The 288358-nt window shown below is 37.5% G+C and overlaps 2 protein-coding genes and 3 long non-coding RNA genes across 19 annotated transcripts in view; 2 read left to right on the top strand and 3 right to left on the bottom strand.

Moving 5' to 3' along the window:
• Positions 1-6992: 6992 nt before the first annotated feature.
• APOB (apolipoprotein B) lies at positions 6993-44230 on the bottom strand. Of its 2 annotated transcripts, none has more exons than XM_084514576.1 (29): positions 44075-44230; positions 42419-42457; positions 39590-39705; positions 38557-38702; positions 37286-37439; positions 36945-37100; positions 35809-35933; positions 35540-35625; positions 34585-34804; positions 33359-33586; positions 33033-33150; positions 32788-32934; positions 31453-31661; positions 30854-31091; positions 30121-30297; positions 29627-29818; positions 28793-28960; positions 27370-27581; positions 26948-27130; positions 26608-26729; positions 25738-25948; positions 24257-24432; positions 23936-24123; positions 23511-23656; positions 20590-20966; positions 12089-19669; positions 11154-11268; positions 10127-10310; positions 6993-8994 (listed from the first exon to the last, which is right to left on the bottom strand). In XM_084514576.1, the coding sequence occupies exons 1-29, from the start codon at positions 44130-44132 to the stop codon at positions 7174-7176; spliced, it is 13893 nt and encodes a 4630-aa protein (XP_084370702.1). In that variant the 5' UTR covers positions 44133-44230; the 3' UTR covers positions 6993-7173. The 2 variants fall into 2 exon arrangements, with proteins under 2 accessions (XP_084370702.1, XP_084370703.1); XM_084514577.1 differs by having other exon boundaries at positions 42419-42454; positions 44075-44211.
• Positions 44231-78154: 33924 nt separating this feature from the next.
• On the top strand, positions 78155-213357 carry TDRD15 (tudor domain containing 15). 14 transcript variants are annotated; one of them, XR_014691369.1, is made up of 8 exons: positions 90332-90467; positions 91044-91124; positions 121205-121276; positions 121791-121861; positions 121957-122099; positions 129144-129323; positions 131445-131574; positions 134282-135242. XR_014691369.1 is itself a non-coding variant. In XM_084514413.1 (4 exons), the coding sequence occupies exon 4, from the start codon at positions 92981-92983 to the stop codon at positions 98903-98905; it is 5925 nt and encodes a 1974-aa protein (XP_084370539.1). In that variant the 5' UTR covers positions 78155-78210; positions 89632-89695; positions 91044-91124; positions 92976-92980; the 3' UTR covers positions 98906-100458. The 14 variants fall into 14 exon arrangements, 4 of the variants coding, with proteins under 4 accessions (XP_084370539.1, XP_084370536.1, XP_084370537.1 ...); XR_014691370.1 differs by having other exon boundaries at positions 131445-131544; XR_014691368.1 differs by lacking the exons at positions 129144-129323; positions 131445-131574 and adding an exon at positions 120727-120959.
• A 24202-nt stretch (positions 213358-237559) lies between these two features.
• Positions 237560-244181, bottom strand: LOC311434693. The gene is made up of 3 exons (XR_014691652.1): positions 243832-244181; positions 242478-242561; positions 237560-237867 (listed from the first exon to the last, which is right to left on the bottom strand). It is a non-coding gene; the product is annotated as an uncharacterized lncRNA (long non-coding RNA).
• A 27051-nt stretch (positions 244182-271232) lies between these two features.
• LOC311435228 lies at positions 271233-278954 on the bottom strand. The gene is made up of 3 exons (XR_014692005.1): positions 278838-278954; positions 278160-278204; positions 271233-272383 (listed from the first exon to the last, which is right to left on the bottom strand). It is a non-coding gene; the product is annotated as an uncharacterized lncRNA (long non-coding RNA).
• A 7388-nt stretch (positions 278955-286342) lies between these two features.
• The window catches only part of LOC311434660, a 3194-nt gene continuing 1178 nt past the window's right edge, over positions 286343-288358 (top strand). Inside the window, exons 1-2 of the long non-coding RNA XR_014691630.1 lie at positions 286343-286467; positions 286658-286753. This is a non-coding gene — a long non-coding RNA (uncharacterized lncRNA). The remainder of the gene's footprint in view (positions 286468-286657; positions 286754-288358) is intronic.

The raw sequence follows: 288358 nt of genomic DNA on the forward strand, positions 1-288358 counted from the left end.
TGACTGAGAAAATTTAGAAGCCTTCAGGGGAATTCAGGATACTTATAGAGTATGAAACTGATAAAGATTACAGGATGCAGCTGTGGGGAATGAAAGCATTGGCCACAAAGTATTTGTCATAAGTTACTTACACTACCCATGTGATTTTGCAAATTTATGCTCATGTAGGTATATAGCCAGCATTATAGGAATGACTGACTGGTTATGGATACACTTACATACCTAATATATAGCAAACTTGCAGAGAAGAAGTACTTTAAGGAGGAGGGTAGGGCAGGCCTTGGCCCCTCCCAACCGCAGAGTGATTCACATCAGCAAAAGAACAGTGAGGTCTTGCTTCTTCTGAAAGAGAATGCAAAAGAAAAGGTTTTCAGCACAGTAGGTGAAAGCATGTTTAAAATCCCCTTGCTCAAAAATTCTGCTGCGCCTGGAACCCAGAGGTATAAAAGAAATTAAGGAGGATCTCTGCAGTACATGGTCCAGGTTGATACAAGTCACTATCACCGGCACTGAAGGTCAAAGAGAATGATGCATTATACTGAAGAATAGTATGAGATAGTTGGCAGATAATACCCTGGAAACTGTGCAGATTCCCAGGGTGTTTGTGTGGCTGTGTATGGTTAAGAATGAACCTATTTTCTGGAGAGAAGACAATTTGAGTAGAAACAGAGTTACATAGTAGAAACATAGAGCTACTATGATATCTTACTGTCAATCTAAAGACAGAAGTTCAAACCTCCTAGCAAACATGCCCTGACACCTACTTCCCCTTAATTCAGCTGTGATAGATTATCAGGTTGCACAAACCAGAGATAGCGGATGCATGCATGTGAACCTGTTTCCTTGATCATTCTATTTAAATTCCTATTTTTGAAATATGCCTTAATCATACAAGTTCAACAGCATTCAAAACTAAAGGTTTTATTAGAAATATGCTGCTATGAAGTATTCAGATTAAATAATTAAATATGAAGTATTCAGATTATTTGTTGCATCTGCGTTTGATACTGTGGCCTATGCCTCATGGCTGGAGTCAGAACAATGATGCATTTACACACAGGGATATTGCACAACTTCTATATTTTTGTGTAATAATGCATTGGAATTATGAGGAAGGCTATTTCTCATAAATTATTTACCAAAGAGTAAGTGTGGTGTTACATACTGTAACATAAAGCCACACCACTTTAGTCACAGAGAGTGATGAGGTAACTCAGGCTGGAAGGGACCTTGCGATGTCTCTAATGCAACTTCCCACTCAAAGCAAGGACAACCTTAACTCAGGTTGGGTTGCTTGTTTGCCTGGTCAGGTCTTGTAAACCTCCAACGTTTGCTTTTTTCTGCAAGGTCCCAGTTTCCCTCAATGCCTTGAATGGATAATGAGATGAGAGAGATGGTGCTGAGAGGAATAAGCATATTTCCATGTTTAAAATATGGGACTAGAACCCAAGATTTTTGGCCCTGGCACGCTTTCCCTGTGATATTAGGCAAAACTGGATATCAGTAGGTATACAGAGAGACTCTGGTTAGCATTGAACAGGCAATCTTCATTCTGGCCTGTCTTGAATGTGTTAGTGCTTAATTTTTCCTGTCTGCATGTTTTTTCAAATATATATGTATATATTTGTATAGATTTTTATAGATAAAAAAATATGTTTTTTGTCCTACAGGATCCCAAAGTGCTTCTCAAATTATACTGATAACTAGCCAAAGCCTACGGCTGCTGAGGCCAATAGACATTTTGCCATTGATTTTATTTGGGCCAGGATTTGGCTGAGTAGTAACAGAATACAAGAAGTTCTGTATGTCCGTATGACCTTTAATAAATTCTGCTTTCCCATCTGAGTAATAAATCTGTCAGCAGAAGAGGAGTGCAAAATTTGATGTCATTTGCTGAATAACTCAATTTAAACTTTGTAAGGTATCAGTAGGCCATAATGACAATTGCTCTGCAATTATCAAAGGCATAAAATTGAGCTGGAGATGGATAATGCACTATACGGTAAGCTTGGATGTGGGTATGTGTGTAGAATCTGTGTATACACAGCAAATGCATACATGTATTTTTAAATCACTTAATAAAAGACCAAGTCCAGTTAGTTGCATAACCTAAATTCTGGAACATTTTTGCTGTCCTACGTCTGCAAAAGTTTTTCATTTAGGAACACACACGTTTCTTGTCAATGTTATTTCTACAATCACTTAGTTAGAGCAGGGCATATTGTTCTCTGAATTTCTTGTTAAAATGTTTCACTTAATTAAACTTTTACAACCAGTTCTGCTCTATGTCTGATACTTGCTGTAAATTATAAAGAAAAGCCCCTCTGGCATTTATGAGAATTCAAATGAGGAAGACTATAGGAAAAAGAGAAACAATGTCAGTGAGCCCCAGATAGTTGCTCATTCCCCGTTATCTCCCACATAATTCAAATTAATGAAATATATTACCTCTTATTATATAAAATAGGTTGAAAATGAGGCCAAAATTGAACTAATAATATTTCAAATGATTATATTGCTAAAGTTTCATAAGTGGAGTCAATTGCACCATTATTTGAACGATTGTGGTTTTGCCTACATTTTATGTAATTACATGGGAAAAAAAAAAAAAAAAAAAGAAATTAAAGAAATTTGCTAGAACAAATTTGCTAGAACAAATTAGCTAAGAAAAAATTAGGAAAAATCAAACAGGAATAGAACTTAAAGATACACACAGTTGTAGCTGCTCGTAGGTCATACCTGTGCATACCAGACAACCCCCACCCCTATTTCTGTCAAAACATGGCAGCACTTTCAGAGGGGTGCTTAAGATGACACCTCCTGTGTGGGGATTTTACAGCAGCTAGGTTCCAGCAAGATCTAGTTTTTGAGATCAATATTCTGCTTCTAGTCCCTCCCCAGACCGAAGGGGAAGGACTGCAAGATGGCTGTCACATCGATTACAGGGCTGAGAGCTCTAATCCAATTGGCGGCAACACTGCTATGAGACTTGGAAGTCTCCTCTAAACCCTAACCACAGTTTAGTGTGCGAACTATTGTGTTTGCTCTTGGGAATCTTCACTCTTGCCAAAGAGAGCCTGTATTTATGCTATTTGGCATATTTATTATCCAGTTAACCCATTCTTTATAAGTAAATCCTTCTTCAGAATTTATAACCCTCCCAAGAACTATGGATGATGGACAGAAATAAATAGCCATGAAGGGGAAAACAAAAGAAAACAGAACTTTAAATCTCTCCTCTCCCATAATTTTTATATATTTTTTTTCTATTGTCCTTTGTTTCACAGGGCCATTTGTCATGATGGATGGAAGCAAGAATCAGACAGGGTCTGAGAAATCTGGTTGTGCTTAAACATTTGTGAAATTCAGGGAAATGAGTTGTGTAATCTGACATCAAGTAAAGATCAGATGACATGGAGGCTTCAGTTTCCTTGTGAATGAAGGTGAAAAAGCTCTGCAGTCAACATCTTTATTTATCAGGATACTCAAGAGAATGTGTAAACAGAGATTTTTATATCTCTGGTTCCCCTGGGCAGGGTGACATACACAGATTAGTTTTATTCAGGATCAGAACTTTAAAAAAATATATAAATAATAATAATAAACAAAACAAAACAAAAACTTTTGATGGCTAAAAGCTAAAGACAAAATTGAATTACCTTACTTTCTAAGAGATGCTCACTCTCTGATGAAAGCTAGATAGTTGTGTATATACAACTGTGCTAAATTCATTCTGATTTGGAGGTTAATTTAGCATATGTGAGAACAATCACAGAATCACAGGATCACAGAATCACAGAACTGTCGGGGTTGGAAGGGACCTCAAAAGATCATTGGGTCCAACTCCCCTGCCAAAGCAGGTTCCTCAGAGCAGGCTGCCCAGGTAGGCGTCCAGACAAGCCTTGAATATCTCCAGAGAAGGAGACTCTACAACCTCCATAGGCAGCCTCTTCCAATGCTCCATCATCCTCAACGTGAAGAAGTTCTTTCGCATGTCAGTGCAGAACTTCCTGTGCTCTAACTTGCAGCCATTGCCCCTTGTCATATCCTCACAAACCACTGAGAAGAGGTTGGCTACATCCTTCTGTGTCCCACCCCTCAGATATTTATATACACTGAGGAGATCCCCTCTCAGTCTTCTCTTCTCCAGACTGAACAGAACCATGTCTCTCAGCCTTTCTTCATAGGGAAGATGCTCCAGGCCCCATATCGTCTTTGTGGCCCTCTGCTGGACTCTTTCCAGGAGATCCCTGTCTTTTTTGTACTGGGGAGCCTAGAACTGGACACAGTACTCCAGGTGAGGCCTGACCAGGGCAGAGTAGAGGGGGAGGATCACCTCCCTTGACCTGCTGGCCATGCTCCTTTTAATGCATGCCAGGATCCCATTGGCCCTCTTGGCCATCAGGGCACATCAGTGCTGGCTCATGGTCAACCTGTTGTCCACCAGGACTCCCAGGTCCTCCCAGGTCCTTTTCCTCAGAGCTCCTCTCCAGCAGGTCGTCCCCCAGCCTGTACTGATACTTTGTGTTGTTCCTTCCCAGGTGCAGGACTCTACACTTGCTCTTATTAAACCTCATTTGGTTTCTTCCTGCCCATCTCTCCAGCCGGTCCACGTCTCGCTGAATGGCAGCACAGCCTTCTGGCATGTCAGCCACTCCTCCCAGCTTTGTGTCATCAGCGTACTTGCTGAGGGCAGACACTATTCCCTCATCAAGGTCGTCGATGAAGATGTTGAACAAGACCGGACCCAGCACCAAGCCCTGAGTAACACCGCTAGTCACAGGCCTCCAGCCAGACTCTGCTCCTCTGATCACCACTCTCTGAGCTCGGTCAGTCAGCCAGTTCTCAACCCACCTTGCCGTCCACTCATCTATTCCACACTTTCTCAGCTTTGCTAGTAGGATGTCATGGGAGACAGTATCGAAAGCCTTGCTAAAGTCAAGGTAGGTGACATCCACCGCTCTCACCCCATCTACCCAGCCGGTGATGCCATCATAGAAGGCAACGAGGTTGTTCGAGCACAACTTCCCCTTGGTGAATCCATGCTGGCTAATCTTCATAACCTTCTTCTCTTCCAATTGCTTGGAGATGTCATCCAGAACAAGCTGCTTCAACAGCCTTCCAGGGACAAAGGTGAGACTGATTGTCCTGCAGTTTCCCGGATCCTCCTTCTTGCCCTTCTTGAAGACCGGAGTGACATTGCCTCCAGTCTTCAGGCACCTCACCCATTCTTCAGGAGCTTTCAAAGATGATAGAGAGTGGTTCAGCAATCATATTTTCCAGCTCCCTTAGCACACACAGATGCATCCCATTGGGACCCATGGATTTGTGTGCGTTGAGCCCACTCAGACGCTCCCAAACCACTCTCATGTCCACCAGGGTGGAGCCCTCCATTTCCCAGACCCTTTGTCCTATTGCCAGGGGTGAGGAGTCCTGGGGGAGTGTCCTTGAAGCAAAGACTGAAGCAAAGACTGAAGCAAAGAAAGCATTCAGAATCTCTGCCTTCTCAGTGTCTCCCGTGACCAGGACACCCCTCTCATTCAGCAAGGGGCCCACGTTGTCTCTAGTCTTCCTCTTGCTGTTTACATACTTGAAAAAAGTCATCATTAGTGGCAGACTTAAAATCATAGAATGGCTTGTGTTGGAAGGGACCTTAAAGATCCAAATTCCAATCCCTCCTGCCATGAGCAGGGACTTAGGTGATATCTGGTAATAGGATGTCAAAGCTATATAGCCCAACCTGCTCTGAGATTTTGCTAGATTAGCATGGACGTGCTGCAGAGCAGGGAGTGTTACTACTGCATAAACTCAGTGTGGGCACTAGAATCTCCTGTTTCCAGGACCTGAGCTAGCATGACGCTGCTCTGTGCTGTAAATATGTATCTGCTCCCACAAAACTTACTCAGGTATTTGCAAACTAGTGATCCATTGCTTCCCATATGTAACCCATCGTGCCATGGGATGAAACCAAGCTCTAAAAGGTCATGACTGCAAAAAAATTGATAATTTCTGTTTTCCCAATTAATGAACCAGCAAAAAATCATATTTCAGACTGGATTGATTGTATTAAAACAAACATGTACACAGAATTTCTAGTCTTGTTTGTTAAAGAGTTTATTCTCAAAGAGATAACATTATTTTAGCCTAAGTAGGCTTTTTTCAAGGACTATCTATACAGTATTTCAATAGCTGAAAAGAAACCATTACAGTTCCACACATATTCCACCCCAAAGTAGTCCTATTTTGTGAGTGAATTCTTCAACTTTATTAAATTCATCTTTGAACTTGGAATTCATTTAAATGAGGTCTAGGCTCCTGTTTAGGAGATTGAGGGGAAAACACTTCTATTCCTGTCATATTCAGTGATGTCAGTGAAACTTTGACAGTCAGCTAAACTCATGGTAAGCAAAAGTTAGTCAGCTTGATGTCAAAACAGAAGTATCATGGGGAAACAGGTAAGAAACCCATGTATTTCTGAATGACAAATTAGCCAGTAGGAAAAAAAAATCTAAATTTCTTTGCGGAGCTTTCTGAAAACTGATATATGTGTAGATTTCTTTTTCTCAATAGAATGTTGTTGTTATCTGAAATTGTCCAGGACTCAGATTTCTATTCAATTATAATATTTTCTGCTTTTTGATATTTTTTCTGGAATTCATTACTTTTTTTTCATATCTTATTTTTTTGTATGCTCTCTTGTGCTCCTTTCCTCTTCTTTTTCTCCCAAACTCATCTGTGAATGTATTTCTAAGTTGGGAAATAAATGTGTTTCCAAGTTGTTCTTCACCTGGCTTATAAATGTGACCTTTATTTTAAACCTGTTTATTCTGTGTATTCTGTAGCTTTTGCGACTATTTACAATATGTATTGCACATTACTGGCTTGATCCAACATACTGTGAAATCAATGCAAAGACTTCCTTTTGACCTTGAAGATTGTTGGATTAAGCCTTATGGTCCAAGTAAAACTAGCTGTAATGAATGACACAAAAATGTAATAAAGAACTCATTTATTGGCTTATTAAGCTTATTAAAATAACCTACTGTAGATTATTCAGTTTTCAGTTACAAATTCGGATTCAAACAGTATCTACCTGAAGTTCCAGCATGCTGATTGCTGTTATTTTTAAATACATTGTGGTATAAACTTATCACTTCTCTTCTGCATGTCCATTCAGGTCTTCATGCGCTTCTGTATGTTTTCCACAATCTGCTGAAGACTCAGCTGCTCAGTGGCAAGTTGTTCATCAATGAATTTTTGCATTTCTTCCCATTTCCTGGAGCCTTGTTCAATGCCTTGCTGAATTAGTGTGCGTGTTAATTCCACCTTTTTTCTGAGTGCCTCTCTGCTTTTCTGGGGCATTTGGTTAATGGACTCCCAATCAAATGGCACATCTATTCTAAGCTCTCCTTGACGAACAGCTATATATGGTTTTATGCTGTCAGCTGTTACTTGCTCAAGCCAACGAAGAAGCTCAGAGATATACTGAAGTAGTGCAGAGTACTTCTCTATAGTTAGATCAATTAACTTTTTGGCCTCACTGATTAGCTTTTCTTGAGAATCGCTAAGCTGCTCATAGATCTCCTGGAGTTTTGCCTTGACTTGCTTGTTATATTCATTGATTTTCTTTTTAGCAGCTGCAGACCAGTATCGGATCTTTTCCTGAGCAGCAGATGAGAGCTCCATGACCTTCTGTTTTCCTTTTCCTTCAACATCAGCTATAAGGTCATAGTATTCCTGGCTGTAATTTTCCACCAGTTCTCTTACTTGGTCTGTCAGGCGTGTAAATGAATCAGCAAGATCTCCAACATACCTGGTCTGCCAATTCACTAGTGTTTCTATTAGATTCTTCAGCCATCCTAATACCTTGTCTTCTACTTCATAGTATTTCAGTGACCATCCAAGTGTAGTTGGATCAAAATATTCCTCCCGCAATGCCCTTATATAGAGAAGCAGCTGGTGCAGCTTTTCTGAAAGCTCCTGGAATGTCTTCTGGCTAAAAACTTTCACGTGATAAATGTATTTTTTAACATCTTCTGCCAAGGATCTAAGTTTCTGTGCATAGACTGAAGCCATTGCATCTTTGTACAGCTGTTGTGTTTGGACTTTGATGTCCTCAAAATTTTTGGACTGCAAGCTTCTAACTATATCTTCTGCTTTCTGAAAAGTTTGTTGCACTATTTGTTTAAGGTGGTTAAGCTTTCCTGCAAAGTCAGCTTCCTGGAGAGTAGCAAACGTCTGCCTGATTTTTTCCTGCAAATGTTTCAGCATTTCTTTAATTTGATCAAGTACATTACGACCTCTAAGAATTGTTTCAGAAGCAGGAACTCTGACTTCCAGCTCATTAATAGCTGCAATCAAGGCATCAAAGTATTCCTGAAGTTTTGAAAGGCACATATCAGCAGTTTTTGCTGCCTTCTCTGTAGTCATAAGGTATAATTCTTCACCAGTGTACTTTTCAGAAAGTCCAGGAACCTGGAATTTTGTGGTCTTCAGGAACTCAATGACTGAATCAATTAGGTGTTTTATTTTCTTGTGATACTCTTCAATTATGTCAATTGTAGCATCCAAAAGCTTTGCTTTTATTTTTTGATATTCAATCTGTCCAGCTTGATCTGCTGCTTTTTGATACAGCTGTTTAGCTTTCACCTTCATCTCCTGATATTTGCCAGAGGCCTCATTGGCAGCTGTGCGAAGCTGAGCATCTATTTGGTCTATCTGTTTTGCAGCAAATGTGTATGCTTTGTCAGCATTATTCTGCATGATATTCTTCATCTTCCAGGTGGCAGCACTAATATCCAGTCCCATATGCTCCTTATGGTACCAATTAACAGATCTATAGACTGCATTTGTCATTTTAGGTACTTTGTCTTTTAGACCCAACAGCAAGTCTTTGGCAGCATCCTCTTTCCAGTTGAATTTCATTTGAATCAGGTGAGGATTCTTGAAGGATATCTCACTGCTTAATATGTCAATGTCCTTCTGAGGAGCAGACTGAAAATATAAGATGGGATAACCAAAAGATAGCTTGTAAATAAAACAAATCCCACATTATTTATATTAAGTGTATTTCAATGTTCTCATTTTGCATAACTTTAAATTTAATATTGTACTGGGTCTGGCCACCACAAATATATACATGTATTAAGATACATACACTACAAATTTTTGTCTACTGTATGTTTACTCCCATCTTGAAATGTTATTTTGGAAAAAATTATATTGTATCAAGGTGCTCTATGCCTCTGCACAGGAGTACCACAACATAATTTAGTCTTTTTATTTGTTTTTAAAATCAGACTGTAAATAAGATTTTTCTTTCCTTTCTATTAAATGCCTATGAGGCCTCATAAAACCTGTCAGTTACTTAGGAGATGAGCCTTCTGCTCCTTCTTGAAATTATTTAAAGTGAATTTAAACAGCCTTTCCTTAATATGAAAACATTAGAGGATTTCATTTTGCAATCATTGAAATCAATGAAACAATAAGTGAGAGCTACTTAGAGTAATACAAGACCCTCAAATCTATTTACATAAACACATTTTCCAGTTTTCAGTAATAAGTAATGAATTATGAGTTGATGGTGATTCTTAAATTAGTTTATCAACTTGGAAGGTAAAATATTAATTTTGTAATCATTGTATGCCAATAATAGCATCTTTTGTTAGCAAATCTAAAAAGTTTTTTACTTCTTATAATGTATTAATGGATCCAAAAAGAAGATACTCTATGTGGTCTGACCTCTTCCAGGGGCTTGATTCCTATAGGGGCAACTTTTGAAATAACTGTAAGTAGCCTGACAGGAATACACCAAGCCTGATCGTTCGGTTATCAAAAACTGTTTCTGTACTTTCTTCACTTTTGGCAGGAATGTTTTCTTGATCATGGAAGAGGGTAAAATTAAGTGTGCGGAGAAGCTGAAACAGTCTCTTCACATAGATGCTACTTTTAGAATTGGCAAGGCCAGTGTAGGAAATAAAAAACATAATTACTGATAATACACTTTTTCTTTGGACAAAGGGTGTTTAACTTATGTCTTAGTATCAAAATACACAATCTTTAAAAGGGAGCTTTTTCTCTGACCACCACCAACCTTTTTGCTTGCTATTGGTCATATCAAGCTTACCCGAGTTCGGTAGTAAACTTTCTTCTTCAGAATGTCAGTTTCTACTTCAATGAGATAGCCTAAGGTCCCAGCAGAAGGTGAAGATACTGAAGAGGATATTGTGCTGTCAGTCTTTTGATAATGTACATGAACATCAGTAAATGTTGGGCTGATGATGTCTAATGATGCAGTGTTGGCCACAATTCTACAACAAAGAATACACAGCTATAATGAACACAAGAACACAGCACAGGCCCTAAGGAAGTACACAATGCAGTATGCCTAAATATAACACTACCTATGATATTATGTATATGTCCATGTGAACAATACCTTTGTCATCAAAAGAAAGTAGGGCTTTATTATCCAAATTACTTAGGGCTTAGGGTTTAGCCTAATATATTCAAAACTTCATGTTACTCCAATTTTCCTTTTTTTTTTTTTAGATACTATATTGAGCTCGTTTGAGAATTTTCATTGAATAATTACAACAAATCAAAACCTGTAGCTGCCTTGTTGTAAGCTTTCTAAAGACTTCTATAAGCCGACTTCAATTTTTTCCATCAACATAAGTTCAGGCAGTATTTTGTATCTGCATTTGTACTTGCCTTCACAGACTTCTGTCCCTTCGATATATCAGCACAACACTTGGACATCAAAACAGGCAGTTAGAAGACCAAGTCTGTAATCCCTAGTACCAGGATTTGTGAATAAAAATTACTCTTTAATGACTTGTGCTGACAGAGGGTTCCAATGAAAAAGTGTCGTTGATGGTCAGATCTAGAACCACTCTGAATATGAAATGCTGGGTTTATATCTTAGCACTTATGAAATAGGGCTGCTCAGAAAAGCTATGTTGGAAATACTGAGAGGGAATAGCATTTCAGTTATCTCAAGATAGAAAAAGTTATCACCAATAGTGACAGATTAGTTACATAGGTTCTTACTAATTATAGCAAAGCACTCTGGGGCATTTGTGTTTAAAGCAACAAGTACATCATTGGCACTTTTGTCTATTATAAATTAGATTGTCAGAACAAATCTTTACCCAAATCCCCGAAGAGTGACATCTTGCTTGTAGTTTGCACTCAAGTCACGGTGAGAAAGGCTGCCAGTGGTCTTCATAACAAACATGTCTCCTTCATATTTGTAGTTTGAAACAGCTGTGAAACAGATTTCAAATGCGTGTTTTACCAAAACAATACAAAATACATGTTGAGCTAGTCCACAACTAGGCCAGTTGTGGACTGTTTCCATTGTATGCAAAATTATACTTCCAGAAACTAAATGACCATAATGCCCAAAATAAAAAGATACAAAAATACTTGTTCAACCAGAATATGTTAAAATTAAATTTTCCTCTATGTTTATAATAACAGGGGTATAACATTTTGCATTCATGCAGACCAGAAATGGGGATTCTAGATTCTAATCTCTTGAGAGTTTTATAATTTTGTTCTTATGTATGCTTTTACTATTATTCTAAAGTCTAGAAGTAAAAACTATATGGGATGCCTGAGCTTTCTGAGTTGAAATATTTTGAAAACCAAATATGTTTAACTCTTAATGACTAATTATGAAAATTAATGGTTATTTATGAAAATTAATGGTTAATTCTATGATTCTATAAGAAAAAAGGTGGGCATTTATTTATCTGAACTGAATTACATAAAAAGTGAGCCTGCTTTCTCTCCTTTAAAGGTATTATCTTAAGTAATGGGGGAATGTTATGATGTCTGCAATTGAAAGTAAGAAACTGTTATGTAAAAAAAGAGATCTCTTCCATTTTTTTCAGAGTATGCCATTAGTTATACATATAACTTGTAATTAGCCTTCAGGGTGTCTGACTGAGACTGATAATAATTTATGAAAAAATGCTGATGAAGACAAAAGGAGATGTATAATCTAATGTAATTGCTAAACAGAAAAACAGTATGGAGTGTTTAGCCCAGAACTGCGGCATGTAGAATTATAATATCTTACCATTCAAGTCATATTCCAGGAACAGTAATGTTGAGCTGCAGGTAGAGTCGACAGACAGTTCAAAGGAGTCCTTTTTATTTGATAAGTCTGTTCTCCAGGTGACATTGTACAAAGGGGAAACAGCTTTGAAAGATCCAGTCAAGGCACCAAATGATGGAATGTAAATTCCAGCAGGCAAGGACACCTTGAGAGGGGGGATCTCAATTTTCTGTTCGGGAATTGTAATTGTAGGGAAATCAAAATCTGCAATCTTATTAGCTACTTCATCCAGATTTATATGGAAACTGCCAAGAGAAATACTCTTTGGAAGAGTGAATTGAGACACAGTTATTTGGTATTCAGGTACAGTCAGCTCAAAATATGGTATCTTGTATTCTTCTAATGTAATGTAATTGGCTCCTACATCCACTTTGGGGAATCTTAGTCTTGGCAGCGTGGGTAAATTGACGTCAAACGGCATCATGTTTAGTGTCTGTGGAATTTTTATGTTGCGCAGGTCGATGGTGTAGGCTGGGACCTGCAGAGTGGTGAAAGGAACTCTGAACTCTGGAGTGCTGAAGACAGGACTTGGAACCTTTAGATGAAACTCAGGAATATTGAATGTGAAGCCATCGGTTAACTTATTCACAGGTATGGGGAAGAAGGTACCATCATCACTCTTTGTGTACACGAGGGATGCTGAAGCATTTAAGTATTGTTTTCTGTCAGCGCTGGTAGTGACGTCCAACTTCAAGATATCCCATAAGCTCTTATCAGCAATGGGACACTTCATTTTTTTGAGGAAGTCTATGTATCCTCCCAAAGATCCAGAAATATCAAACTTTACCTTTGATTTTTCATTTGATAATTGCATATCATGTCCCAAAGATAATGACTGAATTTGGCTTTCACCCTTCCAGCCAACTTTCTGGTTCACAGTATTGATTTTCATTAGGACAACCTGATTAATTGAGGCTATGTCTAGGAAAGAATTTGGCTGAGTGGCTTGAATCTGAAGATCTGCTGACATGCTCCAAGGAGCCATCTCAAAGGTTGCTTTGCATTTTTGAGACCCCGTTGTTGTGAAAAGAGGTGTATATCGTGCATAGTTTTTGCCATTGTGCTCCCAGACTGCATAAACACGTCGAGTAGATGCTTCAACTGCAAGTATTTCTTTCATTTCACTGTTCCAGAGTCCGTCTGCTTGGGAGTTTGTCTCAAGCTTGAGAGATGACCGGGCTCCATTAGCATTCAGGTAAGTGTTTGCCTCGTGGACCAGAGTGCCAGAAAATGAATTTCCAGTGTAAATTACTCCATCAATATTCCCCTTTGTTGATGATTCTACTGATAGGTAAGATGTAAGGCTCTCTAAAGCAAATTTGTGAGCAATTCCTCCCTTAGCACTGGTGCCATATTTAGGAGTATTAAAATCATACATTACTTTTAGCCCAGAGGAAAGAGTGGGTTTAGACTTAGTATTTCCAGAAAGCTCTTGGCTGAAATTCACTTTTAAAACTGGTGTGTTAATTTGAGCATTTGTTGTCAATGATGCTTCCATGTTTCTCCTTGTGAGACTAATAGTGCTGTCATGACCTCCTCCTAGAAATTTGTTATTACTCAGAGAGAGTGCTGTGGCCAGTTTCAACCCCCTTTTTCTTGTCAAGCTCGTTGAACCATCCAGCTTAAATTGTAGTGCATCAAAGACAGATGAAGATGAGATGCTAAGTTGCCCAGCAATATCTGACTGATTAAACAGACCAGCATTTGCAGTCAAAGTGATCACACTGGATTTAAATGAGAAGTCATAAGTAATATTTCCCATGGCAGGAATTAAGATGTGGTTTGATGGGCTATTGATTCTGAATCTAGGAAGCTTTAGAGTGCGTAGATCCTGTGGAACATGAAGGACTGGAAGTTCCAGAGAAGGTAATACTAGTGTGTAAGATGGTACTGAAAAGCCAATAAATGGGACTGTGAATCCTGTTGTACTTATTTCTTTTGGGAGCATGTAACCAAAGGCTGGCATCTCAGCAGTAAAAGGAGAAACCTCAACATTCACAATTGGAATGGTGTATCCTGGAATCCTGAAGGTCCGTGGCAGTTTGTTCAGTGATGTTTGTATTTTGTATTTGTCAAATTTTGTTTTGGCTTCGTTATATGACTTTGTGAGAAAATCTAAAGCTGTGTTTCTTCCTCTCTCAAAATATTTGTTGAAGAAATTGATGTATTTATTAAGTGCTTCATGCACTGTTGCTAAAGGAAGCGGGATTACATGCATGTCTTTGTTTTTCTCATACTGAGCATTCAAATTTAAATCAAATGATTGTCTTGTAGTCTTCAGTAAGTCCTTCAGGCCTACCCGTTCCCACAGTGAAAAATCTTTTAGCTGAGGAGTCTGGATTCCAGTATAGGGAACATTAAGCTGAGGAATGGTTAGAGGAATATTTAGGAAGTCTAGGTTGGCATCTCCACTCATTTCAACATGAGCTTCAATTCTGTCATCATTGTTGCCAGCAGACATATTATGGGAATACCTGTACTGATTGAACCTGCCAGTAGCTTGCCAGCTGACCTGCTGAACGGAAGAACTGAGTGAAAGACCATAGTTATTCAGGAAGTCAATTTTGCCAGTCAATTTCATTGGGAAGCTTATTTTCACGTTTCCATCATTGTTCGTTAATACTCGAATTTCAAAAGGCTGTGCCAAGAAGAAAACTTCATTATTTACAGTCCCAGTAATCCGTCCATTGAGACGAGCATTGTGAGAGCCTGTTAATTCTACTTTCATTCCTCCAAGCTGGACTGTACCTTTTACATTCAGAACGCTACGCCCCACACGCTGTGACTCGATCTCAGACTGAATCTGAAGCGTTGCATAATTTAGAAAACCACATTCATATCTCACAGCTTGGCTGACTTTCAGGTACTTATCATTTATTCTATAGTCACCAAAGAATATAATAATGGGACCCTCAACCCTGAAGGTGGCATGTGAATCATGAGTGCCTTCATCGGAGAAATTAGGAGAAGCCCATTTCCAGTTTCCTTTACCATTGGAGGTAAATGATATATATCCTGCTTCTACCTCTGTTGTCATATTATTGACGAAATCAGCCTGGCTGGAGAAGGCAGCTTGTGGAATATTCAGTCTGTGGGAATATGCTGTTCCACTCTGTATCCAAATTTTTCTTTGCAGCTTGACCATTAATTTATTCTGAAGTTCTATGGAATTTTTTGTTGTATAGAAGTTTGCTTTGGTTTCAGCTTCTCCTTCTACAGAAGTCCCTAAAAATACCAATTCGTTGGTGTGATCAACTTTAAGGAACCTGTGGTTGACCTTCATGGAATTTTTAACATTCAGCTGTTTCATCTCAGGGGCCAAGAAACGTGAATCTGCAATAACACTAAAAACTAGGAAATCTAATTTGGATGTTGTTTGAGCCGAAAGGGAGGTCACAAATTCTGGACTGTTTACAGATGTTGTAGTATTATGAACTTCAGCTTGTGTAGACAGAGTGAAGAAAGGAGAGGTAACTCTGAAAGCACTAGACAGCTTGCCAAATGTAGGGACAGTCACTGTATGTGGGATACGTGGAAGTTGGAACTCTGGTATCTTCAAGTCAGGAATCTGGAGCTCATTTAGATTTAGCTTTGGAACCAATAATTCTGGTATTTCAAACTGAGGCATTTGTAATTCTGGAAAAGAAATGTCAGAAAAAGGCATATCTCTCATCTTCAGATCTTTAAAATACAAATCAATTGCTGGCAGCTGAAAATCACCAGACATGAGTTGGTCTATTGTTCTCACAATCTGCAATTTAATCTCATTTAGGTCAATTGTATAAGATGGAACTTTAAAACTATTTAGAACAGTAAACTCTGGGGTAGTAAATTTCATTGGGATTTTCACATCTTTTAATCTCTTAATATTTATCTCATAGGAGGGGATGTGCAGATCAGTCAGTGGAACAACGAAGTCTGGTGTTCGAAATGTTGCTTCCCGGAGACTTCGGAGACTGAACTCAAAGGCAGGTATAGTGACTATAACAATTCTTATTTCAGGGACTTTAAATCCTGTTTCAACAAACTGGTTTAAATTTTCAGCCCAATTTTTTAGGTCATACTCTTCAGCCAAAATAACAATTTTTTTAAAAGCTATGTTCCACTGTTCAGAAATGTATATGACAGCAGAATTGTAGAATTGGCTTATCTTCTGAAGATACCATTCAAATTCTTTGGAGATATCCATGTCAGAAATCCTCTCTCGCAGGTCTTCCAGATGCTCATTTACTTTGGCTTTCAGATTAGCAAATGTTGTTGAGTTTATGAGCTCTTTGAGCCAGTTAATTATGGCAGCAAGCTTGGTGTCCTTTAATTGTTCTATGTATTTTGAAATCACAGCACTAAAATCTTTCATATACTGTTTTAATGCTTCTGCTTTCTGTGGAAGTTCTAGATTTCTGAGCTCCTCATTTATTTTTTGTGTTACTTCTTGGATTTTCTCATTTGTTTTATCAACAAACTGGTTATAATCAAAAGACTTGAGTTTTTTTATAACCATGTCAAGGAACTTGTTGACTTCCTTTATCATCATTTCATAATCAAAGGTTTGCACTTTCTTGACAGCATCATCAATAAAAGCAACAATTTTATCAAAGTAGGTCTTCACATCAATTTTTTTCAGGTAGACAGTCAGCTTCTGGACAGTTTCTTTTATTCTGTACTGGTTAAGAAGTTCTGTCATTCTGTCCATTAAAAAATACACCTGCTTATCGATTTCATATTTTACAATCAGTTTATGTATATGACCTCGGAAAGCACTGATCTTCTCGGACACTTCATAATCCTCCATCCAATTTAGAATAAAGTCTTTGATTTGTTCAAGAACTTCTTTCATTTTTTTAATTGGCAATGAACGCTTCAATTTTTCTAAAACTTGTTTAACATCAAATATTTTAATCTGCTGTTTCAATTTTTCTGCAATGCGTCTGACATCAATATTCTGAATCTGAATTTTGAGTTGTTCTAGGCTTTCCTGTATTCTAGCAGTGATTCTGTATTCATCATCTACGTTTTTAATCCAAGCCATTGTGCTGCTTCCAATTTTGCTGGGATAATATTCTTGAAAAAAAATTTGTAATCTCTGAAGAGTGTCAACTACAGTCATTCTTATGTTATATTTGTTATCTAGAGCTGTTATTTTTTCAACTACTTGATCAAGAAGCTGTGCAATAAGTGCTTTAATGTCAAACTGTTCAAAATTGTCTTTGATGTATTGCTCAAGTTGTATCAGATAGACCTGAAGCTGAAGCAGTATTTCTTGAAGATTTTCCAGGGCTTTTTCCAACATAATTTGGAGATCATCAGATGTTATTCTGTAGTCCTTTGTGAAAGCAATCAAATTAGTTTTCATGGTGCTAACTCTGCCTTTCAGATCTAATTTCTCCACATAATCATTAAGGTGCTGTGGGAGTTTATCCAAAGTTGCCTTGTATTCTCTCATATATTGATCTATGTCAATGTTTTTCAGGTAACTTTGTACAGCCTGAAGTGAGGTTAGCATGGCACCTCTGATTTGCTCAAAGTAGACTGGTAAGTGTTCCAGGAGTGGTAGGTTAATAACATGCATATCTTTATTTTTATCGTACTTCACAGAGCCAGAGATGCTGAATTCTTGAGGCTCTGACACACTGCCCCTGAGACCTAATACGTCAACGATGTTAACTTCTTCAGGTGTGAATGGTAGTGTGATTGATGTATCCAACACAGAGAGATCTGCTAAAGCTCTTCCACTAAGTTCCACACCGGTCTTTTCTGCATCATTGTAAGCATTGAGATCTTGTGAATATACATTATTGTTCAGCTGACTTTTCAATTTCCAAGCACTGGACTGTTCTGATGGAGTAAAAAGCATATGAACTTTGTTATCAAGCTGAGTAGTGTATCTTCCTCTAGACTTGAAGCTGTGACTGGTAGATCCTCTGTAATCATGGGAGAAAGTGAAAGCAAGAGGCTCTGCTTTAAACAGGAATTTGCTGTAAAGGTCTCCTGTATGTTCACCCATGGCAATCAGCTTTCCATTACCATTGGTATGGACATCAGCAGTAACAGTAAATGGGGCCATAGTGGAACGCAGAGCGTTGCTGAACCGGAGAGATTTAGAATCACAGTTTGTGTTCATAGTAACTGAGGTAGCTAGTCCTGCTATATTGAGATTAACTCTGTGACTCACTGCTGCACCTTGAACATTTGCAACTGTATCTGTTTTAAAGTTTGCAGCTAGATCAGCATATGTAATAGTGTAGGTATGCCTTATTTCATCTGATCCATAGGCTGCTCTCATATTGCCACCCAAGTTCAGCTTCAGAAGCTCGAGGAGGAGTTCTGCTTTGTTGGAAACTTCAGTTTTGGTGTATTTAATATTATTGCTCAGCTTAGCTGTGAGTGATCTAGGCTGCAGCTGCAGATCAAAGCCGTGCTTGTGGAACTTGTCAAAGCTGAAGCTGTTGTCTAACTTTGAAGAAAACATTAGGGATAAACCAGGAATAGTCAAGTCATTTGAGTACTCCAGCTTAATCTCTTTGAATGACCCTTGCAAACTATTTGAGAACTTGAGTCCTTCTCTATTAACTCTGAAGTTTAAAACATGTTTATTGTCCATACCCAGAACTGTACTTTGATATTCACTTCCCAGCGTTACTTCCGTTAAGCTGACTCTTCCACCAAGATTGAATTTTGCATTGTTTTTACCGTAGCGCCCAGAAGAGGATAGTGACATAGAGCCTCCAGCAGTATCAAGTTTGGCATTCATTTCACTCTGCATTGTTAATGGACTAAATTGCACATTTGTAGTTGCACTGCTAGCTAGACCATACTGATTAACATTGAGTGATGACTTATGTGCTGCTCGATTCCTTTGATCAGTCAGAGAGATATCAGTGTTGAAAACAAGATCCTGGGAATTGAGAGAACCTGCAAACAAGGCATAATATTGAGCTTGCTTGTAAGTGGCTTGATACTCAGAGCGAAGTGCTGCCATCTTCTTTGACAAAATTAATTCAAGCTTATTGACAGCTGCAAGTTGTCGATACCTCCCATTTGTTTCAGATGTCATTTTCAGCTGGCTATTTTCATACTTCAGTGAAGCTGTGTTCTTTAATAGTCCATTTTGTACATCAGAAACCGAAGTAATGGAAAATACATCATCACTGTATCTACCAGATAGTTGATTGGTAGCTTGCAGGTAAGGAGAATCCAACTTCAGATTTGATTTCCCTTCCAAAACCCGTCTCTTTTCATTGTATGAGCTTGACATAGTATAAATGCTTCTTGCAAAGACAGAAGCCACTTCCAGTTGCCCTTCCATCTTGACATTATTGATGTTCATGTTATTTGTTTTTTCAGAAACAATATCACCAGAAAATGAAAGCCGAGGACCCAGAGTACTGGATGCCATAAGTGATACAGTGCAGTTTGAAACTAGACTAGGTTCATAACTCTTTGTCCTAGACAATTTAAAAACTGAAGTTAAAAGTCTGTGCTTGAGGTGATTTTCATATGCACAGGTGAATCCATTTCTATTATAAGATGCTTCACCAGAACCTGAAATAGGAAAAAAACAAAAGATAATGATGTAATCTATATCGTTTTGTCTTTAAGATTTTGTCTGATGTCACTAAGATTTTATGTTACTGCTTGAACTGCAGTTACTGTTACTATACCATTTTGTTTTAAAATAAAAAATGTTTTGGTTGATCCTGAATATTTCTAAAATAAATTATTTTTATATTTGGGACTAAATTTTCTGTGAATAAATCAAATCTCTATGTTGCTGTATGAAATATAATTACGAGATGATGAAAAGTTATGTCACGATTTAAAATTTATTTAACAAGATGGAATCCCAAGAATAGCTGAAACTAAAACATAGTTAACATTCCCTTTTCTAAAAATGTCATTTTTATCATATTTTATATGAGGTGGGAAATTGATAAGAGACTAAAGTTAGCCTGACCTTTTCCAATTTAAGAACTATCTTAAAAGAAAACTAATTTTAACATCTGCCTCGTCTGAATCTGGGCTAACTGCTATATAGTTATGGCAGTATATGGACACATATAAGTAATAAAACATACATGTTTGTGTACATATATAGAGAGAGAGACAGAGAAAAACAAACTGGAGGCATACCTACACACGTCTGATTTTGAAAACACTTGACTTGTGAAATACACAACTGTTTATATGATCATGCCTTCAGTTCTAAAGAACTGTGCCTTTGATATGGAATATATTCTAAAATATATACCTTAAGTCTTTAGTAAATTATCTGAATTTACCTTTAGTGCCTAAATTAACGGCACTATTAACAAATAGTATCTTTAAAAACAAAGTGATTTGAGATTACACAACCTCTTTCTTTAAATAAGCAATGTAAAAATAAATGGGCTGTACCTGATACATATAAAAGAAAGTCATTAAAATAGTTTTGTCAGCCTTATGGTATTAGCATACATTCTTACCTTTCACATTGTAGGAAAGTAGCTCAAAAACTGAATCAGCATTTGTGGTGTAAGTAGTTCTTATGCTGGATGCTTTCTCTGTGCTGCTATTAGCCAAAGTGTATGCTCCTGTCCAGTTGTAATAGTTGCTGTACACATTAGTAGAGACCTCTAAAGTACCCAGGAGAGGCACAAGAAGAGGATAGGATTCTGGAACAGTAAATGCTGGGATTCTGTATTCCTGAGATGGTACATTTATTCCTATCGACTCCATTACCAGAGGAGGTGTTTTAACAGTTTGTGGCACCCTTATGTCATAGGATGATCTTCCACCAAATGGTAACGGAATATTAATTAGAAAACTGTTCTTATTGAAGATGTATTTGATCCGGCCTTCACTAGAAAATAAAAGTGATTCTGTTAAAAGCTGTGCAAGTCCATGACATATACACAGAAATGATTCCTACTATTCCCAGGATACTGGGCTTACATGGTTATATCAATGTCCCAACTTGAGTTTTAGAGAGAAATGTAATGATCATCTCAACATTTTAGAAGCACTCATATATCAGAATCTCCTGAAACCGTTTTTGATATCTGATTTTAGTCAATGTTTTTTCCCCTTATTTTATAATCATGAAGACTGAGAGATCAAATAGGCATAGAATTATAGAATGGTTTGAGTTGGAAGGGCCTTTAAAGTTCATCTAATTCCAACCCCCCTGCCATAGGCAGAGACAGCTTCCACTAGACCAGGCTGTGAAACCTGTAGTCCAGAAACACAATATTTCGATAAGGCCTTGGATTAGAATTCAAACATTCCTGAGTCTTTGTTCAGAGCTCAACTAACCTTAGCTCACAGGTAGAGAGTGTCTTTCAAGGGGCCAAACATGCAATTGTTATGAATCTTGCATTTGATTTTACAATCTAAGAATCCAAATCTAAATCTGCCTTATGCACATTCTTGAAAAGATGTATTGGCATGAAAATGAAGGAATTTGAAAGAAAATTGCTGGTATACAGGAAAAGATAATTCCTCCATAAGTTGTGCTGCACTTCAGCAAGGTGTCATGCTGAGTACCAGAAAAAAATGTGATTATATTCTTTTTTTTTTTTTTTTTTTTTTTTTTTTTTTTTTTTGGTGATATATTCTTAAAGATATGTATAAAAAGTTTCACTAGCATTAGATGTTGTAAGAACCTAAATTAGCAAGAATTTTTCTCTCTGATCACAAGCATTTCAAAAGTTTAATCCAAATATTCAGGATTTTTATTTATTTATTTTATTCTGAACAAAAATATATAAAAATGTAATAATTCCACCAGGATTTAGGACTGGAAAAATGGATTGTTAGCTGAAAAGTTTGTGGGGAAAATGTGTAGTTATGAAAAGGCAAAACAGGAGGAAACTTTGCCTTAATTTGTTCATGAACAATAAGCTGGCAAAGATGCTTTTCTTGTTTGTCTAACTGGTCTTTTATAATACCAAATGTTCTTTTTTACACTTAGAGCTATTTCCTAAGATGAAAATTAAGCAAACATTTTAAAAATTTGTTCCTTACATGAAATGGTTAAAAAAGCAACATCACAGAGAAGTAGAAATTCCTGTTATTCTAATGTACACTATTGGTAATAATGTAGAAGAAAAAAAAAAACATTTTCCTTGCTTATACTTAGCTTAGGAATGCAATGAAAGAAATAGACATGTAACATTTTATATTACTACTGTGAAAGACGATATATGGAAAAACAACACTAAAAGATAAAATGCAACGCATCTCCCCATCTGTTTATATAACCCAATCTTACACTAGCTTCTTTAGTTCTTTGCATTAATTTTACTAATTTTAGTTCTTTGCATTAATGTTATTAATTTTATCGATCAATATTTCCTTGACTCATGAGCAAACTATACAAACATGATTTATCAGAGTAGTGTACCGCTGTGGGTGTACCACTGAAGATATTACCAAGCACAACTGCTCCTTGAATCCTTATGCATGAGAAGCAATATAGTATGAACACTATTTGGCAAGACCAATATATGCTAGAAACTGCAATGAGATCAAATTCTGGCAGGCACATGAACATTTTAATGACTGGATCCACTTTGGATGATTTATTGTTTAATTTCCTAGAGACAGAAGGAATATACTATTTATTTGCTGCTGGTCTCTCTTTTTGTTGGTCAGGCCTTACCTTTCAGAATTTTTTTAATATATTGGATGATTTCTATCAAATTTGACAGAAGGGTAAAAGTCTCAAGAGTAATTACATTCATACAAACTCTGAGAAATCCAGATTAGGTGGAGGAAATGGTCTAAAACTAGTGCAAGTATCCAGCCCATATGTGTACAACCATGGCACGTGCTGCCTCTGAGCAAGTGATGGATGGAGTCATGGTACTTATACTGTACCAGTGAAGGTCAACCAGAGTGTTTAGGGGAATAGGGAGAACTGTCCAGTAGGACTGCACAGGCAAAAGTATAGATGTTAGGGTTATGGCCAAAGACAAGGTGTCTGTAGGGATGCAGAACACAAATCTATGTGAAATCTGTCTGCACTAGTTCTGTGACTCCAGAGTAAAGGTTGTTGAACAGTGTATTTTTGCTCAGTTCTCAGTATTATGCAACACAGGACTTCAGGATGTATTCATTCATATGCTGTAGGAGTGATTAGTGTAGATTCAAATCTGTATAATTTAGTCTCTCTTCTCCTAAAATTCTTTGTTATTATTCTAATGTTATGATGTTTACAACAATTCCACAATGCTTTATAAAATAAAATAAAATAAAATAAAATAAAATAAAATAAAATAAAATAAAATAAAATAAAATAAAATAAAATAAAACAAAACAAAACAAAACAAAATAAAATACACAAACATAGGAATAAATATCTGTTTTCAGTTTCCTGTTTGATTATCCTTATTTCTCTACCTACCTTTTCAGGAAAAGTTCTTCAGGAATGGTGATAACAGGCAGGTTAATTTTCTGAATGCTCAGTTCCTGCAGTCCACTTAGTTTGGCGTGTAGAGTCTGGGCATAGGGGACATCTTTTGAAGCCTTTTGCAGCCAGGTGTTTGTTGCCTGCAATGAGGAGAAAAGTTTTCCAAAGTAAAACAAAGTTTTAGGACTTTCAAACCCTTTGAAGTTATGTAAGTTATCTGAAAGCCAGCATAACTATTAGTATAGCACTAGGCATCTGATAAAATGGTTGGCTTGATCAAAGTTGAAAATATAAATCTTACTCAATCTGATGAGTGCTTTTACAAGTAGTACCCATTTTGTCTTCCTTGGGGGAGGCAAAAATTAATTAGGACTATGCGGTCATGTTGTAATTAATATCTACTGTAGGTTGAAACATACCACAATAAATTGTGATACGATATGTCGCATTGTCATATCCGTATGGGCAACCTTCTGATCCAGCAGTTCATTGGCATACTTCTCTAAAGTCTTTGGGTAGTCTGAAAAGTCCACTGGGAAGACAGAAGACATTCTTTTCACAGCAGCACTGGCACCTGAATTCCACTCTAGCTCAACTTTTTCAGAATCTGAAAATGATGATTTTAAAACAAAAGCGTAAAATTAGTATATTTTTGTTCTATTTAGGGGTACAGTGTAAACTAAGGTAAAAAGTTGTTTAAAAGTATAGGTTGTACACATGGCTTATGTTTTTGCTCCTACCATAACTGAAAAGAACTCTTTCTGAAATTGTGTTTCCATGAGTTGTTGCAGATGAGCTCATCTGAAGATATCCTTTGCTGGGTGAATAATTAACCAATGCTTCAGATCTAAGTTCAGTTTGCAGGCGAGGAATAGAAATGGTGCCTCCTAACATCGCTTCTTCCATTCCAGCATATCTGTGAAAGCAAAATGTAAATACAAATATAAAACATTTCATTCTACGTTTTTACTGTTTCAGGAGAAATTTCAATATTTAAATCTAAAGTAAAAGCATAATAGATGTTACAAAAAATAGAATGAATAAGACTTGTAAACTTATTTATGAGTCGATTAATGTTTTCAGCTCCTGTCAGTTACTTTGTGAAATTTAAATTAAATTGTTATAATGCAGCTGTTTGGATGTACACAAGAATAATTCCGTATTATATTTCATATAAATCCGTAATACTGAAATGGATGAAAATATCTACCTGTCTGTTAATGCTCTACCTGAACCAAATTCTGAACTCAAGCTGAGTTCTCTATTAAGGATACTGAGTATGACCATGAATCAAGTAGAAGTAAAACACTTGACAAAATATATTATGCCACTGGGCTTCATTTTCCTTTACTCACATTTATTTTATCTCTGTAACTTTGTTGACTTGAGCAAACTTCTAATATTATGTTAGTGCAAATGAAAGGGAATTGAGGTCCCTGACATCTGTCCAAAGCTCCTACTGATATCAGAGGCAATTCTGCATGAACAGCAAAGACAAAGACTCCCTGGGGCACCATCAGGATCACAGAATTCCATGGAAGATTGAGGTTTATTAAAGAATGTGATCAGCTCATTTCACCATGGGCTTGTGAGGCAGACAATTTTAGAAACCCTGGCAGGCTGAACATTTTTGTTAGGTCCCCTGTAGATGTTCCCGGAAATATTCTCATCATGAAGCGTGGGAATTTTTACAGGAAGCTCTCAGTTATTTTTGGTTTTGTTGCTTATTGAGTGCTGTTAGATTCCTTCATGGGGAGATGTAATAACTTTTTTTTTTTTTTTTTTTTTTTTTTTTTTTTTTTTTTAATGGCTGAATATATCTAGTAAACGATAATACCTCTCTGAACAAACCTTGCCTTGTTTATATCCTTCGACTATCACACCTGCAATAACACTAGTACAATGTCATTCTTGTAATCATGTTTGCAAACATGGCAGAACTACCTCAAGAATCTTCCAACAGAAATTATACATGTGGCAAGAAGGATCAGTTGGTGTATTAGGTATAGTTATTTTATGTATATGTGATGCGTAACAAATAAAATAACATTTCAAGGGTTTTTCAAGCGGGTTTGAAGAATGAGTTTATATGTCTCTATACATGAATGTGCAATTTCTCCAAAAATGAGAGATTGTTTTCCAGAATTTTCAACCTTCAATATAAACTTCAGCTATCTTATCCAAAGGTATCTGAAAAACTCTAAGTGGTTTTCTGAGTTACCTAATTTGGCCAGTAAGAGTAACTTCAGAAATCTTCTTGTTATTAAAGTCCAAGACAAAGGTATATGCTTTCTTCCCCGAAGTGGATTCATCACTAATTCTGAAGTTTGTACCAAAGTCAATATCAACCTCTGGAATGTGGACATCACTGGTCAAAATCTTCCTGTCTCTATTGTACTTGAAGGTCAGTGTGGCTTCATGCTGTTTTACACCTGGAAAATATGTACTCTGGTTATTCACAACTATGGAGTCTTGTGGATTTTTCTAAAAAGGAATCAAAAACCAATCAACTGGAAATTATATCATCCTGAGGATGTAAGGCAACCTTTGATGAATCTCAGTTAGAAACTGGGTCATCTTTTTCTCCTCATTTTCTAAATCCATCGTGGACTAATCCTGTCACAACTTTGTTACTTAAGGTTGCTGTCTTCCTTTAAAAACTTGATTTTTATGCAGTTTTTCTTAATTTGAAAGCATTACTTTCATATTTCATCAGAAATTTTCAGGTATTTTTTTCTTACTTATATAGAACCCATTAATTTCTCCTTTTCCTTTCTTTCATTCACCAACATCACATTTTCATTTAAAATACATGAAAGCACTTTTTGGCATGTAAAATCTGCCTCTCATCATGAAGATCTTTCATTGGGATTGAAAACATGAAATGAAATGAAATGAAATGAAATGAAATGAAATGAAATGAAATGAAATGAAATGAAAGTGAAAGTGTTGGCCTATTTGGGAGTGAAAACAGTGTTATATTTTATACTGTAAATACCTCTATTGCAATTTATTCATGAAAGTCTTTTTCCAGTTCAATGACATATAGCTCAAAACTGAGCTAAACCATACTGATTTTTCAGACTCTTACCTTCTGCTTGGAGAGCAAATTTCAAAGTGTCTATCAGTCCATTTCCCTCTCTCTGTAGGTCATAGTTTGCACTTGCAGAGTATTCGTTCACTTCTCCCGTGGACACTATTTCAACTTCATATCTAAAGAAGGAGTAAACAGATGTCTTGTATATAACTAATTTTGCCATGACCACAAACAGGAGAAAACATACAATTCTCAATAGTTCTCTTTCTGAGCAGCTCATGTCTGTGATTTGATTATTTTTAAAGCTAAGATTTATATGAGAGTGTACTGTAGATACTAAGCCCTGAGAAGGGAGATTATTTAACACAAAATAGACATAGTCGATTTTTTTTACCTGGTTTCTCCAGTCAAGGGATAATATGGAGCTGCATCTGTGGCACTGGCATTGGAGTACAATAATTTGGTGCAGAAATTTAGACCAGCAATGAGAGGCTTGCATGAAGTCCAGAACTCTCTGTTCTCAATCAGAGGTGGAATCTCTTCAGTTTTGGTTGGAGACACCAAATGTAATGTGTTGCTAGAACAGGAAAAGGAAAGTGTGCCATTTATTCCCAGGACAGGTGTTCAGAGGTTACAAAGGTTACAAAGTTACTTTCTGAATAAAAATAACTTACTGAGAAAGGGGCTTAGTGAAATAACATTTGGTAGTTAACAGGCATTCTATTGCAATAATTTAATGTGAGAGAAGAAAAAAATAAAAAAACAAAAGGGAAGGCAAAAACACAGCTTTGAAAGTTCTCATTGAGTTCCCATTACCTGATACTGAGGAGTTTTGTTGGGGTCTTTGGAGCAGGAATGCTGAATTTCAGCTGTCCAGCTTTCACACTAACATGTGCTTCAATTCCAGACTCATGGAATATATTGGAATTCATCTCCACACCACTTCTAGCAAATTCAGGCATGTTTATTCCCAGGTGTGTTACAAACTCAACTGCTACCGAAGGTTTAGCAATGAGTTCTGCTTGCATCTATTTAATAAAACCAAAAAGATGTATTTATTTTTACAATACATATCCTATGCCTTTTACAAACATAATATCCTCATTACTGATAAACTAGAGGTAGGTTTTGTATAATTGATTTTGCTATTCAAAATAATTGATTCCCAAGTCACATCAGCTGAGGGAGCACAGAAGTGGTAACAGTCGTGTAGCAAATACAGCAAGATATCACCAAGAAACCTTATCTACTTTACTGTATAAGTACTCATGCTACAGAAGGAAAGTATGTTAAGCTACTTGCATGTATTTTTAAATAATGGCTCTGAAAACAAGAGCCTGTTTACCATTGTAGAAAAAAATATAGCAATTTTCAAATGCAATGAATAAGGTATTTGGAAAAGAAAAAAAAAAAAAAAAAAAAAAGAGGATCCAAGATTAGAAATTCTCTAAACAGAAGATAGCTAATTTTCAAGCTTTTGTTTAGCTATTACAGAAAGAAGGGACAGAATGCAAAATTCTTTAAAAATGCTCCACAAGATACTAAAAAGCAGCCAATAATAACTTTGATGGCATTTTTTAAAATGTGTTACTTAAATATGTTAAAAAATAAAAGTTTATGTGAACTGCAAATATTCAGGACTTTATATAAAATACTGACTAAACCAGAGTAAAATAGTTTGAGTTCTGGAAAAAGAATATAAATATTTCTTTTTTTTTTTTCACTTTAACTGGAGAATTAATTTTGTTGCATCCTCTTTAACTTTTAAAATATTAAAATATGTTTAATTTTGTATAAAAAATGTTTCCTTTAGCTCATTTTTTCAATATTTAATTGGAAAGCAAATTTTTCACTTTGATTTGGTTACATCAAAAATTCTTATTAACTGGTCTGAACAACTAATTCACATGCTGTAGCTTTTGCTCTAGTCTCATTTTGAAAGCATACAAAGAGAACTACACAGAGATTAAAAGGATTACTGTAAAAGGGTGATTGAAATACATTTAATTCATACATTTCGTTATATCTCATATTTAATTTATCATATGTGTTCTCACTTCAATGTAAATATCCACATATTAACTGGTGACTTCTAATAAGTTAGTTTTGTTTTAGTTTTTGTTTTTTACTTTAAGAATATTTTGTAGTCTTTAACATTCTTTTGGTGTTACAATCTAATCCCTAAATAGATTGCAGATTAGTAGGAGAAGACAGAACAAAGAGAGCTGTTGAGATTTACACTTTTTTGATGAAGCTTCACAGCTACTTTGGCACCAGGTGTCGCTATTCCGGACAAGGCAAACTTCAGTTGCAAGCCTGCACCAGTTGGGAGCTCAAACTCGTTGTCCATGAACATGTAGTGGACAAATAAGTCTCTGTCAACACCTTTTGAGATGGCCTGTGCAATCTGTGAATCAAACAAGGAAATTAACAGACCTATGCTGGATTCTAGATTTTATCTCCTCTCTTGACATACACATATGAAAGTGAGTTGGTTTAGATGACATGTAACATTCTGGCTTCTCCAAAATCAGTGGCAAAACATTTTTTGGATTAATTGAAAGTAACATTTTACTAAATATTCCTAAACTGTACTACTTCCCCTTTTCTTTTTAAGATGATAGACTATTGCTTAAAATTAATGTACATTTTTCATAATAAAAAAGTAATATAACATACTGGCAAACACTGAGATTTTGGGCATTGTTCCGGTAGATATCTCAATCATACAATAAGATCTGAACCCTCCTTTTTTTCTGCCTTTCCATTCACCCATCTTCCAGGACTCCACTTGGTTATTAAGGGGTCTTTATAAGTTCCTCAGAGTCCTTCAGACTACATTTTGGTATTTCATTTTAAATAATTTTATTTTTATGTGACCAGCACTGGCATCAAACGTCCATTCTTTATATAGAATGGATATATATCAACACAATCTAAGCTTTAAAAAATGGTAAAAAAAAAAAACAAAAACAAAAACAAACAAACAAACAAACAAAACCAAACCAAAACAAACAAACAAACAAAAAAAAAACCACCATGAATAACACATATTAGTACACCAGAAACATACCATTTCGGGAATACTCTGGAGAGTTTTAATGCTCTTTAAAAGCATGCTTCCCAGCAATTTGAAATCATTGAGTTTCAAGTACCCAAGTTCTTCTCCCAGGATTCTCAGATATGCTCTTCCTTCAGGAGCTTCCTTGTTGCTTAATTCTTTTAACAGTTTTTCAAGGTTAAGCATTATTCCTTTCATGACCTCCTGAAAATTCAGTCAGAAAGTAGTAAAATAGATTTGTGAGAAATCTGTAAGATCACGCATTTAGAACAATTACTCAGTTAATGTCAGGTAATATGCACATGCAGATCTTGCCATTTGGTCTGCTTACAGACAAACGCCCTCCCACATGCAATTAAGAAAGAGCATTGCTAAATAGCATTAAAGATTTCCATTCTAGCATACCAGAAAAGGAGAAAGTTCATATACAATAAGCATGTAAATGCTGTAATTACTAAGTAAATATAGGAATGCTGTACTGCACAGATAATGTTTTCAAGCTGTACCTGATCCTGCTTGCCATCCTGGGAGTAACCAAAGTAGTTAAAGAGAGCTCTGGAAACCTGCTCTGGCACTCTGCCGTCAACCCAGTACAGGGCCTTGCTTGCAGTGTCTGGGAAAAATCCTTTCTCTCCAAATAAAGCTTCCAGTGTTGGTTCAAAACCTTTTCCATCCAAGCCAAGCTGAAATGAACAGAACAATGCCATAACTGAGAGAGCTTCCCCACTTCTTTGGAGCTTTACAACAAACAGACTTTCTAGGGAACAAAAAAATGCATTTAAAGTGTGTCCTACAAGTCTGATGCTTAAGGGAAGATATGTCACAGAAGAGAATACTAGGTCTTATGATTCATTTTCTTTCTTTGTTGAGGTCCAACGTAAAACCTACACACAGGCTGTACCTCACTTAGAATCTACTATGAGTACTTCAGTGTGCCAGTAATGACTCATTAGCATGAAGTCAATTTGTTACAGATGGGTTCATTTTACCCTAGCTGAGGCCTTCAATAACTCCAACAGGGTCGTCCATCCAGTCAGTGGCAAGTGACATCACATAATGGATGGCTTGCTCTAAAGCCCATTGAGATCAAATGAAAGTCTCCTTGTAAGTATAGTGATCTTTAGATTTCTCCCAAAGCTTGTAAAAACAATACATTATTTACTGAAAGTTGTTATAAGCAAACAGAAGTGAGAAAGAAAACAGCTGAATACTAGCAAAAGCTTTTGATAATTGTTGTACCTCAAAGATATCGCTTGGGCCAAATCCATATATATCCAGGGTGGTTTTTAGCATAGTCTCTTTAGGAACATAGCTGTTTGGATCAAATATCACATTTCCTTCTACTTTGGCAGAGATGGGATCAACTCCAGGTACTGAAACTTTTTTGGAAACCTGATAATTTTGTGAGAATTTTCTGAAATCTTTGGCTGTTGGAACCTCGTTTCCTTTCAGAGCTTCTTCAAGCCGGCTTTTAAGACTAGGAAAGAGGATAGCAATGCAAATATGATTAGTATGAATTCCAGAAATGCATTTAGGTATGAGATTTCTTGTGTCCCTTGTAGACATTCATACAACTAAGGTAAATGGCTAGCTCTCTGCACATACTACTAATAAAAATAAGACTAAGGGCAAGAGTACAAGTTGGCAATGCTCTAACAAAACCATAGATTTACCCATCTGATGTTCTTCTTCAAACAAACCAAACCAAACCAAACAAACAAACAAAAATGAAAAAGCTGCATTTCTAATATCATCCTGGTGGCCAGGATGCAACCACTGCAATTATGGAAAAACTTTGTTCTTCTTAGAAGAGCAGTATATAACAAAATTTTACTTACTCTTCAATGCCTACTTCTTCAGAGTCAAGGATGTTGGCAATGTGTGAGGCTATAAAGCTTTTCACTTGCTCATTCTTCTCCTTTGTGAGGACTCTCAAAATCTTTGTAAGATCACTTGGGGAAGGATTTTTCATCAGTATGAGATAGGCTGCTAGACGTTTGTCTGCAAGTGCATCCCCTTGGAACACTTTCAAAAGTGCTGACCGGTCCTATGTAAACAGAGAAGGATATATTTTGCACTGATGTAGTAGACATCAGTGTATGGCTAGTATACAATAGCGTCAAACTCCTTTGGGAATATATAGGCTGATAGAATTTCTAGAATACATTTTTTTCAGGACTGTGTAAATACAGAATACCTTGTTTCTAAAAGTGATTTCATTGTTATTAGTCTGATAAAGCTTCTTTTTGTGGATTTTTTAAATAGAAATTACTGTTTTGATTCAAACAGATTTTCTTATCCTGTATCTGGCAGGTTAATTTTTTTTTTTTTTAATTATTATTTTTTTGATTTAGAGTAATGATTTTTTGTTGTTGGGAATCTGAAATGTTCTGGTCTGTGGAAAAAAAAAAAAACTTCAAATTTGGGAAAAAATTTGGGAAATCATTCAGTTTAGAAAATAAGGTCATCAAGATACTCTGCTGCAGGAAAAATAAAAATGTAATTTGAAAATAATGAATAACAATAATAAAAGACAAATGTTTTAAATGATACTAAATCTGAGGATGTAAGCTCCAGGTGCCTCCAGGTCCCAGACTCCTTAAATCTTGTCTGGAAACAAGATCTCATCTTTTAGAGCAGGAACTTGTTGATGTTAAAACCGCTTTTCACTATACTAAGCTGAAGTGCACTGTATAATGCCCCCCTTTCTGTGGGAGGTGTTTTCATATCACTGTGATATAAACATAAATCTCACTAGTACTGCAAATAACAATGACAACAAAGTGACAGTATAGAATAGAAACATGATTTTTCTTAGTTAAATCTATTTAAACCTGTATTAATTCCTTAGTTAAATCTAGCTTCAAATAAGAACTCCATTTAAACCACTCCGACAGGAACAGATCCAAACTTGCCATTTGAATTGAAACTGTCTATATAAAGCAGCTTCATCTCAAAGGAACAACACCCACTAACTCTGAAGTCTGCAGAACTTCTCAGATACATGAACAAAAACTAAACTAACTAAAGGAGTTCCAAAAAAGCTGCAGACAGCTAAAAGGGAGATAGCAAAAATATGAATTAATAGGAATGTCCTAGTTTATTCAATTATTTATGTGAACAGTCAGGGTGAACTGAAAGCAGTTTATGCTGGTTCTTGCGACCCAGTTTACCTCTTCAGTAATAGTCATTTTCCTGAATGCCTGGATGGCTGCTTTCTGAACTGAAAGTGATGCAGCTTCATTTCTAATACATGTCTTAAGAGAAGATTTCAGGTTGGGTTTAGCTTTCTCCATTACTGCACCCATGTTTCCAATAGCCTGTCAGGGATAAAAACATAGAAAGACAATGAACTTTTTTTCTCCACCAACAGAAGTAAAATAATATACATGCTACAATAAGGAAAAAATAAAAATACCCGAAGTGTGAGGTATGTGAGTTCAGCATCCCCAGAACAATCAGTGCCAAGCAGTGACATCATGAAGTCTGCAACATTCATTATTTCCTCTGTCACAATCATCTTCTCATTATAGAACCTAAAGCAATAAAGATATTATAAACAAAAGGAGAAAATAGGAAATGCCTATTTATTTTTATTCCAGTAGAACAAATTCCCGAGACTAACAAAAAAAAACAACAAACAAAACAAAATAAACTCAAAGAGGACTACTCTTAAGGTTTACTCTAAGCATGGTAATGTTTTCTTGAGGTTATTTTGTAAAATCACATGCTACCGTTACTTACTTAGTAACAGAATGACTCAAGCCATAAAAGGAAGCTCTACTTGGCTGATAATGGGCCATGTTAAGAATTTCCTGTATTCTTTCTGGAGTTGGAGAAGGCAATAATGCCAGTGTGTATGTAACCAAGTCTACCACAAGTGGATTCACATTTCCAGTTCTCAGTATTTGAAGAATGGCGCTATAGCACTCTGGAGTCCCACACTGAATCAGGGCCTGAACTGTGAAGGAACTGAAAAGAAAAGGGATGGCCTTGGTTAATTAATTCTTTGTTTGCTGTTATTCCTGCATGCTTTATGTCTGAAAGAAACATTTGACAAGGTTATTAAGGTGTGTTAATATAAATCATGTATGCTAATGTGTGATGTGTGACTGGAAGCAAGTCATGCAATTGCTTATCAGAAACAAGTTTCTTAGTTTTACAAACTACAATATAATGACTAGATATGAACAAGAATAAAGTACTAACAATACTATAATTACACAGACATATATATATATATATATATTTTTTTTTTTTTTTCCCACCACAACCTCATACTTTCCCATACATTTACGTATTAAAATATGTTGAACTAGGCTGAGGCTTTAGTCCCTCTACAGACTGAAGACATGAAGTATGTGTAAGTCCAGCCAGGACAGGAATAGTCTGGGTGGGGAGTGGAGGATAGACCAAAGATTTGTGCCCTCATGTCTCAAATTATTTCACTTTCAAAACTGTGTTCTTGGAAATTGGTATTACATTGTCCTTGAGAAAAAATAGATAAAAGATATTTGGCTGTAATAACATATTCACTGAACTGCATCATGTGTACACACTTGGGATGGCAGCTGGGAGAAAAACTCTGTAATGTGCTTCAACTCTAATTTATAGTTCAGCTTTTCCAGTAAGATTTGAAGATTTGAGCATAAAATGATCAAGCAATATTAGTACTTCACAGAAACCTAGAACTTTCAGACCTATTTAAATTCTTATATTGTTTTCATATATTTAATGTTCAAGTTGTCATTACCATCCAAGAATTTCTGATGGAAAAATATTAAATTAAAAGTTCTTACTTACTCTCATTTCTCTCTCTACATAATTAGTATGATACTTATGTTTATAAAAGACAATCCTTACCTCCATTAAACTACAATTTGAAGGAGTGTGAAGCAAATCAACTTTGGAATTATTTTGCTATGTAGTTGATACTTGCTGTATTTATATAATGAACTGTTGGAACATACCTTGAAGTTTCCATCATCTTTGGTACAAGAGAGCCAATAGTGGTGTTGTGTAAATTTCTAAGTCCAGAAACAAATTTGTAAAAGAGTCTTGCTCTCTGCTGGTTTTGCTGGGAGGCTGCAAGTTTCTGCAGTTCCTGAAGAATTTTCAAAACAGCATCACCCTGACGGGAAAATTTGGCATCTGCAACTTCCAGGGCAAGTCCTTTCTCTTCCAGTTCATCTATCAATGAAAAAAATGGCATTCTTTATATCTTTATCAAGGACCTGTGTTCATTTTTGCGTTTTGCTATACACAGTATAATTAATATCAACACTGTAGATGGTTTTATACCACAATTGATGGAATTTAACAGATGAATAGTTTCTAAAAATAATGGAATGGGGTTTAAATACAATTCTCTCCAAAGTAGAATCATGATATTTATTTGCATAAAGTTTCTTAAAATTTCACAAAAACATTTCCTTGACACCTTTTGCATTAGCAGAGTTTGCTTTTCTAACTTTTAATGAACATATCTTAGGAGAAATATGCTCTGACTAGGAATAACAATTACATTTTAAAGAAGGATTTTTCAGAACCTAATTAGAGAAATAATGAATTGTTTAGATTTGATAGCTGAAGTTAAAAGTTGCAAAAGGAATTATGGTTAACTAAGAAAGTATCATTGAGCTCATTTCTGAAAAGATTAAATTATTTTCCACACTATTTATAACTCTTTAACTATAAAGATTAATTTCAAAATTAAAGACAAAGATCACTTTGAATTTCAATGTTTTTTAATTTTTCAATTTTCCCCTACTTCTCCCCAAATCTTGTTTATGTCTAAGTCAATAAAGATTCATTAAAATTTGTTTTAATTTTTTTTTTTTTGGTGCACTCAAATACATTTTTAATGAATTCACAGTTAAAAAAAAAGTTCCCATATTTGACATTTATTGAGAATCGCAGTTGTACCTCCATCAAAATTTCTGTTATTGATCTTTGGAGTATCTTCAAGCTTCAGTGTCTGGTTGACCTCTGTCATCATGCCATAATGATTTCTAGAAAAAAAATAAATATTCAGAGCTTTAGTTGAGTCTAAATTTGAGGGATCTTGCTATGCTTTTTGCCTCCATGAGAACAAAATGCATATTTGGGGAAGAAGTCACGGCAGAATTTAATACATCATAATTCTAAATAAACATTAATTTTAGAAGTGTTATATTTAGTAGTGAGCAACCTACTTGTATGAGGAAGGCAGAAACAGGTGTTTTTCACTGCAGACAACATCTCTTATATGCCTTTTCTTTGCATCAATATTGTAATGACAGAATTGGGTACTACTCAAAAGGGTAGATAATGGGATGTTCTGTAAAATAAACAATATGGCAGTCATTTTACTGAATAATATAGGAACAAACATAGTTTTACAGGCTGCCACACTCCTGTAATGTTAACAGTTACAGTATATTGAAAATGATGGTGCATTACTGTAATCATTCTCACAGAAAAAGGAAATTGTGCTAGTAGTAATCTTTATTCTTAAGTCTCTTCACAGGCAAAAATCCCACAGATTTTTTTCCTCTGGCCTCACTGTGGTGTTTGGCTTAGTAGTTGCTTCATGATCGATCCCCTGTTGTTTATGATAAAGGACTCATTCATATGAACTAGTTTGTAATTTTTAAAGTAGTTCAGGCCCCTCATAACAGCTGATGTCCTTTGTAATTTTACTTGTATTATACGCGTTTTAAAGATTTCTACAACAAGTTGTAGAAGTGGAAGAAATCAATAAATGTATTTTTCAGAACAATATGAAGTTCTGTGTTTTTCCTTTCTTTTTAGGAAAAACTCAAAGGCACAGATGACATGTTATCAGGAAGAAGTCTGTAAATATTCATGGAAGCAATTGCATTTGATCACTGTGGATTCCTAATACCCTGAACAGTATGTCAAAACTTTAACTTTAGGGCAGAGAGCCCTGTCCTGTATATAACAAATATATCAGGGTGTTGGTGGACTGTATGTTTTACGTGAAATGGAAATGTTGAAAATTTTGACCCGCTAAACAAACAATTTGTACATGATCTGATAGGTTATTGTATAGTACCAACTACAACAGTACCAACTCCTCTATAGAAGACAAACTATGAGATGGTCTCCTCTAAAAATTCATGGAACATGGAAGACGGTAATTATATTATTTTTGTCTGCATCTGTTCTTCTCTATTGACTGCCAGCAAAATCACAGTCTGTTCTTATGCAAGGGTACAGAAAACCTATTGAAGCTTTTATAAGATAAATACAAAGTTAGTAGGTGTTTACCATTTTAAGTGATGCAGTGAAGAATGTTATATTACAGATTTTATAGTGGTATACTTACTAGTCCCTTCACAACAGCAATGGGACTGACATAATCTCTGATTGGGCTGAAGTTGTCACAGGCTTTCAGGTTCCTGTTAATTGATATATCTTCTGCAACATTTCCTTTCCTGGATTTGAATTCAACCTCAGTGTCACACTTTCCATATACAGTATCCTGGAGAGAAGAAAGAAATTGGTACCTTTATTCATGTTGTCAGACATTTTCTGATCTAGCGGAAATGCACCCTCTCTCATCTGAATTTCCAGGTCTTCTGAAAATTATATTTAGGAGTAATTCTACTACGTGAGATTTATTCCATTTGTTAAGGAAATAACGTGAATGCTTTTCAAAACACTTACCATAGAAATTGTTTTTACATTTTCCACTGTTTCTGTTGGCACAAGGAGAGCTGAGATGATCCCTCTCTTGAGATTCAGGACATTCAGAGGTTCATCCTTCTCTGGATACAGCTTGACTTTTGTTCCATCCTGAATGCTGAATTTTAGCTCATGTCTGTCCAAAAAATCCCCAACATTAGTATGAAAACATGTCAAAATCACATGGTGAAGAACATGCTATCAATAAAATGATGGCATCACATCTATTTTGGTTTATGATTATTTACTATTCATTGTTACTTTATTTTATTGTTATTTTACTTTAAAATAGACTTTAAAACACAAAGTCTATTACAAAGACTTACTATTAAAGTAGGTAATTCCCAGCAAAATTCTAACCAAGGACATTCTGATATCACCAGACTACGTCATCTAAGGACAAGTAAATATCAGGAGCAATGGCTGGAATTTGGAATTGCACAATTCAGAGAGGAGATAAGCAAATTTTTAGAATGAGGTAATTATTAACTACTGCAATAGGCTACAAAAGGATGGAGAAGATTCTCTACTAGTTGTGGTTTTTAAATAAAACCGTGATTATTTTCTGAAAAACATATTTCAACACTTTCTCAAGTTGTTTTAAAATCTATGGCTTGGGAAACAAGAGGAAGTGGATAGTGAGGCACTGAAACACGCATAAAGGGGCACGAATACAGCACACTACACAGCACTGAGGACTAGCTGGGTGGAGGAAATAATAGCAGTAAGCTACGAAAGCAGATAAGTAAGGAAAAGATAAGTCCCATGGGTCATTAAAGATCATGATAGGAAAACTGGACTTCAGTCTCAAATGCCTTTCTGTTGCACAGTCTTTGTACCATATCAGCCATGGAAAATGATCTCAAAATGGCTGCAGACAGCCATTTGAGAATTTACTTATAATAAGGAACCTTCCACTTGCAGTAAACTACTGGGATACTAACCAGCAGTTTCATGACGTAAATGACGCAAATCACAAAGACATTCTAAGTGAAAATTCTGGATAGAAAAAACAAACAAACAAACAAAAAAAACACTTCCCTAGTCACAACTGAGAACTGTATCAAGTTAGCCCTAAATACAATAGAGTATTGCCGTGGAAATAGCGTATAAACCTGACATTTTATCATCAGCATGTTCTAAGCCTGGAAAAGCATAGTCGGGGCTGTAACATTACCAGCTCTTCAGTGTTAAGGCTACAGGTATTGATGTATTGATATCAATGGATTGTACTGATAATTGATATTGCTTACTTGGACATGGCATTTGCAAAGTCTTCAGAGTTCTTTGACTTTTTCAGCATGGATCTTCCCTCAGCATCAACACCAAATGTCTCCCTTAGGGAGCAATGCATTGTCCTCAGGATGAAGTGGCACAGCTGTGGTACCTCCAGTTCAACCTGAAAACACAAACAGGATGTGTTTATCTGTTTTTTCATTACCATGTTTCTAGATCATCCAGATCCAGTTTTGAGAACATAGTCTTCCTTGGCTTGGTAAATCATCAGAATCATGCTGATAGCAGCTCTTGGGAAAGATTCCAAACTGCTCTAAACAGCTTAAGGTAGCTTCAGGTAGAAGACTTGAAAGCAAGTATTGGCTTGGCTAATGCCATGGAGTATACACACTAAGCAAGAAACCTAGGTTCTGAAAATGTGTAGTACTAGAAAAATTGTATGAAAACTTGAGTCATTATAATGATTGATGTTTAGACTGTCAAATTGTGTGAGCTAAATAAAGAATACTTTCCCCAACTACTCAAATTCTGAAAATAATAAATAATAATAATAATAATAATAATAATAATAATAATAATAATAAACACATTTAAAAAGGAATAGTTTTGGGAAGCTGGTGCAGGATTAGGATGGACATTAGTTTAATGCCCTGTGGAGCCTTTTACCCCTACTGCACTGATCCTGTCCTGAAAATTACCACCAACAGGTGACCAAGTGGACTTCATGGCATCAGTGAGCTGTCTTAGTTTAACCTCTAGAATTGTTTGATACACATTCAGCCTGGTAGTGAAGCAAAGTTCAACTATCAGGTCTTCTTCCTCTCTCACCTAAAAGTACAGCCAGATCAAGACAGAACACTAGCATAATGGTATGAAGGTATGAGGTGCCTTCTGTCTAGGATAGGGAGGGTTAGTCTTCAGGGTTCTCAACATGTACTTTCAAAAGAATAATCCTGTTTGGAAAAACACTGAAGGATGTTTCTCAGATGTCAGCTCTGATTTTACTCAGTATACAGGCCCAATGAGTTGTGTTTACTCTCTTTTCCTTACCTTGCAGGTGATCTTTGAACCACTTCGAGAATCTGCTGTTCCTGTGATTCCATTTGATGTTTCTGCTTCATATAAGTAAACATATTTCCTGAGGTGTTTAAATCTGGTTGCATCTTCTGCAATTAGGAAAACAAGAGAGCTTTTATCACTTAGTAGGGTTATGAATAGTGAGATCCTTACAATACATACTTAATGTCATTTAACTAAAATGAATGCCCCTCATAAAGGAAGCATGAGAAGTGCCCCACTACTCTCTTTTATACTTGCTATAGGGGAGTTTTTAGACAGAGAAGTAATGCCTTCATGTCAGCTGGATGTTTTCTAAAGTAGCTATAGCTCAGACAAAATTTTTTGGAGGAAGCATAAGTTTTTGGGTCCAATGCTGTATAGAATGAGAACTGACAATATTACCCCATGTGGCCTCAAAATCACACCTAATTGAGTTAATGACATAACCAGCAGAAAAGTTAAGATGTGGAACTGTTTTAAGAATGACCCCATTACTTTAAAAATAAACTAACCAAATGGCAGTTTTTAAATTCTTAATAAAATTAATAAAATCACCTAAGACTTTTGCCTTATAATTCAAAGAAGATGCAAGAAACTCTTTACCTAAATCAAATTGGAAAGACTGAAAGCAAATAAACACAGAAAGGAATAGAATGTCAAAACTAGCTCTCTCCATTACCATTTTACCATTTCATCAGAATCTACAGAATACCTTCCTGAAATGTGATATACTGTAATGAATTAAATTAATAGACCAATGATTTTCAGTAGAGTAGACTTTTTAATGGTGTTAACTTTTTGCTATATAAAATTTGCTATATAAAGACCATCTACTGCAAGGCAAAACCACTCAGTTTTTGAGCGAGGATGAGGCAGGAGGAAGGATTAGAGGAGGTGTTTCTCTTTTATATCAAAGGAAGCCATAAAACATAATGGGCTTCCTCAAAGGGATGAATTTCAACAGTATTTAATGTGTTCCTGTTGTTTTCAGAGGCAATTTGTCTGTAATTTTAAATCCTACAAGCAGGAATGAATGTCATAACAGAGACATAAAGAAAGAATATTTTGGCTCAGCGTCAAATACGGGGCTATAAGATATTATTTTTGTGTCTGGTATGTGTAATGTAGGCCAAATAATATCCTCAGGTACAATTCACTCCCATTATATTTACAGACATCATTTTAAACTAAACATGTGATCGGATATTTTCAGTGACTGTGTTAAAGCAGTTTAGCTGTATCTGAACCTGAAATAACTGTTCCCTCTGTTCAGACTGAGTAGCTCACTGCAACTGTGACATTATAGTGATGCTGAGTGAAACTCAATTTCCTAAATACCTCCTATGTGGTTATTTGTGACTGTCTGAACATATCTGATCTACTTTTGCAGAAGAAAAAGGTACAGTCATCTTGCTATAAACCCAAATGCCCACCATCAAATCTGCATGATTTTGCTTGCCTACACCTGCCATCAATGTACTCTTGCTCTTTTATAAAATATTTGTCATGTCACAGGTCAAATGAAATGGTGTCTTGTTATATACACCACAAAATTGCATTTTTAGGGAGGAGAATGGAACATTACTACGGATATTGTATTTCCTCATTGGATTATAATTTTTATTATCTTCAACTATTTTAATAGTGTTTTAACTGAGATTAATTTCATGAAATTGCCCAACAGAATTAATATAATTAATACTTGTTACCATATAGTAATGAGTGTTACTGATAAACATTTGACAAATGATTTAAGTCATCTAATTAACCTTAAATTTAACTGCAGAACAAACAAATAAATAAATAAATAAATAAATAAATAAATAAAAAGCTATCCCCGTTACTTTTTACTATCCTGGACTTTATCACTGCTTAACTGTACATTCTCAGAAATATTTGCAATACCAATATCTCCTAGGCTAAAGCCAAAAGGTTAGTTATTGCTTCATTTTCTGCTTTTGCACAGGAATAGATGGAAAAGGAATATGGAAATGATAAGATTAGAAATGCAAATACCAATGAATTTATTGTATCAAAAGTACACAAGAAATTGGCAGTGAAGCCCAGAAAAAAATTTGAATTTCTTTCAGACAGCTGAAATAGCCTCAGTTGTCTGGTGGTGGTGCTAAAGTATCCAACATGTGAAAAAAAATCCTGAAGATCAAAAGGGACAACGACCAAAAAAACTTATTTGGTACTTTGACCCTATGGTGGAACATTATGTGTCTAACCAAGCAGTCAGGGCCAGTCAGAGTTCATTGTGGAGATAGGGCATAAAGTCAGCATTTCCTGAGTCTTGACTTGTTTTAAGGAATTGCTGTCCTTGCTGACGGAGTTGATGATTTATTCTGCAGTTATCTAGTTAGATATCCAAGTGCAATTCTGTGGGTTTAGCAGCCACTGTGAAGAGTACATCAGAAGTGAGATTCAGCTCGTGGTAAAGTGTAATGTGCATAACCTCAGTACTAAAGCTTCACATCTGATAAACAGGGATTTCCAGATTAAGGAATTTACACCTGAGAATTAAGAAATCAACAAAACAATGAAAGAAAAGCTTCTTAAATGGAGCTTTTTAAAAAGTTTAGAAACACTATCTCATCTCCTCTGATTTTACTAAAACTTTTGATATTCTTAAGGCTAAGCCTTATGGATAATTAAATACTTAAAATAAATGACAGTTAAGACTTCAGAATATTGGCATCACTTTTGTTACACTTATTTCTGAGGCAGAAATGTGTAGAATAGGAAAAAGCTTTGAATATTGTATTTAGTTAATATAACAACATGAGACAACAAAAGTTGATGCAAAAAATCAGTTACTTGAACATCCAGGGTTTCCATTTTCAGGTGTTTCTTCTTCTGTGAAGAATAAAAACAAGAATTAAAAGTAGCACAGGCCGTTTATAGTCATAAAGCAAGGACTATGTACATATAAAAGGAAATACTACATTTTCACTGTAAGGGCTGTCTAATTAATACCAACTTTTGATGTAGTTTTCACTGAATTAAATTACTTTGATTTACACTGAGAAGGATCAGCTTCTAGGCTGACAAGTATTTTAATGGTTCTATATTACATGAAAAATTTTAAACAATAGGCACAAAATTCAGAGATAGACAGATGAAATACACCATGTAACATAGTTTGCTTGCTTTAAAAGTTTTGTCTATTTGGAACACAGAAATACTGCATAATGAATGAATGGCTGTATTTTGCTTTTTGTACATTTGAAAAATTACAACTTTGATAAATAATACTACAGTTCCCTGCTATTTTTTTTTTTTTTTTTTTTTTTTGTAGACAATGTAGGGCAATAAATAAGATTGAATTATATTGATCAAGACAAATATACTTGTTGATTATACTTGTTTAAACAATTAATATGCTTTCTCTGGCAACCGGTGTGAATATTCAGAGTTCACACTTTGGAGGAAAAGAATGCGAATTGAAAGCTTATTCAATTTAAGAATTGTTTGCTCCATTATGCCTTAGACACATCCCATATGACTATTGTAAATATAATAAAACATATCCTAGTAAGTTTGCTGCACTCATGTGGTGCTATGTCATTCCATGGACATCACACATGAATGCCAACACTTTTCAGAATATTTCCTGCAGACTTTCCAGGCTTCCATGATGGGAATTCCAAGGCAGACCACTCTATGGCAATATAGTAGCATCAGTAATAACACTAATATTAAGCATTAGAAACAAGTGCATCGTTCAAAATTTTGTAACATCAGTCAGGAACAGAATCATAGTCCTGCAAAGGTGTATTGATGCTGAATTGGATCTGCATATAAACCCTGACTGTGGTTCAGAACTGCATAAGTGGCTCCAGACTCATTTCCCTCCTTGAGGTTCCTGCAGTCATAACACTACAAGGTCATATTTTGAAAAGCCACTTCTTGGGAAGCAAAGAGATAGCTCACAACACACTGCACCATATTGATGCAGACTATCTTTTCTGATTTTAGAAAGAAACCTCTTCTGGTCTATTGCTTTTATTACTACTACTAATGGCTGTGTCTCCTTAACATAAAATTGTGTTTCAAACCTAAGTGCTACCTGCCAAATACATTTTGCTTTATTGCTCCCATTTTTTTTTTTCACATATCCCAAACATAGTTCAGCAAACCTGGGATAAGCCTGTACTGTAAGCTGCAGTATTTCCATGGATGTGATCAAGGACCGCATTACAGTAAAACAATCAGACCCAAATAAACTATGTGAATTCCTTGTAAGTTGTAAAATACATTGAATCTGATCAAAAGGCACCAGAAAACATTTGTGGTTTTTCCTGTTGGGACCCTCCTATGGTTGCCCAGTCCTCCAAAGGGAAGAGATGGCCTCTTTAATCACACTTACCCTAATTCTATAAACCACTGTCTTGCTGGTTTTTGCATTATTGTTGTTTTAACGAGTTCATAAATAAAGCAGCAAAAAGTGCTGCCATAAAAGGCAGTACTTACGTGTGAGAACACCACTGCTGAGCAGCAGCAAGAGCAGCAAGAGCTGCACAGGGCCCATGGCGAGCCCCGAACCCTCTTGCTGCTCTCTCTTTTCCTCTGCTTTTCTTTCGCTCCCCTCTTCACCTCTTCCCTACTGCCTCAGAGGGAGAGTGAGCCTTCTGACTTGGACCTTCACTTATATAGTCTGTAGCAAGCAGCTGAGGCAAACGGTTTAGAAAGCTCGGAGCAAATTGCCAAAGGTCCAAAGGTGAGAGATCTAGATCCTCACTGCGCTCCAAACACTGTGCTGCTTTGGTTGCTGGGAGTCCCCAAAGGCAGAAGACTGAACATATACTAGATATATGTTACCCTTCCAGGTTTTTTGTTTGTTTGTTTTTGTTTTGTTTGTTTGTTTGTTTTTGTTGTTTTGTTTTGTTTTGTTTTGTTTTTTCTTTAACAGAGTTTTGAAAACAAAAGCCCACAGCTACATCATCTCCCAATGTGTTCAAATACGTTTCCCACATTTACATAGGAAGGCTTACAATGCATAAATTATAGCTAGAAGAAATGATCACTGCAGCATGCTTTCACCACAGATGTTGAAAGGCTTAAGAAATTTGAGAAATTTGTGCAACTTAGACATCTTCCCTTTACAGGCAGAAGAATGAAAGGTTAAGGATTTTTACTTTGTTCTGCTAAAATCTGTCATATGCCTTTCTAAAAAAAATAATATATATATATATATATATAATTTACCTGTAATGTTCTGGCAAATCAGGTCATACTCATGTTGAAAGTGAGCTCTGTAGAATTCCTTTGTCTCCTTAATTTAAATTTCATTTCTTTTGTTAATTGTAGCAGAACTATGAAAATGAGACAACAAATACATCTGAATGAAGAAGAAAAGCCTACAAATATAAACTAAATTAAAATACAAACAAATAAAAAGCTGTTTATGAATATGTACATTGGTAAGAAGACTGGTTTTATGCCATGAGAAATCCCAGTAGTTTGAATGCTCTCTCTACTCATATCTATTGAAACTAATATAGGTGAGGGGGTTGCAATTAGTTGATCTTTAAGGTACCTTCCAACCCAAACCATTCTATGATTCTAATTTCATTTAAAAAAATAATCTAAATATGGAAATAGTTGAGAACATTTTGTTCAGTAAATTTAATTTTCATATATCTGATCAAAATGAAATGTTTTGACTTTCCCAAATCAAAATATTTCCTCCTAGCTTGTTGAATCAAAAAATTAAATTTTGGCTTAGCTAACTGGTAATTCCTTTTCCCTTGAAATGTTACCATGCATCATAGAAGTTATCTGTAAAGTCTCTTATTTCTTTGTATCTTTTCGCTCTTGGATTTCACGGTTAAGTTACCTTACCATTCCAGCATACACTACAACCACATATCTCCTAGCATCAGTTCAACCAAACAGTAAGCATGGGGCATACTTTTCAATAAAAGAGATATCTTATAATTAGGATTCTGTCTGATCATATTAGTTGGAACATGCCATTTCTGAGAGATTTCTTGCAGAAATTTTTTTTTTTTTGCTGAACTCATCAGTATTGGAAACATCATGTAAAAAAAAAAAATAATAACAATTTCTCAGGCTTTTCCATTTCTGTTTCTGTCCTTGGTTCACACCAATCAGATACAATACAACAACCAACAGATTATTGTTTTTACTTCCAAAAAGCTACATAGCTTTTTGTTTACTTTTGTGTCCACAGCTGCCTCAGTATGTGTTGTAATACAAGTGATTCTGCTTTGTAACATGATTCTACCAAAGAGACTGTACAATAACATTGTATTTTCACTCCTAGCATGTGACACCCTTTCTACATTCAAATATCAAGAGATTTTCACTATTATTTAAAATCTATTTATTTATTCACTTTAGCACTGCAGATGAACAGAGCTTTGGATTGGCCAGTGTTCAGAATTCAGAGATTTGTTAGCTACTTCCATATTTTGCCTGTGTCTCCTCACTGCCTTCAGGTGTTTCTCTGGGCCCAAGCAGAGGCAGGCTGATCGAATTAACATGACATTGCATGGACGCAGCTAGATTACAGAAGTCATGACTCAGCCCATAAGCATGATAAGCATGTAGGTAACTTGGGTGCACCATTCTGCTGGGACAGGTTTATATTGCTGTATTACCTAGTCAAGGGACAGCAGGTGTTTCTCATTGCTGGTACCACAAAATGTCACACTCTACTTTTATCTATTCCGTCACCAAGGAATCACCATTCAAAGATTCAATATACACACGGAGCCAGACAACATAAAGTTCTTGTTTAACCATTTCTGTGAAGTCGTGAGCATTGACCTCAGAACAGTTTATCTTCTAGACCAAATCATTTCAAATTGTATTATCTCATTTTACTTTGCATGTTTCTCAATTACTTTTGGCCAAGTCACACTCTCTCTGCTGAGTTTCTCTCTTGCAAATAAAACAAAGTCTTTGGAGATGGAGCCATCCTGAAGTCTGGTGATAGTATTGCAGCTCTCATGTCTTTGCATCTTTTGTATTCCATTTGACAAAGAGAGGCAGAGAGTATCAGTGTGGGTTTGAAAGGATGACAAAAAATTGAACTTTATTCCCCAGTGTTCTATAATGGGAGTAGCTCCAAACTTTGGTTTATGTTGTATATCTCTAAACTATACAGATTTGGTCCCGATCTAAAAAACAATTACCTCAGTTGTGTTCCTCCATCTGTCTTTGGATCAACCTGTCTGCAGTGAGTGCTGTGTTCACTGTTCTTTTCCCTGGAGGATTTTTTTTTCCTGTATTACAGAGAAAGGGAGTTTCAGCATTGGGGCTCACCATGGTAATCTCCAGGCATTGCTGAAGCACAATGTAATACCAGAGACCAGTAACTCTGTTAACCTTTCCCTTCAAAAAAATTAAATACTTTTAAATACATTTTAAAAATGATTAAAAAATAACAAATTATATTTAGAAAGGAACTGTTTCTGCACCTTTTTTTTTTTTTTTTTTTTTTTTTTTTTTTTTTTTTCCCTTACGAGAGCCTAGTAAAACGAAAAATCCCTAAATGAGGTAAAAAAGTCATCAATGTCTGCCAATTAACCATTAATGAAATGAGGTTCTATGGTTCATTTAGGAAAATGTACAGCATTTATTAATGCTCATGAAATAAGAAAAAAATCAAATCAGTGTTAGCTGCAGCTGTCATAAATTTTATATACATTTAATGCACTTTATAACTTATTTATTTCTTCTTAATTATATCTTCATTCTTTCCTAAAAATCTAGCCATCAATTTGGGATGTTGTGTGGGTCCATATGTTGGGACTATCTAGAAATGCAAAACATACAACCTGCACAGATTCTTTACAATACACTACCATATATGGTAGTTCATATACATGAAGAATGACTGATAGACTGAATGTGTCACATGCACACGGACGGATCAGGTATTCACAAGGTCCACAACTTTATGCATTCATCAGACACTCTGTGTATAGACTGAATCAATGGCCTCATGAATTGTAGGAAGTATGACAATGCTTCTTACATGCTGAATTAATTTCATTCAGATATAATATGTGTATGGTTATAATGGATATGGAAGATCTCTGATGTGGAAGACTTCATAATAATAATGCAATGCTACATTCAAAACAGATCTTACTAGATCAAGATGCTCAGTGCCTTGTACAATAGAGTCCAAACACATGCTGAAGGCAGGGTCATTTGTTGTTCTGTCCTTAATGGACTTCAATCCATCTGTGGTATTAGCAGGCTAATTCTAATTCCTCCTCACCTATACATGAACAAAGTAAATGTTTGAGTCCATTCCTGTCCTTTAAAAAACTGGAACAGCTGCACTGACATTGGAACTACAGAACTTGCTGTGCCGTGGTCAGAGAGGGGAGCAGCCTTCCTGATCAACCTGTGACTATTGTGCTACCAATATTTTAAATTTCTAGGGCCAGAAATAAGGCAAGTGAATAATGAAACAACTCTCGTGCAGTGGTTAGGACATATATCCTGTGAGATTGAGAAGTTCTAGCTTCAGTTATGTATGCACTGCACATGTGGATTAAATAATACGATGTGGTTTTACTGGGCAGGCAGCTCAGCACCATGCAGCCGTTTACTCTCTCCACACCCCCAGTGGGATGAGGGATAAAACTGGAAAAAAAAAAAAAAAAAGATAAAACTTCTGGGTTGAGATAAAGGCAATTTAATAGGACAGAAAAGGGAAAATAATAATGATACAAAAATACACAAAACTAGTGATGCACAATGCGATTGCTTACCACCCACTGACTGATGCCCATCCCATCCCCAAGTAGCGACAGCTCCCCTGGCGAACTCCCCCAGCTTTGTTGCTGAGCAGGATATTGCTGAGCAGGGACTTGTAGCTCAGGACTAAGTACATTTATTGCCTACTTGCAAACTGTTTGAACTCTTGCACATAAGCTATGGCACATCATACACATCAGTATATCACTTATAATGAAAAAGGACTTGATGGTCACAGTCGCGTGTAGAATGTAGAAAAAATATCTAAGGAAACTCAGCACAATAATCTATTGCAAGCATATAACTGGGAGTGAGCAGGAGAAAGCATTTTTAGTAAGTCCTATTCCATAACACTGGCTGTGGAAGCCTGTACTTACGGTACATATAGCAAACCCTGATAGCCTCCACAGTACTAATACTCACTAATCCCTTTCTTTTCAGTGTAAGTGTAAGCATCTTTGTAACATTCCTCCTATTGTATATAGGGATGGTCATATGAGTACCAATAAAGAGAAAACAGAGCTAATACTCTAACTGAACCTCTTAATAAAGAATTTTGGCTTGGAATCTGTTTCTTAGCCATACTGTGTGTTATTTGTAAGGCCTTAGTCTTAAAGAGTTCTCCTGACATTCACAGTCTGGATTTGTTACTAGGAAGAACAATTTATCAAAATTTGTCTTTATACTTTTGTCCACAGTTGTATAGAGGAAGTCTGTAACCTTAAATCACTCATCTGAAAGTGAACTGCCTCCTTCTTATACATCTTTTCCAGAGAGGAACTGTTTTTCTCAGTTCTGTTTTGGTAATGCCAACAATAGCTTTGCTAATACTGATACATATACAAAATCCAACCTTTATTTTATTATATATAACATAATAATATCATAATAAATACAATATTATAAATTATTACATTTATGCTATTATATATTTAATTACATTAAATATATTTTTTGTATTATATATATCATATCATATCATATCAATTATATACTAATATATAATAACAATATATTATATATACATGCATATATAATTTATATGTGTTATAATTATATTGTATAGATATATACATCCTTTTATTCTTCTTGATATTTTTCTTTTACATTTCCTATTTCAGTTACTGGAGATTAGTCAAATCCTTTGACAGAGGTGGTCTAACAGCCACCATCTGAGTTGACTGGATACACCCACCATCAATTTAATCTCGTGCTTACTCACAGGACAAAGGCCTCTTCACCTAACTCAGATTTAAGTTTCGCATCTCATTTCACGCAATGACTTTAGCAAAGCAGCAATACAAACAGTTAATGGAAGCAATCACACAAGATACTAAGTTTTCTATACTGCAAAGAATCCTTGTGCATCTTCCTTTCCCTTCCTCTCCTTTCTCATTTCTTTTCTTGCATCTTTTCCCACTTTTTTTTTTTTTTTTTTTTTTTTTTAATTTCTGAGAAATATACACAGTAGATGGCGTTCAAATTTCTTTATTATTTGTTGAGGTCAAGGCCAGCACTTCAGGTTCTTTGGGAGCTCCTTGGAAACATTGGTCTTACTCTTCTACTGTGTTTCCCAGATCAGTGTCATCTGTTTAGGTCTTAGCATGTCCCTCATCAGAGAAAAATGGTTGTATTTTCTGGCAAAACACCTATGGTGCTAACTACAACCCAATGGCAATTGGAGGAAACTGTGTCTCCCAAAGGAGGTGTTGGAGGTGCATAAACATACATTCTGTTTGTCTAAGAACAGCTGCCAGAAGCCTGCTGAGGCATCAAGAGTAGAAAAATATTTGGCATAAGCCATCTCCTCCAGAATTTCTCTCCTTGTAGGTAGTGGAAAATGTTTCCTTTTTACTTATTTATTTAGTTCTTTTGAGTATATTCCTGGGAAAAGGGTCTGCCTTTTTTCTGCACTAACAAGAAAATGTACCAATTCTGTTGAAGCTTTTATTCATACTTTCCTTTCGAAGTATTAAGCCTCCCCAGTTCCTTCATTTTGTGTTGTGCCTAGGCAAAGAAACATATTTTTGAATTGTGGTAGGTTGGGCTCTCTAAATTCAGTTTTGAATTCTGCCAATAGATTCCTACAAATAATCCTGCAAACCTCGACTTTATTCTCTCTCTCCAAGCAAACCTCGACTTTATTCTCTCTCTCCAACAAGGTGACATGTTGAAGTGCTTAATGTATTTCTAAAATAGCAGTTTTTCCATTTTTCCCCCATTTTTCTTTTCCAGTTTCCACTATCTATACTTTCCATTCAAATATTTCCTTCTAAGCTCACCACTGGAAGCTTGATCATCTACTGTCTCTTTTAGTGCTAACAACATTGTTACTAGTACAACTTGATCAGTGCATCTGCAAAAAAGTTAAGACACATTTACTTTCTTAATGACAATTCAGGGATTTCCTGCAGCAAAATTATAATGTTGTTCCAGTAACTGCTCTTGAACCAGTGGCAGTTTTTCTTCATCATTTTTGTCCAGGTTCTAATGTTCCATTATTGCCAGCCCCACTGAAATATCATGTTGTACCAGAGCATCGTGACATGGGTGGTTCAGCGAACCACTTGTTTTTGAGAACTCCAGCTCAAAGTTCTGTGCACTTTTTTGCTTCAGCTCTCTCATTGTTTCAACCCTCCATCACGTTCATAATGTTAGAGCATGTCTCAGCAGACATACACAGGATGCCACCTCTGCTTACAAAATTCTAACTGCTTTCCCAAGAATGATTCTCTCCACCACTGTGTTTTCTGTGAAGCTTTTCCTCATCTCCACATCTGGCCACTTCTCAGAGACTCAATTTGCTTTCCAGACTTACACACTGAGTTCATTAACATAGAAACAACTTCTTTTTTTTTTTTTTTTTTTTTTTTTCTTTTTCTTTTTCTCTTTCTTTTCAAATATTTAGCTGTCACATATGCTATTTTTTTTACAGAATACCATGTTCCTCAAATATGCACACTATGATTTAACACAGTCTTCTGCATTTCAATTAAATGAAAGCTTTGGATATAAGAGTTATCAGTTACAGAACTACTGTCTCACTGTTTTTCTTTTTTGCTGGCTTCTGCTGCTCACAAATACACCAAGGAATAATGTTTAAATCTTTTCCAGTTGTTTTGGGAGTTCATTTTTCGACCACTCTGAACAATTTGTTATTTCTTTTTGCTCTTTGAGCTGTTCAATAATCACTCCAAGTCAAGGTGTCTGACAGGTTGGCTTCACTCAGTGTCAGAGCTGATCCATCAATTCAAGAATTTTAACTGATTGTTACTGCACATCACAGATTTCTAAATAATATCACATGCATTTCTATGAGATCATTCCAGAGCATTTTCAAGGCACAATTCTGTTCAGGAAGATAAAAATATCTATCTATCTTCACATGACCTATAGGGAATAGAAGCACAAAGGGACTGACTAACTTGCCTTATATAGCATAAGAAGCACTCACTACTACCTTTCTTTTAACATTAGATAACCAACACTCCAGAAGATGCACCCTTTGAGGTACTAGCTGCTTGAAGGCCACAAGGAAGGTTCTGTGAATTATGTTTGCACATTCTAGTCAAGGAAACAATCAGGTTTACCTATGTCTCATCTGAGGAAGAGTCTTTTTTTTTTTTGTCTTTTTTTTTTCTTTTTTTTTTTTTCATTTTCCTAAAGTGCTGATGCTGCAAGGAAGAAAACAAAAAAAGTCAGTACCTTTTGTATGACATGACTAGAAATGATAATGAAATATATGAAGCCATGAAAGTGATAGCAGATATGGCTGTCAGGTAGGGACTGAACTTTAATCTATATGCGGACCAAGTTATAAATTTCATTACTGAATGATGAACAGCACCTGCTAGGCTTGAGGCTCTGAAAAGTTAGAAAGGAAGGGGACATGTCACTCAGGTTATTGGTACTGACATCAAAGGCTTTTCGCTTTCTGATCACCTTTATAAATACAGCCTTAATGAGCAGTGGGCTCCGTTTCCTTCATAGGGCAAATTTTTTTTTCAAAATTAGAAACACCATTGTAGTAGTTGTGATTTTAAATTCTAGGACAGGCCAAGGGTCACAGAGATTTCAGAAAAAAATGCCTTTTAAGGTTGAAGAGGCTTTGCATATGTGCAGCAGATTATTGCAGTGGTTTAGGATTACCTGTGCACCTGAGTATTTTGCTGATTAAACCACACAATTCTACTGCTGATAAATAAAATTCTTGGTTAATATCTATTTCCAATATTATTACATTTTCTTTAGTAAAATCATGCTGGATTTTTTTTTTTTTTTTTTTTTTTCATTAACTCCACCATATAGCAAGAAAGCATGATAATGGAAATAAGCATGTTACTCCTTGTTGTCTTTGCTTACATGTTTGATGGTGCCCCAGGGGCTACAGTGATACCATATCTTACTTCCATTTTTAAGCATCAAATAATGTGGTCAGATTCTTACACTGGGAAAATAATATGTTCTCTGTCCAGCTTCTGTTGTGGGGGCTGATGGTCTGAAAATCAGTCCAACACATCTTTGAAAAAAAATGCCTTTTTCTGGATAATGAGTGGTTGCAATTGATTGCCACATAAGTTAAAACTCATTTACATTAAGGGTGCAGTGAAGATGTAGCATTTTGTTTTATGTTTGTGTACGATGTTATCTGATTATCTACCAACAATGTTCTTATTCATTATGCTGATCACTCAAATGAAACCAACCCTCATTTAACACTAAGATAAGATATAAAATGAAAAAATCTGTTAAAGTTCATCTTTCAATAGAAGCTGGATTTCAGAAAAGAGAACATCCTGTTGTTCTGATGTTATTTAGTTCAGATGTTATTTAGTAACAGAAGGAAAACTTCCAGAAGTTAACTTTTTAAGCTCCTTGAAAACAAGTTTAATCAAGTTAAACAAAAAATCTAAATATTTATTTAGTTGGCAAGAATGACTTTTGGAATTACATTTTTTGTTATTAAGAAAATCATCATCTCAACGTACCAATTACTACATAATTTAAAGAAAATGGACATGTTTCTTAGAGAAACACAATGTTAAGTGTTACTTTATCTGTAGGAATTAATTGGTAGACAATGATGGAGTTATGTTACTCTATCTGAGGATTTGGCTCCATTTTGAAGCTGGCTCTTTGGCTGTTCTTGTTTGATTGTCGCAGCAGCCACTTCTCTGCTGACTGCTCCAATATTTGCCTTTCTATTCCTTGGTGTTTCAACATCTTTCCCCTTCTGCATCTGTTTTGATTTTTTTGTTACTACAATGGTGTTTAAATTAAATAAATTTTCCAGCGGTATTCTCTTCTTCCTATTCTTTTTATCTGTTTCACACTATCCCAGTAATTTCTTCTTCCTCATAGTTAGCCTTTTGCTAAGCTTTGCTTTTTTGCTAAGCTTTGCTTTGGTGTTAGATTGCTGAAATTCTCCTCTTTATCTTCCTGTTCACTAAGCCCTTGTAATCCTCTACCCTATCCAGAATTCAGCTGCAGTAACAAGCAAGCAGATTCTCATTACACACACTTCAGCTCCTTAAAATGGCCTTTTTTGTTGCATTAGAACATGCATAACCTCAGAGTGCTTTATTGTGTGGCTTCCTGCAATAACATGCTTCCTGTTTACCTATGTCTCATCTGAGGAAGAGTCTTTTTTTCATGATGCAATGCTTATAGAGTGGCATTATATCCTCCAGATATGCAGTTTCCTATTCTAGAACCATTTTGAGTTGCAGTGTAGACTTCAGGCCTACAATGCTCAGATGGTAAGTTTAAATGAGATGAGCTTCATTGCAATGGTAAGGATTTGGGGATAGGCAGGAATATGCACATAGTTGTGAGCATTTCAGAATTGTAGTCAATGTGAGCAACAAAGCAAAGCAGTAATGCACTGAAGGAGGAGAATGGAGAACAGTGTCCAAATGTATTATAGTAATACAACCAATGGTATGTTCTCAACAGGAACAAAAATAATAGAAACAAACGGGGCTATTATTCAGTTCCTGTGGTAAAGTTCAGAAAGCATATAGTGGAAACCAAGAAGGATCAGATAGACAGGTCAGAGCCATGGAAAATATTCCAATCTGATAGAGACTGAAGAGACTGCCATTGTTTGCTTTGAAGAGGAGATAAGAAGAGATAAGATAAAGGCACAGAAAATAATTACAAATATAAAGAAAGAAAAAAAACAGTGTAAGTCTCCTTTTCCTGTAGTATAAGAAGACATTTGGGAGGTACCTGTATGTGGAATCAGTTGTTGAAACACAGCCATCCAATTTTATTTTCAGCTCTTTAGGATATGAAGAATATCTGCATGGAGGTTAGAGGTATAACATAGATCTTACAAGAGATTTTCATGCTTCAGTTAGCAACTGAAGGTCAGAAAAGACAATCCATTGAATAAGAAATTATACCAGATGCCCAAGTCTATTTAATCAAACTAAAAAAAAATAAAATAAATAAATACAAAACCACAGGTAGCTTTGAGGACTTCTGTTTGAGTCTATTCATTTATGTATCTCTTAGTTTAGCAAATATGCTGGATGTTCTCTTCTAGCTGGACCAGGACCATATCACAGTCATGTTCTACAAATGCAAGCAAGAATACTTCTTGTGTCTGGCTGATCTAAATTCAAACAAGAGAGACTGAAACTTGAAGATAAAACAGTATGAGGATACAGAAAGAATTTAGTTTATAAATTGGACATCTTAAGTCATCTGATATTTTTGAGTATCATGTTTGGTCTTCACCTCCCTCTCCAAGGGGGCAAGAGCCTTTTATGTATCCTGTATCATAGATATCACTACGTCAGTAACAAAAGAAATCTCAAAACCATATACTAAATGCCTTTGACTAAACATCTGATTAAACACATAGATCTCCACTGACTGTAATGGGAACTCAGACATTTAGATTATCTGCAGAACCCTACATCGCAGAAAATAGTTTCTAGCATTTCTCTGTGAAGCATTTTGCATTGCTGTTTCTGTGTCCCTACTCTATATTCTATAAAAATCTTCTTGTCTGAATACTAGTTGATAAAGCATGATTGTAGTGGTCTTAGAAAATAAACTTAAAAGATTAAATTATGTTCTCAAAATAAAATTTGCTCTCACCAGACTTGTATTGATAGTCCTAGTATCTGAAGTGAAATAATTTCTGATGCACCCAAGTCAGAGTGTAAAACATAGAGTGAGAAAGAATATAGAATGTGGAATCATGCTCTTTGTTGATGGATGATAGAGTTTGAAATGGTTATAGCTGAGAATGTAAAACTTCTCCAGTTCTTTGAAATGGCAGTTGTGCTTAGAAGTTCAGATGTAAGAATTTTTATTATGCAGTTTCATGGTATTAATATCAAACCTAATGCTGAATTTCAGTTATCTGAGATTTATCTTGGGAAAGTGAAAATTTCCCATGATTTTAAACTTTGGTAAAAATTACTCTGAAATGACATTACATATAGGTTTAACGTTTCCATCTCAGCTTTTAGCTAAGCCTGTGCTGGAACCTTTCTGCCTTTAATCACTACTGATGGACATTTAATTCAGCCATAGCACAGAAGTAGAGTTAGATTGAAGCACCAAATGGTCAGCAGTGAAATAGACCACAAACAAGCTATTTGGGATGGGAGTTTTCCCCTGTTTAAAATTAGAGTCCAGAAAGAGAAGACAATAATGGGGCTCTGAATGAAAGAATAAATATTAAAAAAAAAAAAAAAAAAGAACATAAGGGAAAGAAATCTAAGGATGGAATCAAGAAGTTGGGTAAGTGATTGGGCTGCTCAAGTATTTACACACGAGATGCCCAGAAATGTAGACAGTAACTATCACAAAGATAAAACAAGAGACCCGTCAGTACAGAAAGACTTATTTGAAAAACAAATTTGCTGTAGTGAAGAACAAGAAAGAGATAAAGACAGAAAATGCCTGCAAAAGAAGAACATAAAGGAAACTAGCACTACGGTAAAAGGGTGATGAGGACAACTAGGTTTATTTATATTTAAAAATGACATGGACCAAAGATTACTTTCTGGCTCTAAGGCCAAGTGGCATGGTACAGTCTGTGCCCATCAAGTTAAATTCTTTCATATCACCAAACAGGGTGCTCACATGCAGTATCCTGACTTGAGGTAAGTTTCAAATGGTGCCCAGGCATTATTTGGGATAGTGCTTCTTAGGTTGGGATAAAAGTGGGTCATGGACTCTAATTATTAGATGTAAGAAAAAGTAAGGACCAATTACCATGGTTCTTTTTAGATTACTAGTGTAGGTGTAGTCTCAGAGAGTAGAGTCCAAGGAGACATGAAGATAATATACGAAGAACTGCAAGATTAATTGTAATGCCATGACCTGAGGACAGAAGACAAACAGGAAGTAAAAACATGTAAGGATAAACCCTGAGAAGTAAGGATATGAAATGTGAATGAATAAATCTGAAGAAGAAGCCTGAAGAACTGTTCACTGTAAGCTATGCTGGAAAGCAACAATTCTGTTGGTTTCATACTGGAACAGGTCTAGATTGTCAGTTTGGGGAAAACATTCAAGGAAGTGGTATTATTTCCAGTGACTCTTTCAGTGGAATTTCAGAGATTTTTTTTTTTTTTTTTTTTTTTCCCAAAGGAGAAGGGTATAAAACAGACAAGGGAAGGAAAATAGGTAGACTGTTGATTTGTATTTCTAGGAAAATGAGAAATGTTCAGCCACTGACAAGCATTTATGAAAAGAGAATTGTTTCTAGGGAACACTGAAAAATCAAATGAAGAGCATGATGCAGGAAGAATGCAATTTCTTTACCACAATGCCACTTTGGAATTTCCATATTAAACAAGGGGAAAAAACTTGTAAGGGAGAACTCAAACCTAACTGAATTAATAACCTTGTCAGAAAATACTATTAAAATAAGCAGAGTATTACAGATGAATAAGAAAAAGGAGCAGATCAACAAAGAAGTTAGATCTTGGAAGTGTTAAGGGAGAACTTAAAACTCCAGAGGGAAAGTACAACTGCTGTAAAAGAAAGCAAGCAAAGGAAAGATGGGAAAAAAGGAGTTGAAAGACATTGTTAAACTTAGTCTGAAAATTAAATTGACATCAACCTCAATTCTCTGTAACATATCTTGGGACACATGCAGGAACAGAATTGGAGATGTCGATGGAACTTTCTAGTGATGAAGGGAGGTACTTCAGCAGTGACTGTGCCATCAAAGTTAGTGAGCTATTGAGCAAAAAGAGCACAGTTAAAAATCTGAGCAAATCCGAGTATGTCTTTCTGTGGATGTAGCCCATAGACAACAAAGAGATTAGAAGATCACAAGGGAAGGAACGAAACGAAATGAAAAGTAAGTACATTTAAGAACAGAAAGGTTGAACTGCTGCTTTAAGCTAGAAACTTGTATACCAAGAAAAAAAAAAAAAAAAAAAAAAAAAGAAAGGGAAGGATTTACATATATTTTACATATTTTTATGTGCAGGAAAACCACGAGTGGTGAGCTGTGGCATGAGTGGAGAGCAGTTGTAATCTTAGGCTCTATCAGTTCTATCTATCTATCTACATTTGTATCGTGATAGGGATATATTACTTATTACCTGCTAGAATATAACAGTAATTCCTGATTATTTTCCCTAGCACTACTGGAATTTCATATAGAATACTACAAGCATTTGTTGCCCATATTCAGCAGACATTAATTCAAACTAGACAGGCAAGAAGAACTTTCTGAATCAATACAGAAACAAAAGGTGTTGTTTCAAGAGGGGACAAAGCAGCCTGACACTTCTATCCTAGAGAAATTTGAAAGGACTGTGAATGATCCCTGTAAATCCACTGGAAGAAAGAAAAGCCATGTAAGCTTGAGGATGATGTTGTCATGGGCCCAAAATAAAGCTGTCAAAAATCTAGGCTGAAGACTGGAAATTATGCATTAGAATATAAGCCTTTGCAGAGGAATGGTGATATCCTAGGGGACAAAACCAAACAGATTTAGAGCCTAGTTTAATACATTTATGACTAGCATAACAAAACACAGTTGCTTGTGATAGCACATAGGACTGTGATCCTAAGGATTTAGATAGTCCTTTCCAGCTTTATGCTCCAGAAATGTGGGCAGCTGTGCAGAAATGAATTAAAAGAATGATGGAAATATACAGTGGTTACTTCTTTGATGAGATCAGTAGCTTAAATCTGCAGTGTTCTTACAGAAAGACCTTTCTGTTTGTGGACATTTGCACCTGAAGTTAAACATTACCCTGAAAGGTGAAGCCCCTCATTGCAACATCAGAGAGTATTTTTCCTCAAACACTAACAGGTTTCTAAAAAGCACAAAGACAAGAAATCCCTCTGAAAACATACCCTAAAATTTCAGGAATGTTGTATCTAAAATAAGAATTGTGTCTACTGTCAAAGGCTGACAACTACACAGAAAAGCATAGATTAAACAGTTATGATACTGGAATACTCAGGTCCATTACCGCTTTTTTTTTTTTTTTTTTTTTTTTTTTTTTTTTTTTTTCTTATTGAATGCAATTAATGCAGAGGATGGAAGACAAAAAACAGGATTTTCAAAGGCTCCAAGAACAGTTTATCAATGGAAATTAGGTGCCTAAGGGCTGTTATGCCTCTGCATATAGATTTCATCATCTGTGTAATTAATGATGTACAAAAGTCCACCACTATATGTGAACGTGCATGCACAGTAAGTTTGGCTTGGTGTTCAGAGGGAACCTCCTGTGTTCCCAGTTTGTGCCTTTTGTCCTGGCACAGGGCACCACTCAAAAGAGCCTGGCTCCATCTTCTTTCAGATATTAATATATGCTGATGAGATCCCCCTCCTCTTCTCTAGGCTTAAGAATCCCAGTTTTCTCAGCCTTTCCTCCTGAGAGATGCTCCAGTCCCTTCATCACCTTCACAGCCCTGTGTTGGACCCTGTCCATGTCTCTCTAGTACTGGGGAGCCCAGAACTGGACACAGCATTACAGGTGTGGTCTCACCAGTGCTGAATAGAGTGTAAGGATCACGTTTCTTAACCTGCTGGTGATACTTTCTCTACTGCAGCCAAGAATACTGTTAACCTTTTTAGTGACAAGGGCACATTGCTGATTCATGCCCTCCTCCCCTGATCGATTCTTTCCCTTATATTCTTAATAGGTCAAATATTCCCTTATAATCTATAATAGGTCAAATTTTGGCTTTACTAAAGAAATTTGCCTCATTGCACTTCAGATAAAATTCATATACAAAAAAATCCACATAATGCAAAAAACATTAAATCAGACCAATTTTTCCACAATAACTGGAACCGATAGGAGGCATTGGCTTTCAATGAGGCATCTAGTTCACTGTGACATCTATCTGATAAATAATCTATCTGATAAACTCAAGCTACTCAGCCTGCTTCCAAGAAATTTGTCTACATAAAAGACCAATTTTATTAAAAAACACGTAGTATTAATTGATACAGAGGAACGAAGTTTAAAATAATTTCCTCTGAACTATGCAATAAGTCCTGAAGTAAGATGGACAGGCCTTAAGGACAGCCTTTCCTCAGATATAGATTTCAAAACCCTACAAAGCCAACTGTGGATCATCTCAATGTTCTTTAGCAGAAAGGATAACCACATCTTTTGATGGTCACATCCTCCTGACAGGTACCATTTCACCCTTTGTTGGCTTTTCTCACAAAATGCTTGCTTTTTTTTTTTTTTTTTTTCCTACAATGGGGATATTTATTGAAAAAATTTAGATCACAGTTTATTAGAATATATAGCATTCTGTGGCAAGAAAGCAATTATTAGGAATAGGAGGCATTTCAATAAACTGCTGACTGACAGAAAAACTGATCAAGCATTCTCTAAACTTTAATTTACTTTCTATTGTAATTCAGGCAATGTGATGGCCATACAAAGCATTTCATAAAGCAGTTAATGTTATAAATTAATATTGACACTTCATTAGTAGAATGTAGCAACCGTTATCTGTGGGGATAATCTATCAAACTGCACTTACGCTGTCATTAGCCATGACAATTCTTACGAATAATTTAAAGATTTATTTTCATTGGCTTACAGTTACCTACTTATGCCAGTCGAGGAATGATTTCCAAGTGATGGGAAAGGGACACCATGTACATTGTGTTTCCTTACTACAGTCATAAATTCAACAGTGAAAAACTCATGATGTCATGAACATAGTCAAAAGAGGGCGGTTCTTGGTTATATATTTATTGTTGTTTGATACAGACAGAGTAATAAAAGTTAATGATGGAAAAGGTCTGAGCCAAGCTTTAGAAATATGGTAATAATTACAATGAAGCTGCTAACTATGCTAAATATGACTGCATATTTAACCAATTAAAATGAACATCAGGGTAATTTTTTTCAGAATCTAGTAGCCTCCATTAAATGTTAAAAAGTTGATTAAAAAGTTAGCTGCTATAAAATCAAGCTACTTGTTTCAAAGGCTAAATACAAACCTGGAAGCTTAATGTTTTTAAAGCATTTGGCCTCATTAGATTAACAAATTATTGCAGAATTACAAATGCAGTGCTACCTTTCATTCTTCTTTGTGGTGGATTTTTAAAGGCATTAGAGAAGTGCTTTGTGTTCACTATTGTATTTGGAAAACTGCAGTGTAAATTAGTTCTCAGAGTTCTTGGCCACAATGCTGACACTTCCACAAGTATACTAGATTGCTTAAAGGTAATAATTCTTGACATACCATTACACTGCAGACTTCAGCATGACCTGTGTTTAACTGGGAATTTGTGTGAAACCCTGGACAGAGCACAGGCTCAGAACAATTGCTTCTGGGACAGAGTAGTAGCTGTTTCAATGGAATATCTCCAAGAACATACACAGTGCCATCATAAATGCTTTGTCTTCGAATATGGATATTTCAGTACACATTAAGAAAATGTACACATTACAGCATTTCTGCATTGGTAAAGCTCCTAAAATAATAATTTTTGTAGTGTCTTGTTACAATTGCAGTACCAATTTTGTTTTTTAATGGTAAATAAAGGGAAAGGCAATTTTAGCTTTGTTATGAGACAGACAATTCACATTCAAAGTTGTACCCATAGACTGAATATACTGCAATAAATACTAAGTGAAACTGGCTAACTTGTTCATGTCTGCAGTTGTGAAAACAACAAAGCTGACGGAAAGCAGCAAAAGCCACCTGAAAAGTTGGGTGAATTCTTGAGCAGTGAAGCTTCATAAAGCTCTGCCCTGCTCTGTTTCTGTTTGAGAGCAGAATGCCTGCCTGTTACCAAATTCAGGTTGCATTGCAGTCCTTTCTATAAAGGCATATGCCAAGCTGAGCTCAGGGCAGCTGAGGAAGGGGTCAAGGAGCAAAGTGCATGGGACAAAAAGAAGAAAGATCAAAGTAAAGAAACTTAGCATAAACCTGTTAACCTAACAGATAATGAAGGCATTAAAAAAGAAGGAACTAAATAAGTAATACTTTGATATGAGGGAGTTTGCCAGGATGTCGTGATTGACAGAATCTATTTTCCTAGATAAAAAAGAGACAGACCTGATGGAAAGAACTTCAAGGGTTATCACAACAGACTCCATTACAAGTACCATGGTCTTAATCACTGGCTGCAGTTTATGGCAGGACCAACATGTTCCATGAAAGCAGACAAGGATGTTTTGTGTTCTAGAAACACTGGATAATTAAATGTCTTATTATGGTTCTTTCTCTACACATTTCTGTCACTGTACAAATGCATTTCAAGCATTATTGAAGTCTCTGGACACCGTTGTCTTTCTGAACTACAGGGCTGTAATTTGACAAAAGCACAGAAGCATAACTTGAGGACATGAACAAATCAAAGCCAACAAATGTGGCCACTGCTTCCTTGGTGATTCTTTGATGGTAGCCCAGCTGAAGACAGCAGATTATTTGTTTCTGGAGCTGAGAAGTAAGTAAACAGTAGTTTGAGGAAAAGGATATTCAGCATTTTTAAAAAACAGAGTAGGTAAAAAAAAAATAAATGAAATCAGTCAAGATTATAGACTATCTTTTAAAAGGAGAAGGAGGACTGCACTAGGCATACAGTGAAATAACCTGACATGGAAACAAAGTTTTATTTATTAAATTCAGTAAATCCTATGGAAGATTTTCTTACCAAGCCTCTTCTCTTGGGATAAGACTTAAAATCTATGTTGTATCAAAATTCTGGTTTTAAAAAATATTATTATTATTTTTAAATTATTCTCTCAATTTTAAAGTATATGTTTTAAGTTACCTCAGTGCCATATGTCCTTGCAGTCTTCTGGTTAGCATAAAAATACATCTCCCGGGAGCTCCAAATACATTCAGAGTTCATCCACTGGCAACTATTTACTGACAGAAGAGCCCCATTATGCACTTTATGGCCTAAGAAAATGTTGAATTTTCAGAACTTCATATAAAGAAAACAAAGATTCTCATTTTCAAATGTCTCTCTTCCCCATGATGAAAATGCAAAATAGAACAGGTACAAAAGAAATGTGTAAATGAAGAATTTCTTCTCTTGATTTACCTCTTCAGGCAACATTTTAATGATATTTAGTCACCTACTGTTATGGATTCAAAGTGGGATTAATTTCACCTAACTTTGAATATCTATAATCTTAAACTGGCTTTGCAGATTCACTTGACCAAACACAACTAACACCAATACTTGTATTTTAGTTAGAACCTAGGTTTCTCCCATAAATAATGGGAGAAAAAAGGTACATCCAGGCACAAATCATCTCCTAAAGTTAAATGCAAACCAGTGGAAGTGAGTTGAGCTAAACATGCCTAGTTCTTTTCACTGAATATAAAGGTAGCTTAGACAGCTCATTCAGATTTTAATGCTAAACACTAAATACATATTAGATGAGCTCTCCCAAATCCCAAAGAATAAAGATATTTTAGAAAATATCAGAAGGTGCTTATTTTCTCATTTTGATGTCTAAGAATGTTTACAATATATCCTTTAGGAGACTTAGATCTTGCTGAAATTAAACAAGACTTTAAATGCCTTAATTACCTACAAGTCACTTCACCTACCTTTGTGCATCTATAGTAGTCTAACTTTGATGAGTTACTTAAAAATGATGCATAACGATTATGTGATTATGTTTACAAAAACTCAGCTCAATTTCACCCTCTGGATGTTGAATGTTCTAAACTTTTATTATTCCTCATCTTTATGAGAAAAGCTATGGAAGATGAGATCAAACTTCAGTTCTGTATATATCTAAGTTGTTTTTGTATATGCTTTCTATGTTTATATCACAATTCACAGTTCTTTCTAAACCAATAATTAAACATTTACTACTTGGGAGCCAGAAAAAAAAAATATATATATATATATATATATATATATATATATAACTTGTCTTTTATAGTCTGAAATAGGATCCTTTATCCGTGCATTAAGGAAAGCAATATAAAGGAAATTACACTGCTTGTAACAACAATAATGAATTCACTGTAAACAACTATTCTGTTCACATGTGAAGTTTCCAGCTCTTAACATAAGTTATAACACATAGGATGTCAGCACTTGCATGTATTTTATACATACACTATAGAAATGAGCGCTGCTCCAAGCTTAGTGTCATGAGTAGACGTGAATTTAAGATTGTAGTCTTCTGTAGAGGTAGTCTTACATGTATGATATGTCTTAGGATTGTATGAACTGGAAAAAATAGTTTCCTTAAACTAAAATTCAAGTATTCATGAATTCAAATAAATGTTTTTACTGAGTACTTCCCTCCTAGACTTGCAAATGCTTTCAGTAGAAGACAAGTCATTGGAAATGATTAGACAAAAGGTGATTGCTTCACAGGCTTATCAGACCTCCGTTATAAGGTTGTTGCTGCAACCCCTGGTTAGGGTCACCAGTCCTTCAAAGATAGGATTAAAACAAACAAACACAAAAACAAAACAAAAAAAAACAACAAACAAATAAACAAAAAAACACAGAAAGAAACAACTCATATAAAAGACCTTTTCTCTTTTCCATCTCTGTCTCTTTCAAGACATAAAGAATCTTTTCTGTTTCCCTTACAGGCAGGAAGAATGATTTCCAGACTCCTCTTCGGTAAGACACTTAAAAGTAACATGCAAACTCAAGTATTATATAAGAGAATTTTGTCATTTCTATCAAGTTAATTAGTGGAGGTGTTCCTTTGCAGTACAGACAAAATGAACAGACAGCTACACTCAGCCAGTTCAGTGCCTACAGAAAAGATGTCTAAATACTAACTCAAACCTACAAAACACATATTACTCATTTCAATAAAGGAAACAGTCAGTAATGTGACACATATCTAACAAACATATATAAATTCCAACTGACTTGCAGAGACAGCTATAAAATGGAAAGCAAATTCATTAAAATCTTCATGTTTCTTCATGTTTTGAAATTATAGTTTCAAAAATTCCTGATACATTCTGTTAACTTCAGTTGTTATTTTTCACTTTCTCTTGGAAAAAAAGTGGAATAAGGATTATATAAAAAGAATTCATCTCTCACTTGCTTAAAACATTAGAAAATAGCTCATAATCACTATAGAGTCCTGTGCCATAGCACATATAGCACCACTCTGCCACTTTTTCTTTATTAATTATTTCCTTTTGAATAGCAATCGGTGAACCCAGATGTCTGAAAGTGAGAAATCCTAGCTGTGGCATCTGGATCCTTTACAGATTCCAAAAGTAAGTCCACTATTGGCATTTAAACAGAATCACACTCTGTTTAAGTATTTATACTGCCTTTGGCTTGCTGTATTATTGTGCATTTATTAATAAGCCCGTGTGCTTACATTTTGACTTGAGAAAACTCTGTGCACTTTGGAAGAAATCCTATCCACATTGAAGTCAATGGGAGAATTGCCATCAACTACAAGAGCATTAGGATTTCACCCTTTTGAGTTTTTGTTCACAAAGAGAAGCTCTTCAAAAATCTTTAGTCCTGTAAGCCTTCATTACTCATCCATTAAAAAAAAAAATCTAGGGGAAGAGGTTAAGGTAAAAATAAAAATAATAATAATGAAAAAAAAAAATAAAGGTGGGTCTGGCTTTATATTGTCAACAATCTCATAGATCTTCAAGTTGGACTGGCTCTGGCACAGAACATGCTAGGACTAAGACTCTCAAATTACTCACAGAATACATGACAGCATGTAAAGGCTACTGAAATATAAAGATTTTGGCCCAAAGTTACATTCAGGGTCTATTGGGTTCACAGCTCTGCCTGATCTCTTTTGCTAAAAGCAGTCATGTACCATGTTGCCATGAACCCTTCCAGTGGTGTGTTTGCTCCCTCCAACAGTATGTTGAAGCCACTAAGATTTATAGATAAGATGCAGCATAAAACAAACAAACAAACAAACAAAAAGCTACTCCAAAGTTGGATCTTTCAGACTGAGATTCATCACATATTTTGTAAGTTTCTAAAAGCCTTTCACAAAAGCAGAAAAATTTTACTAGAAAACCCTCCACAGATCTAAGAAGAATTTCTCATGAACAAGTTCTAAAAAAAAAAAAAAAAAAGTGAAAATATTTAGAAAATTGAGCTCTTTAAACCTTCAATTTCTCAAAAAAAGGGGGACTAAAAAGTGCTGGGAAGACCACTGTGTACTTTTCAGTGTCCTGGTTATTCTGCCAAAGAAATCTAGGGCAAATTTATTTTAGTTAAACATTTATTTGGTGACCACTGTTTCTACAATGATTATTTTGCTATCCTCACCAGTAACCCTTTGTTTCTCTGAATGCAAGCACGAGTCACAATATTAGTTTACAAAGAGGTGTATGGTAGTGTTGTTTCTTAAATTGCAGAACTATTTTTGATGGTTCAAAATCTTGGGTTTTGCAGCTCAGTATAATTTAAGCCATGAACCATTCTTCCTGCTACTCTATAGTGAATTATAAAACATATCAATCCCCGTTACCGTAAAGAAAAGAGGTAATAACATGTAAGGTAAGTGGCTATATTTTTTTTTCTCATGGTTGAATGACCTTTTTTTTTTTTTTTTTTCTTCTCATGGTTGAATGCTTATCCACTAGGAACAGACTAAAGGCTTAGTCAAACAGACAAGTTTAGTCAACAGACAACTACCAGAGTAGTTCTCCATGTGCTCACTCCTAGCTTGCAGCAAATGAAACCTAATGTCGGGTTAAGTCCATGTTTCCTTAGGGTTAAGCATATGTATGCTGACAGCTAGATCAGCTTATCTGATATGAAATAAATTATTTCAAAATAAATTAAGCCAGAATAAATTGAGCATATATTTGAGTTGAAGGTTGAACACCAATATTTATTTTCTATTTAATTTTAGTAAGTATAGTATTTGGGGTTTCCAACTAGTCAGAGATTTCCAAAATGGACCAACATGGTTACAATCCTTATGATCCATCTGTACTTCACATCTACTGCTTCTCAAAGCTGTAATGTTTTAGCCATTTCTGACCACCAGTATAGCCCAAAACTCAGTCTATTTGAGATTATTTTAGCTTTCTTTTTCTAAGCTACAGGGTACTTTGATGGCAGAAATATGTCTGATTTTCAAACGTAGTACTTTTGTGGAACTAAACTTTGTCACACATTGACAATAAGCAGCTGAAGACTTCTTTGGTGGCTAATGAGTAAACAAGAAAAAATGAGACTGGGATTATTCAGCCACTTATTCTCAGACCTGAAAAATCTTTCTAGCTTCACCTATACTCAGTAGAAAGATGGGGGTGAATCAAGATATTCTTTCATTAGCAAGTACTGCAGATCAAAAGGAGTGGAACACAGAGCAAAATTATTTATGTTGAGGACCTAATAGCCAGAGTACACACATTTTTGTGGACTTCAGATTAATTTCAATTTGCCCCCAGGGACTGAACATAAACTAGGACTGAATAGCTTACGGTGCATCCCTGCTTTAATTTCATTTGAAATTAGTCCAGTTTGTATTCTTTGAGACAGTCTGAAAATATGAATCAAAGCAGAGTAAGGGTTTGCTTCAGAAGCACATGTTGGATTGAGGCTAAATAATTAATGCAGTTGCATCTTCCGGTCATCTGAAAACATACAATGTTTTTGAGGCTCTCATCTTTCACTGCTGAACATCTGAAAATGGAGACAAAATAGCTAGATAAGGCACCTGAGGTTGGGTAGTATGAGTAACTACCTGCATCTCTACTGTATTCTTATTCCTGTGTCTCTTCCTCATAATAGAAATAGCTAGAATAATAACTTAAAGGTGTGTCTTGTATCTCTTCTTACCCTTGCAACACTGTCAGCTGTCACTGGGTAAGTTTAGCTGCTTCTCTGCTTCCTTGACTCTATTGAGTGATTTGGTTGCTGTTTTTTGTTTTTTGTTTTTTGTTTTTTTTGCTTTTATTTTGTGAATTTTGGAAAGCACAAGATTTAAAATGTGTCCTCCATCAAAGAACACGTAAGATTCAAGGTAATTTCTCTGAAATGCATTTAAAGCTGATTTTAATTCAAGGAATCAGTATGTTATCACTATTATTATAATTATCACTATTGTTAAAAGACAGTGTTAGCCTGTTAATTACCATTTTAAGGACAGATCTTAGCCTGGTATTCTTTGCTTGTTCAGGACTTCTTATCTAGGTAGGAATTTTAACTGAGCATGAAATGTAGGGCTATGCCCACAGAACAGCTGAGTAGAAGTAAAAATAGGAGGTTCTTCAAATTAACTTAGGTAATTATCTAGTACAAGGGGTGGTGACTGGTTCCCATTGCATTTTTATCTATCAGCTAATGGTTAGAGCAGTCACCTGAAAGCTAAGCAAATCAGATGAAACATGCCTGAACAAAGTAGTCTGGAAACCCTGACTTCCATTTCCTGGACAATTGGTTTAACTCTCTAGACTGCTATACAAAAGTCTGATGCTTACTCCAGCTGTCCAGCTGTTTCAGGTGAAACTATCTGTGACTGCTGTACTGTGTGATGAAATAAATACTGTCCATGTGTGTTAGGGGTGCTGAAAGAGCACTGAATGAATTGGCCTCCCAAAGGAGCTGAAATAGACATGCCTTGTTTGTAAATCATAAACAGTCTTACAGGAGAGACAGGCACTGGAAAGCCAAGGTGGTGATGCTTCAGGGAACATGTAACATTTTCAGCACCACAGTAAGTTTTCGCTAAAATAATAAGCACCCACAAAATCTCAGGTGCCCAAATAAGATTTATATGAAACACTCTGATGAACTTACTTACCTAAAATCCCAACTGCATTGTGCTTCATATGCCTGAAGGTCTTTTTTTTTTTTTTTTTTTTTTTTTTTCTCTACCTTGCCCTTTGAGTGCAAATGTATGAAATTCAGGCTTTGTTTTAGTCCAACACACTTCTATGTGCATTGTTTTGCACTACATCCCTATATAATATGTATTTAAAATAACTAGGCTAGTTTGAATTCTGGCAATAATATATATTTCTGAAATCCACACCTGGACTGCTTTTGTAAAGAAAGAAAAAAAAAAAAAAAAAGAAAAAAAAAAAGAGTAATTTTCTAATATCTTGCATTTGTTTCTATTCTAAAACAGATGAAAAACAGTGAAAATCATGCCTGACCAATCTGGTGGCATTCTGTGATGGAGTGACTCCATCAGCTGACAATGGATGAGCAACCAATGTCATCTACCTGGACTTCTGTAAGGCCCATATAACATCCAGATCTCCAAATTAGAGAGGTATGGATTTGATGGGCAGATCATTCAATATAAAAGGAGTTGTCTTGAAGGTCGCACCTTCATAGTGGCTCTATGTCCCGGTGGAGGCCGGTGATGAGCAGTGTCCCGCAGGGGCCATTTCCTGGGACCAGTGCTGCTTTATATGTTTATCAGCGACATAGACAATGGGATCGAGTGCACCCTCAGCTAATTTGCAGATGACACCAAGATGAGTGGTGCAGTTGATACAAAAGAAGGAAGGGATGTCATCCAAAGGGACCTGGACAAGCTTGAGAAGAGGGCCCACAGAAACCTAATGAGGTTCAAAAAGACGAAGTACAAGGTACTACACCTGGGTCAGGGCAATTCCAGACTTGAGGACAGACTGGGTGAAGAACTCATTGAGAGCAGCCCCGGGGAGAAGGACTTGGGGGTTCTGGTGGATGAAAAGCTTGACATGAACCAGCAGTGCGTGCTTGCAGCCCAGAAGGCCAACTTCACCCTGGGCTGCATCAGCAGAGGAGTGGCCAGCAGGTAGAGGGAGGTGACTGTCCCCCTCTGCTCTGCCCTTGCGAGGCCCCACTTGGAGCACTGCGTCTGGGGGCCTCCAGCACAAGAAGGATGTGGGGCTGTTAGAGAGGGCCCAGGGGAGGGCCACGATCACAGGGTTGGAGCACCTCTCCTGCAAAGAAAGGCTGAGAGAGCTGGGGATATTCAGCCTAAACAAAAGACTCTGGGGTGACCTCATTTCAGCTTTTCAGTACTTAAAAAGGACTTATATAATAGATGAAGAGCAACTTTTTCCAAAATCAGATATTGACGGGATGAGGAGGAATGGTTTTAAACTAGAAGAGATTTAGAGTTAGAAGGAAATTCTTCACATGGAGGGTGGTGAGGCACTGACACAGGTTGCCCAGAGAAGCTGTGGATGCCCCATCCCTGGAGGTGTTCAAGGCCAGGTTGGAGGAGGCCCTGGGAAACCTGATCCAGTGGGTGGCATCCCTGCCCATGGCAAGGGGGTTGGAACTGGATGATCTTTGAGGTCTCTTCCAATCCAAGCTGTTCTCTTATTCTATGATTTTATGAAAATAGATTAAAGCCTAGAGACAGCTTTCCAAAAGCATTTAATTATCTTGTGATGAAAAAACGCACCCAATGTCTTCCATTTATGTCACTAGTTTATGTGATTACATGTATGCCACTTGTACTTAGCTTCCTGGATGCTTTAAGAAATTCTTTTCCAGGCTCATTCCCTTAAAATTCTGACTGCTAATACCATAGGAACAGGAAATGTTTATTTGACTAACAATTTCCAAGGGGAAATTTATGAAAATCTTGTGTATATTTTCTGTTTTTATCAGGAAAAACAAACAAACAAACAAACAAACAAACAAAAACGTTTAGGTAAAAAAAAATGCAATACAATTTGAATTATTTTATCAGATTTGGTTTTCCAAAAAGTATTTCAAAGTACACCTGACATTACAGTTGCCATGTATTAAGTTGTTTTTCTAGTTAAAAGGTAGGGTTTTTTTGCTTATATACAACTTCTGTGTTTGAGTTTGAAATTGAAACAGTCCTATAAAACCACAATTAATTAACAGTACTGAAAGACAAAGATTTTTTTCCTCTATTAAGATAGTTTTGTTATTCAAATCAATTAGAGCATACACTGGCTATAAAGCAGCAGTTCCTTCTGTATTTAAGAGTAGTTTTACATGACTAACTTCAAAACATTTCTTTGTTTTTCTGCTACTAATTCTATGAGCTCATTGCCACGCAGCAAACGTATTTATTATGCTGTGCAAAGGTTGCAGCCAACAGAGATTTGTTACGTACAAAGTCCAGGTATCTAGGATCCTAGTAATAAAAGCATGGTGTTTCTTGCTGCTTCTTTATAATCCAAATGGGCTCAGAAAAAACAGCTTCTTTATAACTTCTCTGATAAGGACTGGGATAAACAGGAGGTACAGGCAGACGCTGGTTTCAAGCTTGAGTTCATTCACTTACTGACACTAGTTTTAACCTACATGCACAATACTGATAAACACTGGTAGAGTCAGCACTATTGATAAGACTACTTGCTCCCTGTACAAATACTGCACAGGTTTTGCAGTTGAAAAAATTCACAAGAGTGCTTGTCAAAAGTTGGTTTTGGCTAAGAACCAACTACAGTGTACTTCATCTATAGAGCCTGTCCTATCTTAGCTCCTCCAAGTCCATAAAGTCTACAGGAAATACAAGGAGATAGAGTTGTAGTCTCTTTAATAAAAATGAATCTGGAGCATCATATCTAGGACAGTTTAATTGTTCTACCACTAACTAGAGACCATAAGTATTCCTATTACTTCATTCTTCACTGGTTGATTAGACTATGTAAAGGAAAAATACAGAGGAGGAATTACTAATTTAATCAGGAAAGTGAGACAGTAAGTGAACAAGTATACAGTCATCGACAGCTGTTTTAATACTCATGCGTCTGACTAAGACTGTAAAGAAAACAACTGACTTCTGTTCCACTCCCAGATAAAGCCTGAGTGTTACCAGGAAACAGTAGCGATTTATTCAAAATCTTATCATTATTGTGTCCATTTTCAATTTTCAGAACTGTCACTGTGATGCTAGCTAATTGATCCCAGAACCGCTATACTCTATAGGTAAGTGGCACCGAAGTCCTCCTTCTTCCAAATAATAGTAAAATCAGTTATTTACCATTTATACCAATAGTTAACAAAAAATGATGTATGAATCATTCAGGATTTTAGTGAAGACATGCTTTGAATGTTACATTGAATATTTTAATTAAAAATAAACATGAATTACAATGTTCTTAGTAACACTATAGTAACTAAAACCTAAGGTGAGAAGGTATTTTCAAGACTATATTAGTCCTTTTGTTCTGAAAATGAAACATTTTGAAGATGAGTTCAGAACACAGAGGCATTTCTATGACATTATGGGCATTTAAAAACATTGACTGAGACAGCTGAAAAGTGTTTTCAAAAGCTGCATCTTTCACATTTGGAGTATCCAAATACAAGATTTTTTTCTTAGATCTTATATTCTATATGATCTTAGGTCAAATATTATGTAAATTTGTGCCATTAACTCTACATTTCCTTCATAATTTTGAGGGTTTCTGTAGTGTTTTTGTAGTTGAGTTCTTAGTTGTTGTTTTTTTCATACAAGTTCTCTTGCAGAAAAGTTTAACGATTTTGACAATTTTAGGTAGATATCTTATCTGCCTTCTTCCATCTTGATTTCTGGCAGTAACAGAATCCTAGCAGTCAAACTGTGTATAAGAAAGTCCATCAACTATGACAGGAAGTGGAGCACTGAATGATTGATCCCCTTTTCTGGTCAGATCATAGAATAATAGTGTTGGTTAGGTTGACAGGGATCTCAGAAGGTCACCTGGTCCAATCACTTCTCAAAGCAGAGGTGACTTCAAAGTTAGAGCAGGTTGCTTAGGGCAAGCTGACTTGAATAATTGTCCTGGTTTCAGTTAGAACAGAGTTAATTTTCTTGCTAGTGGCTGGTAGAATGCTGTGTATTGGCTTAGGATGAGAAGAGTGCTGATAACACCCCGACGTTTTAATTGTTGCAGAGCAGTGCTTATACTAAGCCAAGGACATTTCAGCTTCTTGCTCTGTCCTGCCAACGGGCAGGCTGGGGGTGCAGTAAGAGCTGGGAGGGGACAGACCCAGGACAGGTGACCCAAACTAGCCAAAGGGGTATTCCATACCATCTGACGTCATGCTAAACAATATATAGGGGTGGCTAGCTGGGGAAGGGGGCCGGACTGCTCGGGGTTAGGCTGGGCATCGGTCAGCAGGTGGTGAGCAATTGCATTGTGCATCACTTGTTTGTACATATTATTATTAGTAGTACTACTATCGATAGCACTATTATTATTATTATTATTATTATTATTATTATTATTATTATTTTCCTGTCTTATTAAACTGTCTTTATCTCAACTCACGGGCTTCATTTTCCATTTCTCTCCCCTGTCCCAGAGAGGGAGGGGGGAGGGGGAGCGAACGGCTGCGTGGTGTTTAGCTGCCAGCCGGGTTAAACCATGACAATAATCTTCAAGAATGGCGATTCTGCAATCTTCCTGGGAGATCTGTCCTATTATTTGTTCAAATTCCGTATTGTTCTTTATATCTCTGGAATATCCCTTGTTGTGTTTTGTTTCCGTCAGCTTTCCACTGGTCATTCCTGAGAAGAGCATAGCTCCATTTATATGTTATAACATATATGTTATATGGAGAGCTGGGTGATCACCAACCACATGAAGTTTAACAAAAGCAAGTGCCGGGTCCTGCACCTGGGACAGGGCAACCCTGGCTATACATACAGACTGGGCAATGAGACGCTGGAGAGCAGCCCTGCAGAGAGGGATCTGGGGGTTGTGTTTGACAGCATGTTGAATATGAGCCAGCAGGGTGCCCTGGCAGCCAGGAAGGCCAACCGTACCCTGGGATGCATCAAGCACAGCATCGCTGGTCAGTCGAGGGAGGTGATTGTCCCGTTCTACTCTGCGCTGGTACGGACTCACCTTGAGTACTGTGTGCAGTTCTGGGCACCACAGTACAAGAAGGACATTAAACTGTTGGAGAGTGTCCAGAGGAGGGCAATGAAGACGGTGAAGGGCCTAGAGGGGAAGACATATGAGGAGTGGCTGAGGGCACTGGGCCTGTTCAGCCTGGAGGAGAGGAGGCTGAGGGGGGACCTCTCTGCGGTCTACAACTTCCTCGTGAGTGGGAGTGGGGAGGCAGGTGACCTGTTCTCTGTAAACACCAGTGATAGGACCTGTGGGAATGGTGTTAAACTGAGGCAGGGGAAGTTTAGGCTGGACATCAGGAAGAGGTTCTTCAGCGAGACGGTGGTTGCACACTGGACCAGGCTCCCCAGGGATGTAGTCACTGACTGCACCAAGCCTGTCTGTATTTAAAAAGCAATTGCACTGTGCACTTAGTCACATGGTCTAAACCTTTGAGCAGACCTGTGCGGTGCCAGGAGCTGGACTTGATGATCCTTATGGGTCCCTTCCAACTTGGGATATTCTATGATTCTATGATTTATCTCAAGGATGAGTTCATCAAAGAGGACACAGCACCCCAGATGGCTGCTCTCTTTCTAAAACAGCCTCTTATAAAGCAGGCTGTCATAGCTGGAGGGGCACAGTGCTGGCTTATGTTCAACTTTTCTACCAGTTCCTCTCCTGCAGCGCTGGTTTCTGTCAAGTGAGATCCCAGAATGTTCTATTAGTCTCATTCCACTCAAATACAAGGCTCTGTAATTACCTTTGCCGAACTTCACAATGGTCCTGTCAGCCCACATCTCTACTTTGTCCAAGGCCTTCTCAGTAGCAACCCTGACCTGTAGCTTGTCAATTCCTCCCCTCCATTTGCTGTCACCCATGTACTTGCTAAGAGTGAATTCTGTTCCATCCTCTAGGTTGTTAATGGAGATGCTCATGACTGACTAAAACCCTAGATGTAGAATTGACTCACTGAAAAAACTCCTAAAATGAAAGAATGCTCAGTAGAGATGGGCACAGCCTATTAAGCTTAGAGAGTAATATTGGATGGGGCTAACCACAGCTGTTGCAAAGAAGCTGACTACCTCAATACCAACAGACCAGAGGGTGGCCTTTGTTTTAGATAAAGAGCTATTGACAGTTGAATGGATAAACTAATGGTGTAAATGTTTCTCCCTGAGTTCATTAAGAATGTGTGAATGTATCTCTGTGTTAACCAGACTAGCATGTGGGGAGTGAATAGCTGGCTCAACAGAAGAGTATAAAATTAAAAAAAATAGCAAAATAACTTTGAAGACAGCAACAGGCTTGAGCAGACTTCAACCCAGTTCGTTCCCAGTGACTAGGGATTTCCAGCATTGTGACAGTTGAGCATAGAGACTGATAATGGGAATTACATTTGTAATGTAATGTACTGTGATCCAACTGCACACTGCAATTGCTTGTACAGAGATTTCAGTACATTTATTGCATTTCTAAATCAAAATCTTGTGAACAATCAAGTATCTTTCAAGAAGTAAATCTGATATTAAATGTTACAACCCCCATGAATAGAATATTCAAATGAGTTTCAGTGAGTATTGGACTCTGGCAGTGCTGAATAGTTTCAGGACTGGTACTGAGCCCCAGGGAAAGCCACTAGTAACCAACCACCAATAGTGGACTATATTGTATACTAACTACTCTCTGAAGCTTACAGTCTAGCCAACGTTACAATGAACACACCCAGAACACACCTCCCCAGTTGTGTCTCAAGTTGCTATGGAACATTATTTTGAAACCTTGCTACAGTCTAAACAAAAAAATAGCCACTTCTTGACACTATGCTAACTTTCTTCCAATCCTTAAGAAGTGACTGAAGACTTATAAAAATCAGCATTAAAAACACAGAGACCTCCTCAAGCAGCTTTTAAAAAAAATAATGTTTGGATGCAAGCACATCCCTATGTGCTTATTTGAAAGTATGCATTGTAATAGCTGACATTTAATATCTTCATTAGTGGCTGTTAGAGTGGAAAATACTCGAGCATGACCTTATTATAGTCACCTAGCATACTTTCCCAAAGTGAAAATAAAATATTTCTATAAAACTTCTGCATATTCTGCATTGTTATTTACAGCATGTCTTCACTGACCATGTTTGTTGTTTAAAACTTCTAAAATTGTAAGTCTCCCAAACATGTTTTTCTCTTTATCTTTTTGCTTTCCTTATGACTTTTCTCTACTTTCTAATTTCTCCATCTCAGCCATTGCTGTCACTTCATTTTTTGATTATTAGCTCCCACTGTATTTGTTCCTGTTGTATTTTCAATCCTGTGTGACTGTCTGCATTGTGGTTTTCTAGGACCTAGTATGCTATGAAAATATACTACTAATGCTCTCCTATGTACATTTAAAAGTAATTGGCTCATGATTGTTCTCTAATTTTAAGATGTTACTGGAAAAACTATGTCTCCGTTGTTTTGCTCATATTGAAATCTCCATAAAGGTGCAACTTGCTCTCCTCTTAATATAAAATAGCGTTATTCTTTTAAACTCCACTGACAGTAGAAGTTTTGTTTAAGACAGCTACAGTCACTGCCATGCTTAGATGAAAAGAGCTTAGTGTGAGGAGAATGGGCTATAACAGTCTTATGTGACTATCTGGCCTACTTTTAGTGCCTCCATTTCTGTCAGGCCTCACAGAAGTAGCAGGCTGGATGTGCTGCTAGCTTTTATGTGCTGTTTATTGGAGGTGGATGAAGTCCTCTTTCCAGTCATGTGACAGGCATGTAGGTAGTCTAATGATTACTGAGATATTGATTATGATTAGTGAGATAATGATTAGTGAGAAACTAGAAACTGAAGGCAAGGAACAGAAATGCTGTCATCAATTCATGCAGACTGCTCCCTGTTTTTACCCAAATTTTAATTTGATCTCATGGAAGCCTCCTACTTCCAGTCACTATCTACGTTACTTTTCTGATATAGGCCTATAGGCAATGAATATATGCCTATACTATACAGTCAACATGCAGTGCACTTCATCGCAAAAATCTGCTGTTTCTGAGAAGCACTCCAAAACTTGTTAGATGTTTTTTGTGTTTGCGGTACGTCTGATCCTGAGATTGATTCATAGATAAACTACGGGGATGAGGAGTACCCACAGATGTAAAGAAAAGGTTTTTATATTAATCTAAAATTTTTCAGTGTAACATTGTTATATCTTTTGATTAGTTATACATTTTATCTTCAATGATTCACTCCCTGAAATAAGCATGACTGACTTTATTGATTCCAAGGAAAGGTTCATGTGAGAACAGTCACATAGACTAGCATAATTACACCTTAGCCTATATTTCTGCAGACCTGTTTGTGAAGCTTGTTTGCAAAATGTATATGACGCTTGTTTTTTTGTCTTGAAAATTATCAAATCATCCATACCTTTTAGGCTTGTTTGCAAGGATCCTTTTCTCAAGTCACTGTTTTATCAGGTGTTAAATCAGTCTTGAAATTTGGCCTCAATCCATCTGGACCAACAGACTTAATTAGCACATATTTATGTTTCATCATTTTGTAAGAGGGAAAATAAAATAATCAGATAAATATAAATTTCAAAAGCACATAGGAATTTCTTTAATATTTAATCTTTCCTACAGCAGGCATACTTAAGAGATGCTAATTATCAAGTTTCTAAATTTTGAAACAGCTGGAAATAAAAATGTAGAGTAGGATTTTCTTGTTGCAAGTTGCTCTTAGTTTGAAGAAAATGACAGTCACTTTACATGTTACTAAGTATCACTAGTGGCTAATTCTATAAGAATTTTTCCTGTCCAGGCTGAAAAAAAAAAAAAAGCTTTCAAGACAAAACTTTAACTCAGTTTGTCCAGGTGGATGTGTGCTGAATTGATCTTTGAGAACCACTGGTATTCCACCACTGTGTCCGAGCCCTGATCCTCACTTAGCACTTGATTTGGGTGTCAAACTTTCTGATTAAACTCCAAACTATAACTAGAGGCATTTAATATATTAAATATTATATTATATTTTATATATTATATATTATATTTTATATATTATATATTATATTATAAATATTATATATTAAAAGCTATAAGTAAAAATAACTTTATCATAACTGGGTGTCTACACACTTGCACTTTCAAAGGTATTTATGGGACCACTGTTACTCTAAGGCACATAATGTGGTAAATAAGTTTGATGTGGCAGCAGTAAAGAAAAAAAATGTTAGTCTGCTTGAAAAGAACTGTGAAGATTCAAGATGGGGACATGATACCAGGAAGACAGTTTGGCATTTAAAATGCAAAGTAGAAAGGCTTTGTCTAAGAGAAATCTAGGAATTCTACACAGCCTCAAAAAAAATTAAGCTGTTAAGTTTGATGTAGCTTCAAAATCTGTATCAGTGCATTATGTACATTTTCAGTGCTGAAATTTCCTGGTTGCACTCACCTCTATCAAAGCTAAGGACAAAGGCAGATCAGGTCAGAGTTCTGAATCAGTCTCATAGCTAAGGTGACAGAAACATATCAATTAGTCTTCATAGAAAATATAAAACTGGAACAAAAATCCTACTAAGGCTCTTTTTCCTTCATTTAGCTCAAAATCTCCCCAGTCTCTCAAAGCTCTTAGCATTCTTCTGGATTGTAAAGAAAGTAATTACTTTTTCATACTTTTGTCTGATTTTCAATTTTTAATGTTTTAATTGCTCCCAAATATGTATTTGTGTTTTCTACAGAAAACAGCAAAAATATTAATTTGAGAAAAATATGAACCTTCAATTGTTTTTTTCACAGAAAATCTTTTGGTCCAATTATTATTTTTTACCCATTTATGAATCTATAACTCAAAGAACCCAGTACATAATCTGATTTTCAGTCTAGCTATTTTGTGGGAAGTTACAGCAGCTTTTCTCTCATGTATGCTGACACTGCAACTGAAGGTATGACTGCAGTGGAGAATGGTTTAAGCAAGCATCAAATACACTATTTGGAGACTGTGGGTGTCAGAGCAGGCTAGCAACTGAAGTACATGCCTAAGCTCCCCAACGTGATTGCACAATCCATAATGAAGTCTGTGCAATTCTATCCTTCCTACTGTTTACCCATGTTATCACATTTAAAGCTACTATGTTTACAGATGTGCTTCTATTCAATACACATTTACATTCTGATTTTTATCTTGCTGGATATGTGCTTCCATTGGCATACAGTTCTCAAATAATTTCATATTTTGTCAATTGCTTAGTCAAGCCTTAAATGGCAAAAATATATTTTATTTACTTCAAAAGATTCCTGATAAGACTTTTTAGAGGTATTGCATGTTGTGTAATTCTTTGGGGGGGAAAAACGATAAGAATTATTCAAAGCAAACACTTTAGGGCTCAGATCAACTGATAATGCTCAACTGCAGACCACACTGACCCGTTCAACTGAAAGATCATCCTGACACAGAACACATGAAAGAAAATATTTTCCATGGACCACTATGACCATTTGCATGAATGTGACCTCAAGCTCCCCCTACCTTTCCCAGTCCCTTGCATTATCCCATGTAACACAGAAAACTGCAGTAAACAACCTGTCAGTTAAGCTTCAAAGCAATTTTCTTCAGACACAAGGGAAATTGGGGACCTACAAATATTGAGTCCAACTGCCCAACCACTTCAGGGCTAAAAGAAAAAAAAGCATGTTACTAAGGGGATTATCCAAATGCTTCTTGAACACTGACAGCCATGGGGTACCAACCACCTCCCCAGGAAGCTTGTTCCAGTGTTTGACCACCCTCACAGTAAAGACATTTTTCCTAATGTCCAGACTGAACTTCTGGCAGAGCTTTGTGCTGTTCCCTCTGCAGTCATCAGCTACGGAGGAACAGAGACCAGCACCTCAATCTCTGCTTCCCCTCCTTGGTAAACTGCAGAGAGCACTGAGGTAACCTCTCGGCCTCCTTTTCTCCAAACCACACAACCCAAGTGTCCTTGGCCTCTCCTCTTAGGACATGCATTCCAGCTCTCAATACCAGCTTTGTTGCCCTCCTCTGGCCACTTTCAAGTACCTTAACAACCCTTTTAAACTGAAGAGAACAGAACTGAAACCAATATTCAAAGTGAGGTCCCACAAGCACTAAATACACTGGGAGAAACACCTCGTTTCACCAGATGGCCATGCTGTGGTTTAATACAACCCAAAATGCAGTTTGCCCACTTGGCTGCCCTTCTTTTACGTTAGTCAGGGTGGTGACAGTGCAGTTTGACAATGAAATACCTAGAAAAGTCACTGTGTACCTTTTCTTGTGGGAATTAAACTATGTCCTTAGATATCTGCACAGAGAGTCTACTGTGCACCAAGCATGTCAAGCAGGACCTAAGATTATTCTCTGCCCCTGCACCCAGTTGCTGTAATTCAGTTGCACCCTCATTACTGAAACTTTCTCAGTCTCTAAACCAGGCTGATGTCCATCCAAATCTGTTGCAAAATAGTCCCAAGACGAGTCTATGATCACGCCTAGGACTTTTTTGAAAGAGTGTTTGTTGACCCGTGACAGAGGACTACTCCACACATAAGAATCATCAAAAAATAGTCAGACCTGTGATATAAAATTTGGACCTTTCTGAATGTAATGAATTTAATCATTTAATGAATTTAATCATTTAATGACAGATGAATCTGTCACTGATTTCCATTAGGGTATTTTTTTCTCTGCCTACTGAAAATAACATGTACACATTTCAGAAAATATTATTTAAATTTAACCTTGAGATAACATCTTAATATTTCAAACATAACACAGGTAATGAAGCATCCCAAAAGATGTTTAGATGTAGAGCTTAGTGATATGGTTTAGTGGAGGACTTGTTAGTGTTAGGTCAGAGGTTGGACTCCTTGATCTTGGAGGTCTCTTCCAACCTAGATGATTCTGTGATTCTTGCTTTTAATTGTTAAAGCTCCATCCACAGAATAGATAGAACCATGTAGTGGCCCTGCTACATTAAGTATGTCAAGGTATGATCGCGGATTACATCAAATGCAAGTAAAAGCACTTTAGTGATATTGATGTTTAGCAGTATGTGGGAATTAAAGAAAAATTAATTTTGTGCACATATGGCCTGTACATGAACTATGCACAACTTTCCCTTGGAAGTGTGGTCATTTTGAAGATGACTGTCTCTCTCTGTATTTGGAACCCATTCTTAACGTAGAAGTGAAACACGTTGTTAATGATATCCAGTAGTGCCTTATGATTTCTTAATAAGGTAACAGGGAATGTTCTAAACTAAGAAATCGATATAGAAAAAAAGTACTATTGTAAGAATTTATATGAAAATCCATGGGGTAGTACTGAAACCATGTTTATTCAGCCTTTTTAGCCACTGTTTTAGTTGTTGCTGTTTTGAAACCAAGGTACAATGCACTGGTAAACCTCACAGCACATCTGTGAAGAGCATAATGAGACCAGGTTTTGCACTGAGGCCATTGAGCTGGTACTAAAAACCTAGCATGTACATGGCCTGAATGTGTTTTACATGGCTTAGATTGCATGTAAAAGTAAAGTATATGAAGCAGAAATCTACACCTGCCCAGAAATACCACTTTACATGACAGAGATGGGAAAACTTAAGAGTAGACTGAATGCTGGGAAAAGAGCTTAGCACAAAGTCTGGACTGGGAGGTGCGACTTACATAATTTCCTGAAAGTGGCCAAACTCTGGGTCAAGAGTGAGCGAATTTCACATAAAAAAATCATGCTACTGAGTACATTCTATCTTTCAATAATGTTACTGTCATCTTTTGAGTCTTGATCCTATATTCAAATTTGCAGATGAAAAATTCAAAGAGATTCATCAATCTGTGCAACTCTGACTGTGTAATCAGACATTGAAGTGTTAACTTCATATCTATTTTTTGTGTTTTAGGGGACAAGAAACTCAAAATTAATCTGTAACAAAAACAATGAAAAGCCAATCAGATACCAAAAAAAAAAAAAAAAAAAAAAAAAGAGAATATATTTCACTTTCCACACAGTATTAGTAACACATGTAATACTTTTTTTGTTGTTCCTTAAATATATGGAGTGAAATCCTGTCCCCAGTGAAATCAATGGGACTTTTGCCATTGGCTTTAATAAGGACAAAATTTTCCCCCGGTGCTGTTGTGATTTTCAGCCTGTCTTTGCCCCTTTAATACTTGTGATGACAAAATCCTGTAGTTGAATTCCAAGGATGGATCAGCACCCTGCAGCAATTAAATCTGCTGTAGTATATCATCCTTTTCCAGTATTGTCTGAAAGACCCATCATGCAGAAATACATTTTGCATTATGCTGTATAACTAAAATTTAACAGAGAATAATTAAAGAACAAAAAATGTTTTAAGATGTTTTAACTTAAAATCTATGTCTAAACTAACCTCAGTGGGTAAAATAACATATGCAGACATTTCAGGGAACAGTATGCTTCCTGCACCTATCCAAAGGTAAGATTTGGCCACTCACTAAAAACAGAACTGGTATTAAAGGCCACACACATATATGTGAACATCCTGGTTCTAGTATGAGAGAACAGGTTGTGCAGAAAATATGAAAAGCAAGTACATGTTGTAATGACCACTGCCATTGTTTGCACTTTGACTGCAAATTTCATGTAAATGACTGATGACAAACGCCAGAAAACACCTTTAGGGAATTCATTCTGTTTGTAAACAGAGACAAGATAGAAAATATTTAACAAGATGGATATAATGATTAACATTGAAGTCTAACACTGCAAGGCCTTTAAGAAAAAAGAACAAACATGGAACTAGCTTAAAATCATAGATCTCGGCTTCAAAAAGATGCTGAGCACTGCTACAGCAGGAATTAGAGATGATCAACATTCCTGAATAAAAAGGTCTTTTACAGATTATAGACCTGAACCAATGAGATGAGGAAATTTAAATAATCAAAGCCTTTTCCTTTATTATTTTATTTTATTTTGTTTTATTTTATTTTATTTTAATTTTTTTCATGTTTTAATGAAAAGTGTGTGCAGAGATTACAGGTAAAACTGCCATCCTTAAACTTTATGCATCCAGTGGATACCTTCATAGACAGGGTCTGAGCCAAAACAATTATTTGGTTAATACTGTGGAAAGTTTGATTTTAACTTGAATGTGTAAAATTCACACACAGGTCTGCTCAAATTTTAAGTGAGCATGAATTAAGACCATACAAGTGTCGTCAGACCTGCATAACCCAAAACATGTACCTCTTCAGACACCCCACGGTGTTCATTAAATTCTGCAAGAGGCTAAACTTCCTTCTTCATATCCTGCTTGTAGGGCTAGAGCCAGAATTAGTTAATCGATATGGACCATAAAAATGAATAATGTTAAAAACCTGTTAGATCATTCGGTTTGTCTTTTTAGAGAAAACTAGACGACTGAGAGGGTTCTTTTCTACCTTATAGTTCTTGTGATCCCACGACTCACAATTCACCCATCACTACATGCAATAGATTGTTCTGATTGCATCAGAATTATTATTATTACTCAATATTTCTGATGCATTTCAATATTTTAATGTTAAAATATTATTCAATAATAAGAGAATTGCCATCACACATGCAACATAATTCTTCCCTCAGATAAAACTGATCTCAGTATATAAAAAGTCCCAGATGTCTTGATCTACATGTTTTAGAAATGCAGAATTTACTACGAGAAATAGAACTTTTGAATCTGAAGAACTAAAATCATTAAAGTTCTATTTTGAAGCTGATTACTCCTCTTCCTGTAGCGATATTCAGCCTCTCCATTAGCCTTTCTCTTCCACTGCCATGATGAAGAACTGGGAATTTACCCACTGGAAGCTAAATGTAGATTCCCTGTGGGTGCTTCTACATTAAATTTAGTTTAAAACAGGAGGTGAATCTCCATCCCCACTTACCTCAGTTTTATCAGCACTGCAGACCTGTCTCAGTGTGTGCAAACTTGAATGCTTTGGAATGAAACTAACTCAAAAAATTATTTTCAAAATTCTAGTGGGCATCCAGTCTATGTGACCACACTAGGGCTTACCTTAAGTAATTCCCCTGGCTTTTAAATCTACTTGATGTGGATACTGGGTCATCAGCACCAATCACCTCTCTTCATAGATCTACTCTGAGCATGCCACAGGAATTGCTAATGTAGATGGAGACTGAGATACTCTCAACCCACACAGCAGATTAAGTTAATGAGGTTATGTGATTCTCCTTCTATACTTCGCCCCCGTGAGATCCCACCTGCAGTACTGCATCCAGGTCTGGGCCCCCCAGCCCAAGAAAGATGAGGACCTGTTAGAGCAGGTCCAGAGGAGGGCCACAAGGATGATCAGAGGGCTGGAGCACTTCTCCTGTGAAGACAGGCTGATATAGCTGGGGAATTCAGTCTGGAGAAGAGAACACTCCAGTGAGACCTCATTGAAGTCTTTCAATATTTAAAGGGGGCTTGTAAGAAAGATGGAGAGGGACTTTTTACAAGAGCATGTAGTGATAGGACAAGGGGCAATGCTTTTAAACTGATATAGATTTGCATTAAATATAAGGAAGAAATTCTTCACTCTGAGGGCAGTGAGGCACTGGCACAGGTTGCCCAGAGAAGCTGTGGATGCCTCATCCCTGGAAGAGTTCAAGGCCAGGTTGGAAGAGGCTTAGAGCAACTTGGTTTAGTGAAAGAAGTCCCCACTTGTGGCAGGGGGGTTGACCTTGATCTGTAAAGGTCCCTTCCAACACAACTATTCTATGATACTCATACACAGCTCTACATTATGTTAAACTGACATGGAAGACGATATAGTGGCATGCCCTTACTACACAGCACCATGGAAATTGCACAGGAAAGAAACTCATCCTAACCACTACTACTGGGACTTTATCTACATAGCTGTACTGGTATGGTGTAGTTAGTACAACAAAACTCATCTGCTTTGGGTGGCCCCAATTAACAGAAATTCTACTTTATGCTTTGTTCCATTGTTCAAGAACAAGTCTCAATTTGCTCTTTCAACTGTAAAATGGTTGTATGGTCTGATACAATGGGCATATCTCCTCCTTTCTCTAAGAGTCATTGCCACTGAAAGTAGAATGTGCATTTTAAGAAGCAATAACTACTACCTACTGCTGTAAGTATTTCATGAAAGCTGTCTCCATGCTCTGCTTTTTGATATGCTAAGTTAATGACTATCTTTGTAGCAGTAACTATTCAAGATACATTAATAACAATATAGAAGAAGTATGATGTGTGATTGACATGTCATTTACTAAAATAATTGAAATGAAAGTCTGACTGTGTACTAGGTAAATAGGTATAGCAAATTAAATATATTTCAGAGTTAGTCCAGGTTGCCTGAAAATATTTCAAGTGGTTTCAAATTGTGCAGTTAACGTGATGACCCTTCGAGTGAAACTCTGAAGAACGTGCACTCTCATAGTTCATTATAGATCAGGCTGAATTAATCACTCTAGTGCTCCTTCCTCTACTGAACTAACACAAGCATATTTTCAAGCATTCTGCTAAACTTGTGGTTGTTCCTGCCACCTAGTGGATATCACTCGAGTTAACAAAAACATAAAAAGGACCCATTGAGGATACACTTTAAGAAGAAAATAGAAAGAAGTGCACAAACTTTTGTTTTTAGATGACCATTTAGAGTCCTGCTTAAAAAGTCTGCTCACTACTACAAAAACAAAACAAAACCATAAAAACTTCTGGATTGATTTCAGAGACAAAGAAAGAACAAACAGTGGTATACTGATCTTGAAGTATTGAAGGTTCTCAACAACAACCTCACCTTTTCTGGAAAAGCTAACAGAATGATGTGATTATTTTTATATCACCTGTTTCTAATGTAAATTTAATAATTTAAAACAATAATCCTGGGTTTACCTAAACTGGAAACAGTGCTCCATCTTCTGTGCGATTAATCTTAAATAAAAAATAAAGGGGTTTTCTTCATTTTCAGAATTTTGTAGTATCTTGTATTTCTGCTGTTGCCACTACCTGTCTGTCACCTACATATTCCCTTTCAAAGACACTTTCATAAAAGACAATCACAAATGCTATTAACAGGAATGCTATTTTGCCTTTTGAAAAGCTTTTTTTTTTTTTTTTTTTTTTTTACACATACAATAAACAGACATCATTGGCTGCATTTATTTTATTATAAATGCTGTTTTATTTTCAAGTTTTCATGAGACTCTGAAATCAGAGGGCTGGAATCAAACCATGCAGAACAAGTTCCTCCACCCCTAAACTTTAGTATGTAAACTCAGTAAACAAATTCTATAGAAGACAATTTCAAAGTGCTTTGTTACAGCAAACTGTCCCTAAAAATGAAAAAGTGTAACAGTCATATATTCTAGTAAGTTCTATGATATTATTATTCAGAAATAATCATAACAATAAAGGACAGGTCCCAGAAAACAGATTAAAACTAGAATGTGTATTTTCTAATTCTCCTCCTCTCCCCCAGTGGAATCAAAGCAGTTATGATTTTTACGTAATTCTTGCTGAATATCAGGTGCTTCAGAATGAGATTCAGTCCAGTCAGCATATAATTTACAGAATCATCATCCAATAGGAAATGTTAAGTATAGGATGAAGTCTTAAAACATTTTCTTCCCTTCAGCTGTGGACATATTCCCCTCTTCTCGTAAACCATAATAACTCCTGCCTTCCACAGAGGTAGGTGGTTAACCAGCTCTCCCCCCCACTCCCCACCCCCCTTTCCTCCAAGGAATTCAGTGAGGTTCACTCTTATTTTAAAACTCTCACAGAAGAGAAGCTGACAATTCCTCACCTCTTCTTATGTGGTATCCTCCTGATGGCAATGTATCTCCAGGATTTTTCCATCTGCTCAAATCAAATCAAATCAAATCAAATCAAATCCACATTTACCACCCACCAAGGGTGCTTTAGGAAGGCTGCAGACTACTGAGACTACTGTTGGTGTTCAGACTGGGAGATGAACGTCTATGCCATCCACAAGGCATCCTTAGGGTAATGTTTCAGCATCCATGTTATTTTTTTAATAAAGGATAACATTGTTTTATGTTCTGTCCCCTCCAGGGAGAGAGAGTTCTGAACAGTAGAGTATTTTCAGCTGTTGCTCACCCCCCGACATTGTTCTCTGTCTTGGCAGACAGCTGGCAGTAGAACTTCATTTATGATATTGTGCTAACATGTAGCAGGAAGAACAGGTTTGCTTTCTTTATAGCACACTTCCATCCATCCACAAGGAAAACTAATATCCAGTTCTTCACAAGAAACCCAACATGAAAGCATACGGAACACAGTAAAACAGTCAGATTGTCATCTCTTACAGAATTAAAAGAGCGTACATACAGCAATCTCATACCATGAGCACAAAAAGCTTTTCTAGTGAAAAGCTTTACTTTTTCATTAACTGTTTTTAGGGCCTATGTAACAGTAACAGCAAAAATTTCCTGAAGAGAAGACTAATACTCTGGCCTTACATGAGGTGCTTCCTTGTTAATTACTTTGATATATACAAAATACATGAGGCTCACGTCAGGAGTTTCATCTTATAGACATTTTTTTATTCAAGACTTGTTAACAAAGAAAAGCCTCACAAGTAAAAGATAACGTTAATTCTTCTTTCATATTATTTTACATTGTATTATTTTACTTTTATTTCTGTCAATGTGATATAAATAAGCTCGCCAGAATTTGTTAACTTTCCATACTGGATAAAACAGCAAAAATATGGTTACCTCACAATAACAATGAGGAAGGAAAGCATAGTTTTTTGTGGGAATAACAGCAATACAGCATTTGTAAAGATCAACAGAGGAAGGACTGAAAACGTAGAGCTGGATGTTCCACTTACACAGTAAACAACACTGGGAAAACCACTTCAGATTTAGTACCAACTGACATGCAGTTTCAGCAGTATTTTAAAACATTCTCTACTCAAATGTAAAAATTCAGTAGATTTTGCAAGTTTTTCAAAGTTCACTGTAGGGATGTTATGGGTTGTATCAATACTGTTATTTCTGCTTTTGGCCATTATATGCTTCCTGAATGCTTACAAAGGCCTCTAGTGACACTTCACGTCTCAGAAATGTTATTGGAGGAGCTAATTTTTGAGATTTTTAAATGTTTTATGTACACCTGACACTTTTCAATGTAGATACCAAGTATAGGAAAAAAAATTATACCAAAGCAAACCAAAGAGCTATCAAAAAATGCCACCCTATATCAGAAAAGACAATTCCTTCACTGGTTGAAGTAATGCAAAGAAGTTCTGTAACAAAGGCATAAATAGCTGTTTTCTGTTCCCATAATAAAGGTGAGAAAGCTACATCATCTAATCTGCCCTGACAGATTGTCCAGTCATCTTCTCTTTTCCTTTCCTCCCAGCCACAGTGGCACAACTTCAAAAAGGAGGGACAAACTGCATTCCACCATGCATAACTGCACATGGTTAAGGCGCTCTGCAGGGAAGTGGCACACAGTTTTTAAACTCAGTCATGCTGAAAGAATCCATTTCTGACTGTTCTAGCCCTAAGATTATTATATTACAGCTGCCATCGCCACTGTCATTTAAGTAAGAAAGGGTGTAGGTATTGCTGCCTTTACAAAATAAAAAATTGTGATAGTGCTATGCCTTTAGGAGTGAATTTTGGATTGTAATATGAGAACAACACTGACTTCAGTTTAAATTACAGATAAAAGCATAGCACCACCTCACATCTCTTTGTAACATTTAGTATTCATAAACTCAAGATTGCTCCTTGCCTATTGCCATACGGAGGCAGCATTCTCCCTTTGCACTGAAGAGGAGGACTAGATGCTACCTTGGATTGTAAATTTCAGTCTGAGGTTTATAATCTTGCAATAATATAAATTATTTATAAGTTTCAGTCTTACCTTTGCTCCCTATAAACATGATACTAATGAACTCCATTCTTACCTAACTCAGCCTAATTAGACCAATGTGATGGATATGAAATCTGATAATCTAACACCAACTAAAATACTTACATTTATCTAGTTAAACTGCTTCCAAACACCTTAGAAAAGGGAAAATTTCAGTACTGTGAGTCATTAATTCATCTATTACTATGCTAAATATAGTAGTATTCTACCTTTAGAAATACACTGGACATCCATCTCTAAAACAGCTAAACATGTGATAATCTTTAGAATAAGATTCAAGAAACCTTAGACTACTCTTAAAAGAACACCCCAAAACTCTTGTCAGTATATCAATGCAAAATGCAGTACCTGCACATCAGCAGATAAAACAGTATTTGCAAATTAACAGATTTATATGAAAAAAGTGCAGTATGTACTTAGCGGTTAAAATTACTGTTCCAGATTTCTTGAGCTACAGACTCATTTATTTGCAAGATTTGAGAATTTTCCTTAAATTTGCACATCCTGTTAGAGGTGTTCAGGGAGGGTGAGATGCCTCCTGCAGGAAAGCCTTCATGAGAAACTACCTGAAGACAAGTATGGATGTGAAACCCTGCTGCTACCTCAGATTGTCAAAACCAGTTTAACAGCATATAGGTTCTGTAGCTGAAAAGAGACTAAATGGGAAGACTGGAGTACAGAGAGAGTGCATAGGGCATTTCTGCACTGCATTACTTAAGACAGTAAACAACCTTACTGTTCAGAATGAACACATATACCCTTATTTTCTGTCAAGGAACAAAACAAACTGCACAAAATTCATGTGCAGTGACTGAAGCAATGAATGCTTCTTCCAAAGCAGTCTGCCATTAATGACATACTGTGGGGGAACATAATAATTCAAGAATACACTAGGCATTCTCTCCAGGTTTAGAAAGATAAAGGTGTAGCAATGATAGACCTGTACGTTCTTCATTCTGAGTAAACCTTACAAAAAAAGATAGAATTTCATGGCCACGAGCACTTACCTGCAAAATTGAATTGAGAACTACTCTCAGTTTTAGGGCTAATTCAAGTAGGTATAACACATTAAATATATATAATCCAGACTTCACTGTAAACTGTACTTGGAGATTACTGTATCTAGATTACTGTAAAAGCATCTTTTCTCTCCTGCCAGTTTAGAAAATATGAACTACAATGCAAGAACCCTGACCTGTGGCAAAAAGCTGTAAAAAGTGAAGGTAAGCCCTTAGAAACTATTATACACGTACAAATTCATTCAAACTGTGAGGGAGAAGCACTGTACATCTGTTGATACTTGCAAGACTGTTCTTCATACCAAGTTTCTTGTTGTGACCACCTCAGTAAACTTGTGTTCTGAATAAGAAACTTTAAATAAATAAGCAAATGAACAAATAAATAAAAGCTCAGCTTTCTTGTAGCAACCTACCCAGGTTCCATGCACCAGATCCTGCTGATGCAGTACATTTAAACTTCCTATTAAGATGCACTCAGTTCTATTCTGGAGAAATTCTTGATGATGGGAAAGACTGAAAGCTCTCAAAGCCTCTTAAGGTATTTCCTGAAGATTTGATGACCCACAATTCACAGACATCTTTAATAAAGGTTAAAGACTGTTATGACAGACAGCTGCAAAAAGCAAGCGTAAGAAAACAAACGAACAAAATAAACTAACAACGTGACCCTGAGCAACAAACTAAACCCCAACCACCTCCTTTCCCCCTCACCACTCAGCACAAGATGGAGGCTGCACCTCAGCTATGCGCTGTGCCGATTGGCTGGAAGCCTTTAAGGCGCTCCTGTCAATCAACTCTAAGTCCCGCCCCCGGCCCTGAAGAACGTGTATATGTGTGTGAGGCCGTGAGTACGCCGCCATTTTGTCGGTGGGGGAGGAGCGGCGGCAGCGGTGTATCGCTCGTCGGTCCGGTGTTAAGGTGGTGGGGAATGGTCGTGCTGTGGTGGTTATGGCTCTCCCACGTCCCTTTCATGCTTGTGAGTGTTAAAGGTGCTGCTGATCGGGGGTGGCAGTCATCTGCGTGTTGTGTGTGTTGTGAGTTTGAGCCCTGCTTCACGTTCTGCTTATGTCAGGTTGTCAACTAGCCCTGTGCAGAGCTGCTGCTGTTATGAATGTGCAGTTCCCTTAGACTTTCACTCCTGTCCTACCTTCGGTTGTGCTTTAGAAGTTCTTTTATCATTTTTTAAATCCGCATTGTAGCGATGTGTAATAGATAATAGATTTTTGGCTGGCCGAAGCTCAGCAAACGAGTAGCCGTGTGACCAGTCTTGCTTAGCAAGTATTTGTAGTGTTCTGGCTCTGTTTTTTGTTGTTGTTGTTTTTTGTTTTTTGTTTTTTTGGTTTGTTTTTCCCCTTTTTTTCTTTCTAACTTCCAATGAAGAAAGGTCTTTTATGGTTTTAGGAAGGTGGGTTCAGTCTTGTAATTCTGTTTTTTGAAATATTAACACTTTAATTAAACTGGGCATAAGGAATTTCTTAAGGGTGTTTTGGGAGGGAGGAGTGTTCAGAGGAGAAGAAGAGTTGTACTTTCTGATGAATTTATTATCTTTTAGAGAGGTGCAGAGCTGCTATTATAAGGCCTGAGGCTTCTAAGAAGTATGTTCTGAAAGTATAAGCCATACCTGGTATAGAAGGTGAGTAAAGTTTTTGTGAACTTTAAAAATCTGATTGTTTCAGTGTGATGCTGCTGTTTGGGTTATGATAACTGACAAAAAAACATAGATGCCTAAATTGTAACACATAAATGAAAACAGTGGAAGTAATGAGGTTCGCAAAGCATCGGTGATGGCACTTTCTATGATTTGATTCTCTCTGTTGTGATCAGGTGTTTCTGGCAGGTAGAAAAGACCATTTTGTTTTATTTTTTTTTTTTACTGGGAAAAGTGCAAAGCGTGGGTGTTGCTTAAAGAAGGTGTAGTCGGATCTGGATTTGGTACTGTTTTTACTAAGAGTGTTGGCTTTTTTGGTTAGTTTTGACTTTTGGTTATATTTGTTTTTATTTTCTGAAAAGTCAAGTATCTACAGTGTCATCTCATCCTGCTTCAGCTGAAGATGCTTATGGCAGGGGGATTGGGATTAGATGCTCTTTAAGGTCCCTTCCAATCCAAACCATTCTATGATGGTAAGCTTTACAGTGGAGTAAAGAATGACAGGGAACAGTATTTCTTCTGAAGATGTATGATCATTAGTTACTTCATATATGCTTGCGATGAGAGCTTCTATTCCAATTCTGTTGAAAAATCTTTTGCAAGATGGGGAAGGTCTTGTTCTGATAATTTGTAGTTCAAATGAAAAGCTTCACTTTTAACATTATGTAAAAAGTCATAGATCAAGCATGTTTTGCCCAGTTCGTGTGTTTATGAGCTGTCTTTGCATTTGACAGATGTTGACTGCCATAATTACTTGGTTAGAGCAGTGGCTTAGTTCATGGAGTTTCTTGGTTAAATTATAGGCATGTATTGCCTTTTTAAACAATGTGGAATTGCAGATCCATTGAAATGTCCAAATTTGGTTGAAAATGGAAACTGATCTTGAAGACCAAATTATAGATGAAGGTTAGGGCATAGTTTGAATGGTTTGAGGGTATTTAAACTGTCAGAATCAGATGTTACAGAGCAGTACAAGTTAAGACAGTACAAAACATATTTGACCTGATTGTTGATGGGCATGGCAGAAATGTTAGACATAGATAATGTGTTCTGTATGTCCTTGAAATTAAGAAAACATAAAATAAGCTAAAGCTATATGTGATAGTGTAATGAATATGATTCAAAAGATGAAGTAAAAGGTAAATCAGAGCATTAGATGTCATTGGTTTGAAGAAATATTTCACATGAAAAGTTGCATAAAAAGAGCACAGTGTGAGAAGTCATTCTTGGTAATTCCTATATTAAAAAGAAAGAAATACACTAGAAACACTTTTGCAGGTAAATTTAATGAACTGCAGGTCTAGAACAGTGATGCTCTGAATCTCCTTCGGAGAGCACTGTGGTTGAATTTATTAGATATAGATCAGATCACCAGATACTTATAAAGGACATGAATTGCCTTCCACTTCTTCTGAGCAGAAATACTTTTCTTTTCCAAAAAGAAATAGGTATTTTCCTGGTCTTATCTGCCCCCTTCCCTTCCTACGTTTGTGATTCCCCTTACCAAGGTATCTGGTATCTTTAGTTTTCTTTATCATTTTGGGATCCACTTTCTGATGATAAATTATGCTCAAGTGAGAAATGTAGACTGCAGCAATGAGAGCACCTGTAGAGGTACTTTTTTCAGTTATTACCTGGATATCTTTGTAAAAAGAGAATTGTGCTAAGTACAATCACAATAGCATAAAACGTGACAGTTACATGTTCAGTATATGTTCTAGCCAGAACTGTAAAAATATACCGTTAAAACATTTTAAAAACAACTTTCATATAAGGAATTAGTTAATAAGGAAATAGGAAAAATTGTCAGGCTGATCTTGCTCCTTCTTTTTGCAGACAGAATGAAATCTCTGACTCCTTCACCAAATGTAGTTGATATGAATCTGAAGATCAGTCATATAGAGTGCCATCCAGAATGCGTGGTCATAGTATTCAAGGGTCAATGCAAGGTGGGGTGTGAACTTGACTACTACATACTGCAAAATGAAATGCAACGTGTATTCAAAGTGAAAGATAACGTTGACATTGGTGGATCTTGTTTGGTGGAAGATGCGGATGGAAAATGGCATAGAGGAAAAGTTTTGGAAAAGAAAGAGAACATCTGTAAAGCCTTTCTTATAGACACTGGACAGGTGCTAGTGGTTGAGGAAATACATATTGCTTCTGCTGGTGATGATTTTTTTCAGCTGCCTCCAAAAATAGTTTGGGGGATTTTTGCTAACATACTTCCTCTTGGAGAAAAATGGAGTCCAAAAGCCATAAACTATTTTTCATCACTGGTAGGACTGCAGATTACAGGTCACGTGAAATCTGTTACATCGTACCAGCTGTTTATTCTGGAAGTACCAAAGGTCATTAGTGATATTCTTGAACTGCAGTTAGGAAAACTTATTGATGGAGATTCCTTTTGTCTTATTGTAGAAATGTTGAAAGTGTTTCCACCAGAAACATTTAAGAGAATGCCACAGTTGTTGCAACAGAAATGTCCAGTCCAGGAATTGCTTACTTTTACTAATTCAGATAAACCATCAGACTTTTGGCCAGTTCCAGATCTCTTTCCACATCTACCAGCTGGTAGTAAAGTAAATGTAAAAATAACTGTTGCAATAAGCCTGAGTAAATTTTACTGTCAGATACAGGAACGACAGAAAGAGCTGGAAAATTTGACAGAAGCTATGTCTTTGTACTATGAAGCTATTAGTACAGAGAATAATACATCTTTTGATAGTTTAGGGCTACTTTGTGCTGCTAAAAGGCAAAATGGACAATGGCATAGAGGAGTGATAAAACAGCTTCTGCCCAACCGTGTGGAAGTCTGGTTTATGGATTTAGGTAGTATCGAAACTGTGCCATGTAGTTGTGTTCAGAAACTTACAGTAGAGTTCATGTCACTGCCTATGATTTCATTTCCATGTGCACTGTCTTGTTTTGGGAGTCAGGATGAAGCAGTAATAAATCTTCAGCTGAAAAAATTTATACAGGCCTTGACAGGACAGACTTCTGTGTGTGTTTGTGTTGATTTATTCAATGCCAGTAAACACTTATATTATATTACACTGAAAAATCAAAATTTTGGAATTAATGCTAAGCATCCAGAGAACTTGAATGAGGCGGCTGCATCATTTGTCCCACCTTTGGAAACAAAAATCTCTAGCATCGGTGTAAGCTACAAAGCAAGTGTCTGGAGTTCGTCTAAAAATCGCACTGGAAATAAACAGACAAAGAACTGCTTACCTGAATGGGATAGGTCTTTATCAAGCCAATGCAAAAGAGTAAAAATGCAGATGAATACTTCCTATATTGCTTCTGTGGTATATGTCATAAATCCGTCCAACTTCTGGATTCAGACATGTGCATATCAGAAAGAATTTCGAGCCCTGATGAATAATATTGCAGATGCATATAACCAATGTGGAGCTGATGACTGGGTCCTTGAAAACCCGGAACCTGGATTACTGTGCTGTGCCAGGTATAGCAAAGATAAGCATTATTATCGGGGTGTTGTCACTGAAGTGCTTCGTGTAAGCATTACTGTCTACTTTTTAGATTTTGGGAATACAGATACAGTACCCTGTTACGATGTGAAAACATTGCTTCCGGAGTTTGCTGCTTTGCCGGCTTTAGCTGTGTGTTGTGAACTTGCTTGCACTTGTCCTGTTGAAGATGTGTGGGTTAAAAAGGAAACTGATTTCTTCAAACAAATTGTATTTAACAAACTGCTGCTGTTTCAGGTCATTGGAAAGCAAAACAACAAATATATTGTTAATGCACGGTATAGGAATGCTTTGCAGGAAAGTAATGTTGCTGCACTTATGGCTCAGGCTGGATATGCAGAATACTGGGAAAGAAGACCAGTTTCTGCTCAAAATCTGTCAAAAAAACACCAAGCCCAGAATCCCCTCCAGTTAAAGCAAAATTATGTAAATGCACGATGCACCTCTGATATTTATAAAAATAATGTATCACAAAATAGACAGGTATTTCAAAAGGAAAAAACAGTAAGCACATCTTCTAGGCTGAGAAAATCAGTGATGCCGTCCTCTTTTGGAAAAGATGCTCTCTCTGAAAGTCATCAGGTCAGGTCTCAGTCATTTTCCCAGGTCCCAGTACCTGAAAAAAAAATACTTTATAAAGAGCTTGTGTTTAAACCAGGAGCTGTTTTTGAAGTGGTGTGTTCTTACAGTGTTTCCCCAACAGAGTTTTCATGCCAGTTGCAGAGTAAACTGCCAGAGCTAAATACCTTAATGAAGCAAATCCAGACTTACTATAAAGAGCATACTATTCCTTACAAAACCGGACAGGTTGCCTGTGTTGTTAAATGTCCCAAAGATGGGAAGTGGTACAGAGCAAGTGTTTTGCAGCAAGTGTCCACAAATGAAGTTGATGTGGTTTTTGTAGACTATGGTTATCGGGAAAGAGTTCTACTTAATGATCTTCAAGCTGTCCTTCCAGATTTCCTAACTCTCGAAAGTCAAGCCTTTCAGTGCGCACTTAAAAATGTACCCTTACAAACTGATGCACTTAATTGGTCTGAAGAAAAGTGTAGACTTTTTAACGACTTCGTTTCTGCTGCTGGAGGACCATTGACTTGCACTGTCTATGCTCTAATTCTTTTAAGTCCAAACTGTTTATGCAATATAGTTGACTTGCAGACTCCGTTTATTAGTGCGGAGGAGTTTCTCAGGGAATGTGGACTCAACCAGTCTGAATGTATTGGATTGCAAAGACTTGCACCTTTGGGTTCCATGTACAGTTTTTATTACTCATCTTTTAATATAGAAATTGGGAGCGAGGAGGAGGTTTATATAACTCACATACATAGCCCTTCAAAATTCTATTGCCAGCTTAACCGAAACAGTGCAACTATAGAGGCATTGTCGCGAAATGTGACTGAAATCAGTAAGATGGCAAATCATGCAAAATATGATACCATCAGTACGCGATTATGTATAGCCAGATATTTTGAAGATGGTCAGTTTTATAGAGCTTTGGTTTCTCCTGTGGGATCAACATCCTATCTATGTGCTGACTTTGTGGATTTTGGAAATAAGCATATGGTAGAGAGAGACCAATTGATGCCTATTCCAGACTCTGCCACTGACCTAATACTCACACCCATGCAAGCCATTAAATGCTGTCTGTCCGATCTTAAGGACACAAAATTTCCAGCAAGAGTTATTAGATGGTTTGAGGAAACTTTCCTTGGCAAGCTGCTGAAAGCTGTAATTGTATCCAGAGAATCAGATGGCCAGATTGTTGTTGAGTTGTATGATGGACAGCTCCAAGTAGGTCAGAAAGTTGAAGAAAAACTATTGGAAGAATTGGCTTATGTGACAAATTATACAGAACAATTTGTTGGAAGTTATGAAGTGATACACGACATAGAAAATAACGGTGAAGTAAGTTTTGAAAGTCCTGAAAGGATTCAATTGAAAAATAAACTGAAATTTCAAGTAGACAATGAGTATTACCAGGCAGATAATGGAGAGAATTTTGGAGATGAAGAGCAAATTACACGTAGAACACAAGACCAGTGTTGTGGGTCCTCAAAGCCGGTAACTTCAGAGGGCAGTGAAGAACCAGGTTTTCTAAAACCTTACAGTGCTGCTACGGAACACAGAGAGAAACCTATGGATGGAACGTCTGCTTCTCAATCACTGTGTCATCCTTCTTTAAGTTTAAAGGAAATAACTGTAAATGCTCTCTCTGAATCTTGTACTGAACAACTAAATTATACAGGTCAGCAGGAAAGGGATAATGAAAATATTCCAAAATTAATCAGTCTTCCTCAACGTGATATTCAGGTGAATTCTGAAGTAGCAGGGTACATTTCTCATACAAATAGTCCATCGAGTTTCTATATTCAGTTTGCAGAGGATGAAAACTTAATAATTCAACTAGCAGAAGAATTAAATGAAAGCATGGTGAATATAGGTCATGAAAATGGCTTAGGTGAGCTCATGGTAGGGGATCTCATTTTAGCAGAGTTTGCCATTGACTGTTTTTACTATAGGGCAGTTATTAAAACTCTGAAATCAGGAGACTCCTTTGAGGTAGAGTTTATTGACTATGGCAATACAGCAATTGTAAGCCTTTCCAAAATCTGCAGGATTCAGAAAAAGTTGTTAACTTTGCCGAGGCTCAGTATTCACTGTTTCCTTAGCACAGTGAACAGTGCTCCTGATGAAAGCTGGACTAACGAAAGAACTTCCTATTTTGTAAACAAAACAAATAATAAATTAGTCACTTGCAAATTCTTAGAGCAAGATGGAGAGCAATGGAAAGTAGATATAATTTGTGATGGAAATTCTATCTCTGATGGCTTTCAGCAGAAAAGTGGCAGGACAAGTTTGCAAAACAAACCAATGCAGAGTTGGGAACACGTGTCAAAACAAATTCTGCTTACAAATGGTAATCCTCAAGACGGAAGGTCTGTGAGTGACTTAGATGGTCAAAGGAAAAATCAGACTGCTAGGATGGAAAATAATTCTAAAATGTGCTTAAATGTCCCTCCTCAGGATCTAAATACTGAACAAATAGAAAGAGCAGAAATAATTAATGCTTCAGCAGGTGGAGAATTTCATGTACAGTTACTTAAAAATCTGCAGATATTAAATGATTTAAATGCCATGCTTGTCAAAGAAGCACAAAGAAGTGGTTTACTTATGGCGGATAACATTGAGGAAGGGTTGGAGTGCATGGTAAAATCTGAAAGGAACTTCAAGTGGTATCGATCGAAAGTGATAAAGATGTTTATCAGGGAGAGGTTAATGCTAGTTTTTTTTATAGATTATGGCATCTATGAGATGGTGTCCTTAAATAATGCAAAGATTCTCAGTGATGAGATTAAAAGCATTCCTAAACAAGCTGTGCTTTGTGAATGGGTTTGGTTAAAAAAAATGAGTAAAGTTCCATTTGTCCATGTAGTAAATACACTCCTAAATGGTGGAATAAGGATCTTGTTTCTGAGATACTTGGAATCTTCTCATATCTGGGAAGTAGATATCTTAGTAGGGAAAGTTCTGCTTCAGAAATACTTGAATCAGCTCTTAACAACTGTTGTTGAACCGGAAAAATCCAGTAATACAGACTGTATGGAGGAGTTTCAGGAGTCATTCAGGATGAATTCAATCACATGGACACTGCTGCAGAGTGGCAGAAAGTATTCTGGGTTTGCAACTGCAGTTACTGATCCTTCAAACTTCAGCATCCAGTTTGAAGACTTATTTGATTCCATGAAAACCTTATCTTTGCTGCTCTCTGATGTTCCTGATGACTTGCCAGCTTTGCCAGAAGAACTTGTGTTTCCTGGTAACAGCTGCTTGATCCAGTTTGGACTGGAAGCACAGTGGAACAGAGTACAAATTAGTGAAGTGACAAGTCAGTCTGTTCTTATTACATTTATTGATTATGGCTTTCTGAAAAGCATCCCCTGCTCGGAAATCCATAGACTTAAAGTTATTCCAGAAAGTCTGTCTTATTTACCACACTTGGCTTACTCTTGCTCTTTACATGGTATAGTTCCTGCCACAGGGGAATACTGGAGTGATGAAGCCAAATTTCTGTTTCAAAAGCTTCTTAGTAAACCAAATCTCATATTCCATTTTAAACACTATGGCTCTGGAATGAGGTTAGAGGTTGATATTCTGTATGAGGAGAATAATCTAGGTTGTGCCTTAGTTGCTGCTGGCCATGCAGTCTACTCTGCAGGTAGGTGCTGTCCCAATCCAGTTAATGGAGTTGAATCAACCAAAACATGCTTGTAGCCTGATTATCCAAATTCTAAGTGTGGTGGTTTTCTTTGTGAACCAGATTGTAACTAAACAAAAATAAACTTGTTTGTTTGTTTGTTTTTTTTTTGATAGACGTGAAGCAAAGAAATAGGATAGGACTGCTTGTGATAAAAGTTCCAAAAAAGGTGTCTGGAAAGAGAATGCTACATCGCTAATAAAGGATCTTAGTTCTTATAACACTGGGGGGGCGGAGTAGGGGGTGGGGAGAAAACTATGAAGTCTTTCAGCACTGTGATGATACAAAAAATTAAAATTGATTTCACACAGAGTAGATCTACTATCAGAAGTACCGGTTGAGACTTGTCATTCTGATGAATCCCAGTCTCTAAAGACAGTGTGAAGATACCATCAAAACATTTATTTGAATAATAATTAGGCTGCAGATTAAGAAAAAGTACTTCTTTACTGCATGAAAAAGCTCACTCAACTCACATTGATAACTCTATATTTACTTCATGGAGTTATGTTCTTTGTAGTGCCAAGTAATACTTAGTTTTAAGTGCCTCTGCATAAAAGTTTTAAGGTTTAATTAACTGTGATTCTAACTTCTGGCTATCATTTGGTTCTAACAGCACATCTTGAATGTCTGTTTTTTGTTCGTTCTGTTTTTTTTTTTTTCTTTTTAAAAAAAGATCATCTGAATACCTTAAATGGCAGTTCTATTTGTGTAATATTAATGTGCAACTAACATTTTTAAATTTGATTTTTGCTAATGTAAAATAGACTGTCTTAACTTAGGCGGTTGTACAATACTTAATGTTACAAAATGGAGCCTAGTAATGACAGGTGGTTTAAAAAGAAAAACCAAAGAGCTGTTAAGAGTATGATTTTGATGTTCTGCTAATTGCACATTAGCTTTTTGCAAGACTTTTTATTTTCAACATGTAATGAATCTAGCTTGAAATTGTCGTTTCTTTTCCGAAGGTCTGATGACCAAACTACTTAAGGTAGAAACTAGATAATGGGAAAGTATTTTCAGGATTATACTGTAAATGAAAATAAAGATGACAGCTTCAGTCATTGCTTGTATGAATTATCAGAAAGACATTTTAGGGTTATGTTACAATTGTTAAATGAAGTTGCTGGGATGTCTTGCTAAGATTTTATTCCCAGTCTTCTTTCTTTGGTGTGTACTTCCCCTATCCCCAGCCTCAGCCATAACAGCATCCTCCTTCCAAGCAGTAGAAGAGGCTATGCGTGTGACCTAGTTGAGAGAAATTGTCAGAGGATTTGAGAGTTTAGATTACTTATGCTATTTGTCTTTGGGCAGGCATAATTCTGAGTAAAAATAATGCTTTGATTTGGTAAAATTTAATTGAAAGCTATTGCTTATCATTTGGTTGTATTTCCTAAATATTTTTGTGTAAATTATGCATTTGTTTATACATGTCATTGATTACTTTGTTTTTTTTTTTTAAATATGTAAAAGTGATAAAGAGCCAGTTGCAATTGGAATTAAAAATGATGTATTCACTATTTTGCCTCTTTGTCATGAACAATAAAATGCTTATCTTCTGTGTGTAACATGCCTTGCCTAAATCATTCTGAATGTTTTCAAACTTTCTGTGACCTCTGTGGTTGGTGAATGCATTAGAGAGAATTCAAAGCTACATCTCTACTTTCTTTGTGGGATGGTGCCATGGAGCAGTCCTTGCCATCTAATCCAGCAGCTGTGAAGCAGATTGTATTTGTAGTTTGCTGAATCAAGGTTTGCTTCTGAATGCTGTACAAATGGCACAGACTTTCTGTGGGCTCACTTGTAAGCTTGCTAGCATGAGATGCATGCCCCGCTCACCCTGCATCTGCTCTGTGCTGCTCTTGTACTTTTAACTCACACCTTAAAGGGAGCCAGACCTCTTGGTGGCAGATCGGTAGGCATGCTTTATATCCTATTACTTGAAAAGTAACTTGCAATTACTTTGGGAAACATTTTGCATTATTTTTAAAGATGTACATTGTGTATTGATGAACATTTGAACTCTCTTAAAAAGATTGTGATGTTTCTCAAATGCTCTGACATTTTTCAGTGTCCCCTAAAGCCTACCTGGTATTTCTGGGAGTGGGTATCTTTTTCTTGTTTTTATTTATGTCTCAATGTAGCTGTAAGATGTTATAACCATACAGCAAGATACATCTGAGTTTGAAGAACTTACTATGCAGCACTACTCCGTAGAGTAAGACTACCTCTTGCTGATTTTGATGCTCCTTTCTGACGGATTCAGCAGGAGCCCTATACTATCTCCAGAGGGGAACTGTCAGTCACAAGAAACTGTGGGTGTGAGAGAAAGAGTAAGATGATTAAGAATTCATCTAGCAAGAAAGGCAGATGGAAGGAAAAAAGTTCTACTGGTGGTCTGGGGTTGTGATTCAAGACTATTGAAATGGCATGCCAGTTACTAGATGTTTGTATGGGCCAGGAACCATAGCTATTTTGATTTCTCAGGCATAAATTTAGGTTTGTGTTCACTGCACCTGTGAAGATTTTTCAAGTTTGCAAATGAATAGATATGAAATATGAGTGTAAAGCATGACAAAGAACTCTTAAAAACTAAAAAGTGATCAATTCTTCCATAAAAGAAATCTTAAGGATGCAGAAGAGCCTGTGACGTTGCTTTTACTGACTGCAGAGGATCATATGTAACCAATTTTGCAGTGTTAGAGGTGGCTTGTACCTAATTTGCTGCTCAGCGTTGAGGAACACATACTTTATACTGGAAGAGTATGTTTCTTTCCAAGCTGTGGAATAGAAGATTGATTAGAGATGGGATCATCTTGTTACTTATATACAGTTATCTTTTTATGTATTTGTATTTAAAGTTGAGTCAAACTGGAAATCAGCTTGATAGCTGATTTCAGCTGTTGTCCAAAATTATGCTGAAAAGGTAAGACATCGTAAACTTAAAAAGACAGTGTTTTTCTTAATTGTGTACGCTATATTTGGGTTACTTAATTTCTTGTAGACCATTTTATTCGTGCATTCCAATTTTTAGTGTCATGTTCAATGTTGTTTTAAGATCTTTAAGAAATAGTCTGTTCTCTAGTTACCTTAATGTTTTCTAACATTTCAACGCACAGTTTTTCTTTTATAGACTGATCTTCTAATGAATGCAATCTTAGTTTTGCAGGCTGTTAGTTTTCTCTGATGCTCACTGCTCTTACTCCAGCATTCACAAGTTGCTATTCTACTGACCAGTTTCAGTGGTCTCGGTTAGAAAGGAGGAGTTAATGACATTGCATCTTGTTAATGCTTGTGAGAGGAGGAGAGGAGGAACAAGTTTTGCTTCTTTACCTCAGGGAAAGCACCATGCACCATGTAGTATGGAGTCAGCTGATGTTTCCTTTAATTCAAACATGACAGAAAACTGAGGGTGCAGTCAGACTCAAGGGTGTGGAGCTGGGGAGGATGTTTAAACTGCTAAATATGCTAACAACCATACTACTTTGCTGAGCAACTTTGTGAATATAAAAATCTGTTTTGTATTGTGACATTTTCTTTGACAAACCCAGTAATGACAGAAACAGTCATTTTCACTTGATGTGAAAAGAGTTTGTGATTTTTAGCTTAATTCCTCTTCGGATTTATTTAGGAGATGTTTGTATGGTGACAGTGTCTCTCAAAGACAAATTCTGCTAAGCATGTTTCAGAGGCTGAGGAGGCTGCTTGATCCTGATTAACCATGTTTGAGCTGCACTGACATCTTGTGGCTCTGTGCATGGTTCCTGGTAGGCATTTTCAAGGTGTTTATTACAGAAGTTTCTTTCAAGTGATGATCTTACTGTATTAGTTCAGAGAAAAAGTGAAATGTTAGATTAAGCAGAGAAGGAAAAAAAAAAAGTTATTTTAAGGGAGGTCTGATATAAGAATGTTTGCCAAATGGCTTCTCTAGATATATAGATACTTTATTTGCAGACTGGGTATGAAAAAGAACTTAGAAATGCTTGTTGCCATTAATGCCCAGTACATTTCCATTTCTTAATTGTTTAGACACATTTGAAAACCTCATTGATTTGTCTCTAAGGAAGATTTTTTTTTTTTTTTTTTAGAATAATAAACATTGTGAAACCAAAATCATGAAAAAAACTTATCCAGCTCTGCAGTGACTTCAGGTAGAGCCATCTTGATTCCTGCAGATTTAATAAGAAGGTTTCTAGGACTACCATGTCTAGATCTGCATAATGAAGGAATTAAAATTGTGACTGCAGTGTAATTTTTAGTGAGCAGTAAACATCAGGAATCCAACTGGGTGACCCTCGAGTATAACCAGACCTAGTTCTGTGAAATTATTATGCTGCAAATAAAAGGAAATGGAGTAAAAGTGGGGTTTAAATGAGTTTAATATTTTTTTCTACTTTAAAGGAATACCAGGGTGGTGAGAGCAAAAACACTATTTGACAGACTTTGATTCTGATTAATTCTTTAGTGTTTAATCACCCTGATTTCATAGAAGTTTGAACTTAACACAAAATATATGATCAAGCTTTTTAATTATGTTCATTTTGTTTAAAGCCATGGAACCACTGATCTCCTCTAATCTGACATTCCATGTTATGTGGAATTTCACTTACTTTTGCATTAAGCCAGTATTCCCCCTTTCGCCTCCAGGGTTTCAGACCCTCATTTCCCACCTTCAGGTGATAAGCATGCTATTCCCCCCCTTGAAGCTGTTTTACTGTACAAAAAGTATTAAAGAGCTGCAATATGTCTCTTTTTCTCCAGCCACAGGAGTCAAGTCTAGGAGCTAGACAATTCTTCGGGCAGGGGGAAACCTGTGCTCCAATTTCTGCTCGAATTAATTCTTAGGCATTTGTATGTAAAACACTCCTTGATGAAGCAGCTAGGGGAGCAGACACTACGACTTCCATAATCCGGTCATGTTCCCTGTGTTTTCCACCCTTTATTTTCCCTATTTAATTTTGCATCCTTTCTGCAAAGCAGGGTACCTCCAGCAAGAGAACTCGAATGACTGATAGCTCTGGGCCTAAAGCACACACCCAAAAGAATTGAGGAAAAAAAAAAATCAACTTTGGTCTGATATAGAGAATAAACATTGTATTTTCTCCAGTTGGATTGAATGTATCAGACTACTCTATAAAACAGTTTATCCTCCTTACATGCTTTAAAAGGTGAAACTTCAGTATGAGACAAATTAGTCTTCTAATTTCATGAGGAACTAGAGGATGGAAGAGCCACCTACCTGCAGCATAAGGTGGCTGAGGAAGGGGTGGCATTTCGGGTGCCTGTGCTCGGTGTTTCAGGTTGGCTGCTTTAGGCAGTTCTCCCTTCAGACTCAAGAGTCATTTGGAGCGTGTCCTCGAACATCTGCGTCTTGTCATGGTGTGGGCTGTGGAGTCTGCTCTGACAGCCAGCTGTCTGAAGTTGGCTTGGTGTGACATCTAAGTCGGCATTTCTCTCGATGCAGTGTATTTTCCTGAGCTATGTCTACAGATAGCTTATTCAACATAGTGAGCAGTCATTCATAAAACAGATAAGATAATGCTCATTTTTCATCTAATGTGCACTGTTTACATCACTTGTTTTGATGTTAGGAGTTCCAAGAACAAATTCCTACTAAACCACAGCCACAAGTAAAAGTTCCTGCACATTGTATGGCATTTTGAAAAAAAGCATTTTCCCTTCTTACTGAAGCTGCGTAGCAGTATGGCAAGGTACTTGGGACAGACAGAAGAAAGAAGGCACCGTCTTATAGCTTAGCTGCTAGGGCACAGAAATACAGGGGTTAAGATAGGTACTCTAAAGCACTGCTTCTGTGATGCGTTCACTAATTTATCCGCAATGAAACAGTTTTGAGAGGAAGGAATGAAAAATAACCTTATTGTTACAGCTTGGTGATGGAAGGTATGGCTTTGGACGCCCTCAAATTGAAAGTGTCTCATGTTTCCTGGTTGGATGATTTAACAATTAAGCTGTTCTTTTGCATGTGCTACTGTGTTCTCTAACAACTTTTGGAGGAAAAAAAAAAAAAGGCTAAAAAGCACTGTCCCATGCTGTTTATATGGGGCGTTCTCTCAGAGTACCTTTATTCTAAATGTGGACCCTTAAGAGCTAGAAGGTAAGAAAGAACACCTGTTTTGAGTGCATGGCTCCTAAGGGATGTAAGCTGGAAAAGGCCCTGAGTTGGATTCCAGCTGGGTGTATATGGGAGATAAGCACTGAGGCGCTGAGATTGAAATAGTTCAGGACAGGCTTAGTAGCATAGCTCTGGGTGCCTGGGGAGTTGGGTTATCAGACAGGAAGGCAGCTTGTGACTGCAGGGGCCTGCAGGTACAGCAGCTGCTGAACAAGGGTTTTTTAAATTACAAGTCTGAACCTGGACACTACAGTTCTGCCTAATGCCTGCTGTCAGAATTTATTAAAATTAGTCCATGCACCCTAATTCATGCTGTTAGTTTTTGTCAGAAATATTCTGGTGTATTGTAAAAGTTAAACCTATTGCTCACTTTTTTGTTTGTTTCCATGAAAAGTTGATGCTTTCTGGTGGATCTACCTTGTACAACAGTGCAAGCTGGGGACCAACTGGCTAGAATGCAGCTCTGCAAAAAAAAAAAAAAAAAAAAAAAAAGTGGGGTGTATCCAGTATCAGGTGTTTGGGTTTCTGATGGACAGCAGGCTCAATTATGAGTGAGCGGTGTGGCTGCGCGGTGAGGTGAACTCTGCCTCGCTATAGGACTAGATCACTCTTCAAAGACCTAAACTGAAGTTAGAAAGAAAACAAACTCTTCATAGGCCATGGCATTTTATGGAAGAAGGTTGAGGAATGATGGACACAAATTGCAGCAAGGGAAATGCCAGTCAGATACAAGAAAAAAAAAAAAAGGATTTCCAACAAGACTGGCAGTTTGCCTGGAGAGGCTCTGTATTTTCCATTCCTTAGAGATCTCAGGCCTTGACTGAACGAGGCCCTGGACAACCTGCCCTCACTCTGAAGCTAGTCCTACACTAAGTGGGGGATCAGACAAATCTGTTCCAACCTTAGCTACTCATAACAATTATTTTCTTGGATTATGCACAGTGTATAATAGACATACCTGAACTAGTTCAGGTGATAAGTTCGGGGAGAGGTGGTTTCATTGTGGAGAGCTTGCTCCAATCTGGGCAGTGGTGTTAGTGCTCCATACCAGACTTTGTACTGCATTCAGTCTAGGTAATGTATAGCAATGCACATACATGCTTGATGACATAGTGGAGATGGAGTATAGGCACACCTAACTTATCTCCATGCCGTTCTGTAGGAACAATTCAATTTACAAGGGCTATCAGCTCTAGGGTACCATCATAATGTGATTTAATGATGACAGACAATATACTACAATAACCAAAACCACTTTTCCAGCTTTATTTCCTTAAATTTTGTCTTTTTCTATCATGGCTTTTTTTCCCAGCAGGTGCTTTATACAGGTATATGTGCTTAGGAAGGTACATTTGGCTGAGCTAAGTAGGGCTTATTAATAAACCAGGAGTTTTTGTCAATGACTGTTTATTCCATCCAGGCAGTAAGAATTTTATGGCAAGTTTCTGTCCCTTTCCACTTTCAAGATGTTCTATACTCTGAATCTTTTTCAACAAGCAGGGTTTTCAATTTAAGGGAATAGACATACCTGATATATTTCTTTAGTACTAATAACTCTAATTTTGGAGTGGGTTACATTTGTAGAACATTACAACATTATCTGTTATATAGATATAAATAGAAAACATTTTGCTCGGTTCTTAGTTTGGAACATTTTCTCAGAATGAAATTCATTTGTAAAAGAAAACTCTGAAATCCATCAGATTAATGATGGTGAGGGTTAGCTGTGTTTTTGTTTTTTAAAAAAGGCTATTTACTGTATTTCAAAAGTTTACTCTATAAAGTATAATATAATACATACAACTAGAAGTAATGGGAGGAAATTAAAAATAATTTAAACTTCCTGAAAATGAGTTCTATTAGACTGTAGAATAAGTTCCCAGGGGAAGCTGTAGAAGCCTCATTATATGGCTTATTTAAAACTAGATTAGATGAATTGCCTGAAAGGAACAAGCTTAGTTTGTTTCCTGTGAGGCTGAAGGAGGTGACCTCAGAGGCATATTTTGCTTCTGAAATACTTTACTCTGTGATGTGGTCCATCTGGGAAAGTCCTGTTCATTCTTATATGTGAATATTTTGTAGGTACTCCCCTTTTTATAATACTTGGTTCATGGTTTGGATGGGTACACAGGGGAGCCTGAAGGTTAATTTCGAAGCTGTGCTGTAAAAATCCAGACATATTTGTTGAGTCTGTTGTTCTCTGCCTCAATGGCTATATACGTACTTCATAGGAAGTGGAAGAGCCCCAAAACAAAAGGATATAGGAGACCCACCTCAGAAGACATCTATAACAGTGTTCAGAAAGCTCATCTCAGCAGTAATAAGCCTTAGTCTAAATAAATATTTGAGGTGTTTCCTAGAGCAGAAACCGCAGCTCTTCCAAATTTCCCTTCTATAAACCGAGCCTGGCTTGACAGTCCTCTCTGTGTTTGGCTACTCCCATGAAATGGAGTTTCACACTTTCTGAAATGGATGTAAAAGAGTTAAGCTGGAATGCAAACATCTGAATTTGAAATTACCACAGGGTTTTTTAATAAAATGGAAAGAAACAGACTTTTGTGTTATGCGATACATCTCGCTCTGAAGTAGATGTCTGAAGTAGGTTGGGTGAATTGCTCCCGAAAAGCGCATGTTTCTCTCTGTTGACTGTCAGGGGAGCAAACACCATAAGGTGTTTGCGATGACTGCAACATAAATGATCTAATCTTGATTAGACCCCTTATCCTTCTTGTCCTACTAGCAGCAGTCCAAATCTAAACTGCGCTGCTAGATTTGACAACAAATTAATTTAAAAATCAATTAGACAGTATGTTCTTCCACTTTTGCAAGCCCTGGCAAAGCAAGCGATGTTCCTGCAGGCCAAGAACCACCCAGCAATGTGCAGGAAGCAGTTTCACATGCATCAGTGACTGCCTGAGATGGCACTTTGGTCTTCTCACCTGCTGTTCTGGGAAGAGCAGCATTCTACAGTTACACAGAATTTCTCTGTCCCATTCACATGAAAGCTCTATGGTACCTTTTTTTTTTTTAAATTGATCCCTACATTAGTTTCCATAGAAAGCTCATAAGGCATGTATGAGCTGCGCTTTCTTTATTTGTAATGTTTATGGAAATAAACATTAGAAAAGAAACAGTTTCTTCTAGAGTGGCTTTAGAAAAGATTTTGTATTAAATAAAAATGTTTAATGCTTTTTACAGCATTCTATCTTTTTTCCAAGTTGGAGTATAAACTCTCAAAATTACTAAAAGACCCATAGGCTATAAATTTGCAGTAGTCCAATGTGAATCCACAGTATCTGCTCCAAGTTATGATTTGATAGCCGATGCCAAAGGGAGTGTAGACATTTGTTTAATTTTGGATCATCAAGTCCAAAGCTGTCCTGGTGATTATGGCATGCTATTATTTTTGTCCCTGTCAAAATCAATGAGCAGTTGTACAAGTAATGGACTTAGCTGAGCAGAGATGCTGAAAATATGAGGTTAATGATGAAGAGCTGGATCAGGCACAAGAGTGTTTCAAAGAAGATTTAAAGACGGGGGAAATAAAGTTGTTGAAAATACAGTTTTCTAATGTTTTCATTAAGTTTACAAAATAGTTGTAATGCTTTCAACAAGAGTAAACTGTGATTTATAGTATGTTTAGATGATGACAATGTTTTTTAAATTCTTACATGGAATGGATTTTTTTATTTTTGCCAATAATTATTAAACTTCAGTCCTGTAATACAAAATTATCTTCCTCACCAGACAGTATATTGTCATCTGCTGTGGCACTCTGAAGTGACCATTCCCACATGGCAAATTGGAGTCCACAAACAAATTTCTTTACAATCACAATTAGATTTTGTCACTTTCATTGATGCTAATATATGAACTTTGAGAGCTTTGTTTGACCAACTATCTTCTCCCTCTAATTACAATTTTATTGTTTTCCTTTATTTTAGAGGGGATTCCATTTCTTACCTCCAAATGTGCTGTGAAATTTTCAGTTTCTCTCAGGAGATACCTCTAGAGTTTTTCAGTTTGTATTATGTACCACACTTTTTTCTCTGCCTGCTTGGGCTCCTTGAGGACTGTGCATATAAAACCGAGTAACAAGACACAGATAAAATAGTGTACTGATCAGAATGACTGCGAAATTATAAACGTGGGAGGCACCTGTGATTATCACTGTAGGCTACAGATGATACTGTATCCACAAGCCATTTTTGGCCTCGTTTTATCGGAAAAAAAAGTTGAAAGAATGACCCAAGTCGGTAAGATATTGAAAAAGTATGCTGGACAGGTAGCACAGTGTTCCTATTTCACCAAAATACGGTTGGCCACCAGGTGGAGACTTTTCATTAACTATTCCTGAACTGAAGATACAAAAGACAAAAGAAGTTATCAGCATAAGAAGCCATTTGCACAAAAATAAAATAATCCCATTTATTTTTCAGTTCTTCTTATAGATAATTTTTGCAGTGAAAAGTTTTTCAAGCTGATCTGAGGAGGCGAAGTCTTAATTCTGTGGGGAAAAAAAGAAGCATATAGTGTCAGATGTAGCAACATAATGCTGAATTGTTTTATGAAGTGATGGAATTTGCTAAAATTAAATATGTTCCATCTGCCTGATTTTGCTCTTTAAGTGGCAGGGAATTGACCAATCTTGAATTATTTTCATTTAAAATGACCTAGTTATGAAAACTCATTGGCCTTTGGAATTTGCAGCGGGTTTAAATAACATTTATCTTCGTGTAACATAGTTAATAGCAAAGACATAATTGCATGCTTTTCTGTAAGTGGAAGTCCTTAAATGCACATACTAATAGGCAGCATCATCTATAACAATCTGCAAATTTATGGAGGAAATTGGTTTTCCAAGCTATTTATGTATTAATATGGAGGAGAATAATACTAAATTGGAATTCCACCATTTTTCTTTCTATTTTTATGCAATGAATAGGACTTGTTGCCCTGTAACTAATCTGTCTGTGGACTTTCAGCAATGGGGCAGGAAGATCACAGAATCACAGAATTTCTAGGTTGGAAGAGACCTCAAGATCATCGAGTCCAACCTCTGATCTAACACTAACGATAAAACTGCTCTGTTCCTGTCCGATCAGCAGTAATAGAATCATAGAATATCCCGAGTTGGAAGGGACCCATAAGGATCATCAAGTCCAACTCCTGGCACCGCACAGGTCTGCTCAAAGGTTTAGACCATGTGACTAAGTGCACAGTGCAATTGCTTTTTAAATTCAGACAGGCTTGGTGCAGTGACTACATCCCTGGGGAGCCTGTTCCAGTGTGCAACCACCGTCTTGCTGAAGAACCTCTTCCTGATGTCCAGCCTAAACTTCCCCTGCCTCAGTTTAACACCATTCCCGCGGGTCCTATCACTGGTGTTTACAGAGAACAGGTCACCTGCCTCCCCACGCCCCCTCGTGAGGAAGTTGTAGACCGTGATGAGGTTCCCCCCTCAGCCTCCTCTCCTCCAGGCTGAACAGGCCCAGTGCCCTCAGCCACTCCTCATATGTCTTCCCCTCTAGGCCCTTCACTGTCTTCATTGCCCTCCTCTGGATACCCTCCAACAGTTTAATGTCCTTCTTGTACTGTGGTGCCCAGAACTGCACACAGTACTCAAGGTGAGTCCGCACCAGCGCAGAGCAGAGCGGGACAATCACCTCCCTCAACCGCCTAGCGATGCTGTGCTTGATGCATCCCAGGGTATAGTTGGCCCTCCCGGCAAATAATACCATAATATCATTTTTCAGCTACAGACTGGTTAGTTGCAAAGGGATGAGAAGTGAGTAAATGTGGATGCTGAGTGGAAGTGAATGAAGGGAACGAAGGATAAAACTGAATCAGATGACTTAGTTTGTGCTGAAGATTAGTCAGAAAAATGAAGATGAGGTGATCTTGGATTTAAAAAAAAAAATCTGTATAGACCTGGTATAAATGGGTGCATAGGAAAGAGTGATGTGAAAAAGCAGTGAAAACTACAGGTGGGTGAGGAATGAGGCTCTAGTGAGAATGGAAAGCAGAGGGATCTCTTTGGGGTTACAGCTCTGTGTGGTTATTATACATGTCAATGTGTTTTTTTTTTATTCCCAGCTTTTCATCCTGAAGGAATTTAGGCTTGGTATCGCTTCTTACTCCCACTAGTTCTCGTGGCATATCTCACTAGAAGATTTTACTTTTAAAAACTGTTCATTCAAAAGAAAGAGTAAGTGAAGTTAAGGCTCAAGTCTGGGCCAGTGACATCTGCTTTGGGCCTGGGGATAAGACAAATATTTGGCTTTAGCAGAGGGAGGGAGTCATGGAATGGAAGGATGTGCTCTGGAAATAAAAAGATGATGCCAAGGAGTTCTTGCTGCCTATTGTTGGTTGTAGGGAAAATGTCTTCCATTCTTCCCTAACCATCTTCTCAGGAATGCTGCTACACTACATCTAACTCCGTCCTTGGTTAAAGTATTATTTGCAGCTACGTATACAGACAACAAGTGTGGATTTACCTCACTGTTTCAAAAGAAGGAAAAATGAAAGTGAAGTCCACAAATATTAGAAATCTGGTTTTGAAGATCCCAAAGGACTTCTATGATCAACTGGTTTGATTTCTGGTATGTGGTTGCTGGGAAGTTAAGGAATTTGCTGCAGATTTTAAGCATCTCTTAATGGGATATGAAAACTGCAATTATTTTAAAATTGTGAACATGTACCTGGTAGGTTCTGCTGTAGGGTTGCTACTAGATCTAAACATGATGCTACGTCGCAATTGTCCCTTGTGTGCTGTTGACAAGAATTGGAGTGCCTTAAGGCAAGCAGGTCTGGATGGGCTTCCAGTTTTCAGCATTTTGTGCTGTACAACACTAAGAACTTTTTTTTTCTTGTTATCCACATCAATCTCATAATTTTCTCTTGAGAAAATTCAGAACAACTTTTGAAAAGTATTCCATGCAGTTGTCAGATGACATCATTCAGTGTAGTTAGTTGGCCATCTGCCATTAGAAAGGTATGCTTTTATTTTTATTATGAATTTTTTTTTTTTTTTAAGCTTCCAACCACTTGGTGCTTTGCAGTTTGGCTTTCTAAGCACTTAATTGTGAATTGTGAATGCTTAGAAAAATAACCAAAGACTTTAAAATAAATGCAGAGCTGTGTAGTTAATGATAAAACAATGTACTGTTTGTACATGAATGATATATAACACTCTAAGGGGAGGTTCTCCTGTTTTTATTATTCTTTATCAGTATCTTAGAGTGGGTCACTTGCGCAGTAAGACAATTCAACATGGTTAGAAGGAGGATAATCTAGCCCTTAAAAATAAAGGTCTGAAAATGGCCTGGTTTCCCTCATAATGTTGTATCTGAAAAGCAATTCCTTTGGTGCCAGTGTTGGTGTGAAATTTTAAGTGAGGGAAAGCCTGTGCTCATGACTATAGGGTTCATTCTCTTAACCAATTTTAGCTTTAAGAAACTTTCAGTGGTAGTGCAATTAACAGTTCTTCAAGGTGAGGTTTTTACTCTTAGGTAAATTCAGGTTTGGATGTTACAAAAATGTTCTTCAGTAAGAGGGTGGTCGGGTACTGGGACAGGCTCCCCTGGGCAGTGGACATAGTACTGAGCCTGCTGGAGTTCAAGTGTTTGGATAATGCTCTCAGACATGTGGTCTGATTTTGGGTGGTCCTGTACAGAAACAGGAGTTGGACACCATGATCCTTGTGGGCCCCTTCCAACTCAGGATATTCTATGATTCAAAGATTCTCTTAAAAACTGAGATTTCATTTATAAAAGGAGACAGTTACGTAATCTGCAGGTTGAATTGGCTGTCTTACTCTTTCCCCCTCTTTTTAAATTCTCACTATTTGCTTCTGTGTATTTCAGAGGAAAAGACTTTCAACAGATTCCGTAAAGGGCAGTGAGATTGGAAGAGCTTATTTAATGATTGGACAGTGTGCTTAAGCCAAAGAAGAGCATTAATTGCAGCAAAATATTAAACTACTTATTGAGATTATTTTTTTTTTAAATATAGCTTTTGAGATTTGTTGAAATAAATCAGAATAACACAGACTGTCATTGACATTATTTGCATTTGATGAATGCATGTGCTGGCCTAAGCTCCTGAACTATTCAGGCTGAAGGTTTCCACCATTGTCCTTGTTGCTGTAGATATCACAGAGGAGAAGATTAAGAGCATTATAACTTTAACATAAAATTCAGAAATATTATAATAGGAAAAGATAGTCAATGTACAACAAAAGGCAAATTTGCATAGACTTACTTTTATCCAAACATTTGACCTCCAGCTTAGATGGCTTAAAAAGGAAGAAGAAAAACCTGTACCCGTTTGTCTTCTTGCAGTAATCTGAAAGTTAACACATTGAGAAACATTTCTCACTAACTCTGAACTGGATATGCCAATTATTTTTTAATTAAAATCTGCATTTCTCATACCAGTGCTGTAATGGCCAACTGACCATCCTATTGGAAAATAATAATATTTTGCATGTATTCATCTTTCTTAATTCAAAGATCTACAAATTGCTTTTCCCAGTTGTTTCATCATTCAGTCCTTGCACTAGCTTGCTCTTTAAGCAATTTTGAGTTTGAACTGTCATCACAGCTCTTGACAGCTCTGTCTCTGGTTGTAACTTGGATTTTGTGTTCCAGCAAGTCCCCTTGACCTGGCTCTTTAAACCTTTTGGAGGTTCAAACAGTTTTTGCTGCAGCTTCCTCACAGTAGTTGATGATTTTATCCTGCTGTCCTTTAGGAGAAGAACTTTTCTCTTTCCTCAATTCACTTGACCACTCCTCTCTCTTTATTCAAAGACTTAAAATTTGATTTTTTGACACATATACTAGAACTTAGTCAATAGTAATATAAGCTATAGGAAAAGGAAATCTTAAATCTGAATTACCTCAAAAGTCTTGAAGTATAGCAGCCTACCACTTAAAATAAATAACATCTCTCTTGTTTTAATGAATTGTCTGATACCAAATGAAGAATTGGTGGCTGTGGAAATTGCTTTCACCTGTGCAGATTTTGTCATTGGTGGCTAGAGGCCACCAAAGCAGAAAGGGGTGAGGTGTCAAAGGCATCATTTTCAGGACATTTAGTATCTTCACTATTATTAATTAAAAATTTCAATTGCATGGGTCCCATTTTTATTTAAATTTTTATATCCCAATAATGGGACTATTTGTTTCAAGAAGGACTGTATTAAGTAAGGTGGGTCCACAGGAGTCTGTAGTTAAAAATACTCAGGCAACACTTCACAGTCATCTTCCCTACCCACAAAATTGGATCTGCAGGGATTTGAATGTGCTCACTGCATTTCAATCTGTCTTTATTTGAATCCATTATGTATTTTATATTTCTTATTCTGACAAAACAATCAAACAGAATAGCAATGACATATTTAAGGCTGGTTATAGTAACGTTTAAGGCAGTAGAAAAAAGTGAGATGGTCTGGTTACTAAATCATTCTAATAAAGGACAACGTTGCTTAGTTTTATTTTACAGTCTCCTGAACAGTAACAACAGTAGCTTCTCCACTGTTTTCATTTTTAGTCAAAGCAACTGGAGAATAAGATGGGAAGAAAATCAGAAGTATTGAAATAATTATGCTACTGCTTGAAACAATGATTTGCAAGTCACTGTTATATAAGAAATGTTTCCTTCTTTTTCTGATTTTGTTGTTGTTGTTTTTTAATATGAAACATCTATCAAGTAAACAGGAAAGGAAAACTGTCTTTTCTGAGTGGTTTCATTTCCAGTGTTTCTTTGGCGTCCCCTCAAGGGTCAGACTCAATAAACAGCTGTGCACTACGTGTGAATAAAATCAATGTTGCAGAACTGCATAGCACACCAGCAAAAAAGGGTTTTAATTCTTTTCTCTCTGAGCGTAACTGGGACACTTACGAGTTTAACTTTTCCTATTCCAGTATTTACTCTCGGTGCTTGCACCAAGGAAGAATTCAAAACAAGAAACAGCTGGAGCCTTTTCTTTACACTTCACCTGCTATTCACATCAATAACCCTTCAAAACACAAATGTGCTGGCAACTCGCACACAATTTTCACTGCACCCACTTTTGTATGGAAAAGAAAAGTAACTTCATCATCTCACTTGGAATTATAAATATCAGAAATCTACATGACACCATTTTCTGTGAAGGCTCTTATTTCCTATATTAAAGGACAAAATAACTTGCACAAGAGGGATATTCAGATCTATAAAGACACATGTATATGCTTCATTTATCTGCATGAATATATATACTTTTTTGTCTCCTTGGATCGTAAAGAGCAGGATAAACCTTGTTATTAGGCATGAGATGTTGCAAGCAGCACCATCTATGCAGACAAAGGGTGTTTTGTAAATGAGTTTGTTCTTCCTGAATGGGTGCAAGGCATTTCTTGGGCTTGGCTGGAGAGGACTGCAGCCCACTTGGCTGAGAGGGAAGCATTTGGTTTATAAGAGTTGTGCATCTACATTGGGTGGAAGTGCCTTAGGGTAGAGCAGTAGCAGAGAGAAGGAGAATGGTAAGAATGGTAGGTGCTTGCATTGTGCACATATCTGTGTCAGGGATACTTAGAGCATATTAAAAGTGTTTTTGATTGCTCCATCTTGTAGCAGCAAAGATGTCCAGGGGTTCCTGCAAGCACTCAGATCTTCTGTTGCCTGTTTGGGCTTCCTGAGTGACTGTGAATGTGTACTGTTTATAAGGACACTATGGACATTTTGGAACAGATCTTAGGGGGTTTCAGATTTCATACAGCTTGTGATAATGTACTAGCTTGTTCAGAGTGAATGTATCCTACAGGGTCTGCAGTGAGCAGTCATGGAAAATACAAGGATAGGAGAAGAGATTGCACTATGTCAATTTTTGTTAGGAGAGGTAATAAAAATGTTGGCTATATACCCGTTTTTTATATAGGTCTCTACGTTGCTTCTCAGGTAGTTGCCTGTGGAGGCCTTGTGAGTGGGGCAAGGACACAGAGATAGATGGGTGATGGAATGTTGCAAATCCTCCCAGATTGACTTGGGGAGATTTCAGAGTGTCAGAACGGATCCCATATTTCATTGTATGCCTGGCTAGCTTGGAAACATGGGCTGAATGAGCCTTTCTTGATCATCAAATTTGTCTTTGGGCTGTTTCAAGTCATCCAAAGAAATGGCAATGTTTTTATACTGATCTTGCTGATGTCCTCCTAGTGTTACAAGCAATGTCTTCTCTTCTAGTTCCCATAAGCTCTGATGTAACTTCAGTTACACAGCAAGACCTTTTTTTAGGTCCGTGGAAACTTTTCAGGGATTTTCTGCAAGTCTAACAATATTATTTCCTTTGCACACCTGTCTAAATAGGTTACATGGAGTAATGGTTTCTCTATTCTTTGAAAACAAAACCTGGGATACTGGCATTTTCATGTCTCGTGGTTAAGATTTTTAAGTAGAACTTAATAATGTTCCTGTACATGTCGTGATGTATGCTATAATATAACTTGTCCTGCACACAAATTGTAAAGTAGGAAGGGCAAGTCATTTTGTGACATGAGGTAGTTCTGAAAAACTAAGCTGCAAGACGGGGTTCTGACCTCCCATTCACATCTCAGTCTGGGTGGGGACAGAGGGGAGGAAGGGGGCAGATCTGTGGCGTAGCCATTCAGATGTTGTGCTGGTTTGTTTGGGATGACACTAGTGTTCCCTCATCTGCCCCTATAGTGCTGTGTTCTGCGCTTGTAGCTAGAACAGCGTCGGTATCGCACCGGTGCTTTGGCTGTTGCTGGGCCGTGCATGGAGGCTGCCCCTCTGTGTGCCCTAGCCGAAAGGCCAGCAGTCACATCACCAGGACCACCACCCTAAAACAGCCAAAGGGATCTTCCATACAGCATGTTTGGCAATAAAAGCTGATGGGAAGGAGAGGGGGGCGTTCTCATTAGGAAAACGGTCTTTATGAGCAACAGCTACACATACTGAGGCCTGCTTCCCAAGACGTGGCCAGACATTGCTTGCTGAGGGGACGTAGAGAATAAACGTTTTCTCCCTTTGCTTCCATGTGTCTTTTGCTTGGTTTAGTCTCTTTTCCTTTAATTAAACTGTCCTTACCACAACCTGTGAGACTCTTTTTCCATCATATTCTCTTCTTTTGAGGGGGAGTGAGAGCAGCATGGTGGTTAGCTGCACATCAGGTGAAACCACTGCAGTTGACTTAAACTTTCCTCTGCGATAAAGCCATCTGCTCGAAATATGCAAAACTTATTATTGCCTGCTCAAATCAGATAGTTCTCATGAGTTACAATGTCAGGAATACCAGGAATTCTCTTAGAGTGACATACATTGAGGAACACAGAAGAACTTCATTGACAAACGAGAAAAACAGAAGTTGCCTCTTTTGGTCCATGTTAAAAATAAATAAATACCAGACACATACACACATTCACACACACACAAAAAAAAAAAAAGTGACATCTTAGTACTATGTGTATATATGCAGCTATGTAACTTGATGGAAAATGGGTTAAGCTACCTTTCGTCTCCCTGAAATGTGCACATATGAAAGTTATCCATGCAAGCCTAAGTCAGTGGAGACAAATACAAATAGGCACATCTAGGAAAACACTTCACCTCAGGTAACAAAAGGTAAAAAAACATCCTGCTTTTCTGTGTGGATTGTAAAGGTAACCTGGAGACAGACAACTGACCTTAGGATGCCTAAAGTTAGGGAGACATATCCTACCTCTAGCACAAGGAGTTACTGTCTGGGTCTGGAGGGCTCCACATCAGGGTGTAACATAGCTCTGTAAGGGTTGTTCTTTAGGTGTAGTGCTACATTAAGAGACTAAGATGACTAACTCGTACTCTCTGAATCACTATGAAAGATCTCAACATCTTATGTTTAGGTTCTACTGTTCGTTTGGTTGTTTGGATCTGACCTCCAGTCTATCAGTGAAAAAACAATGCCCGATTTTATTTATCTGTTTCAAACTGGTCATTCGTTTCCCTCTAGCTTCAATCTTGGAGGAGGCATGCACCTTCACATGAATTGTCAGCAGATAAAGCAGTGTGACTCCTGCTACATTCCCGTTCTTCAGCAGTGTGTGCTCAGGGACAATTTCTTTTACACACTGACAGCTTGACACATGATTTTTTTTTTTTCCCTGATACTTAGAAGAAATGAAAGGATTTTACAAACTTGCTAAAGATGCTGATTCCCAAAGCTCTGTATTGTGAGTTTTTTATTAAAGCATTCCAGCGTCACAGCATCCAGACTCGTGCCCTCTTAGTTGATAGTCAAGGGGGACATTTGCAGGACTGACTGCACAGTGACCTCAGGCTTCCAGCAGCAGAAAAAATGCCTCAGGGAGACTCAAGAGATTTATCATAATGCTGTTTGTTTACAGAAACTTTCAGGTACAACAGAGACTGACAGGTACAGTACCACATAGGTTAAACAGTAAAGAGCTTAGCAATAACAATATAAAAAGACAGGCAGTCCAATATTTACATTGTATACAAAATTTCTCTCTGTTGGATGATGTTTGCAGTTCCCCAGAGCTATTTTTCTTGATATGCTGACGTTTTTGGGCCTACAGTTCAACATGCTGTACTGGGTAGCAATTCATGAAGTTTTTTGTTTTTTGTTTTTTGTTTTTTGTTTTTCTTTTTTTCCTGTGATATTTCTCACAGCTGGTCAAATTTTGGAGAAATGAAATATTTTGACGAGGCTTTTGCCTAATACATCCATGCTAATATTTTTTAGAGCTACTGACATGATAGTTTGATACAGAGGTAGAATAAGGTCATAAAAATTTACTGGCCACAATTTGGCTTTTCTGTTTAGCAAGTGGAAAGGAAGAGTCAAGTCCTCACTGGTGAATTGAAAAGCCTAGCTAGCTGGAAGGCAAATTCCAAGTAAGAATCTCAATTTTTCCTTGTAAAATCTCTCTGTGGTACATGTACATTTCTGCAAAATCTGAATAACTCACAGAAATATATTTATCCACATAAACTTTGCTGTAGAAAGGGACAATGGTATCCTTGTTGGACAGATAGGGTTCTGAGACTCTGTGTCCCAGCTCACAGACGTAGTTGCAGAAGTTGTTTTTTAGCAGATTGAAATTAAACACTGAATTCCAAGTATACAGTCATTAAAATCTCTGTATAATCCTCCAGCTGTACAGAGTTTTGCCAGTGAAGTTTCCTTAAATGCTTGCTTAGGCCTTAGGGTGGGATGAATCACTCTGCATGTTCTCCAGTGACTATGAAGGGAACGTCAGCTTTCAGATTAGACTAGGCACCTGCCTTTCATGCCTCAAAAGATCCATGAGGTAAACCCAGGTATCAAACAACTAAGCCTCCAAGAGACATGATTTCAGGCACAAATCCCACCTTGGTATTTGCTGTTGGTTATGCAGGTAGCTCTTTGCTCAGCTATGAATACTCTGACACCCTTCTCCAAGCTATTGATGTTTTCTGGAGCAAAGGTCCTTAAAAGTCAGGCAAGTTCATCTGTGAATATAGATCACATGCTAGACTCCCAGGTTAGCAAATTATTGGAACCTTTTTCCTTCCAGTAATTACGTGAACTCTTTATGAAGCTTGATTCAAAATATTTTGTAGCCATTAGGTAATTTTTTTGCACTTTCAATAGACAGTGAATTCCCAAATTTCAGCTTTGATTAATACAATTCACCATCACAAATGTCTCATATTCAGCTGCTTTTTTTTAAAAAAAATCACTTCATTTACTGATCTTATCTGTTGAAAAAGTTTTCATGCTTCTACCTGGAGGTGATACTATTTTTCATTTTATTCTAAATTCTGGAGGGGGTGAATCATGCTATTCCTATGCACGTTGTAACAATTCATGAAAAATAAAATACAGGTATACATGAATTGCAACACCCTTCAGAGTTTCTGCTCTCCAAACAAGGAAAATAATTTCATTTATGAGCTAGGCGATAGCAGCTAGAAAGAAAAAAAAAGTAATGCAAAACATCTTGAGGATTTTTTATATATATGTAATATATATATATATATATGCATATGTGCATGAAAAAACAATGCATAAAGTCTTCTGATCAACCAACCTTGAAATAAACCACAAGCAAAAGGGACAGAAATGACACCTATATAATAGTCTCCAAAGGCAAAAAAATAACTATTGGTTTTACAAATTGGTGGTTGCTTGAAGTCTAGACTGCAAACCACATTGGATTGTGCAGCAATCAAACCACACAAGGGTGGAGAGTATTATAGCAGCTGTTACCATGGACGTTGACAGAAATCTGAAAAGTGCAAAGGATAAACATAACCAAAAAAAAAAAAAAAAAGAGAAGAAGCTTTTCCAGATGGCTGTACAGCTTCCTAAAATACACACTGCCACTGAAGGTTGGCTGGATTGAAAAGAAAAGTCTCAAATAAAAAAAACTGTAGAAGCTGCTGCATGTTAAAAAATAGTAAATTAGAAGACTTTTTAAGTGAAAAAAATCTCTACTCTCTGTAGAACTTAAATATATAGTATAAAGTTGCAGATGGGAGTTATAACTAAGATTAGTACATAGATAGTAATGTGAGCACCATTTAAAAAAGAATGGATGGATGGTTAAAGGATAAATGCCATCTAGCTGCATTTTAATAAAACAGACTTAGTGTGGCTAGACTAAGAGAAGCAATTAAAACTGATGTTGACTAGAAAGTCTGCCTGCTTCTTTTCTGTAGATACCTCATCACGCGTGCGCATGCCTGTGTCACCTCCGGATAATACTAATGTAACTGATTTATCGGGGTCTGCTTTTGCTGTGTGGTCTCCAGCAAGCAAAAGGAATGAAGCTGGAACTCATGCATGAGAGCTTGTCAGTGTCTGCAAATTGTAGTTTCCTTGAATAACTGCCTGCTATTTCAGATGAATGGCAATTCCATATATCCTGACACATAGTGAACACCATTAACAGGTATGTTTCTGGATGTCAGAGTATTCCTGATACTACCTTCTACTGAGAAACTTTCACCAGTTTGGCTAAAAGTGTCCAGACCCATTTGTCTGCTGGAAAAGTTAGACAATAATTATCAAAAGTCTTCCAAAATCAAAACTTAAAGGACTTAGGGCGGCATTCCACGTCATCTAAAGTGAGAAACGTGCCACTGTTGCAGTGTTACAGTTATGATTGCTGCAATAAGAGAGTTAAAATTTTGGCAGGTTTCTGCTGTTGTGACTGTCATCAAGAGGTTGTTCTGAGTGAGGACATTCCCTCCAGTCTCTAGCATCAAGGTATTCATGGTGGATTTGCACTTTTTTTTCTCTTACCAACATTAATCTTTGTCTTTCACCATTTTCCCCTTTAATTTCTAATTTCTAATTAGCTTTATCTTTCCACTTAAGTTTCATTTCCTAGACTAACTGAGCCACCTTCTAGAGGTGTACGTAGAGGTGGGCAATTGCTTACCTCTCATGATCTATCTCCTCCCCTCTGTTGGTCAGCCTTACAGGCCCTCCCTGCATTTCTCTGTTTGATCATGGGCCAGAGGTGCTTGAGATATTCCAGTGCACCTAAAAACAAGGAAAGGAACTAAAGGAACTAAAACAGTGCCTGACATCTTAACTTAAGAATTGTTACTTCTGAGCATTTAATTGTGATGTCTTAACACTCTAAACATTTTTAGTACCATAGAGGCATGTATAGAGCAGAGAGTGATATTTTTGAAATAACTATCTAAACTTCCACCGCCTGTCAGTATAATTCCACACTCTATTGCTAATTTCAATCTAAATTGCTTCCTTTCAGGCCTAAAACCATGCAATCTAAATAATATATTAAACATGAAGGATCCAAATGAAGCCTGGCAGTCACTCAAGGTGAGATTACAGGCTGTTTAAAATGAGCATGTGCCATTTTAGAGGCAGGTGTCTCAAAGGTAATTGTCATCATCTTCTCCTTTGGATTATTCCAGAATTCATCAGGAAGATTGTGTACTTCCATTAGCCTCGACAGCTGGTTCTGCTGACGCCTGGATGTCATAAAAAGTGTTGTTAGAGTGATACATTTCTCATGGAGAGTGCATGGGTACATGGAAGAAATACTGCTGTGAACCAGGTATTTGCCTGAATGACTCCTTCCTCCTATAGGATAGAATAATCACTTGTTATTAAAGAAAAGACGCCATTGAAAACATTGTCCAAGCTATTACAAGTGCCTTGACATGCAACCTCCAGATACAATTTCTTATTGTAAATTCTCTTGCAGGGAAATAATACAAATAACATCTCATTTTAGATGATAGACTTTACTTTCCTAACCATATTTCCTAGCCAATCAACAGACTAATAATTTTATTAAACAATTTAAAACATATCTATGGCTTTCTGAATGTATGGACAGTGTATACTGTCTCGTGCCTCAGCTAAATTAGGAAGTTATGTCCTGGCTCGGTAAAGTACTTGCATAAAGAACAATTACTTGGAATATTTATAGCAGTTGCTTAGGTGTTCCCTAGCTGTTTTGATTAATTAAGCCTCTAGAAAGGCTCCCTCCCCAACATCAGCAATCGTTGTTTATTAAAACCATTACACTGCTTTCTCAGGATCTTCCTGTTGAGCTATAATTTCATTATCTCAGTGACTGGCTCCACTGGGGTGTTTCTGTTTGAATGCAAGAAGATTAGTGTGTTAACCCTTTGTTTTGTATATTGTATACTATCTCTGACACACAATTATAAGTCAGTCATTGTAACTGCACTACATGCAGTAGCTCTGAGCGAAGCAGAAGAAACAAAACTTAGCTCTAAAAAGCAAAGCTTAGGTTGCTCAGCGTGACAAAATCCAGATAATCTCCATTCTAGATTACTGAAGGAACTGATGCAGGAAATAACAAGTCCAGCAGCAAGGATTTTAATTAATGTTTTGGGTGCAGTATGATCCTACGATTAGAGAATACCAGTCTTTTCAAAATTAGTCTCGATCATCCCCCACCATATACTGTTTTTGTACTTCTGTCCAGAGCCATCTCAGGGCTTCTTAATTGTGAGCAAAACTGAGGTTTGCCACTGCAATGGGTGAGGATCAGGGAAATTTATTTTGTCCTCTTTGCTTGTAGGGATATTTCAGTTTTGTGATCACGCGAAGGAGGGTTTTGGGAGGTCAGAGTAGACAATAATGGGGTGGAAGAGTTTTTTCAATTTTCATTTGAAATAGAGACAACTGAAAGAGATAAGGGAGATTTTGAGTGCCGTAGCTCTGAGGTGGTTTTCCTCTTTCACTACCCTTCCAATCAAATCTCTGTTTTTCCCTTCACCCCACAGAAAAGATACTGGTGCAGGCTCAGCATGGACTATGTGCTGAGGACATTGCCTGCTTTACCAAGTCTATGAATAGTCAGAACTAGGCTTTTCACCTCCTCAGAGACTCATCTCTTTTTTTCATTTATCCCATTCATACAAAATTTACTCCTGTGTCACCATCCCTTTATATATTCCTTCCTCTCCCTTCACTTTCTCCAGGATAAGATTTATTTTTTTAGAGTATCCTTCTGGCTGAGCTTCTGCTTCTCCAGTCTATAACAGCACAGGACACAGTCTCCCACTTCCTCTGAAACCACCGTCGTATTCTTTCCGTTATGACCGGGAGCTCTTTTCATTTATTTTTTTTCTAATTCTTTGCTCAGTCTGGCCCCGTTCTGCTTTCTTCCTCTACCTCCATCTCTCCACTATCACTGAGAGCAGGAGCTAGACATGACCCATTCTTGCCTCCTGCTCCCAGTGCTGTCAGGGAAGCAGAGACAAGACACAGAGGACGTGGGGGGCAAGGTAAACAGACATCAAAACAGTGGCTCCCCTTGGCAGCTGCCACCCCAGTCTATACCTAAAATCAGCCCTCTTAACAGGCAGAGAATTAGAAAAGTGTTTGAAAGAAAAGATAATTAAGGAATAAAGGCAAATGGAAAACTAGATAAATTACTGCAGAGTTTTATCAAAGGTAATTTTTGTCAGATTAGCCTATTATCTTTATTTTTTCTATTTCTTTTCTCCCTGTGCAGGGTAATGCAGAGGCTTTATCTATTTAGATTTCAGAAAAGCACTTGCTACAACCTTGCATAGGAAATTTGTACGGTAGGTGGGATGATGACAATTAGTAGAGAAAGTAGGGTGGATTAAAGAGCTGTTAAAAGGAGAGGATATGCGGAAAGGGGATACTGGGATGGAGAAAGGCTACTGCTAGTATCCTCAAGGGATCAGTCTATGACAGATCCTGTTTAATGTATTCATTAATGACCTAAATGTAGGGAGCTAAATATGCACTTCTGAAATTCATAAATGGGTATAAAGCTGGGAGGTAATGCTGAAACAGGGAGTGGGGTGGGAATCATCCATTAAAAAAAAAAAAAAGGTGAGTGGAGTATCAGATGACTCGAGCAACTGAAATAAGAAGTATAAAACTCTAGAGGTTCAAATGACTGGGCACTCAGAAACCAGTAATAAAAACTTCTGCTATAAATAGAGGATTTCTAAATCAGAAGACAGAAAAGATCATTCCTTAGCTGGAAGATGGCTATGAACTGTGAAGGACTTTACTCAGTTTCACGTGTTTTCCATTTTAAGATAGCATTCATTGGTTAAACCTTATTTGGCAGATTAAAAAAAATTGCCTTTTTAACCTAAACAAAAGTATCAAAAGGAGTAAGGTAACTTTCTGCAAATACTTTCAGAGAACAAATATCGCATAGGACAAAAGTTTTGAAGTTAAAAGATAAGATGTATACAAGATCAAAATCGATCTTCAGTAAGTCTATGAAAAAGAAATTGAGTTGCTGGAATGGTCTTCCACATTGAAGACTGGAGAAGGAATCAGCGTTGTTTTAAGATGATGCTTGGTAAACTAATGAAAGGAATTGTAGATCAAAATAGTAAAATGTAAGGAGCCTGGAAATGAAGTTTTTGATACAAGTCCTTGGAGATTTGATGTCTTTGAAAACGAGACCAAGTCACATGGCCACACTGTATATTAATATCTTTTTGGGTTGAAGTTGCTTAAAGGAGGGTGGATTTTTCCCTGATGATCCACAGATAACTTCTGGGGACTGTGCAAGGAGAGTTGCTTTCCTTTGACCTTTGTGCAAGAGGAGAAATAGGCTGTTCTGGTTTCCCTGGAGCCATTACATCTTCAAGACACAATGGTATGAGTCTTCAGCTTAGATTGACAGGTACTAGTTTTCACCCGCTCTTTCTACACTGTAGGGTATAATCTGCTTTCTGGATTCATAAGATTCATCTGTTCTTATGCATGATTAATTAGATGAGAGTAGGTAAATGGCAGAAACTGAGCTTGAGTCACAGTAAATCTTTATTTATTGAATACCAAAAAACAAAAACGGTGCAGGACATTGGGAACACGCTCAGTTTCTTCACATTCCCTTCAGAGGCTCACTGTAGGCTTTGAGTTTTCTACTGTAGGTCATAAGGTTCTTTGAGGTTGTACGAGAGGAACTGCTGATGCTTTATGTGAAGCACCACACAAAGGAAGGACAAGTGAAATCAATGTGCAATGGATCTTTCATCTGATGTCCCGTTGCAGAAGCAACATTCAGTAGCACAGGTGATCCCTTCTAGTCCCACATTCCTGTTAAAAATTGGCTGAAATGTGAAGTCAATAATCAGGCAAAACTTTTCTTAGAACTCTACTTGAATAGAAGTTCATTGTAATATTTCTTCTATGTAGGCTCTCTGCCCTCTCAATCATTTTTTTTTTTCCTAAATAATAATCCATTTCCAATAAAAACATCACAGTGTGCAAAGACTCTACAGTCTCTAAGAATTTTCCCAGCAAGAGTCATCTAAAATAATGGTAAAGGACTATGATGATAAAGGAAGACATTAAGAGATAGGAATTGAAAAAAAAATGAAATTATCAAAGTAAATTGATAAATAATTTATTTTGTTCAAGATCTCCACCAAAATTTATTTTGTTAATATGTGTTTTGCATCAAAAAGATTAAATGAGAAAGAAAAAAAGTAGAAATCACAGAATCACAGATAAAATATTACTGCTCAAAATAAAAGGAAACATTCAGTTTTGCTTGAAAACCAATATTTTGAAAGAACTGAAAATTTTCTATTGAAAAATGTTTCTAAGGAAACATACTTTTCATTGGGAGTGTTTTTGACAACCCATAATTATCTTTATTTAGTATTAACAAAACCAGAATTGTGTTTGATTCAGACACAGACTGGACATAGAAATAGGCAATGAGAGCACTCAGTACACCACTGATAAAAGTGATCTGAAAGATGCATTTTGAAGCATAGCTCAAGGTTACAGTATATAAAAGGACAAAGTCTATCAAAATAGCTTCCTTCCGTTTTTTCTTATTCTGTTTTGGCATCTATTTGAGCCACAGACATCATTCCCTTCATCTAATTCAGCATGTCTCATGATTGTAACAGAGTGTTTTTAAAAGAGATTTTAAAGCATAGAAACAGTAAGTTCACCATGATCTGAGGAATGCAGGTGTTTTAAATTATTTCTTTTTAGAATTTGTTTAGATTTTTGGAATTTAGAGTCATGCTGTGTTTCAAAAATTTTCTAAAACAACCTTTGTTTATGGGCTCCAGACCAAGGATATCATGCTGAATGTGGCCCTCTCTGATTTTATGTGAAGTAAACCACTACCCACTGACTCTAATTCCCGTAATCTATATTCCTTGTTCAGGTACATTTTATGTGAACAGATATTTCCTACTATACATTTCTCTTAATGAAAGTCTATAATTCTTGAGACCCCTGTGAACAGAAGAGAAAATAGACCTTTTCACTCTGACGAAATAATTTTGGACTATTTGGTTTCTAGTAAGTCTATCCAAATACTTGAAGAAATCAAGGTCAGTGGCACAGATATTGTAACTTGACAGTTGTATATTCCTGAGGATTCTTGGTATCCCTCTGGCCTGAGGTAACATAGTCTCCCAAGCTGTTCCTTTGCATGCTCCAGAAACAAGCTTGTGCCAGGGAGCATTCCCTATTGGCAGTGTAGATGTGGCCGATGTGCTGAAGAGTTCAAGCGTGGGCATGAAGAGGATTGTCATGTGTTAGTTTATGAGTGGAGAAGGGGCCATGGCATCCTGTGCTAGAAAGCTAAAGAGTAGAGATTTTGTCTGTTTCAGACAAATCTTTCTTTATGAGCCTACCCAGAGAAAGAAGTAGGTGTAAGATGGCTGGGTAGCAGACGGTGATGTGGGAAACAAGACCAGCTCAGGTAGAACAGTGAACTTATGCTGGCAAAGAATGTCACAGTAGAAAGTGTTTTTATCACAAGCACATAATAGCTGTGGGGCTACAGGAAGTGTGATTGTGGATGAAAGTGCTAATTACATGAAGTTGTGATTATGTGGGAGTGGGGGTTGTAGAATGATGCATGGAAAGGCATCAAGAATGTTAAAGAATAGATATTTTTTTTTCAAAGGCAATTGAGTTAGTTGAGAAAAACATCAACCTTACGGAAAAAAAAATAAATAAAGAAAAAAGCTATCTTACATTGAGTTTGAATAGACCACAGAATAATTTCTCAGGGAAAGCAGAGAAACCTGTGCCACCGGCAACTTGTATAACTAAACTGAGTAAGGACTAAAGACTTACTGCCTGGGAAAGGCTGCCCTGAGAAACTTGTCTGGAACTGCCAGTCAATATGGTACATTCTTAAGAAGAAGTGAGAAGGGAAGAGTGGTGAATAAGTGGAACCTCAGGAAGTTATAAAACCTAGGGGATTATTACTCCCAAGCATGGTATCTGGATTATTAATATTAGTATGTACAGAGAGAGACAATGAGTATTGAAGGATAAACTACTGCAGATTTCATAGGAAGATGAAGAGACAAGAGTGTATTCATCATTGAGTCGTGGAACATTAAAGAAAAATAGTATGTTATCAAAAGCTAATTATATTGCTTCTACAGAAGTTCTCACCTGTTGTAAATCAACAGATTTTTTTTGAAGTGGCAATTCTGTTGGTTTATAAACAGAGGAGAACTTGGCTGGCTGCTTGTGTTCCCATGCTGTCCTTGTAACACTTTGGACTGGAAACATTCATGCTCATGTTTTCCTGAATTTTAAGATACTATGGATTGTGAAATATTTGGCAGCCTAAGAAGTGCCATCTATCACTGCTGTTAGCATAATGGGAAAGCTGTTTGACCACAAAGCACACTCCACAACGACAACAAAAGAGAAACTCACTTGAAGTGTCGGCAAACTGGGAGCAATGAGCCCAGTCTTGAGAGGTGCAAACCAGGCATAGCTCTCTTTGGAAGCAAATAAGGCAGATTTTGAATGCAAGAAAGAAAAAAGTTCTCTAGGGCTTATTCCTAAAAGGAACTAAAAACGTCTGGAGTACTCAGTACTCCATGTTGCCACTGAATTCTTATGATTCTGTTCTTGCTTCTTTATTACATCTTCACAACAAAATGTAGAACATTGTGCTTCTAAATCTGGAGGCTGTTTTTTTTATTTTTTTTTCCATAATGAAGTTTAGTTTTATTTTCATTTCAAAATACATGCTCTTAAAAACCATAAGAAATTGTGCTTTGCAAGTTATCTGACAAAATGAAACTAATAATTTTGTTTGCTGCTAGTATCCTCCAAGCGGTAATGTGAACTGAGGTATCAATTATTTAGGACTATGAAGCACTAATATGGATATGGTGATTTCTCATTTCTACTAACAACTTCAAAACTAATTCTCATTAGCTTGAAATAATTATTTAGCTGCTTAGGAAGTGATTAAATTCAAACAGAAGTATATAATGTGTTTACAAAAAAGGAATTGGTTGACATTACAAAATGTTAATAGCTTTATTCCTTAAAACTGATTATTGGATTGGCCCATACATTTAAGGAATGTTCTTAAAACTGTGTACTGCCTTTTTCTTTCATGTAGAAATTGCATCTAATTTGGATTTAAAAAAAGAAAAAAAAACTTTTGGGGGCTATCAGCTACAAATTAAGCAACAATCATTAAAAACAACAAAAAAAATCTAGACATATGTAATTCAGATTTTAATGGAAAAGCAAAATTATTTGCCCGTAATTGCTTGGCTAAGATTATTTTTGTTTGTTTGTTTGTTTTGTTTTGTTTTAATATTTGTTTTTACAGCACTTAAAGATGGGAAATACAGTAGCAGAAAGAAATTCTGTCACCCATTCAGAGTCCAGAAACTCAGAAGTAGGGAAGACCCAGATTCCTAGAACAGACATGAAGTTTGGGTCTCTGTGTTCCTAGCTTGAAATTCTTGAATTTCATTCCTGGAACGCTGGAGGCTTCCGTTTGAGGGAGGTACCTTCTTTGGTTTATCTTCTTCACTTATCTTCCAGGTTTTAAGATTACGTACTCAGCAGTAATGAAAAAGTACTGAGAAAAAAGTGTAAAAATGAAGTGATAGGAAATGTTCTCTCTGCATTATAGCTTCCATCTTGGATGATGCACAGGGAGCTTAAGTGAGGAGCTCAGAAGCAGATGCATGGATGCTATTAAAGCTTATGTGCCAAAGCATTAAAACTAGAACTGTTCTTCCCCATAAAGGATAGAAAAAAGAGGGCCCTCTAGCCATAAATTCACCAGTAAAGTGCATGTGCACTGTATCATTTGGCTCAATAAAAAATGCAGCATGTGGCAAAATTTTAGACAGATAGATGTAATTAACACTGAAAGGCAGATGGCAAGGAAAAGGGACAAGGGAAGAAAAAATATTTAAGACTGGGATACAGTGAAACTATATAACATCATAAGTACATTAGGAATTCCATCCTCATAGCAATATTTAAATGCTTACTTAAACAGAAGAATATGCCACAGATTTTTTCCTGAATTAGATCCTAAGTTTTCAAATGAGGGTCAGTATATATTGGTTTATGCATTCACTGTTACACATTGTTGTTATCCAAAGTATAAATTTCAAGTATCCTGGAGTTAAGAAATGTGTTTAAGGGTGGCAGTTATACCATTTCTTAGAGGTATGATAAGAAGTGTCAGTGCCCTGCATAACAAATCATGTTTATGTTACAGTAGAAAGTAAACATTTGCATTTCAAACCCACACAAACTGTGGGTAATATGTTTAGGTTGCTCAAGTCAGCCTTGCAAAAAGTTCTGGAGTCTGCATTCTGAGCAAGGTGACTGTTCTCGAACTAACATGCACTTCATTTCAACCTTTGCAACCTATGGTTAGGAGTGTCAAACAGTGGGGGGCTTTCAGTACTTGGATTTAATGGAGAGATAATGGCAAAGAGCGCATTAGGAAAAAAGGGAGGAGTGAGGTGGAATTAAACTGGGATTTTAAAAAATGGAAAATCAAAGTATGAGGTTTCAGACCTGTCAAAATGTTTAATTCTTCTTGTTCAAGCTGCAGATGGTTTGAGTCATCTTGTGCCAGAATTAACTTGGTGACACAGTAAAATAACCTTTCAGAAATACGTTTCCCATATTTTATTCATTGTTGCACTTTAGCTGAACCTGTTCTTTGCATGAATAAGGTATTTGAGATCAGATGCCCTCTTCATACTTGCTTGGTGGGAATTAGAATGTGACTTGTTAAGAGCTAAGCCTAATTATGAAATGAAGGCATGAAATGTTGCTTTTGCTTACAGTGTGTTGTACATCTTCATCTGTCTATGCAAAATACTTACGAAGTGTGCTAAAAATGAAACCCTTGTGTCTACATCATGCAAACAATCTGGAATGCCACCTTCTGTTATATAATAAACGCAGCCTCCTTAATTATATAGAAGAAAAATAAACCAAATGTAATATCCGTACCATTGAACTGGCTATTTAAGATAAAAGGGTCTGTTCTACTGTTTGGATGCCAAAACATACTGTTTGTCAGATGCCAAAGTCAAGTAGAAGTTACAGTGTGGTTGCTACAGTGTTTGCAGAGGTTTAGCAGGTCAAGGTACCAAGTAAAAAGCTGGGAATGAGTATTAAAAGTTGCCCATTTCTAAGTTTTTTTCATTGTCCCAGGAATTTCTTCTGCCTTCTACCAGCCAGTCCCTTTTGCTGACAGACGCTGTAGAGGGTCCTTTGCAGAGTGGAGACCATTAGAGCAGGACTGTGTGCAGGATCCAAAAAATGATCTGTATATCTGGGAGACTGATTTTGAATGTGGTTTTGATACTGCACAAATCAGTCTTATTTAGCATAATGTGTCCTTTTAAGGTGGAATCAAGCCTTTTTTTAAAGACGTATGTAAAGAAGAGAATTCACTTTGAACTCTATTACAGGTTCAATGGCTGACAATGAAATATGTGTATATATTTTCACAATACACATATCTCATTATACAATTAATTGCAAATAAAATATTTGTTCAATGCAAGCTGCATACATATTTAAGTGGTTTCAGTAAAAGGATTATTTTGATTTTTAAATTAATTTTGGATTTTTTTTCTATCTGAAAAAGTTATCCGTACTTCCTACAAAGGACTTTATTGAAGCAGATGACATCTTTCAAACCAGAAGAAGCATTTTAAGTTCAAGTGCTACATTTTGGTCTGAGGCAGGTGATTACTTTTATAAATCAGCTGTAAAAGGTAATCCTGAAAGCTCTCCATAAATAATAACCAGGACTGAAAATTTCTGTGTAGTGTGTGTGTATAATGGGAGGAAAATAGAGTTGAGGGAAATGGAGTTGAGGTTAAATGACTTTCCTTATGTAGCTAAATGGGCATTTCTGCCATGGAAATCAAATGAGGGGTATACATATGGAAAGAGGGCAGGATCTGGTACAAGCTTTGCAAATGCTTCAAAAAATTATGCTGAGCAGCCCAGTCTGTTACAGCTTTTGAACAAAATCTGGAGGAGTGTTCATAACAAGTATAGAGCAATTTACATATTTTTCAGTTGTCAGACACTGTGCGCCACAAACTAACAGAGATGACTGGGTAGTATGGAAATCTGCTGCTGAAAAGTTGTCCAAATAGATTTCAGTTCAGCATGTTCTCCCATTATTGTCTGTGAACATTTGTACAAGTAAAACTTTGTTTAGAGCTGGTGAATTATAAACCCGTACAGAAAGTTTATTTAATCAAAGCTGTATTTGTGCCAATGTGGAAAGTGGTTTAGCACAGTTAGGTCACATGGTCAAGAAACTAATGCTATTTATTGCATGATTTGGATAGCTGTTCATGAAGCTGCAGTAGGGAATTCGTAGCAGTAAGGCTGATATAGCCAACATTTGCAAATAGATATAGCTCAAACACCTTTTAGAAGTAATTTCTTTAAATTTTCAAATAAATTATTTTCCCAATTCTGGAGAATGTGTTGCTTTTTTGTTTGTTTTTCAAATACCAATATTTTATCAAATTATAAAAAAAAACATACATACTTAATATAGAATCATTAGGGCTTGGTCTCATTCAGCAGTATGCTGAGTAAGTACGTATAAAGTAATCTGATTTTTCTGGTGACTTCATAGGTAGAAGAAAGGACAAAATTTATTGAATTAATAAATTCAGCCTTGAATTTGTAGAGCAAATATTTCAGTTATTGCTACTTACACATGAATTTAATGTTTCTTTTTAAAATTTAAAGAAAAATATAAAAGTACTGTGTTACCTTGTCATGTATATCTGGATGCAGTTCGGATGGCACTTAAGGGGAGTCTTGACACCGTATATAAGTATTGCCTTATAAAGGAAACTCTGAATAGTTCCCATAAACACAGGAGAAAGTTCTAGCTCTATTATATAAAACATATTTTTTTTTCACACCAAACAGAGTAGTTGCCTTTAACATTGTCAGTTAAGGTCTGAGAATTGAGAGTGTTTTCAGTTTTACCCTGTTTCTGTTTGTACTTACATAGTAGAAAGATCCGAAGATTGTTGAAAATGCTCACTTTCATGTTGTAGAGATTTGTAAGAAACAGAAACCATTTTTAAACGACAGAATGTTTATTACTAACTGATGACTGATGAGAAAATGGAAATTATATCCCTTGAAAAAAATGTTTAAAATAATAAGCAAGATGCGAAGGCAAGCCCCCAGCATTTTTGTGGCAAAGATTTGGTGGAAAACTCCATTTGAGAAAACTGCAGTGGAATTTTTCAGCTTTCCAGCTGTGGCCATAGAAGCGTTTTGTCAACTGGGAGAAAGGGAAATGGACAAGATCCTTCCAGTACAGCATCTGGGAAGCCATCAGTTTGGTTTTCCTAAAGGAAAAATGTTCAAAAATTTTTCCAATGGCAAGTTCCAAACCTGCTTGTTTTGTTATTGTTGCAGTCACTGCTGTCCACTATAAAAATTCCTTAGTCAGGCTGAAGGATGAATGCAGGTCCATTTTCCTAATACCTATTTGATTTTCTAGCTGTATTAACCTCTTTGTTGTGCAAGCCTTCAACAACATGCTTTTTTTTTTTTTTCTTCCGTTGTTTCTCCTTCTGAACCCTTTACCCATCCATGTTATTGCTTTTGATCAGCACATTTCTGTAGTTAATCTCCTCTAGATTTTTTTTTGTTCCTGTTACAGCTTTTCTTACCTGCAAAGGTAACAGCTTCACCACAGCAGCTCAAATATACTGCAAAAAATCATTAAGAATTTTCACTATAACCTAACATTTAAAATAGTGGTCAATCTTAAACTGTTTGTCTGTGCACTGTAAGTTATTAGCTCTCCCCAAGAATGTAAAAATATCCTTGTCAGAATTTATCAGAATTTAATCAGAATTTATATATTATTGAAAGGGTCAATTAGATCTATGCCTGATGGAAGATAGTATTGTTTGGTTAGTAGATTTTAAAAACTCAGGGAGACAAACTGCTTGCAGGTTACAGAAAGCTTAACATTATCTCCGTATTAAGAGGGAAAGGAAGGGAAAGGAAGGGAAGGGAAGGGAAGGGAAGGGAAGGGAAGGGAAGGGAAGGGAAGGGAAGGGAAGGGAAGGGGAGGGGAGGGGAGGGGAGGGGAGGGGAGGGGAGGGGAGGGGAGGGGAGGGGAGGGGAGGGGAGGGGAGGGGAGGGGAGGGGAGGGGAGGGGAGGGGAGGGGAGGGGAGGGGAGGGAAGGGAAGGGAAGGGAAGGGAAGGGAAGGGAAGGGAAGGGAAGGGAAGGGAAGGGAAGGGAAGGGAAGGGAAGGGAAGGGAAGGGAAGGGAAGGGAAGGGAAGGGAAGGGAATAGTTCAGTTGGAAGGGACCGACAAAGGTCATCGAGTCTAACTGCCTCATGACATCAGGGCTAAACTAAAGTTAAAACGTTATCGAGGGCATTATCCAAATGCCTTTTGAACACTGACTCTCCTCCCTAGGGAGCCTGTTCCAGTGTTTGGCTACCCTCATGGTGAAGAGGTTTTTCCTAATGTCCAGCCTGAACCTCCTCTGGTGCAGCTTTGTGCCGTTCCCGTGTGACCCTGCCATCAGTGACCAGGGAGCAGAGACCAGCACCTCACTCTCCACTTCCCCTCCTCAGGAAGCTGCAGGGAACTCTGAGGTCACCTCTCAGTCTTCTTTTCTCCAAACCAGACAACCCAAGTGTCCTTTGTCTCTCTTCACAAGATGTGCCTTCCAGACCTTTTATCAGCTTGGTTGACCTCCTCTGGATGCTTCCAAGTATTTTAGTATCCTCTAAACTAGTGAGTTAATAAAGACAAAGGAGCATACAGACATCTGAGCAAAATGACTTTTAAATTATTTTTCATGTGTGGAATAACATCTTCTGGGTGCATATTGATCAGAGGACTTGTTCTGTCCTTGTAACAATGTGATTTTCCTGTTTTAATGTCAGAAATGAAGTTCTAATAGTCTGAATTTATAGTTTCACTGTCAATTCAATGCTTTGTCAGGTGTCAAAATGATGACTAAAAATATGGTGTATCCTATAATGCAATTATTTTGACCAGTGGCTTACACTTGCTCTTTAATAGCAGCAACCAGTCATATATGTAGTAATTAAGGGCCTAAAAATTGGATATCTTTCTGAAACACTCATTTAGGAACTTGACATTTTTCATGCTTGTCTGTATCTGGGAAAATAGTATATTTGAGGAGCTGATACAATTGGAGATACAATTCCTTTAGCTATTTCTGAGTTATGGGTTTATGTCAAAAGAACACTTTTTTCTATTGTTTAAAAATATATATAACTACTTTTTTATTATTATTTTGAACAGAAATGCAGCAAAATGTTTGAAGCTTGAAACTCAAATCTTCACACATAGATTCTTTCAGTGCTTTTCTTGGTTTGAGGGAAAATAAAAATAAAGAGTCATACACGATTGAAAAAACATTTTCTTACTTACCCAGTTTAACACAAAGCTCACAGAAAATGTAAATGTACTCACTAACATTCAACTCAGTGAATGATGAACATCAAAGTCTAAATGGAACATTTAAAAATCAACTTATTATGCAAGGGCTCTTTCCCCTTTCTTTTTCTGAGCAGAGGAACAAGAAACTCAGTAATCTGCTACTATTAACTTTTAAGTTCTTTACCACTTAAATGTCAAAATAGGATACAAAAGGAAGTTTCTAATAGCTGTTCCAACTTTTTTTTTTTTTTTTTTTTTTTTTTTCTAGTGAAATACAAAGATTATTACTGTTTTAAGTTGCAAAAAGTAAGAAGTAAAGCTGTTTGGGAATTTTCTGATAAAATGCTTCTTGGTAAAATATGTCAATTTGTTGAAACAGAAAGTTTTGGCAGAAATATGTTGGCTTTGATTAATCTTTTACTAGGAAATGGTTTCTTGGGCTCAAAATGGAATCTCTCATCAAAAAGAGAGACTGAGTGCACAGAATAGTCGATAGCCCAGACACCTGTAGAAGATGCACTTTCAAGTCTTCGCTGTGCTTGATTCAGGCTACTGGCTTGGATAGGAATGTGTTTTCTAAGGTAAAGGCCTAATCCTTGGTCTTGCTTGAATGCCAGTCCTGTTCTCTCTTCTCTCTTCCTCATGTAATTTTACGTTGTCCTCATATGAAGGTGGAATATTTTAAAATATGAAAGTATTCCGTGGGAAACAATGATTTCCACCAGAGCCCTTACAAGAAGAATTGCAGAATATTCATGATGTCTGAATTAATGTTATTTTTGGCACCTTACCATTATATTAACACTATCTTTCTTTTTTTTTTTTTTTTTTCAGTCTCTGTGGTTATGTATAACAGTAATGTTTAAAGCACCTTAGAGTTATAAATCTAATTAATTTTCAGTGGAAGTCACAACTGGAAAATTTATTATTTTGTGATAGAGAGTAAGCATACATTTAGGAGAAAATGATAATACTTGAGAATAGGATTAATCTGTCAAGATGGGCATCTGTAGAGCATTGACCTATTTTAGGAGTGTGCTTCAGGATCAGATGAATCAATCCCTCTAAGAGTTACTTCTTTTCATTAACTCTAAAGAGAACATGGAGTTGAGATGTAGATACCTTCACTGTATACATCTAAAATGACATGACTATAGGCACCAGTGGTAGGGGCTTTACAAGTCCATAAGTGAATCAGGGACATCTGGAAATAATACTTACGATCTTAACTATGGGAGTGTGTTTTCTGGAAATTCCTTCTCTACAGACTTACTGAAGCACCAAAATAAGAGTAGACTTATAAATAATGCTAGAAAGTTTTTAACTCCTCCATCAGCTCCCATAACCTCACCATGCTGGTAGTATCATTCGCTTCCTACCTTGGCAATGTGATTTTTATAGTCTCTACACTGGGAATGCAAAATACATGGGACTGAGATGTAGGAGACACGGAAGAATGGGGAGTTTGAAACTTTCCTATATTGTGGCACTGGGCTGATGCCATGGGGGGGCCACATCAAAATATTCTCAATAGTCATGGTCATTCTGCAGAAGGCCCATTGTGACATTAGATGCATTTATAATATTTGTACTAACCATAACGGACTGTAAGTCTTAGCTTTTCCATGACAATTGCTGGGAAACTTTTAACACATAAGGACACAACAATTGAATATTTGAAAAGAGACTTCATACTTTATTCTTCTGTGGAAGGGGTTCTATTAACGTTTATATATGCAAGTGAATTCTATATGTACAACATTGCATCTAATCTACTGAATATAGGTTAAACAAATGGAGTGAAGGTCAAATATCTGCCAAACCTTAACGGTGTCCTATAGCCATCTCTTAGCCATTCGTGAGTCATGATGTGGCAAGTAATTTTCCATTGCTTTTCATACATGACATCTGCTGCCTTTTGTGCCAATAGCCCAAGGATATATACACATGTTGCTGCTGTGCACACAAGGCTCATAGCCTTTACTTAGACTGTACTTGCATATTGTTATGAGGATAGTTACCCCCTGGAAAATAATGAGAAAACAATTAATCTATTGCACTAGGGGCTTAGGGCTGGAGCCAACCAACTGTTGCGTATCCATAGAATCACCCAGCCCTAAGAAAGAATGTCTTAATGATTTAATTACTTTTCTCATCTGAGTGGATATTGTAATTCTGATTACAAAAGCTGAGGATGAACACGCTTAAAACTAATAAATACAAAGTGCATTCATCTGAAATGAGCATCATCAGCACTCACAATGAAATTTCATTTATGGGCATTGTTTCATTAAATGTAACCTCTGGCTTATTACAGATGCATTATTTTTCATTTTTTATGCATGATGTCATTCCTTTATTTAAACAGACCATTGTAAATATTTTATGAAACCATTAAAGGAACAAATAATAAATTGCTGCATTAAAAAATGGATCTGTGAAAGAGTCTGGCAACTAAAATACAAACAAACAAATAAACAAAAAGAGTGGAATTATGTTGCAATCTGTCAGAAATTCTCCTGGAGTTTTATCTGTGATTTGGCTACTGTTACTCGATTTCTCACTCAGTTGGCCTATTAATATGAGATGTGTAAAATGGTAGAGATATGTGAGCTACCTGGGGGCACAATATGATGATCTTGCTTTACCTCAGACTTTACAGGATGCTAATTGTATGCTGGGCTTTTTGTTTCCCCCAAAGCCCTATTTCATGTATTTAATTAGAGATTTTTAACTTTTAAAGCATTTGCTGTGCACACTGGCAAGTATTTTTAAGAACCATGTCCTACGTACTGAGGCAATTGTGCAGATTAGCTAAAAGAGTCATTAAGCATATCTGCTTGCACAAGACTGCCATAATCCATTCTCCTAGAATAATTTTATGGCTACTGCAAAAGGCAGGGTACAGATGGGGTGTTGAACTCACAGCTTAGCACCTCCTTTGAATTGCATTGATTTCAGCAAAACTGAGAAATTTTTTTTAATTTGCAAAATCTGGCCCCTCAAAAGATGCGAATTAATCTAAAGTCAAACCCCACAGTCTTTATGCAGGTGAAACTCACATAGCTTATTGAGAGCTCAGTACAATTCTAATGAAATCAAGAGTAAGGTTTGCATCGACTTCATAGTGAGCTGGATCAAGTAACTAATTACTAAAGATGTGATCTTGCAGGAAGCTGGGCCAAAGCTTCGTTATCTCCCAAAGGGGATGATTGTGGTGATGGTGGGAAAAATTCATAGTACTCAGCATCTTCCAGCACTGCTCAGTACCTGAGAGGTTTGAATCTTAAATGAATGAAATTCAAGAGACATTCTCTTACCACTTCAGAGAAGAAAAAAAAAAAAAAAAAAAGCAACAAATCTGCATACACAGATTTGAGTTTCAATACTAATGTGTCATTGGCAGCTATTACTTTTCAATTTTCTCCTTGAAGAAGGGAGTATTTTTGTCAAGGTCATGCCACAAATAAATCATTTCTGTTTCAGCAAGGTCTTGGTAAACCAACAGTAATCAGGACTGTCTGTAAATTAGGGCTTCCTTCTAAGGAATGGATTCTTATTTCAAATGACTCCTTGCCTCTTTTTCTTTTTCTTCTTCTGTTTTTAACATCTAAGAGATTTGCAAACTTCTTGTATTTCAAGGACATAATTAAAAATGCTGATTACATTGACATCATTCTCAACACCAAAGAGTGTGAACAGGAGTTCACTCACTGCTTTTAAAATATTTTTGTCCTGTCTTCTATAAATAAACATAATTAATAGAACTTGAGCAATAAAACAGGGCATGGTCTCTCCTCAAAAGGTGCCAGACTGGGAGTGTAGATATTTATGCATCAATAAGAGAATGTTACCAGTGATATGTTGTCTTTAAGAGAGAATAACCTGTGTTTTTGACAAGGCTTGGGCTTGATGAGAGTAAACGGATGCTACTCTGATACAATTATTTCTTCAAATTGCACATTAATGTATTTTAGATGCAAGTCATGGCTCTCATTAATGCCATTATTATGGATTACTAAGACCTCCATCCATTAGTTTGGTCATAATGTTATTAATTAATAGGTGACCTATATTTAACCAGATATCATATTTTACATAGATTGTCTGCTGATAACCTCAGACAAATACTGATGCATAATTAATTTTATTTTTCAATTAATTCTCAATCTATGATGCTGTATGGATTCAGAAAGAGAAAGGTAATAATTAGAATTTTCTTTTAATTAGCTTTGCATATGCTAAGTGTATTCTGCAGTGCTCAGTGTAGCAGAACTGGTGATGAGGAGGATGGTTTAAAACTCTTGATGTTGTTAGAAATACAGCTCAATAGCAACATAAGTGCTGTCAGTGGTGCTCAGAAAGGGAAATTGCAAAGCCATTCTCCAATGGTCCTTCTCCTGGTTGTGCAGGGTCCTGTCTCCAGCTTTGATCCTAGAAGAGTTTCAAATTCATAATGAGGTGAAGAGGTGTGGATGTGTAGTTGGCAATGAAGATAAGTGGCTTTTCACCCAACCATAGCTTACTCTACCACTTGTAAGGCATTGCAAGAACTTCTGTGTGCCCCTTTCTGTGAGGTGCCAACTAGCAGATGGTGAAATTACCTGTAAGGATGTTTTGCATCAGCTAAATGCCCCAGGCTCTTCTAAAAACACCTGGATTGTGGCTCTGCATGTAATAGTCACTAGAAGGAATTCTCTCAGAAGCTGGCAAGGCAGCCTATGGCACGTGGTAAGGCACAACGCATGAATCAGGGTAACACATCCAGGGACCTTCTTTATATCTCCCAGACTTCTTACTTTTTCTCTTCATCTCTTGATATTTTTTTTTCCATTTTGAAATGTTCATAGGAGCCTGAATCATTTAGATGGGTTGAAAAACATCACCTTTCTCTGCAGTGAGGATCTTGATCTCTAACTCTGAGCAGTTTCCTTCCTTCTGCTCTTTCACAGAGCTCCACAGAAGAAAGTTTTTGATGCATTTTTCCCTATTTTTTGGCAGAGCCACAATTATGACCTTGAAAACCATCAATAAAGGCAAGATTTTGGCCTGCCTTTTCTCTCACTTTCCCCCTCTGTTACGCCCAACTGTGCCTCCAAGCCCCGTTGTGCTCCATGACCTGGGCCTCCAGTGGTTGTCCACATCCCTCAGACCAGCCCTGCTTCCCTATTATTGTGGGAAGGAATCTACTGAAAACTACCTGACTTGGACGCTGATAATGAAAGCTGTATAAGCAGCAATCTTTCCAAGGCCTTTTTTTCAAAGTTATAAATGTTCAGCATATTAAGAGTCTGTATATGGGAACATCTGTTGCTACAACATCTCATTCCCGAAATCTGGATTAGGGAAACAGTTGCTGTCAGGGAAAAAGGACTTGCTGGGAGATTTTCAATTTGTTTATTTTTTTTTTCTTTTACTCTATTTGTCTACTCTGTAGAGCTTCTTCAAGGACTAGAAGTATTTGCAATTATACCAGGCAAGTGCTCCTAGCATTGGATTAGATGTCCTCAGCAAAATAAAAATAAATAATGCAATACTAGAAAAGTAAGGATGGTGAAGAGCTACATATGTGGAATTAAAGTAACACATTGTGGCATTCCAATTGAAGATTTCCATTCAGTGTTAAAATAAGCTTATACTGTGGACGGGAAAAGCAGTCACTCAAGTGGCAGTATTGTTGTAAGCTTTTGCTTTTGTATTTCTTTTCAGAATAAAAACACGTATCTCTTAAATTTCCGAGGAAAAGTTTAGTAATTATTCAGAGTTAGAAATACAAAAATTTGCTTTGGGTGACAGCATAAATTGTTCATGCTAAAATTTCTAATTTTCTCAGTTTCATGACTTTGTGCTTCGGTATACATATTTAAAAAAATAATGATTTTCTTATCTACTGTCAACCAGATTCACCTGTTTTTGTGTTAGGCGATACTGCAGATACTGAACACAGCATAATCTAAGTCTTTCTGTGTACATTAAAACTGCAGCAGATCAGAGTTAATGGAGGAAAGAAAAATGATGCTTGTTATAATAGCTCTCTGCAGAAAATATGGTCATATCCAATTCATATGTATCCATTTTTTAAATACTCTTACAGTATCTGTTTGACCTTAAAACAATTCAGTGTAATGACGTACCACAGACCACAGCAGTACTAAGTACCTTATTTATTTGTGGATTAGAATTATCATTGCTCATAGTCTGGTGTCAGTTTTGCTTGTGATCTACAACTTCCCAGGGAAGTAGCATATTAATGAGGTTACAGAAGGGCATATCCCTGATGTCATTTGTGTCACAGAACCCCCACTTGAAATCAGTAGGTTTGAACTGCATTAGATGGTAGGACAGCATGTCCCATTCCTGGTCCTTATGAGCATCTTCTATCTATCCCTCCACAGGAGGAATATGAGCAAAATTTGCCTGCTACCACCCTACTTGGTGTTCTGTAGGGAGCTCCAGTCTTCAGATAAGAAAAGATTTAAGGACTCATTTCTCCACTGTTGCACATAGAGGCTGCAGAGTAAAGCCCTGCTGGTTACGAAACTTTCCCGTTTGCTCACCACGCATCTTCTTGCCAGCCTGGGAAGGGGGCAGCCACCCCTGTGGGCAGACCAGGAGGCTGGCTGTGATAATGTCTTCGACCTTGCAGGTTCTGCTTCTCTCTGCTTCAGTCTCTGTGTGTGTAGGAAGGGAGAAAAGGGAGTTCACAGCCCAAAGTTTTTCTCACCTGTGTTTTTTTAAAGGATAATATTTGTTGATGTAATGCATAAGAGTGTCATGCACAATATATTGACCAACTAATGTAGACAAACATGTTGGGAAGTTAGATGTAGTAGACCAGACCAATTATAATGCTATGTATGTAAAGGTGTATACATTTTCAGAGATACAGATGGGACCAGAATCCAGCTTCCCTATAACTTATCATACATCTTGCAGATGAACAGCTTAAATTTTGAATTGTTAGACAAAAGTTCCCTACATATAATGATATAATGATGCAGTACAGTCCAAACTTTTGTTGTTATTGTTGATTATGCCAATAAAAGCTTGTTTTTAACCCATCTATTATAGGTAAAAGTAATAAAAAAAATTCACCATTATGAGTGATTCACTGCCAGGAAATAAAATTCAAAACTGAAGGATAGTTTTGGCTATTTGTTAAGCAGAAGAAACTGTCTTGTAGTATGAAATAGCTGTCCTGTTCAGGTGTCACAATAAATTTATCACCTCCAATAAAATGTAGAAAGTATTGTTTTTCTAATATTAGTAAAAGATGATGTCCATTTAAATTAGATTTTTCATTCATTTCTAATTGGCTTAAAATCCGGTTTAGCTACAGCTCTTTCACTCATAACTTGTTTAAAGGATTCTAATTCTCACAGATAAATAGGCATCCTGACGTTTTTCATTTTCATCCATCATTAAGTTTCTTATGGCTGAGCTTGCCGGTTGTGCATTGCCTTTCCAATATGCTATCAACTTCTGAAGTAACTGGGTTCAGATTGGATACATTTATTTCATTCAGTACCTTATCTGCCTCTTTCCCCCACTTTTTTAAGAACTGCCAAGGGTCATATTGAAAAACTATCTCCAATTCCAACTGAAATCAACCAGGAAATGGCTTTATTTTACTTTTAACTGCAATTGAAATCAACCAGGACTGCATCATTTTATAAAATAGTCATTTACGATACAGTGGTTTGTATGCTATGTTGAAAGCACCCTAAATTTTCTATATATGCCTATTTTTCATTTCATTCATTTAGAATTGCTTCAGAAATAGAAAATGTTGTAAAGACTAGGGTGTCATTAAAAAAATGCATATTGTTTGGAAACGAGAAAACATTTCTTTATACAGTGTAGAAGGAACATATGTACTTTAGATGGATAAGAGTAATAGGCTCTGAAGGGCAAAATAAATCAAAAGACCATTCCTTTCCAGCAGCCCTGAGAGACTGAAAGAGAATGTCAGGACACAGAGGCAGTTTGTGTATTTTGATTCAAAAGTACACTATTTGCAATAAAAGGAAAAACTGAATGGGAGATTCAGAATTAAAAATTCCTCATACTCCGCTTTTATTTACAAATGCACATCCCCATGGACTGCTTTCTGGGGCCATCTGTAGTGTGTTTTTGTCCAGCCTTAATTCTTAGCCTTGTTTTACAGTGATCCCAGAAAAATGTCAGGGTGACTTTTCCAACCAAGTCTGGTACTGTGGTTTGAGGAAAGAGGACTGGTACTAGACTTGTAAATATGTAGCTTGAAGTTATCTTTCACAAGTACAGAGAGAATGGAGCAATGACTCCAGAATAGATTTTCCTGATATTAGGTGACTACTGGAGGTTGGGAGTTTTTATTCTGTACTTCATGTGTTTCTCATCCTCTTTGTTTGAACTGGCCATGCTAGTAATTGATAAGGACAGCCTTTAAAATGTGTCTATGAAAACTGTTGTTAGTCTTGAAGTTTCTGGCTTATAAAAATGGTCTATCCTTTGGCAATACATTTTTTTTTTTTTTGGTTTCAAATGAGTCTAGGATTAGACACAGACACATTAGACACATTAGATCAGTCTATTAAAGAGACTATCAATCAATCAGTTACGTTTTATAGTAGTTTCTATATCTTCCTCTCTCCCCCCCATCTTTATCTTCACTTTTTAATGGAACTAATTTTGTTAAAAGGAGATATTAGGAAATTACCTCAATTATCTTGTATGAAACGTTCAAGAATGTGGATACTGAAGCAAAAAGTCTTATATGGAGAACTGATAAATTGATAGAAGATTTTTTAGTATCTGTGGTACAGATCAGATTCCTTTTATGAAATTTAGAGAGTGAATAATAATTTTTATATTATCTCAGGCTGTTTTCTTGTTAACAGTCCACTGAGGAATATGGCATTTCCCATCTGCTCCTGAAATAGTCACTAGGTCTACCTCAGAAATGTCAGCTATGCTCACGATGGTCTGTTAAATGTGTGTCCTGGATAGAGACTGGCTAAGGAGTCTATTTTCACTGACGTTTTTTTTGGAAGGTTTTTCCATCCTATGCTTGCTCTTCTCCTTATACTCTTTCACCAGGTATCTGGGGTTGTAAGGATAGAAAGAACATTAACCTGACTCACTGCTGCAGTTCCTGCCCCCCTCCCAGATTTTGGGGCACTCTGCATATACCAGCAGGGCACGAGCATTATTTCACTGGCAGGGTTTCTTTGGCAAGGACTACTGTCAGCATCTCTGTAGCCCCTTCCTTAGTGTCTCCAACACGCAGAGCAAACCTAGCAGAGAGCATGCAATCGATGCCATTATATCAAGTATCCTCAGAAGCAGAACTGGGGACCTCCAGGGCTGAAAGCACGAGGTCCAGCAGCATGTGCAATATCTCAAATAATTACAAGATGCTCATATTGGCTTCCAGCTCTGTGTGGAATATGTTTAACTATGTGGTGGGGACGGTAAAGGAGAGGAGGTTGGGGGATGGTAGTATATTTGTCTTTTGTGCATGATTTTCCTTCACTCATCCAGTCCTGCCCTTCATAAGCCATGAATTCGCAGACATCTGGCATGAGCTCTTCGACGTCTGGCAAGGGGGTAGCACAGGAAAAGGGAAGATGAACGGAACAAAGCTTGGTATTTCATAAGCGGTTTACAGAACATTAAGGGGAATATTTTGTTCCAGTAGATTTTAGAATTCCTTGCAAATAAAGCTGGAACACAGAAGCGGTACATATGAGGTTTTGGAGACTTTGATCCCTTTACTCTTTTCTTCTGATTTATTTGAGTGAATTTCACATTTTAAATTGCACCTCCTATAATGATTGAATGCACTTTCCGTATACCCAGTATTTATGGTGCAGCTGTTGGCAATGTTAATGTGAAAAGCACGTCTCCTGAACATTGTCAAGCTCTTATTGTCACCTTTCGTTCCCTGGGAGATGGGGACAGAATTTTATTTCAGATTAAAAGGAAGAAAACTGTTACCTTTCAGGGAAAACATATATTTATGTTTCTGGATGTCTCTAAAGTGACTCAGACAAGGAGACACATATTTGAGTTATTGTTACTAGATTTTATTATGCTTGGTGCCTGGGTGGCTATACTATATTTTATGCTGCAAGGCTTAGAGTTGTTTTGGAAGGGAAGGAAAGAGAAGCATTTTGGGGATCTTGATGAGGATGATAAAATGTAAATTCTAAGGGCAAAATTCAGAGGTGATGCCATTGGGAATGTAAGTTTGATTTTTTATACATGACAGTCATTTAAATTCAGGCCTCATCTTATCTCTTCTCTCTTTTCCACCTATTTATTCCTGTTCTTTCAATGAGTAAATATGTCAAAATTTGTGAAATGTGTACGCCGGTAGCCTATAAGAGATATGAATTAAAATAGGACGGAGCAAACCTAGGCTCAAGCCCACCACCCACAAGCATCTGACTTGCTAATTCATGTTGTGTGTCTCACCAGTAAGGCTTCCCAAGGTGAACATCAAAATTCCCTGTGTGGTCAGCAGACAAAGCAGATGCTTCTGAAGACTCCAGAGGGAGAATCTGCCAGTTTTGTTTTATGTGCCAAATTACATACATGACTTCTATGCCCGGAAAGCCTTTAAGATCATCTACTTCATCTCATTGATATGAAACTTGTTTTTGAAGGCCTGCCTCATTAGGCCTCTGAAATTTAAGAGTGAGTTTGGTGCAAGAAAGATTAACTTGATCCTACCCTAATTGAGTCTCCCAGGGAGTCGTCGTCAGTACAAGGAGAACACAGTACCGTGAGCCAAGGGTTCCCAAAGAACCGATTCTCCTAGCGCAGGCTGTGACACTGCAAGTAGGGTCACCAGCCGAACAGAAATTCAATCACTAATTCAGGCTCCCAGCTGAAAGCAGGGTCAAAAGCCCAAACATGAAACCTAATTAGACATTGAATATATGCAAAATAGAACTCCTCCTTCCTTTCCTTTCCAACATAATGTTATATACACATTTAATGATACAGTGGTATTATGTAAAAATGCAGAACTATTAATTAACAAGTGTTAATATAAAGACTTTGTAATCCACAGTATGTAAACTTCATACCTTTTGATGGAAGCATACGACCCTTTTCAATGTGTTTTTTAATATATTGTAATTAACAATAACGACAACAACAACAAAAAAAAAAGATCAACTTGCACCTCTTAACTGGTGCACATACTACAATTTACAAGAAAATCATACTTTTGCTAGAGGGAAGCAAAGGAACAGTAATGCAGCACATTATATGAGAAGATTTATATGACTTGTTTTGACTATGGATTTTCTTTGCAAGTCAATACAAATATACACATGGACATATATGTGTGTACACAGACATGAATCTTAGCAGCTTCTACTTCAAAAGAGAGAGAAGCTAATCATCAGGAAAGATTGATTGCTTGTTGGTAAAGGTAGTCATTTTTTAATTAGCTGAAATTATTTAGTGAGGACAGTATCACAAAATGGGAGAAGTAACCTGTTGATTTCCAGATATATGTAATGAAAAACCTTAAATACGAGAGTACATACACTTGCTGAAAAAGAAAAGCTTACAAATGTTTTTAGATAGTTGTGAAACATCACATCACTGTTCCTGGTTCAGAACTCATGCTAAGAGAAGCTCCACTTGTGGGTGAGCACCAGCTCTTGTGGGTGAGCATAGCCTCCAGTCAGTGTGGGATTCTATGCATGTACTCACTTACCCGTATGTGCTTATCAGTATTTTGACTATCAAGGAAATCTCAACTCTTCTGCTGATGCATATTTGGTTTTCTTTGTGGCTGCAAGTCTTCACAACATTTCTTCCCCTTCTGACCGATCTTTTTAAATGTACTGGCCACTAGTGTGCCAGCATTTTCTTCATATTATTATAAATATATATATATATATATATATATATATATACACTATTAAAAATCCATGTGGGTGTGGTTACAGACAGCTTCTCGTTCAGCAATAAACACAGGTATTTTTTCTTGGAGGAGAAGGTTTTATCCAGTAACTTAAGAGTTTGAGTGTGTCTTTCACTGGAACAGGCTGCCCAGGGAAGTGGTGGAGTCACCATCCCTGGAAGTCTTCAAAAGACGTTTAGATGTAGAGCTTAGGGATATGGTTTAGTGGAGGGCTGTTAGCGTTAGGTTGGAGGTTGGACTCGATGACCTTGAGGTCTCTTCCAACCTAGGAAATTCTGTGATTCTGTCTTTATGTCACAGTGCAGTGTTTTGTGGTGATATACAAGCTCTGATTTTTCTGTGTAATTAGTTGAATAACGGGCTGTATTAGACTCTCAAAGAATGCTCTTAGTGGATCTATATGGGTTCTTACTCCTGAGCTGGCTTTCTCAGGACCAGCTGAGTAACACTGCTATAGAAAGATATGCACCTAGATTTTGGATTTAGGTTATCCTTTGTGTGGGAAGTCATGCCTGAAGCTAAAAAATTGTAATTATGAAAATTTTGTTCTCATATAAATGAAAAAATTAAATACCTCAGCTAATCTTGGGACTCACGTATATTCTATAAAGAAACAGATCTGTCCTAGTAAAACTGAGATGTATACAGGGGAATCTAAAGTACTTATGTAGGTTCCCTACATAATGAGTAGAGAAAATGACTTATTCTGTAATAAATTTCAAAGGCAGACGTGCCCTTACTTCATATTAAAATTAATTCTTCCTTGCTATGAACATAACTAGAAATCCTTTAAAAATTGCAGAATGTGTACTCTGAAGGAAAAACAATGGAACGGTATCAGCAATGCTGTCTTTGAAAACCTACATTTTAGGGGACCTGTGATCACATTTTGAGTTGACTACACTGAACATCAGCATGAAGAAACAAGCTAGATTTTGAAAGTCTTTTTCTCTCTCTCTCTCTCTTTTTTTTTTTTTTTTTCTTTTTTCTTTTTCCCCTTGATGGATTTAAACTCTCTTGTATCCAAAACCAGATATTTAATTTATATAAGTTCAAACTGGTGGGAGTGAATTGAACTTTGTATGGAATAGCTAAGGAATTCGTTTGACATTTCTAGAAATAAAAAGAAATAATGTAATACACTATAGATTTTTTGCCCTTCTAATAAAATTCCATGCTGGCTAAACTGGCAAGATCTGTCTTTCATTATTAGAATTATTTTTATTTTCCTTTCTTGTGTTATTAAAGTTCTCAGTTTTCTGCCAAAACATCCACAAAAATGCACATGCCCTCGGTTTTCATTTATTTAATTATTTCAATTTATCTCAAGGTTCAGTTTGGATGAGAAATAATGAAAATAGCATATGTCAGTTATTTTCTGTAGCAGATAACTCCCAGAGGAGCTTATATATTGCTCAGCTACATTTATGCTGTAGAATAAAAATGATTAAAATGTCATACAATAAGCCACAAGCTAAGTTTCATCCAGGGCCAGAAATTATTTATGAGCTTAACATTTAGCACTAGAAAGTGTCCTTCAGCAACTGTTGGCCAACGTGGTATTTTATTTCTTTGGGCTAGATGGCGCTGCAGTATATAAAATATGTATCCTCTCCACCTGGCACAAGGGCTCTGCTTTAACCCTGTGGACTTGCAGGCAGACTTCCCTCCTGGTTGGGAAAGAAACAAGCCTTTCCTACGTGCAGACATTTAGTTCTTTGTTTCTGTATAGACAAACAGAATGAAAACTCTTCTTTTACCTATAAGGTTATTTTAAGTTTCTCTTTTCCTTTGCGTGTATTCCCATGTACAGAAGTGTAGTAAAGTTGCATTTTATACATGCAATATATATGCCACAAATTGAATATGTGCCTGAAACTCACATACATTTTTTATGCGAATTTGACTTTTTATTTTGTTTTGTTTTGTTTTGTTTTATTTTATTTTATTTTATTTTATTTTATTTTATTTTATTTTATTTTATTTTATTTTATTATTTTTTAGCCTGGAGCAGGAAAAAACAGCAGAGAGGAAGAAATAGTGGTTATTCCCTGGGATAGTCTGTGTTTCTAGCACAGCAGATGAGCACTTTTAAGTCTAAAGATCTGAATGTATTGGGAAATGGAGGTGATGTCTGCTGGTCATAAAGTCCTACTTGGTTTCACTGTGACCCACTGTAGCCCACAGAGTCCTGCTGTGGTTTTTCACAGTTGTACACCCAGGTCATCGCAACATCATTACTCTTAAGCATAAGCAACATGAGACATAGTACCATATAAAAGCCATGCTGAACTCTGGCAGGGCTAGTGTCAAACACTACTCATTCTGATGCTATACACTGATATTTCCCATCCTATAGAAGAAGGACCTACTTTCTGCTGTGCAAATCCTCTGTGCCTCTTCTACGTTCTGCTTTCTACATCTCCCTGGGGAATTCAAGCTACTGACACAGTCTCTTTGCTGCAGCCCTGGCAGAAGTGACTGCAGGTGAGCTGAGTCCCCAACAGCAGCCTCTGCCCCAGTGGTGGAAGAAGAAATGGGATCTTCATGTCACCTTGTGGTAAATCTACACAGCCCAGTGCACTTCTCCACGGACAGGAAATAGTTCCCCTGACAAGACCAAGCTCTGCCTCCATTAGATTAGAGGAAGAAGGATCTCCTGAGAAGGAGGTAGTCGTCTCCATCCATCTTACCTGAACAACCACCAACCCTGAGGCTGAGATATGTAACTGTGCCTACTGCTATAGTAGCTTTCTGTGCTGTCAATACCATGAAAGATTGGTTATTGACCAGGCTTTATAGAGAGGATCGAATATAGGAGTTAGAGGAGGATGGTCCTGTAGCCTTAAGTGGCAGATTTCTTCCTGCAGCACAGACAGATGGGCATGCTGCCTGTTGTCTTAAGTGGAGGCTGTAGTGCCCATGCAGGTCACAGAAAGCTTTCTGTAAATTAACTGCCAAGCTTTCAGCACTGAACTGAGGTGCTGCTCAGATGAGAAAAGGCAGAGGTGAGGGAAGAAGTGCACTAAACTGCAATGATTGCATTGAAGTCCTTCATTTGAAGGTAGCTATGCAGTAGCAATAAAGCTGGAATATTGCTTGAGCAGCATCTTTAAATTTGTCTGCTAATAGTATTATTCTGAATGCTGTATGTGCTGTTGTGGTTTGGGAATAGAAATTAGTTTCAGACTGTAAGCCACTTCCTTTGAAAGTTTACTGGACTTAACTGGTAGCTGCCAATGAGTTTCTACCTGCATGGTCTGAGTTTAAAAACATTTTATGAAAACACAGCTCAGATCTTTATCTTCAGAAAGGAGTTAAAACAAATTGCAGAAGAAAAAATAATAGTGCAATCAGTCATTACTTATTTCACAACATTGCCTATGCATCCCTTTATTGTGCTCCAGATGGCATTTGTGTTACTGCTCTGTAGCACAGAAACACCTCAAAAGGAGTAGCTGGAAGGTGGAATGCAGACTGGGGCTGTTCTGGTACCCTTGCCATCTCTTACCTGGCATCCCATATTTCTCAATTGACAATGCCAGGGTAGTCACTCCTAACCCTTTTTTTCTGGCTCATGCCTGTCTCTGCACTGTGCCCTCTGCAATGCGAGTTCAGGGATCTGTTATTTGTTAATAAAAAACATTATTTGACTAAAACACCATTATTATCAGTGTTGCTAAATGTAGAAGCACAGCTATTGCTGGTCGACAGATGTGCTGAAAAAAAGCAGCTACAGCCCTCTTGAGTCTGTAGGCAGGATACTGTTATTAATGAAAGAATAAATAGGTTTACTCTCTGTTAAATTTTGCTCTTTTGGGGCAAAGCTGCTTCTATCTTTCATGTTTACAGCAGGTAAGGGCAGGCACAAACCACAGAAACTAGGTTGTAGAAAATTTGGCCCCATAGCCCCATTTTGGCCCCATGAATCGTTCAGGATTCAACATGATCAGTGTTTATTGCCAGGAGATACTTTCCTTTCTCTCCCACCCAGTCATAAGCAGTTCTTTTAAGGGCTCATTCTGCCACTGGCTGGGCAGTGGGGCTTAAATTTACTGTACAGTTAAATTATCACAAATTATAGCACCTGAACTGATGTCAGTAGCACTGAACTTACATATCCTGTCACACTGCTTGATGTAAAACTGCTGGCAAATTTAGAAATTCTGGGCTTTTTTTCTGTTTGGTTAGCTCTTTTAAATTTTCTTAGTGAGGTGTTTAAGAGCCCAGAAAAACAATCAAATTATTTTAAGGCAGTAGTTAATTTGGCTTTTGTGCATACAATGGAAATTTAAGTTGACTTTACTCTTGGAGGAAGGCAATATTGTTTTCATCTCATTTCTTGCATACATTGCCTATGGTACTCTTCTCCTGGACTATCTTCTTGTGCAAGGAGTCTAGGGTTTGGATCTCAGTAAATACATGACACAAAAATATTAATTTAGAGTCCTGGGCACTGGAAGTTTTCAGGAGATCTCTGAATTCTTTTGTTTTCAATAGAAATTGAGGACAGCTAGGACTTCATTAGACCAGGTTGAATTACTGCAAGCTCTCCAGGGGAAATCAACCATTTCAAAATATCTTATTAAAATCAAAGATGAAACTGATGAGACTGAAACAAGCAACCCTATCTGCTGCTCTTGGCTAACAAAATTACCCTGATTCTCTGGCTGTTGTTATAGGTGTTCTTAAAAAGAATATTAAAAGCAGCTGTCACTATTTTTTTTCCCCATCAAAATGGATGAATTTTAAATAGGTCTTGCTATGAAAGCTAGGTCAATATTCTAAGCTGGAGTGAAGTGGAGTCTTTGTATATGTAAAATAAAGGTTAAGGATGATTTAGGGGTGTATTTCAATAAGAAAAACAAACTATTTTAATATGTATTTTATTTGGCCGCAAATAAGAAATGGCAGGTTAGTAGAGTATGGCAGAAATGAGGATCCCTGATGTGCTGCATTCAGTGAGAAATATACGTGTAAAAAAAAACATATTAATAGCAAGACATTTCTTTGTGATGAACTGCAAACATTGTTGGAGGCACACATCTCCTTTCCTGGTACACCAGGAAACCCCACCTTCAGAAAAATCTGATTAGAAAATCTAGATTTAATACATCAGTACAACAAAGCCTTCCTAACGCACGGACACCAGAGAGGTGGCCCTTTTAATCTGGGCTGTTCGGTCAGTCTCTGGCTTTTATTCTTATTATTTCAAGTGAGGTGTTTAGTGGGTTCTCTGAGTGTGTTCAGGCTTTCTTCCCATTCCCCTCAATACCGCTTCAGATCCTGTCCTGATCACCGTAACATCTGACCACCTTCCTCCAGCTGGGCGTTACAAGACATGACTAATGTCTGTCACGTATAGTTTGGTTTGTTTTGCTTCTTGGTCTTCCCTTGGGTTGTTGCAGGTGGCAAATCCTTATCATTTCAGTAAATCCCTCCACTTTCAGCAAGCCTCACTTTTTATGTGTTGTCTTGGCTGATGCTTTCTCACATCAGAAATGAGGTGTCATCTGCACAAGGGGACAGCAATATCCAGTATGCCAAGCAAGATGTTTATGATAAATTTTGGAGTTAGATTAATTAGTAGGAACATCTAAAATGCATGTGACCTACCAAGTGTCTCAAAATCTGGCTCTGCAAATGGGATTCACTCCAGCCACTTTCAGAAGTGCCTTTTCTCATGTGGAAGGCAAACCACAAGCAAGCCTCTTACAGCAACTGAAAGAAGCACATTGCAAGAAGGCTTGGGCACAGGGATCTAATAAGTTTTCATTCGCTTTTTAGATTTTCTAAGTCTCTGATGTGATACAACTTTCAGAACAAGTGCAAAAATTAATTAGTGCAGTAAGAATTTTAATGCAGGAGAGCAGTTAGCCACAAACGGTGCAATAAGGAGGGAGGGAAGGAGGGTTGCACTAGGTGACCTCTGGAGGTCACTTTCCAGATGAATTATCTATGAGCCTATATATTTTTCAGTATTAATGTGTTGGTAGAATGCTTGTTTCTCTGTATATCTTTCTTAAAAATTAAGGAAGAAGATTTTCTGACCTCTGTGGGGTGTCTGGGTCCACTTACGCTTTGTCATTTGTACTTCAGAACCAAGTGACGCTCATTGCATCTGTACTATCTCTTATTTTTGTTCAAAGATAATGCCAGCTCCAAAGCACTTTAGTATGAATAAACAGCTCAAGAGCGATGAGAACAGCCACACAAAAATGTGAATAATTTGTCCACATTCATAGAACAGCTTTGTGACCAAGATGGAAACGATTTTTTCTGATGCATGGAACTCTGTGATACTCTTATGTTCTGTATCTTATGTTCACTCCTATTTTCCCTCCAAATAAATTTAGCCCTAAAAATATTTGTGAAGCCAAATGACTGATTTCACAGCCAAAATCACATGCCAAACAGTAGACTATAAGCTATCTGATACTGTTGCAGTCCTATGCACATTTTAAGAGGAAAGTTTTTGTTTGGCAAGAAGAAATGAATTTCAATTGCACTGAAGGGAAGCCTACACCTCTTCTTTCACTTGTATGTGATACAACTGCTGAAGGCAAATTGGCAAGGTTTTTAGATTCTTGCAGATTGTTAGGTTAAGAAAAGAGCAGTCAGACCACTTAAACCCATCTCCCTCCTGACAGGCTTTCTGTAGATACGTGGAAGTCCAGCACCTGGGGCAGAAGCAGCAGGACAGGCTGAGGGCAGCTGATGTTTCTCCAGGTTCTGGGCCAGGGTCTATATCCAGATGTTGGCACAGGCTACCAATAAAACCAGTCCAGGATGATATCATGGAATACCTTTCCAGCGGTTTCAGGTATTGTGCTGCCATTTGCTGATCTGTGCGCCTATCAAGCCTCACCACACTCAGCTCTTGTTTACACAGAACTTTTTTGCTAGCTGCAGCTCATTGTATTCAGGCAGTCAGCTCTTGGTCAAAGCAAGGTTGTTATGCTTTTATAACGCATTCACTTGCAGCAATGACGGTAAACTCTGTTTTGAGCTGTATAACTAGAGTATAGCCTGAAGATCAACAGAGGTGGCTGTTCCTCTTGGCACTTGCTAGGCCACGCCTTAGCCATCATGGGTCTCCTCAGTTCAAAAGAGAAGAGACAACAAAAAAAAGAAAAAAAAAAAAAAGCAACAACAAACAGATCAGCAAGAGGAATAGAGGGCTGATGAGTTTGACATATGAAGAAAGGCTGAAGGAATAGGGTTTGTTTAGTCATGAGAAGAGAAAGCTCCAGGGGGATTTACTCACAGCATGCCAATACCTGAAATGTGACTATGGAGAGAAGATGAAGGCACTCACTTCACAAGAATGTATGGTAAAAGCACAAGAAGGAAGAGGCACAAGTTGCTTTAGAAAAAATCCTATAAAGAGATAAATTCTTCATCATGGGAACAATTTAATACTGGGGTGAGTTGCCCAGAGAAGTAGTGAAATCCCTCTTGATGGAAATATTCAAGAGTTGGGTTGACAGAGACCTGGATAATCCAGACTAAGGCTAGACCAGATCATCTCTGGAGGTTTCCTCCAACCCACACACTTCTACTATACTATGATTTTTTAATTCTCTGTACATGCAGCTCCACAAAGCCTCAAATGGATTATTGCAGCAGGTAAAATCTTTTAGGGAATCACAGGTTTATTCTGCAGTCAGCTTGATGACACTAGCAACTGTCAAAAACTTGTTTTTATTTTGTGACTTCTATTAATTATTCAGTAACCTTGTAAAATTTCCCATCAGCCCTCTCACTTACTGAAATTGCTTACATGAACTGGTTGAATTTCACAGATTTTTTACCTGGCACCTTAGTATCCAATTAGAAAGATAAATAGATAGTAGAAAATCAATTAAAGCAGAAAAGTTTTAATGTGTTAAACTAGAATTGTTTCTGACCTGGAAGAATTGGGTCGTTATCTAAATATTCCCAAGTCTTGGAATTGCTTTCATCCTGTGGCTCAGCTCTATTTCCTCAGTACTTCTTAAGAAAATTAATATAAATTTTATTATACAGCAGCATTTCTGAAGAGTTTGAAGACTGCTATATTTACAACATCAAACAATTTAGAAGCAAAATGAATGACTTTATGCTTCTGTTCAGACTTGTGAAATTATGGGGTCATGGAAAGAGGGGTTCTCTTGTTAACTCAACTGTTTCCATAATTAACATTCATTTGGCTACTTGAGGTTTAACATGCCATTTCATTAAAATAATGCAATTGCAGATAGAGAAAAAAAGTTTTGAAAGTATAATTGGTTTTCATTGTCGATATAACTTAAAGTCCCATTAGCCACAAAATTTCAGCATTGTTTTCCTAATGACTTGCATAATTGGATCATCAGATTTCTCTCCCTAAAACAAACAAACAAACAAAAAAAGACTCGTGGTTTTAAAGGTTATTATTTGCATGATTTTTTCCCCCTTAGTGTTACATTTTCATTTCAATTTCCACCAATGCTGAAAGGTCAGAGACCCAGCAAGTTAAATGAAATCATGTCAAGAGCAACTGGAGCTGTTACTTCCTCCTCCCTCTCTTTTTGAGATACTGACAGCTGCTGGCACATACATACATGCAACAAATCTGATTTGAGATACATATCTTCCTCAACCCATTAAGGCAATTTAGAGTACTCTTCTGGGTCTTCTGTGATGCTGTTCTCTCTTTTACATGTGCCTATGGCAAGTTTTGTCACTTCATCTAGGAACTCTAGTGCCCTCTTTCTTGACTTCAACAGAGTCTGTTTTTGAGACATTTTAAAATACAGAGTGTGACAAAGTGGTAGAGGCAGTCGCATCGAGAACTATTTTTCAGAGGTAGTACATTCATATAAGTAAACCTGATCTTCCATATAAATTACTGGAAAAATCCCCTTCTCATTTCCCATGTGTTTGTGTTATCATAGGAGTCAAACATAACAAATCACAGAAAAATCACATCTCTGGAAAAGATCTTGAAAGGTTATCCAGTACATTCTCTTGCCCCAAGGCATGGTCAACTCTGCCTAAACCATCTGTGACAGATGTTCAGCTTACTGATTCTTAAAAATCTCACTTTAGAAAAGTCCATCTTTTCCCTAAACAATTTATTCAAATGTTTAACAATATTTACCATTCTTTCTCCATTGCTGCATTTTAGGCAAGGGTGATTTGTTCCTTTTCTATTTGATAAGGAACAGAATTTGCTCCTGTCCTGTATGCAGTAACCTTTTCACATATTTGAAGACCATCAAAATGCTCTTCAAATGCCACTTATCTAACTAAACAATCCAACTTATTTTGATTTGTCCTCAAAGGTCATGGTTTAAAACCTTCTGATTATTCTTGTCTCTTTAGTTGGTCAGCATCTTTCTTGATGATATTTGAAACCTAGACAAAGCACTTGAGATGAGTGAAATAGAAAGTTTATCTCCGATGTCTTCTATGTGATTCTCTTGTTTCCATTGCTGATTCACACTCAATTTATAATTCACTATAGCCCATGAATCCTTGTTCAGCAGAACTGCTATTCCTCATCCTATAACTGTGGAGATGGTTACTGTCACCTAAGTGGAGAAGTTTTGATTTTTTTGCCCTTATTAAATTGTGCCCCAGTCTCTTTAGACCATTTATAAATTTTGTAATAAACAGCTTGAATTCCAGCCTTGTCATCCAGAAGCTTTTTCAGTGTCTCCCAACTTTGAATATAGTAGCAAATATATTCTCTACTCCATCATGCAGTTTATTACTGAAAGTGGTCCATAGACGTAGACTTCAAATTAGTCCCCAGTGGACCTCACAGATACATCCTTCCAGCTTAACAGTTCCTTTTTATGCATAGCATCTCAATCAGTTGTGTCCATACCTTATGGTAGTTTCAGAAGAACCTGGATTGCATAGAAAAATGTCGTAGAATACATTGTCAAAAGCTTTACCAAAGTAAATGTATTTTTCTTTTCAATACACTACACAGGCCTGTCACCATGTCCTAGGAGGAAACTGGGTTGCTTTGATGTGATTTGTTCTTGACAAATCCATGTTGGCTGATTTTTATTCCCTTGTTACCATTCAGATGTTTGAATATTTGAAACAGTATTTTTTTGGTAATTGAAATTAGATTGACTGATCTACACTTGTTTTCATTTTTTTAAAGATAATGACTATGACCACCTTTTTCTGTTGTCTGAAACTTTACCTGCCCTCATTCAGTTTTCAAAGTAATTGCTAAGAGCTCTGAGATCACTTCAGCCAGTTCTCTAAGTACTCTCAGGTGAATTTCATCAGGACCAGCCAGTTTAAAAACATCCAGGTTCTCAAAGTGGAATTAAACCTGTACTTTTCCTTTTCTATTCCAGGTTCTTACCCTTTTGTCGTTGATGCTAATTGTGTTAGACATCTAATCACAGCCACTGTATCAAGTGAAGACTGAAAGAAAAAAAAAATCGGCATTCTACTCTTTGGTTGCCTGTGTACCTAGAGTCCTCTTGTACTCGGGAACCAATGAAATGTTTTGATAATCCCCTCTTTGTATAGTGGTAGAATAAGGGAAGAGGAAGAAAGCACTGTTCATATTTAAACTTGTTTTTGACCTCAGAAAGAAGAAAAATTCTAGCTTGGGCCAGACACCTATGTAAGATCCATCACACTCGTGATCAACAAAAAAAAAATCATTATCTAGTCTAAGTATGCTCTTCAAATGTTCCTCTATCCTCAACAGAATATAGAAAGACACTTCCAGGAACAGCATTTCCTTTCTCTTACTAGGTACCTTTGCTAGATGAAACCCGATGTGGCAACCATGTGTAATGATGATACCAATGCAAGCAGGCATTGAGGACTTGGTGCTTGGAAAAGCATTTATTGGCAAAGAGAATCATAGAATCATAGAATATCCTGAGGTGGAAGGGACTCATAAGGATCATGATGTCCAACTCCTGGCACCGCACAGGTCTACCCAAAATTTTAGACCATATGACTAAGTGCACTAAGTGCACAGTCCAATTGCTTCTTAAATTCAGACAGGCTTGGTGCAGTGACTACACCCCTGGGGAGCCTGTTCCAGTGTGCAACTGCCCTCTCGGTGAAGAGCCTCTTACTGATGTCCAGGACATCACCATGAAGAATTGGCTAGGTTTTGTTCCAGTTACATCATTATGTTTAAGACTATATTACATTAGCCCCATTTTTTACAAAAGTTAGTCACAATTTGCATTCTAATTCTCAAGATGTTTCATTTTATGCACAGCATTGTGCTTGACACACCACTGTTTTTACTAGCTTTTTGTTGGAAATCTGAATTATGTAGGAATTATTCATGGGTGTATGAAAAATAATCTGTCTGTGCAAGATAGGAAGTTACTAGCAGCCAGAAACTGGCTACAGCCCACTTCTCCTGTCTTCCCAAATATCTTTCTAGGCTAGAACAAGGTTTTTCTCTAGCAAGTTTTAAAATGACTTCTACAAGATGACTTTTGAAATAGGATTTTGGCATGGTGTCAGTTTAAGACAGCGTGATCTAATGACTTGCAACCAATGTGGTGACGCAGCAGAAGCCTAAGATTGTTTTACAGGGCTAAATCCATTTTGTATCACCAGTATAGTCAAACCTTCCTGACTTACTGCTTCAGTTTGCCCACTTTGCAGACTTGTTTGTTCCCAGAACTCATTCTATTGCCATCCATCCAATTCATAAAGAACTGTGAATCACTATCTTATATCTCATTTATTGTTGATACCAAGAAAACTAATCACACTATATGTTGGTCAAAGCATTCAGTGACATATTAGTAACCTTCAAATGTTTGATATCGCTATATTGCTTGAATTTCCTTCATTATAATATGACTTGGTGTGTGTATGTGTGGGTGTCTCTATGTGTATCAGTAAAATGGATGTGTGGTGGGTCCCTGAAAAATGAAAATAAAGGACAGTTTCCTTTTATGCCAGTTTGAATGTTACCCTTCACTTGATAAAGTCTGGCACATATCTTGGTGTTTCATACCAGAAATCACAACATCCTGACTATAATGCAGATTCCTGCCCCAGCTTCCTGAGGTTTGTGATATGTCTCCTTATTCCATTATCACTTTGTCATCTCTCCTGATGCCACTGCAATGAGGAAGAGGGGTCTAGGGTGAGGTTCTTGATAGTGTTGAAAAGTCTCCTTGTATTGTGCTCATTCTCCATCTCTCCCCATTCTCAGTTTGCACAATACCTGCTTACATGTTCCTGCCTATCTCATCTCACCCACTGATGTATCTAACATGCAACTGGTACAGCCTCATTGTGGAGGATTGCAAATTTAAATAGTTGGTGTTTATTTTGAACATGATATTGTATCATTGCAAGATTCTTAACTGTTACCTTCTGTGTAGTTCCCTATCTATGTTTCAGAAGAGACCACTTTGACATGACTGTAGGAATTGGCTAAACTAGTTTCTGCAGTATCTGTAAGGGAGCGATGTTAGGCATGGATTTCCTTTTGGGATCGTGAGATCAGTTCTGTGTTATTTTTGTGTGTGTTTGTGATTTCTGATGAATTCAATCTATGTCATTCTGTCCTTAAAAAAAAGAAGTGGAAATAGGATTGACTGAACAGATGAATAGAAATGCAAAGCAGAAAGGAACTGCATAGTGTTTCCTTCTTTTAGTTCACGTGATTTTAAAAATATTCAAGATGTTCCTGTAGTGTGGCTTTCATTTATAACTTACATACCTTTATTAAGCAGCCATACATAATCATCATTTTTGTTCACTGTGTATATGACTGAAGACATCATATTAATATCATTTATATTACAGATATAAAATAACCATAAATATATAGTTTTTACTCTACAAGCTAGTAATAAGATACTGTGTATAAATATGATGTAATGCTTTTTATACTTATAATAAAGATCAAATAGCTTAGGAAGATTTTGCTGAAGTGCAGGAATAGGAACCCGAAAAACATTGCTAGAAATTTCTTTCCTCTATAGTTTAGTGCAAATAGCTTAGCTGCTCTGCAGCAATTTTCTGATCTCTGAAATGGGGACAATAGCTGAGAGTTAGTCCTTGGCAAATGACTTAAACAAGTCTAGATTTCTATGACTGAAATATAGGATATCTGTATGGACTTTTTCTGCTGAATTTCTTCTTTCATTTTTCACATAATTTATTTCAATTTACCACGTAACTACTTGGTGTCAGCTTTCAAGGTTATATTGAATTATATTTATTTTTTCTGATTGTATTTGAACTGGAATCCTTATCTCATCAACACAGAAAAAAATTACTCCTTCAGATTGTAATTTGACATATTTGTGAATTTGCATATGGCATTATGTTAGGACAACGTGTCCAATATCTTTATATTTGGAAGTTTGAAGAGCAAGTTAGACTTGCAGGACAGTTTTCTATATAGTGTTTCTGCAGCTATGGGAGCATAGTTAAAAAAAAAATAATTAATAGTCTGCTTTCTCCCCATGTTCTGCTACTGTAAGTCCTGTTTCAGGCCTTAAAAAACATGGTGTTGAGTTGTTTCCAATGTGGTCTGAATGGTATGAGTCCATTTACAAAACCACAATGAATTTACAGGGCCCACTCATAGCAGTAGAAGCTACCTTTAAACCCAAATTTCTTTTTGGCCCAGTTCTATGGGGTCAGGTATTTTATTTTCAGAACAACTCAGTTTCTCTGTATTTATTAGAAAAGGCATAGTTATGCAGGAAAGCCCTGGAAGGCGCTGCATGTTTTATGCCAAGGTGCACATGTCTTAATTCCTTAGTTCTCAGATATCACCCCTTACTTTATTGAGGTATTCTGCACAACAGAAGGCTTAGAACAGAGCCCTTCCTCAGGGTAGAAATCACCCATTATGGGGAGAGATGCTGGGCAGCCTCTGCGCTCGGAGGCAGTGCTGGTGGCAGACAGCTGTGGTCCGTAATTCTACAAAGGGTGGCTTGGTGTTAGCAAAAGCTCCAAGTGGCTTAATCATGCTTTGCTTCCCCATCGTTAGCACGGGAACCACTGCCTCAGACTCTGCTGTCATGGTAACAGGGTGACAGCTGCCATTTTAGTTGTCGTTTGAGATTTAGCCCAGGAACATTTTGGAACTTAAAACCAGAAGTCTCTGCATCTTGAGCTGAAAAGAAAGTGTCTGTAGCCAAGAGAGAAATAGTTTTGTGTCCTTTCTGTAGACTGGGCAGCTGAGACAGTATTCCAAAGAATGGTTGTAGCCCCAGTCTAAGAGGAACAGCCACGTAGTGGAGGAACAGCTACAACGTGGCAGTGCTCATCCCCATGCTTATAAGCACTGTATTAAGGGAATCAGGAAGGCGAAGGCGAAGTAGTTGCAACATATATCTAGCTGTCAATTCAGTTCTACTAATCAACATACAAGTTCCTACAACTTTCAGCAATTAGAAAACTTGCAGAAAGTAATGCTACTAGTGGTGTCTGCAACCCAGCAGCAAATAAACAGTCATTAAAATTCTTCCACAGTAACAGAATCTGATAGTGACTCGGAAGCAGTAAGCGAGAATAGATAGACTAGCTCCAGCCCTAATGGAGAAGGATTTGTGCCAGCTGATAGTTTTCTATTTCTTTTGGTTAAATGAGTGTGAGTGTTGTGGGTTGCAGGCTGGGTAACTAATGCAAGCTGAATCACCTGTGTTCTGAAATTTATGCATAGTAGTCAGACAACAATTTTGCTACTTACTGATATAGTCACCCCCACATGTGTTTTTGTAATCCTTGTTGACATTAATGGGAAATATACTGCTATCTGGACATGTGAGGTAGACACAGGGTCATAAACTTTTCTCATCTTTCCATTTGCGTTAGGCAGAGGTGAAAAACAGCCCTTATTGTTAGATTCCCGCACAAATTAAGACCAAAATATGCTCCTTTTTCTTCCTTCACATATAATACTGACTGAATGCATGCCGTTGGTTATGATGACTTATATAAATATTTCTACTGTATCTGGGAAAAAAATGGAATGGCTCATTTGTATCATATTATATTAGTATCATATCATTCTGTAACAACATTTTTTTTTTTTTTTTCAGCAGGAAGCTCATTTATACAAAACATAAGTTACATACTTTTTATTCAGCTTGTTTTAACCATTGCTACTACAGATTTTTTGAAACAGCTGTCTGGATCCCTCTCTGGACTGCTTTTGCTTGCTTTCCATTGGCCTTGGAAACCTTAGTTTGAAAAAACAAAAGAGGTTTGGAAGAAAATGAATGCATCAATATTTTTGAAAGGTACAGAGGACAACAGTAATAATTATGGGCCTATTTCCCCAACATTGATCTTAGGAAAAATATTGAAATGGTTAATGCAGCTCAATTAATAAAGAGTTAAAGGAGGTTACTTTAATTAATGCCAATGAACACTGGTTTATGTTAATAGGATTTGTTAATCTAGTTTGATACTTTTTATGAGGTTACAAGTATGATTGAGACATCTTTTTATTTAGTATAGTTAGACATTTCCAAGGCATTTGATTTGTTACAGAAATATATCTGTAGAGGTAGGAAGAATGGTGCAAAATCATTCAATGGATTAAAAGAAAAAAAAAAAAAAAAGTAATTTCCAGGCTTTGAAATATTGTTGTAAATTGGAGCTATTAGAAAGCAGCCATATTCTTTGAGAAGCCACAGTAGGATCCATTATTCACTATAAATGTATTCATTTATTATGTTCTGGAAAATATGGAATTGTACTGGTGACTGAGAAAAATATACATTAAGAGGTAAATAAGAAGATAGGCTACTAAAATGTAGGCACCTTGATTCTTGGGATGGTGGCACAGACAAGTTATTTTCCAGTATCGTCAAATATGTAGTCACAGTGGCAGGAAAAAAAAAAAAGAAGAAAAAAGAAAAAAAAGTCAGTTATACATACAGGATTGGAAATGTGTTCTTGGGAGCAGGAAGCATGAAAAGGACTTATAGGTCATGGGGGTTAATCTGATGAAAATGAGCTGCTAAAGATAACATTGTGGCAAAAAGGTTAATGAGACCACTACATGAATTCACAAGAGGATATGAGAAGTTATAGAGAGATTAAATTACTATATTGTTGGGTTCTGCAGTGACCCTTCTGTATTGGGATCATTTTTGATATCCAATGAAGAATGTTATAAAATGGAAGAAGATTTAGAGAAGAGCCCTGAGAATGATTAATGAACTGAAAAACATGTTATACCGAAGGACTAAATTAGTTCTGTGTATTTAGTTTATCAAAGAGAAGATTAGGGAATGTGTAGATAACATCCAATCAATGTCTGCTTGGTTAGCAAAGCTATAGTAGCATATTCTTCCATCCGAACAGCAAAATATAACTTGAGCCTTTTTCTAGGACTTGAAGTTAGGCAAACTAAGACTGGAAATGTGAACACATCTTTGAAAAAAAAGCCTTGTTTGTCTTTAATACATTTTACCAAGGGTTTCTCCATCAGTGGGAAATTTAAAATCAGGATTGGGTTTTGTTTTCTAAAAGATATCTTCCTGTTGAGATATATCTTTTGATCTGAATCAAGGATTCACACAGGAATAAAGTCTGGCTTCTTCTGTGGGAAACTGTTCTAGGTGACCAGAAAAGTGTCTCTTGGTGTCATCATTTACACACCTGAATCTGAAAAGGAATGAGTGATTCCTTTTAAAGATGCTATAATTAATTAGTGCCAGTTGGTGGAAGACTGTAATCAGAATTGTCAGGACAAAGTATCAATCTTTTTAAGTCAAAAAAAAAGAAAGAATAATTTCCTTCCATACTCAGTCTTCAAGCTGCTGTCATATTTTTCTATTTCTGTGATCTCCGTTTGCAATTCCTTACCATCCCTGCTGAATGCTAATGACTCTGCATCTTTGAAAACACTGTTCATTGAGATAATGTATACTTGTTTCACAGTATCCAGCAAAACAAACAGAATGGGAATTCTTGCTTGCAAATAATACCATATATATCCTGAGCATACCAAAACAGAATTGAATTTTGGTCTCATATCAAACTGTGGAGGATATACCAGTGAGAAGAATGCTGTGCTGGTGAGGTATATGCACAAACTGGGGTTTAAACCATCTGATTTCAGCTGTATAGAAGTTAGCATCTATATAGCCTAGTCATCTGTGTTGTCACTGCAGTTAGGGATGAGAAATAAGCAGGTCCAGAGTTCATCCCAATGTCATGGTGGTACATCCTGGAAGATGTAATTGGTTACTGGGCTTTTCCTTGGTCATGGGAATAGAATGGATATAGTAATGGATAAAATACAGCCACGAGTGTCTCATTTCATTATGTTGTTAAAGTGCTTACTGGTTTGAAAGAGTGCCTGTCCTTCTTCTTTTCTTTTGTGGCCTTCACAAAGGCGCAGGCATGGGAATGGACATCCTTGGTTCTGCCTCAACCAATATTCCTCCTACCTCAGAAGGTTTTTGTGATGTAATTTTAAGAGAATATGAGAGAGCCTTCTACATTGTAGAGGCTAGTTTTGTTTGTTTATTTGTTTGTTTGTTTCAAATGCTTCTAATTTTTGACAAATGCTGTAAAGAATGTCCTTGTGGGTGATCTATAAAAACAGAATTAGCCTTGGTTGTTTTTGTTTGTTTGTTTGTTTTGTCTGACTGTTCTTAAATGGAAAAAATGCTGATTTCTTCCATTAAGTAATAAGCTTTTTTCCTTCATTTTTAAGATTGTAAACACAGCACTTTAAAGAAAATTAAACTAAATAAAGAAAATTTTTAACTAATTTGGCAAAAGGATTTTTGAGGGATTCCCATGTTTTGATGCTTTTATAAAGAAAGGCCTAAGCTGAAATTTCTTTGAAACTCACCTCTTGTTTTTGCTTGCTTTTATATACTAACTAAATACAGGAGTTCTTTTTCTTGATGGTGACTCCCTCATACTGCAAGTTGGAGTACAGGTTTCCTAAGACAGTTGTAAATTTTACTGTGAGTCTTTTTTTTTCATTCAGAAGCTATCTGTCTAGACTTTAAAGCATGGAAATTCTTTTTGTGTCTCACAGGGATATAAATATTCGACCAAAGCTTTAGCTCATACTATAGCTGGAAATGTTAATGCAAACATTTTGCTGAGTTCCTTTGTTTTCAAATTCAGCTGTATTAAAATCTCTTTTGTTTGCTTATCTATAACCATTTATTTCAATTTTTGTTGGTATGGTTGCTTATTAAAAAGGTACATCATGGAGATACTTATATAAAGAAATGAATTTCCAGAAATATCTCTCTTTATTAATTGCTACTTTCCTAGGCATGCACACCTATTTCCACACTTTCTAAGAGGAAGTAGTACAAGGAGAGGAGAAAAAGGAGAAGTAGAAGGAGGAAGATGATTTGGAGAAGCACATTTTGAACATCAAAGCAGTGATTGTAACAAACTAAAAACAACATTGTGAGATATAAATATGCTTAGTATAGTGTTTGTCTGGTGATGGTGGATGCATTTATAGGTGAGCACTTCCACTTTAGAAAAACCTTGGAGTGGCTAGTGTAATTATTTAGTCTTTTGTTTATTTATCTCCCATAACTGTCTTTGACTTCATTCTTTTTCATTTCTTCTCAATAATCAGAATCTGGATCAACCTTAAAAAAATAAAAGACATAAAAAAGACAAAAAAAATAAAGTGAATGGAAAATATTAATTTGCATACAACTTTCTTAATCCCCACTAGAATCAAGGCAGGAGAAGTTTTTATTTTATGATATTGCTGAACCTATGGAAAACAAAACAAAACAAAACAAAATTCTGAAGATTATCAGGAAGACTTGATTAATTTCATTTTGAAGCAATGACTACTAGAATTTATTTTGGTAATTGTTCAGGATAGTAATTGCCTAGAGTACGGGGCTAACCTTTTTTTCTTTCAGGTCAATAGAAAGATTCCTAATAATTTAAGTAGGAGGTAGCTATGACTATGTATGAGTAACATGGACTACATTAATTTTATCTTAATGCCTTTATGGAGGTCAAAAAATGGACAATGTATTTTGAAATGAAAACACTGACAGTGACAGTACTCAGTAGCTGCTTTATAAGTTATCATCTTCTGAAGTTAGTAACTGTCTATTTTATTTTAATGCTTCAAGTTACTTCACCGTAGAAATTCAAAATGAATCTCTTGCTTTGTGTGGTTCTGGCATGGAGACCCACACAGACTTAGAGTTTTAACTTTTCATTTTCAGTGCAAAGAGTGTGTATATAGTCACCCTCATTAATCTTTAATGCCTTTATTCAGAATAAGGTGTGTCATGGACATTCTTCAAGTTTTAGTGGTTTTCCTTTTGAAAATGTAGAACTGGATTCTGTCAGCAATTTTAGTACCTGAGAGATAATTGCCAGATACCCCAAATAATTTTTATGAGATAAAAAAATGCCTTTTGTGACGTATTTCTTGGAAAAATCTTCATCTACAAGTGGTGAAAGCAACTTTAAAATTAAGAATTTGCTGAACACATCTATAAGTATTTATTTTCTCTTCCATGGGTGCTACATTGCATAATGAAAGGTCAGATACTGAGTTATTCTGCTATTAATTTTCTGATTATGCACATGAAAGTTTTTCTTTAAAAATTGTTTATATTTCACTGTATTAAAAAATCCCACTGATATTGGTAGGTTATTATCAATCATGGCTGTGTTCTGTGAACATAAATGTGGGATTCATTTACATCTTTTTGTTACTTTGGTCCAAGAACATCATGAGTAGTACAGATGGCATTATTTGCTCCACAGCTCATCTCCTTGACATGTTCTGGATCTGTGCTGTATTTCACTGATGGGTGTCTTTGTGGAAAGGTTATGTTCTGCCAGCATATTTACAAATGCCCTCTCTGCCTTCATACATCCTGAAAATCGATTAGTATGGTAAACCACGGTGCCCACTTCAGTCCAACAGTCCTATTCAGAGAATATAAGGCAAGGTTATGCTCTTTGCCACTAATATGTTCCACAGATTTGTGAAACAAAGCCAGGCAAAGGATTTTTTGTTTGTTCATTTGCATAAGAAAAGGAAGTTTGAAAGTTCAAAAGAGCAAAATATTTTTGCTGTTGTTTTTTTTTTATTATTATTTTGTTTTTTACACTGTATTCAATCTGATGAGCTGCACTTGTATCTTTGTTCTCCAGAATGTCTTCAAGAAAGCAATGTATAAATGGGAAGACAATGAGGAAATAGAGATCAGGACAAGACTGAAAGCTTTTTAAAAAAAAAGAAAAAGAAGTGGTATGATACAAATAAGATTGCAATCAACTATGAAAAATTCCTTTTCCCTTCTGTATTCATGTTTCTAAATCTCAATCTTCCATATTGTGCTGTCTGTCATCTCTCATAATAAGACAAGTATGTTAGCAAAGGGTTGTTTCTGTGTTCAGTTTTTCAAGTTGCATGCTAAAACTGATGACCACTTGATTGTAAGTGAAAATAAAGCACCTTTCAATGCAATGCAACGTGCCAGAAATCACACAGCTAATGGGAATGTGACATTGCACTGGCCAGAAAAAGAACAGCTGCAGTTATTGCTTGAAATTGCACAAGAAGAATCTCTGTCATTCCTTTATAATGGTATCAAGGACATTAGATGTCCTTCGTATGCAAGTAGAAAAACAACTATACAGTTATGTCTGATGGGCCTAGAACTGAAATTCCCCAGTTTCTGTATGAATCTGCTACAGTAAAAATGTCGTTATGTTAATGTTATGCATTTTTTAGGGAAATAATGAGCCCTGGTTAGTTCTTTGAAAGAACATTTTGAGAAGATCCTAGCTTAGAAGAAAAATTCAGACTGTCTGCTGCCCTGGTAATCCATTCTGCTGTTTGGTCCTGCAAAGTCTTTCTTATAAAACTGAAGAAAAAGGCACAAAATGACTAGCTAAGGAACATAAGCAAATTCTCCTGTGAACCAAATAAAATTCTAGCACGAGTCTAGTTCAAATCTTGAACTAAAATCCTGTCTGATTCAGTTTCAAAGAGAACTTCTTTGATTATTTCCTGCCCATCGTTCTTCTCTCAGGTTATTGTGACATTTCACAATACTTCTGCCTACTTCCCACGCTTTTTTTTTTTTTTGAAATGAGACTGTAACCATAGTCCCTGGTTATTTAACAGTGCCTCTTGTACCCTCAGTGCAAGAAACCTTAATCTCCAGAACTTTATTGTGTTTTGCATCCATTTTTTCCAGTTTTGCTGGAAACATGTTCCTATAAATGAAGCTTAAATTGATTTTAATTTCTCAGTTCACTAATGCAAAAAATAAAATAAAATAAAATAAAATAAAATAAAATAAAATAAAATAAAATAAAATAAAATAAAATAAAATAAAATAAAATTCCTTCCTTTCTTCCTTTCTTTCTTTCTGTTTCCCTCTCTCTTTCTTTCTCCCCACCTCAAAATTTTTTTTAGGAAGCACAGGAGGCCCAACATGTCAGTGGTAACCATTTTCTTGTGGATACAAAACACAGGGTTTTTGAAGTGGCAATGGAAAGACCTTTGGATGAATGCTGTACATTCCTGTTCCCTGTGGAGCCACTGGAAATGATGAGCGTCTTTTTAGGACTGAATAGACCTAGACAGGCATGGAGGCGTGGGACACTAGGGATTAACTCAAAAGGTAGGGTCAGAGAAGAGATAAGGTTTCTGAAACATACAGATTAAAGAGAAAAGAATAAGATTAAGGGGAGAGACACTCTTACAAATCAGTACAGTCAAGAGTGAGACTGCTGCATTCTCTTCACTGAAAAGCTAACACTCCCTTTATTCAGAAATGTTCAGGGTAATAAACAGTGCCTTGAACTCCTCTAGCCTCCTTTCTTTTAACCTTATCCTTCTAGCACACCCCATGTTATGTCCACCAGGGAGATCTTTGACTCTTTCAAAAGCAAGTAGCTCAATTAGAAAAGCAGCAGCATTTGCTGCACAGCCCACTCGCTACCGCAGCTTCCTTTAATCCAATCTAAACTGAAAGCATTCATTTATATGTCTGCTCTGTCACAATGGAACATATTGATTATCAATACAGGGACCACATTTTCAAAACAAGTCAACTGTAGGGTTTGCTGTGTACAGTTGTGGCACTATTGTTAAAAGATCCCTGCCCTGTGACATTTATGGACACGTTCTCAATAGATGTTGTTTCCCAGGCTTCGTTACCTTTACTGCAGTCCTTCAATTTATCTGGCCCAAAGGATAGCAGTGTTGAGCTCTTCTTAATACCTAGGGACTGTCTTTTGTTCTGTCATTTCATTAGCATAGTGGGGCTATAATCCTCAAGAAAGCTGCTAATAATGCCATGGTAACGGAAATACATATAAACAGAGAGAACAATAAATATTGCTAATTCTTAATTAATCACAAAGTGGATGTTCAGACATTGCTCAGTTTTACATTCTATTCTGAAGATCCATTTCTAACTTGAGGTGTCAAAAACAGGGCAGTTGGCAGGTTTGTAACTATAAATTGCGAAATTTGTTATCTATGTAAAGTGTCCCTGCCATAATGATTAATTACTCCACTGAGCAACTGTACAGTCGTATTGCTCTAACCCACAATGACTTTCTCCTGCCTGTAGCTAAGAGGAGGTCTTGTCACTGTGGAAGATCCAAAGAACCAAAATCTACCAATTATTGCTTCAACTGCTTTTGTGCAAGGTGTGTAATTTCCTTTGCATGTTCTCAATGCTCTACTCAGAGCTGTAAAAATAAAAATAACAACTTCTACTTCTTGCCAGCTTACATGTATGCCACTAAATAACATGGTTGAAAACACTTCTTAAAAGTTTTTTAAGGAAAACTTGAATCAAGGACAGGAATGTTTTATTGATGAGCTTCAGGGACATGGTCATATCCTTTATCACAGATTCTTCAACTGATTATTGTTCCCAAGACAGTTCTATATACTGTACTTACAAGTCTTCTTAATCACAACCACTGTTTTAACACAACAAGCATAAATTGCTCCATTGTCACTTTGAGGGTAAAGCTGCAGCATAAGCTGAGAATTGCTCAGTTTTTGAAAATTTAAAAACAACAAAAAAATTTAACCTGAGTGCCTTTTTGGAAAACTTTTCCAGCTATAGTCCTAGGCAAAAAAAAAATTAGTAGAGAAGAAAACCAAAAGGAAAACAAAACAACAACAACAAAGATTTAAAGGATTTTGCAAAATGTGAATATAATATTACTAGTTCTCTTTTACTTTTCACCTACCCTATTTGATGGCTCCTGAAACATCTCTGGACATTGTAGGATTAAGAAGTTATTAACAGGGACACAGTAATTCTAAGCAAGCTAGAAGGCTTAATATCTGAGGTAGTTTGAAAGACAGTAATGTGATTTTTTATCTTAATGTTTTTTCATTGTTGTCCTCCTTTTGGGGTAGCGATGCAATGAAGTAGAAGTAGCTATGTGATACAATGTGAATGCATTTGCACAGTGCTCTGCTGCTTGGTTTCAGATTGGTTTTAGGTTTTGATCCCATGGTTTCTCTTTTTACTGGATGAACATCTCTTTTATTTCCATGTAATTTTCTCTGTTTCAACCAATAACAGCAGACATTCTCATGGGTCTGTTTACATATTTTAAAATGTATCCCTAATTTAATAATTTCTCAGAGTTTCTGGCATCTGGCATCTAGAGGGATTCAGACTGTAATTCAGGCATCTAATCCCAGATTTCTACAAATGCATTAGATGTCTAAATTAATGTTAATGGCCACTCATGCTGTGTTCACTGATCACTTCACAGTGTCAGTCTCATTGATCACCAATCCATTCAACATGACTGTGCTCTGATACCTAGTAAAGAAATAGATGAGATTACTTGTGGCTCTTTAAAAAGGAGATAATTTAGAGAGATCCCACCCAACACAAGATGGATTCTTCTTATGTAACTTTAATCATCTGCAAGTTTGGCACCTAGTATAAATCATTGGCTAGACTCCTGGAATTGACAGGGAATGATAAATACCTCTAGGGTGCCACTCATCCTATCCAAACACAGATGTCTAAGAAAGCTGGAATTAGTAAGATGGGTCCCATGAATGAGCACAGAATCTTAGAGTATCCTTACTTTATCTTATTTAGCAGCCCTGAAAAACACTATTCAAGGAGCCAGAAGATTTTCATGTTAATTTAGAATTAAAATTCTAATTAGAAAATTTAGAATTAAAAAAGATTTTTTCCATTCTCCACAAGTCAAACATTTGTGGTTTATTACAAGATTCAGGGTCTGCTTAGAAAAAAAAAAATACAACATTGACACACACAACTTAGTTCAAGGTTCCTCATTCCCCAATTATAAAATGGGCAAGCCAAAAGGAAGCCTACTAGCGCTAAACCTGAATGGAAAATTATTTAAGAAAAGAACTATAGCTGATAAGTGAAAGTATTTTTGAAATTGTGTTGGATATCTGAAGAAACAGAATTTTGCACTGACAAAAGGTATTTTCTTCAGTTAAATAGCAATCCTGGCTAAGAGGGAGGTGAAGTCAGTGATAAAAAAATAATGGAAAAAAATGGTGCCTGATAGCAATGAATAAAATCGGTATTAGATAATGCAGAGAACTGATAAAGAAAACTAAAGGGATCAGTTGAAAATCTATGCTTAATAGGGGAAAGATAACAAAAAATTCTTTAAGCAGGAGTAAAATGCTTAGAGTATTATAAAAATATGGATAGTAAAATTGTGCACCCTGGTAGAAAAAAATGCAGGATTAAATAATATGTCTGTTTTCTAAAAGAAGAATTAAATATTTTATTTTCTCTCACTTCTGAGGAAGAGTGCTAAACAGCAACACCAAATATTTTTGAATTTACAGATAATTCTCAGTCAAGAACATTACTTGTCCGTGGAGCATTACGTAGAAAAAAAATCTTAGACACATTGCACTAAGATTTTAAATATAATCGATGCCAGTCAATGTGACATTATGGAAAGTAAGTTGTTTTGTGTGTGTGTGTCTGTGTGTGTGTTTTTCCCAAATGATCCTGTGTCTTGGTGAGATCACAAAATAATTTCATAGACTGATTGTCCTGATGGAACATATCTAGACATTTTACAGTTTCACTGACAGCGTGTGTGGCTGGCAGATGTGACACAGCATCCATGGTCGCTTGGTGCCTGTCCGGAGCAGCCAGGTGGGATACCCAAAGTGTCTCAAATCACACAGAACATCTATGTTTAGACAGCCAGATTGTCCCCTGATGCCCACACTGAGTGGGATTCATGTGTCTCACTAAAGATAACCAAAAATTAAGATGCCTGTGTTAGAACTTCATTCTTTTTAGTCATCAGAGAAAATAGGCACCTTCCAATGTACTTCATCTGACTTAGCTGAAATGCCTGTCTTAGGGTGAGGTGAAACATCGCCATAAGGTGCTGAATTTCCCTTCATCAACTGTGGGGAAACTTAGTGAAACTGAAATTTGATGAAAGCAACCCAATGCTGTACAAAAAGAGTATTGACAATTTGAAAAGAGTTTGGAAAAGATCTATAGAAGCATTTCAAGGTTTGGAAAAGGTGCTTTCTAGTGTGGAACTAAAGAAGCACGATCAATTTGTATGTCCAGAAAGGTTAAGAGGTTGTAACCTGTCATTACAACTGGGGGGAAAAAAAGAAAAAAGAAAAAAGAAAAAAAAAAAAAAGTATTTGATAGTTGGAGGCTCTTTAACCTACCAAAAAAAAAAAAAAAAGAAAAAAGACAACATCCAACAGCTAAAAGCTTAAACTAGCATAATATCAGTGCAGAAATTAAAGTGTACTTTATTTACAATGGAGGTAGCTGTGTGACTGTTACAGCTGGTGACTGTAAAAGCTTATCTCAGGATATAGAGTCTTCTCATAAGAGTCTTCTCGTAGAGTCTTTTCATAAGTGCGTATCTAGATGATACACTACCACGTAAAGTGAAGAGATGAGCTTGGTTAAATTCCCAGTGAGATTCTGTGGCTTGGGAAGCACCAAGCAACAGCCTGAATACTTAGAATTATTCATTCTGGCTGTAAAAACTATGAATTTCAAAATCTTTTCTAAAGCAGAAAAGAAGCACTGTACATTTATCAGTGTTCCTGCAAGTTCCAAAGAGGCTTGGGAGAAATTATTAACTAAGGCAAAAAAGGAAGTTGAAAAATGGGGAAGATGATAAAGAAGGAAAGAGAGGAATAATTATGTAGAATTTCCTCTCCCACTGACATGCATTTGGTTAAAATCATTTTAATTTGATTTTGGATCAAAAAGTTCTATTATGCTTTATTTCCAATTTGGTTTGTTTGACTTTTGAAAATATATATATATTATATATATATATAATATAATATTATATATATATAAAAATTGTATATATATATATATGCAATATATATATATAATTTGCCTGACACTTCCACACTTCCTCTTAATTTTTCTCTCTTCCCTCTTTTTCTTTTGCAAAATAGATTTGGAAAGAGAAAACTAGAAAGGGAAGGAGAGAAAGGGCATATTAAGTTTTTTAACCAACAAATTTCCTTGGCTAGAAAAGCACATTTGCCATTTACTTCTTGACATTGCACACAGAAAAGAAATAAAACTATACAATGATATTTTTTTCAAAACTTAATGAACTTTGAAGAATGTATAAATGAACCTAAATAAATAGAAACTCATGACCTAGTATATAATGATTATGTGATTTTCATGATACTTGTGAAGTTTTATCTTTTTTCCACTACTTAGAAAAACAAAAACAAACAAAACAAAACAAAACAAACAAACAACAACAACAAAAAAAAACCACAGGCTTATATCCACAAAAACTGAAGTTTTTTCTTTACATCTTTATACAGCAGCTGCTGCTGAAGTGCTTTTGTAAGTGCGACCATTTTATAACACAGCATCACATAGGAGCCTCTCTGCTGTTTGTCTAGCTAGAAATGCAGGCGGCCTTAACCCACTTGGTATTATGCCTAGAACTTTTATATATATTTTTTGCTTGCTGTTTACAGCCATTTTTATTAGTGTGCCTCTTTTTTCAGTACACAGGTTTGTGGAGCAAGCAGCTGTTCATTTGTTTTGTCAGTAATGGAAAGAAGACTTGAACAGCTGATGACAGGTAATTTGGGCTGATGTTCAAGTTCTTATAATAGAACTGTGTAGAAAGCTATCACTTTATCTTACACTGTCTGTATACGTGTGACAAGACTTTCAGAACAGAAGAAGAAATTTGCACTTCACAGGGTAAATAATAAAACATGAGAAAATAGACAATGGTGTTAAGAGTGACGTATAGGAAAACTACACGCAGGAAGCCATTTCTGGTGCACAACAAGGCATTTTGCTGCTTCTGCATTGCTGGAATTTTTGATAATGATTCATGACTATCACGCATTAGCACCTCTTCTATCAGTTTTTAATATTTGTACAAGACTGGAGCATGCTCAGAACATTTGTATTTCCTGAATGGAAAATGAGCAATGTCACCTAACTTGAGTTTCAGGAATCTTTGGGCAAATTTAACACATTTGCATTTTGTCCGGTTGGAACCTCATTTCCATTTGTCATTCACTCTTTGGGGATTTCACCTTTCACGTGTTTTCTGGCAGTTCTTTGACAACTCCTGAGTGTTTGCTGTAAGTCAGCCTCATACATTCATGGCAAATCTCTGTTCCAGATCTACTTCCATGCAGGAATTCATATTTCCATCATACCTCAAAGGACACTGTTCCTTTGTGGCTTCCTGGAAATGGCAGTTGTAGTAATTACAGCTGTCCTCTACTCCTGCCTTGTTTGACATTGAAAGTAGCTTTTGTGTGTGCATCCCTGTCCTCTACTGCTTTTCTCTGCCACTGGCAACCCTCTTACTGCCTGTCCTACCCAGAGTGCGGGGAGTTCCCTGGTACCTGTGTTACAGCAGTATTTGGCTCCCCGCTGCCACTTTTTAATTCGTTCTGTCAGCTTTCCTACCATTGCTGGCTTCAGAAGTTTATTTGCTGTAGGCAACAGAGAGTCCACATATGGAGTGCCTGGAGATGCTGTCCTGGCTGCTGCCCATGCCTTCTGTTATTGTATGTCTCCAGTTGTTCAGTCGCTTCTTAGCTTGCTCATGAAGCTGTGAAAAGCTCTTTTTTCATAGGTATCCCCATACATTTGCATTGCAGATGGAGTGTTGGTCATCACTTGTGATGAGTAACTCAATGGTTTTGCTTAGCATCACAAAAAATTAAAACAGAAAATATGAAGAGTTCAGGTGATAGTCCAATCATCAGAAACCATATGCTGCACAAGAACAGGAAAAGCTATTTGGTTCAGCCAAAAGCAGAGATCATGTAGCATATTCGTTATCATTATTTAATAGGATGTAATTATGAAGTATTTGCATACACAGAAATATACTCTGTAGCTAGTCATGGCTCTTGAAAACTTGCCACTTGCTTAGTAGAACAGACTCCTGTTTTATACGGATCCTCATGAATTACTTATTGATTCTGCTCTTCTCTGTAGCTTCTCCCTCCCAATTTAAGTGTTTTGGGCCTCATTGTGCTGCATGGTGTGACTGAAAGGTCAGTTTTTCAACCTGTTGCATCCTCTGGATGTGACAGCACTCTTGCTGGTACTGTGTCTCCATGAAGCAGTTGGATTAAGAATGGATCATACAGCTTAATGATCTGGCATAGGGATGTGACTCTTGGAATACAAAATAGAGGAGAAAAACTGAATGTAATTTACTGAAAAACTGAGTTGATAAAATAAACAGATACAAATAAAGGTAAGCATTATGGTAGGGCAATGCATAAATGGCAAATAGACAAGTCAATAATTAGTGACTATAAAAAGCAATCACCTTAGAAATACAAGGTTAATTTTTTCATTCTTTGAAGCTTGCCTTGTTGGTCACTGTAAATCAACAAAAAAGTTCTTGGATATTTTGTCCTTGATATTCTTTGGTGTGCCAGTTTCTACCATAGCATGAAGAATTTGTCACTATTCAGACAAACAATCCAAACAGTACAAATACTTAAGTTCTTACTTCTAAGTATAAATGAACAATAAAACTATCAAGGAATATTTATTTTTGATGTATTGTTGAACTTTTGTATAATCTTCAGCAAACTGCCATTTTAATTTTAAACCCACATATGGGAACCTCCAAATTAAACAGGTCTGTCTTTCAGTCACAGTAAATTGGACTATGCAATTAATAATCCATCCAGTGTATTATTTTTGAAGAATGGAGAGTCAGCTATATACTTCTTGTGAACTGTATTGGGATTTAGCCTCCTACCTTCCATTCACAGTAATGGGACTCGTGCAGATAAATTGCCCTCAACAACATAAGATTTCACCCTTTGGTCTCAAGCTAGGCGTTCAATTGCAACCTAAACAACCAACCATCCCCTGGTTATGAAAGATATATGGCATATGGGCATTCAGCATAAAGAACGAAATATCAAAATAAGGTTATTTGTCAGGAACTAGGAAAAAAAAAACACAACACATTATTTTATAAACAGCAGACAGTACAGATGGAACTAGAAGTCATGCAGCTAACAGAAGGATCAAAGAAGAACAACTCTTTCCTTGATGCAAGGAAGAGAAAGAAACAACAAAGTGTGCAGTACAGTGTGTACTCTTGACATAGTAGGGTCAACCAGGAGCTTAGAGAGACTTCTGAGCAGGGTAAAAGGAGCTAGAATAAGGAAGAGAAAAATGCATGAGTATCTTGAAAAGATAGAAGGAAATTGTCTGTTTGTTAAGTTCCTTCTCTGTAAAGTTGCCATCTCTTGGGCTTTCTTTACTGTGTATTATGAAATATATTGAATTATTTTAATATTAAGGTGCCAATATCATTGAGTCCGGTGATGTTTATTTTCTCAAGGAAAAAAAAAAAAGGAGAGGGGAAATATAATGTCAAGGTTTTGAGAAACATAAATGTAAAACTAAAGAACTAGACTTGTTATACATGTTTAGGAGGGTGGGATGGAGACAGGGAAAGACAGACAGAGAGGGCAACGTAGAAATATAATGCAATTTAAATTTAAATTATTTTAACGCAATTTTATGATTTTTATAACCTATCATTTTCAGTGCTGGTTTTGTTTTAGTTACAGAGTCTTACTGTAATCAGTATTTTGCTTTTATTTAACATATACATAAATACTGTAATGACTTCAGATATTGTATTAGGGAACTGAGCAGGCTGGAAAACCCACATATTTTGCAAATGCTCATCACCTGTCCAGGATACATAATGCAGGATTCAGATCTGGATGTGCTAATCCAAATGTTGCAATGTACTGATGTACGTCTCGTGTGGTGTGAGTCAGCCCTCTTTAATGTCCCATGGAAAAATCCATTAAACATGCTCTCCTGCATCTGGAAATCATTTTATATGAGAATGGCCGCAAAGCCAGGATCTACCAAATTCTTAAATACATTTTACCAGAAAATGGCAAGATCATAAAACCATAGAATCCTCTAAGTTTGAAAAGACCTTTAAGATCATCAAGTCCAACCATCAACCTGATCTACCAAGTCCCATCACCAAACCATCTCCCTTAGTATCACATCCACACATCTCTTAAACACCTCCAGGGACAGGGACTTTATCACCTCCCTGGGCAGCCCATTCCAAAGCTTGACCACCCTTTCTGTGAATAAATTATTCTTAATGTCCAATCTAAACCTCTCCTTGCACAACTTGAGGCTGTTTCCTCATGTACTATCACTTGTCCTATTACCTGAGAAAAGAGACCAACACCCTCCTTGCTGCAACCTCCTTCCAGCTAGCTGGCCCAAGCAATGAGGTCTCCCATCAGCCTTCTTTTCTCCAGACTAAACAACCCTTATTACCTCAGCCACTGCTCATGCGTCTTGTTTTCTGACCCTTCACCAGCTTCATTGACCTTCTTTGGACACACTCCACCACCTCGATGTCCTTGTAGTGAGGGGCCCAAAACTGAACACAGCACTCGAGGTGCAGCCTCACCAGAGCAGAGTACAGGGGGATGATCACCTCCCTGGACCTGTTGGCCATGCTATTTCTGATGCAGGACAGGTTGCCCTTGGCCTTCTTGGCCACCTGAGCACACTGCTGGCTCATATTCAGCGGGCTATTGACCAACAACCCCAGGGCCCTTTCCACTGGGCAGCTTTCCAGCTACTCTTCCCTCAGCCCGTAGCATTGCATGGGGTTGTTGTGCCCCAAGTGCAGGACCTGGCAAATGATGAATGTGTCTAGAAGAATAAAGAAGAAGAAAAGAAGGGAAGAAAAATGAATATTAAACTGTGAAATAAATTTCATCATTCAATTTGATAGTCCATTAATGGTACTCACAAGAAGAACCATCTTACATTTCATAGCAGGCTTTTTTTTTTTTTTTTTTTTTTTTTTTTTTTTTTTTTCTCTTCTTCCTGGAGTTTTACTTGTATTTTTACTATCTGTGGGCTTGAAGCACAAATTATATATTCATTGGTAGCAATGCATTTTACAGCATAAAGCTTGCTTCCTTCTGCCAATGCTCCTTTCAGATGACTCATGGATTCTTCAGGTAAAATAATAATTATCTCCCAAGAATTAAAAAAAATAATCTGTACTGACTGTCACTGCTTCATTGAAATGTTGGATAACAGGATAAGAACAAATGAACATTTTTAGTTTCTTTCTGGCTTGCTAATTTGTAGCTAAGATTACATTTCTGTCATTTTCATCTCCTATGGCTCAAGAATTCTGACATTTGTGCCTCCCTCCTGTGTTACCCCCCAGACTCAACCATGCAGTTCCTATGCCAAAGCGAATATAATAAGAATATAAATTAACAACTACAAAGCTCTTCAAGAACATTTGGTCTTTGGAAGAAAAGTACTTGTCACATAGTCCCGTTGTTGCTGAAAAAAACAGGAAGGATTTCCATTGCCATCATTAGCAGTTGGATTAGATTCAAGTGTGGGTTTAGCAAAATGGCAAAGAAAAAGCGCTCTAGTGATGCCTCCCTAATTCACATTAAGCAGGAGCCCCTTCTCCCCAAGCATGGTGCAGTATCACAGCTATGCAACCTTCCTCTCTCAGAAGGACAATTTCACAAAAGGGCGGTTTCCAAGGATCTGCACATGTATCTGCATCGTTATCTGTGGGAGAGCTTCAAAAATCCAAAAAAAACCCCACAAGTTTCTACCCAGTCTGTTTCAGATACTTCACAGTTTTGTGGGTGTTTGTACCAAGGTGGTGTGACTCCTTGTTAGCAATGAAGTAGCTACGTGCTAAGATTTATAACCAGACTGGAATCCAAATTACACACTGATGTTGTGGAATTCAGCTCTAGTGCTGTGGCCTAGGCTGGTATCATATGGCAATTTGCTATTATGGAAATTACATCAGACTGGTGATAATGTTAAAAGTCTGTTCATATGTTCAACTTATGTGGTAATTTCTTTGTTCCCAGAACCAAGAAAGTGCAGAGGAAGAAGAGTAAACTGAGTCTGCTTAACACCTTTCACTAACACTGAACATCATGCTGTGTGGGTGACAGTCAATGTAAAAGAAGAGCCTGAAAGCAGGTTTTAATAAATTCAGTTATCACTTTCCTAACTTTGTTTTATGACTTTTTGCCCAGCTGCAGTAAGTAGAAGAACATCATCTGGAAATGCTGTAGTATAAAATTTTTCACTGATGCTTTAGCAGCGGAAGAGGGACGATACCCAAAGCTGTGTGTAGGGAGCTGTGAAATGTGGCACTCAAATCTCTCAAAGAAACAGTTTTCTTCACTGAATGTGGATGCTGAAAATCAATTATATGTAGATTGGCTATGAGAGAGACAAGCTGTTCTGTTGATTTAGGCATGACCTGTGTGGTGACGCTTCATCTCCCACTGAACTAAATATTCTTTCAAATGACATATTAATGGGAGGGCATCCAAAATACTTGCTAGGCAAATGAATGTGTAATAGCCAGATGGTTTATTTGGATTTTCAGTAATCCTCAGAGGATCAGAAAAGGGATTTATTTAGGATTCAGTAAGTTATGGCATGCATTTACCTGTGTTAAAGCATCTTGAAATACAGTACATTATAATTGCATATCTGTTCTTTTTTTATTCTGCCACATTTGTAAAGCACTGTGGAAAATGACAGCCACCTTTTCATGGGGTAGTAGGAGTATACGGGGATTGTTTAAGAAATATTCTTGTAAAAGGCGTGGTGAAGCAAATTACCCAGTAATCCTTTTGTCACCTTTATGGCTGCTCCCATCACCCTTCTGCTATTCTTAGGACTATTCAAATCTTTTATACCACATCAGATTCCTTCTATTCAAAATTTAGCATAAAGACCATAGCACATCTCAGAAGGTGGAATAAAACTTACCCATGGGAGCCTACCTACATAAGTCTATTTAATAGATAAAATATATTTTGGAATGCCTTCTCTTTACTTGAACATATTGCACTAAGACAGAAAACTTCTAATACAATACCATACAGGCTCGCTCTTCATGCTTTTATCTCTGTATGTGTCTGGTCAAAAGTCCTCAGCATATGCACACTCTCTTCAGCTGGGAGAGTGAGCCACAGGTGTTACATTTGTATAAAGTCTGGCTTTTATCCGTATAGTTCTCTAATATACATACACATATAATTTTTCCTCTTTGAGCTGGAATGGGTCCCTTTGATGCTACTGTATATTCTGTATAGAGGGAAAAAGGAAATTGAGTTTCTCTCAGTGGTGGGATATGCCTGGAACACATTTCTTCTGGGGAAAACTGGGCTGTTTCTGAAGCATTTCAGAAATTCATGTCTTTTATAGACCAATAGAACTATTTCTGTGCCTTCCACTGGCAGCAATAGTGGACCAAAATGATTCCCGTCTATGGTACAGTTAGTGAATCAGCAAAACACTTACAAAACAAGTGTGTCACTTGAACAAAATATAAGTGTAAATTCTGTAGAATAATTCAGGAAAGCCTCTCCAAGGCTACTTGTCATCTAATTTGTCCCAGTTGCTACAAACTGGGGGAAACCCTGCCGTACAGAACCAAAGCTCTACCACTGGGAGTGCACAGCAGGATCACATATGTACTCTGCTTGCTGCTTGGGAAATCGGTCTCCTGAGTGATACAGAAAATAGCCATTCATGCAGCTATGGCCTCTTTAGAGCCTTGTTTGTTAAGTGATATCTGATTTTATTGAGTCCTACTAAAACTGTTTTGCAGTGATTTAAGGACGTGACAGTAAGACTACAGTGAATCCATTAAATTTTCACGATGACAGACAACTGGATAGTCTAAGGAGAAGACATCATAAGATTTTCCTCCTGCTGATTTGTAAGTATGTCTTGGCTTCTACCCTTTTGGCTTCATGCACATGACTAGATCATAGAGGCAGACTCCTTGCCAGATACCCAGATATTCTTGGAACATTGGAACTATCTGCTTGCTCTCCCAAAGGTTGGGGATAACCCAGTTTCCTTAGCCCTTGCAATTGAAGGCCAAATCCTTTCTTGACTGAGAAGGCAGAGGAAGAGTTACAGGCCTGTGCTCAGGAATGTGCTCAGGTTCTGCATACAAGTCTCACAGAGATGCCAAGTGGCAGACCTGAGATATCTTCCTTGTTGGCAGAGCCAGGGGGTTGGCTCTGGCATCCCAGTGCTTGATAACTCTCCCAGGTGTGAGCCACATCTGGGGGGGCTAACTGCTCTGTGGTGTCTACAGAGACATCTGGATGTTTCAGATGATCCCAGGACATTCTTACCCACATACAGACACCTCACTTTAAGCTATAACCGTGCTGATCCTCACCATGTAGACCCACTATTGAATGCCTACAATGCAGCAGGAGACCACCCATCATTTGTTATGTGTTGTGACATATTCCCCTAATTTTCTACACTGTCTCCTTGACTATTCCAGTGTGCAATCATGGTCCAGAATGCCAGCAGCATGTACAAGCGTCTTTGTGAACCAGGCCATATAAAAAGAAATAAAAATCTACCAATTCTTGAATTCAGAAGGTAGTCTTTCCACCATTTGTCACTTACCACTCTCTCAGTTTCATTGTGAGCCATGCTTTTGCATGAAATATGAGGCATAGCTGTAAGCCAAATGCCAGTAGAAAAGTGGATTATCCCTGCTTCAGCATCCCTTATTGTGATTCAATTTTCGTACATGATAGGCACTACTGTTCAACAAGCAGCCCTGTCACTGGTCAGCATTTGATTTAAACAAACATTTTCAGACCGTAAGCTGGAGAGGTGCTTGGTCAAACAATTGATCAGTGGGGTAGATGAAACTAGTAATACAAACACTCTATAAGCTAGGCATAACACTGGGAAAGCAGATGAAGGTTTGAAGCCAATGATTTTGATTTGCATGAGTACATAAAGAAGGATATTTCTGAAAGTAATAGAGATTAAAGGTGCTGAGAGAAAATAAAAGCTTTTTTTTTTTTTTTTAAAAAAAAGGCACTGTGTAGAGGAAGGGGGGGGTCATTTTTACTAGTTTAATCCGGCTGTAAGAAATATATTACTTGGCTTGTCAGCATTTGATCTCAAAATTCATTTTAAGGATTCAGGAACAAAATCTCAGATGAACCAGTGCAGCGTCCGCTTAAGTGGGGAGATGTTTTTCCAATCGTTTTAACAGGCAATATGCAATATAAGTGCAAGTCTCCAGAGGTCAATAGAGTTTGCTGTAGTTATCAGGAGAAAATAGGCTTCATGGTGAGTAGAGAAAACAGAATTCTTTTAATATCCACAATATCATTTTAATGTTTGATAAAAGATTCTGTGTATGTGAGTGTATGCATATTTGCACACACGTACACACACAAAGAGATATTAGTAATATACTTCAAACAAAAATATTTCCTGCACATAGTGACTTTGCAGTATATTTAAGAAAGCTACAAAGATCCAGCAGAAGACTGCAAAAGAGAGGAAAAAATATGGCTTCCTGCAAACTAAAACTAAGCTAATTGTGGGATCTTTTAGTTCACACCAAGAATATTACATGGTATGTAAAAAATCTACTGTCAGTCTGAGAAATGGTGTCAGTTCCTGACATCGCTCAAGCCTGTGACAAAACTCCCAGTGGCTTGCATGAAACCAGAATTACATCCATTATGTTTTTCTCATGACGAAGTACACCAACAGCAAAATAAACTTTCAGAGCTCTAATTCCTCTCCTTTTGATTATCACTACTTACTCTGCCTTATTGTGGTGAAATCTTAAAATAACATGTTACCCTTAATCTCAAGAGGAAAAAATTGTACGTGCTTCTTGAGATTAAATCTCTTTTCATGCAGAATATTCTCAGTGGAGATGCTAAAAGGAAGAGGTTTCCCCTGAAGCCTACCCCAGCATTAAATAGGGGTTCCTTAGAACATCCAGCAAGGTTATTTTCAGAAAGTTTTATAGACATATTTTATTCTTCATAAATCCTATAAAAATATACGGTAACACTTTTTTTTTTTCCATATATCGATAGTGATGTTTTTCAAATATAATAGTTACAAATTTATTTATACAAATAAACCCTTTTTTATTAAATTTATTAAAAAGGGTTTATTATGTGACCTCCTTTGTTGGTTCCTTGGCAAAAAGTACTCTAGAGACAAATGTCAGGAGCCAGGCTTCAGTAGGGAAGAGAGGTTATTTTTTTTTTTTTTTTTTGGAAAATGCAATTTGCTCAATACTGTTAAAAAGTAAGTGTGTGTCTAAATTTAAGACTCAGCATAATTGGAATACTACAGATTTCCACAGGAACACTGGTCTCTCACCTGGTGTGATCTGAAGCTGTGGTCAAATACTTGATGAAATTCTCAGCTGGTTTAAGTAGATGTAATGACCCTGACTTCAACAGATAGCTGGCAGAGAATAGATTTTAGTCTGCTAACTTTTTGAAAGCAACCATTTTATTTATTCTTCAGCTCTGAGCATTTATGTTCCAGCTGGTCTCAAAAATCACATAACTGGAAGTTGTAAAGACATGCTGGGGAAAAAAAGTGGCAGGAAAATTGGCAGAAGAAGAGACACTGAAAACTTGAAGCAGAAACTATGGCAACACGAAGCACTTGGAGGAAATGCACAGGAGTTTCACCAGTAACACCTGGAGGACCAGGCTTACACCTCAGCAGTGCAGGCAAGGGTTGAGAGAAATGATTCTCCCCCTGAGAGAATCATTTGTCACATGTAAGACTGCAATCCCGACTGCATCCACACCTGCATTTTAGATTGCCCCAGTACAAGAAAGACATTGACAAACTCCAGCAGAGGACACCAAGTTGGTCAGGAAGCTGGAGCACAAGGTAGGCTGAAGAGTAAAGAGAGGCTGAGGGAGACGGGCCTGCTCAGGTCCCAGAAAAGACTCTGGGGTATCCTCTGGGATGCCTGGTAATATGATAAGCAAAAATCAAAAGCTGGAGCACTGGACTTCCAGTTTAGATACTGGGAATAATTTCCTGACTACAGCGGCCCTAAAAAAACTGGAACAGAGATTGTTGGTGCTCTCTATAGACACTCAAAACTCAGCTGGGCAAAGACCTGGCACCTGCTCTACTGTGGCTCATCCTTCAGTGGCCAGTTGGACAGGATAACCTCCAGAGGTCCCTCCCAACCTGAATGATTCTGCAATTCTATGATACCATTCAGTTTACTTAAATTATTCTCTTTGTTTTCAAAGAGAAGTGACAGTTTCAGAAATGGATCCAGCTGTTGATTATATGCTTCAGGGGGCAACATTAATGGAGAAGCTGCAGCCCTTTTAGACCCCTGGTAAACTCAGGCCTCAGTTTTTATTGTTTTCTACCTTCAGCTATTGTGTAGCATTGCTGAGCTCATAAAGCAGCTGCTGTGAGTGGTGTGAAAAGTAATTGCTGTATATACTTCATACAGCTTGTAAAATGATTTGGAAATTACTGTAGAGAAGTGAACTGCTACTTTTTTATCAGTGTAGAAAAGCTCAAGATGGCAGATCACTAGATAAGCTATATATATATGCATATATAAATACTCATATATAAGAGCTGATAAATCCACGTGGATTAAATATAGGAATCTGAAAGAATAAACACTTTTTTTTTTTTTTTTTTTTTTTTTTTTTTTTTTTCATCTAGGTGTATATGCATCTATCTATCTATATATTTGGCCATTTGCCGAGGCGATCGGCTCCGGGGCAGACGCGTTCTGCAGCGGAGCGGGGGATCGGGCCAGGCAGGGCTAATTTTTTCCGGCATCGAGCCTACTTGAGGGAGCCGCCAGGACCCGGCAGCCCTCGTGAGGGAGGCTGACGAGGCGAAGGTGGAGCCAGCAGCGCCCCCTCCCCAGCCGTTCAAAAGCTGCCCCTAGGGAGCGCGAGCGACCAGGAGCGTGGCGACCAGGGCGAGCAAACAGGGCGTGGCGCGTCAGAAGGGAGTGGCGCGGCAGTTTGCGCGGCAGTTCGCGCAGGCAGGGCGCGCAGGAAGGGCAGAGCGCTCCCCCTACACACAAACAACACCTCCTTAACAACAGCCGTAACTAGGTGATAATGGTCGCCACCAGGCACGGCGCGCTCTCCAGAAAGTCGGTACACACCCAGACCGACTACCCATTAAAAAATGCAGCAGTTCAGGTCACCGGATGCAAGGAGTGTCTGAGCCTGTTGCTGCCATCGGCGGGAGGCAGAGAAACTGCGTGCGTGAGGTGCGAGCAGGTGGATGACCTGGTCCGCATGGTGGCGGAGCTCAAGGAGGAGGTGGAGAGGTTGAGGGCCATCAGGGAGTGTGAGCGGGAGATAGACTTGTGGAGTAACTCCCTGCAGGGCCTCAAGGGGAGGTGCCGAGGTGAGACTCCTCAAATGGGGGCGGACCCCCTGCCCTGTCCCCATCAGGCAGAGGGAGGGGATCTGGGAGCTGAGGAGGAATGGAAACAGGTCCCTGCTCGACATCGCAGGCGATGCCCTCCCCTTCCGGCCCCACCTTCCCAGGTGCCCTTACGCAACAGGTTTGAGGCCCTAGAGATTGAGAGGCCGGTGTGTGAGGAAGAGGTAGCAAATGTTCCCAGGAGGATGCCTGGGGCGAGGAGGTCAACTCCGCGCCTCAGGACTGCCTCCACCAAGAAAGACAGGAGGGTTATTGTTGTTGGAGACTCGATTCTTAGGGGAACAGAGGGCCCTATTTGTCGGCCTGACCCTACCCGTAGGGAAGTCTGCTGTCTCCCTGGGGCCAGGGTCAGGGACGTTGCCAGGAAGCTTCCTAACCTGGTACGCCCCGCTGACTATTACCCCCTTTTGATAGTCCAGGCGGGCAGTGATAACACCGAAGAGAGAAGCCTCAAGGCTATCAAAAGGGACTTTAGGGGACTGGGTCGGTTAGTGGATGGAGTGGGAGTGCAGGTGGTGTTTTCGTCCATCCCTACGGTGGCAGGGAGAGGTTCAGAGAGAACACGGAAAGCCCACCTGTTAAACACGTGGCTCCGGGACTGGTGCCAACGCAGAAATCTTGGGTTTTTTGATCATGGGGCACTTTACTCAGCACCTGGCCTGATGGCTGCAGACGGGTCCCTGTCTTTTAGGGGAAAAAGGATCCTGGGCCAGGAGCTGGCAGGGCTCATTGAGAGGGCTTTAAACTAGATAGGAAGGGGGATGGGGCTGAGGCTAGGATTGTTGGGGCTGTGCAGGGGGGAACAATGGCAAGGCCGGAGGATAAGGCAATGGCCCAGCTGAAGTGCATCTACACCAATGCACGCAGCATGGGTAACAAACAGGAGGAGCTGGAAGCCATCGTGCGGCAGGCAGGCTACGACTTGGTTGCCATCACGGAGACGTGGTGGGACCAGTCTCATGACTGGAGTGCTGCAATGCCTGGCTATAAGCTCTATAGAAGGGACAGGCAGCATAGAAGGGGTGGTGGTGTGGCTCTCTATATTAGAGAGTCTTTCGAGGTTGTAGAACTCAAGGTTGGGAATGACAAGGTCGAGTCCCTTTGGGTTAGGATTGGCAGGGACAACAAGGCTAGTGTCCTGGTCGGGGTCTGCTATAGACCGCCGAACCAGGATGAGGAGACGGATGAGGAATTCTACAGGCAGCTGACAGAGGTTGCAAAATCATCAGCTCTTGTACTCGTGGGGGACTTCAACTTCCCTGACATATCCTGGAAGCACAACACAGCCCTGAGAAAGCAGTCTAGGAGGTTTCTGGAGAGCGTGGAAGATAGCTTCCTGACGCAGCTGGTTAGTGAACCTACCAGGGGTGGTGCCCCGCTAGACCTTCTCTTCACAAACAGAGAAGGACTGGTGGAGGACGTGATCGTCGGGAGCTGTCTTGGGCAGAGTGACCACGCAATGGTGGAGTTCACTATTCTTGGCGAGGCCAGGAAGGGGACCAGTAAAACCGCTGTATTGGACTTTCGGAGGGCTGACTTTGAGCTGCTCAGGACACTGGTTGGTGGAGTCCCTTGGGAGGCGGTTCTGAAGGGCAGAGGAGTCCCGGAAGGCTGGGCGCTCTTCAAGAGGGAAGTCTTAATGGCACAGGAACGGTCTGTCCCCACGTGCCCAAAGACGAGCTGGCGGGGAAGAAGACCGGCCTGGCTCAACAGAGAATTGTGGCTTGATCTTAGGAGGAAAAAGAGGGTTTATAAGCTTTGGAAAAGTGGGCAGGCCACTAAGGAGGACTTTAAAGAAGTAGCGAGGCTGTGCAGGGACAAAATTAGGAAGGCCAAAGCTCATCTGGAGCTCAATCTGGCTACTGCCGTTAAAGATAACAAAAAACGTTTCTATAAATACATCAACACAAAAAGGAGGACTAAGGAGAATCTCCATCCTTTACTGGATGCGGGGGGAAACTTAGTTACAAGAGATGAGGAAAAGGCGGAGGTGCTCAATGCCTTCTTTGCCTCAGTCTTTAGCGGCAATACCGGTTGTTCTCTGGATACCCAGTACCCTGAGCTGGTGGAAGGGGATGGGGAGCAGGATGTGGCCCTCATTATCCATGAAGAACTGGTTGGTGACCTGCTACGGCACTTAGATGTGCACAAGTCGATGGGGCCGGATGGGATCCACCCAAGGGTACTGAGGGAACTGGCAGAGGAGCTGGCCAAGCCACTATCCATCATTTATCAGCAGTCCTGGCTATCGGGGGAGGTCCCAATCGACTGGCAGCTAGCAAACGTGACGCCCATCTACAAGAAGGGCCGGAGGGCAGACCCGGGAAACTACAGGCCTGTCAGTTTGACCTCAGTGCCAGGAAAGCTCATGGAGCAGATCCTCCTGAGAGTCATCATGCAGCACTTGCAGGGGAAGCAGGCGATCAGGCCCAGTCAGCATGGCTTTATGAAAGGCAGGTCATGCCTGACGAACCTGATCTCCTTCTATGACAGAGTGACGCGCTGGGTGGATGAGGGAAAGGCTGTGGATGTGGTCTACCTTGACTTCAGCAAGGCTTTTGACACCGTCTCCCACAGCATTCTCCTCAAGAAACTGGCTGCTCTTGGCTTGGACTGGTGCACGCTTCGTTGGGTTAGAAAGTGGCTGGATAGCCGGGCCCAAAGAGTCGTGGTGAATGGAGTCAAGTCCAGTTGGAGGCCAGTCACTCACTAGTGGCGTCCCCCAGGGCTCGGTGCTGGGGCCGGTCCTCTTTAATATCTTAATCGATGATCTGGACGAGGGCATCGAGTGCACCCTCAGTAAGTTCGCAGATGACACCAAGTTAGGTGCGTGTGTCGATCTGCTTGAGGGTAGGAAAGCTCTGCAGGAGGATCTGGATAGGCTGCACCGATGGGCTGAGGTCAACTGCATGAAGTTCAACAAGGCCAAGTGCCGGGTCCTGCACCTGGGGCGCAATAACCCCAAGCAGAGCTAAAGGCTGGGAGAGGAATGGTTGGAGAGCTGCCAGGCAGAGAAGGACCTGGGAGTGATGGTGGATAGTCGGTTGAATATGAGCCAGCAGTGTGCTCAGGTGGCCAAGAAGGCCAACGGCATCCTGGCTTGTATCAGGAACGGTGTGACCAGCAGGGCTAGGGAGGTGATCGTCCCCCTGTACTCAGCTCTGGTGAGGCCGCACCTTGAGTACTGTGTTCAGTTTTGGGCCCCTCGCTACAAGAAGGACATCGAGGTGCTTGAGCGGGTGCAGAGAAGGGCGACGAAGCTGGTGAGGGGCCTGGAGAACAAGTCCTACGAGGAGTGGCTGAGGGAGCTGGGCTTGTTCAGCCTGGAGAAGAGGAGGCTCAGGGGCGACCTTATCGCTCTCTATAGGTACCTCAAGGGAGGCTGTAGCGAGGTGGGTGTTGGCCTGTTCTCCCACGTGCCTGGTGACAGGACGAGGGGGAATGGGCTTAAGTTGAGCCAGGGGAGTTTTAGGTTAGATGTTAGGAAGAACTTCTTCACTGAAAGGGTTGTGAGGCACTGGAACAGGCTGCCCAGGGAAGTGGTGGAGTCACCATCCCTGGAAGTCTTCAAAAGACGTTTAGATGTAGAGCTTAGGGAAATGGTTTAGTGGGGACTGCTAGCGTTAGGTCAGAGGTTGGACTCGATGACCTTGAGGTCTCTTCCAACCTAGAAAATTCTGTGATTCTGTGATATATAGATATATGCATATATATGCTTTTGTGCTACTCTGATCCAAGGATCTGGATCCTAACTGTTGAGATAATTTATCTTACCTTAGAATCTGGCCTTAAAATCTGGCCACAGCCCTTCCCACCCCACCTCCCCCTTTTTTTTTTAAGAAATAATATTATTGCTACAATGAACAAGGTGGAGTTCCAGATTCCATGCCTGGTTGTTAAGATGGGTTCAATGGAAAAGTGAACAAGAACTTGAAAGGGAAATCTGCAAATATCAAGAAAACACAACAAGCTTAAGATATGATTGAGCAACTTTTTTGCTTAGGGACATGGCTTAGTGGGTGATATTGGTGGTAGGGGGATGGTTGGGCCAGGTGATCTTGGAGGTCTTTACCAACCTTAGTGATTCAACAACCCCCTAAAATGTTCGGGTCTGAACAAGTGGAAAAGGGAAACAAGATATAAGCTTATATGATAAAGGAAGGCATACACTACCAGCATGTATGTTGGTACATAAACTATGCAAGAAGGAGCCTCTTCCCTTCTAAATTCAAAAGCAGCATGTAGGACTAATTCTTCCAAGAACATGGTAAGAGTCCTTCCTGCGTCCTGCTTGCCTCACCTTCTGTTGCTTTTCCCTACTTTTCAGATGATAACATCCATACATCTCACAGGGTGGGCCTAGACTTTTATTAATTAAACTTCTAAGACCTTTGAAGAGGAGAAAGAAAAAGTATTGTTATCAAGGATTATTTAAACTACATTTCTGTGAGGTTGAAATACAGTCCAGCTGAGAACTACATACCAAAGCCTTAGTAAAAATAGTCAACCAGTGGGTTTTCAGCCAGTATGATGTCAAATTAAAATTATACTTTGCAAGAGTACATTCCATGCTGATAAATCCACGTGGATTAAATATAGGAATCTGAAAGAATAAACACTTTTTTTTTTTTTTTTTTTTTTCATCTAGGTCATTTTGCTTCCTGTTAGGATTTTATTGTCAAAAAAAGTAAACCTGAAATCTGTAAGTGGAGATGTAAACAACTACACAGGAAAAAAAGTAAGTACTTAGCAGCAGTGAAGTTTGTCCAAGGATTACCACAGTGAATAAAACCAACTTTGCTTTTAAAAGCTGAGTGTACTATTTTGGGAATGTGACCCCTTTTCATGAATAAATGACGTGGTGACATTTACAGATAAAGCAAGATTTAACTGCTATGAAAGGAGATGACAAATGTCAGGATGTCAGTAATGATCTGTGAACATAATGGTCTCTCACCAGAGCATTGAGTAGATATATAATGTAACTGTCGCCTGCTAATGCTGCCATGGAAGAAGAAAAGCAAAGCAATATGAGGAAGATCAAAAACCTCTCTGGAACCAACCTTAAAGTCTGATTGATAGGCATTGGCACAACTTAACTAATAAATTATACTGTTAATGACTTTAAAGTTTTTACCTTGTGCACATTACTATTAAACACTATGAAATTCCTGTATAACTTACAACTAGGTTGTGTCAGAGGATGAAGTGCTGGCCATCAAATTGGGCCTTCTGACAGTTTCTGTATTCCTGCTGTACTGCTGGGGCTCGGCTATTGTGGAGGTCTCGCTGAAGCTGGAGGGATTTACAGCAATCAGAATCTGGTACATGGAGCCCAGATTACTGCAGAGCAGGATTTTCCTTAGGCATGAGCCAGCTGTGGGACAGACCTATTAGACCACTTAAATGTGGCAGGGTTGTCCTCTTCCAGTGTTCTCAAGTGTTACGTCTCTCAGTTTTTCACTCCTTGGCAGACCTGTGTAGGCCCAGCCTTGTGATTACTGTCAAACTCATCTTGACAACTTCTTTGGGAAGCCTAGAAATATGGTAGGGAAAAAGCTTGGCATTATTTATGCAGTTGTCTTCTGAAGTTGTCTCAGTCAACTGCCTCCTACCCCCAGGCCCTAATCCAGATCCCCATTTGTCTCACATATTGAATGCTTTCTCCAGCTGACAGTTAAATTGATTCCCATTTGCTATTTAAAGTGAGGAGAGTGCCTGGAAGTCTGAAGGTTTAAAAATCCAGAGACCTAAGCACAGCGAGGTGTGGAAGGCAGGGAGTTTCTTCGCATCCACTCCCCAGCCTCCTGGCAACTTCACAGCTCTCAGCTGTGCGGCAGGTTTTGCTTTCTTCGAGCGTTGCTCCGACAGTTTGTCGACCTTTTCTCTGAATAGGTTAGCCTGCCACAGGGCTTATGCTACCCAGAAGACCAAGGGTGGTTTCAGAGAAATGGTGAAGCTGTGATTGAAAGCCAGACATAGTCAAACACTGGTACAATAAGCCAGGAAGTATTTGGCTGGTAGTTTGTTTATGAGAAGAAATATCCGGGACAAAACATTAAAATATCATGGTTAAAACATTAATACAATAAAAATGCCAAGTTCTGGAACAGAGTGAAGAAGATGCTGAACACTGAATAGATGTATTTTTAAGGAACATTCTGCTCCTGTTAACAGTGCACAAGTGCATTTCTAAGACTACTTGTATAGATAAAGCAATCACAATATATTTCAGGCAAATCCGCATTACAAAAGAAACTCATCCCAATCTACTGTATCTTTTGATCTGTGCTTTACAGTCAGAGTCATCTATAACAATGGACATGGAGGTGGCATTTCTGATATGACAGCCAGCATTACAGCAATCATATACTGACATCTAGCAAGGATTCATCTCGATTAACATTATCCATCTAAAAGTTAGATGTCTTCTCTAAGCGAATTCTTTTAAGCTTTTTGTAAAGTCAGTGGAGAGATGCAGGCAACGCAGAGGGCAATCGACCCTATCCTGAGATAACTATTGTAAGATAAATTGTGCCTATTTCTTGTTATTCACTGTAGAAGGGTCCCAACTATCCAGAATAGGTGCCTGCATTTGAGGTGGCTGTACTTCAGTGAGACGTGTGGGAGGGAGGAGTGAAGAAGTGCTGTTCTGATTTTCATGGAATCAGCTGATCCAAAGGGTCAATTGCTTTAACACAACCTTGTTACTGTGCAACATTAAACTGTTAAACGTGATTAGGGATTTCTATAGAGCAGTCCTTCAACCACAGTATTTTGCACAGACACAAGAAACTGTGTACTAAAGGAAAGAAATAAATTTTCTAAAATAGCAACTGCGTAATTAAAGAGTGCACAAAAGAAGGATTAAGAACAAAACACTGGGTAGTATAAGAGCATTAAGCTAATTAATCAACATCTATATGGGTCCCTTTTTAAGGGATATTCAGTTAAATAGAAGTGACAGATAGTTCTAATATTGAATCTTGAGTTATTGTGAAACTTTCCTTCTCTCTGACAAAACAGACATAGAATCATAGAATCATAGAATATCCTGAGTTGGAAGGGACCCACAGGGATCATCGAGTCCAACTCCTGGCTCCACACTGGATCACTCAGAAATAAAGCCATATGTCTCAGAGCGTTGTCCAAATACTTCTGGAACTTCAGCAGACACATCATTTGGAGAAGCAATACAATCATTCTTATAGTAATTGGGGAAGAGCCAATATCAGTGCTCTCAGGTTGCAAGACAGAATGGATTCCTGTTTGTATCAGTCTGGCATTCCTGCTGATCCAGTGGGGATAGCTGGGTCTATTTGTGTTGATAGGAAATCCCAGTGAGAAAAGATTATCTGTTAAGGCCAGTTTTGTGATATGAAGCAGTAATTCTAGGGGCTGTATGTTTAGGTCTTAGGGTTTTAGTCCACAAAGCCTCTTCTTGAAAATGTTAAAAGATAGTTTCTAGGAGGACTAACCAGGATCCACTTAGGTCCAACTGTTCACCCATCCATTTTGAGTCAGGGATTTTTAATCTCAAATGCTTCTAACTTGTTAGATGTGCATTCTGGTATTAGACCAATCTCCCTTAAACTACTTGGGATTTTTCAATGTAGTTTGTTTTGCTTTATTTACTGTACTATTTAATGAACTCTTAGAATTGGGTGGATTTCTAGGTTGCAGATATTGGAATATTGTTTAGATCTGTTGGGGTGAGAAGCCCATTACAAAATGTGCTAACAGTTCTACTGTTAACCGAAAGCCTAGGAGAGGGTTTTACTTTTTTAGTTTCAAAACACACAGTTTTTGTCTATGCTTTTAATGCCCTTTATACCCGTCAGCTGAGAGAAGGACATTAGTAGTTATCTCAGCCCTAACGCTTACTAACAAAGAGTGACAACTGCTGACACAACAACCTGCCTTGAATTATTTTGGGGTAGGGGGTGGAATGGGTTGGCTTAACACAAACATATAATTTCAGTAAACCACCATTTTCAGAAAACCACATTGTTTCGGATTTCCTTTGCTGACAGGGAGATGCATTTTTTTCCACAGACCTCTCTTAAAAAAAAAAAAAAAAAAGACAACATAGAGAGGACTGAATAGGAAAATGGTGCTGAAAGGAGAATTACAATATGTACTTAGTGTCGGTCAAGATCTTCCATTTTGATTTTTATTCTGAGTTCTACTCAAGTATAAATATGTATACAAATTCTTATCCTTAATTAACTGTAGAGCTTACAGAAAGCATTTATTGCTATCCATTTCTTTCCTATCACTCCCCTTATCTCCCCTGATAAGAGCTGCATGTTGAGTAGACACACTATAACCCCGTAATTTGAAGCTACTACCATAGCATCAATTCTTCTGGATGATACCACACCTTGCCAGTCAAAAATGATTTGAACTTAAATTGTCAGTTAAAGATGTTCTTCAGTTTTATTGTCCTGAACTTGCAGGCAGTCTATTGGATGAAGTGAATTACTTTGTTGCTGAAAATGTTTGTAATTTTGTGTGAAGGACACAATCAGAATACACAATATTTTTCCCCTTTGCATTTCCCAACCTGCTCTGCTCCTTTGGTGCACAAGCATATTACAAAATTGCTGACATCTAAGCTGATCAATCAAACCCTTTGCAGTTCTATAAATGATCAAGCTTAACTGTCTATGCAGCTGTTATTTGGCAGTGCTCCATCTGAAAAATAAAATGCAAACATCAAAAGAAGTTCAGCTAGGTTTATAGTTCAGAGGGGATTTTGTTTTGTTTTGGTTTGGTTTGGTTTCTTTTTTTCTGGTAGCTTGTCTGTTATGTAAACAGAGTCTCTTAGGTCAAATTAGAAGACGACAGACCTTTGTCCTTTCAAAAATCTCTGGCCAGATGACTATCACTTCCCAAAGCAGAGCTGGTGTATCCCACCTAAGCAGTGTGTTGGTGCCATGCTGATACTCTGCACACTAACATGCATAGTTTCCCAGAAGAACATGGGGTATATACAGGAGTATTAAACAGAAGCTATGGAAAGCTGGGATAGCCATATGGTTTATAGGATTAAAAGGGTGGATCTTTTAAGAAATAGATCCATTATCTTCTCTTTAATTCCCCCCAACTCTCTGGAAAGCTTTAACTCCATGGCATGTATGGGCTGGACTAGTTGCCTTTAAAACTGCCATTATTAATCTGCTACAGCTGTGCTGTAGGGAACTGTGTGTATATTAGATTAGTCTAAATTCAGAAAAAAAAATAAATGCTAGTGTTCATGAAGTGTTTCCCTTCTACATGTTCTATTCCTGAATTTAAATTATAGCCTTCCCCATAGTTTTATGAATTCAGCTAAATTGTTGATACAACTTGACCTGAACACATTAAGCAAATGTACCAAACTGAAGAAAGAACACAATGTGCATGAACAGTTTGGGATTTATCTAGAGGTGAATATGTGCCTCTATCACTTGCCACAGATAGAGAGAGCTGGGCATAGAATATTGATGCTGGTCTGGTAGACCGCAGGAAGTCACTCGCCAAGGCTAGAGAGAGACAGCAAATCTCCCGACACTTCATGCTCTGATTGGTCATGCCCAAAAGGCGTAGCAGCCAACATGAACAGATCAACAAAGCCAAACATTAGCCAAATTCTGAACTAACCTTTCTGCATGCTGATTGTAGAGAGGGCAAATCAGTAATCACAGTGGAAAAGTTATCCTTAGCACTCTAAAAAGAAACTGTCAGCCAATAAGCATTGTTGATCAGCCACAACATTGGATAAAGGAAATGAAAATATATTATTGAATCGAATGTCTTCCTGGGCAAAATGCAGAGGTTAATTGTTGTAAATATGTGTAAGAATACTTTACATGGAGTGACAGACATAGTACCAGTTGGTCTTGGTCAGTTAAAATGTTTTCTGGGGTAATGTGGAAAAGAAGGTTTTCTCAAAGGATGTTAAAGAAAATGAAGTGTCCAATACCATTGCCAATTTTACAGCCCTCAGACTATGTGGAAAACTCAGCCAGAAAACACTGGCAGGAAAAAGAAAATAATAACTAACAAGAATAACAAAACAAGGTTATGTGCTGTACAAGTTGCAATGTATTTAAGAGATATCTTTTTATATGCTTTCTCTTTGAGATGTGCTTTTGCAGGGCATTTTACGTGCTGCTTAGTTAAAGACTGCAATGTCAAGATACAGAAATGTACAGCAAATTTTAAGCCTTTTAACCAAAGCCACAATATGCATCTAGCAAAATCATCCTTTTTTTTTTTTTTTTCCTTGGCAGAAATTAGAATTGCTGCATTTAGAAGCACATCCCATTTCTATCAAATATACACCGTTTCCCCTGCAGCTCTTTTTATGTTAGTCAATATCTTTTAATGTTATCTGATGGTTTCCTAGGAGATGCCCTAAATGGCCAAACTCACTAGTTTGATGCTAGTGTTGGATAATATCTATATGCACTAAACATCTGTTTTGTTCACTGAAGTCTGCTCTGCCCTTTTTCCACTGGTCATTATGTTTCCCCTGTGGGTTTCTAATGGCTGCTAATGAGATAAGAAAAATGCTTCATGTACACTTCCATCTTCTCTGATGGTGTGTGATCAGAAGTCTGTGCTCTTTGTTAGAAGGAATTACTTCAAAATCATTGTTAGTATTTCTTTGTACAGTAGTTTGAATGCAAATTTTACACTTAAGGACTAAAGTGCCTTTTAAAAATCTGTAAGAAGCAATTAGAAAGAGAAAGATCACCACATTATGAGTAAAGAGTTCTATTTGTGGAAGGGTGGGCTCAGTGTTGATTCATGTTTTTCAGATGGTACAGTACAGGTTGCATCATTAATAGAAGATTAAGATGCCAAATGGGGAATTTTTACCTTCTGTTTCTGAGTCTTTCACCATAGGAAATCACCCGGATATGGCTAGAGGTTGATTTTACATAACATGATGAACAGACAGAGTGTTCCTCAAATTTAACGGAGCCTGCTGTTACTGTGGGAAGAAGGGCTGACAACTTGGGTAGTATCCATACAAAACTATAATTTTTAATCTGTCAAAATCACTTCCCTTTAGAAAGCCTGATTTCATTAGCTTATTTTATTTTATTTTATTTTATTTTATTTTATTTTATTTTATTTTTTGTCGGATGTGATTGTCTCTCTTAGCAGCTTTCCTTTTACAGCTGTCACAAAAGCCAATCAGATTATACCAAGGGCAGGAAATAAATAAGTCTTTTGGTTGTAAATTAATTTAGGCAAGAATAAATCACATATGGCTAGATTCAGTTCCTACTTTATAAAGTGTGAAATTTTGCCAGGGTAAGAGATGAGGGCTGTAAGAGCAGGTATTGGCATTAATGTGGTTACAAACTATATTCCTTCTAGCACTCTTGTGGTGGCTATACTACATATAATCTATGTCTCATAAATGGCAAAGCAAGCTTTCAGCTAAGCCAACAGTGTAGGCAAAACTGATGTATAACCTTCATGGAGAGAGAGGCTTTTATCAGATTCCATCTGTGCTGCACTGCTCTGGGGTAATTCTAACGCAAACACTGAGAATTCACTTATGTTCATTTTTCTTCATGTTTGATCTCCTGTACTCTTTGACTTACCAGTGTAGGCTCCACTGCCATACTAAAGTTTGAATTTCTTAGGACTTTCTATGCTGTACTACCATGGAGTCTCCAGGCTGAAACTTGCCTCTGTTCATCTCCTGCTTTTGGCCTGAGCATGTAAAATAAGAGGGATGGGGGTGCTTTATGGAAACCTGTGCTTGATTCAGCTCTGTTACGCTTCAGAAATATGTGGGGAAAAAGTATCAGATTCTTATTAAAATGTATTTTGCAAAAAAGTGGGGTAAAGGACAATTCCCCCAAAGGGTTGTTCCATTTGGCTGCAAAGGTTGAAAAGATTATATTTTCAGAAGTCCTTAGTACACAGAATGATGTGATGAGCATCATCGAGAGGCTACTTAGTGTGTTAGCTGGCCGATCCATCTCCTCCCAGGCTGTATGCAATAAGGGACAGCATGAGTTCATAGCAAAGCTCGCCAGTGAAGCTGTAGCTTTACTTTTCAGTCACCATGCCCCATTTGGAGAGCAGGTAAAGATGTGATTTTATTTGGTAATGAGTCTTTCTGTACAGGTGCAGAGAAGCATTCTAGAAAAAGTCAGTGTCCACCTGAGCTGCTGTATGATTGCTTCAGATAAGAATTTCCTTTACTTTGGAATCTCGCTCAGTTTTCTGCAGAATGTATTACTAGGAATAGATGGCAAGCACTATGTGGATCAGTCACTGTTTCCCTTACAGATAATAATATTACCTGAGCAGACACAATACAAGTCCCACGGTCTTTTTGTTGTGCCCTGAAATAAAGGTGAAAGACTCCATAGTAATTATTTCTGGAATTCTGAAAGGTTATTGGTCTTCCAACTTCTAATTTTGGAGTCTCTGCATTTCTAAAGGCTCATTAACTATGTCTACTACCTTGAATTTTTTTAGAATATAGAGATTCTTCTGTTTTATTAAAACTCTTCCATTTCTTTGTATAATAGGCTAGCTGTTTTTCCTCTCTTCATTTTTATTTTTTTCCCAGTTCCATCTGGGCATTTAAAAACAGTAATTCTGTGTCTTTTCATGTGCTCCAGATCTTCTGCAATGCCAGTCTCTAACTGACAGTATTTGATCTGTTTTATGATTACCCTTCATCTGTTGCTGGCTCTTTTCCTGTATGTTGGTAACCGCTTTGATCACCTCTTGGCCAGAATCTGTGGATTCTCATAATTCCTTCTGGAAAGATTCTTTGTCTTCTTTTAATTACTTTTTACCATTACCTGGCTAGCATCCATTGTCTGTTGTCTGGTTTTAATTTTTGCCACTAATAGGACTCTTCTGCATTGGGACATTTAGGAAAGTCAATCCAAATTAAATGTTAAAGATCACACTTAGGCTACGTTAAATCCCTGTGTAGATAGCCCTGTTAGAAGTAAAGAGGACCTTAATTTTGTTTAATTTAGTACATACTAAAAATGAATTAAGCTAAGACAAATTTAACCACTTCAGTTTTGATCAGTTATGTATACAAGAATTGTGAGACTTTACTAATCTATCTTAGATTCATACTTCTTATTAACCTGTTTTCCATTTCCTGAGTTTCTTGTGGTCAAGACCTGGGCTTTCTTTTCTATAGGAATTATCATTTACTAACAACCGAATTTTTATTCTGCTTTTCTTGATGTTTGACTATCACTCCTCTGCTCTGATGGTAGCTTCAATAATTTCTGAGAGGTAAAGAAGGTTTACAGAACATAGTTGTTCTTATTATTTTATTAAGTTAACTTAAAACTTTATAGATTCACATTAAATTCACAGTCACGCTATAATGGATCCTGTAAACACATAGGATGGAATTCATCTCACATATCCTTACTGGGCAAATGGCAGACAGATGGAGCATACCTTCAGCAAGTTTGCAGATAATCAAACCGAGGGGACTGGTTGATACACCAGATGGTCATGCCACCATTCAAAGATACCTTGACAGGCTGGAGAAATGGACAGAGGGGAATCTTATGAAGTTCAACAAAGGGTAATGCAAGGCTCTACATCTGTGGAGGATTAATCCCATGCACCAGTACATGCTGGGGGCTGAGTGGCTGGAAAGCAGCTTGCTGAGAAAGACCTGGTGGATAGCAAGGTGAACATGAGCAAGCAATGCACCCTCACAGCAAAAAAGGCCAAGGGTTTCCTGGGCTGTATTAGGCAAAATATTTCTAGGAGGTCAAGGGAAGTGATCCTTTCCCTCTACTCAGCATTGGTGAGGGCACACCTGAGGTACTGTGTCCAGTTCTGGGCTCCCGAGTACAAGAGAGATGTAGATGTATTGTGGCACATCCAGCACAGGGTCACAAAGATTTTTAAGAGACTGGAATATCTTCTGTATGAGAGGCTGAGAGAGATGGCACTGTTTATCCTGGCGAAGAGAAGGCTCAGGGGAGATCTTATCAATGTGTCTAAACACCTGATGGAAGGGAATGAAGGGAGAGACAGACGCTCAGTTAGTACCCAGTGATGTGACAGGAGGAAATGGAGATAAAATAAAACAGGTGAAATTCAATCTGAACATGAGAAAATACCCTTTGATTATGAGTGTGGTCAAGCAATGCAGCAGGTTACTCAGAGAAGTTGTGGAGTCTCTGTCCCTGTAGAGTCAAAACAGTTGGACTGTTTTGTCCAACAAAGTACTGGGCAACTTGCTGTTGCTGATCCTATTTGACCAGAGGGGTTGGACTAGGTGGTTTCAAGAGATTCCTTCCAACTTAAATGATTGTATGATAAAGCTGAATTTTTTAATGCTCCCAGTATAGGAAGGTAAATTCCTCTATAGATAGGAGTCTCAGTAAGGTGATGTCTTCTTCTGCTTACACAGAAAGTCAAAATTTGATAAGGTGAACTTATCAAGAACGCATCCATTCTTCTATCCAGACATTTTATCATAAGAAGTGTTCCTATATTTGATATTGTTATATATACAGAGAAGATACAGTTAAAACACACGTCCAAATCAAGTCATGCACCCAAGGTCACAGTGTGTCACTTCCAGACTTGTTCCATGTACTCATGCTGTACTTATGCCTTCTGAAATTTTGTACTTTTTAATTCATCCTTTCTGTGGTAACCCAAGCCTTTAAAACAGTAGCAAATTTCCATAGTGATAACCTGGCACTGAAACAGAGCACCAGAAAAGCAGGTGTATATGGTGTGTGACCTAAAAGGTTCATTTCATCACAGAGAACTTCTTGTATATTTTAATGTCCCAAACACAGGACTCGGAGCCCACAACCTTGTTCCCAGGGGGCTGCTGATCTGAAGTTAATGATCCTATAGGCAGCCACATTTGAAAAGTATGCTGACTTTTAAAACTAGCATGCATCCAACAGCTCCTAGTGAAGATGATGATGAATTATCTTCAGAATTATTTTAATATTTATTATTTTAAGAGGAGGAGGAGAGACAAGGATGTGACAGCTTCTGTAATGCAAAAAGGATGAACTCATGCAACTCTAACTATCCTTTTGATGTCTATTAAAATCGTTCCCAGTGAGTCTGTCTCAGCAGCAGACAAATGAACACTCCCATGTAAATCCCCTCCTGTCTGATAGGTAGGCATTTGCAAGCCAAAAAAGAATCCTCCTTCTTACTTCTCAAAAGTATGCTCTGCCTTTCAGATAATACGTACTTTCCCAACCTTGTCAGGTGAGGCAGTGCTTGAAAGCTTTTTAGCACTTACCCTTTTGTATAACTAGTTATCTCTGTAGGAGAGTTTGCAGCAGTCTTTAACCCCTTTGTATTCTCCTTATATCTCAGAGATGTCTCATGCAAGCTAATAAATTCTGTTAAGTCTCTCCTTTTTCCACAACATTAGTCTCCCATTAACTAGTAATGAGCCTTGGTAGATTCCTTGTGAGGATCTGAGAAACCACATTAATTCCTTAAAACAACTTTAACAATAGTGATCCTATTAGCAGAGAGTTTAGGAATGTCTGGTACATGCAATTAGCCTTAACACTTGGTGGCCTACATTCATTTTGCCCTGAAATTCCTGAAGCTCTAGAAGGATGCTGCTAAACTCTCTATGAATGCTGTCATATGTAGTAAACTGGAGTTGTGCTGCTAAATTCATGATTTTTCATGGTAATTTCTTAAACTGAATTATTTTTGTAGAGAAGTCATCAAATACAAAGTTTATATAGGTTTCTGCATGCTTTTAAACACATGAAATGACAGCTAGTTCTTTATTGTGATGAATTTTTATTTATTTATTTATTTATTTATTTTCAGAAAACATACCAGCATACCAGGCAACATACAGACAATGCTTGCATTGCTAGTCTTGGCTATATGATTTCACTTTGGATTATGTGGGAGTTCACTGCTTCATTTTAGAAGTCTAGAGAAAAATGTATGCCTGTGGAGGTTTATAAAGAGGGTTCTTGTTGCTTAAGGTTAAGTATCTAAATTAGGTGTCCAAAATCGTACTTATCTAGCAGCCTACTGACAGCCGACTTACAGCAGTAGGATAGGGATTGAGGGAGAAAAACTAAATCCTACCAGAAAATATCATTTTTTTCCCCAAAGAAATCTTGTATTTTGTGAACACTTCAGACAAAGTTTGGCTTCCAACTAGGCTCACTTTCACATTCATGTCAAAAAATCAAACCAGTCAAAAAATAAATGGGGAGTCAAAGCTGAAAGTAGATCAGGCTCTTCTAGAGAAAGTATGAGGATTGTGGTCTTGCAGAAGACAACTGTGGATTCTAGACATTTTTCTGTGCATGCCTCTGACATTACAATCTGCACTCAATTTACTTCTGCTGACCTCTGCATTGCTAAAAGGAGAGATGACGCCCATCGATTCAACCCACTCATTTCTGCTTCTTTTCAGCATCAATTCTTCAGTGAATTATTTCCTTCTGCTACAGCAGCTCTTTCAGACTGTCATGGTTTTGTTTTTGTTGAGCTTTTTCTTTTTTTAAGTCTCTTTTCTGAGGCCCATTGTTTTATGCCATTTTTATTTCTGCTTTGTTCCCTTGTGATAGGCATTAAAACCAAAATGTATTTAGCAAAGTTAGTTACATTCATTCTGCCCTTTCACTTTTTAAAAAAACAGCTTTTATTAACATTAAAAAAAAAAAAAAAAAAAAAAAAAAAAACTTTTATAAACTTTATGGGAAAAAAAAAAAAAGAAAAAAAAAAAAAAAGGAAAGAAAACCAACTACCCAACCACTACAACTTGGTGATTTGGTGCCATACTTGGTGACATACAATCTCCTATGTTCCTACATTCTATCTGAATATGCTGAAACCTGATAGCACTAGCTTCAACATCATGAAAACCTCTATGAGTTTTTCTCAAAAGCCATAATTTGAACTGAAATCAGCTCCAAAAGGATCATTGATTGTGAGACTATATGCTTGGATGAAAACAGTTTTTAATCTATATTACAATAATATTTCCAAGTTGCATATATTACAAGAAGAAACAATATGAAGGCCATTACTGAGACAGTGACATGAACAGAGAGCCTAGTACAGCCTAGTACATAAATTATTTAATTATAACAAAAGAATGGCAATAATCTATCTTTTCTCTGAAATGAGGACAAGAAAACAAGAAAGCCGTGGCTGGCAAGTGTAAGTGACACAGCTTAGGTTTTCAAAAGACACTTGAGGAAAGAGGGCTGGTGCAAAGCATCTGTCCCAGTGTGATTAGAGAGGCTAGGTCCTTCTGTGCTGTGTATGCAGCTGAGCACTCATTGTACTGGCTTGTTGGTTTGGCCTTCAGAAGGTTCTGATCATTTGTTCTCTTTAGACACAAGACATGTGAAGGATTTTTTAATTGATTGCCCAAAATCTTTTTTTTTCTTTTTTTTCTTTTTTCCTTTTTTTTTTTTTTTAAAAAAAAGGCATTTGAAAGGGTTTTTAATTGACTGCCTGACATCATTGTTCATTTTTGAAAACTGAACTTCAATTTTTTGCTTGGTCCATTTGAATTTTCTTGGAGAGACTTTGATGCGAAAAATTGCGGCCCCTTTAAAAACTGCAGTCCAATTGAGTAAATGGTGTCTCATAAAAAATTATATTGTAAAAGCACTAACAAGAAAAAAAAATAACATTGAATGCTGCTTTCCACCAACTTGTCTTTTAAATTACCCCATATGTGGAAACAAATGGTGGTAGTTCTAGGGAAATCTGAGCAATAATAAATATTATTTTAAATATAATATATAATATATGTCAGTTTTCCCACATTAGTTTCTGAAATTTTAACCTATATTTTGGACATTTTATCTTAGAATAGATGGATGTTCCATGCTAGAAAATGAGACTTTGTGTCAGCTTTCTAAGGAGAGAAACAATTCCAGTTAGTGAGCTGGGCTGTTATTTGATTATTAAACTTCATTTGTTCCACAGAATGGCCATCTTAGTTACCAGGTTGTGAGCCCCTTTTACATTCAAAAACACAGTAGCCTCCCTAGGCATATGTGACCTGGACATAAAGGTAGTATAACTAGGATGCAAATATGAATATTCCCCTTTACAGAGATGCTTAGGAATTTTTACTTGGGAAAAAATGTGCACATAGAGCAAGACTGCTTCTGGATTCATTTTCTGTGGATGTTCATCTCTCTCAGTAACATAATATCTAGTTTTAGCCAGGAGGTGGCTTTAAATACCATCTTGTTGTGATCTCATGTAAAATGGTCCTTACATATTGAAGAAACATCAGCACAAACTGTTGCTAATTTTGTTAATAATTAATTGTGCAGCATAGCTTTGTTGACGTGACATGGATAGGGGTCAACTAAATAGATTTGTCTTGGGTTAATAGAAGTTTTCCATATCCTCTATTTCTGGTGCTTAAAATATTCCTTGCCAACCTTAAGTTCACGAATCAGTGCATAAAATCCTCGTGACCAGCTAGCCATTCTTTAACGAAGGCTGCCACCATCCTTTGTATTCCTCTGCTGTGAAACTTTCCTTGTTGGTAGGAGGCCTGTGAAATGCTTGGAAACAATTTTATGAATAAAAGTATTTCAAGTGCTAAAACTCATTTTGTATAAATTAAAATAATGTCTTTTGGACTTTCCATAAAACTATATGCTCTACTCATCCCTGGAGTGGATTTCTTTTACTATTATTACTGTGATGACACATAATTAAGTCAGATTACATTTTTATAGAGAGAGGAGAATAACTAAGACACAGTTTTAAATTATTCATCAATAAGTTTCACAAAAAAAAAGCAAAAAGATAAAAATTTAAAATGTGCTCTCTGTTGTTTTTTTTTTTTTTCTTCCTAAAACTAGATAATTTTATAATGGTATATTGAACAAATAAGTCTCTCTCTTCCTCCCCATGAGAGAACAAGAGACTTCATTTAACGCCACATGTGTTATTGTGCTTATCTGCTGATTACCATATTACTTTGATTTGTATGGTAGATTGTAAACTCTTGTAGGATTATGGAAAGATTTCTTTCCCCAGGCTGAAGCAGTGAGATTTTCAGCATCATGAAGCCAGAGATGAGTAGGAAAGAAGCAGACTGGTTATTATATCTCTATGTATTTTTTTACCCACTGGTTCGTCTCATTTTTATCACTGCAAAGTCAGCATGAAAGCTGGCTAAGTTAATACACCTCCCCGACATTGTCACACCACTAAGTTTTAATGCCTCTCCATATCCTCAATATGCTTAGTGAAAATGTGAATTGCTGAAATGGGGTAGCTCTAAGGAAGGGCAGGAGTCAATAGGCTATGATTCAACTGGTTAAAATACTCCTTTTCATTTCAAATTGGTATTATATGATGAAGGAAAAGGCTGATTTTCTAAACAGGGCTTCTTTTTGTATGATTCTTTTTGACTTTGGATTGGTTTATCCAACTACAAGACAATTTACTTGACATATTAAGCTAAGATTAAAATAAAAAAAAAAAAAAGGAAAAAGAAAAAAAAAGGAAGCTTAGACCAGAAAATGAGTGTGAGTATCCTATAAAGCTAGAATTGCTAAAATTCCAAAACAGCACCTGGAATCCTGAATGTAGTTTTTGCCAGCTGTGTCCAAGACTGATAGAAGTTATCAAGGAAAGCATAATGGTAGGTGAGAAGATGGAAGCAAAATATAGGGAGAGATTTGCAGTTTTCACTTTGCAAAAAGATTGTCAGTACAGACAGAGAGGCTCTTGTTAGGATTTGTAAAGTTCATCACATTTATAAATTATTTGGAATAACAGGTGGATAATGAGGTGACAAACTTTGCTGATACTACAGAATTCTTCAAGGTGACAAAATAAAACTGACAACAAAAGTGTAAGTAGATGTTGTGATTTTGAGTGATTGGAGGTACAATGAGAGACAAAATTCAGTGCTGATAAATGAAAAGTAATAGATGCAAGTAAGCACAGTCTTAACAATTTGTACATTGCCATAGATTCATAAATGAGGTATTGATATTTTGGAAAGACATCTTAGAGCTGTAGTTACCTCTTTACAAGGTGCTCAGTGAAAGGTGAAGACAGCACAAACAACAAAGAAAGCATCAAAAACAGAATGGTAGACATAATTTTTCCTCTGTATAAAGCCAGGATCACCTCGTGTCCTGAATACTCTACGCAGTTTTGTCCAGCCTTTTCCAACAGAACAAATTGTTGAAACAAAGAAGATCAACAAAGATCAAAGGCATTATGAAGACACCTTTGTGAAGATCAGTTAGGCTAGGATTATGGATCTTTGGGGAGAAAAAAAAAAGACCGAGGAACAAAATTATATAAGATAATAAATAGCACAGAGAAGATGAACTGCTTTGTTTACTGTTGACCATGTTTGAAGAAATAGGGACCATCTGATGAAATTGTCGTGCTACTAGTCTAAGGGAAATGTAAGGAAGTGCTTTTCTCATGCATTTCAGCTCTGGAACTCACTGTCAGATTATTGTAGTGCCCAAAGAATAAATTAGATTTCAAAAAAGTTAGGAAAGTTAGCTAGAAGAAAAGACCATTATTATCCTCTACAATATTTCTATATTTTTATTCATATACAGGAGGAATATTTATTATGCTTCTTCCTTAAAGTCATAAAAGATGACTTCCACAATACTGAAGCTTGTTTGCTGAATCTGATGTACTCAGTTTTATCCACTATGACATTTCCATTGTTACAGAAATGAACCCAGTCCACAGAGGATCTACTATGACATTCAAAAGGAATTTTCATGAAATAAGAAAAAAGACTCTTGGAATAAACCTCATTTGAAATAAGAAGGGAAATGATATTTTTCCCAATATTTGTTAATTAATCAGAGGATAAACACTTGGAAAGGAAAACCTATTTTTCATATAGGACAATTGAGATGTGTTCTGGGATGTCTTGAAGAAATAGTTTTGTATGGGATCACTTATGCCAGATTTGCATCCAAACACTGCATCTTATCTAGTATTAAAGCTGTCCAGAAGCATGGAATAATCCAGCTGTGAGCATCTATTTGCCTTTTTCTTTCTATATCTGCAGTTAATTATTGGCAATTAAAATATTTGTGGAGATATTTTAGAAGTAGATGTGAACAATTATACCAGTTAGGAACAGGTCAGTACAGTCCCTTATCTGGTTGGCTCGATGGAGATAAATGTTACTTAAAAGAGCTTTTCGTCTACCCACCAGTGAGAAACAGATTAGCAAGGCTGATAGCTGCTTGTTAAGTTGTAGCAGGTGGAAAGACTGAAAATAATTTTAAATGACTTCCCTTCTCCCTCTTCATGTGGGGATAACTGTGGAACCACTGGAGCAGCAAGAAAGATTTTTTCTTGTCTTGGAAAGTGTAAAGGTACCCAAAGGTATCAGATATGAAATACAGGAGTGTTGCCAGAACACTGTACAAATTATTGAAATGAGAAGTTGGAGAGAGGCTTAAGGATGCATCTGAGGGAGGTGAGGTCTTGAGAGAGACATAGTGATTTTGTTCTGTCATTTTGGCCTCAGCCTGAATCCTGCATGGAACATCAGGTTGTCTTTCCTTAGGAGTGAGCCTGGAATACAAGGATGAGACAATCTGGCATGCCCTGAGGTGGCCTGGAGCACTGGCCTTCTTCCCAAGGACTGCCAGAGCTACTGTGCTGAAATTCAAACTTTTTATGGACTAGTGATTTTCCTGTGTTACTGCCAGAAATTTTAAGCACTCTAGATATTCTGGCTGCAAGTCAAGTTTTCTATGTAAATGTAAGTAATGTCTCTGCTCAAGTATTCCTTACCCCACAGGGTTAAAAGAATAAGTGTATCAAAATTTGAGGTGTTCTGGTACCATGGTAATAGAGTCATGTCAAACATGGAACCATGTAAAGTGTAAAATTTGTTAGAGGTATAGAGCTAAGTCAAGCTGAAACATACAAATGCAAATTGTGATCTGAACTCTCTCCCAGGAGCAAGAGCTTTGGGTCAGATGTTACTGTTCAAGACTGTTTCCAAGTGAGGGACTGTGCCTTTTTATAACACAAGCCTTGTTACACTTTGATTTCTTCCTCTTTCTTGGTCTGAATTATGCTACTTTTGTTGATATGAATTCATGGCCACTAGCCAATGACCATAAAAGCCTTTCTACACCACATATTGACTTGAAAGATTTAGGTCCCCAGAATAAAAGGGTGACACTTTATCCACTCAGCCAGACCAGACCCTTGATTTTACATTGCTGTTTTCTCTCTGAGTTTCAGAAGACCTTTTAATATTTCAGAACCATACCAGTGCTTTCATAAACTTTCCAAAGGGTGAACAGTGGTAGTTGTATTCCAGCTGCTGCTGAATCTGCTGTGTTTGTTCAGCCCTGAAATGATCTTTTAAGATGTGAAAATAAAATGTTTCACTAGTACTGAGCCATAAACACAAAACTGACCGGGGATGCTATCCACCCAACAAAAAACTACCTCTTATGTATTAGAATATTTTTTTCTAGCTTTCTGCATGTAGACCTGATTATGATTTAACCTGATTCTTTTTCTTTCTTTTTTTTTTTTTTTTTTTTTTTTTTTTCTCCAAGCAGAACGGGTAAAATAATATTCATAAAATTACTTCTAAATTTTTTTGAGAAGATAATGGCTATTACTTTGCCCTTAAACACACTATGAATCTATTGCAAAGACTTACAGGAAACAAAGACAATCTTTTTCTCATAGAAAGCAAGCAAGCCATATTTGCTTGTTACAGAAATATTCCTCTGAATGATCTAAGTATTTTGACTCTAGTCACAGAGCTGGTTAAATCTAAGATTGCAAGCTGATCTTCTGATTACTATTGTACATTTTTCTTCATTTTACATTATTTATTTGACTGTGTGAAAAGCATACTTCTACGTATGCTGTACTACTTTCATATTTTCTTCATAATGCAAACAAATGAGATGTCAGTACAGGGGGCTCTCAAACTCAAGTCCTTATACGCGTTTAATGCTAATATCACTCCATATCAACAATATGAGCTCTTAGCAAAAATCATACAACTCTAAAAATATTTTTTCAATCTCTTTCCCTTTACCAAGCAATTAGGAGGAGAGGAAATCAAACAAACAAAAACCCACACCACAACAAAACAAAACCAGTAACAGTAGAAATGAAGATGACTGAGGTACCCAACATGTTTTTTGCCTCAGACTACCCATGCCTCTCATTTCCCTGAACCTATAGATGAGGGTTGGGGGAGCAAAGTCCCTCCCACTGTAAGCAAAGAGCAGGGCCAAGACCACCTGATGAAACAGAACAGGTACAAGTCTTTGGGGTCTGATGACATGCATCCCATGGTCCTGAAGGAATTGGCTGATGAAGCTGACAAGCCTCGTCATATTTGAAAAGTCCTGGAAGTCAGGCAAAGTCTCTGGTGACTGGAAAAAGGGAAACATCACTCCCATTTTTAAAAAGGGTAGAAAGGAAGACCCAGGGGACAACAGGCCAATGAGCTTCACCTCTGTGCCTGTCAAGACCATGGAACAAATCTTCCTGCAAGCAATGAAGGACAAGGAGATGATCCATGACAGCCAGCATGTATTCATCAAGGGTAAATCATGCCTGACCAATTTGGTGTCCTTCTATGATGGAGTGACTGCATCAGTTGGCAAGGGAAGACCAACTGATATAATCTACTTGGACTTCTTTGCAATGGTCCCACGTGACATCCTGTTCTCCAAATTGGAGAGAAATGGATTTTATGGGTAGACTTTGGTGGAGAAAGAATTGGTTGGATGGTGTCCTGGTTTCAGCTAGGATAGAGTTAATTTTCCTCCCAGTGGCTGGTAGGGTGCTGTGTTTTGGATTAGGATGAGAAGAATGTTGATAACATGCTGATGTTTTAATCATTGCAGAGCAGTGCTTACACCAAGCCAAGAACTTTCCATCTTCTTGCTCTGTCCCACCAGCAGCCAGGCTGGGGGTGCAGCAGGAGCTGGGAGGGAACAGACCTGGGGCAGCTGACCCAAACTGGCCAAAGGGGTATTCCATACCATCTGACATCATGATGAACTATATATAGGAGGTGTGGTTCCCCATTGAGAAATCAAACCCCAGTCTCCCACGTGACAGGCGGGGATACTCACCACTATACTAACTTGGAGGGAGGTCAGGCTGAACTGGGTAAATCAGTCTGTACATGGCATCGTTAAGAACTGTTTGTCAAAGTGAAAATGGTAGAATAAGATTTAGAAGGTGGAATGAATCAAAATGAAGATTCTGAGAAAGGACTAGGATAGGGATTGTGGCGATGGATTGGGAGGGGTGAATGTTCATGTGAGGAATTTGGGACAAGGTAAATGAGAAGGGTTAAAAGAAATAGCTTTAAGTGTGTTGATAAAGAAAAGGATGTTTAGGCTGGGAGGATTATGGATCTTCAGGGTCCTAAAGACTTTGTAACAGGAAGGCTTGAGAGGTATCCTGAGGTGGTTGCAGAATAGCTGGGTATAAATAAGTTAATTTTACACTTCAGTCAGCAAAAAGCGTAAAATTGTAAAATACATAGTACTCATGTTTCAAGGCTGGATACTGTCCATACTGCCAAATTCTTTCACAATGCAAAATGATGTAGACATATGAAAATTACCTTGACCAAAGTCATAAGTGCCTCTAAACAGTTTTAAAGCCTGAATAGCATCGATGTTTGAAATCTAGTGACCCAGGCCATGCCCTCTCAGCTTAGTACATTAACATAGCTGTAGACCATAGAAAACTTGTATCTTTAATTTTTGTCAGAAGTCCATAGTCTACCAGGACTTTAATGTTGTCTGAATGTTCTTAGTTAAGATGTAAAGCCTCTTCTGGGGGCTTTGGCAATGTTTCTAAAAGTCTGTCTTACTATCACTTATTACTATCCCTGTCACTTATTTTGTACTGAGTGGGTATAAATCCTATTCTGGGTTCCACAGCAAGCTCATAGGTCAAAATTGTGTTTAAAATGTGCTGAAGTGTTAACTGGTCCTATCATGCCTTCTGTCAACATTTAAGAAGTTGCTTAGGTCTTGACTTCTGTGGGAGTACTGAAAAAATCATCTTGAATAGCTCTTCTCTTATCAAAGATCTCCCCTCATTGGCAAATGGCACCATAACCCAAGAGAAATGTGTGACAGACATGCTATTTCTGTGGGGATTATCTGAGTCTTCAGAGTCAGTAGCAATTCTAAATATTGTATATAGTAGCTTAATTTATTGCTGAAACTAATTCCGTGCCAGAGAAAGCAAGCTTTATTTATTTATTTCTCCAGAGCTTTCTGGAATTAACATATGTTTTCTTTGAATGATAGAAAAGTTTCATATCTATAGATGCAGAAAGAAATTTTGTCCATCACAGTATGTCAAGGAATTGTAGACTCATGAAATGGCCTGGGTTGAAAAGGACCTTAAAGATCATCTAGTTTCAACCCCCCTGCTCTGGGCAAAGTTGCCAGCCACTAGAGCAGGCTGCCCAGAGCCATAATCAGCCTGGATAGGAAGAAGAGTATTATTAGGTGTGGCTTTATTTATATGCTTGTTGGGAAAATTGTATTGCAAGTTTCAAAGCTATTTTTACTGCAAGAAGCAGAGCTAGAAGAGTGGTACATGCATAGTTTTGATGTTATCCATATTTCATTTGATAATAGTTACTTCACCTGCTCTTTTTAATGACCAGTTCATGGTGGGAGCCCACCCAAGCAATTAGTCTTATTAGGCTATAGAAAAACACAGAAAGCATCAATACTTTCTGATTTTTCATGTGACTGTTCTCCAGTAGTTTGAAAGGTCTTCTCATTTCCATACACCTCCATGTCCAAATGCAATTACATAGAATAGGTCTGGAAGCAGTCATAGTCTTATCCTGATAACATCAACTCAGCATTTGCCAAGTACATGTTAGGCAGTGATAGACGCTAAAGAATTTCTGTTCCACTTCCCCTGTAATATCAATCTCTGTTCCCCAGTAATACCAATCTGTGTGAGGTATCCTCCTATGACTAAGTCACATTTGGTAGCTGTTCAGCATTACCTTCCCTTTGTATTTTGAGTTGTCATTCACATCTGCTGCATCACATACAAGAACAACACTAGATGAGATGATTTATTAATGGTATGAGCAGTGATGTTGTGTTGTACTTTATCCAGTTAAGCTTTGCCTGATCCATACTTGCCCGTGTAGCACTTTCTGAGACAAAATTGAATGCATGACCGTGGATAGTTTCTGAGCCTTGTGTGATCCAGAACATACTGCCCCGCAGGGCTGTCCAATCCACACTATTGTACAGGTAATTTGACAGTTCTCCAACCAAGAGCTTTTAATATCAATTTTCCCAAGAATCAATTTAGAGTATCTAATATTAGACAAGGATGCTGCTGTATGTGGATAAGACATGATAAGACATGTCTGCATGGAAGGTTCATTACTGTTAATAGAGTTTCCCTGAAAAGTGTGTGATCAGGAATCTCCATTGAAATGTATGTCGTAGCTACAACTTCCAAAGTGCAAGAAAGTTGTGTTATTCTGTATTCCTGTCCCTCAGCATGCTCAAAGGGACATCTTACTGATCAAATTCTTTCCATGGATCCATTTGACCTGCCAGTTTTCTCTGATGATGGACAGCATCTGGTGGAGGATATACACAACCCAGACAGCATAATGTTTCTTCCTATACAATCAACCTGAGTGGCTTCTGCTCTTACAAAGAACAAAAGTAGGAGTGGATAGGTGGCAGCTATATTTAGAGGCTCACAGACCTGCTTTCCCAGTAGTTGTATCTGTTGTTGGTAGAAAAACCTGTTTTAGCAATCTGGTGGTTGGTCAGACAGAGGTTCTACTGAGATCTACTTCATTATGAAGAGGGATAAAAGTTCACTTAGTATCAGAGGAATGCTGGTGTTATGTTCCTAGACCATTATTTTAAAAGTATTTGAACACCTGAAGACAATGATGGGTGTGAGGGTAGGTTTTAAAGAGCTCTTGCAGATACCTTAAATAGTGTTCCAAAGTCCTTTTTTTGGGAGTATTATGTGAAGTTCATCACTGGATACTCAAGCTTATCTTCTGTATTCATTATCTATTATTATCCATAGATATTCCTGATGATTTTGAACCAGTAAGAGAAACATACTTGACAAAAAAAAAAAAAAAAATCTTCTAAGGAAAAGCTCTGTCCTGACTGTTTTTCTGTTATAAAGAAATTTCATATAAACTTCACAGTGAAGCTCTTGGAAATCCTACTGAGAGACTGGAAATCATCTCCTAATGGAGCTTACAAAAGAACAGATACTACAGGGATTTTATTTTCTGATGATGAATAAGAGGTAAGAAATCTTAAAACACCAGTAGTACATTTTCTAGCAGAAGCAGTAAAAGAAAGGCAGTTACCAGAAAGTCTTATGATTCTGCTGTATATTCGATCTTTTATTAGCCTATAACACTCAGGACAGCATGTTAATTAGTGCTTGGTCTCAGAGGATACTGGTTAAACCTAAAAACCTACAGGAAACTGTTATATTTAGATGCATTGATAGCTTCTGTAAAAAGAAAAAAAAAATCCCCAAAATACAGATGAACATTATCACATGTTTTCTTAGAGATTTGTCGGCAAAGTTAGCTTTCATGCTAGCCAGCTGGGGTCTTGGGTTTCTATATGAAAAGAATAGCTCAGCTATGTCTTGAGGCTAATACTGAAAAGGTCATGAGATTCTTTTTCATGAAAGGAATGAAAGTAAGCTGAAAAGTACAGGAAAACATAATGTTCACGATAAATGATAGAACTGATTTAGTTCTATGCATTTCTCTGTGTATAGAAAATGACATTGAAATACATTTGTATTTAGATTTAGGGAGCAACTTACTTTCTGCCTGTTCACCAGTTTATTATTTATTTCTAATCCTTATTATTTTAAAATGCCATAGCGCCCAAAATATGCTAGACCATTTCTAAACACAATCACATAATGGATTTTTTCTATGATGAGCAAAGCAGTCATTTGAAGTTCATTCACTGAGACCCTTTGGCCTTTAGAGCATTTAGTGAAGGGTTTGTTTTGTTTATTTTACAGTTCAGTGGAATGGAAAACAATTTTTCTTAAGCATTACTGGAGGCCATCAAACAGCGAGAAGGAATAATTTGTCTGCTGCTGCATGTTCAGCGGAATTTAAAGGTATCTATAAAAAAAACCAGGTGTAGTGATAAACCTAGATTTCCCCCCCTTTTTTTTGAAAAAGTGTAATTATACTCATCAGACATAATGATCTGTTATTTTCCCCATCCTGCTATTGCTCAGAGTGTAATGAGAAAAGTTTGCCAATGCTGGGTGGGTTTGATTATTCCCCATTTCTTCCTGTTTTTTCTTACCAAAAAGAAAATAGAAAACCACACTCACACACAAATAAAAACAAATTAAATTGTTTACTTATTCACGAAGTGTGATTTAGATGTGCAGTTCATACATGGAAATAAAGTAATTGAAAATATACTTTTCTCTGCCTGTTGCCATAGAACTATTTAGATTCAGCTTTTGATTATTTGGAGAGGCGATAGGAGGTCCTGTTTTTCATTCCTTGCTTTTGTGTTTTTCAAAAACTAATTTTCATGAGACATTATAAATATTATTAAGTGGAGGCAGGAAAAAGATAAATAAATCTGCTTTGAACAATAATGAAGCAAACTGAGAAATCAAGTGATTGATGATACAGTCATTAATTCATGCAAGTTTAAAACCTGGAACCTAAACTCCTGTTGAAGTCAACAACAAAGTTTACATTCACAGCAACTGAGAATCACAGCTTCTTCTTGGGAAGACACTATGGTGAAGTTATTCTGATTTTACAACCATGCAGCCACAAGCTGCATCTAAATTCAAGTCGCATTAAAAATAACAGTCTTCAGAAGCTCTTTATAAAGGTGAACTTTTGTCTGCCTCTGATACAATGCATGGAAGTAAAAGGTATTTGACCTTTAAGTAGGTTTGGAAAAGGATTTTGGAAAACATCAAAGCTCATTTTCAAGTTGAGTTTGGCTCATAAACAATGCAGTCCCACTGAATATTGGTAGGACACAATATTCAGATATTCCTTTTAAATGTGAATGACTCAGACAAAGTGAATTAGGATCTACAACCCCTTTACTAGCTAATAATATGTAGACATCAAAGAAGGGCAGCTTGATGCTTATCCTGAATGCTCAGACAGACCAAGATCCTGACAAGCTGAACAGATGACGTTCTTTGGAAAACAGTGATATTCTTCTTCATTATATTAGGCATGAAATAGTTTCTGTGAAGGCAAACCAGTAGACTGAAACCCACTTCACTCTTTTCAGAAGGGATATCTTAACCATGCCAGTTTTGCGTAAGTATGCTGGGGCTACCAGCCGTGTTTACCCCTTCCTAACTCCTTGTTAGAACTGGAAAGCTTCAGTGTCAAGCTTCCTCTTGTTTGCACTTCTCCGCCTCAAGACTCTCTCTTTTCTGCCTAATCATTGACCAGCTCCCCCAGGCACCTTTTACAAACTGCACCCCTCAGGCTTTTATTGCCAACTCTTAAATTCTTACTGAATTCTCAGTGAGTTGGGTGTTAGAAAGGCTCTGTGTTTTGACCCAGGTTGTATTCAAACCTCTTGCCTACTAATGTGTTTCATAGTTCATGACACTTGCCAGCAGTCTGGGGTAACGTTGATCGTGAAAGGCTCCACTGACAAAGCTACTACAGTAAGACTAGGATCAGGATTTACTTCAGTTTATTTTTTTTTTTTTAAGATAAAGGCAAATATAAACATTGCTACTGTGCATGTTACATTTTAGATGACATTGGCTGTCTTTTGATTAGAGACAATAAATTTTGTCCAGTGGAAGATTTCAAGACATGGATAGAAATGTAATAAACATTCAGTTACTCGTAATAGTTAAATGCCTTGAATATGTATTTGCAACATTGAGAAAAAGAAAAACTCAAAACACCCAGTTCATTTCTGCTATAATACACATAGTGTTTTTCCATTTGTTTATTTTTGTGTTGAAGACAGGTGCTTTTAACAATGCATAAAGTGACATTTTCAGGCTCTGGATCTCATTCCCTGCAGCATTAACTGCCTGTGACTATTCAAAGGTGACTTTGTATAGGCTGAGGTTAGCTTTCTGCTACTCCCTAGTCCAATATTTCCTATTTAATGCCATCATTTTCTTTCCCTTGGATTCTTATTTTCTATTTTAAATGGTTATAATGCCTTTTATTTTCTCTTTTCTGAGTTTGGACTGGAGTTAACTAGAGTTTTCTGGTGCTTCTAGAGCTTTTTAACAGATCAGTTAGACACCTGGCCTTCATGTCGGAAGGTCATTCTCAGTGAGACTAATCTAGCCTTCTTTAAGGTACCTATAATGGAATAGTCAAACTTCAAAATGCTGCTGTAGAGTCTCTCCATAGCTAATCAGAGACATAAGCATCTCCAAAGGGCAATTCATGTAACCTGTCACATGCGTCTCTCTCTGGATGAAAACAATTGTCTTCTGGAGATGCCAGTTTCACTCTATTGACAACATAGACTTATGCTACTAACTTTGGTACCAATGACAGGGCAGATTAATTTTACTCAATGTGTCTAGGATATAATAATATATATATATTACTGTACATCTGAAAATTTTTTCTTTAACTCACTTGGTATTTGTGCACATTTTTATTGCCTTTATAATATTATTTTGTAAGTGAAGACTAAAGTAAGTACTCAGCTGGGTTTTCTGCTTCCATAGGAAGTGAAAAATATTATTTTTAAGCACTTATTTGAATAAATGAAATTTTAAGATGAATGATACCATGTTATGTCTTAAGTTAGAAGACATTAGTGAAGACACGATTTTTAGTAGATAAGAGCTTTATTTCATGGGCTTTGGTTCAATTTCTGAATGATGATTTTTTTCTTCCACTCTCCACTGTCACATTTTTAAAATCTGTTAAAATTAAGTTAAAGCTTGTTTCTGAGTAGGTCAAATTAAACATTCCTGGGAGACTTGCTGGAAAGCTAAGTGATCTAAACCCCAAAATATATTTACCTGAAAGTGTCATGACTGACAGTGCAGAACAGAGTGAGGCAAAGAGCTGATACTAAGGTCAGCATGCAGTTTATATTCCTCCAAGGAAAGGAAAGGGATAAGACAGTTCAGAGGTTTCTGATTTTTTCCCCACAGGCTTTGCTGTCAAATGGGAGGAACATCATGTAAATATGTAGTACAACAATGATTCCTGTGACACAGCTTTCCCTTCCCTTCCCTTCCCTTCCCTTCCCTTCCCTTCCCTTCCCTTCCCTTCCCTTCCCTTCCCTTCCCTTCCCTTCCCTTCCCTTCCCTTCCCTTCCCTTCCCTTCCCTTCCCTTCCCTTCCCTTCCCTTCCCTTCCCTTCCCTTCCCTTCCCTTCCCTTCCCTTCCCTTCCCTTCCCTTCCCTTCCCTTCCCTTCCCTTCCCTTCCCTTCCCTTCCCTTCCCTTCCCTTCCCTTCCCTTCCCTTCCCTTCCCTTCCCTTCCCTTCCCTTCCCTTCCCTTCCCTTCCCTTCCCTTCCCTGAAGAAACTGAAACCAGGAGGATAATTAAAGTAGCAAAACTAATCACTTTCAGCTAACAAGATAATGAAGGATCTTTCAGACACTTTCAACAGAGATTGATGGTACAGCAATGATAGTCATATCACATAACACCTTTCATCCTTAAAATATTCTGGGTATCCAGAACATCAGTACAAGGAATTGCTTTGTCTAAGACTAACGTAAAACTACCCATGGGGTTACATCTGGCAGCTACTGCATAGGGAATGGTAGTGCTGAAAACATGAAGGGTGGGGAGGTACAAATTATGACCATTACATTTAAGAGTTCAGAGGACATTAACCCTACTTAAACCTGGTTGAAAGATCAGGCCTCACTGTGTTCAGAGGTAAAGCACCTGTTTTCCAAGATAGCTAGTGCTGGTAACCAGGTCTGGTGTATATAAAGAAGGGATGTGCTAACAAGGGGGAATCCACCCCTATTTACATCAGATTTGCCAGAGAATTTTCACTGCAAAGGGAAAAGTCCAGAATGTCAGCAGGAAAGGTAATGGTAAGCAGCTTTGACCTCTTTCATTACAGTATAGATGGAATCACACTGATGTATATTTATCCCTATTTATTAAATATGCATCCAGTTTTCACTCCTGTGCCAGCTCATGTTTGAACTGAAGAAACTTTACTGAAATCTTGAGTTTTATTGAGTGATGTACTTCTTAGCATTTCTCTGCTGGAAAAATCCATATTGACCAAATAATATTTTTACAATTTTGCTAGAGACATTTTATCAGTGTACATTTTTGTGAAACTGACTTTTAAAATGCCACGTGAAGATGTGTGCAGAAAAGTGATACTCATTTAGGAACTGTTTGAAGTTCTGTGATATATATATATTTATTTATTTATTTATTGGTAAAAATGGTATAGGTTATTGATTATGGCCAGGATTAATCTAAAAATGGCAATACCTACTATAATGGGAAAGACCTGAATAAAATGAACATTGAAAAGTGTTTTTAAAATGCTTGTTTATAGTATATTCTTTCCTTACTGGAAGTATCTGTAACACATGATCTTGTTTTCTTGAGAATGTACTTCTTTCAGGCTGTAGTCAGCTGGGAAAAGAAAGGGTCCAGATGAAGAAGGAATCCTCACAATGAGGTCTGTGTTCAGCAGGTCAGTCCAAAACCTTTTGCTATGATGTGAAAGGCTGCAGTGGGCTTCAGTTCAAACTCCGAATGGTCTGTGCTGACATCTTTAGCTCATGGCATTCATTGCTGCCTTCATTGTTGTCCACGATTTCTCTGATAGGATATAATTTTCTACAGCTGGCTTAGGCACAAAACCACCACAGGCAAAGCTTTATGCTGTTCCTTTGATGTGCTGTTTCATTGTGTGCCTCATCAAAATTAGACAAACAAATGTGGAGAGAATAGGTGCTCCTGCATGTGTCATCCTCTGCATATCAAGTGTATAGAAACAATCCCTCACCCAGAGTCCTGCTTGTGTTGCTACACACATCAGAGCTCAACCACAGAGGGTTTCATTTGCTCTGTTTCTACATCTTCAAGATCAGAAGAGGTTTAAACACCTACCTACTGCTATAGCTCATTATTTTCTGCCAGTATCCTAAGTGGGGGTGGGGTAAAGGAGTATAAAAAATTATTCTAAAACATAATTAGATGCAAGATTCAGGTAGGGATTTAGATATGGCTTGATTAAATCAGAGTCCTTTTCAAATGAACAAATGAACACTACACTGAGAGTCCCATTATTTAGAGATTTTTCCATGAAGGTTTAGAAAATGTGTTCTCTATTCATTGACATTACATTTTACTGTAAGCTCCCATCTTCAGGTGTGTTCAGTAAAGTAGATCCTCAGCTAAAATATAGTCATGTTGTTCCAGTTTCACTGGTGTAATCACATCAATGGATGTCTTCTAAGAGAAGCTGAGGACATCACTTGAAAAAATGTCCGTGTGAAGGTAAACTCTCCTGCACTCATTACATTGCATTGCATTAGTACATTAGTGGGAAACCAGAGGGAACAAACTGCTGTTGCGTCTCATGCAAGTTACTTTGATAACTAGAGTCATTAGACTCTCTTAATTCCAGTGCTAGACTCCCAAGAATGGTGAAGTATCATTCTTAGAAATCAGTGGTCTATACTGAGTTGTGTATTTAAAAAACAATACAAAACAACAAGCAAGAAGCTCAGCTATCTCTCTTGCCATGGCTGGCTTTTGAGCTGTGCCTAAACTTTGCAGACAGGACAAGACTGGGGATGGGGATTTTAACTGGCTGGGCCAAACAGCTATGCATCCTGTTTATGTACTCCTTAATGGGCTGGATAATGTGTGCTGTTAAATGAGTAGCACTGGATGAGTGACATACAGGATTCTGAAGTTTGATTGAAGCTTAGACATGGTGCATATGTCACTGGCAGGTATTATAAAGGAGTCATGAATAGTGCAGATCTCTTGCATACTAGGATGATTTCCGTGGTTCCCTGAGGAGCCAACAGAATGAGAAGAAAGCTCTCTTCTTCCAGTTGCTGCCATGAGCTTGAAAAAGCTACACGCAATTTCGTTAGTGTTCATCTAACCAGAGGCTGAAACTAACACCAGGGCATTTGTATCTGTTGCAATAACAGAAAGCCCCTAAGGACTCCCCAGTGTCTATCCTCTTTCATGGGCTATAGTCTGGGCCTCTGATTCTTCCATTTGGCCCAGAAAATTCACAACAGGGTATTACAGGCAGCCAAACCAGCATATGTTGGCTGGGTCCTGCTGTGGGCTGCCAAGCTCCTCAGAGCATGTCTGCTTGTTTGGCTCCCCTTCATGTTCTTATCACGGGCAGTGCCTACATCCCGTGCATTCCCAGCTCAGCATCGCTGCATCTCACGCACGTAAGGATGGTCTGGTCTGTGCCTCCTCCTGTGATCCCATGTTCAGATAATCTCCCGTAACAGGGTAGGGCAGCAGAGCAGCATCGTGGTCCGTTCTCCATTGTCTGACCAGATGGACTCAATCCTTTCTTGCATGTGTTTTTTCCTCTGGTTTCTTTCTCTTCTCAGCTCATTACTCAGTAAAGTGATACCCTGGGTGAGCTGAGTTTACACAAGCAGTGACACACACACAGTCACAGCTTTCCAGCTCAACCCATCTAAACACAATGCTCTTCCCTCAAGGTCATCCAGCATCCAGATTTGCTGATGGGAAAGCAAGCAAGTAAATATGGAGTGCAGGTTGGATCTGCAGTTATAGAAATTCAGGTTATTATAAAACAGTATCAAAACATAGTATCTGTTCCTATGAAGCTGAGGTCTGCAATATCCCTGTCACGGGCTATAAGGAATCAGTATCTTAAAAGAAACAAAGTTTGTGAGTAAGGAACGCAGAACACTTTTTTCAAGGTTATATTGTTCATCGATGAGACACACTAAGTTGAAGGACAAGAAATAGATTTAAAAAAAAAAAAAAAGAAAAAAAAAAAAGAAAAAAAAAGCAAATGCTTTTGCAGCTGATTGGTTTTATTTCTGACTTTGGAGGCGAAATCATCTGCTACCATCTCTAACACAGTCAAGATGAATTCAAAATATTCTGGCACTTGTCTTCATTGTTTTGAAATCTTTAGGTGACCCTGTGAGATGCTGCTTCAATCAGAAAGGCTATCATTTCCTTTTCTGTAGATACCTAACATACATAGCTTAGTAATATTACCTTGTCACATTTTAATCTTTTTTTTTTTTTTCCTCTGTTTTGTTTTCTTTGCCTTGGAAATATATTCTAGCTTGCTTTGCAAAGCTGAAGGTCTGCAGAGACAAAGGAAATATTTGTCAATTGTCTAAATATTTGAAACTGCAATATACAAATTACCACTTCTGTTTTTATGAGATATTTTTTGTAATGTGGTGTTGTTTGCTATTATTGCTGCTCTGATGACAGTGACACTAGAAGCTGTTAGGGACATTCAGCAATCCTCATTCAAGTCACAGCTATTAGAGAAGATTAAGACAAAGTGACTTGTGCAGATTCAAAAAGTAAAAGTAGTAGAGTTAGCATTAAATCTCAAACTTTTCTGAATCAAAATTAAAAGCTAATAGATTGTCTAATAGGCTGAACCATGATGCTAAGTAATTTAAAAAATATATAATATTTTAATCATCATAGATCATATTGTGCTAATCTTGAATGACAGAAAACTTGCAAATATGGTAATGAAATCTGCCCAGATGTGGTAACTGTGACTTGATACCAGTAAGACCTTAATCTCTGTATACATAGTAAGATGTTGACTGAGTTAAGCAAAACCTCATTCAGTAGTCCCTTGGGATGCTAGAACTTTTTAAGCATAAAAACACTTGAATAAAAACTGAGGACAAGCGCCAGTACTCAACAACAGAAAACATTGCACATTTTTTCATTCAGAAAGGGCAAAAAGTATGCTATGCTAATTTTATTTCACATAAAAGAAAACAATAAACAAAGGATGCATATGAAATCCCAAGGGCAGATATTCAGTTGCTGTATGTTTGCTTTACTGGAGTTAAATTATCTGATATTTGTGGAGGTTCTGACCCTCAAATGTTAAAATAGACACCAATCTCCCTGTTTCATGAGCAATAACTTCCGTTGAAAATGTCTTGTTTTTAACTTGTAGACATATTTGCATTCTTCATCTTTGCTTCTTGATTTTCCATCCAGCTGCTGCTCTGTGATATGTGATATAAAATGAGTGAAGATTTTAAATTGGTCCTACCTTTTGCAAGCAATGCAGCTATTTTCTGTTTGTTCAGATTAAGACGTTATAGTAGACAATTAGCTCTGAATTTCTAAAGTGTCTTGTTTTTCAATCTTATAAACCAATATTCAAATTAAAAAAATACAATTAAAAAAGTACTCTGACAGAAAAGTTAGAACTTTTCCAAGATGTGAAGATTTTCTTGTATTGCAGATTGTAGGATTTTATAAATCTAAATAAATTGAAGCCTAGGTATGACAAAGCACAGAATCATAGAATCATAGAATGGCTTGGGTTGGAAGGGAACTCATAGATCATCTAGTTCCAAACCCCCTGCCGCAGGGGATGCCACACACTCAATCAGGTTGCTTGGGGCCTCATCTAACTTGGTCTTGAACACCTCCAGGGTTGGGGCATCCACAACCTCCCTGGGCAACCTGTTCCAGTGCCTCAACACCCTCTGAGTGAAGAATTTCCTCCTAACCTCAAATCTAAAATTACATTATTTTATATTGAAACCATTCCCCCTCATCTTTCTATGTTTACGTGTGTTTCTACATGTTCTCATGCTTATTTTAAATGACATTAATTTTATAAGTTTTTGGTTCTAGGAGATTCTTCCAGACATTTAAGACAAAACCTGTGACACAAATTTTGAGGACGTTTGGGGAAGCTCTCTCACACTTGGGACACTATTCCATGAAGCTGTTCAGTGGAAAACAATTGAGATCTGATGGTCTTTTCAATCCTTAGAATTCAAGCCATGACCTACTGGATCATGATGATGAAAGTAAATAGGTTACTTAGTGGTTAACACAGAAAACTTTGCAATTTTCCCCTCCTAAGGGAACATACTGCTCTATATTCATGATAGGGAAAAAGTCTGGAGGAAATCCATGGCAATATTAATTATTTTTAAATGTGCTTAGAGAGATATCACTGGTTTAATATTGTATACCATCTGGATCCAGATTCTCTAGTTTAATATTGTATACCATCTGGATTCAGACTCACTGCTTGAGAGAATGTTTATAGTTATGAACTCCATCTTCACTATAAGATTTATGCACTATTTTCCTTCACTTTCGTGACAGTATAAAATAATCAATTTCTACCTGAAAAATACAGGCCATAGACAAACCTCTGTGAAGTCAACGCAAATTCTCAGTGAACTCTGGATCTCATCCCCTGACCAGACCTTAAACTGGGGTAAAGATACTTTCAATCACTGATGACTCACAATGGTAAAGAAAGGGAGTTGTTTTTCCTTTTCTGCTGTGCGACTCTGAATGCCATTGACAGCCAGCCCTGCAGAGAGATGGAAACAGAATGCAATCAGACTTCCAAATCTTCCCTTAATGCAGTGTCTTTCTTCGGAGCTTTTCCCTGTAGGGTACCTCTCAGATGGGGATAAGTAATGCTGTTAGTACATAATCCAATCACTGATGCAGATTGCTCCTAGACAACCCTGAGCAGCAGATTTTTATTTGTTGTTGTTGTTGTTGTTTTGTTGTTGTTATAAAGTAGCTTTTATGCAGGAGAAAGAAAAAAAAATAAGATGTGGCTTAGAAGTTATTAGCAGCAAGAATAAGGCTTGTTATACATTTTATGCATATGATAAATTGAAGTCTTAGTTTAACATAAAATATCAAAAGCCAAAGCAAAACAATGAAGCGTTTTAGTGTTCAGAACAGGATGCCAGTTTGGTGCTCTCCTCTCCCCTGTTGCATTGTCCAGTCAGCATGGGACGTGCACTTCTTTCCCAAACTGAACCTGTTTCTAGGATTGCTAAGGTAGAGGTCTAATTCTAAATCTTTTGCTGCCATTACTATGCTCTCCCCCTTTTGCTCTCTGTCTCTAGGACTGTACTTAATACACTGCTATTGGTAGGGTGGTCTGCAGATGCAGTTACTGCTCTGGGTCTTTATAGATGTGGTTTCTTTTTCCAGCCTCATATCTAAAATCTTATTCAAATTCACATCTGCTTTCTCCACTTCCATCTCCCTCCCATCATGTCTCTTTCTTCTGTATTTTGACTGAAGACATTTTGGGCCTAAGATTATATCTCCCATATAAATATTATAAAGCTTAGCTCTCTAGAAGGTCAACACCATGGTCTAGAGACCACGTAACAAGCAGCAAATCATCAAGTAGTGTCCCATCCACCCAGTTTGAGCATCTAACTTTGACCTTCTGAAGATGTTGCTGAAGTTCTCCATAAAGAGAAGCAATAGAGACAGGTGGGTCTTTGAAGTTATCAAGAATGATGCCCTTCAGCTGTCCAAATTAAAAGCACAGAATCTAGCTCTCCAGGTTATCAGAAACATCTGCCTCTACTGTTGAAACTGTATGTTTATAAACTAGATCTCTCCCATAAACAGGAACAAAAAGACAGAAAATGTGTATGATTGTTCCAGAAGAACTGAGTTAGATATTATGATAAATGAATGGTTTCCTCAAAATCCCTCAGGATTCTTTTAAAACAGTGCATTACTACTTCCCAGTTCCACTGAGCTGTTTTATTTAAAATGGTTTTTGGCATCTGCTAATGCTTCTAACAAAATGAAATCTGCAGGTGTAATGTAATTCTGAAATATATGTTTAAAGCGAATACTATACAAAGGACATATGGAAATGGCATTATTCATATCCCTTGAATTATTTTTAAGAATGTAGAAAAACATACATGACCATAATCTTTCCATCTAATCTTATTCTTTTCCTGAACATTCACCACATGAAATTTTGTGTTAATCCTATCACCAGAAGCCAGATTCAGGTCTACCCAGGCCATCTTCTGCATTTTGTAGCAATTAGTGGAGTGTCAACAAATTAATAATGTTAAAAATTATGGTGTAAACATGGTAAAGGCTTATTTCAACATAGCTGAAATCTTAAAAAATGGTATAAAGATATGCTCAAGAAAGTTTACCTGTCCTCTTCATTTTAATACTAATTACTGTACTGTTACTGGACTCCTTAAACCAATAAAGGGATCCTGTTTGCTGCAATGGGTGCTAAAATTCATGAAATGGGAAAGCTTCCTAATTTTGAAGAGTTTATAAATTAAAAACAAAATTAAATTAAAACAGCAGAGATGAAAGGATTTGTTTAGGTCTGTAGAATGAGATATCACATTAAAACCAACGATTTCTGAATTAAGATTAGTCTGTGACCATGGGCCATGTGATGCTCTTTACCTGTTGGATTATCTGTTGCTTTTAGTGCTGCTAGGGAAAGATCAGGTTTTCTGGGGATGGATTTTGCCATGTCTTACCTGCATGACAATCAATAGTCTTTCCTATTCAGAAAATTGTTTAACAGATGATTGAGCAAAAGAAGGGGACATGGTTTACCTTTTCTTCCCTATTTTTTTTTTTCTTAAATTCTTAATTCAATTAAAAATTAAATGTTATGAATGATTTCATTAGGCTGGGATAAAGCAGATGCAAAAACAGAAAACAAAGTGTGCAGCTTGTCTTCCAAGCTAGAAACTCTCACCGTCTCATATAGGACAGAGCTACTTACAGATTTCATGAGGAGTCAGTGCTTAATGGAGGTGAAGAAGTCAGCGGAGGCTGGCTGTTTCTTGTCTTTTTCTTTTTTACAGAAACACAGCAAGGATCTCATTTTCTACTACTTGCATTGGCTGAAGGGGGCAAGGGATGTCAAAATGCATAGATTTCTTAGCAGGTTTGTTAAAGTTTTTGATTCCCTTGATTTATCCTTTCGTAACTATCATGAAAAGTGAAAGTGCTGGCAATTAGAGTTAATGAGCATTTCATTGCTTGTGACAGTTTATTTCAATTAGCATTGTTGCTGTTTTCTTCTTTAAGTTGGGAAAATGTTCTGGAAAGCTTCTGTGGTAACACACAGAGCCAAGTTTGAGTTCTTTATAACTGGCTGAGAGCAACAGACACAACTTGACCTTTACAAGAAGGGAATATATTATTCTTAAAGAAGCCTTCAAATCTCTGTTGGCTTTGCTACGTAAATTTACATGTTTCTTTAAAAGATTTTTGCCACCAAAGACCTCTCTATAGGTGGACCTCTCACAAAACAAATGGCACGCTCATTTCTGCAGTGTTTCTCAAATGTATTGTTATGCTGGCTGAGAGAGTTGGGGTTGTTCAGCCTGGAGAGAAGGCTCTGGGAGACCTTCTATAAGAAGGGAGCCTATAAGAAAGAAAGAGAGAGACTCTTTATTAGTGTGTACAGTAATTTGACAAGAGCTAACAGATTTAAAACAAAAGATGGTAGAATTAGATTAGACATAAGGAAGAAATTCTTTACTCTGAAGGTTTTGTGGTTTAATCTGGCAGGCAGCTCAGAACCACACAGCTACTTGTTCACTCTCCCCAGGTAGGGATGGGAGAAAGAGTTGGAAATGTAACAGTACAAGAACTCTTTTCCTTCCTCCCTCCCTCCCTCCCTTCCTTTTTCCTGCTCTCCTTCCCTCCCTTCCTCTTTCCTTCCCTCCTTCCCTCCTTCCTTCCCTCCTTCCTTTCGTCTATGTTTATACCTCTCCACCCTTACATACCATCTGGCTTCCTCTGTACCTGTTGGGAATAAAGAAACATGGTAGAATTCAAGGGATAAATAAATGCAGTGGTGTTGTAACAAATCTGATTCTCAGAGAGTTGATGAAACATATCATGAGTGTCGATAACTGACAATTGCTCATGTTAGTTTAACACTACTAGTTTCAGAAGAGTCCTTCTCCTTCTGAGATGAATCAATGAATCTGAGCATGAAAATCAATGTGTAAATGCAATCAACCTGATCCTGCAATTTGGGGTCTGTACAGAATTTAATACTGCACGCAATAATTCCAGCTGAGGCTGAGTTATATGCAGCATTTGGCAGCAGAAGGCTGGACTTCTGAAATAAAGTTCTAGCCCTGTATGTCATTGCATTCGTTCCCTCCATTTTTAAAAAATATTTGTTTTCATGGTCTCTGCTCATTGTTCTGATTAAATAATATTCTTTCATGCTTCTTTATTAAAACAGATGGTAGATTACTCAGCAGAGCAATATTTAGTGCCTTAAATATCTTGACTGACTGAGGTCAACAGAAGCTTTGTGGGACTTGTTATATTCATTTCACAGAATAATAATCTGTACCATGGAATGCTGAGGCTATTATTACTATGACTACCATGTTTATTTACATGGCATCAGATCTACCTAGGTATAGCACAGGCAAAATTTTGACAAAGTATACAAAAAAGCTCTCCTTCACTGAAAAAAATGCTTTCTTTCAGGTCAGGTAGCATAAAATGTGCTAATGAACTATTTCTACCCACCCCAAATACCCAGAGACTTCTTAGCAAGTTTCTTTTAACTTCTGCAACAGAAACACTGTCTAGCTAACTGAAATTTTTTCATCCCAAGCTAATCATTAACATTATTGTCAACTTTCATCAGGAGAGCATTCAGTCTGCCTCCTTTCTCTGTCTGAAATAGGAAAATCCTCATTTACCCACTTATTTATATCACAGATATTTTTGTTACCAATTCACTGTTGACTGGAATAATTTCATTAGCACTTCATGAACTCAAGTTATTATCACACAAACAAATACAACAGATTGGTTTTATAAAGCTATCACAGCAGTTTACTTTATCCAAAATAGAACACATCTTTATGTAAGTTCATTAATCCACAATATTCTTATATCTTCAATACTTCCTGCAGTTCTGAAAAATCCCATTTCAAAAAGGCTACATAACAATTTAGGAAGAGGTACAGTGGATGGCTACAAGGACAATTGTAGGTACGAATTCCATATAGGAGAAAAAAGAGAGGACTGTGAAAAAGGTGGTAGCCTACAAAATCAAGAATGCTGTTGATAAAGTGAATGCAAAGCTAAATTGTGGTTGTCTTTGCCCCAGGATGTTCTGGAGGTCAAAGGTATAAATGAGTTTATAACAGGATTCAGAGGTCTAAGGTGAATCTACCTAAACTTTTTTTCTTATAATGAGCATCCCCAAAAGACCTAGGGGGCTTATAATCTCAAAAGCCAAATTTTATTTGAACAAGAACTAGAATAGACAGCTTCTGTAAAACTTTAAGTGACTACAAAGGTGACTACAAGAAAGAGAATAAAACTAAAAAAAAAAAGTATAAACTTGTCTTCCTCTATTTGTTCTGTCCTTGCAGAGCAACTCCTTGCTTCCAGACTGAGTTATTAACAACTTGATTTTATGGATTGCCCCAAAATCTCCAGTGACCTTCAGGGATTTTTATTTTTTTTTTCCTGTGTCTGTTGTTGCTTCTCTCTCCCTCTCTCTCTTATTTATTTATTTATTTATTTATTTATTTATTTTCAGGTTGTCTGTAACACTTCAGATTCTTACCTCTTACGTGAATCTCACCCTTCATTTGCTTACCACCTCTTGAACTTTTTGAATCTATTCTAGTTTGTGCAGGCTCTGTTGTTCTCGAAGGCTGTGAGATACAGCCAGACATCCCCAGCCCAAACACATTTTTTAAAAAAAGATGTGATCTTTAAAAAGGAACTGAGAGGAAACATATTAAATGGGTGCTACGATAGGATTCCTAAGAGCATTTAATTTTATTCAATTTATCTCTTTTTTTTTTTTTTTTTCCCTCATATTTTTAGAGATATGCATTTCATTTAGTAGTGGTGGTGTAATAATCCATGGAATTCAATACACTAATCTCTCTTTTCAAGAATACTCCAAAAGGTAATAGGTACTCCTCTGTTTTATAGTTATACATTATATATATATATGTATTATTCTCTTAGAATAGTTTATAAAACAAGCAGTAAACTGATCATTTTGGCCAAGCTTTGTCAACTTCCAGACATCTCTGATCCCTGCCTCACTGCAGGTTGTTTTCTTTTCTGCATCTACAGCACAAAATAAAAGCAAAAAATGGGTCACATACATGTCACACATACAGTTAACAAGTAGTTTACAAAACTACTAAAATAGGAGGTGAAGTTTCCAGGCTTTGTCAGTTAGACAGGATGGTTAAAAGGTTGTGAAAGATTTCCCTTAGAGTGACTGAAGATTTTTTTTTATTTATTTATTTATTTATTGTATTTAAACTCTGTCCTCCAAGCAAGCCTGAAGGTGTTTGCTTGGATCCAACAACTATTAAGCAAACTTCAGGGCTCAGCTCACAAATTCCTACAGGGTTTGCACAGCCCAGTTTTCAAGATTTAATTAATCATCTCCTTTTCTCACCAAATCAAAGACTCTGTGTAAGTAACTGTGAACTATTATTGAAAAGTCTATGGAAGGAATAATATCCTAAAACCTTGTCTAAGGTTTTGTTAGATACTCCCCTGGCTTTGTTTCATATGAGTCCTTCTTCATTTATCTCTTTCTTCCTAACTGTATCCTAATAAGTATGAAATTGTATCTTAGTGGTCAGATGTACACATGTAAGAATGCCACTGTGTCATACTGCAGACTCATCTGATTGTGTACACAGTAAAAATGCCATGGTTTAAAAAAAGGAAAAAAAAAAAAAAAAAAAAGGAGAACCCCAGAGGAATAGTTTATATTGCAGAAGTCAATGATGGTAAATCCAGGTAAATCCTATTCTAAGACCAGAGTTAATTCAAAGGGCAAAGACTCTAGGGAAAAGAAAAAAAAAAAAAAAAAAAAAAAAAAAGTCATAAGTAAATTTTCAGTTATTTAGCTTCATTTTATGACTGTTTTATGGGTCAGAGAATATCAGAGACTGACATCCAAAAATTATCTGTGCCTATAATGAATTTAATCAGAATTATAGTTAATTTAAATGAGTCTTGCATAGTTTATTTTGGTATTCAGCAATCTGTTTTTCCTCATATCATATAGCATTTTCCTATTTTATCAGTTTAGAAGGTCTTCAGCCCATGGAGAAGGTCACTCATCCTTGAGCTTTGAGAGTGTACAGCTCTGAAACATGTAGCAGAGTCTGACTGCATTATCTACCATTGTGGTAAAAACAGAACTTCACTTTGTGAAGGCATTTCCATATTTCAGAAATGTTTTCAAACTAAATTGATAAAAAATACTGATGTTTCCTGGAGAACAGACATCCATACCAATGGATATCGTATATTAGAAAATATTAGCTAACCCCATTGATAACTAAACTGTTTTCAATTTGATTTGATAATCCCAAGCAACATACAAATCACCTATATGTATATTTTATTGAATATAGAGCTGCAATAGACTAATTAGTGTAAACATAACCTGAAAGTCAACAAACAATGAAACGTTTATGTTTCTAGTATTTTCAGGTGCAGACCTTGAATCCTATCAACAGGAATATTTTGATTTAGATTAAAATGTATATCTAATTAAAAGAGCTTTCCCAACCATTTCCCACATTTCAGAAAACTGGTGGTGTATAAAAGCAATTTTTCCCTTAAAGAAATGTCATGAAAATGTGCTATTCCATCAAAGATGTTTCAGTTGTAAGCAAAGATCCTTTGGTAAATTGTTGGAATCCTGAAAAGTTAGGAGGAGAAAAAAGCTTTGATACTGTGTATATCACAAGCTGGGGTAATAATAGGATGTGGGTGGTGAGGCAGTGGAACGGGTCACATACATGTCATATACAGAGAAGCTGTGGATGCCCCATCCCTGGAAGTGTTCAAGCCCAGGTTGGATGGGGCTTTGGGCAAACCCGGTCTAGTGGGAGGTGTTCCCACCTATAGCAGGAAGTTCAGACAAGATGATCATTAATGTGCCTTCCAACCTAAACCATTCTATACAGAAAATCGTCTTCATCTGGTAGTACATCAATGGAAAATTGGCTCTGGCAAGTTTGAAATCACTGGTTCCAGCAGAAGGCAGCACTCCCTTGTTCTCCCTGACATTACAGTACCTCTCCCTAAACAAAGATGGTTTCAGTGAAAAATGCAGGACATCTACCCATTGCCTGCAGTACTAGTAGATACCCACAGAGCTTTTATAAGCCACCTTTAACTTTCCTATTGAACCTATACCTTAAAACCAATATTGCTGTACACTATAACCATACTTAAACTACTTCTGTTCAAACATCTCCAGAGTTAAATCAAACTTGAAATGCTATTAGCATACTGCTGTATGTTCATATAGTGTATATCTGTGCCAGTATCTCTGAAGAGATTTTTTTTATATTTTTTAAAATTCTTTAAATAGAAGTTATGGGATCCTGTCCAAGTGTTTATACACATAACATATGCTTAAATTTAAGTTAGCTTACCCATTTGTCCTAATCCATAGATTTTTTTTTTCTTAATATCCAGCTTCAATATTTACTGCCACAGTCTAAATGCAGTGAATTTAAACAAGCCCAAATTACTACCTTTCCTTTTGTGATAGCCTTTAACCTATTTGTTTTTGTTTTTGTTTTTGTTTTTTTCTCCTATATTAATTTGTTTTTCTTTTTCCTTTAACAATACCAGTTATTCAGATTTCTCCTCCTAGCCATGTTTTCTAGATGTCTAGCAAGTCACCATCACTGCTTTTCTCCGGATTGTTGCAACTGATCCATATCTTTTCAGAAATCCAGGATGTATGGGGCTTTATTGTTGGGGCTGGTTGTTACAGAGTACACTAGAAGGACTACACAGGACTACACTTTGATTTAAACATCAAATCTGCTGCTTGAATTGAGAGCCAGACATATGGCTTTTAGTGTTATCAATTGATTTCTCTCAAGTTCTGAAAGTAATTGCCCTAAATACACTTGTAGCATTCATCCTAAAAATAACCAAATGCCATATAAAAGATGCTGACGTTTTCCTGACAAGTGTGATTCATGAGGATCAGCAGTGTGATGACTGGAAATTTTCCCAGCCAAAGTGATTACAGTGACAACCTCACTATATGGGATGAACTGACTGAACAGCTGGTTTTACATTTACTCTTTATATATGCACAGCTGGCAAGCACCATCTTTTGGATAGACAGATGGATGTCTGTTTGTTTGGGGGGGAAATAACATATTTATCATGCATCCGCTCTTATCTCCTGAGAATATTCATTGCAATAAATATTACACATAAAGCTTCAAAATATCAGAAAAGAATGAATTTTACACCTCTGTATGTGGTGCAGGCAGGGTTACAGCTTGAAACACTGGTTGTGTTTGCAGTTCTGCAAGACTTACTCAAGTATTATTAATAGGGACAGGCTGAGATTACTAACAGTATAGAAAGTGAACTGAAGGCAGAGGCACAAATAGATGGGGAAGAAACTAGGATATGAACTGACAAGATCATCAGCTGCTTTTCTGGAATCACCTGGGCACACACTCACCCCAATAGCCCTCCACTGAAGAGTGAGCTGTGCTGCATTTCACAGAAAGTAAATGTATGCACATAACCCACTGCTGGAGAAAACTAACATACCAAGTGTATTCCCTAGTGTAGCCTGCAGAAACACAATTTATCCAGTTAAAGTGATGCAATCTACAACAGTGACCACAACTGTCCGAACATTAGCTGTGCTCACAGTAGTGCATTTTCTCTCTTCTTCAGCTCTAAGCCCTTTGAGGGTTGATGGTAATTGGTTAATAACCACGCCTGCGTTGTGGGTGCCATCACCATGCAAATATTTTATGACCGTTTCAATATCTTTGGCACTAATATAATAAGAATAAAATAATAAGAAATCTGCCTGTAGGCAAACCCACAATTCCAACAGTCTTCCAGAAATATAGTGCTCCTGAAAGGAGCTGGTAAAACTATCTCTTTTTACCTGTGTGTTCTCTTAGCAGAGTAAAAATGCCTTCAGGGTTCATTCTCATTTTATTTAATGCACATGGTAAAAACTTATGAGGTCACAGAGATTTATGCTAGCAGATTTGGCGGCCTTTTAATATTTACTTAGGCTGTAAAATATAATTTGAATTTTGAAAGTATTTGTCATTGTATCTAAGATGGATAAAGGTATGTTTATTATAGCTGTATTTGCTATGTGTGATTTACATTGTTATATGTTGACTTTTCATTTCCTCAAATGTCACAGTTGCAGTTTTGTCTTTCTAACTTCCTCGAAGTATAGAAAGTTAAATATTTTTTTCACACCGATGGCAATCAAATCTTGTTACAAAGTCTGAGGGTCAGACTTCTATACCTACCAAGCAATGACTTATTTTTTAAGTATGCTTCATGTTGTCTTCTATTGTGCAGTGCAGTGTTAGTTGTCACACCCAAAAGTCTCATTGCATAGCCCCTGCACAAGAGCTCTATTTATACTACACTGTAACAATGGGCTGGTGAGTGACCATAAACAGAATTTTTTTCCTTTTCTTCTCCCCCACCCCATTACTTTCAGTTAATATTCTTAGGCAGCTCTCCTGCATACTCTGAAGATTATTCTTGCAAGTTCTGAACAACACCCTTAAAGACAACTTCATAGTCCTCTTAAGAGATGTTTTCAACACAGCCAAGGAGCTTATTCTTTCTCCCAGAGCATAATTATCAATCATATTTTATTCCCCTTCTAGTTCTCTGTACAATCTAGCTATATGGGAGTTAACTTATTTATTCAATCCTGAGGCATTAGTTTTCAGATCGTAAGTAACATTTGTGGATTTGTTTTGGTTTTGTTTTGTTTTCTTGTCTCTAAGTTTTTAAAATACATATTAAAATACCATGAAAACTAATTCCATTGATTCTGGTGCTTTTTTTGTTTGACTGCATTGCATTAATAAATTATCTAAATCATTGACTTCGGCTATGAGCTTTAAGAGCAATAGTTCTAAATCGACTTTCAAATCCCTGACAAAAGTATTGAATAGTCACAGCCTTTCATGAAAACAGATCCAGTGGAACTTGTGTGCCTGGTTTATGCAGGGAGTCACAGCCCAGGTAGATAATCTTTGCCAAGGAATATCAAATACCAGTCAGAACAAATGTCCCAGTCACTAAACCTTTCTACCTCTTCATCCACAGACTGTGAAATTCCTTTGGATGAAGCTAGAACTACTGTATGTATAGTAGTGTATCTTATTTCCATATCTCTAAATATTGGGTGAAGATACTTTTGCTTCCTAGTTGTATACAGCAGGAGCTCATATTTTTTGTATCCTTTAAGCCACTGCTGCAATGCTGACAATCAGCAATTAGACATTAATCATACAGGAAAGAAGGGCATGAAAGATATGTATTTGCAGGAAATCTGCCTGCTCATTAGCCGTCATTTTTAGACCATTTAGACTGTATATAGATTAGATTCCACAGTTCATCACATTAGTAAAGATATCTGACTTTCTACTGCTTCTGATAATGATACTTTTTTTTTTTTTTTTTTAGCTGCCTAGGTACAAATTTAGATGTCTATGACATTTTAAGATTTTTGTTGGTGTTTAACCAAAATCGTTCAAAAACTAACAGTCAAAAACTAATCAAAAATAAAAGGGAGCATGAAAACAACCTAGATATTCACAGTACAATAGAATAAGCGTTTTGAGGAATAAGGACTGCTCTTACCTACCTAGACTTTGCACATGTGGTCTGATTTCCCAGCAAGCAGCTAAAATGCCCTGGATCTAAGGCATAGCTTGGTATAACATTAACATTAATAGGATGTGTTGCTTAGTGAAAGAAGCAACTGCTACCTTGCAGTCTCTTGTGGGGGCTGAGGTAACATTTGAAAAACATCTATAAGGGAAAAAAAAAAAAAAAGAATAACACCGAAGGCATCTAATGGCAAGGTAGGGAAGTCAAATGACAGATGCTTGAGAAGCCAAACAGCAAGGGAGTTTGAGAGTTCAGACGGCAGATGCATGGCAAGCAAAAGGGCTCATCTGAGAGAACACCTGCCATTTTTCATGCACCTGTTTAATTTTTGAACTATAGTATTTGTGTATGCAAGGGGAAGTGAGGAAGCAAAACCGAAGCCATAGACCCAAAGGGGTGAGGTCTTAGTCTTTGTATTCGGGACTATCAACAGAGTCGCCCTAGTGAAATCCTTAGCATAATCAAATGAAGCAGCTGTTTGCACTGCTGGATCTATTCAGACTGCAAAAAAAAGGGGTAAACACTTCTAATGCAAATATCAGCCTTGCCTCTCTACACTTGCTGCAATGATTCTGTTATTTAGCCACTTACGGTGGCAATTGGTGCAGAAAATCTCCAGGGCAAACAAGGCTTTAATTAATAATCAGTTATTTTCTGCAATAAGTAATTGGGAGGAAGCTCAGTTGAATGTTTAGACTTGAATATATCTTTGTGATCCAATAAGGAAAGTGGTTTATTCAACTGCCTTGTTAATATTTCCCATATATCTATGCCAAATTGTAGGATAATATCGTTTCTCATAGCTTTAATAAAGAGAAGGAATAGAAATGTGAAGCGGTCTAATCATTAGGATGTGTTGGCTTATAGGAAAACCCAGTGACTGAAAATTTTAATGACTTTTCACACTAAATATAAATAACCCCTAAAGGGAAGTTGGCATCACTGTGAATACTTGCTTTACAAGCCCATAAAAAAATGGAAGATTTTATCTAGCACATTACAGGAAATTCATTTATTCCTCAAAGCCCTTGGCATTGAGGCATAGCATTATAATATAGAAAATATGTGTATGTATACACTCAAAAATGCACGTAAAAACTTAAATTTCCAATTTCATAATACAAAATAGAAGAGTTTATGTAAGTCTTATGCATACTTTGTCTATCTCATGTTTGACTATTCTGTACTTGGAAAATAAACAGAATTCAGTTAGAAAGTATGGCTATGACAAGAACAATTTGTTTTACATGTTTTAATGTGTATAACACATAATTTACTAGACAGATTAGACATTGAGAAATCTCAGTGTTTGATTCTTCTGGGTTTGACTCAGTGATAGAGTTACAATCATTTTTTGTTCTGCAGCATTAACAACTAATTTTTCTTTTTTCTCGACCTGATATTGTGCTAAGTGAAATTGAAGAAAATCATTCTGTTTTATTCAAGTACTGGAGTGGATTACATCTTTCCCTTATCTATGTTTCTTCAGGTTTAATTTGCTTTTAGAGGTAAAAATTGTGTGATATTCTCACACCTTTTCATAATTCTACACTTACTTTTAAATTTTCTCCTAGTGTACTTGAATAAACTGTCTCAAAACTGTAACCAAACAGTTCACTAACCATAAGGAGACATGACAGAACACAAGGGAATGTTTGAAGCTAGACTCAGACAAGCGTTAAAAATTATTTTCTCTACATATAATTTCATCTTGTCAAATATATATGTATTTTAATTGTATTTCTGACTTGCTTGACACTATGTGTAAGTATAGCATTTACACTTTTAGTAATAGTGGTGCCTATTTCTAACTCCACTTTCACTTCATTTTTGGTAGCATTTAATGCAATACAGTAAATATTATAGCAAAAGAGAGCAGTTCAAGATCTTGGATCAATAACTTCTATCAGGCAAATAATTTTGTATCACACAGAAATGGGAGTATCTAAAAAATGTAGCAACAGATTATATCCCATCAGATTATATCCTTGATTATCAAGTGATTCTTCCATTTTAATTTTTCAAAACTGAATAGTGTAGAATACACGGTTCTTTTCTATATAACATCTTCAAGACTCTGTGCACTAAATAACCTCCATGACAGCTACTTGAAGTATCTTTCTTATCCCTGTTTTAAACATACAGTTTCAGAATTCATTATACTCAGATGATAAGACAGATTTGAATGCAGGTATTCCTCTTTCTTGCTTCTACTCTCGAATATATATATATATTTTATTTTATAAAGATTGTAGATTTTGAACACCTCTTCCATAGTATCTAATTACTCTAGACATTTTTTAATGTTTTCTTTTTCATGCCACATATTTGGTATATCCCGTTGTACTGGATCTGACTGTGACGGCATTATCTTTCCCCACAGCAGCTCCTATAGTGCTTTGTATTGCATGTGTGTTTAGAACAGCACTGATAATAGCACCAGGTTTTTTTCAGCAATCAGCTGTTGCTGAGCAGTGCTGGCACAGCATCAAGGCTGTGACTCCAGCCACACCTCCTCCCTAAATGCCAGGAAGCTGGGGGTGGGCAAGAGGTTGAGAGATGACAATGGACCCCAACTAACTGAAGGGATATTACACACCTTATGATGTCATGTTCAACAATAACAGCTGAAGGAAAGGTCGTGGTGGTGGGGAATTAAATACTCATTATGAAGACATTTGTCTTCCAAAGAAGATCCTACATTGACTGAGGCCCTGCTTCCTAGGAAGTGCAGAAAGTAGTTAGATATCACATGCTGATCAGTAATGATATTTATTTATTTATTGCTTTGCTTACATGCACTGCCTTTGATTTTCCCCCATTAAACTGCTTTTATCTCAACCCATGAGTTTCTTCATCTTCAGTATGCAGTTTGCCCACTTGGCTGCCAGACATACTGCTGACTCATGCTGAGCCTCTTGTTGATCAGCACCACCCTCAGCTGAGCAGCTCTCCAGGCGCTCGTCTCCCAGTCTGTACCTTTGTCCAGAATTGTTCCATCCCAGATTCAGAACCTGGTAGTTTCCTTTGCTGAGATTCATGCCATTGATTCATGCCCAGTGTTCCAATCTATCTAGATCATAGAATCACAGAATGGTCTTGGTCAGAAGGGACCTTAAAGATCACCCAATTCCAACCCCCCTGCCACAGGCAGGGACACCTCCCACCACACCAAGTTGCTGAGGGCCCCATCCAGCAGGGCCCTGAACACTTCTAGGGATGGGGCATCTGCAGCTTCTCTGGGCAGCCAGTTCCAGTGCCTCATCACCCTCACAGTAAATAATTCCTTCCTTATATCTGACCTAGACCTACCCTCTTTTAGTTTAAAACCATTCCTCCTTATCCTATAACTACACCCCCTGACAAAGAGTTCCTCCCCAGCTTTCCCATAGGCCCCCTTTACGTAGTAGAAGGCTGCTGTGACGTCTCCCTGGAGCCTTCTCTTTTCCAGGCTGAAAAATACCAACTTCCTCAACCTGTCTTTGTAGTAGAGGTAATTCAGGAGAGATTCATAGATCCCTATGCAAAGCCTCTCATACCCTCCAGAAGTCAACAGCACCTCCCAGTTGCCAGACTTCTGGTCACAGTATTTACTTCGTGTGACTCAGAAGTCTCAAATGCTGAAAGGAGACTGGCTTAGATAGGAAGGGCATATAGTTTTCTTTCACAGATACTCCTGAACAATAACTTTATTCTTATATCTGATTGCTATTATAATAATGTTTTTGTGGAGGTGAAGTGTACTCCCTATCAAAAGCTGAAAATACATCAGCATTCACTGGCTAGACAGCTGCATGTACAAATAATACTGTTAGTCATAGTGCATTATGTGAAACAATATAAGCCATAAAGGTTTTAAAAATGTATCTAATAGGGAGAAGTTGTCTGGAGGGGCAAATCAGTGGTTTCCGACAATGCAGATGATAAATAACAGACGAAAGGCATAGAAACCAAAGCAGTGTTCCAACAAAGAGTGATGCTTACTTCCAGGCGAGTGCATCACTGCCATTCTCTGGTGTGTGATTCATAATGTGATGAAAATAGACTGGGAGAATTGCACCCAAACAGTAGCTACTTTTCTTCAGAAAAGGAACCTTGTGTGGCTGTCTTAGCTTGAGATATCTGCAATGCTGATGCCAAAAGTCAAGATGATTTCTACTGCATAAGTTTAGAAATTAGAGAAAATACATGAGAAAGATACCTCACTAAAACTCAGCCTCTCAGATGGTTACAGGACAACCAAGGGTTATATTTTGAAATGTGTCTCTGCTGACTGGATGTTTCTTCAGACCTGTGCTTCATCAACCTCTTTCAGGCCACTTCACTCAATCGCTGCCTGTGACAGTCCTTAGTCTTTCTTTTTTTAATCGTCTGCCTGTAATGATGTGTTCTGGTAATATGTCTTTCCTCTAAACAGCTCCTATTAGGCTACCTCTGTTCTTCCATCTGTGAAAGAATTAACATCATGCTTGTAAATCATGGTTTCCTTTTAAATCAACATTTTTTATTACACTTGTATTTTATATACAACCTCATTGTCATTTATCCATCTTTTCTGTCTAAAATAGTAATTTAGGAAGTCTAGAAAAAAATTAAATTCTTTCTTTCCTTCCTTCCTCCCTCTTTTTTTTTTTTTTTTTTTTTTCCTAACATTTACAGTGTATTCCTATTCCATTTTTTTTTTTTTTTTTTTTTTTTTTTGGGGGGGAGGGGGAAATGGGAGATTTTAATTATTTATTTATTTTTTTTTTAAATGTGAGTCTTTGTCTATGGCTGGATTGTGGGGACTTTTGCTTGGTTGTTTCTGGGAACAAAAAATTAGGAAAAAAAAATTGGTCTCCCCAAATAAGTCTGGGACCTAAGGAACTACCTGGATATGTGGGACAACTAGGTAAACTATATCAGAAGTAAGCTTGTGGCTGTCCTCAATACTGTTCAATGGAATTATCCAATCTCTGTCATTAGTTAAAGATTCATTAGACCATTAAAATCACCTTATATCCCAATGGAGCAAGTAACTTACATAAACTGGCAGAGACTGGATAAAGTTCCCATCCTAAAGATAAAGGTTTCTACACTTAATTGGTATTACAACCAGACTACTTGCTATTCTGAGAAGAGTAGCTGTCTTTTTTTGTATGTTTTACCAGAAATTCCATCCTGGACCAAAGGATCAGTTTCAATTAATCAACATTTTCCAATGAAAAATGCCCCAAAGGACTTCTGAAAACCATGATAAGCTCTTAGTGTTAGTTATTGGCCTGTCCTAATCATTTTCAGAAGTGTTATACAGAATATTTAATACAGTTGAGAATAATTAACACATGAAGCAATAGGTGAAGCTCATGTAGGATATAGATATGATATGAATTCAGTAGAAATTGTATCCAAGCTCAAAATTTAACATTATTGCTAGAATTAATTTCATGCCTTTTATAGTCTTTTATGCACTTATTTTTGGATGGGATAAAAATTGCCCTTTGGAGGTGCCAGTCTCTCACCAGTGCCAGGAGAGGACCTTAGATGACAAGCCTAGATAAGACATGTAACTTTTAGATTAATTCCAGCCTATATAATTATCTGAGATATGCTTAAAATGATTCAAGAAGTAAGAAATGTGCAAAGATAGGCCTATCGAATAGGAACTTCATTTAAAAAAAAAAAAGAAAAAAAGAAAAAAAAAACAGGTTTAAAAACACAGGAGTATAAAACACTCAAGTGTTTTACTCAAGTAAAAGCCTTGTGAAGGGTTCTTAGGTGTATATCTGAAAGATAGTTAAACTATAGTGGAATATGTGCTATCTGTAGATACAGATTTTTGTCTGAGACACCTTCAACAGAACTATGAAATAGACAACCTATAATAATTATCATCCAAAGAAAGCACAAATAAGGAAGTTAATTGCATACAAAGTGAATGTGGTCAATAGGAAGAGGAATCTGTCCTTGCAGTCAGTAAGAGAACTTGAGGCTATCTAAAATCTAATAACTCCTCCCGCATTGTCACAGACCAGAATAGTAGGGTCAGAGCTGAGCAGAGTATGACTTCTTCCTTCAGTGTGGGTCATTCTGATCGTAATGCTTTTATTGTCTTGTTGCTGTGGGTGATCTAAAATGATCAGTGACCATCTGTTTGGCTTCAGCTATAAAAGGTCCTCAGGGGAGAGATGGGGGGGGGGGGGGGGGGGGGGGGGGGAAGTGGTGTAGTGGTATAGTAGTTATCCAAGCTATCTCAAAGAATATAGAAAATTTATAAATGGCTTAATCATCCTACTTGGTAGAAAATGCTTTTAACATATGAAAATGATCCGTCATTTGTCTTTTTGTCAGCTAAGCATACACTATTGAATACATTATATAAGTAAACAACATTACAGAAGGTAGAATGTAAATTACAACAGTTTCTTGGTGCTCTCAGCACCTTGACCACTTAATATTTGCTGAACCTTTCTAAGTCTGTTATGAAAAATATTCCTTTGTGACAAGTAGGTATTCTACCCTCTTCTGTTAATGTATTCATTTCCTCCTTCCACATGTGTAAAACTGTATGTATGATAGGGTCTACCCTCGAAGGGTGGAGACTGCAAGTCTGGGCAACCTGCTCCAGCACTGGACTGTCCTCTTGGGGAAAAAGCTTTTCCATATATCCAGCTACACCTCTCTTTTTTTCAACTTATTTCTACTCTTCTCTCACCACAGTATGAATTTTTGATGTTTGCTTCTTCAAGTCCACTTCTTTACCACTTATACAGATTAGCATAGAGTATGTATGATGGCTAGGAACACGAAGAATTACTGCTTACCTACACATAGTCGTTGCCACTTCTGTTATTCCGCTTCCTTTTAAATTCCTTTGTTCAACTCTTTTTATTAAGCACAAATGAGTCATATACCTGTGTCTTGGAACTTTAATAATTTGGTCTGGTGACTTAGTAAAAACGTACAGCACTCCAACCAATTACTAGAACCCCTAACAGAAGAGGATATGACCGTATTACACTGCCTCAAGCTTAAATGGCTTTTTTCTTTTTGTAAGTTTCTGTTATGAAATTAATTGAGTAAGAAGATACCACTACTTCAAGAACTTAGCCAGTAGTCAGGAGGGGAAGAAAATGCATTGCAAAGATCTTTCTGAAAACAAGTGATTAAAAAAAACCCAACAACAATAAAAACAAAAAAACTACAACCACTTAGTGCTTCATCTTGGTCTCCCTCAAACTGGTATAATTAGCTATTATGGTGGTGTTAGTCTTTATTTCTATCAGTGTAAATGATGTGAAAACCTCTACTTTTTTTTTTTTTTTTTTTTTTTGGCCGTATGCAACATTACCTTAAGAAGTTAGTTTTATTTTTAACTGTGGAGGTATTTTATCAAAAGAGATGAGGACAATCAGAGAAATGGTCTGCCGAGTAATTTAACATAATTAAGAAAGGATCTGAAGCCTGATGGACAGCACTGCATGCTCCAGGATCTGTAGCTTTAAAATGGGCATTTACCCACATTTCAAAGCGTGGAGTCTGCTTTTTCCTTCTCTGAAAATGAGGAATGCAAGAATACCTCAACACTGTTTCAACACATGCCATAAGCTCACCATCACCAGTCTGACTTCCGAGGTCTGTCACATTGACTTCAGACCAATATGCAGATATTCTTCCAGACATAATTTTTTTATTCTTACACTGAGGACTTATGCTGAGCATCACATGCATTTTCTTTCTTCATGGTGTTGATCCAAGACCTTTCTGGTGATCTTCTGAATGCCCTGTAGGGGTGCATCTACATTAACATTTTAGTTCAGAGGAGGCTTGCCCCAGTGAGCCAAATGCTTTTTATGTTTTGCTTCACATTGGGAAGCAGTCTTTGAGCACCCAAAAATGGTTTTGTTTGCAGTGAAACTAACCCAAAAGGTGTACAGCTAACTTTGTCCAGCCAGTAATGGAAGCTCAGTCTGCCACACCAGATTAATACTGGAATGAACCCTCCAAAATGCCTGTAATGAAAATGACAGGGCCCTAACAGCAACTCTTCCCATCTGTAGTTTACTACTCTTGAGCAGCCCTGCCTGATATTGTAAAAACACCCTAAATCAGCTGCAGTGATTGTCAGGTAGGCTTGTTGTAGAAGGTACATAAAAGGATTTCTTATTAATATTTGGCTTCAAATGTTAGTCTAGTGCTAAGAAGAAAAAAAATTCTCATAGTCCTTACACATTTTTTCCCCTTTGAAAGTCCAGAATCCTGAGCTTTTAGACACTTCGTCCAGTTCTACTCACATAAGTTAAACAGTGCTGGGCCCGTGTCCCAGAATTTTGTATACTAGACAGTTAAATTATTTAAATGGTTGCCAGTACAGTTTTGCCTTGGACCAGTTGGTGGTCCTTCAAATGATTGCCCAGCACAGTTTGCAAGCTAGTTGAAGTCATGGACCCTTCCCAAAAGAACCTAGGGACAAAGCCACACAGGTGCATAAGGATATTAAATAGCTTGTATGCAGCTGGTCTATGTCAGCTTACCTCAAATCTAAGGAAACAGCTCTGTTGCTGGTGAGATTACTTGTATTGATATAGTATCATAGTCATAGAATGACTGAATGGCTGGAAAACACTTCGACGATTACCTAGTTCCAACATTCCTGCCCTAGTCAGGGCTGCCACCCCCTAGATCAGGTTGGCCAAAGCCCCATCCAACCTGGTCTTGAACAGCTCCTGGGAAGGGTCATCCACAGCTTCTCTGAGCAACCCGTTCCAGTGCCTCAGCAACCTCAGAGTGAAGAATTTCTTCCTTATATCTAACCTAAATCTATACTTTTTTTCATTTAAGACCATTCACCTCTGTCTTATCATTATCTACCCAAGTAAAGAGTTCCTCTCCATCCTTTTTATAAGATACCTTTAAGTATTGAAAAGCTGCAGTGAGGTCTCCCCAGAGCTTTCTCTTCTTCAGGCTGAATGGCCCCATCTCTCTCAGCTTTTCTGAAGAAAGTAGAGATGCTCCAGCCCTCTGATAATCTTTGTAGCCCTCCTCTAGACTCACCTTAACAGCCCCACACCTTTCTCATGCTGGGGGCCCCAGACCTGGACACAGTGCTTCAGGTAAGACCTCACAAGGGCAGAGTAGAAGGGCACAGTCAGCAGTCTCTACCTGCTGGCCACTCCTCCTCTGATATAGCCAGGGATGCAGTTGGCCTTCTGACACTGCTGGCTCATGTTGAGCCTTTTGTCCACCAGAACCTCCAAGTCTTTCTCCGCAGGGTTGCTCTCAATGAGTTCTTCTCCCAGGCTGCAGTCATATCCGGGATTGCCCTGGCCCAGGTGTAGCACCTTGCACTTGGCCTTGTTGAACCTCATTAGATTCACATGGTCTCACTTCTCCGGCTTGAACAGGCTGGAGAATATAGCCCAGGTTAAATGATGCAAGGAGCAAGAAGGAAGCTGGAGGCTTCAGCTGACTTGTTGCTGAGGCATTTTCTCTTGGATGGCTGGAGAAGAATTTTGGCACAAGAGAGTTTTTGCAGATGTTTACCTCCTGGCCTTGCTCTGCAACAGGCCAAGTCTTTTAATCCCATTATAGTATATGAAGGAAACATCTCAGTCAAAACATTTAATTGGAGAAGGGACAGAACAAACCTTCTTGTCCCTTTAAGTACTGTTCAGGAGCTGCAAATAATCTAGCTGCTATTGATTTTTATATTATTTTTTTTTCAGAAGTGTTCTTAGAATAAATTAGTTGTAGTTTTGTGCAGAGGGCAAATTGTGTTATTTAAAGTGTGGGCAGCAGCTGACAAAATAAAATTGGAATTATTTGTTTTCAGAGTTCAGCCTTGCCTTCTCAGATTCATCTAGCTCTGCTGGCTGGCAACGAGGGGTAGGGAAGAGATGTCATACTGTGATGGAATGATCTATTCAGCAATTTTATTTTAAGGCATCAACCCACAGATGTAATCAGTACTTTCCTCTCTATTCCCCTGGACTTCAGCCCAATACAGAGAGTATTCCTGTGTTTGATACTGACTTTTTTATTGCCCTGTTCAGCCTAAAAGGTATTGGATACTGCCTTTTTCATTAAGATTTAATAAAGCATATTTAAATAAAAGATGCATTTAAATTCTCTCCAAAATGGAAAATACACGATGAAAAGTCTAATTTACCAAGCCAGCAAGTTATGCTGCACAGAGAAAACAGGGAATTTACAATCTTAAAGATCCTCCCTCTTACTTAAAATTACAGCCAACATTCAAAAATGGGAGATAGAATCATGAGTAACTCTATTACAAGTCCCTTCTCCTGACAGGTATATTTACTAGTTTTACTAGAATTTTATACTTGTATAAATAAACATTTACTATATTATTTGCTAAACTTAACTTCAAAGATCTGAATTAAGGAAAAGATGAAACCTTACTGTAATAAGATTATTAATGTTGTCTTGTTGTCTAGCGTTACCATATTTACCATTTCTTTGTAATCTGACCAATATTCTGTAGGAGGATGAGTTTATTTGACATCAATAACCTAAAAATTATACTGTGGCTTTCTTTAATAGCCTTTTGTGTGTGTGTGTGTGAAATCAATATTAATCCAGAAAATTAAGTTTTAAGTCCTTCATTCACTTGTTGAGAAGTTTAACCTTATATATGTGAAGAATTTTTCAGGTAAGATTAATGTGAGCTAGCTTTAGCCATCCAAATATCAACTACAGTATCAAGGAATAATTTAGGTTGGAAGGGACCTCTTGATGTCAACTAGTCCAAGCTCCCACTTCAAGCTCATGTCAGGTCACTCAAGTCTTTATACAGCTGAGTCTCAAACACTGCCAGTGATGGAGGTTCTCCGACCTCTCTGAGCAACCAATGTCATTATTTGACAACCCTCGTGGTAACTTTTTTTCTATATATCTAATCAGAATTTCTCATGTTGCAACTTGTCTCTGTTGCCTCTCATCCTACTGCTGTGCATCTCCAAGAAGACTGGCTCTATGTTCTCTGTTTGCTTCAATGAGGTAACTATAAACTGCAATAAGGTCCCCCTCGAGCCTTCTCTTCTCCAGTCTTAACAGACCCAGCTTGCTCAGATTCTCCTGGGATGCTCCAGTCCCTAGGTCAGCTGAGTAGTCTCCACTGAATTTGCTTCATTATATCAATATCTTTTGTGTAATGAGGCACCCAAAAACAATGCAGCACATGAAATTCTTGTAAGGCTTGTTCTCTGTTCCATCTATATCCTTCTGAGGGGCAACCTCCATCATATTGACCGGTCTCACAATTTGATGTTAACTGTAAACTTGCTGAAGTGTCCTGTCCTATAATTCATGTTGTTAACAGAGGTACTAAACAGTATTGGTCTCATCTAGTCTAAATGAAGCATTTGCACTTTCTCTGTATTTAAGAGAGCACACTGTCACTCCAAAAAAAAGGGTATTCAGCACAGCCTACACCTCCATCTAAAAGCCCTATAAAAGGCAACTTAACTTCTAGGGTGGAGTGACTGAGATTTTATGTAGTGGTAATATTGCTTCAGTCTGGTGTGGATGTATTCGAAACAAGTGGAGTTAAATTGGATTCATGCTGCTTTAACTGACAGAGAAATCTTCCTTTTCGAATTCTTTATGGGCTTGTATGATCGATGGTCATTTTATTGGTAAAACCACTATGAAAATTAAACCAGTGGTTTACAGCTTTTAACTATTTTATTCTTAGTCCACTCATGACATACATGAATCATTTGTAATGATTCACTTACAATTAATTAGATGGGGTAGTTAGAAAATATAGTACATAGGACATGAGTTTTCCTATAATTAGGATGAGCAATTTGTGCTAGTGAGATTATAGCTGACTTTCAAAAAAAAAAAAATCTTTCCTCTTAGTAAATCTCCTTCTGCATAAGTCAATCCATGTATTTGGACTGGAATTAGTGTCTCCTAGATATCAGCACAGAAAGACTGTTTTAATCCATCAGTGACAGATGGCAGACCAGTCATTGGTCCACCTTGCTGTCATGTCTCTACACTTTGTTTTTAATCTGGTCAATAATGTTTGCCAGGATAGCTCTCTAAGCTGCTCCCGGACCCTGACATTTTGAAGTAATCAACCTGCTTTACAAAAGAAATGTATTTAGACAAATTAATGAAATGGCTTTTGTGAAGGAACATTTTTTCAGATTTGTTCACTGAGAAATTCAGAATAAGAAATTTTATTGCTGTCAAAAACCTCAGTAGATGAACTGTTTTAAGATCCAGAATGCTGAGCAGGGATAAAAATCAGAAAGACAGGTGTTTCTTTTTTTTTTTTTTACCTATAGCAAAAGAAGAAGAAAAGGTCACTTGCCAAAAGGACAGCTGAAATGGAATTAGTTTTCGAATTATAAGATTAAAGAGTGTTTCCTTGAAGAGAGTGTTATTATAAAGTGTGCAAAGAAAGAGAAGAGATTAAAACGTATGGAAGATCTAATCAGAGCAAAGATAAACTCTGTATCCTATAGGTTATAAGGGTTTCTGCGAGCTTTGTTTGCCAGTAGGGTTTCATAAACCACAAAAGGCTGAAATCTTAGTTTCAATATGAAGTTCTTTCTTATGTGCAGGAGAAGCTCACCTCTTTTTGATTTTGTATAGGTGAAAATAGAGCAAAGCCGGCACAGAACAGAGGAAATAAAAATTACTTAGAGAAATTTCTCAGACATAACTCGAGTATTTTTCAATGTCTATGCCAGATTCGGCTGCTGTTTCAGTTGGTGTAAATCCTCAGTATGGGTGGCTAAGTGTTCTCCTTTGCTATTTACAGAGGAGTTTGTGTGACTATTTGCATTGCTTTTTAATAAAAGAAAGTACTTATCATATGCAAATCCGGCATTTCATGGTAAACAATGTACCCTCTGAACTACAGGGCACCACACCTCCTGCTCTGTGTTGTCAAATGGCTTTCAAAACACATGGCAGGGCTTTCTATAATATTCAAGTGTATTAACCCTTCAATTTCTTTCTTTTTTTTTTCTTTTATTTTTTGTTTTCTCAGTATTATTCTAGCTCTTAAGTTGAGTGGCAGAAAGGAAGGGATAAAAGTTTATGTAAAGGAAGGAAAAAGACTGGCTGTGGTATTCTGTTATGCTGCAAAAACTTGTCCTTTTCTTCCCAGCTGCCTCTGTGCAGTCAGCCCCTGCCCACACCCTTGCATGGGGTAGCTCTGTCTCAAATTCTGGATTTTTCATTTGCTGTTGTCTAACTGTCTGAGGCATTTCTCCAGCCTGCTAAGGTCCATCTGAAGAGCAGTTGAGCAGTTGTCCTCCAAACACACCAACTTCACCTGAGTTTCAGATGGCACCTTCTGTGGCATTGCCTGACTCTTGAGTGAAGGCATTAAAGACCACCAGCCCCAGCACCCACCCTGAGGGATGGCTGGGCTTGCCCTCTGCATTTTCATCTAAGCATTTCTATTTTGTAATGCTGTGGTGGTATGGTCCACTCCCTGTAGTAAGAAACATTTTTTTCTCTTTGTTTAGGGAGAAAATGGGGGGAGGAAATAAACAGCTGGGGGAGGGTGGGGGCGGGGGCAGGGCAGGGCAGGGGGTAGTGTTATCCCTCCTTACCTTCAAAACCTTCAATCTGAGAGTCATCTGAAAGTCTGATGTCCAGTAACTTCTGATTTGCCAGTTTATCATGGTTCCGCTCGAGTGGGCAGCCGAGCTCCACCACAGCCGCTCTCTCACTCCCCCTCCTCAAAGAGGAATGGGGAGAAAATATGATGAAAAGGGCTCAAAGGTTGAGGTAAGGACGAGAAGATCACGCAGTAATTATTGTAACGGGCAAAACAGACTTGGCATAGGGAGATAGTAAGATTAATTGCTTATTACTAACAAGCTAGAGAAGTGAGAAACAAAGGAAAGAAACCAAAAGCACCTTCCTCCCCCATCCACCCTCTTCCACCTCCTCCCCCCAGGCGGCACAGGGGAACAGGGGAATGGGGGTTATGGTCAGTCTACAGCACTTCTTCTCTGCCGCTCCTTCTCGGTCACTCTCGTCCCCTGTGCTGTGGGGTCCCACCCACGGGATGCAGTTCTTGATGAACTGATCCGGCGTGGGCTTCCCACAGGCAGCAGCTCTTCCAGAGCTGCTCCAGATATGGGTCCGTACCACGGGGTCCATCTCTCAGGAGAAAACTGCTCCAACCTGGGTCCCCAATGGGCAGCAGCTCCTGCCAGGTCACCTGCTCCTGCATGGTCTCCTCTCCACGGGCTACAGATCCGGCCCGGAATCTGCTCCGGCAGGGGTCTTCCACAGGCGGCAGCCTCCGTCGGTGCAGGGCCACCTGCTCCAGTGTGGTCTCCTCAATGGGCTGCATCGTGGAACCCTGCTCCACCGTGGTACTCCATGGGCTGCAGGGGGACATCCTGCTTCACCATGGTCCTCACCACAGGCCACAGGGGACTTCTGCTCCAGTGCCTGGAGCACCTCTCCCCCTCTTTCTGCACTGACCTTGGTGCCTGCAAGGCCGTTCCTCACTCCTCTCACTCTCCCAGCTGCTGTGTGGCGCAGCGTTTTTTTCCCTGTCTTAAATATGCTCTCACAGAGGCGCAAAACAACATCACTAATTGGCTCAGCTCTGGAAAACAGTGGGGCCCTTACCAAACATGAGGCAGCTTCTAGAGCCTTCTCACAGAAACCACCCCTATGGCCCCCTGCTACCAAAACCTTGCCACGTAAACCCACTACACAGTTTTTGCTTGATTATAGGTTTTTGATTTTTTTTTTTAAGCAGGTTTTTCTAATCTTTCTTGTAGAGAGTCTGGGCTTTCTAAAACCCTAGGTCAGCACAATGATATTTGCATAGGTTCATCTTCCTTTATTTATTTATTTTTAATTCTTTTCTTCCTCTTCTGTTCTACCATGTTCCCCTCAGCATATTGAGTTTTGGCCATGTTTCCTACTACGGGATCTTTTTTTTTTGAGTTTTCAATGCCACTTCTGAAATGTGATTTGTGACTCTAGCATGTGTGACTGTCAACGCAGTTCTTAACTTGTAGGGAGGGATGTGTACAGAAATGAGGGATTGGCATGATTTTCAGAAATGCTAATGTACTTATTTCATTATTTTATTCTATATCTCTGCCTTCCCAGTTATATATATTTCAAAACTGTTACATGTAGATGTTACACAGTGTGATCCCCTTCTGGGAAAAAAATGTCCTTGAAATACTAACTACTACCTCTGGGCTTTATGCAGTGCTCCTTAGTCATTTATTAGCCGGTGAAAATTCCCATTAAAATTAAATGTATTTATATGAATATGTCAGCTACACTGAGGTACTTGCATATTTCACCTATAACCCTATGACACTTTTTCAGACTGAAAAGATAACCTTAAACTCCAAGTAGTCATATTTCACCATCTTGTGTTTCAAGAAATATTGCATTGATTTCTGTGACATAAAATGAAGTAGTTTGAATCCTACTTAAACAGTCTTCAGGAAGATTTTCAAGATACTCATTAAACTCATTTTTCATTGAGAAGATCTATTCAATCCCAAGTGCTATAGGAAGGGATTCAAAAAGAATGTATAATGTCTATCAGCGGAGAAGTACGGAACATGTATTTAATGATTGCTGTAGACTTGAATTGACACAATGCAAGTCTGATATGCAGAGATGAGAAGCAAAAGAGCTTGAGAGTGCCTGACCCACGATTTTACATCTGCATGCTATTTATCACCTACCATTGAGAACACAGCAGGTGGTCACCACGATGGTGCTCAATGGAGTTTTCCATCTGTCTTTAAGAGGACTATGTGATTTCATTCTCTCTCTCTCTCTCTTTTTTTTTTTTTTTTTTTTTTAAGCACAAGATTCAGAGCAGTTGTTCTGCAATTTAGAAAAAGTATGGTAATTTTAGTTAATTGGAATTTTATTGGATTTATTTATTTATTCATTTGTTGTCATTAGGCAACAGTTCCATAGGCTGAAAGAGAGCTGGAAATTTGGGATTGCCCGTTCCCTACTGTGCACAAATATTTTATCTCTTGTGTTTAGAGCTTGATTTTAGTATCTATAGGATATGTGCTGCAACAGAAAAAGTTGTTTTAGCTATTAATGAACCAGACAACCATCCCTAATATCCCTTCTGTTCCTAATTTCTATGACTTCATCATGCTTTCTCACAGTATCTTAATTACTTGTTTCATCTCTGCTTCCCTTCTATCCAGGTCTTAAAAATGCTGTTCTCAGCTTTTATTGAGTTTAGTAGATGTGATGCACATTCAGTGTCTTACATTATCATCCCAATAAATGCAAAATGATTCACATCATCTATCTTAACTCTGTCTATTCTGCATTTTGGGCACCACATTTTTCAATTGATCCCTTGTAAGAGTACAGCATTGCTCTTCTCTGCTGCAATCTGTGTTCTTCTACTGATAATATTCAAACACTAACTCCCTGATTCTTTTCAGTGGGAAATGAACATTATTCAGGGAAGAGGGGGGAAGCACAGGCAAAGAAAGAAATGTGTGTTTAAGTTGATCACTCAGGGCAGAGAAGGAAAAGAGCAAGGAGGTTAGGAGACAGAAGAAAGTAAATTATTAGCAAGAATGTAGTACTGCAGAAGAGAGGCTATATTAATTTCAGACCTAAGCTGGTAATTCCATGTGATGTTGCAGTGAATCATGTAGACAGACTAGCTTGTATTTCTTCTAGCTCAGAGATCTCTGCAGTACATTTTATTGCAATAGAAGGCAATATAGACACATTCAAGAGAGCAGGACTTGGTTAGCCTTAAAAATAAGGCTGAAAAGGGAAATAATTAATTCTTAAAAGCAAACTTGGGAGAATAAACAACAGGAAAGAGAAATAATTGTTTAAGGTAGGGGAAAATGTCAATACAAGAACAAATAGTTATGGATCACCAAAGAAGGAACTATGGGGGGGAAATAGATTATGTTCTAACTATTAGAGAGAGTGGGTGATGCAAGACGATGGTTATAGGATTATTGAGGATAAAAAAAAAAAAAAAGGAAGAACAAATACCTCCCAACACTATTTTGTATTCCTTGCTTAAAAACCTGAGTATCTGTGGCCATGTTTTTAATTCTTCATTCAGAAGAGAAATCTCCCCTGCCATTCTCGCAGATGCAAATTAAGGAGCCAATAGTCACTTTTTATGCCTTTCCCCATCTTTTGGGTAGGCATCTCTATGTCATGTCAGCAGGTCAATTTTTAATAATTTGCTGTATTTAGAGAAGACATCATTAAGAAGGCCTCTAATGATAATACATAGAAGGAATGATACAGAGAAAGTGCATTGAGATGGTATATTAAAATCTTGAGTGACAAAATGTGGAGAATACACACATACTACGCCCCCTCTTTTTTTTTTTTTTTCCACAGAAAACATTTTTGCTGGAACATATAACTTCAAGGCTGCTAAATGATTGACACATTTAGGTCATAGTCAACAAATATTTCATCAATTCAAAGGGCAGAGGAAGGATGGGTCAACATGTTTCATGCTAGCATTTCCTTTAAAAGTTAGAATTTTCAGTCTGTTTTTTTTTTAAGGAGATGTGGGATGTGAGACTATAGAGGAATATTTGGGCCAAATATATTCTTTCAAGGCAATAATGTTAATCTTTTCTGTCAAATAGATAACGACTTCCGGAAAGAAAAAGAGAGAGTGGTAGAGAATGACTGCATACTGATACTTAGCTTAACTACATTATTACATGATGAAAAACGAGTTCTATTATTTTCAGAAAATAAATAAATCTAGGAGACCTTTAAAAATAGCAGAATATATATTCTTCTAATCCATAACTCAAACATTTTCTTCACAGTTTGCCCATTGCTTGTGAAGAACTCTAGCCAAAGACATATATGGATCTTATACACAGGGAAGTCTTTTGATTCTTGAAAGTTTCCCTATCTCTACTTCCTGATATTGATATACAAGATGGGGGGAAGGTGATTCTTAAGATAAGTCAAATTTTCCAGAAGTGATGACTTCTCTCACAGCAGTGATTTGTTTCAACAAAGACAGTAAATTTTTAAACCTTTGATAAAGTGTGAGGACTTGTACTGCAGAAAAATAAAACAAAACAAAAAATACTTGGAAGACTTAGAAATGGTCTTCGTGGTTTGTGTTAATGGTATGTGGGTATAAAAGCTGCGCCACTCTCAATCTTTGTTCTGAGACTCCTAAACTTGTCCTTTTTATAGCATAAACAATGCTAGTGTAACAATTTAGTCAGAATATTTTCCCTATTACTCTGGTCATGTTTAGGTTTGAATAGACTGGGCAATACTTTATCTTAGAGTGGGTGAAGTGAACGGTAGTGCTTTATCAAAATTTTCTTTCAATTCCATCGGTGCTTTGCTGACTCACACTTAATTCAGACCCTATTTTAGTTTCAGATAACTTCCCAGGTTTCTTCCTCCGTCTTATTCCGTAGGGCTCTCTCTATGGCAGGTGATAACTTGGGTCATTACATTTCCCTTTGGGCAGTAGCGGATGCTTTCTTCTATTTGTCTCATTCAACTGCAGTGAAGTCTGCCCATGGGTAGCAAGAGTTTATTACTTTTTTCCCCAGTGTTGTTTTTTTTTTCTCTCTCTCTCTTTCAGCAACACCAAGCCAGTGTGCTGCTAAACTATCAGAAATTCTGCTTCATTGATTTCATTTAGAAGCCTTTTGTACATGTGTCTTTGCCAGAGCATCCACAACATTATTCTCAGTTTTATGCTGACTATAATCCTTTATATTAATGGCTCTCTGTTCAGCCCTCTGCTGCTTGACCCTTCCCTTGAGCTCTGTGTATTTCTGGTAAATATTTTCCAGTATATGATCTTGAAGCAAAAATTAGGTTAATGCTGATATTTTTTTGTAGTATGCATTTCCTGCTCCTCTCATCTATTTAATGGATTTTCCAATTAAAACGGACCTTCCTGGCCATTTTATTTGACCCCCTGTATTACAAGGCTAAAGAAAGCTGCACAGCAATTGCATGATGATGTAATGATAACAGCACTTCATCTTTTTTGTCCTTCAGCTTGGGGGAGAGGCACAGATGAGTGTTAAGCACATATATACATGCAGCTGTTCATAGGTACTCTCATTCTGTCACTTGAAAAACAGGACATTCGGAATTTCAAAGAGACCTGGTCACAGGCATGTACTAAAAAGCTAATGTTTATGAATAATATGAGGTATGTTTATTTTCATGTGTGGGTAGTCTTTGAAGGATGACTTCGTTTTAGTACAGAGAGGTCTGCAGTAGGTTGGCCTAAATTCCTCTGGCCACACATACACTGGATCTTAAACTGTTCATACTGGTTCAAAAGATGGAGCAGCTGAGGAACACTGACAGAATGCATACTGATTTGCTTTGTGTTTCAGTACCTATCAATAAAACCATGCATGGCAAGTGTGTCCTAAAATGTGTTCTTGTGCTGGTCTTTATCTGCTTCTGAGGGAAAGGGCAGAGCTGATCAGTTATATCTTAGCCTTGTTAGTGGTCTTGGACAAGCAGATCTCTATTCCCATCTCACACAGGTATGTGTTCAAGCAAATATCCAGAATGATAAGAAATATATCAATTTATATATAAATATTAGCACATTAGGCACTTGGACCTCCAGACTCCTGCCAAATTGGAAAAAAAGGTTGGGGTGTTACAAAGTCTGAGTCTCCTCATAGAAAGGAACAACTTCTTTTTGCCAGTTGAAAAAAAAAAAAAACAAAAAACCACATTTGGAACATATGTTAAAAATCCAGAAATCCAGAGACTGTTTTTAGTTCAGTTTTCATCTTATGATTAAATTTGGGGGATAATTTCAGCCCACAAGTTTTGCACTTTTCATCACTGAGTTCAGAATTATTATTGTTTAATAAAGACTGATATTCTTGAGTATTTAGTTATCTCCAAGAGAAACAGAAACTACTGTAGCAGTTGACAAGGTTAAACTTAAAACAAAATCTTGGAACAAAATAAAATAGAATAAATAATGTACTTATGAAACTGTTAGTTATTTTTCATAGAGGACAGATTTGTGGAGGTGACTGAGAAACTCCATGTTGAGGTTCAGAAGCTGTCAGAAAGGCAAACATCCTACAAGACAGGAGTTTCCACTTTAGGGATACATCCATCTTCTAATGGAAATACATGACATTATATTCCTTGAGCATGTATCTGAATAATGTGCAATATATTTGGGCATCTGCCTTTAGATATATGTCATCTTCAGAGGCCTCATGGAAGTTGGTCTGCTTTTTTGCACTTTGGAAGTGTTCATTATACTAGGATTTGGAGCATCATGCTTTCATATTGTGGACATTGATTACTGTGTGCAAACTACTTGGTCATGTAATAGCTTTTGAAGGCTTTGATCTTTTTTGGAGGGTGAAGATGCTGTACACAAAAATAATATAAATTGAGTGCAATATGATATCACTATGATAGTATCTGATCTGAATGTAGGCGGTTAAATCAGAGGATACTCACTATGTGAGTGGACGTATATACATTCTAGTAGGAAGATAACCTGCAATCTGGGATGTGCTGAATGTCCTATCAGCAGGGAAATCTCTCTGTGATTCTCATCAGGCTTATTTCCATTTGTCCTTGCACTGGGGATGAAAAGGATTGCTTATATTTTAAGGATGCTGGCTTAGAGAAAAAGTGGGGATTCAGTAGACAGTCAGCAACAGATGGAGATCTGTCTGTAGAGGAAAGGGGTATGAAAACAACAGCAAGTAGAGAGTCTGTTTTGTTCTTTCCATATACAGAGGTAAAAAGTGAATGGAGATGTCTCTAAAAAATTGCAAGAAAAGGGGAAATATTAACTGAGAATTTACTTCCTCTTGTTTTTTAACTTTACATAGTATGTGTGTGGGAAAATATAGATTTATTTTTGTGGGAGTTATTGTACTTAACCACTTAAAAATGAGATTTTGTAAGTTCCTTAAATAACATATTTTGCATGTTTCTAACATAGTTATTCCTTTACTGGTTGAGAACAGTCCTGAAGATGGACTGTGGTGTGCAAAATTATGCACCAGTCAGGTGTAGGATGCACACCTGGAGGATGTAAAAGGGTCTTCAGACTGCTCAATCCATAAAAGTCATCTCCATGTTAAGAGAACAATGAACTTTTATATTTATAATTAACTCCTTTTATGATCACAAATAGCATGATGCATAAAATGCATAGGTGGGGAGACTGAGATCTTATAGACATCTGTTAAAATAGAATATCTCTATAACCTTATGGTGTATATTGTGGGCAGAATGGAGTAATCATACTCACTGTTACGCCTGGACTAGAACATCATAAGTAGGAATATATTTCTTACAGCACAGTAGCCTGCCATAATTTTTGAACAGCCAATAGAATAATTTTCAGTATGTCATCAAGAGACTTGCAGTGATGAATTAATGTCTGAGTAATATCTGTACAAGTCATTGAGTCTGAGGCTTATATGGTATCTGCTCTGCTTCAGGATTTCAGTGGGGTAAATGCATGAGTCTGGTAAACAGAGTTTAATCCTATTTGTTTGAGTCTATGTAGATAAAGAGAAAATGCTGTTGGTATTTTGAAAAGTGAAATGTTCATATGCGTTCAAACATCAGTGCTATAGCTCAGATAGTTCTTGCCTTTCATAAATATATCTTTGATTTAATGGTATTTAAGTTGCTTAAATAATAATTATTTTCCTGGGATATCATGACAAGTCATCTTCTATGTTGATTTTATTTGAGGGACATTTGAACTGCATGGTTGCAAGCAGAAAGTTTTTTCATTTGTAAAGGAATTTTTTTTTCCCTTGGCCACAAATTCTAGCAAACTTTTTCTTTTATATTTTTTCAAGCTGATATGCTCTGATAAGATGTCCTGTTCTTTTCAGCCATTAGACTTCTTTGTGGGAAGTGGCAAAGTTGAAAAGAATCTATATTTCTGAGATCTTTGGAGGTCATAAGAATGTATCAAGGAAAGAAGAAAAGTTGCAGAATGGTGTTAGATTGATCAAGCAGGGTTCATTCATGCAGTGACACACTGCCATTCCCTATTGTTACTTCCTTATATTTTTGATACTGTACTATGAAGGATATTAATTTTTATATTACCTATTCACCTGAATTCTATACACAGCTTTTCTTTCTTCAATAATTTAGAACACAGTTTTAAAATAAATAAATAAATAAATAAATAAATAAATAAATAAATAGGGAATTATAATATATTTTATGTATTGGGTTGTGCTTTTTTTTTTGAAGACTGTAATCCTTATAGAGATAATCTCCTGAGGGGAGAGAGGTCTATTGCTCTATTGTGCTTAGAAATTGAGAATCAGAGTAAGAAGAATCAGAAGAGGAACAATAATTATATATGGCTATATTTTCTTGGCAGAACTTTTTGAAAAGTAAAAATAAGTTATATGAATGACTGAAAAGGGAAAAGCTTTAAAAAAATTATGAAGCTTTTTGGAAATATCCTAAAAATGAAATAGTGAGTTATAACTTTTCTAGAAAAACACTTAAGATACAGCTAAATGTTACCAGCCTAGGATTTTTAGCTTCAGATGAACCCTGGCATGCGTCTAGAAACTATATGAAATTATCTTTTTATTGTGCTCTTAGACATGTCCTTAGAAAGCCACACTGTCACTTTGGCCTTACATGGAATGTCAAACATTGTTGCATTGTTGGACCAGATAGATTTACTGGATATTTGTTCTTTCTTGCCTATGCTGCCAGAATAACATTAAAAATGCAAAGTGTTTTTTTTTTTTTTTTTTTTTTTTAATAATCGAAGAATCCCCAGGCCAGCCATGAGTAAACTCACACCAGTAGTGGAGGATATGTGACTATGTCAATGAGGAAGGCAGTCTGAGATGTTAGTGGAGAAGCTGGGGCAACAACCCAGACTGAACATGGCCCAAGAATGGAACTGAGCTGCTGCAAGATGGTAGTCTGTCTCTGATTCCCTTCACAGGGAGGCAAAGACAATTCCATGCAGAAATTCATCCTTCCCTAAAACACCTAAAAGAGGTCAGATAAATTGAGCTCTAGAAAAACCTGCTTTTTCCTGTTGATCATAAAAAAGCCATAACACATAACTTAGATGGAGATTTTTAATTTGCAGAAGTTGTTTAGAGGCATTTATCCTACCGTCTCTGTAGTGAACTTAACACCCAAGCTAGCTGGGGTTTTTCTGCAGTCCTACATTAAAAAACTTAGCCCTATCTTCAGCATAATTGAGAAATAGACTGGTGAAACCCCAATTAGTTTTTCAGCTTTTCCGTCCTCTCTACAGAGAACAACTCCATTATAATCACATTTATGATTGAACAGGTACTTCACAGTCTTATGAATTAAATTATTTACCTCTTTAAAAATATCAGCAGACAAATCTTGAGTTTTAAATGTTGACACTTCTCTTGGGAAGCAGGAAGGAAGAGATCAGGAGGATATCACAGTGCCAATTAATGAGGCCAAGCCTTCAAGTAGAACATTCATTAGGTTATGTGGTAGTCTCTGCAAGCTGTTCAGAAACACAGTCCAAAGCATATTTAACTGTAGAGCAATACTTTCCAAAACTTTGTGAATTGCTGGAGGAAAATTAAGTGATAGAAATGCAGCACTTTCAAACAGCCTCTCCCCTTCTCTTTGTAGAATAATAGAGTCTGAAGCTAGTACAGTAGCTTTAGGGTCAGGATGAGTTTTGACCTCTGTTAAATTTCCCACATTATTAGCAGAGCAATAGGCTTGGACAGAAAAGGCATTAATAAAAGGGTGTCCTTTCACTATATTGTTTCCACTATTACAAACAGATAACTAATAACCTGATTTTGCCCTTAGTTTATTGAATAGAAAACAAGGTAAATAAATGATGGAAAGAGACAGTATAAGGGAGATGTATGAAAACAGTGATGGAAAGAAATCATTACACTCTGCCTTATCAACTGAATTCTCAATTTGAGAAAAATACTTCTGTCATTGAATTGGCAATACATTGACTGCAGAAAGGTTCTGGTTTAGAAAGTACATGGTTTTTCAGGTTATGCAAGTATTTCACTATATCTTATGAGGAATTTAAAGCTGTAAGGGACAGGACATGAAATACAGTTCCTGTACTGAACTTAGTAACCTCAGTTATAAGCTATTTAATTCTCAATAGACATAAATATGGATTCATCACAGGTAGAGATCAGGTGAAATTGAAATTCCAACAATGCCAGAGGCCAATGTGATGGCAGGGAATCAATTGGACAAAATATATCTAGATGAGCTTACAAGGCATGCAGCATCCTCAAGTCCATCTGGGGACCCGCAGCCTGCCGCAACAGCCACCCCAGAAAAGGCAGTGCCAAGGGGTGGGTGAATATATGGCATTGGCGGAAGAACACACAGCTCCTGGATATTGGCAAGTTGTGGCTTAAGGCGGTATAAATTTACAGTGTGTGTGTGTTAATGCTTCAAGCCATTATTGAATTTCTGTGTGTGTTAATGCTTCAAGCCATTATTGAATTTCTCTCTTTTTTTTTTTTTTTTTTAATCTGCTTTATCAATTGCTGCTACAAGCCAATGTTAATAGCTTATTGTGAACTTGGTGAATTATGACTCCCTTAACTGTGAAAAGAGAAAATAGGAATACCTTATCTCTGGGGCACAATCCCCTTTTTTCTTTAAAGCTCCTTCCTGGTCAGTCTAACAGATGCCCTTTGATAATTTATCTGCCTGAGACTTATTTGTTAATCATGTATGGTCCAGGGAGAAACTTTTTATGAATGTTTTAATAAAATAGATTCAATGAGCCTAGTTGGTGTCCTTATGCATTTCAGCATGGACTACAAAAGGAGAGAGATCTGATAGTAATAAAGCATCACCCTTCTAGAGATTACTTGGCTTACCTGGCTTACTCACAACATTTCAAACATTTTGTGTGATTGCCTCAAATTTTTCAGTTTTCTTCTTTGGATTCTCTATAGAAGCCTTCTTATCAGTGTTTTACTGTCAGAAAATATGCATTATTGTCAGAATTCCTTGTAGAAATATAAATGGCTATATAATTGGTGCATGAAAGAAACAGACCAACCTTCTGGCTAGATTCAGTTGAGAGGAAACATCATTCCTGACTATTCCTGACTATTTTGACTATAGCCAAAATCAGAGGCCATTCTTACTGTCCCTAAATGTTTGCAACAGTTAATAATAATAATTATTATTATTATTGTTATTTACATAGTTCTCCGTAATCAGTCATTTATCAATTATCTGTCTCACTGTGGATGGATTTAGATCAATTCTCCCAGTTTTAGGTGAAACTTGGAGGTTTGGGCATGTAAGGACTTTGTCCAGACTAGTTTTACCATCAGTTTGGGAAAGATAAGATATTGACATTGTTTTTTAGGTTGAAAGAAACACAAAATATCAAAGCAAAACCTAACTGATAAAAGTCTTTTTATGCAGAAACTAAACAAAAACATTTTGTATTTCACCTGGTTTGTTCAAAATTCTGTCTGTATCCTCTTCTGGCACCTGGAAGTGACTCGGATCTTAGTCCAAGCTTCTGAAAAGCCTCATGAACCTTAACGAACCTATCAGTAAACATATCTCCAGCTTAGGATTTGTAGCAAAGCCAATTTTATGCACGACTACTTTTGAAATACAACAGTGAAAGAAGATACTCTGACCTTTACTTTATTTATTGAAAAGGATCAGTCATATTTATCAATCATTTTTCTAATTTTTTAACAGTGTTTTGAGAGAAAAACTTTCCTAACCAGATTCTAGGTCAGATATGAATTTATGTGCTTTATCTGCTGAATATGGGAAAATGCTCGTTCCTCTTTTGCTCAGCTGCAGAGGCTTCCAGGTGGCTATGTGAGGATGTCAGCCTAGAAGTAATGCTTCATTCACTTGGGCTTAAGGGATTTTTATTTATAACATGTTATACATGCATTTATTCATTTATTTGCATTTCCCAAACTGAATGTTGCTTTAAATAGATAACATGAAGGGTATGGAAGACAGTGAGATATGCATCTTTGGTGTTCATCCAGCCATCATGCTTCATCCTGGTGATAGCCTCAATTGCCACCTTGGGTTAATAATTAGTAAGTGCTTGGGGATCTGTCAATATAAAAACATTAAAGTAAAAAATGCAAAAAGCTATCATTGCTGATAATGTGGCCTTCGTGAATACTTGCTCTGCAATAATATATTGGAAAAAAAAATATTATGGATTTGGCATAATGCACGAATTAATTAGCTTCCAAAATAAATTTCTGGCCAAGGAGAACACTTGGGGGTTCCAGGCAGAACTGCTCTCTAGAGACTGGCAAAGAAGCTCCCTATATGCTTAATTGGAAACACTTTGCCAACTCATCTCTGTTTTCCCGTTATGCTCAGGTTGAAAAAGCAGAGCAGGAAAGCTGTCAAAATACAAGCACTTTTATATTTGAGCCAGTCACTTTATTTTAGAGTGAGGCTAGTCAGGGGGAAAGAGTTTATGACCCCATAATAAAAAATCACTAGCAGGAACATGCCTAATTGTTTGTTTTCCCCTACCCCTACAGTACTGAGTCTCAGTCAAGATGTCACTTTAGAGAATGCTGTATCTTTTTAAATAAATAAATAAATAAAGGAGGGAGGGAGTTTGTTTATAGTATGAAAGTTGGTGGTTTTGTTTGTTTGTTTTGGTTTTGTTTTGTTTTTCCACTCAATCTGCAGTATAATCTGTAGACTGGTCTATTCATGGTTGGTGTTTGAATTATTAGGAATCACAGGAGATGTAGGAGTTTACTCTTGATATGATGCACTGGGGGGTTGACTTGGGCAATTTCCATTAATGCTAATGGAGATGATCATAAATTACCCATATATCAGTGCCAAAATGGATGCTGTAGTCTACCAAATGCTAAATGTTCCAGTATCACAAACTCAAATGTGATCTAATATTTTAAGAGTTACCTCTTCTTAAATATAAAGAACACAAACAGTTTGTTCACTAATTCTTGCTTGGATTTAGTTTCTGTTGGGAGACAGTGTTTTTCTGTTTTTGTTTGGTTTTGGTGTTTTGGTTTGGTTTTGCTTTCTCTAGTGAAACTGTTGAAAGATTGCAAGATCACATAAGGAACCCCCCTGAATGTCTGAAGATCTCTCTGGCTGCAACTGAATCAGTAAAGGAAACGGTGATAACTGAGCCTTCCCAGGTACTGCAATTCAATTGTGCATGCTGTTCAATTGCTGGAAGGGTTTCTGGCATGCTGGAGGCCTTTTCCAAATAGTTCTACCAAATCGTGGTCTTGTTTGGGGAGGGGACATGAGGTGAGGGCCTTTCTCAAACAGTTTTCTGGATGTTACCATTTTGTTTTGAAGGACATGAGATCATAATAATGATTCAGGCTACTTCTTGATAGCTGAAGAATCCGGAGAATGCTTAACTTTAATAGCATAGACTTAGTGTCTTTCTGTATTGTGATTCGTAGCCTATGTAGTTCCTTAGCTTTGCAAAGCTGGTCTATCCTATTGCCATTAATTGCATGTCTTCCTTTGAGAACCTTTCACAGAGGCTGAAAGTGTCTTTCTAGAAGAAATATAAGTGGGAATAAAGCAATAGTTCTTACAGGCTCTTGACTGTGCTGAATCTCCTTGCTCAACCCTAAAATGATCAATTAGTGATAAATATGCTGAGTGAATAAGTGGGTACTTTTCTATTAGGCATAGGACCGAGCAAAGCAATTTGTTTCAGTCCCTCACCTTAGAGACACAAAAGGACAGGATTCTGTATAACTGACCTGCACAGACAACCCTTTCTTTAAATAAGTTTCTTGACTTTGTGCTCAGGATTAACCATAAAGATTATATTTATTGTTTGTGTACAATAATAGCCATGATTATTTTCAAATCACTGACCAAGAAATAAATGGTTCTGTATTACCCTCCAAAGTAATTTTTTCTACACATGGATCATTTTTGCAAAAATGTATGCAGTCTTCTGTCTCACTCACAACCTCCCTTTAAATCATGTGAAGGTTTGACTACCAGTGATGATCGTGGCAGTTGTAGTTTCAGACTCAAGGAAATCCAGCAGGTGTTGTTGTTAATGTATTTTTAATGCTTTACTCTCAATGAGGACCAAATATTTAAAGATTGCAACCTGCTCTATTTACAGAAGCTTGAGGCTTTTAATTTTAATATTCCTTTTTTACACATACTGCAGCAAAAGAAACCACACTTCAAAATATTTTTTTCTCTCTCCTTTTTTCTCCTCTGTGGTTCTTCGAAAGGTTAGGTTTGACAATAGGAATATAGTCACAGATACTCTAGGCAACAAATGAGAAATGTTCTTTTGTGACCTTAATGTTGGCAAGTGATAATAACCAGTGAACCATGAAATACTGCTGCAATATTGTTCATGACTTTTCTGTTTTCTAAGATTAATTTTATGTTCTGAAATGAAGTGACAATCATTTATTATTCTGTTTTACATAGCTTCCACCGGGAAGCAAATATGAAAAGCTTAATTTTCTAGTCCACTTGCAGCAGTGTTCCTAGTGAAGAATCAGATATATGCTTAAATATTCCTTGTTTAATGTATACAATATAATCCTTTTGTTTAGGCTTAGTCAGAAATGTCTGGCTTAGAATAGAGCTGGCTAATGTTTAAAAGCGGAAATTACTTTTCTCTCCTAGGGGTTAAATAGTTATAGTACTAATTATTAATACTCTACGGGTGCGAACTTTGCAAGAATATTTAATTTTGAGCTACTGTTTTCTGAGAATATGCCATACCTTCCTAATGAAACGTTTTACCTTTTCACCAAACTGTGGTCTGTTCAAAATGCTGCGAACAGGATTTAGCTACCAAAGACTTGCTACCAGCAATTTCTACTCCACAAGTAGATTATAATGGCATTTTCATCAGAGGAAACATATATAGTTCTCAGACCAAACCTAATTTCCATGTACACTATTATCTTTTCCACCATAGGCTGTTGCTAATCAAACAATTTAAGGGTGTGGTAGTTCAAATCTTACTTATCTTCAGTAGAACTTACACATATCAATGCTTCTATTGACTTCAGTAAAATTGCTGCTCAGGTGTGTAAAGGAAAAGGAAAGCCAGGAAAGTCAGAAGAATTTCAAGGTCGATTGGATGGGGGAACGTAGATAACATTTTTAAAGTCAGTGGGTCTTTCTGTTGTTGTTTGTTTCTTTCCTTCTTCTCTTTAAAATACATGTGGTAAAGTATTAGGATACAAATGGATATAAATGCATAATGACAGAATCATTTAGGTTGGTAGAGGTTGGAATTAGGTTGGAAGAGACCTCCAGGATCACCTTGTCCAACCTCTGACCTAACTAACACTAACAAGTCCTCCACTAAATGTATCACTAAGCTCTACATCTAAACGTCTTTTAAAAACCACCAGGGATGGTGACTCAACCACTTCCCTGGGCAGGCTATTCCAATGCCTAACAACCCTTTCGGTAAGGAAGTTCCTCCTAATATCCAACCTAAACCTACCCTGGTGCAACTTTAGATCATTCCACTGGGCATGTGGAAGAATAGACCAATCCCCACCTTGCTACAGCCTCCTTTAAGGTTCCTGTAGAGAGTGATAAGGTCACCTCTGAGTCTCCTCTTTTCCAGACTGAACAATCCCAGCTCCCTCAGCCGCTCCTCGTAAGACTTGTTCTCCAGACCCCTCAACAGCTTTGTTGCCCTTCTCTGGACATGCTCTAGCACCTCGATGTCCTTCTTGTAGTGAGGGGCCCAAAACTGAACACTGTACTCGAGGTGCAGCCCCACCAGAGCCAAGTACAGGGGGACAGTCATTTCCCTAGTCCTACTGGCTACACACTGTTTTGTGGCTACACAAGCCAGGATGCTGTTGGCCTTCTTGGCCAGCTGAGCACACTGCTGGCTTGTATTCAGCCAACCATCAGCCAATACTCCCAGGTCCTACTCTGCTAGGCAGCTTTCTAACCTCTCATCTCCCAGCCTGTAGCTCTGCTTGGGGTTGTTGTGCCCCAAGTGCAGGACTCAGCACTTGGCCTTGTTGAACTTCATACAGTTGGCCTCAGCCCACTGGTCCAGCCTATCCAGATCCTTCTGCAGAGCCTTCCTACCCTCGAGCAGATCAACACACGCACCTAACTTGGTGTCATCTGTAAACTTACCGAGGGTGCACTCGATCCCCTAATCCAGATCACTGATAAAGATATTAATGAGAACTGGCCCCAGTACTGAGCCCTGGGGGACTCCACTAGTGACTGGCCTCCAACTGGATTTAACTCCATTCACCATGACTTCTGGGGCCTGGCGCCCCAGACAGTTTTTAACCCAACAAGGCGTACACCAGTCCAAGCCACGAGCAGCCACTTTCTTCAGAAGAACGCTGTGGGAAATGGTGTCAAAAGCCTTACTGAAATCAAGGTAGATCACATCCACAGCCTTTCCCTCATCCACTCAGTACTTCACTTTGTCATAGAAGAAGATCAAGTTCGGCAAGCAGGACCTGCCTTTCATAAACCCATGCTGACTGGGCCTGATTGCCTGATTGCCCTCCAAGTGCCACATGATGACACTCAAGATAATCTACTCTATGAGCTTCACTGGCACTGAAGTCAAAACTAATAACTAATTAGTCAAAACTCATAACTAATTAGGGGCTTGATTCTTGGAGGAACTGAATACCTATCACTTTCATTAACATTAAATTTGTCATTAAGGTTGTTCAAGAAGTTAAGCATTGGCCAGGGATTGTTTATTTGTAATGGTCTCCCTTCAGAATGCAATAGGTACCCCTTCTTCTGGAAAACTAAACTGTTTCCCAGTCTGGGTGCATTAAATTACATGTTGGATCCTTTGTTTAGTTATCTCTATCAAAGTAATCTTGTTTCAAGAGGGGATTGATTCAAAAAGAAATTTACATTTTCAGCACTTGTGAACATTAGACAGTATCTGTATCTGTCAGATAGTATCTGTATCTACCTACAGATCAGGTGCTTGGCATTAACTATTGCCAGCAGGAAAATACTGATCCATATACACTGTGATTTAGGGACAAAAGACGGGACTATTGTTCACCCATTTGGAGCACTACACTACCCGTGTTTCTAGCACTGACTAACATTAACTAGTAGACCAAACTGTCACTAATAGTTCGGGAGTTTTAAAGTAAACAGATTAACCAACCAACAAACCAACTAACCACCACCACCACCAAAAAAAAAAAACAAAAAACATAAAACCCAAATCCTCTGTGTTAATTCTGATAAGTACCCTAAAATCCAAGGTGATGTCTTGTAGCATGATTCTGTTGTGTTCCAGCTGTTTACACATTGCAGACTGTTGTTTCCTGATTTAACAATAATCCCTTTTCTTAAGTGTTCTGATTAGATATTTGTTAAAAGCAAGAGTAAAATGTTAGGTTCACTACTATTAGTTTCCAAAGTCTCAGCTGTTAGGAATTAGATAGGGTGCCACTACCACTATATGTGCAATAAACAGTGTTTGTGTTAAAAGTCTGAGATTACTTTTGTTCGAGACTGCTTTGCTCATTATAACTCTACTTGAGGAGCCTTCTTGAAGATTCACAGCAAAGCCCAAGCTAAGACTAAATATAAAGCTAGCATCCTAGTGGGATTTAAAACAAATAGAAGATAAAGAACCCTTCTTTTATCTACTGAAATGGCCACAACTTGAAGTGGATAATTTACTGAATTGCATTTCATTTCCTTGTAATATAGTACATGACATACAAGCAAGATTAGGCTCTGGGATTCAGAAGCAAAGAAACAGAAGTCTGTAGGTGCTCAGTGGATATTTATGCATTTAAGGAAAGAAAACCAACAACAACAAAACACACCTTTTTCCAGGGAAATTAGGAAAAAAAAAAGTCTGCATGCTGTTATTAAAAAACAGGCTTAATGGAATGATCATCACGATTTCCAGGTTTATCTAAACAACTCGATTTTCACTAGGTAAGCCACTAAGTCTTCCATGGCATATGTGTACAAAACCATGACTAGTAAATATAGATTCTATATGGAGAATACAGAATTTTGCTCTAAAGTTATTAAAATTGACAAATAGAAATTCTGTGCAAAGGACAATTTTGGGGAGTGAAAGCTCAGTAAGAAAGAAACACTAATTAAAAAGAAGGGGAATTTTGGCTTATCTATCTATATTTTCCCATGTCTATCACTAACTATGATAATGTTCTTTTTTTTTTCTGTTTTACAATGATTTATGTTTTCAAGTATTTTTTTTTTTCCCTCTTGAAAGTTATTGAAAAACATTTGCAAGACAACACAGTCAATGGTCATAGCCAACACGGCTTCATGACGGGAAAGTCCTGTTGAACTTACTTAATTTCCTCTTAGGGCCCAGTTACCCATCTAGGCGACCAAGGGAATCCATCTGATGTAATCTTTTTTGATTTCAGCAGAGCTTTTGATATTGTCCCTCACAGTATATTTCTGGACAAAAAGTCCAGCATACAGCTGGATAAATACACTATAAAATGGGTGAAAAATTGGCTGATGGGTTGTGCACAAGGGGCTATAGCAAGTGTGGTTGCATCAGGCTGGCAGCCAGTCACTGGTGGGGTTTCCCAGGGTCCTATTGTAGGGCCGGTTCTCTTTAAAATTTTTCATAAATGTTCTGGACACAGGACTTGAATGCATACTAAATAAGTTTGGAGAAGTTAAAAAAAAAAATGAAGATGTTGACTCCCTTCAGTATTGAGAGGCCTTGCAGAGAGATCTTGATAGACTAGAAGGCTGGGCAGTCACCAACAATATGAAGTTTAACAAGAGCAAATGCCAGATTCTGCACTTGAGACAGGGTAATCTTAGATGTATGTACAGATTGGAGGATGAGAGGTTAGAGAGTAGCCCTCTGCAAAGGGATCTGGGGGTTCTGGTTGATGGCAAGTTGAATGTGAGTCAGCAGTGACACTGGCAACCAGGGGGGCCACCTGTACCCCGGGGTGCATCATGCACAGCATTGCTAGCTGGTCAACAGAAGGAATTGTCCTGCTCTGCTGTGCGATGGTCTGTCCTCATCTCAAGCGCTATGTGAAGTTTTGGTGATACATTATAAGAAAGATATAAAACTATTAGAGAGTGCCCAAAAGTGGGCCACAAAGACAGTGAAGTATCTGGAGGGGAAGTTGTAAGGGGAGCAACTGAAGTCACTTGATTTGTTCAGCCTAAAGAAGTCTGAGGGGAGGCCTTATCACAGTCTACAGCTCAGTGAGGAAGAGTGGAGGCAGGGGAACTGATTTCTTTTCTCTGGTGACCAGTGATATGGCCCAAGGGACCAGTATGAAGATTCATCGAGAGAAGTAAAGACTGGACATTAGGAAAAGACTCTCCTCTGAGAGAGTGGTCGGGCACTGGAACAGGCTTCCTAGGGAATTGTTCAAGGCACCAAGCCTGCAGGAGTTCAAGAAATGTTTGGACAATGCTGACAAACATATGGTTTGATTTTGGGGTGATCCTGTGTGGAGCCAGGAGTTGGACTTGATAATCCTTGTGGGTCCCCTCCAACTTGGGATATTCTATGATTCTGTGTTTCAGTTAAGCTCCTAGCTGCTCAGCCTAGAATGTGTGCAGAGAGAAACTAGTAGTTTCCAAGGAAACTTTCATGTAAAAGTTGGATGTGAGATGGTTTTGACTCTAAACTTCAACTGCTTAAGTCTTCAGGCAGGTTCTCAAAAGCTTATTGTCCATTAAAGCTCTGTTCTGAGCCCTGTGTCCTTTTTTGGGGGTAGGTCTAGCCTTTAAGTTGTTGAATCATCTGGACACACTGAAACTTTCATCCTCCAGTGTTGAATAATAGCCACAGACATGTGTTATTCTCTGACTCATGTGGATTTCAAGGGGAATTTTGGATGTGCAATCATGTGTAATAACAATCATCAGTTGCAAGGTATTTTCAAAATGCACAGATATCATTTGAGTGCTCATGGACAGCAAATAACAAGATCCTGCATAAGTATATCAAAGAAAAGATAGTACTTATTTGAAAATCCATTTCTTTGTTATTAGTTGTAACCAGCTCTGCACTGTACATACTCTGTATGAAGACTCCCATCACCAGTAAACAGGAGATGAAATCTAATTGAAAGATTTATTTCCTGCTCCAATTTTAATGATATCTGTAGATTTTTTCTTGTATATAAAGAAGTTGCACCTAGACCTGAAAAAGAAGTGAAGTAAAATCAGGAAATTATTACATTTCCTCAGCTGGATATGATTTTTTTTTTCTCTCTGCTATGAAGAAAGATGTTATATTTTGCTGGAAATAAACAGATTTCTCTGAGTGGTGAAATGAAACTTGTTTGTCACAGTAGAGGGCAGAGCTGAAGGTCAGAGCAAAAATTCTACTTAGTGTGACACATTTTCACGAACTGGATCATCCCCCTGTGATTGACAAATCTGACACTTGCCAGAAAGGGAGTGAGGGTGAAAGGGTATCAGATTTCCTCATGGTTCTGGGGAGGGGTATGAAGGTATAAAAAGACTGATATTATGGGCCTCTATGCATGAATTTAACATCACCAAGAAAAAATAAAATAGAATAAAATAGCTGACTAAGTAGCACACCCCTAAGTCTGAGCCCTTAGAAGGTCAGGTAGAGGAATAGATGATTTCCAGTGGACTTTAATCACCTGCTGCCCTAGGGATCTCCTCCAACACCTTTTTTTTTTTTTTTTTTTTTTTTTTTTCCTGGAAATGCAAAGAAATTAGGAGATGCAAGTTTTATGTGAATGGAGGAGAGGTTTTGCCTAATAAAATAAATATATTAAGAAGGGAAGTTGCAGTTACGTTCACTGACTAATCCAGACTAAAATCTTTCAGCAGAGTGAAATGAACTTCCAGGGTATCTTGAAATCTCCAAACACTGACTTGAAATACCAGTTTCTTTGTTTGTCTTTCATTTTGCAGTGAGGCTTTCACGTCTGTTTTTGCTGATTCATCTACCTGCCATGAATTTCTATCCTACAGTTCCAGCCCTTTCTGCAGTGGGCAGAGGAGAAACAGTAGACATCTTCTGTTTTAACATCATTGTTTAGACATTTTTGACATGTCGGTTTCATATGCAAGCTAGAGAAATATGGTCTAGAATAAACAACCAAAATTTTGATGCAAAGCTGGATGGAAAACTGTAATCGGAGAGTAGGATTCAGTGTCTGAGTGCCTGCAGAGATGGAGACACCAAGGTGGGAGAAAATGCAAACACAATGAAGGACAGAATTAGAATTTGAAAAAAAGCAGTTACATCCCCTCTTACCACGGACATCAACTCTAAAGTGTGTGACTTTACCTATTACTATTACTCTGTCCTACATGCTTCTCTGAGGATAGAAAGCTGCATCATCTCCTAGGTCTGCTGGTTTCATCACTGTCCTGTCTAATTCCTTCCCACTATGATTTCTATGAACCATCAGACTCTGCCAGCCTTGCTTTGATTTCTTTAAGGATATCAAGGAAGAAGAGCTATGTAGTGTTGCAGGGAGAGGTGGCTGTTGATTTTTTTTCCCCGAGATCTTTTTCTATAGTCGTTACTGCTTCGATGAATTTTCCTGCTGTATCTTGAGTTCTGCATCTGTAATTCTCTGGAAGAGGAGAGATTAGAGAAGTCTGTGCTTGGGGAGGGTTGTTGGCTGTGGGTTTTTGTTGTTGTTGTTGTTATTGCTGTTCATTTGTTTGTTTGTTTTTGAGATACACATGGCAGGCTTGGGAGTGAAGACCAAAATCTCTTATATCTATATGAGCTCCACACTGTCAGTGGGCTTCAAAGACTCTCACGTTTTCTGCTCCTACAGGGTGTAGATCTTGTTGAACTCAACCCATACATCCCTTTGACTCCAGTGAGGTTTAAATCAGGACAGTGTATTTTTCAGTTTAATTCCTTTCTAGATTATCTTCTAGTTTTTCTTTTTATTCTCAGCTTTTTTTTTTTTTTTTCACTGTTATTTATCATTATTTATGAACCGTAAGAAACAGCAATTTCAGCAAAATAAGACTAACTTCTAAGACTGGGAGCTAGCTCTCTGGTGCAAATTCAGTTGGGAAATATGCTTCTACTGCTGTTCACCACTCTCAAACTCATCCTGTAAATCTTAATAAGGTATAAAATCTGGCAAGGAGGGATACCCTTGGGAGAGCTTTAATGATTTGACAGTACTAAACATGTGTAGAGGACAAGCAGGATGCTTTGTCTCTAGACTTGTAAAATGTAAAGCGTTACTGAGTCTTGTCAAGTTACAGACTCACACACTATAAATAAGGATAATGTGGCAATGAAAACAGAGGTGGAGAATCTGGAAACTCTTTATTATCAAGGCAAATATTTCTTTGCACCATTAATCCAAAATTTCACAGAATGACATTAGAACAGGGAAGTCAGAGGATTGCAATAAGGAGATGAAAGGTCAGGACTTTTGTGTTTTATTTACTTGCATTTTGGTTTTGCAGGGACAAGGATCAACTTATTCACCATGAAAGAGTTTCAGAATTGCTCATATATCAGAGATTATGTTTCTTTCTCCACTTGTCAACTTACTTTCTCAAACATACCTAACAATATAATCTGAGTGTTTCCCCGGTGCATCATACATTTTATTACAACTTTTTTTTTTTTTTTTTTGGATGATTTGATAAGGACTTTGTTTTGGCATCATTTAGCCTTTTTATCAAGATAGAGTTCTGCATGTTTCTCAGACAACTTCTCTTTACAACTCTGCTTCCTCATTGCAGTTTTGATAGCCATAAAATATAATTTTCTAAAATTGGAGAACAAGCTGATATGCTTCATCCAGCAGAGCTGCAGGCTATTTTTCATGATTGCAATATATTTTGTTGATTGTGATGAAGCCAAAAGATTTTTAAATAGGAAAAAAAAATGGGGGGAGGAGAGGAAAGCAATAACCTCTTGCTTTCTAAGCCTTGCAGAAGCTCCTGAAGGATATTAAAGATGAAGGTGGCTTACAAAATTATTCTTTTTCTGAGTTATGCTGAGGTGGGTGAGTATTTTTCTTCTTCTATTGTGCATTTCCTTTAATATTTTCTCTCTATTTTAAAATTGCTGATAATATATTTATATCACAGAGTATGGAACATTTTGACATATATGGCTATTTTTGTAGATTCAAATTATTTATTAAAGAAAATTATTTAATTGTAGCTACTTCTAGAGAAGCTTATTAAACAGCACCTGCCATTCAGATCTCCTGTTATAATGGCTCACCAAGACAGGAACTTGTATGGTGCTGTATATAAGAAGAAACTTAGGTACAAAGGGTAAAGTATATTAAGCAAACTAGAAGGAAAATAAACAAAAGGATAGAGATCTTTTGGCTTCCAAGACAAGGGATGTTAAAGGGATCAATGTCTTTATTTCTATTTGATTTCCTTAGGATTATCATTTCAAGTGATATGCAAAGATCCTACAAACAACTGTGGAACTGCTGTTCCTCATTGTTCTTGTGGTTCTTCTGAGATGGTGGAAGTTTGGTAGAAGTCTACAAGATTGTGTCCAGGCCGCAAGAGAACTCCAGCAGGAAGTATACGTGCTTTTTTTCCCCTGGGATTCAGAAAAGAACATTATCAAAGAACAGAATACAACTTCCACATCTTATTCCACCAAGTAACTCATTTTCCCCAGCTTCCATTTGTTACTGTTATTATACAGCAAAAACATTTCCCATTGCCTCTGGCCTTCAAGAGAACATTATGCAAGGTATTAACAGTGGGTCCTGCAGAAAGATCCAAGGAAGATATGGGGAAGTTTGAATCTCTAGCAATTTGTGTTTTGTTTTTTTAAATAGATGCATTTACAAGGCATAGTCCTCAACATGAATAAGAATCAGCTTTTAAAGTGACCCCATTATTTAATTAAATAATTAAATTCAATAATTAATATATATATGTTACATATATATTTTTATATATTTTTTTGGGGGGGGGAATAAAAAGATATGTTTGAATTAGTTCCCTGCCAAACATGAAATAAATAGAAACAAGCCCACTTTTATTTTTCCTAGGAGCGTTCACAAATGTAAGTCAGTTAATCCACTTTCAAGTCACATTTTTTGTTAAGTCACGCTCATTCTCCTGATTGCCCTTATTTAGATAGGTCTTTGGAAATGGGCTCCAGTTGCAAAGCTCAGATTAGGATGTGAATGTAAATTAGTGAACTTTAAGCCTGCTGTTGGGATCCTGCCTAGGTTAGGCCAATGTAGCTTTGCCCAGTTAACCTCTTTTACCCTTAAGCAGCAGTTCCTTTAACATCATTTTACTGTTATAAATGCTGCTACTTCCTGTAACTTTTCAAGCAAAGAGACATTGGGCTCTTGCAAGGTAAAGCCCAGCAGTGGCTAATAGCAGGGCTAGTGGCACTGCTGCTGAGGAAAATAGTAGTAACAGCAAGAAACAAAAAATTGACACTGAGCCTCTGACATGGTAAAGATTAGTTTCCAATGAAAATTACTCCCTTGTGTAAACCAGCAGCAAGACCGTCGAGGGGATCCTGCCACCAGCATCCCCCTCATGGAAAGAGAAACCAAAAAACCAGGCAGGGTTTCTTTTGTTTGTTTGTTTGTTTTGTTTTTTAGTGAAGCTAATAGTTTGCCTTCTCCTTCCACAGGTTCGAATTTGGCATTTGAAATCCTTATTTTCATTGCACCTGCCTCTTCCTGCAAATTCACATCACCAGGGGCAGAAGCACCTTGCAAATACATCCTCTGGAAATACCTGTCTGGTCTTTGACCTAAGACATCACTTTATGTGCACTCAGCCCCAGTTCAACCTTCTTTCTGGATGTGTTTGTGCTTCAGCCTCAGGGGTAGGGTCTTCCAAGAGAAGAGACCATTTGATACATTCCTAGAGGAAAGATGTCCTAGGACATATGTGAAAGAGAGAGTCTAAGGTTTATTGTACAAGCAATTGCATGGAGACAGGCAAGAAATAACATAAGAATCCTGCCTGGCTTACGAGAGGAGAAAGATGTATGGTACCAGGGGATATTGTCTCCCATGAGAAATAAAGTGAGGAACACTGCTGTAGTGGGTCTCTATATTTTTGCTCAGGAAGGGGTTTTAATTCCCATTTTCTGGACTACAACAAATCAATTTGAAAAAGGGAACTTCAGACCAAAGTGGTGATGCTGTTCTTTCCAGGGTAAATGTGGGCTGAGCTTAGAAGGTGATGTGTATTGCAGTGCTAAGTGCTGCTGCAGTGCAACCAGTTCTTCTGACCAAGTATAAAGTTATCAAACAAACCACTAGAGTCACACTATAACAATGACCATTTCTCCTAATTTAGATATAAAAGGGACTGACACTGCAGGCAAGATGATTCACAGTGCCTACAACTAACTCTGGAGACTTGCCAAGATCTAACCAACTCCAGAGCTTACAATGAGCACAAGAATAGCAATAGTGACTCCTGTGAGAGGACTCAAAGGAATGGCATGAAGCTGCTTGAGGGGAGGTTCAGCCTGGATATCAGGAAAAGGTTCTTCACCAATAGGGTGCTCAAGCACTGGAACAGGCTCCCCAGTGAGGTGGTCAGAGCACCGAGCCAGCCAGAGTTCAAGAAATGTTTTCAACAATGCTCTGAGACACATGGTCTGATTTTTGGGTAGTCCTGTGTGGATTCAGGAGTTGGACTTGATGGTCCTTGTGTGTCCCTTCCAACATGGGATATTCTGTCATTCTCTGATTCTTTGTGTGAACAGATGTGCATAAACTTACACATGGATTATCTGCCTACACGACTGTAGCCCAGTGGGCTAGAACTATCGGAGAATCCACAGTGTATACCTGTAATTGTTGTATTACGCTGTGCGAACATATAGATGGGCTCTACTGGTGTCACATTTCTTGAGCTCTGGTGATAGATACAGGCTGGACCTCTAGTGTCAGAGAGTCATAGAATCATAGAATAATTTAGGTTGGAAAACACCTTCAAGATCATGAAATCCAACCACCACCATGTCCCTTAGTGCCACATCCATTCATCTCTTAAATACCTCCAGGGATGTTGACTCCACTACTTCCCTGGGCAGCCCATTCCAATGCATGACCACTCTCTCTGTGAAATGTCACTGCAATCACTCCTATGTTTCATTTCATTATTTTAGACCAATATCAAATGCTCCTATTTGATGAGTATCTTTATTTGCCCAGATGTTTCCAGTTCATGCTTCTAAGCCTGAAAAAAAATTATGTGGAACTGCATAAGATATAAGATTATTATGATCTGAGTATGTAAAGTCTGGGGTAGAGTTGAGAGTCTGTATGATTTATAATCAGTAATTAGTTCCTGTTCTGACAACCTAGAAGCTGAAACTGTTAAAAAATAAATCAGCATGATGTTGCTGATACATTTTGATGCTTATATTAAATGTCATTCAGGCTTAAAATGCAAAACACAATAGGATTTTAAAAACTTGTCCAAACATCTTTGTATTACAATAATATACCTAGTTGCTTTCAGGGGGAGAATGAATGTGGTTTACTCTCCGGAGCCTACAGCATGGCCTAATCAAGTTGAATGAGTTACATAAATAGTACAGATACATAAAATGCAGGCATGGATATAGATGCATTACCTGCTTGTTCTCAGGGGCTAGGTAGCTGGGTTTTGACACCGATCTTTAAAAATGTTTTCTCAGGCAACAGTCTAATTACATGCATTTTATTCAGCTCTGGTGGATTTACTATTAAATTTCATATTCCTTTCATACAGTCTCAGAATTCCTGCTTATCTCACTATCCGTTATACAATGACATGAAGACAAGTTTGCTTTTGCTGTTACTGTTTGCTTCACTGGATTTAGCCCTTTGAATTTCATACTGTGAATTACAGAAATTATGTGAGCAGAAGCAGTTTTTAAAAATATGTGGACAAAAAGACAAAACATTAACACACTGATAAAAAAGAAGATGTAAAGCAAAGATAAAGGAAAGTGGTTGAACTTCAACAGATTTGAAGGCAAGATTTGGATAGAAGGGCCAGATTTTTTTTAAATAAGTTCTGAAATTGGGGATGGTCTTGTGCTATAGTTAGTAAATCATCAGTGCTCAGTGTAGCTTCTGTTCTGGCTCTGTCATATATTTCCTCCATATAAGTCACTTAATATCTTCCTGCTTCTGTTTTTCATCTTTAGGACAAAGACAAAATGTCTCATTTCTTAACCCTTTTTGAAAGTCTCATTTATCTATGTTACAAACTCTTCAAGCAAGGAGTGTCTTTGAATATCAGTTTTATAATGCACAACGCCTACCTGCAGTAGAGCCTAGACATGCTACTACAATAATAATAATAGTCATAGAAATGGCAAGAGCAAACTTCACTAATTGAAGACTGGGGTCTCGTGATTTCATCTCTGCATGTGTTGTTAACATGAAGATTTAATTGTTGTGTGAAATTCTTGTGTACTCGAGTGAGTAAGCAATCTATTAAACCAGTATCTGCCTAAAAGATTCCTCAGGATGTATGTGTAAAAATTTTTGGAGGAAATTTGAAAAGTCTCTGCTCCCCCAAAGACTCAAAAATCAGAATAAATTTGAAGTAATTCCCCAAATACAATTTTCCAGGTCTCACAAATATACACATCCTATTTTCTGAGCCACTGTTTCAGTTCAGAGTACAGCTTCTCTCTTATTTCACAAATTGCAACCAAGGCTCTCTTCTCTTTCTTATCTTACGTGGAGAGGAAGTCTAGGGCACACAGAGAAACCATAATGAATAGCATACTTCTTTCTCTCTCCAAAAAGATTTATAGCTCAGTACCATCCCTTTCAGAAGACAGCTATATTTCCGTTTTTCTAGACCATATACACTTGTTTTGCACTTCTTGGGAGTGGTTCCCACAGGGAAATTACATGACGGTTTTTGTGCCAATAGTTTTGTGAAAATTTATATATGTACATATCTATGCAATTGGTATAAAATAAATCTAACTTTTTTATTTTTATTTTTTTTTTGCGTCAGCTATGATACTAATCAGATGCAGGTATTAAGCTGGTTGCTGTTTGTTTGCCATTTTAACTTCGATCTGTGAGAATAAACTCATAATAGTAGCTACTACTCCTTCCTTACTCAGTGATTTAGTGCCTCAGGAAACGCTTGTTCATGAAACTGTTTTTTTTAGCTACCTGGACATGATGAAATCTTGGAACAAGACATCACTGGAGACATTATTCCCTGTGTGTTGAAAATCAGTAACTAAACCAAATAATTTAGTTGAAATATGGGAGAAGTTAAGGCTAAACAATGGTATTTTTATTACTGAAATCACTGCAATACGCAGTCTTGCTCTCCTTTAGTCTAACACTGTGTGGTGAAGGAGGATACAGATATAAAATACTGGCTGTGAAATCTCAGGCTGGGGTAGGGAAGGTAAGGGTATTTTGCATTTGGCAGCTCTCATATCCAGGATCTAATACCTTGGGGAAAAAACAACAACAAAAACAAACAAACAAACAAACACCACAAATATGTATATTCTACCAAAAAGGAACACCATTTCAGAGGAAGGCTGGAAGGCTTTCCCTGCTCTCTCTCCCCCCCTGCCCCAATCCTTTTCCTTAGGACAGGCCCATTTGCTTAAACAGATCTCAATTACTTATTAAGGTTTTCCTATTCCTTAACTTTTTATACTTTTAAAAATATCATTTTTAATACTTCTCCAAAGGGTTAATGGCTCTTTCACTCTGGCTTTAGAAGTGCTGATGTTTCTTTGATAAAACAAAAAAGATTAATTTCACAACCAGGAAATGAAAGTCTTTACTGAAAGTAAATGCAAATTTTAAGTAGGGAGTTAATATTCAACTCTTAAGAAATCATTTACCTATTGTGAATGAAGGACTCTACGAGGAGCCACATAGGGCATAGTTCAAATCCTGGTACATAACCTTCTGAAATACGTGTTTCATACAAATAGACACTCCCGAGAATCCATCTTTAAGTACTCAGTAAGAGAACAATATGTGAACCTCACTCATGATGGAAAACAGGCACGATGAGATCCAATTAACTTTGGGGTGATGGTAGTTTTGGCTTACTGGGATTGAGGGACGGTAAGATAACAATACAAGAATAAAAACTGTGTGAATGACTCTCAGAGGAGATTTTGGCTTATCGTTTCGAGTATTTGAGCAGAGAGAAAAGGAAAATACTATGACTATTATTCAATACTACTATCAGCATAGGAATTCCCTTTCATTCTTTTTGAAGGAGTTCCAATTCTTCTTTAAAAGTGGTTTCACGTAAGAGAGAAGGAGGTCCGGGACATGATCTCTAGAAAGATGTGCACATAATTTCAGGAATAAAAAGGGTATTTGAGCACTTACCATAAGCATGGCCATGTGTTGGATTGTCTGCATAGTTAACTGCATCTGAAATTACAAGAATTGTAATGTAATTACAAGAATGCCCAGTTGCCCTATACACATATGTAGGATGTATTTACTTGTATACCTCCATGAAAGAACATCCACAACGTCTATACCTGTGTGAGTGATTCAGAGTTCTTGCTCTTGTTTCACCTTTAGGACTTTTTTGTTGTATTAACAACAAGATTAGTGTCCTAACTCACTTGTGTCTATATAGAAAATACAAACATTTTTTCCAAAGAGTGGCAAACATCAGCTTGTGTATAAAACTATCTGATAAGCTGTCTTATTGTCATAATCCTTCGTTTTTTTTTGCCCTTCGTTTCTGTCCTAGTGTGGTGGTTTTACCATGCTGGGCAGCTAAACCCCACAACCACTCTCTCACTCCCCCTCTTTTAGATGAGGAGGGGGAGAAGTAAAGCAAAGAACAACTCACAGGTTGAGATAAAGATAATTTAATTAAAGGAAAATAATAATAATAATTAAATAAAGATTATTATGAACTAAACAATTTAACTGAAGGGAAATAAAAGGGGAAGGGGAAAAAGGGAGAGAGAAAGGGAAAAAATAAAAAGAAGGGAGGAAAACAAATAAAATAAATGAAGGCTATATGGAAGTCCAGAGGAAAGAATTTACTCTCTACTTCCCACAAATGAGCGATGATTGACCACGTCCTTGAAGCAGGGCCTCAACGCACGTAGCCGGTGTTCGAGAGGAGGACCAACATTTTCCCAACGAGAGCCCACCCCTCCCCTCTTCTTCCTGTTTCCACCTTTTATTGCTGAGTGTGACACCACATGGTATGGAATATCCCTTTGATTGGTTTAGGTCAGCTGCTCTAGTGATGTTTCTCTCCTCACTTTTTGCCCACCCCCTAGGAGGGTTAGAGAAAGGCCCAATGCTGTGCCGCTGCTGCTCAGCAGTAGACACAACACTGGTGTGATAACAATGCTGTTCCAGCTACAAGTACAGAGTACAGCATTGTATGGGCTGTTGCCGGGAAAGTTAACATTCCAGCCAGACCCAGTACACCTAGTCATTTGTTCTTTCAAATTAGATCAGATGTTCTTGAACCATTTTTTTCCAGATTTGTTTAGTTCTTGTATAACAGACCTGTACTGAAAAAGTAAAGCTGAACTTGAATGACACAGGTTTTTACCTAACAAAGTTTCTCAGAAAAGTTACACAAGAACTGAGATCATTTGCACAAACTATGGATTTTCTCTCTGAATTTATACAACTGTATACTAGTCCATTCCAATAACTCAGATGTGTGAACACTAAGTTGTGAAGCAGACAATCGAGATCTCATAGAGGCAAAAATGAGAATCTCTAACAGTGTTTCTGAGGTGTTAAAAAGAGGTTTTCGTTGATAGCATACATGTTGTTCCACAGATAAAGTGTTGATATCTCTTCACTTGTACTTAGAGTTTGTAGTTTTAAACCCCTGCCCTTCCTGTCTTCAAGCTAGGCTTTGTTGTAAACTCACATAGAGGAAAAAAAAAAAAAAAATCAGATTCACAGTCCTAACCATGTATCACTGCACTCAAAGATTTTCATGTTCTGAACTTCTATACACTGATATTCAATGCTGGATATTTGTGTGCCAATCCATGAACTGTATGCAAAATTGTGAGCCTATGGGCTCTTTTTTGTCATTGTAAAATGGATTCTGGAAACATACAGAGTTAGGAACCAGGAATTATTTTTATTAATAGAACAGAAAAAACCTACTCATCAGTGAAGGACAACAGAAAAGTAGTAGAATTTTCAACTGAGGAACAGTTTATTTTAGGGAACTGAAGTGATCCTTGTCATGTGGTTCTTTTTATTACAGTTATCTAAGACATAGTAGAAGATTCAAGAATCCATTTCACAAGCTAGATTACCTAGTGTTTCTTTCTTTCTTTGTATGATTACTAGATATCTTCACATTTTTCCCCAGATCTTCTCCAGATACCTCTAGATATGTCTGTTACTGACCGATGATTCAGTGGTCCTTTCACATAGATCACTTTTACAGTGTCGGGCCTAACTTGGAAGCTCAGAGCATCCCACTGATATATTTCCATGTGTCAAATCATTCCTTCCTCCATTCAGTTTGTTTTCTGTGACCTTGCCTTTTTCTAAAAATACTGCACACTCTAGCTGCTTGGAGCTGTTCCTGTTCCCAGTGGAGTCAATTTTTGGCCTTTTTTAATAGGCTGTTGTAGGAAACTGTATCAAAGACTTCCAGGAGGTCCCCATAAACTATTTTAACTGGTTCTCCTTTATTCACTCTTTTGTTATTACAATAAAAGAATTCTAACATATTTAGGACAAGACTTACTTTTTCCCCAAATTGTTCTGCTTAATCCCTGCTAACTGCTGTTCATGTGTGCAGTTTAGTTCCTCTATCTTTAATTAGCTTTTCAGCTATTTTACCTGGTACTGAAGCAAATCTATTCTGACTGCTTTTCCTAGAATCTGTTCCTTTCTCAAACTAGGTATCTCATTTACTACTTCTCAGTCTTCTACAAAAGAGCTAATCTTAATGAGCTTGTGGTTAGTGTCTCACAAGACAATGCTTTGTGTTTATGTCAGCTATTTCCTACCCCCTGGAGAGACTTAATCTTCGCTTACATCTAAATGAAGATAAATGTGACTGATTAAATTGGCAATTAATGTTGTTTATAGAAATTATTTTTCAAGTGTTTGTAGTTCCTCACCCAGATTCTGGTTCTGCTTTGAGATGTCAAAGGTCTCTGTGGTTAAACAGCATGGTCTAGTGTCTAAATCCAGGCTCAGACCCAGAGGCTTAGGTGGGCTCTTTTACTAGCACTTTCTACATGATATCTGGCATGTTACTTTATCTTCCCATGTCTCCTTTCCCTTACAAGTATCATCATAATTACCTTATTGAATAATACACTTTCAAACTCTTTGGTTAGATGTGTTAACATGGACCCTCTGTTTCTTTCTTCTGGATGGCTTATTGGTGCTCAGAGTGGCTGTTCCAGCAAGAGAGGAGAGTTTGAACTGTACCATATCTTACTTATATTGGTATTTTATGAGTTGAGTACAAACCTAATCTAGACTTTCACATTAGTGTAAACATGGAGTCATTACTTTCTAGATATTGGAAATGAACAAGGATTTCATTTGTATAATTCATGTGAAAATTTTCCCCTCAACATCATTTCTTAATGTATTAACTCTGTTTCAGATTGCTGAATAAAACATTTCCTTCTTATATGAAGCAAGTCCTGTAGGTCCTCTAAATCCTAAATTGACAAAAACAGGAACCTTCCATGGTGATAATAAAAAAAATCACTGACAATAATCCAAATTCATAGTTTCTTCTGAAGGTTTGAAGATGAAAACAAAGGTACATGTTTTGTCTGTGAGAGTTTTTTCAGGAGGTCATAGGGAGAAGTGCCAGCAATTTTTAGTTATAAAAGCTGTCAGACAAATAAACATCAATAAGTAAATTTAAAAAGAGCTCTGAAGACAAAAAGCTAGCCTTACTGAATCTGCCTTTACTACTTACTAGCTAACATTTTTATGTACTCTAGAGTGAAGATTTAACTAGAGTGCTAAAAACCTATATAAATACTCCCCAAAACTCTCCTTGTTATATAAAGCACCCTTCCATCCTCATAGCATAAACAAGATTTTACATGCATACCTTCTGTGCTTGCTTTGCTAAAGATTTGCTCGTACTTTATTTGAATGTTAAGTGTGTTTGTTCCTGCTTTTTCCCCTGTGAGTTCTAATGATTTTTATTTTCTCAGTACAGTGCATATAATAGTGTTGTGGTCTAATGAAACCAGCAGAGGGTTGAGCTACTGAAATATCTGTACAGTAGCTCTAACTGCAGCTTGCTTAGGAAGGTCATTTTTGTAATGTAATTGTGGATCACCAGATGGCACTCTCGCAGACAGTATATTAAGTCAGAACCCTTTTTGTTAAAAGGGAAAAGAACATATAACTCTCTTTACACGTTTGCTTTGGCTAATCTCACCAGGTCACACCATTCCATTGACATCTTCTTGATACTGTCTCACAAATTTATTTTCCAGTTTCTAGTCAGGCTCTCTGTTCAAATCCAGTAAGTATTCTACATACATGTACATCTATGACTTTCACATCTCCTCCTAACTCTCTTCCCATTATATGAAACATAACATTGTCCAAATTAAATGCAAAGTTTTTTGCCTCTAGTTCTTAATCTCATCATGCTTCATTCCCACATTTTATAGAAGTGAGAAAGTTGGACTGTTTTTTTTTATTTCCTTCCCCTCTCATTTTTAGTTGTTCTTGGTTCCTTCTCAAAAACTTACATTAGGTTGAGTTTTGAGTAGCACAACCTCTTCACTGACTTTTCTGAAGCAGAATTCAGTGCAAGAGGAATGTAGCATGATGGGATCACAGCAGAAGAAGGCAAGTCATGTCCGAGTTAACAAATACACCTCACTAAAACACAGCTTGGAACTGCAGTTTCTCGTTTAGCAGGAGGTAATATCCAGCTAGAGGTACTGTTTGATACAGTCAGACACTGTATAGTCACCATACTGTCAGAGGCACTCTCATCAGTCCATCTACATATTTTGGGTGTATTACTGCTATGCTCTGCACACTGTTACAGTGGTTCCTGTTCAGTGACCTCGGATGCCCATATCTCTCCGCAAATATCCCTGCGCTGTTCTTCCAATATTTTCCTCCATTTGTAGAAAAGACTTTGGTTGGTCACTTCACTTCTCTCTGTCAGTCTGTCAGTCCTGACCTCTGCTTTGACAGGCTCTCTCTGCAGTGATAAATTTCCCCCATTAAGAGTTACTGCAGAGCCTGCAGTAATATAATAGTATGCAAACAAGTTACCTTATACAGCATTCTTTGAGCCATTTCCCCTTCAATGGCCAATTTCATACATTTTCAGAACAATGCATGTAATTTAGTCTGTGTGACTCCTATCAATTGCAAAGAGCTAAATCCTCACCTAAATCTTTGAAAATTTAGGGGTACCTTACCAAGTCTAGATTATGTATCACTTTAATCATCCTTATAAATCCAATTACGCATCTTTCAAATAAATAATGATGGGTTTTGCCTGAAGCTTTTACTGTTTCTCAATCTGTATCTATCAACTGAGATTTTATGTGCACTCAACAATTGTTATTCTGTTGTTAGGAATTCTGTTATTGCTGACTGCAATAACATTCATTCAAATGATATGGATATAAAAGATTCTTTGCTTCTCTTACAGAGCAGTTAAATTGTAAGACAGCATTAGTTAAAAACCAGTGTCACTATTATGAGAAGTTGTGTATCCAATTTTTCCCATTCTTATTCTGAAAAGGTTCTGGAAATGTTTGAGGTTTAAGTTAAAATAACATTTCCAAAATTGATGAGGCAATGGAAAAGAACTTCACTGTCCTCACCTAAAAGCTACATTAATACCAAAAATTAGAAGTTGTCTAAATCAGAAAATGAATTGAAATCATTACCTTTTCTCTCTCTTTTTTTTTTTTTCAAATTACCAGATTTCAGTTCATTCAAATTAAGCTGTTCTACCTCTAACTGCTATTATATGTCCAAAGCTGAGATATATGAAAGAATCTGTGAGTGTATCTGTGAATATATCTGTACGTAGACATGCCTATCAGATCATGAGCAGAGTCATGTTTGTGATGTTTTTATTTTTACATTCACACACAAGAATATCTACCTACCTGGTATTGTTATTAAAATACATTGCTATGACAGTAACATCATTTTATTATTATTTGTAAAGTCATTTGTCTGCTTTAGATTACAATCTACTGCTGTTTAGTAAGTGGAACAGAATTCACCCTTTGTCAGCTAGAGCTTGAATCCAAAATACTACAAGTCTCTAAACTTTCTGGTACTGGAACAAATATATTTGTGCAGCATCTGACTCACTGGGCATGGGAGTGGAAAGACAATGTTGTTAACATGAAGATTAAGTGAAAATGAGAGTAAAACAGTCAGAGTGGCATGTGTGAAAGTCACCCAAGAAAACTTTGAAATAAAGACAATTTGAATGGTGTACTTAGATCTGGTAATCATTAAAACTCCTTGTGCCTCTGACAGTCCATCTCATCCAACCAGCATCATAATTTTTTAGAAAAAAGATGCTTTATACAAGGTGTATTGTCAGGCTCTGGGTTAACTGAGAACAGTTACTGGCAGCATACAAATAATTCATGATGAGGTGCAGAGCTAATGACAGTCTTGGCTGCGGCCTTTATGTGTTGTAAGTATAAATATTATAATTATAAAAGAGGAGGACAGTGAGAATCTTTTTATTTACAAGGAACTCCAAATCACACTGGTAGATAGGGGATCTGCAAAGCAACACACCACTACTGAGGTCAGGGGGAAGCAGGCACGTGCTGAATTGTTCTATAATGCATGATATTGTTGGAAGCATGAAACTCTTACATAAAATGTAAACCGGGTGCCTGGAGACCTGTTATTAATAAAGACCAACAGCCATTTCCTTGAGATATCAGAGGCATTGACTCTAGCAGCCTGGGTAAAATCCAAACTGGCAAATACTTATCAGAGGCATACAAAGCATTCATAATGAAATGCAAAGCTGGTAGCAATTCAATTTTGGGGGTATTTTATTACAGACATCAATATGAGCTTATCTGAGTGGAGTAAGTACACATACTTTCAAGTAAAATTAGACATCATATCCCAAGAAGTTGGAAGAAACATCACGTCTGTCTGCCTTGCTAAGTGAAAGTGATCACATTTTATAGATAAGTCTTTTATATTGAAAGGAAGTGAAAATGCATGTTCATATAGATGTTTGGATTGAAATAATGTATTTTCCCTGAAATGCTTAAAAAGAAAAATATGCAAATTTAGGCAAGATAGAGAAGGTATTGGGGAAAAACACTATTAAAAAATAGGAGAATCTCTCTTTCACTATTTAATTAGATTTCACACATCTCTACAAGGTACATTATTCTCCATATAACATCCCTCAACAAAATACAATTTCTCTAAATTCTTCCATTACTTTCAGGGAAAACTATGTATTGGGGCCACCCAAATTGATTTAGATGTCCAGATGAGCCATAATCTAAGGCTGTCTATTTCTCCAACAACCTAAGCCCAGTCAGCTGCGTATGCTCAGAAATAAACTAAATAACAGCTAGATATTTAACTAATACTTAAAAGCCATCAGTAATCACGAGTTGAGGAAAGGGAGGCTCCACCAAAACTCCCAAGAAATATCATACTAAACCTAAGCAGAACAGTCTAGCATTTTTTTTCTTTTTTTTTTTTTTTTCTTCCCCCTGTACAGATGACAGTCACTATTCAGATTTAAGAAATTCCACATTTCAGTCTCACCTCAGGCTGCGTTGATACAGACGCACAGCTTACTTTTCCAGGAGATGATCCCAACCTCAGTAGATAAGGCTCTTATGCTGCATTAAATGCAAGATTTCTGGAATAAAAGTAGTCCAAAAGTGAGGACCCTAACTACAAAATCCTGTGAGATGATGAACTCAGAGATGTGTTCCCAATAAAAGAAAATCTTTCCTTTTTATTTCAGTTCTTTCATCTCTGACAAATATTACCCAGCCTTTCTCTGACCTTCATCACAGATGTAATTTGTTAACATTTATAGCAAGGCAGATGGGTCTGCCAGTCTTTCATAGAAACTTTGTCATTCTGCATTTTGCAAGGGCTGAAAGGCTTTTGGAAATTAGAAATGTCACCTACAACGTCAAGCTGAGTTAAATGTCCTTTCCTGTTCATTCTCACTTACCCACTTAGCCTTAGAGCTTTTACTATCTGCTGCCCTTCTGCAGCTACAGTGGTGCTCTTGTTGACAGGAAGAAGTGACAAGATGTGTAGGCATGGAAGCCAATGAGGTTCTGAAGGCAAACAAAAGATCAGCATTTGAACTGACAGCAGCAAGAGCTTTGAAATAATCTGGTTAACTGAAGAGTTTCAAGGGAGCAAAATCTATGTGTGTAGGGAATATGCTAAAATGGTTGTGATGCCAACAGTCCACAGAGACGTAAATGAAATTTATGAGTCATTGAATATCTCAGGTGAATTCTGGTGATTTGCTGAAAAACACAGCTGTTCTGTATTTGGGTGCTTTAGGCACAGTACTCTCACTCAGCACTAGCTGTCTGCATTGTCTCTCTAGTATCTCTCTGATTGCCCTTAAGGTTAACAAATTCATGACTAGTGATATGATTGCAAATACAACTGCAATCCTCAGGGTGTGAATGAGGTCAGGATTCCAGATATGCATTAGTAAAAGTTAGCGATAAATCTAAATGAAGAAAGGCAGATAAAGAAGCATTTTTATATGTATTTTATTAATGAAATGTTGAGATAGTAGAGACCTAGACTTACTCTCTTATGTTGTAAACACAGAGCTCTTGCAAGCTTGCATTCTAACTTTGTTTTGAAACTCTCAGGATGAGTCTGTGACCGTGAGTGGACAATGAGCAAACTTGTCAACACAGGAAGACAAAAAGCTTAGCCTTGCTTTATCCTTCAGGGCAAGCTGAAAGGTACGCATTTCCCCTGTATGTGTGAGTCTCGTATGTCAGAATTATTTCCATTGTCATCATATGCTATAGTTTCTGAAGAGGTTAGAAATTATCCCAAATGGGCTGTCATTCTAGAATATGATATTGTGTCTAGTCTCAGTCAAGAACTAGAAACATAAAGTCCATTAAACAGCTAGATTGTTCAGATATGTCATATATGTTTTTAATGTATAGACCAAGATATAATTTTAGGGTTCATTGAAAAATTCATTCCTCAATTGGCAATGCTTAATGGCTTCTAGATATAGGGGTGCATACATTTCCATCTCATTGGAAAAAAATGATATATAAATTAAATGCAAAAGAGACAGCACCTAGTACAACAAAAAGCCATTTACTCACCTAGAGAATGGAAGCACCGTCTGCTCTATTTAAGATAATGGACAGAGAATGTCCTATTCAGAAAAAGAAAAACGGCATTTGGTGGGGAAAAAGTGAGACAGTTCTGTTCTTCATTTATAATTTGAGGTATAGATTAGGTAAGCTAGTATATTCTCCCCAGCTGTGAGTACTGAGAACAGAATTAATTTAAACTAACTTTATGGAATTGATTCATTTAACTAAACATAGATTTCTGTGTTCAGGGGGGTGCCCTAATGTATTCAAGTTATTCAAGTAATGTTCACATGTGGCTTCTAGACTAGGCACAGAGCACAGAAGGTTGTTACGCATCCAGGCCAACAGCTGGAAATAAGGAATCCACAAGGCATGTTTCCAGAATGGAATCCCTTCTTTAATACGTCCCCCATGCAAATACTCTACTCCTGAATTTACCCAAAGATCCCAACATGTCAATGGATATAAGTAGGCCCAACTAAACACTGAATTACCACACTAAGACAGGAGGAATTGCACTTTAGAGATGCATCTTTCTCCTGACTCACCTAAAAGGGAGCTTCAGGTGATAATTTTACATATAGGGATGGTGTTCAGCTCACAAATTTAGGGTTTTATATGTGGATGCGCAGTTCGGCACTGGAACACCAAAACATAGGTGTCTACAAGTAGGTAAATACAAGCCTGCAGGGGGACAATCCTCCTGTTACAGTCAATAGAAGTCTAGTTATTACACTCACTGGAGCTCAGTGCCAAGCTCAGCTCACTCTGAAGTAGGTATGGTTCAGATGCTGCAGTATGAGCTGGTACATTCCATCTCACCTGCATTTGCAGATCTTGTGTTGTTTCTGTCAGCTGTATAAGGACGTCTCAGACTCCATGGGACATCTCTAATAGTACCTGGTGCCATTTTTTACGCAACTGAGCTGTGTCCCCAGTGGCTGGTGGGTTGAAGTTGGTTTAGTTATCCACAAACCACAATGGGAGGTGAGACCCCAAATGCACTTGTAGGCACGTTCATTTAGGTGTCCTAACCTTGAAGTGAATCCTTGCTTTGTGCTTGCTCAGCTGTATCCTGTTATGCAAGCTTGTCCCAAGAACGTTGCCCTCAAGCCTTGGCTTCACAGAAAGCAGTCTGGAAGTCTTGCAATGCTTCAATAGAGCTGAAAACCTTTAAGACTCTCTCAACTCCAGCTTTAGGGCTACACGCTTTAGAGCCAGCAGAGTTGT

This window comes from Aythya ferina (genome assembly GCF_964211825.1).
Source record: "Aythya ferina genome assembly, chromosome: 3".
Lineage (NCBI taxonomy): Eukaryota > Metazoa > Chordata > Aves > Anseriformes > Anatidae > Aythya > Aythya ferina.

Coding starts and splice junctions, on each gene's coding strand:
- TDRD15 (XM_084514413.1), top strand. CDS start 92,981: ATGAAATCTCTGACTCCTTCACCAAATGTAGTTGATATGAATCTGAAG.
- APOB (XM_084514576.1), bottom strand. CDS start 44,132: ATGGGCCCTGTGCAGCTCTTGCTGCTCTTGCTGCTGCTCAGCAGTGGT. Junction 35,934..36,944: donor TTGCTGTTGTGAAGGGACTA/GTAAGTATACCA, acceptor TTTATTTTACAG/AACATCCCATTATCTACCCT. Junction 31,662..32,787: donor AAATGACTATTACTGAAGAG/GTAAACTGGGTC, acceptor CTGTTTACATAG/GACCGGTCAGCACTTTTGAA.